General features: G+C 41.0%; 2 protein-coding genes, 1 long non-coding RNA gene and 2 pseudogenes across 18 annotated transcripts, besides 16 other annotated features; 1 reads left to right on the forward strand and 4 right to left on the reverse strand.

Annotated features, from left to right (window-relative positions):
• Nucleotides 15,042-15,181: a silencer, noted in NCBI's record as "silent region_4741". NCBI's record gives its function as "represses an Ori minimal core promoter by ATAC-STARR-seq in GM12878 lymphoblastoid cells {active_cell/tissue: GM12878}" and the evidence as "EXISTENCE:reporter gene assay evidence [ECO:0000049][PMID:35858748]".
• ELK3 (ETS transcription factor ELK3) lies at nt 15,217-90,666 on the forward strand. 12 transcript variants are annotated; one of them, NR_182215.1, is made up of 7 exons: nt 15,217-15,547; nt 18,868-18,984; nt 44,407-44,615; nt 67,782-68,125; nt 68,445-68,576; nt 80,573-80,695; nt 87,924-90,666. NR_182215.1 is itself a non-coding variant. In NM_001413761.1 (6 exons), exons 3-6 carry the CDS (start codon nt 44,409-44,411, stop codon nt 88,020-88,022), a joined length of 1,224 nt encoding a protein of 407 aa, NP_001400690.1. In that variant the 5' UTR covers nt 15,217-15,547; nt 18,868-18,984; nt 44,407-44,408; the 3' UTR covers nt 88,023-90,666. The 12 variants fall into 12 exon arrangements, 8 of the variants coding, with proteins under 8 accessions (NP_001400690.1, NP_001400689.1, NP_001400692.1 ...); NR_182214.1 differs by lacking the exon at nt 18,868-18,984; NM_001413761.1 differs by having other exon boundaries at nt 67,782-68,576.
• Nucleotides 16,513-16,592: an enhancer, noted in NCBI's record as "active region_6825". NCBI's record gives its function as "activates an Ori minimal core promoter by ATAC-STARR-seq in GM12878 lymphoblastoid cells {active_cell/tissue: GM12878}" and the evidence as "EXISTENCE:reporter gene assay evidence [ECO:0000049][PMID:35858748]".
• Nucleotides 30,944-31,466: an enhancer, noted in NCBI's record as "H3K27ac-H3K4me1 hESC enhancer chr12:96603880-96604402 (GRCh37/hg19 assembly coordinates)". NCBI's record gives its function as "activates a minimal SCP1, AML or CMV promoter by ChIP-STARR-seq in naive H9 embryonic stem cells {active_cell/tissue: H9 hESC(naive)}" and the evidence as "EXISTENCE:reporter gene assay evidence [ECO:0000049][PMID:30033119]".
• Nucleotides 44,816-44,865: an enhancer, noted in NCBI's record as "active region_6826". NCBI's record gives its function as "activates an Ori minimal core promoter by ATAC-STARR-seq in GM12878 lymphoblastoid cells {active_cell/tissue: GM12878}" and the evidence as "EXISTENCE:reporter gene assay evidence [ECO:0000049][PMID:35858748]".
• On the reverse strand, nt 52,126-56,438 carry LOC124902991 (uncharacterized). The gene is made up of 2 exons (XR_007063414.1): nt 56,264-56,438; nt 52,126-55,263 (listed from the first exon to the last, which is right to left on the reverse strand). It is a non-coding gene; the product is annotated as an uncharacterized LOC124902991 (long non-coding RNA).
• Nucleotides 55,848-56,832: an enhancer, noted in NCBI's record as "H3K4me1 hESC enhancer chr12:96628784-96629768 (GRCh37/hg19 assembly coordinates)". NCBI's record gives its function as "activates a minimal SCP1, AML or CMV promoter by ChIP-STARR-seq in primed H9 embryonic stem cells {active_cell/tissue: H9 hESC(primed)}" and the evidence as "EXISTENCE:reporter gene assay evidence [ECO:0000049][PMID:30033119]".
• Nucleotides 58,874-59,374: an enhancer, noted in NCBI's record as "H3K4me1 hESC enhancer chr12:96631810-96632310 (GRCh37/hg19 assembly coordinates)". NCBI's record gives its function as "activates a minimal SCP1, AML or CMV promoter by ChIP-STARR-seq in primed H9 embryonic stem cells {active_cell/tissue: H9 hESC(primed)}" and the evidence as "EXISTENCE:reporter gene assay evidence [ECO:0000049][PMID:30033119]".
• Nucleotides 90,667-99,066: 8,400 nt separating the features above from the next.
• Nucleotides 99,067-221,281, reverse strand: CDK17 (cyclin dependent kinase 17). 5 transcript variants are annotated; one of them, NM_002595.5, is made up of 17 exons: nt 220,828-221,281; nt 155,561-155,707; nt 144,790-144,954; nt 134,163-134,296; nt 131,894-132,019; nt 121,146-121,202; nt 119,711-119,825; nt 118,469-118,563; nt 118,112-118,174; nt 115,841-115,964; nt 110,009-110,129; nt 107,506-107,603; nt 106,885-106,990; nt 104,445-104,487; nt 103,351-103,441; nt 101,650-101,727; nt 99,103-101,121 (listed from the first exon to the last, which is right to left on the reverse strand). In NM_002595.5, exons 2-17 carry the CDS (start codon nt 155,676-155,678, stop codon nt 101,084-101,086), a joined length of 1,572 nt encoding a protein of 523 aa, NP_002586.2. In that variant the 5' UTR covers nt 155,679-155,707; nt 220,828-221,281; the 3' UTR covers nt 99,103-101,083. The 5 variants fall into 5 exon arrangements, with proteins under 5 accessions (NP_001163935.1, NP_002586.2, XP_016874895.1 ...); XM_017019406.2 differs by lacking the exon at nt 220,828-221,281 and adding an exon at nt 220,187-220,220; XM_017019405.2 differs by lacking the exon at nt 220,828-221,281 and adding an exon at nt 220,176-220,220.
• RNU4-24P (RNA, U4 small nuclear 24, pseudogene) lies at nt 124,217-124,355 on the reverse strand (annotated as a pseudogene).
• Nucleotides 136,416-137,048: an enhancer, noted in NCBI's record as "NANOG-H3K27ac-H3K4me1 hESC enhancer chr12:96709352-96709984 (GRCh37/hg19 assembly coordinates)". NCBI's record gives its function as "activates a minimal SCP1, AML or CMV promoter by ChIP-STARR-seq in primed H9 embryonic stem cells {active_cell/tissue: H9 hESC(primed)}" and the evidence as "EXISTENCE:reporter gene assay evidence [ECO:0000049][PMID:30033119]".
• Nucleotides 137,049-137,679: an enhancer, noted in NCBI's record as "OCT4-NANOG-H3K27ac-H3K4me1 hESC enhancer chr12:96709985-96710615 (GRCh37/hg19 assembly coordinates)". NCBI's record gives its function as "activates a minimal SCP1, AML or CMV promoter by ChIP-STARR-seq in primed H9 embryonic stem cells {active_cell/tissue: H9 hESC(primed)}" and the evidence as "EXISTENCE:reporter gene assay evidence [ECO:0000049][PMID:30033119]".
• Nucleotides 220,685-220,844: a silencer, noted in NCBI's record as "silent region_4742". NCBI's record gives its function as "represses an Ori minimal core promoter by ATAC-STARR-seq in GM12878 lymphoblastoid cells {active_cell/tissue: GM12878}" and the evidence as "EXISTENCE:reporter gene assay evidence [ECO:0000049][PMID:35858748]".
• Nucleotides 221,025-221,204: a silencer, noted in NCBI's record as "silent region_4743". NCBI's record gives its function as "represses an Ori minimal core promoter by ATAC-STARR-seq in GM12878 lymphoblastoid cells {active_cell/tissue: GM12878}" and the evidence as "EXISTENCE:reporter gene assay evidence [ECO:0000049][PMID:35858748]".
• Nucleotides 221,295-221,624: a silencer, noted in NCBI's record as "silent region_4744". NCBI's record gives its function as "represses an Ori minimal core promoter by ATAC-STARR-seq in GM12878 lymphoblastoid cells {active_cell/tissue: GM12878}" and the evidence as "EXISTENCE:reporter gene assay evidence [ECO:0000049][PMID:35858748]".
• Nucleotides 222,045-222,264: an enhancer, noted in NCBI's record as "active region_6827". NCBI's record gives its function as "activates an Ori minimal core promoter by ATAC-STARR-seq in GM12878 lymphoblastoid cells {active_cell/tissue: GM12878}" and the evidence as "EXISTENCE:reporter gene assay evidence [ECO:0000049][PMID:35858748]".
• Nucleotides 224,938-225,037: a silencer, noted in NCBI's record as "silent region_4745". NCBI's record gives its function as "represses an Ori minimal core promoter by ATAC-STARR-seq in GM12878 lymphoblastoid cells {active_cell/tissue: GM12878}" and the evidence as "EXISTENCE:reporter gene assay evidence [ECO:0000049][PMID:35858748]".
• Nucleotides 228,536-228,585: an enhancer, noted in NCBI's record as "active region_6828". NCBI's record gives its function as "activates an Ori minimal core promoter by ATAC-STARR-seq in GM12878 lymphoblastoid cells {active_cell/tissue: GM12878}" and the evidence as "EXISTENCE:reporter gene assay evidence [ECO:0000049][PMID:35858748]".
• Nucleotides 242,042-242,171: an enhancer, noted in NCBI's record as "active region_6829". NCBI's record gives its function as "activates an Ori minimal core promoter by ATAC-STARR-seq in GM12878 lymphoblastoid cells {active_cell/tissue: GM12878}" and the evidence as "EXISTENCE:reporter gene assay evidence [ECO:0000049][PMID:35858748]".
• Nucleotides 246,391-246,490: an enhancer, noted in NCBI's record as "active region_6830". NCBI's record gives its function as "activates an Ori minimal core promoter by ATAC-STARR-seq in GM12878 lymphoblastoid cells {active_cell/tissue: GM12878}" and the evidence as "EXISTENCE:reporter gene assay evidence [ECO:0000049][PMID:35858748]".
• Nucleotides 248,042-248,328, reverse strand: RN7SKP11 (RN7SK pseudogene 11; annotated as a pseudogene).

Here is a 266,959-nt window from a genome sequence, read left to right on the forward strand (position 1 = left end):
TAAAAATACAAAAATTAGTTGGGTGCGGTGGCGGGCACCTGTAATCCCAGCTACTTGGAAGGCTGAGGCAGGAGAATGGCATGAACCCAGGAGGCGGAGGTTGCAGTGAGCCGAGATGGTGCCATTGCACTACAGCCTGGGTGACAGAGCGAGACTCCGTCTCAAAAAAAAAAAAAAAAGAAAAGGAAAAAAAAAGAAAGGAAGAGCTCAAAGGCCCTGGACAAGAACAAACTTATCTTCAACAGGGGAGGCATGTGCTCTCCCTACTATGTATTTGAATGGGCGCATGGAGGGTTCTAAGTGATATGACAGCTTTACATTCTTGAAAATATCAATCAGCTGCTTGGATAGAAAATGGATGTTGAGGGTTGAGAGTGAAATTGAGAAGGTGGTTTATTGAATACCAACTACATGTGGGGTATTTTGTATGATTCAGCTCTACTCCTCTCAACACTCCAAAGTGGATCTTTTATGCCCGTTGTTTTATGAACAAGGAAGTGGAAACTAGAAGGGATCAAGGAACTCGCCCAAGACCAAAGAGCCGAGTCTGAACCTAAGACCATCTGACCCTTCCCCATGTAGCTCACAGCCTCCCTAAGATGATCATCCCACCCCTGTGCTAATACATTTTCTGTTTATCATCATTTTTTTTTAGATGGAATCTTGCTCTGTTACCCAGGCTGGAGTGCAGCGGCACAATCTTGGGTCACTGCAACCTCTGCCTCCCAGGTTCAAGCGATTCTCCTGCCTCAGCCTCCCAAGTAGCTGGGATTACAAGCATGTGCCACCACACCTGACTAATTTTTGTACTTTTAGTAGAGATAGGGTTTTACTATGTTGACCAGGCTGGTCTTGAGCTCCTGGCCTCGAGTAATCCACATGCCTCAGCCTCCCAAAGTGCTGGCATTACAGGTGTGAGCCACCGTGCCCAGCCTATCATCATATTTTGAATCATGACATTTTATATCTGAAAGCTATAGATTAGCAGTTCCTTGAAGGCAAGATTCATGTCTACTAATCTTGCCTGTGGCACGGTCCCTTACACATAGTAGGTGCTAAGGCAATATGTGATGAATGCATGAATGAATAAGTGAATGGGTTTCAGTCATGAGAGATTTTCTGAACCACCCCTTGCCTCGGGCCTACTATTTTCAAGAGAGTAGGTGAAGTGTTTTTCCCAAAATCACACGGCAGGGTTTGAACAAGAGCCTAAGATAGTGAATCTGTGCTTCTCTTCATCATACCACTCTGCTCCAAATTATATGTTTAAGGCAGATTTCTTGTTTCCATGTTAGTTTGGTAAACTCAAAGTCAGGCATGGTGTCTATTTTGTACCACGTCATGTTGGTTGTATGTGGAGCCTACAGGGAGGTTCAACCTGGGGGCTTGGAAGCAAGTTTTCTCTCTGAAAATGAAATTAAACAAATTGAGTCTGTATGTGATGGGAAAAAACAGATGCCTTTTAGGTCTCCTGGAATAGCTACTTCACTGGAGTTTAATTTCTGAAGAAAGAACATTTGGATAGAATAGGCATGGTCAGGAAAGAAGGACAAAGAGAAAGGCCATCTTCGGCTTAATTGTCCGACAGAATGAAAAATGGGGGGTGGGAGCTTTCTGCTTTTCAGAGAGGACCCTCTCAGATGGGGCAGGACCGGTTGGTTCATTAAGCCTCATTATAGTCTGAAAGAAACAGCCCTTAAGATGCTCACCTCAAGGTGCTTTCATTGTTGATCATTGTATTAGTCCATTTTCATGCTGCTGATAAAGACATACCTGAGACTGGGTAAATGATAAAGAAAAAGAGATTTAATGGACTCACAGTTCCACGTGGCTGAAGAGGCCTCAGAATCATGGCAGAAGGTGAAAGGCACATCTTACATGGCAGCAGGCAAGAGAAAATGAGAGCCAAGTGAAAGGGGTTTCCCCTTATAAGACCGTCAGATCTCATGAGACTTATACATTACCACGAGAACAGCATGGGGAAAATCGCTTCCATGATTCAATTATCTCCCACCTGGTTCCTCCCATAACATGTGGGAATTATGAGAACTACAATTCAAGATGAGATTTGGGTGGGGACACAGACAAACCATGTCAATCATGAAGGAACAAATTCTCCAAGGTTAGGCTGGGTTCCTGGTTACCTTGGAGGATCCTCTGAACAGGACAGGAGCTGCAGGCATTTCAGTCACTTTGAGAAAGAAACGTTTTCCTTTTACTCCGGAGTGAATTCACTTGCAGATGTTCTAAGAAAATTGTGTCACTGGCTGGGCGCGGTGGCTCACACCTGTAATCTCAGCACTTTGGGAGGCCAAGGCTGGTGGATCACGAGATCAGGAGATCAAGACCATCCTGGCCAACATGGTGAAACCCCGTCTCTACTAAAAATACAAAAATTAGCTGGGTGTGGTGAAGCGTGCCTGTAATCCCAGCTATTCAGGAGGCTGAGGCAGGAGAATCGCTTGAACCAGGGAGTTGGAAGTTGCAGGGAGCTGAGATTGAGCCACTGCAATCCAGCCTGGTGACAGAGTGAGACTCTGTCTCAAAAAAATAAAAAAGAAAGAAAACTGTGTCACCAAGAATCTGGTCTTCCTTGGGTGGGCCTTCTCAAAGTTGAGAAAGGCTCAGGTCTCTGCCGTGTTTGGTGTATATCAAAAATTGAACAAGTGCTAAAAGATGGTTTTAAAATTTGTGATGTATTTTCAGTGTTTATCTTGAACCAATGGATGCATTTAACATGCAAAATGCAATGTGATATTATTGTGCTAGTGACAATATAATTGCAGGACCTACAAAAATATTAGTGAATTTCAAGCAGTGTGATTGGAGGATGGTATGTAAGTTTAAAGATGTGTGATGAAAGCCTTCTAGTAATAGTCTTATTTAAATTTATTTATTTTATTATTTTTTTCTGTGGCATGATCACAGCTCACTGCAGCCTTCACACCCCAAGCTGAAGCGATCCTCCCAGATAGATACTCCCTCAGGCTCCCGAGTAGCTGAGACTACAGGCATGCACCACCATGCCTGGTTAGTTTTTTGTTTTTTGTAGAGATGAATCTTGCTATGCTGCCCAGGCTGGTCCTCATCTAGGCTTAAGCAAGCCTCAGCATCCCAAAATGCTGGGATTACAGGCATGAACCACCAAACCCAGCTTGCCTTCTACTTTCAATCTTGCCAGGCAATCTCTGTAACTGCATGAACGAGACCATTTGGAGACGGCTTCAGAGATAAATAAGAGGCCTTGTGTGGTAAGGCCCAAGGCCAAGTGACCATGCTCAGAGGTACTGGTCCATTCAACTTTCTGAACCAGTAAGCTAGGGCTCAGACTGTCACCAAGGTGATGCTATCCACGGGCCATCAGTCAAATCAGGCTTCCCTCGGTGACACCCCGACCTTGTTGCATGACCCCTTCGAAAGATCACACCCTCTTGAATCTGGCTGTTAATTACACAGAAAAAATAAAAAGATCACAGCCCACCCTGTTATGTGTAGCAGCCAGCTATGGACACAGGGAGCGCTGCTCAAGGAACTTATTGCCTGAGTGGCTGATAAGTCAAGACAGTGATAAAGTATCTTTTGAACATTCTTAGCTACAGAAGACAGAAGTGAGAACCTTCCCGGTGAGATGGTAGATGATGTGAAAGTGTTGGGCATATTAGGAAGGACACTGAATCACACACAGCAGTCACCTCCTCTTCCTTTTCTCCCATTCAGCCTCATCTGGCTTCTGGGATCCCCCGTCTTCCCAGGACTTCTCCCACCACTACTCTTCAATTTCTAGCTTGTCAAATTGTGGCTCTTAAACCATTTGTGGGTTACGAAATCAAATTGGTGTGTTGCAACCAACATTTTCTAAACAAATGAAATAGAATAGAAAGTACTCAAATTGTAAATGTTTTCTGTTAAAAACAAAGTTTTAAAACTGTTTTGTTTTGTTTATTTGAGATGGAGTCTCACTCTGTCGCCCAGGCTGGAGTGCAGTGGTGCGATCTTGGCTCCCTGCAACCACGGTTCAAGTGATTCTTGTGCCTCAGCCTCCAGAGTAGCTGGGATTACAGATGCGCGCCAGCATGCCCAGCTAATTTTTGTAGAGACGGGGTTTTCACCATGTTGGCTAGGCTGATCTCAAACTCCTGACCTCAAGTGATCCACCCACCGCAGCCTCCCAAAGTGCTGGAATTACAGGCGTCAGCCACTGCGCCCGGACTTGTTTTCTTAATATTAGTTGTTTTTTGTTTGTTTGTTTTAACTAATAAAACACATAGTATATGTTTCAAAAAAAAAAAAAAAAGGAAATGGCTGATTGCAGTGGCTTAGTGCACCTGTAATCCCAGCACTCTGGGAGGCCAAGGCGCAAGGATTGTCTGAGCCCAGGAGTTCACGGCCAGCCTGGGCAACATAGCGATACCTCGTCTCTATTTTTAAAAAATATATTAGCTGAGCATGATGGCACATGCCTGTAGTCCCAGCTACTTGGGAGGCTGAAGCAGGAGCATTGCTTGAGCCTAGGAGTTCGAGGCTGTAGTGAGCCGAGATCGAGCCACTAAACTCACTCTGCACTGTGACAGAGTGAGACCCTCTCTCAAAAAAACAACACAAAAGAGTAAAAAACAAAACAAAACAAAACAAAAAAACCAAACTATTATTTTGTGTAACTTGTTCCAGTTCCACATATGTGTGCATTGGGTTTAGATGTAAACTTCATTTCCTACTGTGAGTTGCAGATAACCTTTTCAATCCACTGCTGTAGATGGCTGATTAAAATGCCCCAGCCTTCTGCAAAGCCTATTCTGTGACCACGTGCTTCCTAAGCAGAACTGCTATGAATAACTGTGACAGGAGGTGACTACTATTGAGAGGTGAAGCCAGCTGGACTTCCTGGGTCCAGTGGAGACTTGGAGAACTTTTCTGTCTTACAGCAGGATTGTAAAATGCACCAATCTGTGCTCTGTAAAAATGCACCAATCAGCACTCCGTAGCTAGCAAGAGGATTGTAAAATGCACCAGTCAGCACTCTGTAAAATGCACCAATCAGCGCTCTGTAAAACACACCAATCAGCAGGATCTTAAAGGTAGTCAGTTGCAGGCAGGATTGAAAAAAGGGCACTCTGGCACTCTGATAGGACAAAAACTGAATGTGGGAGGGGACAAATAAGGGAATAAAAGCTAGCCACCTCAGCCAGCAGCGGCAACCCACTAGGGTCCCCTCCCACACTGTGGAAGCTTTGTTCTGTCACTCTTTACAATAAATCTTCCTGCTGCTCACTCTTTGGGTCCATGCCACCTTTAAGAGCTATAACACTCACTGCGAAGGTCCGCAGCTTCATTCTTGAAGTCAGCGAGACCACGAACCCACTGGTAGGAACCAACTCTGAACACACTGGCATCTGAATGTTTGTGTTCCCCAAAAATTCATATGTTGAAATTCTAACCCCCAAGGTGATGGTATTGGGAGAGAGGTTTTCAGGGGTGATTAGGTTATGAGAATAAAGCCCTCATGAATGGGGTTAGTACCTTAGGAAAGGGGCCTAGACCCCTCACTCCTTCTGCCGTGTGAGGACACAGCAGGAAGGTGCCATCTATGAACCAGAAATTGGGCCTCCACCAGACACCAAGTCTGTCAGCACCTTGATCTTGGACTTCCTAGACTCCAGAACCATAAGAAACAAATGTCTGGTGTTGAATTAAGCCACCCAGTTTATGGTATTTTGTGATAGCAGCCCCAACAGACTAAGACAGCGACCTAAAGCAGAGAACCACCCAGGACCTTCTCAGCATGTCAGAGTCTTAGACACACTCTAGTCCAAGCCCTCAGCACACAGTTTTATAGGCAAAGAGGCTGAATCTCAGGTGATTCAAGTTCATGGTAGAACCAGGAGTCCGATCCAGTTTCCCTGACTCTGCTTTCTGAGTGCTTCTCTTTATTTTCTTGTGGTCCTCTATTGTCATACAGCAAAGAATAGCGGAAAGGATTTGGATTTAGATCAGAAAACCTGGATTTTAGTTCCAACTCCATCACTTGTTAACCGTGTGACCTTGAGCCCATAAATCTCTTAACATCTCTGTTCGTCACTTGTATCAAACATAAAACGGGATTAATAATATCAGGGATCAATGGCTTAATCTATTTAATGGCACTTTTTTAGACTGTGGCATTATATGTATTTTCTAATAATTATTTTTTCTCCTTAAGTATCCATGGCATTTATTCAAGAAATGTGTATTGCTGTGGAGAGAAAGGGGTATGAGTGGATTACCAAGTCTCACCCTCCTAAGAGTATCCAGTGTCATGATGCTTCCAGGAAGAGATGCTTCCAGGGAGAGGATGCTTCTTTTCCTTTCACCCCAGTACCTGCTTCTAACCTCAGTACCCTCACAGTGGCCTACAGAAGTCACTCAATTTAAAGCGAATTCAATAGCATGACAGATTTTACCTCCAAACCACCATGTATGGCTCCCAAAAACAGCCTGCAGAACAGCGTTTCTCTTCTCTCCCATCTTGGGTTACATTGGTAGCTAAATCGGCCTGTGGGTACACATGAGGCCCTAAGACCACAGATGCCCCAGTTAGGACATTGTTCAATCTCTCCCTGCTCATATGGAAATTCAATACCCACTCCTTACCATCAACACTCTTCTCCAGTTGTTTCTCAAGAGTGCCAAGGTGGGGTCTCACACGACCTGGCTGGGGTTTTAGGAGCCCAATAAATGGTTTCCCTCTTCCCTGTCCAATTTCAGAATCAATTGAGAGGTATACCCAGGAGCCAGACTGATGGAGATCAAAATGATAGTCTTATGAGACAAAAGCTAAATTGGATGATACCCTTCCAACTGCAGGCACAATGGGTTCGTTTGTCATTTTGCCCCCAAGACCGAGTTTGCCTACCTAGGCTAAGCCAAAAGACTGCAGGCATCCCCCTAGCAGGGAGAACTGAGACCATGTGTTCCTGAGACAAGCTGGCTCCGAAAGAGGAGAGAGGAGGAAGCTGAGCCAAGCATGCCAGTTTCTTCTCCTAAACTTGCCAGTTAGAGAACCTACCTCTGCCGTTCCTACTGGAAATGCCTCCAGACAGAGACAGGAGGGAATAAGGGGTCAGGGGGCTGGGGAATCCTACATTTCCAGAACATGTTTGTTCATATTCTGTGCTTTCTGGCTTCCTCATTTGGGGCCCCCCCTCATGCCTGCAGGGACCATCAGGTTCCATGCCAATGTGGAGAAAATGCCCTCTTCATCTCTGTGCTGGCCCCCAAAGGGAAGACATGCCTGTGTTCAGAATTTCCTGAAGTTTCACAGGAAACAGCTTCTTTTTCTTGATTTTTTACCGCAACTCCCCTTTGGCTCCAGCCTTCCCAGACAAAGCCTATCAACCCATGCAAATAGATTCTTGAGGAGAAGGAATTTTACGCTTGTGCCTTGGAGCTTCTACTTGTTCTGAAGACCCTACTCTACAATCATCCTTGCACTTAGTGTCATGGTCCTGGTCTTCCCTTTGCTGCTCTCAAATTATTTTTAGGGATTTTTAAAAAATGTGATCATGAATCTCCAATGACTTAGCTTTTTCCACCCTTAAGGAGTTGGTCTTGAAAGGCCCGACCACCTCTTCCCCATCTTTGCCATCAATGCACAGCGTGACATCCTGCCCTTCACAGTATTTCCTGAGCTTCCTGTAACTGTCTGATGCTGCCCGATTTAAAAAAAAAAAAGACTGCAGTTTCCTACAAAGCCTTGTCCAACACCTTCTAGGATCAAAACAAAAGATAAAATACTTGATTTTCTTGATCTACACGTTTAAAATCCAAAACAGTTGTTTGCACAGGAACTCTGGGCATCATTGAAAGGGAAAGGGCCAAAGACCATTTGTACCTTTCTGAGCATGTCAGATTTATAGCATGTACGAAGTGATTTTGACCGGCAGCTGGTTGGTACACATTCTCATTTGTATTCATCCTGAAAACTATGGCAATGTCTCACCGTTTCAGGAGTTGTGACACTTTACCACTACATATTTACCCTCCCTTCCTTTCTAAAGGTACGATGTGGATTCAGGGTGGGTGTGAGGGTACAGGGTGTTACTGAATTTCGATCATTTTTTAAATTTAAAACTCTGAAGCTTGGAATCAGTTTTAATTCCCCCCGAATGTCATTAATTCTTCTTCTTCATGATTGTTCACATATCTCAATTAGTATGGTATAACATCATTTACAAAACTGTATTTTACATCATTTCTTCTATTATGGACTGATTGATTCAACAAAAATTTTTAGCACTTTCTTGGCAGGTGTTAGGGATATAGAGACGGGAATGCATAGTGGAGCGAGTCATAGAAATAAGTCTAAGCTGTAAAGTTCAAACACGGTTCTGTGGGGGATGTAGGAGAAATGGGCCATACATTTCATCTGGTGAATCTTGGAAGACTTCTTGGAGGAGCTGAGGTTTAAGCCATGTCTAAAGAATGAGTAAGACATTTACAAGGGTTTCATGAAGAGAGAGGGTGTCTGGATGGAAATATGGAGACATAGAGTTTCCTGGGCTCAACCTCAGACTCCAAGAGGTGAGGTCCTGGAGCACATGGTTCTGATGTGTAACCAGGGTTGGGAACCAGCAGACAAAGGCTCAAGTCTGTTCAGAGACCAGATTGCAGAGAAAATCTTGAAATGCCATCTCAGTGTCTGGGACAGTGAGCACCAGCTATTCTCCACCTCTTTGGAAGACCGAATAAGGGGAATTAAATGAAGCATGAGCGTTTGGTTTTCTTTGAAGCTGAGGTTCCTGGACGTGAAGTGCATTAAAGACACGTAAGATTTTTACGTGATGTGGCAAGCAAGGGCCTTGTCTGGAATGAGAAAGAAAATGCAGTTAAAAATCCAAACCAAAAAACAGCACAGAATCTCTTTTGCCTACACCAGCAGTTGACAAACTTTTTCTATAAAGAGCCAGAAAGTAAATATCTTCAGCTTTATGGGCCATATGGTCTCTGTCACAACTACTCAAGCATGCTGTTATAGTGCAAAAACAGTGTTAGACAATATGTAAATAAATGAATGTGGCTGTGTTCCAATAAAACTTTACTTAGGGACACTAAATTTGGATTTCACATAATTTTCACATGTTACAAAATATTATCCTTCTTTTGGCTTGTTTTCAAACATTTAAAAATGTAGATTCTTATTACTCACAATGGCCAAGAGGTAGAAGCAACCCAAATGTCCAAAACAAATGAATGGATAAATAAAATGTGGTATGCACAAACAATGGGATAGTATCTAGTTCTAAAAAGGAAGGAAGGCCAGGTGCAGTGGCTCATGCCTGTAATCCCAGCACTTAGGGAGGATGAGGTGGGAGGATTGCTTGTGTCTAAGAGTTCAAGACCAGCCTGGGCAACATAGCAAGATGCCATCTCTACAAAAAATAAAAAATTAGCCAGGTGTGGTGGTGGGCACCTGTAGTCCCATTTACTTGGGAGGTGGAGGAGGGACGATCACTTGAGCCTGGGAGGTCGAGGCTGCAGTGAGCTGTGATCATGCCACTGCAGTACTGCCTGGGTGACAGAGCAAGACCCTGTCTCAATAATAATAATAATAATCATAATAAAATAAAAAGAAAGGAAATCCTGTCGCATGATCAATACGGATGATCACTGAGGACATTATGCTAAGTGAAATAAGCCAGTCACAAAAAGATAAATATTGTACAATTCCATTTATGCAAAGTATCTAGTCAAACTCATAGAAACAAAAAGTAGAATGATGGTTGCCAAGGGCTGGGGAAGGGAAAGATGGGGGCTCGTGTTTAATGGGGATAGAGTTTCAGTTTCATAAGATGAAAAAATTCTGGAGGTGAGCTTCACAACCACATGAATCTACTTAACGCTACAGAATTAATTATACACTTAAAAATAGGACGGTAAATTTGATTTTTTTTAACCACAATTAAAAATAAAAAAGAAAAGGCAAATACTTCTTCACTCAAAAGTCATACAGAAACAGGCAGTGGGTTCTGTGGACTGACTGCAGTTTGCCAAGCTCTGCCCCATGAGTGGCCTGTGTGAGGGCAAAAAAGACGGTCCAAGTCAATATTTCTCAAATGTCCCTCTGAAATACCTCTAACAACACAAAAGGGAGACCGCAGACTCCAACAGGGGGCTGCCTACAAGTCTATACAACTCTTTTAAATACGCTTTTAAATGAACATTTAAGAATCTTAGTCCATAACACGTTATTTTAATGTAAAATTGGCATTCAGTGGAAACATCAGTAAAAACTGACACTTGTTCCAGCCCAGAGAAGGTGAGTGATTTAGTCAAGGTCCCATAGTTAGAACAAGTCAGGTATGGGACTGGATTCCCAAATTCCTGATTCCAAATGTACACATTCCACCAGAGTGGGCTGTCTTACCATCAGGCTTTGGCTGTTCATTCCCAGCCCTACCTCCTAGCCCCCCAGTATTGAAGCAGTCTTCGAAGGTAGTGATGGCAAACCCTTTTGAGCTTCTATCAGAAATTCAGCAATTCATAAGCTTCGAACATTATTTATTCCGCTTGGTTTACTGTAAATTTTAGTTTGGTTTATTGTAAAACTAATTTTCTTCTCCCGCTCTGTTTTCTCATCCATCTGTAATTTTTTTCTTTACTTTTGATAGCATCCCATTCTGTTATACGTTGTAGGATGTTGAAGTGTAGAAGTGGGAGTGTGTCAGTCCTAAGCAGAGGTTTTAAGAAGCATCACGTTTCCACTCACCCCCACTTGAGCTCCAACTCTCCTTGAGAACCACGTCTGAAGTGGTGTCTGTTCCTTTAGCCTGGTCCTAGAAATGAGAAGCCGACATGCATTCAGCCTGCAGACTGGAGCCAAGCCCAGCCAAGCCCAGCCAACCTAGACTCACTTGTTGCCATAAGCTACTAAGTTTTGGAGTTGTTTGTTACGTGATATTATCCCAGCAGAAGCTGACTAAAACACCCCTTCTTTTGGAACCAGGCTTTGATGAATATTATTATTTTTTGAGACTTAGCCCTCTTCCATTCTTCATACTGCCTCTCCCTGACCCTGCCTGTGTACCTTCCAGAACATCACTATCTCTCATTCCTCAAACACACAGATTTTGCGTATCATCTCTGGTGGAATCTCAGCTGTTCTTTTTAAAGCTGAGAGAGTCTCACTTGTTTCTTGGCCAGCCAAAATATATGACCCTGGGCTCTGTCACTTGCTATAAAGGGCTCCTAAAGAACTCTTACTTGAAATCTTCTCAGTCCTAACTCCTCGCTGTTTTAAAACAAAAGCATAGAAAGCGGAGTGTGGATCATGCAATAGCAGATACCACATCTTTTGGCTGCTTTTTTTTTTTTTTTTTTTTTTTCTTGAGACAGGGTCTCGCTCTGTTGCCCAGGCTGGAATGCAGTGGTGTGACCACGGCTCACTGCAGCCTAGACCTCCTGAGCTCTGGTGATCCTCCCACCTCAGCTTCCTGAGTAGCTGGGGTAGTTGGGGTCACAGACATGCACCACCATGCCTGGCTGATTTTTGTATTTTTTTGTAGAGAGATGGAGTTTCGCCATGTTGCCCAGGCGGGTCTTGAACTCCTGGGTTCAAGTGATTCGCCTGCTGCGGCCTCCCAAAATGCTGGGATTATAGGCATGAGCCACCTCCCCTGGCCTTGGCTGCTTTTTGATAGTGGGAAGGAAAGCATGGAAAACAAATAGCAGCTTTCTCTTAGAATGCAAAGAACAGAAGCTGCCGACACCTGAAAATAAAAGCTATGCCCTGTGCTTTGAGGAAGACCAGAGTCAGCTCTGAATCACCCATGCATGTGAGGAGCTGAGAGTAGTCGTGTGGACAATCCAAAATACCAGAGAAACTTATCAGGATTTCATATGGGCTGGGAAACCCTAAAGCTGCCCAAAAGTGTGTCAGAAGTGTTTTAGATGAGGTATTTCTTCAAAACAATAAAACTGGTTGACAAAAACATGCTCCCTTACATGTTAGGATTCTACAAAGATTTATTGTGCAAAAATAAAAGCATAAAAATCACTGAATTAAAATGTTTGGCTTTGAATATACTTTTTTTAAAAAACAGACTTCATATACTTCATATGTTTGTGTATGTATTTTTTATTTTTTTAAGAAACAGGGTTGAACAGGTGCGCTGGCTCACACATGTAATCCCAGCACTTTGGGAGGCCGAGGTGGGCAGATCACGAGGTCAGGGGTTCGAGACCAGCCTGACCAACATGGTGAAACCCCGTCTCTACTAAAAATACAAAAATTAGCCAGGCATGGTGGTGCGTGTCTGTAATCCGAGCTACTCAGGAGGCTGAGGCAGGAGAATTGCTTGAACCCGGGAGGTGGAGGTTGCAGTGAGCAGAGATCGCACCATTGTGCTCCAGCCTGGGTGACAGAGTGAGATTCTGTCTCAAAAAAAAAAAAAAAAAAAAAAGAGAAAAAGAAACAGGGTCTCACTTTGTTGCCCAGGCTGGAGTGTGAACTCTTGGGCTCAAGCGATCCTCCTGCCTTGGCCTCCTGAGTAGCTGGTATTATAGGTGAGAGTAGTATCACCACACCTGGCCCCTAGACTATTTTTCACTATTTTTTTTAAGTGATTTATTTTTTTAAATTTTTTTGAGACACAATTTCACTCTGTCACCCAGGCTGGAGTGCAGTGGCTTGATCTTGGCTCACTGCAAACTCCACATCCCAGGTTCAAGCAATTCTCGTGCCTCAGCCTCCTGAGTAGCTGGAATTACAGGCATCTGCCACCATACCTGGCTAAGTTTTGTATTATTAGTAGAGATGGGGGTTCACCATGTTGACCAGGCTGGTCTCGAACTTCTGACCTCAGGTGATCCATCCACCTCGGCCTCCCAAAGTGTTGGGATTACAGGCGTGAGCCACTATGCCCAACCCTAAAGTGATTTTAGACTCACAGCAAAACTGAGAAGGAGGCACAGCGGTTTCCCATATACCTCCTGCCCTGACACGTGTACAGCTTCCCCAATCATCAACATCCCCCACCAGAGTGGTACCTTTGTTGTAATTGAATCTACATTGACACATCACTATCACCCAAAGTCCATGGTTTACATTAGAGTTCATTCTTGGTGTTGTATATTCTGTGGGTCTTAACAAATGTGTCCACCATTATAGTATCATACCGAGTAGTAGTTTCCTTGCCCTCTGTGCTCCTCCTGTCCACCCCTCCCTCCCTGCTAACCCCTGACAACCACTGATCTTTTGTACTATCTCCATAGTGCCTTTTACAAAATGTCATATAGTTTGGAATCATACAGAACATAGCCTTTTCAGACCGGTTTCTTTCAGGCATATATCTCCTAAAGCAAAGCAACATGAGTTCTTAACTGTGTGGATTTTTTTTTTTTCCCTGAGGATAATAAGTTTACATTCTCTCAGTCCAACAGCTGGATCATATAGGGACACCATAGGTGTTCTACTGAGTGACAGAAGAAGATGACTGGGGATTAAAACAATAATACCCTAATTGGAAAATTAGCTGTGGGAAATCAGGGGTTGATAAGCAGCCCTCTTTTCCATATCTTCTCCTTCTGCCCCACTCTCCTACCGTGCCCCCACCCTACACCCCACGGGTTTCCCACTCCTTCTCAGAGGTCTGGAGGGCATTCTCCCACCCTTTCCAGTGGACTACCCACAGGAGCCCTGAAGCAAATGCCCGAAGGAAATTCCTATCACCTGTGTGCTCTGATAGGCACTTGGAGCTGGGATGTGGTACTAATCAGTAAAACATACCCCGTGCCCTTTAGCAGCTCACAGTTGATGGCAGTGAGAAATTTGTAAACAAAATAATCTTTCAGGAGAGACTGCAAAACTAGAAACAAACGTAGTGGAGGAACTCTTAGAATGTGGTCCTTTTGAAAGGACTCACACCCGGCCCCCAGAGAATCTGACTTAATTGGCCTGGGTTGAGTATATTGTTGGAGAGTGTCAAAACACTCCCCAGGTGATTCTGACATTAGCCGGGGCCCGGAACCACCCCCGACCTACTGAATCTGGGACTCCAGGAGAGGCCCAGCCACTAGTGGTTTAACAAGCCCCTTGGGTCAAGTTTGAAAACCAGGGGTCTGGGCTGCTAAGTGGCGGCATGGGAATGGAAGGTTCTGGAAGGTGAGCAGTGAGGTTGGGGCGCAGGCCTGGGAAGGGAGAGGCTCTTCAACAGCCATCCCCCCCAACCTTGTCTCAGCCTAGGGCAATGGGCAGGCTCTCCCATCAGAGCCTGGCCTGAGCCCTCAGAGGCAGGACCTCCTTGAGGGATGTGGAGGTGTGAAGACCAGTTCTGAGACCACAGAGGCTCCCTTCAAGCCTCAGTCTCTGACCCTGCGGGCATTATTTCCATGACTTCCAGTGTTGTGGCTCCTTATCCTTTCCCCACAGGCTCGCCCCCCAACTGAGGGCTGGCTTTTTTATTTTTTTGAGACGGAGTTTCGCTGGTTGCCCAGGTTGGAGTGCAATGGGGCGATCTCAGCTCACTGCAACCTCTGCCTCCCAGGTTCAAGCGATTCTCTCGCCTCAGCCTGCCAAGTAGCTGGGATTATAGGGACCCACCACCACACCTGGCTGTTTTTGTTGTTGTTGTTTTGGTATTTTTAGTACAGACGGGGATTCGCCGTGTTGGCCAGGCTGGTCTCGAACTCCTGACCTTAGGTGATCCATCCGCCTTGGCCTCCCAAAGTGCTCAGATTACAGGCGTGAGCCAGCACGCCCGGCCGAGGGCTGGCTTTTAAAACACCGAAAACCCAGACAGGAACGGTGTCCATCTCCAACCCCAGACGGAAACTGTGCCCGCACCCACAAGAAAAGCAGTCCTTTGCCCAGAGCAACCAAACCCTGAACCCCACTCTCGATTCCCCTCTGCCCCCCAACTCTTCCATCCCAGCGGATGGGAAACAGCGAGTCCAGCCGCCTCCCCACCTCGGGACCCCCCTCCCGGGCCAACTGCGCAGGGCACGACCCCGTCGTGGTGCCCCGCGCGCTCGACCCCCAGGGGTTGAGGTGAGGAGGGATCCCCGGTGTCCCGGGAAGCGCGGCGGCTTCTGCGGGTTGCGGGCGGACCCCCCTCCCCGTGGGGAGGGGCTGCGGCCGCGCGGAGTCGCCGCGGGTCGGAGGCTCCTCCCCGGGGTGGCCGCGCAGGAAGCGGGGCGGGTGGGGGCGGTGCGGGGCGCGCACGGGGCCGGGGCGGCGGGGGAGGCGCGGGCCTGGGCGGCCAGCCCCGGCGCACAGCCGCGGCCGGGGCGCGCGGCGCGGGGCGGAAAAGCCTGTTTACACAGACTGCACACCGCCTGGGGAATAATGCAGTAAAGGAAGTGAGCCGGCTCGGCCTGACTGCTCCAACTTCCTGCTCTCACACACACCAGAGGGGAAAAAAAAAGAGGAGCGAGAGAAAGAAAAAAAGGGGGAAAAATCAGGATCTCATTACAAGAGCCACAGACCGTCTGCAGACGCCTGTCAGCATGGAAAGTCGGGGGCTTTCGCCCGGGTCCTCCTAGAAATTCCCCCCGAAGAAGACTCCCCCACATCTGGGTAGGTAACAGGGCTTCTGCCTGTTGCTCGGACACTTAAAAAGTTTGTTTGGGGGTGTTTTCTTTTTTTCTTTCTTTTCTTGGGCGCGGTGGGGGTGGGGCGGGGGGCGCCGCGGGGTGGGCTGCGGGCCGGGGTGGGGGTGGCGGTGCGTCCGCGCGGGAGGGCCGGCCGCGGGGAGGGGGCGCCGCGGATGCTCCTGCGCCCGCGTCGCTGCCACCGCCGTCGCCCGAGCTCGCGCCGGGCCCGGGGCTGCGGGGACCCTGCGCCCGCGGCTCCCCTCCCTGGGGCTGCGCTGCGACCCCAGAGGAAGGGGCGCCGGGCGTGCAACCCTGGGAGCTCGCCCAGGGCCCCGCTGCAGGCAGCGCGGGGAGCGGGGGACGGCGAGACTTCGGGTCCCTGGGAAGAACCGTGGCAGGAGCAGGCTGAGTGCCTGGAGGCTGGACCACCGCCGACCTTCCAGCTGGGACCGCAGTCAGGCTCCCCTCGAGTGGGCAAAGTGCACTGGTGCTCGGATCCAGGGAGGAAGACAGGGATGGAGAGGGCGGTGGAGGACATGGGTCGCGAAGGTGTGGGGCTGGGGGCTGCGTCCACTCTCGCTTGGCAGGTGACCCCCGCCCAGGTCACCGCCCCAGGCGCACGCCCCATCGGACATTTAAAAGCCGGTGGTCTCTATTGGGCATGGTTTTGGAGAAGGACCAGGCAAGAAATGATCTTGGGGCCCCTTCCACTCCCCATCCCTGTTTACCTTCGAACTCAACGTTGGCCTGTGACGCTACTGTAACTTTTGGGGAGGCGGGATTAAGATTTTGGAGTAGTTAAAAAGCAAAAATAAAAGGTCTTGGTTTTGTTATCTTTTCTGAACCGAATCATCCTAGGGACAAGCTGCAGTTAGGCGGCGGGTGGAGGTGGAAGCAAGAAATGTTATTTCAGAAACTGCAAAAGGGGCTTTTTAGAAAGAAAAAAAAACGAGTGTCGGGAGAGTTTCTGGCTTGTCTGGAAACGGCAAGACTAATTGCCATGCGCTTCCGCTTTGAAACTGGCAGCAGACAGCATCTTGAAAATGACTCACTAGAGGAGCTCACAAAGAAACTGTGGTTTGCTCCTTCTTAGGTTTATGTATTTGTGCCTTTTACAGTTTCCTTTGTAGTGTTCGAGGGGTCCCCCGCCCCTTCCCCGCCAGCCCCCTCCCACCCTCCCTCATTTGAAAGCCCCTGGCCGGTCTTTAACTACCCCCACCCCAGTCCTCCAGCCTGGGGGTGGCGGGGAAAGGGGAGGCTGAGTTGTTTTTGGAGTTGGCTGCGGAGAGGGTTAAAGGGATTCTGCTGCTGCAGGGGGAAAAAGTTCCTTGAATTTTCCACTGGCTGCTGCAGGAAGAGAGAGCCCCCTTAGTCATTGCTAAGTAATGTCTGCACACACACCAACTAATCTCATTAGGAGTTTCCGCTGCTCGGCACAGGAGGGGTTTTGTGCAGCCACTGTCAGCCTGGGAGCCCGGCGCTGGGGAAGGAGACAAGTTATGGCTTTATTTACTTAGGGGTGCAGCCGCCCAACGAGCCTTTTCAGGACATGTCTTGAAAACTTTGAAGTCACTTTGGCCATTTTGGATTTCAGATTTGCAGGTTTTTCTTTCCCGCGTGTGTATGTGTGTTGAGAGGTGGGGGGAGATAAGCAGCTCACACACACCCATCTTCTCCATCTGTGCTTGTCTTTGGGGGTGGGGGGGGTGTGGAGCATGTTCCAGGCATCTATTCATGAGCCGAAATCGATTTGTGAGCCTTACAAAATACCCTCTGATCTCTTTTTCTTTCTCTCTCGCCATGGCACCCATTTATTTGGAAAAGGTCAGTTAGGAGTTTCAATTTATGAGGATGATAAAATTACAAATTGTGTTAGGAGGGCACATGGGTCAGGCAGTTAAGGAGACTGTCCATAAGTGTTCTTAGAGTTTCCAGTAATGATCCTGCCTAGAAACCCCCCTGAGTTTGAAAAGTGATGGCCTTTCTATGCCAAATATAGCAAAGGCCTTCTGCCCTCTAAAAGTGTTTTTTTTTTTTTTTTTTTTTAATTTAAATGTTGCGTAGAAATGTGTGGCGTTACTAAAAAGGGTCAAAAGGAACCTGATTGGAATGATGGGGCCCCTTTATTGACAAAGACATGTTGCTTTTAAGGTGTTGGCAGTTCTTTTACGGTGGCAAAGTTGTCCTAAAAACAGCCCAAACAGCCCGACCGGGGTATGAGTCAGTGGACATGAGTACAGGATGTCCCTAATGCTATGCCTTCACAGAGTAGGTGCTCAATAAATTGTAGCATTGAAAGCTGTGAGTAGGCTAACAAAACTTATAATAGGTAAGAAAAAAGACTTACGAGATCTCATACATTTTGCATGAGTGTTCCTTAAGAATGGAGGTTGTAAACTCTCTCCAGAGTACATTTCCTTTAAATAAAAAAGGGAGTATTTAGAATTCCTCCTTCTAAGTAATTATTTGGGACACATAGGTTCATTTACGTTAGTGGTTCACAACTAGGAGTAATTTTACCTCCCAGGAGACATTTGGCAATGTCTGGAGATGTTTTTGGTTGTTATAACTAAGGGGGTGCATTGGCTTCTGGAGGGTAGACGCCAGGGGTGCTGCTAACCAGTCAACAATGCACAAGAAAGAATTTTTTTTGCCCAAAATGTCTATAGTGGATTGAGAAAAATCTTATTTACTTTAATGATGATGAAGATGATGAAAGCTCTTTAACACGCATTCAGTCAACAAATAGGACATTTAAAAGTCATCATCTGTAATTTTGGCCACATACGTAACATAGCATTCATGAATTTTCTCTTTCTCTTTTTGGTCAGTAACATGCAATAATAGAGTGACATACGGATGGTGACCTTGTGATGGTGTACCCTTTATGTCCTGAATTAGGCCATCCATCTCTGAAACTCTGCAAGTATAGCATCTTCATGCACTTGGTACCAATGCTGTTGAGACCAGAATGGCAGTAGTCCAGATAGGGGAGAGCAGTGATTTGCCAGCTCCATTTGAGTTTTGAAGTTAACCTAAACATTTATTAAAGACCTCCTCTTTTTCTTATATAAAAAATTAAATAAGTCAAAAGTGCTAATATACAGTACATGTAACTCTGAGGTCATATATTAAAATTTATATTTGTAATAACTTTTTGGAACTTGAATCTTTTCCTGAAATTGGTTTTAAAGGACTTCCAGGCAGTGTATGTAAATTAAAATATTCCCTTCTTAGCTGTCAGATATTGGATTTTGTGTGTTCTGTGGGACCCAATTATATTTATATATCTATCTGATTCAGAAGACCAGTATGGTGCTGTGAAATGTTGCAAAACATGACCTGATGACAACCCAAAACACTTCATAGAAAACTATCCAAGAATGTGACTTCCTGGAGTAGAGTCTTTTTTCACTGAGGGTGAGTTGCTGCTTACTAATCGTTAGTTTTGTTGCCTTCCAATTCTAAGGAATGACTCAGTCATCTCCATGTTTCCCAGACCTGGACTTCCTCATGAAACTTTATTTTTTTAATTGTTTATGTTGCCAGGGCTGGCCTTGCACTCCTGGGCTCAAGTGATGCTCCCACCTCAGCCTCCGCAGTAGCTGGGGTTACAGGTGTGAACCTCTGTACCAGCTGTCTCATTAAAGTTTAAAAGAAATGGGCTGTCTGTCCATTCTGGCTTTGTTCTGGCTGTAGAGCCCAGATGACTGTCTTCTGACCCTTTCCTAAGGTTCTGTACATAAATACGCAGATGAGAGGGGAAGGGGACTCCATTTTTGTTAGATTTTCTTGTATGTTTCAGGCAAAAGTTTTTTATGTCCTGGTTATCTTTAATTCCTCTTTGCCTGTATAGATCGACTTATAACACACTTTGAGACCATGCTAGCAGAATAGTATCTTCTAAAGGTTGGTTGTTTTTTTTCCTATTGTAAAAAATATTAATGTGAATTGCCTTACAAAGATACAGAAAACTGCTATAAAAAAATAGACATCTCCCATAATTCCACTGTTTACCTTTTGATGTGTAATTGTTCAGTTTTTTAAAAAAATGCATATGTGTGTCTATGTATATCCACACATGCACATACCATTTTTAATTGAAAGCACACTGTACTTACTGTTTTATAACTTTTTTCACTTAACATGTAACACATTTTAATAATTAGTACCGAGACCGAAATTATCACATAGAGCTTCTATTTATTGATCTAATAAATGTGTTGGCTCAACCATGGATTGACATAATTTCTTCATAGACTTGTTCAGTGTTTTTTGTCCTCTGTGGTTCAAGTAATGTTCTAAGAATGCTGCCCTCTTGAAAGACTGAGTTCCTATGTGCTGTGAAATTTTGGATTTTGATGAGTTTCTCTGTGATTTAAGGATGAGTCATGATTTGCAGTAGAATATCAAGATGTAGTAACAGGAAGTACAGGGCACTACACATGAAAATAGAATGTTAAATGATGAAGAGAAACCAGGTTAAACTGAAAATATACCTTGAAATTATCCAACTATGAAGGGAGAGGAAGGTGTGTTTTGTACATTTTAACAACTCCTATTACTGTTTCATTTTCTATCAGTGGAGTTTCCAAACTTTGAAGTTGGTGTTTTAAATTGATTTTTAGCTCAAGATTGCTGTTGTTCATAGCCACTTTGAATTGAGGTCATTCAGCCTTTTGATTGAAACCATGGCAGTGAGACCATGAAAACTCTAGTTTTGCCACTTATAGAGCAGCCCCAGTAAATAAAATTAGCTGTGTGTGTGTGTGTGTGTGTGTGTGTGTGTGTGACCTTCTGTGAAATTCTAAATGTCTTCAAAAATGGTAGATTACTCAGTCTTTTAAATAACTATTCTGTGCAGAAATTCAACTCCCCATGGTTCCTGCCTGAAACCAAAATAAAAATTGCCTTTCATCCATTACTGGAGATTTACATATATGTCAGCAGTTTTAAAGTAAACTTTGAACTAGTCATTTCAATAAATTGTGATTTGGTTTGAATTCCCACTAGGAATAAAGTCATTGACTACTTTATTGCTATGTATTAATTTACATTTCCTGGAAAGTACTACTTTTTTCTAAGAATTAAATAAGATTATAACATGGCTTTACTTGTATATTTTTAAAGAAATTTAGACAATGTTATATTAGTGTATTCTAATTTGAATTAGACTGAAATGAATTTACTCACACACTCTAAAACAAGGATCTATTTATGACACATAGTGTCATAAATATGCTTAAAGTTTCTATAGCTAAGAACAATTTCTGAATATCCATGTGTAATATGGGAGTGATGGGATAGGTATAAAACACTTATCTAGATACCTTCTCTTTTTATTTTTTAAATTGATATAAATGTACATATTTATGGGGTACATAGTGATTTTTTACATATATATCATGTATAGTAATTAGATCGAGGTAATTAGATCCATCATCTCAAATGTTTATGATTTATTTGTGTTGGGAACATCCATTATCTTCCTTCTAGTTAATTGAAACTATATAGTATTATAGGCATCCTGCAGTGCTATAGAACACGAGAACTTACTCCTCCTGTTGGAGACCTTCTCTTAAGACTGATGAAGCTAGGGCTCCTGTACTCCAAGCAATAGAGTAAAGAAAACGAGGCTCTTGGTATCTTCCCCTCTCTCTTTTTTTTAAGTTGAGGTATGATTTACATATATTAAAATGCGCAGATCTTAAGTGTTATTGTATACATACATGTAACCCTACCCAAAGAGACAATATTTCCATGTCCCCAAGTGTTTTTTGGCTTATGTATTTAGAGACAGAGCCTGGTTCTGTCACCCAGGCTGGAGTGCACTGGCACTGTCATAGCTCAGTGCAGCCTCAAACTCCAGGGCTCAGGTGATCCTCCTGCCTCAGTCTCCCAAGCAGATAGGACTGCAGGTGTGCACCACCACACCTGGCTAATTTTTTTTTTCTTTTTGAGACAGTGTCTGGCTCTGTTGCCCAGGCTGGAGTGCAGTGGTGCAAGCTTGGCGCACTGCAACCTCCGCCTCCTGTGTCTAAGCAATTCTCATGCCTCAGCCTCCCAAGTAGCTGGTATCATAGGCATATGCCACCATGCCTGGCTAATTTTTGTATTTTTAATAGAGACGGGCTTTTGCCATATTGGCCAGGCTGGTCTCAAACTCCTGGCCTCAAGAGATCTGCCTGTCTCCACCTCCAAAGGGCTGGGATTAACAGGAGTGAGCCACCATGCCTGGCCTCTGGCTAATTTTTTTATTTTTTGTAGAAATGGGGTCTCATTATCCCTGGCCATTTACAAAATTCTGTTACGGCAATTTCATGATTCTACCATATAGATTCTTAAACTTCAGAATACCTTGATAAAATATTGTGGTATTTTATTTAATCTGCTTAGTTAAAAATAAATCAGAATGTGTAGATTTCCTCATCATACAGTAAGAGGAAAAAGAAAAATCCTTTCTGTATTACCTGATATCCGCAAAATATTTAACCAAAAGTAATATGTGTGCTTTAGGAAAAATGTATTACCTGAAGACTAATTGGGATGAGAGGATATTAGTAAATCTTCCCAGACCTCAGTTTCTTTAGCCTGATGGTAAAGTAGTTGAAGTGGAGGCTGGGTGCAGTGGCTCACATGTGTCATCCCAGCATTTTGGGAGGCTGAAGCAGGCAGATCACTTGAGCCCAGGAGTCTGAGATCAACCTGGGCAACATAGTGAGACCCCATCTCTGCCAAAAATTAGCTAGACGTGGTGGTGCGTGCCAGTAGTCCCAGCTACCCGGGAGGTCAAGGCTGCAGTGAACCATGATTGCGCCACTACACTCCAGCCTGGGTAACAGAGTGAAACCCTGTCTCAAAAAAAAAAAAAAAAAAAAAAGGGATTGAAGTGGAGAAGCTGAGATATACTCCCTTTCAAGTCGGAAGCCCTATTTGTGTACTGCTATATTTGGAGGAAAGGTCTTGACTCCTAAGAGTTGTGAAAGTGTGATATGAACTTCTTGCTGTCATCTCCAGACATCTGACTTATAGACATATGCAGGAATTTAAACAAACAGCTATTTTGTGGTGGAAAAGGGGGATCTCCATAAGTTTCCCCTTGAATTCCATTTTGGCCCCTTATTGAATAAGGAACACTCCAGTGGAAGGCCAGTATTAGCTGCCATGCTTCCTTTCCTCCTAGTCTTTTGAGGTTTGTGACAGGCAGCACTGATTTCTAATGACCCACAGCCACCTCATTCTTGGGGACATCAGTGACTGTCTGAGTTGGTGCTCTGTAGCACCAGATAAGAGTTTGGTCACCTGGTGAAATTCCTCCTCCTTCCTTCTGATAGTCTTTGAAAGTGCTGTCTGCCCCCACTGCTGTATCTTGAGGGTTCTTACATTCCTCTGCACCCGCTCTGATCCCTTCTCTCCCCAGGAGCTAGAACAATCCTTTCAAAACACAGATCTGACCAGGTCATTCTTCTACTGAAAAATCTTCTAGTGACTTCAGCTTAGGATAAAGACCAAAACCCCTAACTCAAGCTGCAAGATGTGATTTGGGCCAGCAAACTGACTTTTCCTCAGTTCCTCAAATGCTTAAGGTGTCCTCTGCCCTCTGTCCACTGGGTCTTTGTCAATACTGACAGAATTTTCCCCCCGACCCCTCTATTTTTCAGACTCCATGCCTAACCAATTTGTAGGCGTCTTTTAGTTCACACTCAGCTCCACCATGTTTTATTGGGGAAGCCTTTCCTGTCACCTAGAGTAGATCTCCCTCAGTCATCTGCTCCTGGCCTTCAGAGCCCTTACCACAAGCTTTTTTTTTTTTTTTTTTTGAGAGATGGAGTCTTAGCCTGTTGCCCAGGCTGGAGTGCAGTGGCACCATCTTGGGTCACTGCAACCTCCACCATGTGGGTTCAAGAGATTCTACTGCCTCAACCTCCCAAGTAGCTGGAATTACAGGCTTGTGCCACCACACCTTGCTAATTTTTGTGTTTTTATTAGAGACAGGGTTTCGCCATGTTGGCCAGGCTGATCTCAAACTCCTGGCCTCAACTGATCCGCCTGCCTCGGCCTCCCAAAGTGCTGGGATTACAAGTGTGAGCCACCATGCCTGGCCACCACAGGCTTTATTTACAGGTTGCCTCATTACCTGAATTCTCTCTCTCCAAATTCTTGTTACCCAAACACAGGAACATGAGATGGAGTCTCGCTCCGTCGCCCAGTCTGGAGTGCAGTGATCTCAGCTCACTGCAACCTCTGCCTCCTGGGTTCAAGTGATTCTTCTGCCTCAGCCTCCCAAGTAGCTGGGACTACAGGCATGCGCCACCCCACCTGGCTAATTTTTGTATTTTTAGTAGAGACGGGGTTTCACCATGCTGGCCAGGCTGGTCTCGAACTCCTGACCTCGTGATCCACCCGCCTCAGCTTCCCAAAGTGCTGGGATTACAGGCATGAGCCACCATACCTGGCCAGGAACTAGACAGTTTTAGAGACATCTTTCTGAAATAGGGCTGGTGCCCCTCATTATTCATTAATGCTATTTTCTCCAAAACCCGGGAACCAAATAGATGTGATAGCATGGCATCCCTCATGATCTGAAGTTACTGTCCGTAACTGCGGTCCCATTCGATTTGGATATTGGGGGATGCCTGCACGTGTCTGTGTCATGTGCTGCATGTCTGCGGTGCCATCAGTCTGTGAGCTCCCTCTGGGCCTGCGTCCGTTTTTCTCATCCTTTGTATTATCTCAGCACTTTGTACAATACCTGGCACTCAATGAATTAAAAATAATCTGAAGCGGGGGTTGGGGGGAGCTTGTCAATATAGCCCCACCTTGTTTTGCCCTTGGACTTGATAAAGCCGTTTGTTGCTATGCATATGTCCATCTCTTTTCTAGACAATGAGTTACTTGGATGAATAGGCAGATCTCTTGGTTAAACCATAAAGACAGGCTGGGCGCGGTGGCTCACATCTGTAATCCCAGCACTTTGAGAGGCCGAGGCGGGCAGATCACTTGAGGTTAGAAGTTCGATACCAGCCTGGCCAACATGGTGAAACCCAATCTCTACTAAAAATACAAAAATTAGCCGAGTGTGGTGGCGCATGCCTGTAATCCTAGCTACTTGGGAGGCTGAGGCAGGAGAATCGCTTGAACCCGGGCGGTGAAGCTTTCAGTGAGCCGAGATTGTGCCATTACACTCCAGCCTGGGCAACAGAGCGAGACTGTGTCTCAAAATGAAAACCCATAAAGACAGCCAAAAAGCTCCTCTATGCCACTTCCCATACTTCTTGTTTAGACTTGCAAGAAAAGTGGATATATAGAAATGAGGTTAGTTTGCTAGTATCCTGGAGGACAGGGTTTGGCTCTATTGTTGGTATCAGTGTTACTATACTGAGAGTGGTCGGTTAACAGTAAAGTTATTCGTGGGATAGGATATGTTGAAAGAATCTCAATGTAAAGTTTTTTTTTTTATAGAATTAATCATTGTAGAGCAACCATCATTAGTCCTTTATTAAAGACTTCAGTTGATCAGGTTTTCGTAGTTCCCTTGGATAACCAGTTTTTAATCCTGTAAGATCCACAGTTCAGGGTCCTTCTTTACTTATAGAAAACCTGTGTGTGTAGCTTCCATCTATACCTTTTTGAAATTAATGATGTTTCTGATTGAGTTTGGAAATAACAAAAGATTCTGCTTACGTGATTATGAAGACTTGATTGACTAAACACCCAAACGGGGGAGGACTAGGTCTCCTAATAAATTTCAGCTGGGTTTTGCCAAGGAGCAATTTGTTGATAGGTCAAACCTTGACTAAGCGGAATGTATGATTAAGGAGATTTTTCTCCTTGCACGTAATTGTCAGAATAGAGAGATTACATCAACAACAGCAGCAGCAGCAGCAACATCAAAATAAGCCCGAAATTATTCTAGGGTAGCTGCAGGAATTCTCTGTGGGAATCAACAGTAGGAGTTCTCCTCTGCTTGCACCTGTAGGTTGTCATCATCCTCAGAGTTAATGATCCTGAGGCTCAGGAAGATCATACTATTCTATTAAGCCAGAAAAGGAGGTGTAAATGTTAGAATGATTCCCTAACACTAAAAGTTAACAATATTTCTCTGGTTAACGCTCATTGAACTGGAAATGTCACTTCCCCTCTTCATCCCCTTATTGGAGTTTGGAAGGCTCGCCTTTAGAGGCTCAGATGCAAATCCTTGTTGGAGTTGATTCACAGATGAAAGGGCTATGCCCTGGAAGGTGAGGAGTGTGTATGCGCCTTTACGGATGTGGGCTGCAAGAGGGAGGTCTGTGTCTGAGAGAATGGGACAATAGGTGACTTCAGTTGGTGCTGCTCCTCTTTGCAGAGTCACTACCCATGTAGGATTGAAGCCCTGGTTCTGTGAGAGGGTAGGAGCATAAGTGAATGTTTACTAACCGTCTCCACCCTTGAAGAATCATTGTTTCACAACGAGAAGTCAGGAGAGAACCTAGATTTATTACAGAATTTGCAGGAAAGAAGAAAGCATAGATTCCTGATCACCTCAGCACATCCCATTATGAACATACAGAGAGGGGACCAAACCATTTAGTATTATCTTTGGGACTGTGTGTGAGGTGCAGTACCTCAGTTTCCTTGTATGATCTTGAAACCCTCTGGCAACTAGAATTCGTGAGCACTGGGAGGCAATTTATTTCTGCTAACATTCCTGTAGATTTTTTCAAGCCCCAGCTACTGATCATTTAGACCAGAGGGCATTGGATGGTTTCTTTTCTTTTTTTCTTTTAGAGACAGCATCTTGCTCTGTCACCCAGGCCGGAGTGCAGTGGCACAATCATAGCTCACTGCAGCCTCGAGCTCCTGGGCTCACATGATCTTCCCACCTCAGCCTCCCTCTGTAATCCACTGGGATTACAGGCTTGAGCCACTACACCCAGCTCTTCTTTTCTTTTTTGAAAAAGCAGTTTAGAACAAATGCCTTGAAATGCTCCAAGTGACACCCGAGTGAGGGTTAGAACTGATTAAACTCCGGGCAGAGAGATGTTATCATATCTTTGCTGCATGCATAGCCCAGTGCAAAAATGCCCATAGATGGACTGACTTCATCTTAGATAGTTGAGGCAAAAACAGAAGAGCCAGTCAGCCACTTGGCGTTTCTGTCCTCACTTAATTCACCCCTTTAGTTGCTGTACCATTAATTCTCGATGCTGGATTGGTGACAAATGAAGTAATCTGAAGAGTGTTAAAATTTTCTTTAAGTGTATTACTTTAATGACAAAACTATATGCTGCTTGAAGGCATCTTGAATCAGATGACCCAAGTGTACTGTGAATTCTCAAAGGATTGGGGGTCACGGCTCTCAAATAAGCTCGTTGCCCTGCTTTGATTTCAATCAGAGCTGAACCACAAGAACAGCATCTTCCTTCAGCCTCTGCCACATCCTTTGTGTGTTTTTTTTAAACCTAAATATTAAAGCCTAGTAGTTTGTCTTTCAGAAAGGAGAAACTTTAAAACCTTGATGTAGATCAGACGTGCACCAGATGATTCAAATATTTTACCTAATGAAAGGGGCAATTTTCTTTTTCTTTCTCTTCTTTCTCTTTCCCTTTTATTTATTTATTTTTTTTTTTGAGACAGAGTCTCACTCTGTTGTCCAGGCTGGAGCGCAGTGGCGCGATCTCGGCTCACCACAACTTCCGCCTCCCAGGTTAAAGCGATTCTCCTGCCTCAGCCTCCCAAGCAGCTGGAACTATAGGTGTGCGCCACCATGCCCAGCTAATTTTTGTATTTTTAGTAGAGATGTTGGCCAGGCTGGTCTTGAACACCTCACCTCGTGATCTGCCTGCCTTGGCCTCCCAAAGTGCAGGGATGACAGGTGTGAGCCACGATTTTCTTTCACAAGGGAAAAAAAAGATCCTCTAAAGCAGGATCTGGCTGTTATTTTGTACAGTTAATATATTCACGCTGAACAATTATTGGAAGAGCAGGTAGAGTAATAAGTTGTATATGACATTTCAAAAAGGGACTGCCCAAGCCAGTGGATGGCAGATGCCCATGTGGGAATTAAGGGCAGCGAGGATGCTTTGGGGTACAGATTGATGTTTGATGTTAATGCCACCAACAGCCAGTCTCTTCCATCAGATGCTTTTGGTGGTCTTTGCATAACACCATTCTCTGGACATGAATGAATGAACGGTTGGTCTGCCCCTCGATGACAGTTTTAATGTTATTTTGCTCATTTATTCAGTGCATCTTGATGGTTAATTTAAAAATCTATTTGAAATATGAGGCATTATGAGAAGACTGTTAAGTTTTGAAATCACTCACTGTCTTATTTTTGCAAGTTTTGGAAATAACAGTACCCACCAGGAACACCAAGCTGTTTTAAAATGTGTTCCACTTACAGTTGTTTGTCTACAAGTCGGGTTTGGTTTAAACAGACATTGAATGAGAGGTGAGAGGGCTGTGCTTGTACTTTTACCTTAACACCACTGTGTTTTTACTTCCTGTTAAAATTAACTTTATTAGAGGTGCTGTATACTTAGAATCCCTCTGCATTTGGCACCATAACCATCATATGCAGCTAGACTTGATGTCCATTGTACAAAAATGTGAGCGAGACATAGGCATGTGGGGAGGGTAAAGCTATTCAAGGGCTAGTGACTACCTTTGTGACTTCAGATGCAGTTAAAATCCCACACACATGTCCACCACATGAGCAGGTGATGATATGTTGAAGACTGCAGAGTCACTGTTTTTTATAGTTCTCTTCCAAAGCGAATGTATTACCATACCAGATTTATGTATAAATGTTTATGCCTGGAATTTGCATTTCCTAAACCATGAAAGAGTTTTGTTGAGAAGAGCACGAAGGAAAAACAGTGAAACTAACCAGTTCCTTGCTTCAGGAACCACCTCTGTAAGGCAGCTCTTTGTGCTTCTCAAAAACCTCTAAAGATGTTGATGGTGATCCCTCGGTCATGAATACCAGTAACTCATAACCATTTTTGCAAGAATACTGTATAGAGTGGGACCCAAAGACTGGGTAATGTCAGTATTATCCAACTAAACCTTGACATGTTTTGGCAAATGTTAAACTTCAGAAAAAGAAAGAAAAGATGAATAATGCAATTAACCCTTTGTATAATAAATTATCAGCAATTCAAATATGCTGTAAAGTGTTAACACTGATTGTATCCTCTAAATAGTGTCTAGCTCAGCCAACTGTTATCCTTTGCCATATCTGTGTACCATTTAAAAGAGGGATTAAAAATAGTTTCAGTGGATTTACTCTACGAAGGGAGAAAGGTAACTTTTCCAGGTAGGCTGATGTTAGAGGGCAGTTTTTTGTTTTTTGTTTTTTTTTGAGACAGAGTCTCGCTCTGTTGCCATGTTGGAGTGCAGTGGCATGATCTTGGCTCACTGTAACCTCCGCCTCCCAGCTCCTAGCGATTCTCCTGCCTCAGCCTCCTGAGTAGTTGGGATTATAGGCGCCCGCCACCACTCCCACCTAAGTTTTGTATTTTCAGTAGAGACGGGGTTTCGCCATGTTGGCCAGGCTGGTCTGGAACTCCTGACCTCAGGTGATCCACCCACCCCGGCCTCCCAAATTGCTGGGATTACAGGCGTTAGCCACTGCACCCAGCCAGAGGGCAGGTTTTTTTAGTGACTTAACCATCCAGAAATGATTAAGTTTACTTTGTTATTTTAAATTCTATAGAGAAGATAAGAAAGTTCCCAGTTTTCCTGAGAAGAGCATGCAATGGCGTCTCTCCTTCTCCAGGCCACTGCCAGGGCTTTCTGTGAAGGAGCTGGAAGGGAGAGGGTCAAGAGTTCTTGTTGCTTCATCCAGTTCCCAAGAAAATTATAGCCTGATGTGTCATGCATTGTGAGAAGCAGGCACTGGTGAGGAGAGACGAGTTTTGGTGGAGGCAGTAAATGAAGTGCAACCAGATTTAAATGACCTCCAAGGAGCCTATGAGATGCACTGTGGCCTTGGTAGGACAGGGGAGCAGAAGTCATGCTCACACCAGAGGGAGTTTTGCAGGGACTGGAGAAAGGAGCTGCAAGGGGAGGAAGAGGCTCTATAACTCTCTCCAAGATAGAACCAGGGAGGTAGAATGGCTGTGCAGATGTTGGAGGTCCCGGGCCAGGTGCAGCTGGGCCAGGGAAAGGGGAAGGTGCACAGATGGTTGGGCACCTCTCTGCCAGGAAACACTCATTGCTGCATCAGGACTGGGGTGCCCAGCACAGCTGTGCAGACTTCCCGGTCCCCAGGATCCCTTGGGGATCCTTCTGAGAGGAAGGGGTGATGTCACAGCCCACACCTGACCCCACCTGGGACCCCTTCCTCCCCAGGGTTGCACCATCCTTCCTGACCCTGCCGTGGTGCAGCGTGTGTGCACACGTGCAAAACAGAGACAGGGCAGACGTGATGTTAAAGGCCATTTGTAAGCACAACAGATTGCAGGATGCCATCGATGCAAAAAGAGTTTGAGAGAGGAGCTAACACATGAGATTTTCTTTTATTAAACATATTTTATCTTGCTTTTTTTTTTGTAATGTTTCCACTGGGTGGTGCTGCAGGAATTCCTACCTTTTGCCTTGGATCTACCCTTCCCAGAAAGACGCCTCTAAAGCATAATAGGAGGAAGTCCTGATTTAGAAAGATTTTACAGTTTCAACACAATAGAAGAGTTGGAGGATGCTCTGGCAGGAAATGTTTCAGTTTCTGGATGTGGAAAAACCGCCATCATTTTGTATCCATGCAAAAAGGTTCTCATTGCACTGGGTAAATACTTTCGACTTTCATCAGCTTCTTCTTTAGCACAGAAAATCTTTCAAGTTTATCAGAAAGATTAGGGTTTCATTCTAGTGGAAGTGGTCTGTAAGATTTCCTTTATTTTGATTTTTGTAACACCATCTTAAAGTAAGTAAATAAACATTTTCTTACATTGACAACCATAGATTTAAGAAAATACTTCTGTCAAGGCTGTCTTTAAAGCTGAAGACATTGTTCCATCCTTATTATAAAGATCATTTATACAGTGTACTGATCAAAAGGATTACATATTTTTACTTTCAAATACTTTCAAGAAGTCTTTTAGTTTGATAGTATGTAAAGGATAAGACTGACTTTACCCCTTCTACAGAGGAGAAGGTTGAAATACAGAAGTTAACATCCCTGCTGTAGCTCACACGACTTTTTCTCCTTTTTTTTTTTTTTCCTACATTTGACCAAGGCACAGAAGATCACACAACTTTTTAAGGTTTTGGCTGCAATGAGGATTTGTTTATCTTGACCTCCCCCAACTTTTTTTCTGTTGTACACAGGATTGAATTGTATTGATATTAATAGTACAAAAATTTGGGGAAAAGATTTTCCATTCAAGCAAAGGCCTCTGAAACATAAGAATCAAAAGTAGTATGAGGGTCGGGGGGCCAGATGCCCACTGGGGATTTGAGAGCTCATTAATTTAAAGCTCAAACTGAAAGACAGTTTGTAAGATCCTAGTAAGTTTCACTGACTGCGGAACAGCCTGTTTTTTTCGGGGCATGTTGTGGTCCTCCATGAAATCCTAAACACTGCTTTCTTAGAACCTGAAACAGGCTTCCCTAGAGGTGTTTCTTTTTAAAGGAAAGTTTTGGAGGCACTGCTGGGTACTAGGGACCTTGCCAGATCCTGTCATGCACGGTTTCCCTGGGATTCCAGCCTGTCCCTATTCACACTTGAAGTGCTTCTCATGATTCGTTTCGTGATGTGAGGTGCATGCATGTTTGGGGCCCCTCTTGGGCTAGGCTAGCTCACTTCTGTTTCCTCTGACTTTCATCCTGTTCCACCGCCCTGCGCGCGGGCGCACGCACACACACACACACACACACACACACACACACCCCGAGTGGGAGGTCCAGGGGCACCGACTTCCAGAACACGCAGCTTCTCAACGGCCCACTTGTATCGAGAACCACCCTTGCTTATTTAGTGTTGGGTGAACCTTGAACCTATTTAAACCACGATACAGATCTTTGAAAGGAGGGCACTGGTTAACAAAATGGTGGATGGGGTGGATTCAAAGATTCTTTCTTGAAACAACCCAACTGGAGCAGCTGGAGACACAGATGAGGCAACACCAGAAATGAACAAGGAAATGTCCTGATTTGATTCCTAGTAGGAATGTATTTCCCACGCATTACAATGAGACGTTTCCCTTAGCAGCAGTGAAGTGTGCATATGAGAAAAGAAGCCTCTACTGGGGGCATATGCGCGTTGATTAAGAACCTGGACTTTGGAGCCAGATGCCCCTGGATATGAGGCTCTGTTGGCCCATTTTACCCATGTGGCCATGAGTGTCTTATTTCACCTTTCGAAGTCATAGTTCCTCGTGGGCACAGCCAACTGAGAGTATTAAATTTAGACAGCATGTATAAAGCACTCAGCACAATTCCTGGTACATAGTAAGTGGTCATCAAATTTAATTGCACTAAAAAGAAAAGCTCCTATTTAATAAAGTAATGGATTTCTTTAGGTATGGGCGCTGTTCTTCAGAATTCCATGGGATCTCAGCATTGCTGGTGGTGGAGGATATATTAATAGCTAACGTTTTCTTAGAACAGTGCTCTTAATTTGAAATTTATAAGTTATTTTTAGAGTTTTATAAATCCTGGTGAAATTATGTGTATTTTGTATAGCTGTATATTTTTCCTAGAGAATTTTAGATTGTCAGAAAGGTCCATGGACCAAATATGTGAAGAGGAAACTGCCCTGGGGATGTCATTGTGTGTTTGTGTGTGTGTGTGTGTGTGTGTGTGTGTGTGTGTGTGTATCAGTTTTATGTATGTGAATATATTTTAGGTTGAATATATGAGATTGCTGGTATTTAACTAGTTTTGATCTCTAAAAAGAATAATTTCTTACAGTTCAACTTAATAGTTGTGATATTATGAAACAATTTGAAATATATCACAATGTGATATTTATAATGAAATATGATTGTAGCTTATTTTTGTACGTTATTTATCAAAGCCTAGCAAGTTAAAATTCATCAGGCAGCCTTGGACCACTAGTAACCATATTTACCTAAAATAACTTGTGCTTTTCCATTGACCTTAATCACAGGAAATACAAAATAAAAACTTTTCTGTGTCCAGTATTATGAAACAGTCTTTAATTTTCATTGTGGATTTATTAATAGCTTTATTACATCTAATGAATCATTTTTCTGATCCAAATGACTACTGTTTAGGAGAATCTGCTTAGTATTTTTTCCCTGTTGAATTCACAATGTTAATTACTTTGGGGAGGAACAAAAATTCTGAGTTTTCTTGGGCGATAAGAACCTCAGTGTTGTTTCAGAAGGCAGAGTTGGGCTGCAGTACTGAAGGTTAAAACAGAGCTAAAACACAAGACAAAATGAAACCAGAGCTGCAGTGACAAAGTGGGACAGATGTAGGAGGCCAGGTTTCCTGTGGCCCATTTTCCAGTTTCCTGCCTGCAACCTGCAGAAGAAGAGGAAGCTGAATGTTACCAAGTATGAGAACTGCGGGACGTGCTTCAAGCTAGAATTAAGAGAATGCAAACAACACAGGCAACAAAAACAATTGCAAAGAAAGTGAATGTTCAGGTTTTAGTCCAAAAATGTCTGGGAAGGAACAGCCCATCTGTTTAAAGAAAAAGCATTGTCAGCAGAGCTTGTCCTTCCATGTGAGACTCTGAGGGGGCCTAGGGACTGCCTCAGGTTGTAGGAACCTCTGTTTTTTATAGCCCCACTCATCTTTCAAGACATGGTCTGCTGTTTTAATACAGAAGGTTACCTGAAAAGATTTTCCCTGCAATTCCCAGGACTTCTAAATCTGTTTCCTGGGGATGTTGTTATAGGGGGGAGGTGGATGTGGTTAACCAAGCAGCTCTAATGAACGGCAGCCTCAATTTGGGAAGGCCGGGTGACCAGTTGGCTGCTTTGATCTAGGAGGCTTATATTCCTTTAACCACCCAATAAAATTTTTGTCTGATGTTTTCAAAGAAGAGATTAAATGAAGATGTGTGTGTGTTGAAGACTGCATAGTGCACACTCTGTGTGGCTACCGGTGAGCCACGTGGCGGGATACAGGACTCAAAGAAGATCACACTGGAGAAGGGAGTGAGTTCATCTTTCTCGCGGGGGAGGGGGAAGCAAAATAAAATTATTTTTTCTAGGCTCTTTAGCTCATTTTGGAAGAGTCTGTGAAGTCAGATCTTACAATACCCATCTTAGAGAAATCGAGAGCCAAAGAAATTGTGATTCATTACACACCTTTTAATTGAGTACCTATTGTTTGTCAGGGGCTGTGTTGGAAGTGCTGGGTAATGCAAGTGAAATGATGGCTAAAAATAAATAGCTGTTTATGTGTTGTGGAAGGCTTCATATAAGGCATATACGAAGGGGGCATAGAAACCTTGTTGAAGGTTTAAAACATATATAAGCCTTTGGCGCAGTGCCATGCTTTTTCCACACACCATCTCATTTAAATTGCCTTGCTGCTTTGTGCTACAGAGAAATAGGGTGTGCTTCTGGGACAATCAGTTATTTCTTTACCCTGCAGATTGACCACCTCTTCTTCTCTAAGCCCAGAAAGAACAAACTCTATCCCAGGAATCTTAAAAAGTTTTGGACTGTTAGGGATCAAGAGGTACCCACACGAGGCAGCCTTGGATGGAAATAGGCCCTTTTCTGTCTTACTGTGGGCCCGCTCTGAAAATGTAGGATAACATAGGGCTGGGTTGTATGGTGGTTATTAGGGTGGGGTGCGGTGAATTCTGTGGGAAAAAGTCGAATGGTTGTAAGACATTTTCTCAGCCAGTGTTAACGAAGCCATCATTTACTACTCACCCATATAAAAGTCACTGACAAACCAATTGAGTTACTTCTAATTTAGCCAGAGACAGCATAGTTCCAGAAGGAAAGAGGGGTGTTCCTACACACAGTAAATTGCATATGTTGTTATTTCAGTGGTTGTCAGTGATTTCCTCTGAAAAATCTCTCTTTTTTTTTGTTTTGTTTTTGAGACAGGTTCATGCTCTGTTGCCCAGGCTGGGGTGCAGTGATGTGATCACAGCTCACTGCAGCCTCAAACTCCTGGGCTTAAGTGATCCTCCTGCCTCAGCTCCCCAAGTAGCTGGGACTACAGGTATGTGTCACCACATCCAGCTAACTTTTGTGTTTTTTGTGGGGATGGGGGTCTCGTGTTGCCCAGGCTGGTCTTGAACTCCTAGGCACAAACTGTCCTCCCTCCTCGGTCTCCCAAAGTGCTGGGATTACAGACATGTAATCCGTTCATTAAAAACCCAGTAATCCTTGCATTGTGCTAGATATTACATTGTGCTAGATATAACATGTACAGGCATGTAATCCCAGCAACCTTTCTCTTTCCCAAGATGGAAGAGTTATTTAAAAAACATTGCAGACTGGGCCAGACACGGTGGCTCACGCTTATAATCCCAGCACTTTGGGAGGCCGAGGTGGGTGGATCACCTGAGGTCAGGAGTTTGAGACCACCCTGGCGAACATGCTGAAACCCTGTCTCTACTAAAAATACAAAAATGAGCCGGAGGCAGTGGTGTGCGCCTGTAGTCCCAGCTACTCGGGAGGCTGAGGCACGAGAATCACTTGAACCTGGGAGGCGGAGCTTGCAGTGAACCGAGATCACACCACTGTGCTCCAGCCTGGGCGACAGAGCAAGACTCTGTCTCAAAAAACAAAACAAAACAAACAAACAAAAAAAAAAACAGCAAAAACCATTGCAGACTGTAAAGAGTAAGTAAATAGGTGAGCAATACCTACTTTTGTTTACCTTTTTTAAAATGAACAATTTGTAGATATTCACAGAATGCAAATACTTGTTAATAAATGAAAAGCTTGGGAGACATGAAGTTGGCCTCATGCCTTTTTTATACACAGTGATAATGATCAAAATAATTTAAATGTCCTTTGAAAATAAATTTAATAGTCTTCCAACTCACAGAAATAATAAAAAACTTCAGAACTTGTATAAGTTTTTTTTTCAAATATTATCCTTATTTACTTAATACCTTACACTTACTCTGTGCTGAGTTATTGCAGATCCCTAATAATATAAAATGTTGTCTTCCAGTTCTTTGACTGAGGTACAGGGTTCATTTTCTATAATGAAATGGCTACTACCCTTTGTCTTAGACAATGATAGTATCATGACATGGAAATGCATAGCAGATACTGGCAGAGGAGTTGAACTCAGCAGAATTTTCAGTAAGAAGTGTTCAAATCCATCTTCATTTCTCTAACCATGCAAAATTTAACAAACGAAAAAAGACATGGGTACCTCATGAGCACCTATTTTGTTTATTCCTTACCCAGAAGTTTTTCTCCTTTTCTTGGGCTCTCATTGCCTTTTTTTTTTTTTTAAGTTGCCTCGTTTCTTATTTCCCACCACATAGAAGCTTAAGAAAATCAAAGCTAATTCTGCCCCCTCAACTCCCACCTCAGTAAAAATGAAACAAGGAACATGCAAAGGGAAGTGCTAGGTTGCCATCAGTAGAAAGAAGAACAAATAAGTGGGCATTTCGACTTCTAAGAATGGAGGCAAAAACCTCATACTTTGCATAAGGGGTCTGTGCGGCCCTTGCTCACATTAAGACGTCGGGCGCCACCTTGTGGCCGACAGGAAGGAGGTCAGCTTCCAAGAAGAGGCCAGTAGCTTTTCGGTGACAGAGGCAGGAGGCAGCTGGGACACCTGAAGCTGGGATCGTGTCATGTGACCTGACAGCTCTCACGTAGGCGGAGGCGGGCACAGCGTAATGAGAATGATCAATATTTCTGTCAATAGCATCTTTCTTTTTGAGGCTCCGTCGGATTAAAGAATGAATCAAAGTTAAATAAAAACATGGGAAAGACTAAAGAGGGACATAAAACCTTTTTTTTTTTTTTTTTTTTTAAAGAGAGATGGTCTCGCTCTGTCACCCAGGCTGGAGTGCAGTGGTGCAATCACAGCTCACTGCAGCCTCTACTTCCCAGGCTTAGGCGATCCTCTCACCCCAGCCTCTTGAGTAGCTGGGTGGACAGGCGCGGACCACCAGACACAGCTAATTTTTGTATTTTTTGTAGAGATGGGGTCTTACTCTTGCCCAGGCTGGTCTCGAATTCCTGGGCTCAAGCGATCCACCCACCTCGGCCTCCCAAAGTGCCAGGATTACAGGCGTGAGCTATCACGCCTAGCCTCAAAACTGTTTTCATAACTGCATTCTTTAAGTGCAAAAAGCTGAAAACAGAATAAGGGCAGAAAATAATCACTCAGAGTCTGCAAAAATGTCCCTCCCCTCTGTGCCAGAGGTCAAGCGTTTTACTCTCGGCCTCTCTACTCTGTGTCTTTTGCCCTGACCAGCCCGTGAATGCCCTCCTGTAGGGCCCCATCTGCAGCGGCTATGAGCGGTGTTGTCATCATTGTCCCTTGGCTTGTCATTTAGAACATCTTTCTTTCTTCGCTATCTGACCCAACAGCTCTCATGTACTTGACTCTCCTTCCTGCTCCAGAGAAACCACATAGATGGGAGCCGAATGTACCCCAGGGAAGGAGAGAGCCCCAGGGACCCTCTTTGCTGAGGTCACACAGCTTGGAGGCCTCAGGGTCAGCATTTAAACCAGTGTTTGTTAAGCTGGAGTCGGAGAATCAGTGCCCTAGCATCTGAGTTTTCTGCAAGCATTTACGATTTTTTGTGCTTTCATATTTGATGATAGACTACAAAACAGAAGCATACTCCAAGTCACCTTATAAACCACAGTCGCCATGTGGCTGAAGAGTCTCCCTGGATTTCAGTGCCTGTGTGGGGCTCATTGCCTAATGGACAAAGAGCCCAGGTGGGTGCTGTAGCTACACAATGCCTTCTAGCCTGGTGAAGGCCATGTGACTCCACAGCAAGCTCTGTGAGGAGGATTCCCTGTAGCTTAAAAGGTAATTGTAGTTAACATTTAAATAGCACTTACTTTGCCCCAGGTGTAGTTTAAGTGCATTATTAGTAACTTCTGTAACTCTTACAACAACCCTGTATGATATGATACTTTTATCATATCAGTCCCATTTTACCTATGAGGATACTGAGGCACAGAAAGGTTAAGTAACTTCCCCAAAGTCCCACAACCAGACAGGACGAGTCTTTGCTGTTGAACCCAGAGAGTCAGGTGCCAGAATCTGCGCTTACCTTCCAAATAGACAAAAGTGCTTCACTAGCACCTGCTTTGAGTTATAGAAAATAGCTAAACAGCTGGATGCGATGGCTCATGCCTGTAATCCCAGCACTTTGAGAGGCTGAGGCAGGAGAGTTGCTTCAGGCCAGGAGTTGGAGACTCCTGAGCAACATACAGAGATGGTCTCCACAAAAAATTAAGAAATGAGCAGGGCGTGGTGGCACATACCTGTAGCCCAAGCTACTTGGGAGCTAGAGATGGGAGGATTGTTTGACCCCAGGAGGCTGAGGCTGCAGTGAGCCAAGATCGTGCCACTGCACTCCAGCCTGGCTGACAGAGTGAGACCTAGTCGAAAAGAAAAGAATTATGCTTCAGTGAAAAACTGCATTCTTGACTCTAGAGAAGACTCCCTCCGGATGATGTGATTCTGATTTTTTGGAAGGTATTTTACAACGTTGTTGACTATAGGTAACTGATCATGAAATAATTCTCGTCTATAGACAGCCAAATTCTGTCTTACAGAGTGCCATTGACTCCCACCCCTAGTTTTGCCTCCATTTAAGCATTTATTTCAATGTTCTTCTTCTATAAATGCCTCTATTATTCAGATGCTTTTTTGAACTCATTATAACGTCTGCCTGGTTCCCTACTGAATTATGAGTGAAATAAAATCTCGAACGTGTTCATTTTGATATCTGTATGAGAGCCATGATTTAACCCTCTTTTGAAAATTATTTTTTAACAAACCAATTCCTCAGCTGGGCACAGTGGCTCACACCTGTAATCCCAGCACTTTGGGAGGCCGAGGCGGGCAGATCACCTGAGGTCAGGAGATCGAGACCATCTTGGCCAACATGGTGAAACCCTGTCTCCACTAAAAATACAAAAAAATTAGCTGGGCGTGGTGGTGCGCACCTGTGGTCCCAGCTACTTGGAAGGCTGAGGCAGGAGAATCGCTTGAACCCGGGAGGCAGAGGTTGCAGTGAGCCGAGATCGCACCACTGCACTCCAGCCTGAGGGACAAAGAGAGACGCCGTCTCAAAAAAAAAAAAAAAAAAAATCATTTGTCAACACTGAGAACGAAAATCACTTTTCCTCCTCCTCCTTTAAAGGAGGTATGCATATGATTCACGTTTGACAAGCTGCTCTAAATCATCTAACTTCACTCTACCATGGCAGATCACAGCTCTGCATTACAAAGGGAAAGGAGTTGGGGCAAGTAACAGGTGGTTTTGCCCTCTGGAGTAGGAGTGGGTGGACCTCAGCCCCCTGTGACCATGGTCCTGGTCAGTGCTGGTAGAAATGGTGAGAGACCAGCCAGAGACGGGAAGGCCCTGCAGGCTGCAAGGTTGAGGTGAGGTCAGAGGAATCCAGAAAGTATCAGATGTGAAGGGGGCACCTCTTCCTGTAAGAGCAGCAATGCCTTTAAAAGCAGACTGATGGGCCTCAGTATGAAAGCACAGAGTTCGATTCTGCAAAAAGAATGGCATTAAAATACCTGATAAAATTTTGTACATTCAAAATAAGGTCTGATAAGGACGGGAATAATAGACTGGGGACTCCAAAAGTGGGGAGAGAGGGAGGGAGTGAGGGCTGCCAGATTACCTGTTGGGTGCAGTGTTCGCTATTTGGGTGGTGGGTATGCTAGAAGCCCAATCCCCGCCATTATGCAGTATACCCATGTAACAAACATGCATGTATACCCCCTGAATCTTAAAAAAGTGGGGGTCTAGGCAGGGGAAAGATAAGCATTTTTTTTTTTTTTTTTTGAGACAGAGTCTCGCTCTGTCACCTAGGCTGGAGTGTAGTGGCGCGATCTTGCCTCACTGCAAGCTCCACCTCCTGGGTTCACGCCATTCTCCTGCCTTAGCCTCCCGAGTAGCTGGGACCACAGGCGCCCGCCACCACGCCTGGCTAATTTTTTGTATTTTTAGTAGAGACAGGGTTTCACTGTGTTAGCCGGGATGGTCTCGATCTCCTGACCTTGTGATCCGCCCGCCTCGGCCTCGCAAAGTGCTGGGATTACAGGCGTGAGCCACCGCGCCCGGCCAAGATAAGCATTTTCTCATTAGATAAAGGGAATTTTAAAAAAAAGATTTCTAGCATGCCTTTTATGTGTTCTACATTTTTGAAGCTCAGAGTGGTGGGAAATCAGCTAAGTAAAGTTAGGCAGATGAAACATTTTAACTTAGAGCAGGCCTCCATGTGCATAATAATCTATCAAACATAAATCTCAAGTACCACCACTTTTTCAATTGTTGATTTAATAAAAGCCACAGTGTACTGTCTGAATTACTCACATTCCTTAAAGTGGCATCCAGATAAATGGGCTTTATTGTACCTGCCTGTTAAGACATTGGACTTCATTAAGGATTCTAGGTATCAAGGAATTAATTTAGAAAAAAAAATCGTTTAAATTTTTTTTCCGGTGAGAGAGATACTCATATAGATGAGTTTACGAAAATCTGTAGTGTTAGCGGTTATTGGAAGGGCGTACCTCCCAGCATGATGGTACAAAGTCTGTGTTTTCCAACACCCCAGAGGGCAAAATTTCCAACTGGCAGAGGCGCAGTGGAATGTACAGTGTGATTGTATGTGAAAATAGTTGTGTAAATTATGAAACTTGATCTCATAGTTAAACTACGTCGAGTGGAACGAAAACAATATGGAGAGCGCTGTGGCAGCTGGTGGCCCACTGCCCACCTGTCCCCCTACCCAAACCTCTGCCACAGACAACCACGCATTTTCATCATGCAGATGGCTCTGGCCAGAGAGGATGGTGGGTCCCAGAGCTGCCTGGGGGCTCCACGATACCCCAGAGTGACTTCTGAGCGTAGACAGGAGTGACTGATCTTTGTAGATGCAATGATAAGCTCACAGGAAAGTAGTTTTTCGACTTAGCTCTGAGTAATGTCTGGCTGCGATTTCCACCGGGAAGGCTACATGACTGCCCAGTCATCGAAACTGGTGGATCCACCAGGTTGAAGGAGTGGCTCAAGAGAGCGCGAGAAGAGGAGAACGAGGCCCTCAGCACGGGGCGAGGCTGGGCATGCCTCAGACAGGAGAGGCTGGAGCCCTTAGTCACCTCCGCCGGAGCAGTGTTGCGCATAGCAACCCCTCTGAGTAATCCTCTGATGATCCCCTGTGCCTGCAGCTGCCACCCAAGCTCTGCAGCTTGGTTGAACTGTGGGGGCATTTCTGTGATTCCTAGTGAACAGCTCTTGCCTTCTCTAGGCGAGTTCCTTTATTCCAGAAATCTGGGAGGCCCTGAAGCAGTAGGTCCCCATCCCCACCACTGCTCCTCTGCCTGTTCCCTTTCTACTCTTTCACCTGTCCTTTTTGTCCTTTTTCTTTCTTTCTCTCCTTCTACCTTTGCCTGAGGTTATGGCCATAGCACCCATGGCTGCCACTTAGCCCATGTGTGGCCTCTGAGTAAAAATGTGATCAGCCGATCCCTCCACACCTAGTAGCATACTTTTTCGTGATTTTTTTTTTTTTTTTTTTTTTGAGATGGAGTTTCGCTCTTGTTGTCCAGGCTGGAGTGCAGTGGCGCGATCTTGGCTTACTGCAACCTCTGCCTCCTGGGTTCAAGCTATTCTCCTGCCTCAGCCTCCCAAGTAGCTGTGATTATAAGCGCGGGCCACCACGCCCAGCTGGTTTTTTGTATTTTTAGTAGAGATGGGATTTCATCATGTTGGCCAGGCTGGTCTTGAACTCCTCCTGACCTCAGGTAATCCACCTGCCTCAGCCTCCCAAAGTGCTGGGATTACAGGCGTGAGCCACCACAGCCGGCCTTTCTCATGATTTTGAACACAAGCTCTAGAGCATAAAGATAACAGCACCCCAGCAAAGGGAGAATTTTTTTTTTAAACAAAGACATCATGTATTTTAATAGTCAGCTTTTGCTGCAGTGGTGCTGTGTAACCAGTTGCCCCAAGATCACTGGCTTACAGTGGCATTTATTTTTCTCACAAGTCAGTGTCACGGATGCTGCTTCAGATGATGGGCGGGTGGGGCTTGGCTTCGGACTTTGGGTTGAGTTCAGGTCACCTCCATGTGTCTCATTCTGGGGCAGCAGCTTCCTGGCAGCATAGCACAGGAGGAAAAGTGCCAACTTATGATGCCTCCAAGACCCCAACTCGGCAATGGGATGCTGTCACTTTCCCGTGTCAGTCTCCTGGCCAAATGCAATCACATGGCAAAGCCCCAATGTCAGCACTCCTCCCACAGCCACTCCAGTGCAGGGCTACACAGTCACCTAAGGAGAGGGCAGTTGAGAACATTTAACAAGTCTGCCATATGGGTTCTCATAAGTCATGCCCAGAACATGGTCTCTGACACATGGGGTTGGATTGCAATGAAAAGTGATTCTGTGATGCACAAGAAGCTCCGAGGAGGCCAGGCAGGTGGAAATGCTAAGTGTAGTAAAATACATGGATAGATGTTTCTGCTGCCCTCCTGTCCCATTCGGAACGTGATGTCAGTTAAAAGTGGGGGGTGGCGGTGGCCGACCACTTTCCCACCTGGCATGTGAGCAGAGGCCCCACAGTCCCTTCCCTGCAGACCTCCAAACCCACCGGCAGCCTTCTGCCCTCAGGAGCAGATTCATCTGAGCAGGCACTTAAAGTTTCAAAGATATGTTAAAGCTGACTGACTGACATGTTTGGCCAAGAAAATCTCAAGAATTTGCGACAACTGTTAGCCGTTCTTAGTGCCAGTGAAGAGAAGAAAGTTGTGGCTCATATCCAAGTCATCAGAAGGGTGGTTCATAGGAGGAGTTGGGACTCGTCAGCTGCCATGCATCCCAGCAAAGTGGGGGCTTGCAAGATTTGTGAGATGCAGAGGTGGTTTTGACCCAGCAGTGAAATGACTGTCTTACAGACCATTGTGGTTAATACTGATTTCTGTAAAGAATATCCCCTTTAAAGAGCCCTAAATAAAATGCCCTGTGGGTAATTGGAGAGCACTCCTAGTCTACTTTCCTTTAATTGAGAGGAGTTGTGGGGTTGACAATATTGGTACAAATAACCCTCCCCAAGGCAATTATTCTGGCTTCCAGGTCTCCCAGAGCTGCCCCCTGGGTTGCGGTCACTCCAGGTTCAGTCCCCTGCCCCCCGCCCACCAGGACTTCAGTGTCTCCCTCCTATCCAAGGGGATGATCCCTAGCTCTCTGTGCCACTCACAACAGTTGATCCGTGGCAAAGCTTTTGAGGCCAGTCTAACCACCTTTTTTTAAATGTAATGAGGATTGATAACACAAATGGATTATTATTATTATTACTACTTAGAATCAATACCTATTGTCATGAAAGTCCTCAAAGGCCTGAAATTGAGAAACTGCCCAGGAGTGGGGAAAAACTTCCTTGAGAAGGCCCTATTTGAGCTGGGTCACAATGGATGAGAAAGAGTTCACCAGGCTCCAAAGCTAAGGAACAGCATTTTAGCCAGAAGAAATAGCATTTAAAAAGTTCACACCAGAGTTGAAGGAAAAGGATAACATTGTATATATAGGTTTTTGTCTCTTCATGGGAGAAATTGCTTTTCCCATCTGTGCATCTGTGATGGTGGGCTTTGACCTGCAGCATGGTGAGTGCCGGGAAAGGGAAGGTCTCTGCAATTGGCAGTGATTGTTCGGTTTCACAAGCATCCACGGACTGGGCAGCTTTGAGCATTGTATGGGTTATCAGAGTGCTGGCAATACAAAATAATCCAGCAAAGTCCTTTCCTCGTGAAGCTCATCACAGTAGGAAAGGCAGTTACACTTAGACATATACCACAACCACAGGAGAGATATTCCAGGCACCTGTATAAAGTATGGGGTCCAGCATTTTAGTTAGAGACCGACTATATTAGTTCTTTCTCACATTGCTATAGAGAAATACCCCAGACTGTATAATTTATAAAGAAAAGCGGTTTAATGGGCTCACAGTTCTGCAGGCTGTACAGGAAGCATGATGCTGGCATCTGCTGGGTTTCTGGGGAGGCCTCAGGAAACCTGCAATCATGGCAGAAGGCAAAAGGGGAGCAGGCGTGTCACATGGCCGGAGCAAGAGCAAGAAAGCGAGGGTCAAGGTGCCACACACTGTTAAATGACCAGATCTCATGAGAACTCAGTCACTAACTCAAGGATGGTACCAAGGGAGATGGTGCTAAACCATTCATGAGAAATCCACCCTTAGGATCCAGTCACTTCCCACCAGGCCCCACCTCCAACGTTGGGGATTACAATTCAACATGAGATTTGGGCGGGGCACACATCCAAACTATATCACGGACCCACAAAGAAATTGATGGGATGGGCGGGAATAGACACTTGTGTTAAGTGGGGAATGGTTTGAATGGGGACTCATTCTGCAAGTGGTCATGTCATTAATCATTGTTCTGCATCATTCCCCATGCATCGCTGTCACTCGTGGGGACATGTGGTGAATAGAGGAGGATCACAGGGCCTCCCTGTATTTCTGAATTGTGGCTCCTTACAGAAATGCAGCCAGGAAGCTCCTGGTTCAGAGTGGCCCCTTGAGATGGAAGTGAAAGCTACTTTTTATTAGGTTCACTGGGGGAAGGAGGGGACAGCTGAGTTGCCCATTCTGAAGCCCCCTCTCTCCTCGCCAAGTTTGGTCGGCATCGTGACCAGCAGCTCTGACCTGGCCTCCTCTCCCTGCAGGTATGGAGAGTGCAATCACGCTGTGGCAGTTCCTGTTGCAGTTGCTGCTGGATCAGAAACATGAGCATTTGATCTGCTGGACCTCGAACGATGGTGAATTCAAGCTCCTCAAAGCAGAAGAAGTGGCCAAGCTGTGGGGACTCCGAAAAAACAAAACAAATATGAACTATGATAAGCTGAGCAGAGCCCTGCGATACTATTATGACAAGGTAAACCCTTGACCTTGCATGGGGCCGTCTTGGGGAGGGTGGAATCCCCTCTGCGTAGTTCACTGATGAAAGAAAATAATAGCGTGCTATGAATCAAGTTAGAAAATAAAATAGGGGCAGTGCATACCTTCTTTTTGGAGAAAAGCTGTGCTGTAGGGATTTTCCCCACCCTCTGGACGCCCTTTGGATATTACTGAGGGTCACATTTTGTTTCTTCTGCATTTTCGTCTGAGTTTGCTGAAGAACTTTGCTCACAATACAAATGAGATGCAGGCAGGCTCTGGGGCTTTCCTCATGTTGAATTGCTTGAATGACACAATGCGTGTTAAAATCCGGAAAGTCTGTTTATCCTGTCTGGTTTGTGGTTCAATTAAAGGGACCTTTCCTGGAAGGTGGTAGCTTTGGCAGATTATTTTTTAACAATTCAGTGCCTCAGTATCCTCGTTTATAAAACAGGAATCAGCATAGGAATAATAATAGGAATAGGAATCCTGTCTCAGGATTGTGGTGATGACCGACCGAGCCATTACATGTAAGTACTTAGAACGCTGCTAATAGGAGTAGGAATCCTGTCTCAGGATTGTGATGACCAACCGAGCCATTACGTGTAAGTACTTAGAACACTGCTAATAGGAGTAGGAATCCTGTCTCAGGATTGTGGTGATGACCGACCGAGCCATTACATATAAGTACTTAGAACACTGCTTGGTATGTGGTGCTTGCAACTTCATGGGAAACTTCCCTAATTGGAAGAAAAAACATGTTCATTTTTAAGTCATAGAGATGAGGCAGAGTGCCTTGATAAGTGATAATATAGCGTAGTTGCCAAAACCAGGACAGTTGGAGTGAGTTTTAATGCATTTCTGGAAAAGCAGTTTTAATGTGCTTGCTAGGGCAAAATTATTGCTGTTTAGGAGAACCATTTCAGGCCTTAATTGTTAGCCATTTCAGTTTGAATCTGTTGTTGCTGAATATTTAGCCTCTAAGACATAAAGGCATAGAGCCATGATAATGGTAAGCTTTTGTTCTGGTTTTATTGTTCATATTAAAAGGTGAATTAAAAACTGATTTAAATATTAGTTCCTGATCTATATTTAGGGTATGCCGTCTGCCAACCCCTTTGGAATTCAAGACATAAGGATTATACGTTTCAGGAAGTAGAGACATCATTAATTATAAAGTGTTCCTTTATGTGATCGTAATTGCACGTGATTGTGTCATTGAAATGCTAAAGGTGCTCTCCTTTAACGTAGCAATTAATTAATCCTGACTTACTGCAGAGTCCTACTAAGATATAAAAGCACTTCTTGCAAATTGCACTGTCTGAAAGCCTCGCAGATGGCTTATTGTTTTGCGTGTTTTCCCAGGTTCTAAATTCTGCAGTGGGAACTGGGGCCGCTGAAGGAAAACACTCCCGTTGCCTGCTGGCAGAGTGCCTAAAAGCTGGGCTTTGAGACTCAAAAAGCATTTTCATTGTTTTCAATCAAGGTATCAAAAAAAGAAGTCCTCCCTCTGTGTCTGGGACTTGACTCATCTCTTCCCTGGCCTGGGCCTGGGGGCTTAAGGGTTGTGTCTCTTTAGCATGAAGGGTTGTCCTGGGCTGGAAATGACTGCTCACAAAATTAGCAAAGCCATTCCTGTTTAGACTATATCTTATCTCCCTTGGGCAGATTTTAAAATCTCTAGAGAGAGCAGTTTCATAGCCTTCAGTCAACAAGTATGTTCTGGCACTTTCTGTCAGACGTCTAAGGTGCTGTGCTGAGCACTTCTTCCCCTTGTCTCCTTTAAACTTTACAACAACCCCATAGACAGGTGCTGCTGTCATCATCCTCCTTATACACATGAGAACGTGGAGGCTTGGATGAGAAACCTGCCCAGGTGCACACAGCCAGTGAGCAGCAGAGCCCGGATTTGAACCCAGCTGGTCCACCCAGGTTCCCAGCCAAAAGGCACACACACACCCTGCCTTCTGGGCCATTCATTTCCTTTGCCTTTGAGTGTCTTGAGTTCCAGGTAGGCAGTCAGGCTGTCCAAAGGGTATTACAACCTAAGAAGTTTTGTTTATTACCAAGAGCCTCAGGCTGGGCATAGTGCCTCACACCTAATCCCAGCACTTTGGGAGGCTGAGGCAGGAGGATCACTTGAGTCCAGGAGTCTGAGACCAGCCTGGGCAACATGGTGAGACCCTGTCACAACAAAGAATTAAAAATTAGCCGAGTGTGGAAGTGCATGCCTGTAGTCTCAGCTACTTGGGAGGCTGAGGTGGGAGGATCATTTGAGCCTGGGAGTTTGAGACTGCAGTGAGCTCTGATTGCACCACTGCACTCCAGCTTGGGCAATAGAGGGAGATCCTGTCTCTTAAAAAGAAAAAAAAAAGGAAAGAAACAAATTCAGTACTGAAAAATCCCAGCAAACGATGTGTATCAGGTAGAGCCCAAGGTCAGGAGTCCAGGTGGCTGGTGTGGCCTGCCTGCCTGCACTGCCCCTTTCTCTCTTGCCAGGCAGAGCATGGGGGCTGGCCACATGACCTTTGAGCAGCCCCAGGCATCAAGCTGGAGCTGGCAGTAAGGGCAGGAGCAGCCTCCTATCCTGTTGTATCATGTAGACTTTGGCCACCAGAAGAAATTGCTCCATGTCTTTCCTTCTACAGATATACCTGTCCACATGCACACACACACACAAGTATACACATACACACCTGTCCACATGCACACAGAGATGTCCACATGTGCACACCCATGCCCACACAGATGTCCACATGTCCACACAGATGTCCACATGTGCACACCCATGCCCACATGCACACACAGATGTCCACATGCACACACACATATGCCCACATGCACACAGGCACACACACCCACTTGCACATACATATCCACATGCACACGTGGCCACTGCCATATGCACAGACATGTGCACACGCATACATGTACATGTGCACGCATGGCTGGTTAATTCTTGCTTATAAAATGCTCTCAAGTGATGAGCAAGACGGAAAGTTAGACTCTTAATACAGTTTAAAAAGAAAAGAAGGAGAGGGGGAGGAAGATAAGAAGAAAAGAGATGGTTGAGGGAAATGGAGGGGAGAGGAAAAAAAGAGGGGATGGAGAAGGAGGAAGAAGAGGAGGCATGTCAAAAAGAGATGACGAAAACTACACTCTATTTGACATTTTCCGATGACCTCTTTCTTCCTTCCGTTTTGCCAGTGTCACTCTGTGATGATAGGTGTAAGTTGACTGTGTGCATTGCCCGTCTGTGACCGTTTTCGACTCACAGAAATGGCAGTCTGAAGTGGCTCGGCCTCTTGCTTGAGAGACAGATTGGAGCAGAGTCTTTGTGGATGCAAAGCCACCTGGGCCACTGCCGTGTGTGCCACCCTGAACTTCAAGCTGCCCTGAACCGCGTGCGTTTCTCAGTGTCACGTACAGCTCGGCCTGACCGTTTGCCTTTTAGTGTTCTCTTCCTTCTCGGTGTCCTCCTCCTCTTCCTCACTAACATTCATCCAGAGCCTTTCAGTGCAGAAATCAGGTAGCTGCTGAACTCGGCAGCTGCGTCCTTTTTCCCATCATCTCTTCTGTCCTTTGCTAGCTGTCATTTCTTCCCTCTTGGCTTCAACTGCACATCCCTGGGTTTGTCCTAATAGGGAATTTTTCCCACTTGAGTAGACAAGCATGAGAATATCATTATTTTTATATGTTATATGTTATATTTTTAGCAGAGAAAAAAGTGGAAAATGTGTGCAAACTTGCAGAAGGCCCCCCGGAGGAGGGTCGTCCCTGTGCCCATGCTGTCAGGAAGGCCCCGGAGGAGGGTCGTCCCTGTGCCCATGCGGTCAGAAAGGCCCCGGAGGAGGGTCATCTCTGTGCCCATGCGGTCAGGTTGGGGCTGAGGCACTTTGATCATTGCTCCTCCTCAGAGTGTTCTTTTCCTCCCCTCTCAGATTATAATAACGAGGTAGTTACAGAGTGAGCTCCAGCCTAGATCGTCTGGGTTTGAATCCAGCTCCATGACTGTGGCCGTGTTGCCTAATCTCTCTGAGTCTCAGCTTCCTTTTCTGTAAAGTGGGTATAATAGTAGAGTCTACACTGTGGGGCTGTGGTGGGATTCATTGTGTTCACACGTGTGCAGGGCTGAGAACAGGGCCCCAAACAGGGTAGGCACAATGAAGCATGAGTCAGAATAATAATACAGATGACAGTTTCTCTATCACTAATTTGAACATTGCAGACAGTGCAAAGAAGAAAATTAGAAACTGGGAGGATCACTTGAGCACAGGAGTTCAAGTCCAGCCTGGGCAACGTAGTGAGACCCCTGTCTCTTTTTAAAAAATTTAGCACAATTTATTAAAAAAAAGAAGAAGAGGCCGAGCATGGTGGCTCACGCCTGTAATCCCAGCACTTTGGGAGGCCAAGGTGGGTGGATCATGAGGTCAAGAGATCAAGACCAGCCTGGCCAACATGGTGAAACCCCGTCTCTACTAAAAATACAAAAATTAGCTGGGCGTGGTGGTGCACACCTGTGGTCCCAGTTACTCCAGAGGCTGAGGCAGGAGAATCGCTTGAACCCGGGAGGCAGAGGTTGCAGTGAGCCGAGATTGCGCCACTGCACTCCAGCCTGGCGACAGAGTGAGACTCTGTGTCAAAAAAAAAAAAAAAAAAAAAAAAAAAAGAAGATCAAAACCTTTGTTGCTACGTTGCTGCTCAGGCACATGGAGATAGGGAAACGCCGGATCTGAGTATTATGGCCCTTTTCACTTAGGACCTATCAGGAGCACTTTGTCGTGCTTTTTAATGACTGAAGACAGATGACAACAGTTTCTTTCCTCAGTTGCTTATTTTCATATATTTAATCTGTTCTGAAAATTCAGCTGTGAAGATGCTTTCTTATTTAAATGACTCTCCCTCACCGCTCTGAATCAAAGCTCTGGCACTTCTCTGAGCACCTGCAGTTGGAGCCAGTCTCCACCTTCTGGACTGTCTTAGTGACTGGTGGGAGCTTTGTATCCAGAGCCCTCGAGGTTAAGAGTCCAGCTGTCCCTCAACCTCAGCGTCTCAGTTCACCCATTGGAAAGTGGTGATGGGAACAGCACCCTTCCTTGTCGGACTGTGTGAGGATGGAAAGAGAAGATAAGATGACGCGGATAAGGTGCTTAGCACAGTGTCAGGCACCTACTCAGTGAAGGCTCCTCATTCCAGTTATGTGTATTTATAAAACTGACTGTATTATGTCGTAGCTGTCTGTATATAGCTGACTTCATCGTGGCCTTCTGGATGCACCACTTTTGTCGCTCTGGTACCTCGGACAGGGTCTGGCATGTATTAGTTGCTTAGTAAATGCTAGACGAGTGAACAAATGGATAAAACACTGATGTGTCCACTACTCAAGTGCACACCATTTATGTCATGAAAGTTGATATTAATGAGTGATAAACTAAAAAATAAAAGTAGTCACTGCTTTTTGTTTATTGTCCCGTAGTTTCCTAGGGCTGCCAGGTCAGATGACCACAAACTGTAGGTGGCTTAAAACAACAGAAATGTGTTGTCTCACAGTTCTGGAGGCCAGATGTCCAGAGCCAGGGTGTCAGCAGAGCTGTGCTCCCTCTGACTCAGGTGGACTCTTTCTTGGCCTCTCCCCAGCCCCGGGCTTGCCAGCAGTCCCTGGCGTGCCTTGGCTTGCAGCAGCCTCACTCGGATCGCTGCCCCCATCATCACATGACGTTCTCCCCATTCTGTGTGTCCAGATTTTCCTTTTTTTTTTTTTTTTTTTTTTTTTTGAGACAGAGTCTTGCTCTGTCGCCCAGGCTGGAGTGCAATGGCATGGTCTCAGCTCACTGCAAACTCTGCCTCCCAGATTCAAGGGAGTCTCCTGCCTCAGCCTCCTGAGTAGCTGGGACTACAGGCATGTGCCACCACACCTGGCGAATTTTTGTGTTTTTAGTAGAGATGGGGTTTCAATATGTTGGCCAGGCTGGTTTTGAACTCCTGACCTTGTGATCTGCCTGCCTCATCCTCCCAAAGTGCTGGGATTACAGGTGTGAGCCACCGTGCCTGGCCGATTTTCCTCTTCTTATGAGGATACCGGTCATTGGATTAGGGCCCACCTTAATGCATTATGACCTCATCTTAACTTGGTTACGTCTGTAAAGACCCCTTTCTAAATAAGGTCCTAGTCACAGGTATTGGGGATTAGGACATCAGCATAGTTTGGGGAAGGACAAAATTCACTCTGTAACACCTCCATATACAGTCATGTACCACATAATGTTCTGGTCCACAGTGGGCCACGTATATAACAGCGGTCCCATAAGACTATAATTCCATATTTTTACTGTACCTTTTGTACGTTTAGATACGTTGAGATACATACATACTTACTATTATATTGCAGTTGCCTACATACAGTATTCAGTACAGTAACGTGCTGTACAGGTTTGTAGCCTGAGAGCATATAGCATAGCCTTGGTGTGTGATAGGCTAGACCCTCCAGGTTTGTGCAAGTACATGCTATGATGCTCGCACAACAACGAAATTCCCCAGCGACACATTTCTCAGAACGTAGCCTCATCGTTAAGTGATGCATGACTGTATTTCAGACACTGCTGGGCTTTTTGTTTAGATTTTTAAAATTATACTTAAAAGGAGAGTGTTGGTTTCCCTCTATAAGTGATGGTTCGATTCAGCAAATCCTAAAAGGAAACTGCTCCCCATGACAGGCACAGCACCTAGATTCTGCAGCAGGTATAAACACTAGACTCCGTGACAGGTGTGACACTAGAATCAAAGACACATCGCTGAGCCAAGTCCCCAGGGTGGAGACAGGTCCACCCAAGAGGAGTCCTGCCTTGGAGGGATTCAGAGTTGCTGGGAATTGAGCAGCTCCCTGGTCTCGAAGTGCACATGATTTTAATAGATGACTTAAATGGGAAGAAAAGGCGACCCTGGGGGCGCCAATCCCGGATTGGCAGTGCTGGGATCGGAGGCTCTGATCACTGTGCTCAGAGGCTCCTTCCTGCATCTACAGTTGTGCGGAGTGCACGTGACGCAGGTGTGGGGAAAGTCTGGAGGGCCAGGGTTCCGCATCCGAGCTCCACCAGGGAACTGCTTTCCCCAGTTAAGCTTTTGTAGAGGCTGCGGGGCAAACCCAATTATAATTCCAAGAAAGGAGTGATGCCCCATCCAGGGAGCGGCATGTTTTGCAACCCGGGTATGGATGAAAGGCCCCTGTTGATTTGAGAAACACACAGGTCATGGGAGGTGCCTGTGGCTGAGCCCGTGAGGGGCAGAAACCAGAGTCCGTAGAGGCCTAAACAGGACATTTAACTGAGGCCTGGGCATTTTACACTTCCTCTCTGTCAAACAGCTTTTTCCCTTGGTCTTGTTTTAAGCCCTAGGAGATAGGTTTGTTACTGTAGTTCTGATGGTGTGAATTTTTGGATAAGTTTTTTTTTCCTTAGGTTTAAACTGAGTCTTCCAGAAGGTAGTTTTATAACCTGATGTAACAGTAAGGATCTTTTTCAGAGATTTTATTTATTAACAAGCTAACAAGTCTTTCACTCCTTAACATCAGACAGATGGACCCTTCATCTTAGAGTAGAGAAGAGCGGGGCCCATGCCCAGAGCATTTCTGTCACTGGCCCTGACAACTGCCAGGCACCTTATGGGTCAAGCCTGAGGGGCAGGAATTCCTGCTGGGATTCACAGCATTCACCACTTCTTGAATAAGGCTTTTTTTTGGAGACACAGTTTCACTCCTGTTGGCCAGACTGGAGTGCAGTGGCGCGATCTCAGCTCACTGCAACCTCTGCCTCCCAGGTTCAAGTGATTCTCCTGCCTCAGCCTCCCGAGTAGCTGGGATTACAGGTGCGTCCCACCATTCCCAGCTAGGTTTTGTATTTTTAGTAGAGATGGGATTTCACCAGACTAGTCTCGAACTCCTGACCTCAGGTGATCTGCTCGCCTCGGCCTCCCAAAGCGCTGGGATTGCAGGCATGAGCCACAGCACCTGGCCTAGGGTTTTTAATTATACATCCACCTCCAGTTGACACGGCCTCTTCTTTCACCTCTGCCTTTTCCTCAGCCATCCAGCCATCCCTTTGGAAACATACCTCCTTCCTCCTGAGGGGCTCAGCAGCTGGTTGGGGAGACAGACATGAAACCAATTTTAGTAGAGAACCCCGTGTAAAGTGCTGGCATGGCCAATGCTGGGGTCTTCTGGGAGAGCAGGGAGGGATGTAGAGGCAGAGGGAAGGCCTCCGGAGGTCAAGACACTTGATCTGGATCTTAAGGAATGAGAATGAGTTTACCCGGCTGAAAAAAGTTAGAAGGGATATACCAAGAAGGGAACAGTGTGAGTAAAGGCAGGGACGTGTGGATGAGTTTGACCTTTCAAGCACAGAGTATCTTGGGAGTGAGGGCAAGATGTGGTTGGAAAAGTGAGTGGGGAATGGAGTGTGGAGTATATCATGCTAAAGGGTTGGAACTCTGTGGTGAGAGCCAATGAAAAGTTAAAAGCTGGCTGGGTGCGGTGGCTCACGCCTGCAATCCCAGCACTTTGGGAGGCCGAGGCGGGTGGATCCTGAGGTCAGGAGATCGAGACCATTCCGGCCAACATGGTGAAAACCCCGTCTCTACTAAAAATACAAAAATTAGCTGGGCATGGTGGTGTGCGCCTATAAATCCCAGCTACTCGGGAGGCTGAGGCAGGAGAATTGCTTGAACCTGGGAGGTGGAGATTGCAGTGGGCCGAGATCACATCACTGCACTGCAGCCTGGGCAACTGAGCAAGGCTCCATCTCAAAAAAAAAAATAAATAAAAATACATTAAAAAAAAAGTTAAAAACAGGAGATGGGGGAGGGGGCGGGGAATGCTCACACCTGTAATCCCAGTACTTTGGGAGGCCAAGATGAGAAGATTGCTTGAGCCCAGGAGTTTTGAGACCAGCCTGGGCAATATAGTGAGGCCTTGTTTCTACAAAAACAAACAAAAAAAAGCCCCCAAGAACCAAAAAACTAATAATAACAGATGAGCAAAAATGACAAAAAATTAGCTGGGCATGGTTGTGCGCACCTGTAGTCCTACTTACTGGGGAGGCTGAGGCAGGAGGATCACTTGAGCCCAGGAAGTAGAGGCTGCAGTGAGCTCTTACTATATGACTGCACTCCAGCCTCGGCAACAGAGTGAAAGAGCAAAACTCTGTCTCTTAAAAAAGCAAGAGAGTGCTATGAGCAGATTTCCATTTTAGAAATAAAAATCTGTGTCTCCTCTTACTGTTCTTGGCATGGATCATTTTACACCCAACCATACAGCCTTGATCTTTCTGGCCAGGTACCATGAATCTATTTCTCTCTGCTGGCCGAGTTGGCCCTATCACACCTTCAGCATGAGGTGGAGAGGGAAAAAGGATGGGCTCTGGTATCCCCATAATGTGGGCAACTGTCTTTTGCTCACGAGAAGCTGAAGACACGGGTTCTCTCTGTTGTTGCAGAAGGAGACCTGGAAGCTTTCACAACCCCTCATCCTCTTCTGTCCAGCAGACCTTTTGTCCTTGCTGGCACTGAACATTCAACCCCGGGGGAGGCTGAAAGCTCTGCTGGCTCCCTTCTCATCAAGAGAGGAAAATGGTGATAGGATGAAAAATCCTCCCGTCTCCACAGCAACCTCTTGGCTTAGCCTCACGATGTACTGAACAATCTTTACTTAATTGGAAGGGATTTCGGGGAGAACAGTCAAGACAAAGTCATTGGCAACCTATTCCTGGAATTAGAACGCATCACCTTCTTAACTTAATTGGATAATTCATTTTAAATTGGGCGTGCAATCACGACAAGAAAATGTTAGTATTAATAATACATATCTGAGATCAACTGCCTCTCCCAAGAAACCTGGCCCTGGTGGAATTCTTTAATTCCTCCAAAATAAATTTTGCAAAGATAAAATGATGTTGTCAAAGTGGAGAAGGAACAAACATCCAGCAGGCATTCATATCCCAGAACTTTCTAGAACACCTCTGTTGGTCATGGAATGTTAGGGAAGACCTGGACTCCCTTTGGGGTGTTTTATCGATCGAGGGGGCCCTCTGTGCCCGGCCCTGGGTGTGAGTGTTGAGGGCCTGGTGTGTTTTGTTAAGTGTCTTTCTTTCCTACCATAGCAGCTATTCAGATGGTTGGAAGCATAACAGATGGCAATGGGCTATTGCCTGGGGGCGCAGGGGATGACCAGGGCCTCTCTCACAAGCTTGGGTCCTGGAAGCTGCTTAGAGACCTGTGGAGTGGCTGAACCGCCTCATGGAGGTCTTCCAATCTGGTCACATTGTGCCGGGAGATGGCAGCTGGTATCAGGGGACCAGGCTGCTGGGAGCAGGGGGCTGCGTGTTGACTGAAGGTGCTGCCTGTCTTGCACGTGCTTCCAGGCCAGCTTCCCTGTGGCACTCAGTGTTCCCCCAAAATAGGGCAGTTGCTAAGAAACAGGGATGAGCCAGAGGCCCGGGAGCGCCGTCAACACTGTGTTGATGAGGATGCTTCTGCGCCAGGGGCTCGGCTGCCAAAGCTCTTGCGGCCTTGCCAGATCCACTTACGTCAGGCTGTTGCCCAAGCCCACACCGAGTCTGCGTTTGCCAGCATGAGCGTTCCTGCTTCTGGGATTTGAGCTGCAGGAAAATTTAGTGGTTGTGTAGACAAACTCACAAAAACTCCAACATTCACAGCATAGCACCCACCACCCGCCGTCCACCCACGCCTCAGCTGCTCCTCTGCACGGCCTCTCCCCCACCCCTGCCTGTGCTCCTCCACGGCTCTTCTCAGTTCCTACCCCAAATTTGTAACATAAAAAAGAGATGCTTACGTGTGTGCAGCATTTTGTTTTAAGCCAGGCACTGTGCTAGGTATTTTTACATCTATTAGCTTATTTTCCAATTTGTGATGCACCAGTGCTGGTGGTCGATATTGAGCCCATTGTAGAGGTGGGGATGCTGAGTCTCCAAGAGGTGTAAGTCACGGACTCAAGATGCAGCAGCAGGGCGGTGGCAGAGCTTTCAGACTAAGAGTGTTGACCCCCAAGGCCCATGCCTGGGCTTCCAAAGCTGGAGGGCGACACAGCTCCAGAGCCCTGGGCCCAGACTTGAGTCCTGTATGCCCAGTACTGCTGATGATTACCCCAAGGGCAGCCAGGGAGGAGAGACAGGCCCCCGGTATTTTTTAATTGAAATGACAGTGGAAAAACTGCTGGCAAGATTATCTGAGTCAGCTGAAAATGTGAGTTTGAGTGGCCCCGGAATACCCCACGCTTCCAGAAGACGCTTCCTATGGAAAGTACTGGAGCGTGGCACTCCTCTGCGTGTGCGCCTCCCAGCTCTCGGCGGCCTCCAGGAAGGAGTCCAAACTCCCTTCACCATCTCACCCCAACCCAACTGCCTTCCCTGCACCCCCACAGCCGCCCCCCACCCCAGCATCTTCTCAGGCCCCCTCCTTCCCCCTGCCCTTCTTGCCTGGCTCACTCCTGGCCACCCTTCAGACTCCTCTCTCTGCCTCCTCCAGCTGGCGCCTCACTTGGTGATGGCCGTGTCTGTTCCATGGCCCCTCCCAGAGGGACTTGGTTTCTCCTGCTGTCATTGCGTCTCCCTTACGGGGCCGCATGCTGGGTTTTCTTACCATTTCCTGCATCCTGCAGAGCCGAGGGCGTGGCAGCACCAATCAAGTGTAGTAGGAATGAGTAGGAAACAAGCATCCTTCTCCATGGCACAGAAGGGAGTCTGTCACCTTGGAAAGTCACTCAAGAGAGGATCCAAGAAAGCGTCTTGCCCTACCTACCCCTCCTTTAGCAAGTGAGGATCTTCGAGGGGAGGGGAGTTTCCAAGTCAACTGGTGACAAAGCCAGGATGAGAAGACACTCCCAGACCACCTGTGGCTAATGACACACACTGCCCGGCCATGCCATCTGCCAGCGCTGGAGGTGGCCGCTCAACACAGGAAGGTCAAGGTCAGTGTTAGCAGCTCCCCCACCCAGCAGGGGAAAGGGAAAGACTTGCACTGGGGAGCAGTTTTATTTATTTTTATTTATTTATTATTAATTATTTTTAGATGGAGTCTTGCTCTGTCACCCAGGCTGATGCAGTGGTGAGATTTTAGTTCACTGCAACCTCTACCTCCTGGGTTCGAGCGATTCTCCTGCCTTAGCCTCCTGAGTAGCTGGGACTATAGGTGTGCCACCATACCCGGCTAATTTTTGTATTTTTAGTAGAGATGGGGTTTCACCATGTTGGCCAGGCTGGTCTCGAACTTCTGACCTCAGTTGAACCACCTGCCTTGGCCTCCCAAACTGCTGGGATTACAGGTGTAAGCCACCACCCCGCCTGAGCAGCTTTATGTTCTATGTTATTAACACTTAAAAGGCCTTTGAATAAAAGTACCCTTGAGTGTTTAAGGAGAGCCAGGAGGGAGACAGGACTCCAGGTCCAGCCAGCAGCAGCGCCCAGCCAAGAAGGCAGGGAGAAAAATGCTGCGAACGTCCAGTCGAATCCTCCCGGGTTGGGGTGTCCTGCCAGGCCAGCAAGCCAGCACTTCTCACTAGCACCCTCAGGGTGCCACGTGTACTCAGGCAGCAGGGATGAAGAGCGCCTCAACTTCAGGCTGGCCAAATTTGGTGAGATAGTTCACGCTGCAGTTTACCGGTGCCAGAAAGCAAAGAAACCTCAACCCAAACCACAAGAAAACCTCTCCCGGGAGCCGACAGAGTTGGCCTGTTCAGAGACAGAGTTCCAGCCTTTGTTGGCAGCACGTCATTCTTAGAAGTCTGGAATGGGTGTGAGTGGGTGTGTACGTGTGTGTGTGTGCACACTCCAAAGTTCGGCTTTGCACAAGGGACAGCCTAGGCTCCACCTTACCCGGTGCCTGTACCATCGCAGTGGGAAGGGCTAGTTGCACCCCAGTGGCGGCCCCAGGCTGTGCCTCCTCTGCCTCGCTGAACAGAGACAATTTTAAGAAAGGGGTGTATTAGTTTCCCAGGGCTGCTGTAACAAATGACCCCAAACTTGGTGGCTCAAAACAATAGAAATGTATTCTCTGAAGGTTTTGGAAGACAGAAGTGTGTAATCCAGGTATCTGCAGGGCCCCGCTCCCTCTGAAGGCCCTAGGGAAAAATCCCCCCTTCCTCTTCTGGCTTCTTGTGGGCTCCAGCCACCCTTGGTGTTCCTTGACTTGCAGCTGCCTCACTCCAGTCTCTGCCTCCACGTCCCATGACCACCTTCCCTGTGTGTGTCTTTCTGTGTCTTCATGAGGACAGAAGCCATTGATTTCAGTGCCTACCTCAAATCCAGGATGATTCTGTCTCGACATCTTTAACCAATTACATCTGTAAGAACCCTGCTTCCAAATCAGATCACATTCTAAGGTCCTTGGTGGACATGAATTTGGCAGGGACATTAAACTCACTGCAGCGGTGGGTGGGGGAAGATTGCCTTGGTGAGAAGCAGCTCAGGTTTATGGGTCAGAGGAGCCCTTTCATAAGATGCTCTTAAATAGCTGGGTGTGGCGGCTCACGCTTGTCATCCCACTACTTTGGGAGGCCGAGGTGAGAGGATCGTTTGAGCCCGTGAGTCCAGGATCATAAGATGCTCTTTAGTGGGGGTGGGTGTGAGGTGAGCCTGCCCCCCAGACATTTGTAGCAGAGTCTCTTATGGCCAGCTGACTGCTCACTGTCCCCTCTGCTTCAATGGCAGAGACAGAGCAGAGGCAGGGGATGTCACACTGCATCCAAGCCACTGAGGGGCACTTCAAGGACAGAAGCTGGCTTCACTCCTTCTCCATTCCTCAGAGCCTGGCATGGGGCCACCCATAGGAGAGTGTGTATTCAGTGTTCACTGAAAGCCAGGTGTGGTGGCTTGAACCTATAGTCCCAGCTACTTGGGAGGCTGAGGCAAGAGGACCGCTTGAGCCCAGGAGCTCCAGGCTGCCGTGTGTAACAGTCGTGCCTGTGAATAGCCACTGCATTCCAGCCTGGGCAATGCCAGCAAGACCCCATCTCTAAAAAACAAAAACAATGTTTGCTGAAAGAATGTTTGCTTGTCGGAGAGATACAGTAACTACTTGTTCTAACTTTGGAGAAAGGACACTTCGGGTTTCATGTCAGGAAGGAGTGAGTCAGACTGTGGTCTGGAAGGGAACCCAAAAGCAGGAGTTGAAGAAAATGTGTTGGCCAGGAAGCCGCGGCCTGGAGATACTCCTCTGCTACTTGTGGGTGTTGTGAACTCAGCTGGGAGCCTCGGGTCTCACATCTGTGAAGTGGGTATCAAAGCGTTGTGAGGCTAACATGAGATTTTGTGTGAGCCTTCTGTAAACTGTAAAGTAAGGTGCCCACCCAAGAAATTTTCCTGGAAGGCAGAATAAAATGAAAAGTGTGATATAATGAGCAGTGTGTACGATTAGATTATTGCATGCTAAGCAAGATTCACTGGGTGAGGGTCATGTTGTAAGGACCTGTGTGAGTGAGGCACTGACTGCGTTGAGTCTTTAGAAAAAATTAGCCTATGGGGTATTTTTATTCCCATTTTAGGGGTGAGCAAACTGAGCCCCGTGTAGATGTTCAGTAACTTTCCCAAGGTCATAGTAAGCAGAGAGGCTGGAATTCAAACCCAGATCTGTTCACCCCAGCACTGGGTCCACATGACTTCTGGCCCGTCAAGGCTCCTGGCCTGTGCCCTTGTGTGAGCTGCTGCTGGGCACGGGCCTGGAGACAGCCGGGGGAGCTTGGCAGTGGGTGCCATCACCGGGCTGTATATGGTGGACACGAGCTTCCTGTTGTTTTCCTGTCACCCTCGTCCCTTGGATGGCATGCCACTTATAGTTTGGCTGCTCATGTCCAGTCTGCTGCACTGGGAGTGCTGGGTCCCCCGTGCCTCATGTTAGGGTGTCCCTCCAAAGCAGGCACCTTCTCTACCCTGTGGATTGGCAGAGGCAGTTCTATTTCTAGGTAATGAATGGACCTTACGGAAGATTGGTCTCTTCCGCCCGAAGAGCTAGAAATAACTGTTCTCAAGCAAGGCCCATGCTTTCTCAGCACAGAGCTGGTTTTCCCAGGCACTCTGCAGTTAACCCCACTATTACTCTGGAATGCAGAGACCCCTTGGCCCTGTCGGATTTACTTTAGTAGCAGCCTCTGCTTCCAAATGCAGCTGCTTTCTGGAAGAGGGTGTGGTAGTGGAACAGAAATGGCTTAGGTCTTGGCACTAGATACAATTGGGTTCAAACTTCGGCTCCACCAGTTACAAGCTGTGTGACCTTGGGCTAGTCAGCTTTTTAGTTCCTATTTCTTTCCCTTAAAAAGTCTTAATTTGACAAGTAATACATATCAAATATACATTCTTTAATGTGAAAATACACATAAGCAAAAAGAAATATGAAAAATCACTGTTAAATTTTAGTATACCTCTTTTAAGATTAATTTTTCTACCTCCTTTTATTTACACATATATGCATATATACAGTAGAAAACATATAAATATATATGCAATAGAACATTTTTAAAATAATGGAATTATTCATACTGTTTTTTTTCCCCACCTAATGTATATTTAAAGGTATGGGGAAGTGTTAGCAATGTCGTGTCCCCTGAAGTAGCTACGTGGTATTCCATTGTATGGCTCTCCCAATATTTAACCTACCCCCAGGTGGTGGACAGTTGGATATAACCTCACTGTCCAGGGGGACCTTGGCTTCTCCATCTCTGCAATGGGATAACAGTGCCCATCCTGCAAGGCAGCTGTGTGTGCTCAGCATGCAGCTGGCCCTCATAAATGCTGGCTTCTTTCCTTGTCCTTTCTCTGTACTGGTTCCTTTCACGTAGGGTATCTACCACGATAAAATGAGTGTGCCCCAAATAAATGCATTGTCTCGTGTGTCTGCTCAGCACCTGAACAGGTTCCTGCCTCGGGTCTTGCTGACAAGTGCGCAGGGCCAGCAGCTTCCCGTTGGCCTCTCCCAGGAACCCTGAGCAGAGGCCTGAGCCCAAGCAGACGCTGCAAGGCTGCTCTTCTCCCTCCCAGTCTGGGCAGCATGGTTTCTGCTCTGAGAAGCCGCCGGGAGCAGTTGAGATGAGCTGGGTGCCTGGTTAGTGTCTGCACCACCTTTCGGGGCCTGACATGTGGCGTCTCGCCTGTAGGCTGCGGCCAGCATCTAAGCGGAGCACTTGGATCTAGCAGTTATTCACATCTGCGGCTCCGTGTGTCCCCCTCCTAGAACCTCCCCACAACCCCCAAATTAATTGGATTGTGTAAGGTTTTCGTCACAGTGGATGTCAAGTGCTGGCCGTGTTAGGCACAATATAATATAAGCCTTGTATCTATTTCTTGTCTGAACCTAACTAAATAAAAACATCATGTTTCCCTGCTCAGTTGAGATATGTAAACCAGATGTAATTCTGCCTGCTGTGCAACTGATCATGTTACCCAGAACTTTGGACAAAGCTAGCAGAATATGCGCAGCCTTCTGTGAGGGTTAATTTTGTCTATTAAATTGTCATTAGGGCTGACACAGGGTGATATTTATGTTTTGTTCTGTTTTTGCTTAAATGGGAGTGTAAAAATGATGATAATACTAATAGCTAGTATATGTTATGGGGCTTGTCATGCGTGGATGCATCGGGCGTTCTGATAGAAGCTGTATATGGATGTCTCATTCAGTCCCATGAGGCAGATGGATCAGTCCCCATTTTATACATGAGAAGCTGAGGCATTGAACTCAGGCAGTGACTCTGGAGCCTCTCCTTTTAATCCCTGCAGCAGTCTTTGTGATAGGGTCAAGTGGGTATTTATTGGAAAGGTCCCCTGCTCTGTCCCCCTTACCCAGTGCAGGGGTTAAGAAGGGCCTGTTTGTTAGGAAAAGTCTTCAGCACAACCGATCCTGCTTGCTTACTGAGCTGCTGACATTCTCAGTTTTGAGAACGAGGTAGGAGAGTTGCAGAATCAGAGGGCAGGAGCGCTGTGTTTCCAGGGTGCCCTGAAATGGCAGAGGATCCAGGGGCCAGACCAGAATGACGAGGAACTCGCCACAGGCCTGGCTCCTCGCGGGGAGGAAAACGGAAGATCAGATAACAAGACTAAGCACGTGAACTCCAGATGCATAACCTTGGATCAAAATTGGGGTGCCAGACCAGAGTGGGTGGACAGACACATGCAGCAAATATTTGCCACGTAAATGGATGGGTGAAATTATGGCTCATTAAGCTCTCACGGGAGGTGTGAGGTTGTATGTAGCATGTGGAGTTTGCATATGGCCTCTAATATCTGCCTGGGAGTTTTCAGTTTAAAAATGCCAGCAAAGAAGAACAAGCAGGTATATGTATGGGATACACCCACAGGGAGCTTTAACCAGCCTAAGAATGAGCCGTGGAAAATTGTGTCTTTCATGCCTGTGGCTTTATGCCTGGGTCAGTTCTCCTTATAGTTGGTAATTCATTCAACAAACATTTAATTAACTCATTTAAATATAATCCTAATAACATCATCAAGAAGGTAAATCTAATTCCATATGCATCTTTTCATTACCTAGCACTGCATATGCTTTTTTTAAATTACAAAACTTATCGAAATATTTCTCATCTATCTACTATTTGAGATTATTTACACAGACTCCTTCCTCTTCAAAGGGCACAGTGGAGCGTTTGTGTGTGTGTGTGTGTGTGTGTGTGTGTGTGTACATATGTAAACACACTGTGGACAGCCATACCTTTTCTTATAGGTAGGTATGCCTGTAACCTGTCAGGGTAACAGACAGCACTGAAATGGAAATGGAAATATGACCTGCTCTCTTGGCATTTTCTATGCAGTTAAAGTGAAATAATTGAGGGATCCTGTCACGAGATCCTGTCATGGGCTGCTGTCATGGGATGCCTTGGTCCCCAGAGGTGGCTGGTGAGTTGGGAAGGGTTCTTCTGCACAGGTCTGCCCGGAATCCTGTCCCAAAGGGACGACTTGCCCTTTAGGCTACTACTGCATTCTCAAAATGGCAACTTGGACGGGGTGAGGGATTAATTTTGGTATCTGGTCCTCCTCTTTTGCCTGGAACTGCCACTGGGCTCTGTTTGAAGGGGATGTTGCTTTTTCCTCTCACTAAAATTGGTCCCATCCTTGCTGCCCGTAACCTCACATGGAATGCCTGCCGGGCAAAGAGGCAGCCCTTTTGCAAATACGTATTTAATGGGAAATTACAAAGAGACTGGTCCCACCCATGTAAGAGGGAAGCGGATGTGTGTAACACTCTAAAACCACGCTGGAGATGCACTCAGCTCCACCCGACACAGACCAGCATCGCTCAGGTTACCAGGCAACTGTGAGCAACAAATACTTGTGAGTCTGGGATTGAAGGGGGTGGAAACCCGACTTTTTCTAAATATCCTCATCACTTACCATAATAAGAGCCCTTACCCAAGTGTGCTTGTGTCCCGGGCTGCCTAAGTTGGCCTGAATCTTGTGTCACCCTTCATAGTAGCCAAGACCTCAGGAGTCAGATTGCCTGGGTACCATCTGTTCTCTCCAGGTACAAGCTTCCAACAGTGTATAATTTATACTTTCCGAGCCTCAGCTTGCTTATCTCCAAAATGGGGATAATAATCATTCCATTCTCTAAGAGGATTGAGTGAGTTGATGGTTGACAGGTTCTTAGAAGATAGCCTGACAAATAATACGTGCTCAGCACATACTAGCTTGTATTATTCCTGACACTGAGTCTTCTCAGCAAACTCTTGGAAGGAAACTTCCCTCTGGAAGCCACAGAGAGATCTTCAAACATACATGGCGCTGCTTCTGGGGGCAGCCCTGGAAGATAAGGAAGAAGGGGCTGTCAGTGCAGCTGCAGGGACACACGTCCTCTGAGCCCAGGTTGTTCCTAATCCTCCAGCCGTGGGCACCGCTGTGGGGGGCTTTCCTTACCAGCTCCCCTCGTCTAGCAGATGTCCCCGGTGCTGAGTCACTGGGCTGCACTGCTCTGACCCACTTACTGTACCCGACCCTGCCCTCTTCCCTCCCAGTTCCACTCTTTAGCCTTCGACCCTGGCAGGTTTCCAGGTAGCCAGATCGAATCCGTCTTTCCCATTGGTCTCTAGAGAAGCATGACCTGCCTCGGTTCTTTCCAATGGCTGTCACTTCCTCCTTTTGGCCAGCTAGTAAATTGTCTCCATCCCCGTCACTGCGTAACCTTTCCCCAGAAAACTCTTGGTGTCCTCTCTGCTCCCCCAGCAGAGGCAGCAGCTACTGAAGGGCCCTTCCCAGTGTCTCCCTTTTTACATTCTGAGTAGGGTTATGACAGTTGCTTCTAGCTATAGAAAGTTCCCACTGTCTTCCACTTAAACACGTAAAATACTTAAGATTCTTATATGTTCTTTTCTTTAAAAACCAGCTTCATTAAGATAAAATTCACATACCATACAATTCACCCATTTACCATATACAGTTCAGTGGCTCTGAGTATAGAGTTCTGCACCCATCACCGTGACCCACTTTAGAACATTTTCATTACCTCCTTCCTTCCACCCCTCTCAGCCCTAGGTAACCATGCTCTACTTTCTGGTTTTTTGTATAGATATCATGATTCTGGACATTTCATATAAATGGAATCATATGTGACCTTTATCATGTAATATCTGGCTGCTTTCACTTTGCAGTGAATCATAGAATAGAATATTCTATTCTATGGCTCATGCCTATAATCCCAGCACTTTGGGAGGCTGAGGCGGGCAGATCACCTGAGGTCAGGAGTTCAAGACCAGCCTGGCCAACATGGTGAAACCCCGTCTCTATAAAAATTAGGCAGGGCGTGGTGGCTCACGCCTGTAATCCCAGCACTTTGGGAGGCCGAGGCAAGGCAGATCACGAGGTCAGGAGATCGAGACCATCCTGACTTACACGGTGAAACCCCATCTCTACTAAAAAAAATTAGCCAGGCATGGTGGCGGGCGCCTGTAGTCCCAGCTACTCAGAGGCTGAGGCAGGAGAATGGCGTGAATCAGGGAGGCGGAGCTTGCAGTGAGCCGAGATCACACCACTGCACTCTAGCCTGGGCAACAGAGCGAGACTCCATCTCAAAAAAAAAAAAAATTAGCTGGGCATGATGGTGGGTGCCTGTAATTCCAGCTGCTTGGGAGGCTGGGGCAGAAGAATCGCTTGAACCTAGGAGGCAGAGGTTGCAGTGAGCCGAGATCACGCCACTACATTCCAGCCTGGACGACAGAGCAAGACTCCATCTCAAAAAAAAAAAAAAAAAAAATCTATGATTCTGTTTAATGAAATTGAGGCCCATTATGTTATGTTTGTTCCTTACTATTCCAAACAATATTCCTTATTGTTCTTACTATAGTCTAGTAATTCATTATTCCTCAAATAATGAATTCTAGGCCTTGGTGCAGAGCTTCATTCTTTACTACAGCTGGATAATATTCCATTGTAAGGACACCCCACATTTCATTTATCCTTTTGCTGGTTGGTGGACAGGTGGGTTGTTCCTCATGTTCTTTTTAACACAGCAAGGCCATATGATCTGTCTGAGGCTGCCTTTCAGTTCCCAACCATTTTTTGAGCAGGAGAGACATTTTCTGTCATTTTTATCACAGCCCTTGGTTATTTCTTGATGTGTTCATGAATGTAATCCCAACTTAGACATGATGTTCCAAACCTATAAGAAAATTAGAATTTTTTTTTTTTTTTTTTGGGAAAGAAGAAACAGTTATTTAAGACTTGTTAGAATAAATGATTCAGATCCTTTTTCTTCTGTGTTTTTATTTTGGCTCTAAATAAAACATTTATAGAAGTTTGTCTTTTGTGTAATTATTTAGGCTCTAAAAACTTCACTCAGTTTAGATGAGTGTTCAAACTCGCTGAGGGAAAAAAATAAAGTTTTTCCCCAGGGAGAAAAATATTATGAGCTAAAACTAAAAATAACTTAAAATTTTAGCGAAGGAAGCATTAACACACCAGGCCAGCACACTTTCTTTTTAATGGGAACTGACCCTGGGTCAGGTGGGTCCAATGACACCCTTATTTAATTTATTTCCTGCTGGGAGCTGATTTTCCTGGGCATGTTCTGACCCAGGGCACTCGGCAGAGACGCTGCTAACAAAGTCCAGGTGGAAAACATCTGAGTTTCCCAAATTTCTCTAAAGGTTTTTAAGGGCTGTTCAGCTTCGAGTAGCAGCGTGAGTGTGAGGTCGCTGGCGTAAATGAGACCCCGCGGGTTAAGTTGCAGGTGGGAGCTCCAGGATGCAGCAAGGTGGCCGCGGCCACTGGAACTGTTGTTTGGCCTTGACTCTAATCTAAGGTGCCCTGGGCGTCGGCCTGTATGCTGGTGCTCAGTGAGGTTTCTCCATGACTCTGTATGAGATCTCCTGTGCTGAATGGGACCCTTAAATGTGCCCTTCGCTGCCATCATTTAAGGAGGGAAAAGGCAAATCAGAATGTCATAATGTAAAGGATGGCAGGCAAACACATGTTTTTAGAACCACACTATGATTTCAAAAGGCACATCAACATTCAGTTGAATTTCATGTCTATTGGGGGATCTTTGATTTCTCTCCCCCTAAATTTGTGTGGGGATGTGAAAAAGCTTACGCTTTAGAATCTGTCGATCTTGGTGGTTCTTGGGCAAATGACTCTCCATCCCTGGGATCTTGTTTGTGTCAGAAGGATGACATCCTCCACCTCCATCAGGGCTAATGTGGGGATCTAATGAGGTGCCTTATGTACAACCCCTGGTACAGAAGAGAGGCACTCAATCAGAGCTGCTTCTAAAGCTCTTCTACTTGAAATGATCTTTTTTTAATCCTCACTCATACCCTGGTTTTAGGTGGAATAGTTTCTAAGGAAACAGAGTCCTTTTCCCATAGGATGGTGCTGGGTTTTTGTGCTTGAGAGAGACCATCTTTGTCTCTCTGAGCCCCTTGGACGCCAAGATGCATCCACAGGGCAAGGCACACGCAAGCATTTGGTAGGTAAATATAGAACCCAGTGGGTTCGGCAGGGAATTAAAGTATCCATTTAATAAACCTCAAGAACAGCATAGCCTTTAATATAAAGTCCCTTCTCCCAAAGGGTTGCAAAAACTTTTGCAATGATTATTGCTTTTCATTTATAGCCTAATGTTTGAGGACTGGAGCCATAAACTGAAGAGCCAGAAGTAGACGCTAGCAACTAAAAATACTGTCAATGAATGTCACAGATATCCAAAGTAGACAATTCGTTTTCCTTCCAGTGGCTTTCTTGGCAAAAAAAATAAAAATTAAAAAGGAAAAAAATGACTGAGTTAAGAAAACGTTGTAGTGTTTGATGATGATAACTTGCATTTTATAATGCTTTCCAGCTTACAGAATGCTTTCTCATTATTATTTCATTGAATTCTTCTGACTCGCAGAGGTAGGTAAGACAATACTGTGTTATGGTTCAGGACATGCTGCCTCTACCACTTCACTTCCTAGCAGGTGGTCATGTGAGTTAGGGAAGTGCTCTAAGCTTATTTTCCAAATTTTTAAAATAGGAGTCACAACACCTTCCTTTTAGGATTGCTGTTCAGATTGTATGAGATAAGATATGAATAATCCCATCCACATAGTAAAGGCTTCATAAATGGCAGCTGTTACTATGTTATTACATAGAATAATCCTCACTCGGCCAAGGTTGGGGGATTGCTTGAGTCCAGGAGTTTGAGACCAGCCTGAGCAACCAAGTGAGATGCTGTCTCCACAAAAAATAAAAATGTAAAAATTAGCAGGGTGTGGTGGCATGTACCTGTAGTCCCAGCCACTCAGGAGGTGGAGGCAGGAGGATTGCTTGAGTCCAGGAGGTTGAGGCTGCAGTGAGCCATGTTCGTGCCACTGCACTCCAGCCTGTGCGACAGAGTGAGACCCTGTCTAAGAAATCATCATCATCATCATCATCTTCCTTACTTTACAGACGAGGAAACTCAAAGTGGCACTTAATTTGCCAAAGATCACAAAGATCTAGTAATGGCAGAACTGGAATGCACATCTAATTCTACTTCCAACTTCATTCCTCCTTCCACTTTTCCTTAGCCAAGAATGTAAATCAGGAACATTTTGGTGCTTCTGCCAGCGACATTTACCATTATCATGAGCTCTTACATGGTTTCTCGGGTGCACTCAGATTTTCAACGTCTACTTTTGTATTTGCAGAACATCATCAAGAAGGTGATCGGGCAGAAGTTTGTGTACAAGTTTGTCTCTTTCCCGGAGATCCTGAAGATGGATCCTCACGCGGTGGAGATCAGCCGGGAGAGCCTTCTGCTGCAGGACAGCGACTGCAAGGCGTCTCCGGAGGGCCGCGAGGCCCACAAACACGGCCTGGCCGCCCTCAGAAGCACGAGCCGCAACGAATACATCCACTCAGGCCTGTACTCGTCCTTCACCATTAATTCCCTGCAGAACCCACCAGACGCCTTCAAGGCCATCAAGACGGAGAAGCTGGAGGAGCCGCCCGAAGACAGCCCCCCCGTGGAAGAAGTCAGGACTGTGATCAGGTTTGTGACCAATAAAACCGACAAGCACGTCACCAGGCCGGTGGTGTCCCTGCCTTCCACGTCAGAGGCTGCGGCGGCGTCCGCCTTCCTGGCCTCGTCCGTCTCGGCCAAGATCTCCTCTTTAATGTTGCCAAACGCTGCCAGTATTTCATCCGCCTCACCCTTCTCATCTCGGTCCCCGTCCCTGTCCCCCAACTCACCCCTCCCTTCTGAACACAGAAGCCTCTTCCTGGAGGCCGCCTGCCATGACTCCGATTCCCTGGAGCCCTTGAACCTGTCATCGGGCTCCAAGACCAAGTCTCCATCTCTTCCCCCAAAGGCCAAAAAACCCAAAGGCTTGGAAATCTCAGCGCCCCCGCTGGTGCTCTCCGGCACCGACATCGGCTCCATCGCCCTCAACAGCCCAGCCCTCCCCTCGGGATCCCTCACCCCAGCCTTCTTCACCGCACAGGTAAGAGTCATTCCTGTCATCTAAGCCACAGCCAGCTTCAGTGGCTTAGCAAAAAAGGAAGAGCAACTAAAGAGACTTCCTTCTGTCCCTCAAAACGTTGTCCTATGACTCGTACCGAGGTCACTGTGTAAATGTGAAGGGAAGCTGCTTTTCCATCCTCAGACCAAGGGGTGCACATGAGACAGGGTTTGGTTTGTCGACTCTAGTGGGATGCTTGATTGGTTTCTTGCTTTTAGCGGCCTAAAGTGACCATAGGTGGAACACGCACACTGGCCGACAAAGCAGATCTCACCAGCGATTTCCAAGGGAAAGTTGAGCGGGCCAGTTTACATTTCGGGAGGCGCTTGGGCTTTATGAAATTTTTATGGCAGAATCTTCTCTGGGGGCGCTTAATAAGGAGCCACTTGTGTTCTGTTAACAAGAAAATAGATGTCAACTGATGCCGCCATCGCATGTCAGTGTGGAGCTGTGGTCATAGCGTAGGTAATAAGAAACAAAGGGGCCACCCCAAACAGCTGCTTCGCTGAAAGCAGCACTACTCTGAGAAAGCCCCAGTCCACAGCACTGGCGAGAGGACAGCAAACTTGCAGAGCCAAAAAAGCCTTCGTTGTTATTAGTCCCAAAGAGAAAGCAGCCTTTTCCTTTAAATCAGATATTCAGATGCTCTTTCTTGTCCAGCTGACAATTGCAGTGCAAAGGCGTAGTAGGTGCTGGGAAACCATATTTCTCCTTCCCCTTGAAAATTGGATGCAATTTTAGTGGCAGAGGTTAAAAGAGTATTCGTTTTAGGTTCACAGACCTGCATTCAGTTCCTGGCTACCCTGCTTCCTAGGAGTGGGACTGTGGGCGGTTGCTCTCTGGGCCAGGTTCCATGTGTGGAAAATGGGACCATGGACAGGCTTTGTGAGCTGGGGACACCTGGTAGCATTGTTAACCGTGGAGCTGCACCCGTCCCCTGCCTCTGTAATCTCATCGTAGTTGTCCCTGTTGTCATTAGCAGCAGCCGCGGCAGCATATGACGGGCTCCCCACGTGTGCCAGGCACTGCTCCAGATGCTTTACATGCATTGCCTGTATCCACACTTACAGCAGCCCTGTCACGTGGATACAGGTTGAGCATCCTGTTTCCAAAATGCTTGTGACCAGAAGCATTTCAGAGTTCAGATGTTTTCAGATTTTGGAATATTTGCATGATACTTGCCAGTTGAATATCCCACATCTGAAAATCTGAAATCCAAAATGTTGCAATGAGCATTTCCTTGGAGTGTCATGTCAGGACTCAGAAAGTTTCAGATTCTGGAGGATTTGGGATTTGGGAATTTTTGGATTTGGGATGCTGAGCCTGTGCTATTATTATCATCCTGTTTCCCAGCTGAGATAAATGAGGCACAGAGGTAAAGTAGTTCGTCCAGGGTCCCACAGCCAATAGGTGGTAGAGGTGGCTTTGGATCCAGTGTCTGCCTCCAGAATCCATGCTCTCAAATGAAATGCATTCCCGCTGCGAGAAGGCAGTGTCCCTGATCACGATGGCCGTCCATGGAGCACCTGAAAGCAGCTCTGGGCCACTGTCCTCTCCACGCTTTCTCTGGACTGGATTCTGCCCAGGATTTCATGACAGCTCAAGCCTGTGAGCTGGTGGTGACGCGCGCCACTGCGGAGGGGGAGGGCCAGGGGATCAGGATATAGGTCAGAGTGAGCACGTGTGCTCTTAAATCAGGCATCTTCCAGTTAAGCAAGGCTGTCCAGTGACCAAGGGCTGCTGAGCAAATGGCTCAGAAACAGCAGCTCCTGATGTAGCTCAGGGGAGTATCTTGAGAGGCAGGGCCAGGGTAGATGATCTGAGCATCTCCTCCCCTGGCCTCCTGTGTGTTTACAACTGTCAGGGTGAGAAAGGTCCGAAGCCAGGCCAGGGCTGACTCTGATTTAGGTGTCTGTGTTCCCTGGGAGCCTGGATCACCTTCTCAGAACAGAGTGAGGCAGATGCCAGCCCTGTCTCAGAGGAAGTCAGCTCAGCCAGCCCTGTGGATAATGTGGATGGAGTGGTGGCTCCCATCGGTGGGGCTGAGGGCGTGAGAGAAGGATCAAGGGTGGATGCCCAACAAATGGATGCAGAGGGCACGACCAGGAGCCAGAAGCCACCAGCATGGCCTGAAACTAGGTGGGAAGGCGTAGGAAAGCCAGGATCTTTACAAGAGGACCTGTGCCTTAGGCAGTGAGGGTGCCTGGTCCTCAGCCAAGCTGTGAGGGTGGGGCTGTGATGATTTAGTGCCAGGAAGCCCAGAAATGGTCCTGAGGGGAGGGAGGCAACAGGCAGCATCTGGACCCAGGGCAGGAGAGTGGAAGTAAAGGGACCTGGCTCAGAGAGGGCCTTCGGGTCAAAGGAGGAGGAGGGGCACCAGGCAGTCCTCTAAACCACGCAAAACTAAGGGGGTCACCAGCTACACTGGGAGATGGTAGAGCCTCGGGACTCAGACCCCACTTTGAACTTCCCTCACATTCCCAGAGTGTGGGCTCTGCTCCTGGCATGGCCATGGGTGGCCAACAGGGAGGGAGAGAAGGGGCAATGAGGGAGACACCAGAGGGGCCCGGGTGGTAGTCAGGGGTGTGGTACTTATTCAGAGTTGAGTTCTTGCAGCCGGTTTCACCCAGGCGGATTCCCTGAGATCAGATAGGATATCTTGAAGCCAGGGGTGGTTTAGGATTAGGGTATGTCAGTGTCAGATTTGGACTCTCAGATTCCCTCCCCTGGGAGCTGCTTCAGGGGGTGCCCCAGAAACTCACCCACCAGCACCAGCTCAGTAGTTTGTCTTCCAGGTGACAGCCAGAAACAGCGTGGCTCTCAACAGCCAGGCATTCTGTGGAATTCCTTTCGGCCTCAGGAGTGAAGGACAACTGTGGGGTTCAGGGTGTTCCACAGGCAGCAGTGAGGCTTCAGTGGTTTTCCTCTTACCTGAGCACTTTGTCACAGAAACTCTCCTTTTCTCTGTGTGTGGGGGGTGTGCTGTGTGCAGTGTGATGCTGTGTGCACATAAACATTTGATAATCTGTGGGCTGTCAGCTTTGCTTAGTGGTGGGCTTTGGAAGAGGTGAAAGCTGTGTGTGCTGTAATAACCCGATACCCTGAAGGTACAAATTCCGAAGGTTGGTTATTTCCAGCTAGAATCATGGCAGGAAGAAGGGGAGAAGTAAGGGAGCCTTGGCATGGCCTGTGTCACGTGGTTACCTTATCACACCTCATACAGGCATCCCTCATTTTACTGTACTTTGCTTTATTACGTTTCACAATTAATTGGTGGTTTTTACAAATCGAAGGTTTGTGGCAACCTGGCGCTGAGCAAGTCTTGTCAGCGCCAGTCTGTTCTTCCAACAGCACACACTCACTCCGTGTTTCAATGTCACATTTTGGTAATTCTCAAACATTTCCAACTTTTTCCTTACTATTATGTCTGTTATAGTGCTCTGAGATCAGCGAGCTTTGATACTACTATTGTCATTGTTTTGGGGCACCATGAACCACACCTGTATAAGACAGCAAACTTGATCAGTGTTGTGTGTGTCCCAACTGCTCTCCTGTGTCAAACTTGATCAGTGTTGTGTGTGTCCCAACTGCTCTCCTGTGTCTCCCTCTCCTTGGGTCTCCCTATTCCCTGAAACACAACAATTTTGAAATTAGGCCAATTGATAACCCTATAGTGGCCTATAAAGTGTTCAAGAGAAAGGAAGAGCTGCGCATCTCTCATTTTAAATCCAAAGCTAGAATGATGACGGTGAAGGCATGTCCAAAACCGAGACAGGCCTAAAGCTAGGGGGCTCTTATACCAGTTAAGTATGTAAATGTAAAGGAAGAGTTCCTGAAGGAAATGAAAGTGCTACGTCAGTGAAAACATGAATGATAAGAAAGTGGGACATCCTGATTGTTGATATGGAGAAAGTTTTAGTGGTCTGGATAGAAGATCAAACCAGCCACAACATTCCTTTCAGGCTAACCCAGAGCAAGGCCCTAACTCTTCAATTCTTTGAATGCTGAGAGAGGCGAAGAAGCTGCAGAAGAAAAGTGTGAAGCTAGCAGAGGTTGGTTCATGAGGTTTAAAGAAAAAAGCCATCTCCATAACATAAAAGTGCAAGGTGAAGCAGCGAGTGCTAATGGAGAAGCTGCAGTAAGCTGTCCAGAAGATCTAGCTACGCTCATTGATGAAGGTGGCTACGTCAAACAGCTTCACTGTAGGTGAAACGGCCTTCTACTGGAAGAAGATGCCATCTAGGACTTTCATAGCTGGAGAAGAGAAGTCCATGCCTGGCTTCAGAGCTTCAAAGGACAGGCTGAGTCTTGTTAGTACAGCTTGTGACTTTAAGTTGAAGCCAGTGCTACTAAATACACTCTGCCTGTGCTCTGTAAATGGAACAACAAAGTCTGGACGACAGCACATCTGTTTTCACAGTTTATGGAATAGTTTAAGCCCAGGTGAGACCTACTACTCAGAAAAAAGATTCCTTTCAAAATATTACTGCTCATTACAGTGCATCTGGTTACCCAAGAGCTCTCATGGAGATATACAAGAAGATTAATATTTTTCATGCCTGCAAATACAACATCCATTCTACAACCCAGAAGTCAAGGAGTAATTTTGACTTTCAAGTCTTATTACTTAATAAATACATTTCATAAAGCTACAGCTGCCATAGATAGTGATTCCTCTGATGGATCTGGGCAAAGTCAATTGAAAACCTTCTGGAAAGGAGTCACCATCCTAGATGCTATTAAGAATATTCATGATTCATGGGAGGAGGTCAAAATATCAACATTAACAGGAGTTTGGAAGAAACTGATTCCAGCCCTCATGGATCACTTTGAAGGGTTCAAGACTTCATTGGAGGAGGGAACTGCAGATGTGGTAGAAATAGCAAGAGAACTAGCATTAGAAGTGGAGCCTGGAGATGCAACCAAATTGCTGCAATTTATTGATCAAACTTGATTGGGTGAGTAGTTGCTTCTCACAGATGAGCAGAGAAAGTGGTTTCTTGAGATAGAATCTACTCCTGTTGAAGACGCTGTGAATATTGTTGAAATGACAACAAAGGACTGAGAATATTACATAACTTTACATTACATTACTTAGTTGATAAAGCAGCGGCAGGGTTTGAGAGGATTGACTCCAATTTTGAAAGAAGTTCTACTCTGGGTAAAATGCTATCAAACAGCATCACATGCCATAGAGAAATCTTTCATGAAAGGAATAATCAATTGGGCCAGGTGCGCTGGCTCACGCCTGTAATCGCAGCACTTTGGGAGGCCAAGGCGGGTGGATCACCTGAGGTCAGGAGTTCAAGACCAGCCTGGCCAACATGGCAAAACCCCGTCTCTACTAAAAGTACAAAAATTAGCCAGGTTTGGTGGCAGATGCCTGTAATCCCACTACTTGGGAGCCTGAGGCAGGAGAATCACTTGAACCTGGGAGGTGGAGGTTGTGATGAGCCGAGATCACGCCACCGCACTCCAGCCTGGACAACAAGAGCGAAACTCGCATCTCACCAAAAAAATAAATAAATAAATAAAAGAGTCAATCAATGTGGCAAACTTCATTATTGTCTTATTTTAAGAAACTGCCACAGCCACCCCAGTCTTCATGACTCTGCCTCCTTGTCCCTGGTTCTGCCCTGCTTCCTCCCCTGTCCCTTTCTGTAGCTACCCTAGGCCCCCATGGGAGTCTCCATTTTGTCTCCTTTTCCGTAGGATCAGTGCTACAGACTTCTGTGGGATTAACTCACCTTTTAAAGACCTTAAAACCATGGTTTCACTTGAATTCAGACAACTTTAGGAGCTTCCAGAGATTCAGTCACCTTTTATTTGAGGACATTTTTTTAACCTCAAGGTGGCATTGTCATGGATTCTGTTGGCATCTGTGGGAGCTTAGGATTACAGATATTTGTGGGTACAACCTGCTAGACATCTTGTTTCTCTCTCCTTTACTTTCTTAGAGACTGAGTGACTTACCGGTATCTCAGATCACCAAATCAAGTGATCAGCAAATACTTCTGCATCTTCTTTAATCAGTCCAGTAACAAATGTTTATCATGTATTCATTCATTTGGGAGATAATCACTGAAAACTAAGCATTCGCTTAGATACCTGGAGATACAGAGGTTAGCAAGATAGAAACCGTTCCTGTTCTCATGAGTTTACAGGTTGCTGTCCAGCATACGGGGCAATATATAACATAGGGTTATAATTTAGGGTGGTGTGAAATTATGGAGGACCCTGAGAACTGGCTAAGGAATTTTGACTTGTTTGGATTGGAAATTAACTGCTAGAGGCTGGGCGCAGTGGCTCACGCCTGTAATCCCAATATTTAGGGAGGCCAAGGGGGCGGATAGCTTGAGGTCAGGAGTTCAAGACCAACCTGGCCAACATGGCCAAACCCCATCTCTACTAAAGATAAGAAAATTAGCTGGGTGTGGTGGTGCATGCCTGTAATCTCAGCTACTCGGGAGGCTGAGGCAGGAGAATCGCTTGAACCCGGGAGGCAGAGGTTACAGTGAGCCAAGATTGTGCCACTGCACCCCAGCCTGGGTGACAGAGTGAGATTCTATCTCAAAGATAAATAAGTAAATAAACAGCTGCTAGAGGTATAAGTGAAAAAAATCTCATTAGAATCAACAAATAATTATTGAGCAATAACAGAGCCTAGAAAGGACACCAAAACTACAGTTGCTTGTTTTTATGACCTTAGGACCTAGCCATGACAACAAGGCATTACAAGTGCACACACACACACAATAGCCCTTGGCAAGAGTCAAACATGCAGCACAGAGAAGCGCTTTAGGAGCTGAGGGGCAAGATCGTTTAGTTCAGGTCAACACACATGAACTGAGTGCCCATCATGTGAAAGCTGCTGTGTTTGGAGCTGGGGCTACAAACGTGGATAAAATAGTCTCTGATAGTTAGGAGCTCATAACTTAAGTCCCTTCATCTAGTATCTCAGGTGCAATACAAAAGGAATACTAAGTTGCAAAAGGAATCCTAAGGAGGAAGGTATTAACTTTGCCTGAGATGGAGGAAGAATGTCCAGAGGGCTTCCTGGAGGGGGTGAGACCACTGGTACAGGGTGTTGAAGGATCAGCCTGTGGCAGGGTAGACAGGGAGAGGAAGGCATCGTCGGCAGAGGAACAGCTTGAGGCAAGGCATAGATACGTGAAATAGCTTTGTGATTAGGGGAGGTATAGCAATAGGAAGCATTGAAGGGGTATGAGTGACAGTCTGAATTGTTTTAGGAATCACCCTGCTGGCGAGATTGGGAAGGGGGAAGGCTGGATCCAAGTAGGATGCTATTGGAATATTCCAGGCGAAAGACCATGAGTATCTAAGGCTGTATGGTGGGAGGGGTCAGAGGGATGGATCTGATGTTGGGAGTGCCGTCAGCAGGAGTTGGTGACTGACTGGGTGGGAGGAGTGGGGAGAGCCAGAATTGAGTGTGAGGAACATGGGAGGAAGACTAAGCTCCCTGGGAAAAGGCTAAACGTCCAGTCGGGGCCATGCTGAGTTTGAGGACCCTGCAGGAAATTCGGGTGGAAAAGTCCAGCTGCATCTGGAGAGCGGAGAGTGTTTTGGAGCCGGAGAGGAAGTTAGGCAGTCATCAACACGCAAGGGGTGGTGAAACCATGGGAACGGATGAGGTCACTTGTGGAGAGGGCCTGTAGCCCAGGGAACTATGGGCTGGGCTGGGTGGTCAGGGAAGTTCTGAGGGAGCGTTGAAGGACTGTTGGGTTAGAATGCCTGTTCCTCCGTGCATATGAGGAAAGCTCAGGACACATCAAAGCAAGTAAGAGGGTTTGGGGAGGGAAGTGTCTACGAAGAGTCAAACTCTGTAAAATATTTGAAGAGATTTATTCTGAGCCAAATATGAGTGACCATGGCCTGTGACACAGTCCACAGGAGGTCCTGAGAACATGTGCCCCAGGTGGTCGGGGTACAGTTTGGTTTTATATATTTTAGGGAGGCATGAGACGTCATGAAATTGCCAGGCAACTTCAAGGTATGGCAAGGAAATATATTTTGGGGTTAAATATTTTTTCCTCGTTCCATAATGTTACTCCAGAGTCAGATTGAAAAGTAAGTCACCATATATAGGGTCAAATAAAACCCATCTGATGAGAATTTACGGTTTGTAGGGCATGACTCCCTAGACCCCTAGGTAGGAATTTGGGCAAGATAAAAAATGAGAGCTTAGTCCTCAGAAGTTAGCAAGTGTGTGAACCCAGATTATGGGGAACCTCAAATCTGGGGCTAAGGAGGACATCACATCCTTTCTGAAATGGTGACTGAATGTTGAGTGAACTCAGTGTTTGAGGGTGGTTGATTTGGCGATGGGGTACAGAATAGATGGGGAGACCGGAGGCAGGTGGACTGGCCTGGGCAGCTGTTGTGGAATGCCATCTGTAAGGTGATAGGGGCTTGGATGCAGCAGGAATGGAAATGAGGGATAAACAGGAGACTGAGTTGTGGGACTCCTCCAGAGGCTATGTCCGGAGCTTGCAGTTATCGGAAGGCATTTTGCATGGTGGGGCCTGGGATGCGGGTGGTAAATGGGGCTGTGCATGCAGGGTTTATGTCTTGTTTTATCCTCATCTGTGGCACCTGAAACATAGTTTGCACTCTCGGTCAGTATTTATTGAGGCAGTGCCTACACGGTGGTCCTGTTGACAGAAGGGGAAGAGTCTTAAGAAACACTGATGTGGAAAGGTGCTGAGCTTCATGAAGTTGGAGCATGGTGGGGCATCCAAGTGGAGATGCCCAACAAGCGATAAGCCAGGGGGGACCCAGCTAGAGCTGCAGATGGCTTCAGTTCATTGGTATTTAGGAGATGAAAGTACAGGAGGAATAAAGATGAGCAGATACCTTAAAGGCTACAGAAAGAATAAGAAAAATGTGCCAATCACCATAATAGGAGGCAGAACATGTTAAATGTTAAGAAAAAAATGGTCACAAAGTGTTACAAAGATTCAGAAATAAGAAATCCCATCTGGTTGAGGGGAGATCAGGAAAGTGTCCTTGGAGGAGGTGGCATTTTGATGGGCAGAGGAAGGCAAGAGGAGGAGGCAGCGGGCCGGGGCAGGGGTGCACAGGTGGGCATGCCTGGATGCCAGCTCACCCTGGCGAGCTCAGATGTGCAGGCTTTTTAGGAGACTCTATGAAGTGGAAGTGGAAGATGAACTGAGTGGGGAAAATGAAAAGGGGATCTTGGGATGAGGGTCTTACTCTTTGCAAATGCATTGCCTGTGGCATCTCCTTTCCCAGCAGCCGTGGGATCAGGAGCTCCTTATCTGCCATGCTTGTTAAAACGAGACTGTCTTTGGGGAAGGAAAGAAAACAGCACTTTTTGCTGTGGCTTCTTTAGCCCTTGGCCCTCAGGCTCAGCCCACTCTGCCTGACTCCAGGAGCGTGTGGAGAGAGGCTGTGAAGTCTCACACTGTCCCGGAGATAACCCAGAGCAGGTGTTATAGGAACTTTCCTTAAAAAAGCAACCACATGGTTCTTTAAGGCCACAGGATTTTCAGGGAGAACTTCAGGGATAGAAGGGAGAGGAGGGAATGAAATCATTTTACAGTGTTTATTTGCATATATTATAGAAGACATTTCAGACATATTAAAGATGAGAAACAAGAAGGCTACAGTAGTCTGAGTACATCCTGTATTCCTAAGAAACAAATGTGCAAACATCTCAAATCCAGACATGGGTATACGTTTTAGACCAGAGAAATAGAAATTCTAGACCTTGTACATTGCTTAGAGGATTAAAAAGGAATGGGCATATGATGGCCATGGAGGAGAGAAGGATAGCTGTGTTTTGTGGTTTAGAAGATTGTCTCTTTAAAGCTTTGAGAGCCTTCATTGATGGATAAACTAGGAGGCCTTGAACACACTGGTTATTAAATGTTAATGTGACATATTGAGGTTGGAACCTTGCTCCAGAGTAACATGCAAATATTAGTTTTCAGAACACCTGAGCTTGTGGCCTTGAGCCTAACACAACTGACAGTAGCCTCCAAGTCCAGGCTGACTCAGTTGAGTTGGTCTGTTTCAGAGGATTAAGTCCTTCTCTGTATACAGTTGAGAATTTCTCCCTCACATAGATGAAGTACGTTTAGTAAGTATGTCATGTATACTTTCAATTAATTACCAATCCATTTATTCATTCAAAAACATGTATGAAGTACCTAGCCAGATAACTGCCTCTGGCACTTGTTGAGCATTTCTATATGCCAGGCACATATCTTATAAGAGCTTGCAGTAGATCAGCTTATTTAATCTTCCCAACAACCCTGTAACGTGGGCATTTTTATTCTCCCCATTTTACAGATGAGGCAACTGAGACAGAGAGAGGTTAGGTGGCTTGCCTGAGGTTACCTGGCTGGGAAGTAGTGGTTCTGAGATTGGAACCCTGGCAGAGCTCATGCTGAGCCGTGAAGTTTTAACTGTTAGGCCAGATGGCCTGGCATGCTTGTGAAATTGCCTTGGACTAGAACAAATGGGAAGCTTATTCAAAACATGTATTTATTCTAGTAACCTCATAGGTCATTCAGTATGTAGGAAATGCCATGGAACCAACGACTCAAATAATTTGGTATAAATGTGTTTACATTTCAGCAGCTTCACAGTTTGAGGAACTTTGGATGTTTGTCTCCATTCTGCTGAACAGAGCAGACCTTTCAATTTAGGTTTAAGCCAAATGCTGTTGGTAATTAATGATGCTACGGAGGCCAATTCTAGGAAAAAATAACACTTTAGCATCCAGCATGGTGCAGTCTGAAAGGCTGGCGCCTTTGCTGTGGTTCTTCTTACACAAAGCACCTTATTGACATCACAAAACCACTGAGGGACTCCTTCTAGTCACCAAAGGTACAAAACCACCCTGGGCCGGGGAGTTTGTCTCCACTGAGAATAAAAGCCATGCAGACTTAGCAGCTGGGCGGGTGTTTCTTCTGCCCTCCTGCTGGCTTGCAGGCCAGGACTCCTGCTGTGTGTGTGCAAGAAATTCAGTCCTTGGAACTCCCCTGGGAAACCCAGGGTTTTGGCTTTATACCCAATCTGACAAGAAAGGGCCCTCCCTGCCCCCACCCAAACCATTGCCAGGGCAATGAATTCTCATCAACTCCACATCCGGAAGGAATCTGGAAAACCCGGCTCAGAGCTTCTGAAGAGGCTGCTACAGGGTATTTTAACAGCAAATCCCAAAGCCTTAACAGCTGTTGATATGGAGACCATTTAAAAACGTGTGTTCGTAACCCAAGTAATAGATGTCCACTGTAGAAACACAGGAAAATATAGATAAGAAGAATTAAAGCCCCTTTATGGGATCCTATTTTGTTTGTATACTAATCCTTGTTTAATCTGGGAAGGGGAACAAGTTAACAAACCATTCGGACGAAAGTTGATACAAACTTGAATTTTCCACCAGAATGTTTAGGGAAGGTAATGTGTCAATACCTTTTTCCTTTATGAAAAAAGTGTTAATAAAATTAGCATTGAAGAAAACTAGCCAGCCAGGTATGGTGGCTCACGCCTGTAATCCCAGCACTTTGGGAGGCTGAGGTGGGCAGATCACTTGAGGTCAGGAGTTCGAGACCAGCCTGGCCAACGTAATGAAACCCCTTCTCTACTAAAAATACAAAAATTAGTCGGTGGTGGGTGCCTGTAATCCCAGCTGCTTGGGAGGCTGAGGCAGGAGAATCGCTTAAACCCAGGAAGTGGAGGTTATAGTGAACCAAGATCGCGCCATTGCACTCCAGCCTGGGTGACAGAGCGAGACTGTCTCCAAAAGAAAAGAAAATTAAAATTAAACTGTTCACAGCCCCTCAGAATTAACGTTGCCAGTTTTCCTGAGATGGTAAGGTCGTTTCCTGGCCCATGCCTAGCCTACCTAACCTCTCTCTGCTGCTCTGTTGATCATGGCCCAAGTCAGGTGAACCTATATGAAGAAGTCTGTTTGCTTTACTTCCCAGACACCAAATGGATTGCTTCTGACTCCGAGTCCACTGCTCTCCAGCATACATTTCTGGAGCAGCCTTAGTCCAGTTGCTCCGCTGAGTCCTGCCAGGCTGCAAGGGCCAAGCACGCTGTTCCAGGTGAGCGTTTGGAAATGAACTTTTGAACATTAAGCTTCTGAGGGATGGTTTTTTCTCTAAATCCTGCAGAGGTAACGGTGAGTTTTGCCATATGTTGAGTTGAAATATTAAATGTCCAGAGGGGGTTCATGTTAGTGGGGTTGCACGCCCTTCAGAGGCAGACATTTTCATTGAGGCAGAAATTGCAGACTCATGCCAGACACCCATACGTGGAACAATTAGTTCTTAAAGTGTTTTGCATATTTTCATTTGTCTATGAAAACAGGAAATTTATTAAGGAAAAGGCAAAACTTTAAGAATTATTCTTTAGGCCAGTGTGATGGCTCACACCTGTAATCCCAGCACTTTGGGAGGTTGAGGGTGGGAGGATTGTTTGAGCCCAGGAGTTTGAGACCAGCCTGGGCAACACAGCAAGACCCCATCTATATTTAAAATAAAATGAAAATAAATATTATTATTTATAAAAGTCCACAAAAGACTTTAAAATATTAATCCTCCTAGTTAATGTAGCAACTTGTTTGACATAAAGTGAAAATAAAAATAGTGAACAATTTCCCCATCCTGGGATAGAAAAATTACTTGCATCATTTTATGAATCATCATTAAGTTCTCCTTGTTCTGTAATGAAAAAGGAGAATCCAGGGCATTTGGTTAAAAAATAATGAAGACTTAGCTGCTTTATCTTATAGAACTCTCCATACTAGGCGAGCACCTTCATTATTCATTCACACACCAGAATCTTGCAGGACCGTCACTTGCTATCATGGAGAAATCAGTATTTCCTCCTTGAGACCCATAGATCATTACTCACTGATTAAGGTGTTACTGTTTGAATATGTTGAGTGCAGGTGGAAAGAATCCTAGGGACAGGACTGAAGAAAAGGTGGACCCAGTGCAAACTCCCTCTTTCCCAAATTCTAGCTTTTCTCATCGTCCCTGCCTGTATCCTGTGCCCCACAGTGTGGCTTACCCCAAGTTAGTTGCAGCTCTTTGGATACCATTTCATCTAGCACGTGGCACTTTGTATTATGATTGCCTGTTGATCTGGCAATCTTTCTCACTAAACTATGGGCCCTCGAGACCAGAATGGAATCCTGTTCACTGTGGTGTCCCCAGCATCTGGCACATGGCTTGGTACACAAGTGAGGCTCAGTAATAATTGACTGTCTAAATGAATTCACAAAGAGAAGTCTGAGAAAGGCCAGTATTAATAGCAAGTCTTCATGATCATCTGAGCTGGTCATTTTGCTTGTCAAGGTTAATGTCTGCTGAGTACCTCCTCTGTGCCAGGAGCTGTACATGCTGGGATTCAGGGTCTCTTTGTAAGGGTGGAGCTAAAGAGGTTTTGATTGCCATCTTGCTTCTTTGGTTTCCTAGTGGAGTTAGGGTAGGGTGTCATGAAGTGACCATATCCTTGGAGTAATTGGGTTTCTATCTCTTTCACAGCCCTTATTCCCATCACAACAACTTGAGCTATAGTCATGTTGATTTTTAACAATTTCAGCTTGGGTAGGAAAAGAGAAACTAGAAATAGCAAAAAGCAATGAGCAAATGTTGTATTAGGAAAGTTTAAAATTAGGAATACTAATCTTTTGGTGGAGAGATAAAAACACCTCATTTCCTGAAAGTCTTAAGATTAGAGCAGCAGAATTCTAAAATTAATAGAATAGAAAGAAATTGTTTGGTTACAGTAAACTCCATGGCAGTAGGGATTGTTATACTACTCTAATCCTAGAATCTAACACAGAGCTTCTGTAGAGTTCAGTAGGTATTTGTGAATAATAAGTGGCCTCTCATTTCTCTCCTTACTGGGAATTCTGCCACCTGATTGGTGCAGGCCTTGGCAACCTCCTAGGAAAGCAATGGAGCACTATTGGCTGGGGGTTCTTTGGGATTCCTTGTCTTAGATACCTTTTCCAGCCCAACACTCCCAACAGGAAATGATGGTTCATGTCTACAGTGATTCGACACGTTATCAGGATCTCTGGGAGTTGGGATACGTGCATCCGCTCGTTTCTTCAGTCCTCAGTCACTACTGTAGACCAATGGTTCTCAAAGTTAGCATGCAAAATAATCTCCTAGAGGGTGAGTTAAAATAAAGATTGCAGGGCCCCACTCCCAGAGTTTCTGACTCAGTAGGTCTGGGATAGGGCCTGATAAAAACTTTTTTTTTTTTTTTTTTTGAGACAGAGTCTCACTCTGTTGCCCAGGCTGGAGTGCAGTGGTGTGATCTCTGCTCACTGCAATTTCCACCTCCTGGGTCCAAGTGATTCTCTTGCTTCAGCATCCCAAATAGCTAGGACTACAGGCGTGTACCACCACACACAGTTAATTTTTGTATTTTTAGTAGAGATGGAGTTTTGCCATGTTGGCCAGGCTGGTCCCAAACTCCTGACCTCAAGTGACCTGCCTGCCTTGGTCTCCCAAATTGCTGCGATTACAGGTGTAAGCCACCGTGCCTGGCCCAAAAACATTTTTGTCATGTTCCTAGTGATACTACCCAGTCTAGGAACCAATTTGAGAAGCACTGCAGACCAGAGGTTCCTAGTTTATATTTAGAATTCTGCATCAGAAATTACTGCATTTAAAGGCTACCTGCTTAGAGTTTTAATTTCACCAAGTGGACCTGTTCTCTTTCCTGAAGCCATTCAGAATACAACCCTTGAAAAAAAAGACAAGCTGGTATTCCGGATGGCTGACAGGTTGTATGGCCTTGGGCTCTCTTTTTGTGGCTGGATCCAGGAGACTAAGGAAAAACAATTTTTTGCCTTTTAAAATATTATTAGTCTTCCTGTGAAAAGAGCAACTGAGTATGGCAAAAGTTGAAAATAGCAATTTTGAGAACGGTAAACAACAAAATATGGTAGAGGAATAACTTTCTGATTTTTAAAACTAGATGTTACAATTGATACATATTCAGAATTCAGATTACTATCAGCAGTGCCTCTTATTTTTTTAAGAACTTTTTTTTTTTTTTAAATTTAGAGACGGGGTCTCATTATGTTGTCCAGGCTGGTCTTGAACTCCTGGGTTCAAGTAGTCCTCCACTTCAGCCTCTGGAGTAGCTGGGACTACAGGCATACCACCACGCTGGCCAACATCCCTTTTAAACTGATGAAAATAATTTTCTTTCAAAATAACAACAAACCTCTTTCATGTACGCTATAGATGTAATGAAGGAAGAAAAAAATAGATTTGGCTTACACATTTTAAATGATGCTGGCAAGTTTCCTATTACCATGATTGGAAAGGTTGATCAGAATCCTTGGGGTAATAGTTGAACAGCTGAAGCATTTTTGTACAGAAGGGCCCCTAATATGATTACTATAGCAGGTTATAGCAGATATGAAAGAATTCCAAGGAAGGAGAGAGAAGACGCCTTTCTGGAAGAGGTATGCTTTAAAATTGAGAAATGTTTAGGTAAGGAGAGAGGCACCGAAGACATTGTGCTAAATGTAAACAAAGAACCTTGATTTATATAAATAAAGTGAACTCGGTTTTTCTTGGACAGTTTATTATTTTCTTCTTGTCTAAGGATGTCTGTTCCATGACTTTTGAAACAGATTTTGTTCCAATGTGGAATATACCTAGTAGGAATAGGTATGTCTTGAAACAAGGTAGAGCTAATTAAGTTTTCAATTAAGAATGTGTGCTGTAATTTTTAGTTCAACAAATCTAACCCCAGCAAATATTTGCAATGCTCTGCGACAAGGACTGTAGGGACAGAGAATATGTGAATAGTGGATGAGTAAACAAACTGCTGCAGAAAGTAAGGGGCAGACGCGCTTTTTCCAGCTGGCCACTGGACAGGCTCCAAGGAAGCAGTGGCGCCTCAGCTGGGAGGAAGGGACAGGATTTCGATCGAGTACATTTAGATGAATAGAGCCGAATGACGGGGACGTGAGAGTCTGTTCAGGAAGGGACCAGGTGATAGGAGATAAGGTTGGAAACGCAGCTGTGGGCCTTGAATATAGGCTTAGGAATTTCTCTCTTTATCTGTTAAATGTTTACGCTTTTTAAGCTGGAGGTAGGAGGATGAGATCTCTGTTTTAGAGAACAATCACTGATATTAGTGTGGAGGAAGAACTGAAGAGAAAGTGGAAGGAACAGGAAGATAAGAGGAAATTTTTATTTTTATTTTTTGAGATGAGCTCGCTGTGCTGCCCAGGCTGGAGTGCGGTGGCACAATCTCGGCTCACTGCAACCTCTGCCTCCTGGGCTCAAGCGATCCTCCCACCTCAGCCTCTCAAGTAGCTGGGACTACAACTACAGGCATATGCCACCAAGCCTGGCTAAGTTTTGAAATTTTTTTGTAGAAACGAGGTCTCACTATATTGCTCAGGCTGGTTTTGAACTCCTGGGCTCGAGCAGTCCTCCTGCTTTAGCTTCCTAGGAAGGGCTAGGATTACAGGTGTCAACGACCATACCTGGCTAGAGGAAATGATACTACAAATATTGAAGGGAGAATCATCTTTGAGATTAAAACAGTGGACACAGGATATAATTAGAAGACATTTTAGAGGTGAGCTCAAGAGAGGCAGACTTTGAGCTGGGTCTGAGGGGTAAAGTAGGTATTGAAAATTAAGTAGAAGCAAAGATTACTAAGTGATTAACATACTGGAAATGCTACTAAATAACAATAGTTAAGGCCGGGCATGGTGGTTCATGCCTGTAATCCCAGCACTTTGGGAGGGTGACATGGGTGGATCACTTGAGCCCAAGAGTTCGAGACCATCAGGGGCAACATAGCAAGACCCTGTCTCTCCAAAAAAAATACAAAAATTGGCCACGTGTGCTGGCGTGTGCCTGTGGTCCCAACTACTAGGGAGGCTGAGGTGGCAGCACTGCTTGAGCCCTGGAGGTTGAGGCTGTAGTGAGCCATGAGCATGCCACTGCACTCAAACCTGGGCGACAGAGTGATCCTGTCTGAAAAAATAAAGATAAAACATAACAATAGTTAACATTTATTGATGATTGATGACTTATTGTGTGCAAGACGTTGTTCTTAGCACTTTTGGTGGCTTCTCATTTAATACTCCCAGTAATTCTATTTTAGAGATAAGAAACTAAGGCACAGGGATATTGGCTAGTTTATTCAAGATAACACACTCGTAAGTGGTGGAGCCCTGACTCAAGTTTTAAGTTTGTGGTCCCAGCCACCATTCTCACTGACTTGGAGTAAGCAATGGAAGAAGGGCGAGTTTTGTGGGAAAGAGGCATTGGTTGGAGATGTCTAAAATGGAAATGGTTGTCAAGTCCAAGCATGGTACTGGAGAAAAGGTGGCTGGGGACAAAAGTTTGGGAAACGTTGCAGTTTAAAATAGGGGAGTGTCATGGGAGAAGAGCCTAATAAAGATGACTAAAAAAATGTTAGAAAAGCCAGGCTAATCAAGAGAAACTATGTCCATTGAGTATACAGAAATAATAAGGGCAGAAATCAGTAATTTATTTTGCAAAACAGATGAATACCAAAACTGATTCTCTTGAAAACACCAATAAGGTACACCAAAGAGAGAGAAGATGCAAATAAACAAAAAGAATGAAAATGCAGGCTGGGCACAGTGGCTGACATCTGCAATCCCAGCACTTTGGGAGGCTGAGGCAGGCCAGTTGCTTGAGCTCAGGAGTTCCAGACCAGCCTGGGCAACATGGTGAAACCTCGTATTTACCAAACATACAAAAATTAGCTAGGCATGGTGGCATCCACCTGTAGTCCCAGCTACTTAGGAGGCTGAAGTGGGAGGATGGCTGGGAGGTGGAGGTTGCAGTGAGCCAATATTGCATCACTATGCTCCAGCCTGGGTGACAGAGCCAGACCCTATCTCTAAATAAAATAAATAAATAAATGAAAATTTAAAATCTGTTCATCTTCCCATGTTCACTCTAACTCAATGGGAAGAGTGGTTAGTAGCACGGACCTTTTAAACAAGAGTATAAACTATATGTGCATAGATTTGATAATGCAGTTGAAGTGAATACAATTCTAGAAAAAGTTAAAATTCTAAAGTTCCAGAAAAGAAACAAAAACCTTGAATATGCCAATAATCATTAAAGAAATTAAAACAGTAATTAAAGATACCCCCTAACTCCTACCAAAATAAAAAGTTGTAAAATGTTGGTACAGAAAGATTTGTTTAAAACTTGGCTGTGTTGCTTATTAGCTGTGTGACCTTTAGCCAACAGAACTTATTTGAAATCTGTTTTCTCATCTGTAAAATGGGGACAACAAAACTTACGTTACAGCTCCTAGGTATCAAATGAAATGACAAGCCTTGATAAACTCTAAGGTACTAGACACAAGTTACTGAAATTGTTTGAAAATTGCAAAAACATATTTACTTAAATATAAGTATTTGTTGTACTTCTAACATGTGTCAGGCTCTGTAATTTGATATTTGGCGCTGAAGTTTAACTTTCCTGGACTAAATAGGAAATAAGCTAGAAAAGACAGCCCAGGAGATCTTTTTGACACATCATCCTCAACAACGAAAATCTAGTTGCAAGTAGTCACATATTAAAAGGCCTTGTTCAGTTGGGATTGCAACTAACATATTTGTTTCAGACCTGAAACTCATTATCAGAGCATATACTGTCATCCTACTATATTTATCATCTTAGTGAACAACAATACAGAAATCTTATTCTTTGTCACTTATGAGTGATCTGTGTGATATTTTAATTAGAATACTTTCTTAGCTCCAAAATAATCTATTCTAAATCTTTAAATACATTTCTTACTTTAGAATAAATGCTGCAAGAATCATCTTTGTAGTACCCTGAAAAACTGATGGCAAATTTCAAAATATAGTATTAGAAATTACTGACTCACATGTAAAGAGTCTATGGTTTTCAAAACACTCTTTTAATATTTAATATTAAACATTATTTTAATATTTATAGCATTATCAGCATCCTGAGTAGCTTAGAACTTTTAAAAAATAGTGTTAGAAGATGCTTTAGCAACATATAAATTATATATTTTTTCCTAGTAGCCTATGCATATAGAATAATTAGGGACATTTTCTGGGCCTTATCCTTTGTTTGCTCTATGTAAATCTTGATCTCATTGTCATCTTCCAATTATTCTGTAAAATACATTGGCAACTAATCTCTATCACAGGGGTGATGAGAGAAATGGACTGCTATGGACTGTATGGGAATGTAAAGAACCTAAGTTCTTCCCAATGGATTTGCAATAATTATTGTAAAAATCTTTTGTCCCCTACAGTTCCCCACACTGCTTAATGGCCACATGCCAGTGCCAATCCCCAGTCTGGACAGAGCTGCTTCTCCAGTACTGCTTTCTTCAAACTCTCAGAAATCCTGATGACGTCTGGCCACAATTAAGGACTCATTAACTGATGAAACAAATTTGTCCCCACGGGCTAGTTTACCTGTGTCGTGAGAAGGACATTGTGAAACTCTTGTTAATTTGGTTTGCACTTTTCATAACATGGATAGTCTAGATTTATGTTAGCATTTTAAAAACTGTTTTTGATATATTCAAGTATATATGAAAATCTGTTTGGCATTAAGTGAATTTTAATGTTTTTGTTTTTATATCCTTTTAGCTCTTAAGTGTTGAACACTGTTGACAGTGAAGAACTTTTCTTAATGGTTTTCAGTATAACTAATAAGGATGTGAAGCTTTTTTCTCTTTAGTTCTGAGTATGCTAAACTGTGTGCTTATATAGACTATAACCAGTTGTGCCTTCCTTCGCATTTAATGTAAATGAATGATTTATATATTTTTTAGTATTAAGAGGAAATGTTTGAAAGATGAAAATTAGTATCAAACAGCTCTCTAGTAGAATTTCATTATTTTTCACCAGTGGGCAATATGAAAGCATATATCACGTTTTGTTTTACTTTCAATTGTATAAGAATTGCCTTAGAACCTCTTTTGAACTGAAATTCAGTAAATGTCCAAGTAATGTTTTTATAATAAACTAAGCCATATTTAGACAATAAACATTGATAAAAGAAAATGTTCTAAAGTACATTTTCAAAAGAATGGACCTTGAAAGGCTAGCCTCCTTAGCTGTTTACAGTATCTTATCTTTTAGATGCCTCCCAGACAAAAATCTGAGATGGAAAAGCTACATCAAGTTCATGCTATTCCAGGCCCAAGAATATCTCCTAGGTTAGCATATTCTTATTTCAAAAAATTAGCCCTGGTTTTCTCAGTTTTCCATAGGGAATCCCGACCATCTGATATATTTACTGTGTCAGTATAAGTAAGTTGGGGTTCCCCTGGAACTATAATTAACATTTAAAAAATCTAATGCTTTAGAAGAAGCTCACAGAGTGGTGATGAACCCAAACAACAAAGAAACCATTTTTAACACTAGGTATCTTCATCAGTATAGGTAGGTGTTCACAATTTTTGATGGATCAAAAACTTGCTGTAATACAAATAGAGAGTGGAGGTACTAAAGGCCTTGCTTGTGGAAACTGAGAGAGGATACACTGCTTTATGTATTACTAAAGTTAGGGGAGAATGAAGGAAATCTGACAGATGAAAAATTCTACAGGAACCTCATCATCGTGGAACTGAACTGATGATAACTTGGAACACTCCAGTAAATTCTGTTGTGTAATGTAATTTGGAGCAGTGATAATACAGACATATTTTCTGTTCCATCAGAAAATCAGCAGGCACCAGTCCAAAGGTACCACACCTGTACATGAAGAAGGAAAGTTCTAATACAAGAAAACTGAAAAGCACCAAGCTTTAAATTCAAGATTAATTACAATCCTTAACTATAAGTGATGATAAAAACTAACTTGAAATGTGACTAAATAACTGATCCAAACTGGGCATTAAGTGGCAGGATTATGAGAAAGGATAAAAAAAGAGATTTGAGAAAACACATTTCTTGAATTTTCAGAAAAAAATCTAGACTATTGCTTTGACACTTAGAAATTCTGAGGTTTTTCAATTGGAATTGAGCATCTCTGTATGTGGGGATGTGGGCCCTTATCAAGGGATAAAAATCCAAACACTCTAACATGCCTCCTTGACTGTAAAGTAATGACACTGGTTCCAAAATTCACAAATAATAGACACTACTGTCCCCCCACCCCCACCCCATAGGCTAAGAATAATTCTGTACCAGAATAAAAGGAGCTGGTCCAGGGAACTGATATTTACTGAACATACAAAGTTAGTGCTAGAAGGGGCCTTTGAGAATGCTTCCCGCCACCTGTTTCCAGCTCAAGACAGGTGCACAGCAGAAGCTGGGAGTTGCCTATGGCTGCACAGCTCACTGAAGGTAGAACAATGATTGGTGCTCAGTCCAATTCTGTCTCCCCCATGCCTAGCTGTTAAGTAATTACTGGTTCAAAACTACGTGTTATTAGTAAAACAAACAAAACAGATAAAGACAGCATTTAAAACTGTGTTGTCAGATAAGAGAACACATCCAAAATGCATGATTCTTACAAACTAAAGGAAGTTAATGTGCAAAAATCTCAACCAAAACTACTATTTTTAGTATACTTGTTTACGTAAATGCTGATTGGAAATATTTAAATGACTATAGATCTGATTCTTTCTTTTCCTTTGGAAACTGGGATTAATGTATGCTCTAGATCCATTTATTAGAAATGCAAAAATACTACAATTTTTTGATGGATGAAAATACTCCTGTAACACAAACAGAGAACTGGAGGAACTGAAGAATAACTCACTCATATAGCTCTGCCTCATTCTGTGTGTGTGTGCATGTGTGTGTTAGCAGAGGTATTTTACTCAGAAAATAGGTTTCAAAGAACATTAATGACTTTCTTTTCCCTTTTATGTCTGCTTAATCAGTGTTAAACTGCTATGGGAAAAGTTTTATAGAACTATATAACCTGAATGTTGGTCTCTTTGTACACATCTTTTCTATGACTGCAAATCTTCACTTTATGTATCATTTTTACTGTCATATTATTTTTGTTCAATAAAAACTTTGTGATAAAAGGTGTTTAGAGGTAACTGGATTGGCTTACTTCCATTTGCTTGGGGTGACCCAAACCACTTTTCCATATGGATACAAGTTGGAAAATGAGTCTTGTCACCTACCCTTAAAGACAGCACATCCAAAAAAAAAGTGCTTTACATACACATATTTTAAGAAATAAATGTAATTATTGAGGCTGACTTGTGGGAGAATGGAATGGATTGAAAAGCAGACCCCTGATCTTATTTAAGTTCTATCAACTGCTCTGTATTGAGGAGGAGGAGGAAGTGAGAAGGTAGGGGAAAATCAAATCTACCATTTATTCTTTTAGCCATTTTGTTGATTCAGGGGAATGTGAACTGCTAGGCTTGGTGATAAAGGTTATTATTTCTCTTGGTCTCAATACCAGGCTGACCTGGCTCTGGTTTTCATGGGTGATTCAAAGCAGTCTCCACTCAGGGTTTGATATAGGGAGACTGGTGTGAGGGGAGGGGAGGGGATGCAGGGAGAAAGCAGATTAATGCAGTCCCTAAACAACACATTCAGTATCACTAGCGTGCCAAAAGGCCACAGATAACTCACAGCTACATATAGTGTAACACAGGTGGCGGTAGGAAATCATTTGCTTCCTGAAGAAACATTTAAAGATCAACTATGTTCCAGGTGCCATTTTAGAAACGGGGGATGGAAACCCGATCCCTGTTCTCATTAATAATTTGCTTGGTTCTGTTTATACATAAGAATTCAACTGGCTGGGTGCGGTGGCTCACGCCTGTAATCCCAGCACTTTGGGAGGCCCAGGCGAGTGGATCACCTGAGGTCAGGAGTTCAAGACCAGCCTGGCCAACATGGTGAAACCCCGTCTCTACTAAATACGCAAAAATTAGTTGGGCATGATGGCAAGCGCCTGTAATCCCAGCTACGCGGGAGGCTGAGGCAGGAGAATCACCTGGATCTGGGAGGTGGAGGTTGCAGTGAGCCGAGATCATGCCACTGCACTCCAGCCTGGATGACGAGAGCGAAACTACATCTCAAAAAAAAAAAAAAAGAATTCAAATCAGTTTTGTAAAATGCCCTTTTATGCTTAAATACCCACAGGGATCTGCGCCGCCCCTTCGTGTTACCTGGGATTATATGACCCTGCCTAAAGGATTGGCACTGAAGAATACACTATGTTTAGTTACCCTCTCTCAGGTGAGTCAGATCTCTAAAACATGGTTTTATTTCATTGCTGGATGGCATAATTTCAGTTAATGATAGCAACCATTTGTAAGGTTGCTGTCATGCCAGGCACTGTTCTAAGCATGTTACATGGATTACTTAATCTTCCTAATAAACCTATGATAGAAGTACTATTATATACCATTTTACAGATAAGGAAATTGAAGCCTAGAGTGATTAAGGAACTGGCTCAAGGTCACAGAATTGGCCAGATTTCAAACAGCATTTTGATTGAGAGGCCATGGTCTTAATCTATAGGACTTCCAACGAATGTAAATTAGCAATTTACATCTTCACATAGAACAGTACCTGGTGCACATAAACCTTTCAGACATGTTTGCTATATCAGTGTTTCCTGGGAGGGCAGGCAAATTTTCTGTCATCAAGAAGCTGGCCCTACCTAGATTTCTCTAGTATTGACTTTATTCCTAGACCCACTCCCCAGTGGCGCGTGTGTACCTGCATATCTGTGTGTGTGTGTGCGTGTGTGTGTGTGTGTGTGTTGAGAACAGCTTGATCATAGGTTAGTTCTTAAGATTTTAAAGACTCACATGTTTTAGCCAGCTAGGAAGAAAGTTTCTATCACCAATTTTTGACAGCGACATTTGTCTTTGGTTGACTCAGAGAGGGGACGAATCCAAGTTGATATTACATAACTGACAAAAGATTTTTTAGAATTACTCAGAATTTCATCATGCATGTGTGCCTTAATTTGATCAGCAAATACTACTGTTCCCCTAAAATGTATCAGGTACTAGGATAAAGAAGAGCAAAATGCAATCCTCTCCTTCATGGAGCTTGTGGATTAGTGAGAAGAAATGACGTGTGATTAAGTGTTGTTGCAGAGTGAAGTATAAGGATGCTATTGGGAAGGAAGGCAGTTAAGCAGCAGAGCACATAACCCAGTCTGTGGTAGGGTAGGTGGGGCAGAGAAGGCTTTCTGGAAGAAAAAATTACATTGAGAATGAGTAAGGGTAACAAAGAGAAGAGGCATAGATGAACAAGCAGAGGAAAGGGGATGTTTCACAATGAGGTGAGGTGTGAGGAACTCAAAAGATCAATATGGCTGGATTTACCCTCACAGAGAACAAAGCCTATCTCATCATCATATGGGATAGTAATGTAGATACCAGTAGCAACAGAGTCGAAATTGAAAAGGGAGGAAGGAGGAACGCTTCTAGATCCCTGAGGAGTAAATGACACAGTGATTAGCTACGATTCTGTGGAAGAGCAAGATGGCAGGATGGGGCCCTCAAAAATAAACTTTTTCAGTGTTTCTGGAATAACAGTCCATCATCATCATCCAGAGATGAGCTACACAGCCTGTAACAGCACCACGTCACCCATTCATCACTTGACAACCTCAGCTGCATACATACATGAGGAAGAAAATAACAAGATAAAGATGATCCTTAAGACTATTTTGACTGTTAGAATGTGGAACTATTGTCAATATAGCTGGAGAAACGGCTGGAGAGTGGCACTGTTTCAACTAGCACTGTTCTAGGAAAGACTCAAAAGAGTCCCAAGGGAGTCTTGCGTTAAGTCCCAAGTCTATTCACTAAAATTCCATAGGTCAATCAGAGCCCAGTGGAGCCATCCTTTGGTAAACATACAAGACTGTTGGCAGACGCTAAGTTTCCCTTACCCTCTGAAAGGTGCTGCATATTATCCAGAGGGTCACCAGCTACATCTTCACATCTTTATGATCCAGCCCAGGTATCTCTGCATCACTACTGCAGCAGCGTTAAGGTGGGAGAGAGTAGCAAGAACAGCCATCAGGATTCCTATTCCAGCTTCAGTCTTTCTCTCCCTGTCCCCCTCTCACAGATGCACACCTGCACATCTAGCCCCCACACCCACTCTACTCAACAGAGGTTTAGTTTACAGTCTTTGAAATGGTAATCTTTGAAAAATGGGTTTTCAAATTAGTGGAATTTTCCCACTTCTCTTAGGGGGAACCCACCAATGAAAAATCCTCCCCATCATCACAGATTGAAATTTTATATTCTCCTCTAATCAAAGTAGCTTTATAATCAGTGGCTTGGTCACCTTCTTTCTGTTTGAGTCTAACAGAAAATTGGTAACTTCAGTGATTTTCTGGGTCAGTGATGGAAACTGATTATTGTAATAACTTCAGCCGGGAATGATGACAGCTCAGGGAAACTCCTATCTGACTAAGCCCAGAATCTGAATTTAAGATTAGAAAATAGTTTCAGGCCAGGCATGGTGGCTCACGTCTGTAATCCCAGCACTTTGGGGGGCCGAGGCAGGTGGATCACCTGAGGTCAGGAGTTCAAGACCAGCCTAGCCAACATAGTGAAACCTCGTCTCTACTAAATATAGAAAAATCAGCCAGGTATGGTGGCATGTACCTATAATCCCAGCTACTCAGGAAGCTGAGGCAGGAGAATTGCTTGAACCTGAGAGGCGGAGGTTGCAATGAGCTGAGATTGCACCACTGTACTCCAGCCTGGGTGACAGAGCATAACTCCATCTCAAAAAAAAATTTTTTTTAAATAGTTTCAGCTTTACACTGAGCAAGAGGGGAAAATGTTGTACCTTTCTCTTGGGTCTAAAGTAATGCATTAAAAACTTTGGAAATTTCAAGTTTGGAACATAGAAAAGTATGCAAATTCTTCAGCAGCCTTGCTTGAGGGCTTGTGTTAACACTTAAAATTCTGATATGGATGAATTTGTCAATCAGAAAGAATCAATGTAAGAATCTAGAATATTTAAAAAATAAAACCACTGACATTATAAATAATAAACTCGAAGGGATTACATTTGGGGATAAATATTTTAAAATGATAGGAACTGAAAATAACTAAAAATATACAGGCAAAGAAAGAAGAAAATAAAAATGGTACATTACCAAAAAAAAAAAAATCAAATACAAGGCAGTATGTAGAAACTGAAGAACAAAAAGCACATAAGACATACAGAAAACAGCTAAATGGCAGAAGTCCTTCCTTATCAGTAATTATTTTAAATGTAAATGTTGTAAAGTCTCCAATTAATGGGCAGAGATGGGCAGGATGGATTTAAAAAATGATCCATCAATATGCTATCTACAAGAGACTCACTTTAAAAACACAGACACTGTATTTTTACTTTGAAGAGGCTGAAAATAAAAGAATGGAAAAAATATTCCATACAAATAGTAACCAAAAGAGGTATGGGGTGGCCATATTTTTGTCAGATAAAATAGACTAAAGTATCAAAAAAAAGTTACAGGAGACAAAGGACATTATATATTGCTAAAAGGTTCAATCCACCAAGAAGATAGGTAACAATTATAAACACATATGCAGCCAGTAACAGGGCCCCCAAATATATGAAGCATGCACTCACAGAACTGAAAGGAGAAATATGACAATCCTGCAATAACAGTTGGAGATGTCAATGCTCCCACTTCAATAATGTACAAAAGAGTCAGATCAGTAAAGAAAGAGAGGAACTGAACACTGTGAACCAATTAGACCTAACAGACACATACCAAACACTCTACCCAACAATATTTTTCATAGAATGACACATACTTTCTCAAGCATACATGAAGCATTCTCCAGAACAGACCATATGTTAGGCCACAAAACAACTCTTAATACATTTTTAAAAACTGAAATCATACAAACTATCTTCTCTAACCACAATGGAATGAAACTAGAAATCAATAACAGAAATAAAAAGGATTATAAGAGACTACTATGAAAAAGTTTATGTCAGCAAACTGGTTATAAGAGATTAAATGGACAAATTCCTAGAAACACACAAACTACCAAAACTAACAAGAAATAAAAACTCTGAATAAAATTATATATAACAAAGAGACTGTATCATTAATCAAAACCTCTGAACAAAGAAAAGCCAGGACCAGGTCACCTCACTGCTGAATTCTACCAAATATTTAAGGAAGAATTAACACCAATCCTCAAACTATTCCAAAAAACTGAAGAGGAGAGAACACTTCCTAACTCATTCTATTAAGCCAGCATTACCCTGATACCAAATCCAGACAAAAACACTATAAGAAAAGTAACTACAGGCCAAATACCTTATGAATATAGGCAAAAATACTAAAAAAAATTTAGCAAACTAAATTCAGCAGCCTATTAGAATTACATACCATAACCAAGTAGGATTTATCCAAGGAATGCAAGAGTGGTTTCACATATGAAAATCAATGTAATACACATCAAAAAAATATAGAAAACAATATGATCATCTTAATTGATGGAGAAAAAGCATTTGAAGAAAATCCAATATTCTCAAGATAAAAATACTCAATAAACTAGGGATAGAAGGGAACTTCTTTAACACGTTAAAGACCATACATAGAAAGACACAGCTAATAGCATACTCAATGGTGAGAGACTGAAAGCTTTGTCCCTAAGATCAAAACAAGACAAGGATATGTTCCTTCATCACTTCAACATAGTACTGGAAGTCCTAGACAGAGCAATTAGGCAAGAGAAAGAAATAAACAGCATCCAAATTATAAAGGAGGAAGTAAAACTATCATTCCTTGCAGGTAACAAGATCATATGTATAGAAAACCCTAAAGACTCTACAGAAACCCTGTTAGTGCTAATAATCAAATTTAGCAAAGCTGCAGGATACAAAAGGAACACACAAAAATTACTTGTATTTCTATACACTAGCAATGAAAAAATCCAAAAAGAAATTAAGAAAACAACTCCATCTACAATAACATCAATAAGAATAAGATGCTTAGGAATAAATTTAAGAAGGCAAAAGACTTGTATGCTGAAAACTACAAAATGTTGCTGAAATTATAGATGACCTAACTAAATGGAAAGAAATCTTGTGTTCATGGACTGGAAGATTTAATATTATTAAAATTGTAATACTACCCAAAGTGATCTATAGATTCTAATTTAATGCAAACCCTATCATAATTCCAATGGTGTTTTGTTGTTGTTGCAGAAATAGAAAATCCCATCTTAAAATTCATATTGAATTTCAAGAGACTCTGAATAGCTACAACAATCTTGAGAAAGAGAACAAAGTTGGAAGACTCACATTTTCTGATTTAAAACGTTCTAAAGACAGTAATCAAAACATTGTGCTACAAACCCTTATGGACAGACATATAGACTAATGGAACAGACCTGACAGCCCAGAAATAAACCTCACATCTATGGTCAACTGATTTCTGAGAAGGGCACCAAGACCACTTAATGGGGAAAGGACAGTCTTTTCAACAAATGGTGCTGGAAAAAAAAATTGATATTCATATGCAAAATAAAGTCGGACCCTTACTTTGTATCACACATAAAAATTTAAATGGATCAAAGCTCTAAATCTGACAGCTAAAAATATAATAAACTCTTAAAGGAAAATATAAGAGCAAATATTTATGACCTTTGAAACGTGACAATACTTTCTTAAATCACCAAAAGCACAGGCAACAAACGAGATAAAATAGATGTCGTTAAATTAAAAACTTTTGGCTGTGCGTGGTGGCTCACACCTGTAATCCCAGCACTTTGGGAGGCTGAAATGGGCGGATCACAAGGTCAGGAGTTCGAGACCAGCCTGGCCAACATGGTGAAACCCCATCTCTACTAAAAACGTAAAAATTAGCTGGGCATGGTGGCACATGCCTATAATCCCAGCTACTTGGGAGGCTGAGTCAGGAGAATCGCTTGAACCCAGGAGGCAGAGGTAGCAGTGAGCCGAGATTGCACCACTGCACTCCAGTGTGGACAACAGAGCAAGGCTCCGTCTCAGAAAATAATAACAATAAAAATAAAATAAAATAAAACTTTTGTGCAACAAAAGGACACCAAAGAAAGTGAAAGAGAACCCAAAGAACAGGAGAAAATAATTACAAATCAAATACCTCATAAAGGTGTAACAGCCAAAATACATAAAGAATTTTTAAACTCGATGACAAAAAGACAAGCAACCCTATTTTTAAAATGGACAAAGTACTTGAATAAACCTTTGGATAAAGGTTTATCCAAAGCAAATAAACAAATAGCCAAAAAAGTATGAAAAGATGTTCCACATCACTAAGCATTAGGTAAATGCAAATAAAAACTACAATGAAATACCACTTCAACTTATTAGAATAAATGTAATAAAAAGGAGGAAAAAAAGAATTAGCAAGGATGAGGAGAAACTGGAACTCTCATGCATTACTACTGCAAATATCAAATAGTACAGCCACTGTGGAAAACATTTTGGCAGTTCCTCAAACAGTCAAACACAGAATTATATGACCCAGCAATTCCACTCCTAGGTGTATGTATTCCCCAAATAATTAAAAACAAGGACTCAAACAGATGCTTATACCCCAATGTTCACACAGCATTATTCACAAAAGCCAAAAGATGGGATATCCTAGTGTCCATCAACAGATAAATCGATAAACAAAATGTGTATAATCATAATAGAATATTATTCAGTCATGATAAGAAATGAAGTTCTGATACATGCTAAACATGGATGAACTGTGAACATTATGCTGAATGAAATAAGCCAGACCCAAAACGACAAATATGGTATGACTCCACTTATTTGAAATACCTAGAATGGGCAAATTCACAGAGACAGAAAGTAGATTAGCGGTTACCAGGGGCTGCGGGGAAGGGTAAAATGGTTCAGAGTTTCTGTTTGGAGTAATGAAACATTTTAGAAGTAGACAGTGGTAACTGTTATACAACTTTGTGGCTATAATTATGCCACTGAACTGTACACATACAAATAATTACAATGCCAAATTTTATGATATATATATATATATATATATATATATATATATATATATATATATGTCTCAACACAATTTTTAAAAGATAAAAAGAACCTACATAAATTGTCCCGAGTCCAAAAGACAGATTATAACATGTTAACAAATAGCCTTTCAAATGAAAGTTGATAAAGCCTCAGACAGAATGCAGCCACTCTATACACCTAGAATGACACATCCAATGTGTGTTCACAGTACCACTTGGAAAGAAAATATAAAAGGCATCTTCTCTTACCTTTAAGAATCTTACCAGTTTAAGAGGAATCACAGGTATTCAAAGTTCCAAGTTTCGGAGTTTCAATTCCCTTCACTGCAGTGTTTTCAGGATCTGAATGGTGCTCGAGTATCAAAAATAAAACAAAAAAACAAACACTTGTTTGCTTGTCAAATTCCTTAATAAAATGAAGAAATACCCCTAGGAATTCCTAGGAAGAAACACTTTATGTAACAAATGGATATATATTTTCATCTTTTATACGCAAGAATTAAGCCTATGAAAAGCTATAATGTCAAATTTGCAACAAATCAAATATACATTCTATGAAGTGACAAATTTGATACTTTATAATTGAGAGTGCTATAAAAAAAACCCAGCAGAAATTACTAAGCAAATGATTGGCACAAACAGAAAACAATAACACCTCTAGCACAGTGAGACTTCATTATCTTAAGAACGACCCATAAAAGAAAAGGACCCCACTCGGCACAGCCTTCATCCCCAAGAAAGAACTGTGACTCAATAAAACCACATTTTAACAACATGGAGATTTTGTTATTATAAATTTCAAAACAAAATGAAGGAATTTCCACATATTTATAACCTTCAAAGTACAATATTAATACATGTCTGTCAGTTAGAAAGAACAGCAGTTTGTTAGGCTACAAGGTTTAACATAAAACCAATTTACAAATGTGAAAAGCAGTAGTGGTCCAATATTCACCATTACACATGAATCTGTTTCTTCCAGAATTTTTTAAAATTAAAATTTTAGTATCGTGAAATATTAAAATAACACCCCAAACATGCCACAATCACTATTCACAAATAAAGTTAAAATGAAATATACAAAAATCCACTTAATACTGTTAAATAACAACAATAAACTACAAGATTTCCTGAACAGAAATGGTAGGACCCCTGAATGTTTTACAGTGAATTTCAGGAAAAGAAATTAAGTTATGACTATTTTCATGATATATAAGGCAAAAATTTACACGACCATTTCAAAATATACCAATTAAGATTTATAGTTTGTAAGATGCACTAAACAAATAGTCCTTAAAAGTGAACAAAAATGCTTAAAATACTGTTACCAACACCAAAGTGTGTTTATGATGTTCAAAGAGATGCATAATTAAAACTAATATTTAGTATCTCTGGTAAACAGATAATACCCACAATAATTTCAAGCAATCCTGTAAGTTCTCATTTCTCTTGTTTGTAATTTATCATGGCTCATTTCAAAGACATATTACAGCTTTCAGCTGATTCCAAGTGAATGTTATTGAAACACATAGCCCCCAAATGAAAGAAACTATTCCCCAATGAAATATCATCCTTTCTAATAAAATAAATGTATTTAAAACAAACAAAGCAAGACCTTTCGCGTTTGAACAGACTTCTACGGTTAAGTTTTAACTAAATTTAAAACACAATGTAAAATAGGTAAGTGTATTAGTATACAAATATCCAGTAATATGCAGTAGACGTTTCTAAAGTGAGGAACACATAAAAAATAAATAATTTTGGAGCTTTAATTTGTTGGTGTCTAATGTGAGATCCTCAAAATGTCAGGGATTCACTTGCTTGAATCAACTTCTGCATCACATGCTTATCTAAACGTAATGTGCTTGTCAATCTCTTAGCTACTCTATTTGCCAATGTTCATTAAGAAATTATATAGTATAAACTTAAAGTGTTCAAGATGGCTCACTTATTTTACTATTAAGCAAAGCTAAATTTACATTCCAGGAAACACTGCAGTTTAATTTTAAAAACAAAAAATGCAGCAGTAAAACAATTCGTGAGGAGAAACAGATGCATTCACATATAATAAAGCCACTGCAACTTCTTCAGGCATTCAATTGTTGTGTTAAATAAACAGACAGTAGTTATTTAGCAGCAATGATTCCGCAATAAATAATGCACTGTGTTTCTCAGTCCTGCACAAAAATTGCAGCTATAGTTACATCAATAGCTGTAACCTACTGGCTCTAATGGCAGAGAAGACCTTAAAACCGACTGTACAAAAAATTGTCACACTGTGACAACAAATATAAAAACAATCTGTAGGTCTGAAATAAAAAGACTCCACTGTGAAGAGGACAGTGTAGACAAACGGAGATTCCAAGTCCACCAAAAGAAATAATTGCCTTCAGTTCTGAGTCCTTGATTGGTAAGAAAGGCTGGGGGCTGGGCTTGAAACCATGTTATCAGACTTAAAAGAGCATGCTCTGTCTTCTGTTCTTCCCATGTCCTAAAATATAAAGTCATTTTATGAGGCAGTTCAAGGTTCAGTTTTATCCCACATACAGTTATTTGGTGACTAGGAAGCTAATGTTCCCACCAGCAAAAGCTAATATTCCATGGTAAGAGTGATCAGCACTGTCTTAAATGACCCTTCTGTTGACGGGGTCAGTCTACAGCTTCTATGCTTCGAAGTGATGAACCTGATGACTAGGGAAGCACAAGATGTGTCTTCTGCCTCAGGTACCAGGGATGGCGTGTGCAGTGATCAAGCCAGGTCACTTGTAAAAGGTCTTTGTGCCATCTGCAGCTTTCAGGATCCCTGACTTGACTGAGTCAGATTTTTCTCTGAAGATTTACTGAGCTGCCCACATCATACAGAAAAGTGAGTACGTGCAATGCTAAACATAAACAGTTGTGGAATGCACTGTACATTGGTTTTTACATCAATAATTTTACTGATCAATTTATAAACCAAAAGCTTGGTTCCACGCAAAAATTCATGATCGACACGTGAAATGGTTTATGACAAACACACCTGTCTCTGGATAAGAAGAATTTCGAAAACCCGGGTCCTTTTGCAACTGAATCTCTTTCAAACTGAATATTGATACACCTAAAATGCATAGACAAAAATTATTAGGTGAAGGTCTAACATTAAAACAAACACAACCCTACTATCAACAAATGTTTATAAAGCATATACTGATTCAATATGAAACCATTTTACAAGGTGATAGCCCTGCTGAAATTTTTCCTTTTTGTCCCAGTGTGTTGAGGAGAAAACTAAATGAATGAAGCAATCCACCTTTAGAACCTTTCTTCTTCCAACTCTGTGTCAGAGCAGGCTGTGGGCAAGTGTTTCTCTGAGGAGAATATACACTGTCTGTTCCAGGACTTTCTGGGGTTGGGAGACCCAGTCAAAATATATTATTATACTAGGTGTTAATTCTCTCTGTCCTTTCTCTGTCTCCTTACAATGACATGAAGGTACCAGGCCCTCAAGCTATCTTTGGAATTTTAGCGAAAAACAAGGAAAAGGTTTGTATAACCATAACTGCCTACCTCAAAGTAAAACTTGGTATTAATAATGAAACACAAATACCTTTTTCTTTTTGAGACGGAGTCTCACTCTCTCACCCAGGCTAGAGTGCAGTGGCATGATCTTGGCTCACTGCAACCTCCGCCTCCCAGGTTCAAGCAGTTCTCCTGCCTCAGTCTCCTGAGTAGCTGGGATTACAGGTACGCGCCACCACGCCCAGCTAATTTTTGTATTTTTAGTAGAGACGGGGTTTCCCCATGTTGGTCAGCCTGGTCTCGAACTCCTGACCTCGTGATCCGCCCGCCTTGGCCTCCCAAAGTGCTGGGATTACAGGCATGAGCCATCGCGCCCAGTGAAATACAAATATCTTTAAAAGAAAACTTGTAATTTATCTTTTTCATTTCCAATCTCTGTCAGAGAGGTATTCTTTCATTTAAATATATCCAGTAAAGTTGAAGTGAAAAGTATTAAGGATTTTTTATTCCAATTAGCTTTGTCACTGACTGCTACACAAGCTTTGATGAATCAATATTGTCTAATAAATGAGAATAGGAAATTAATGAAAGCTTTTGGCAGCTTAGTTCCCAAACATTCTTCTAATTCCCCACTCACCTTACTCTATTTTAAAGTAAAATACTGTGGTAATCTAAAAATAGAATGTTAAGAGTAAAATCAATGTTATTCAGGCATGGGAAATCTGCTATTACAGTGACTTTGACAATATGCTCACTGCTGTCATGGGGATAGTAAAGTCAGTGTGACCACAATAAAGGAAAATCATCTTTGTATCTTAAGAAAAAATGTATTTTCACAAGAAAACAATTTATGTTTCGGTTATGCTTCATTAGTTTTTGTTTGAAATTCACTTTTAACAACGCTAAATCGAAGCTAGATTGGGCCTAGGGACAATGCCTGTCATCAGATGGCATGTTTCAACTAAAGTCCAATAAGATTAATGATCCTTGCCTAAGTACTATTGGTTTCCTACAGAGGAGTGACAATGTGCTCAGTGTTACAAGAAATAACTGAATCATAGGGAAATAAGACACACACCTCCCTTCAAGAAATTCTAATCTAACTATAGAGAAGACTAGAATCTTAGGCTTAAAAATCAATAGCCATCTCCCCAATCACCCCAGACCCTAACCTTGGACAAATAAAAATAAAGCAGGGAAAACACTTTAGGATTTCTCTTACTTTCTGGTAAAGCATGTATTCTTGGTCCCAGACTTCGAAAGTACACATGTTTCATGGCCTCTTCAGCTGAAACCCTTTTCTTAGATTCATACTGTGAAAAAGCAAAGAACTGCTTCATTAGCTTTTTCTCTAATTACTGCAAAAAGTAGGAGATGGGCAAATTAGCATTTAGAGCTACTTAAAAAAAATCTTGATTATTTAATATGATGACTATTTTTCAATCAACAATTTGGAATACTCCAGTTATACTCTAATTTGAGTCGCTGCTGAGATTGTGTAATAACATCTCAGTTCCACATTTCTAAGATAAGGCTGGATCTTAAACAAGAATTTACATTGCTTGTATTTTCTGAAGCAAAGAAAAATTAAAATATTTGACCTGTGTAGTTACTTCTCTTCATGAACACCAAAGGACTGGTGGACATATACCCAGTATTTTTATGGCAGTCATTCTTAACGACCTATCCAATACTCATTTCCCTTTTTTTTTTGATGATACAACCTAGGTTTGTTCAAGGTGTCCATCAACTCTGATAGATGAATCATGAATCATAACTGTTTTAAATTTTGGCTAATTATGACAATTCTGCTCCCCAATTCCCAGTCTTTCCTACAATTAATGTTCTGGCCAATAAGACTTGGAAAGAAACCTTGTAGGGGTTTCTGTAAAGCTTTTGCTTCCAAGTTTCAAGAGGACTAATGTGGCTGGTACTACCCTTATCGTCCCCCCTTATTCCTGCTTTGGAGGGAAATATGAATGGCATTTGGAGGCAGAGCATCCTCCAAAGGCTGTACGTATAAGGAAAAGAGAACATAAGAGAGCATAGAGAGCATCAATTGCAGAGAATGTGGCCTTGACACAGCTGATCAATGCCAGTAACCAACTACCTCAGACTGTTGTAGGTGACAAGAGACCCAGACACATTAGGAGAAACCATGTTTTTTTTTTTTTTTTTAACTTAAACATGTGCCTTAAGCATAGATAATTTTATTTGTCATTAACAATACCGAGGAAGTACTACTGAGCCCATTCTACACATGAAGAAGCTGAGGCTTAACAACCTATTTAACAATTACTGTAAGAACTGACTTACCTGAAGAAATTTTGTTATCAACTCAATTCCTTCAGAGTCTAACCTAGAAACAACAAAGAACAAGTAAAAATTTATGCTCTCTTAGCTGATAAAACTTTTCAGATAAAACTATTTTCTAAGTGTTTTAATCTGCTAAATTTAAATGCCCTAAAATAGTCACTCTTGTTGTCTTCAAATAGACACAAATCTGTTTTAGTCTTAAAAGACTGGCCTTGCTATTTGTTTAAGGATAAGCCATAAATAACTTGGCTTCAATTTGAATTTTCAATATCCAAGAACAAATTAAAGAATTTTAAAAATCACCATGCTGTCTCAAAACAAAGAAACTTCAATATTAAGAAAGCTTACATATTGTATCACTTTTCGCAGTCTTTCACTAAACGCAAGTATATAAGAGCATCATTTTCCTATTATATAGGTGAAAACAGAGACAAGTGACCCCAAAATGTATCACTGTTGTTCAAGACAAACACAGAAATGAGCTATTCAGCAAATTTTTAGAGTTGTCTGCTTAGCACCGGGTACTAGAAGGTATTGAGTTCAATTTAAATATGCTACAATAACTTCATAAAACTTCATCAATGGTGGCCAGGTGCAGTGGCTCACGCCTGTAATCCCAGCACTTTGGGAGGCCGAGGCGGGTGGATCACGAGGTCAGGAGATCGAGACCATCCTGGCTAACATAGTGAAACCCCGTCTCTACTAAAAATTAGCCAGGCGCAGGGGCAGGCGCCTGTAGTCCCAGCTACTCGGGAGGCTGAGGCAGGAGAATGGCGTGAACCCGGGAGGTGGGGCTTGCAGTGACCTGAGATAGCACCACTGCAGTCTGGCCTGGGCGGAAGAGCGAGACTCTGTCTCCCAAAAAAAAAAAAAAAAAAAAAATTCATCAATAAGGGATATAAAACTAATGACATAATAAAGATGAAATTAGTATAACTAGGGGTAGTAGGGTTAGGGATTATCTTTTTTTTTTTTTTGAGATGGTGTTTCGCTCTTGTTGCCTAGGCTGGAGTGCAAAGGTGCGATCCCGGCTCACTGCAACCTCTCTACCTCCTGGGTTCACGTGATTCTCCTGCCTCAGCCTCCCGAGTAGCTAGGATTACAGGCATGCACCACCACGTCCGGCTAATTTTTTGTATTTTTAGTAGACAGGGTTTCTCCATGTTGGTCAGGCTGGTCTCAAACTCCCAACCTCAGGTGATCCGCCTGCCTTGGCCCCCCTAAAGTGCTGGGATTACAGGCGTGAATCACCGTGCCCGGCCTGGGATTATCTTAATGGAATAATCTCTTGATCAGAAATAACAGGTTCTATCTTACACTGCCTTTCACTGGTAGAAGTACAATTATGAATAAGGTAACGTTTTTTTCCAAGTGCTCTCAAGTGGGTCCTGTGGATGCTGCAGTCTAGACATTCTATGTAGTTTGCCATTCTAGCACATATCCAGAGTTCCCTGGGCACAAACTAGGCACTAAGTCATGGAGACTCTGCTTCAAAGAAAAGCTTCAACCTTCTACACTGAACATTACCAAAAAATAATTAAAGGACAAAAATAGAATTTATGCTACTTGGGAGAGACATGCAAAAAAAGCCCAGCAAGTATTATTATTCTTCCTAAGAAAATCTAGTTAGAATGGTATTAGTTGCTATAGTAACAATAAGAGTACCAACTCACATAAATACTTTAAAAATATTTTTGGTGTCATAACTGTTTTGCTCTTCCTTCCTTAGCTTGAAAATAAAAGGAAGCATAACAAGTGTGTTATGTTGTGAGCAATGTGAATGGCTTTGGGTTAAAATAAATGATGTCCTTATTTGGTATCTTGGTGACTTTCAAAATTTGGGGGGGTTGGGGGCAGGGAGATGGAAAATGCAGTCAAAGGGGTTATTCTATGTTATCTCCTGAAAATGTAATACATTCTACAAGTAAAAATGTTCTGACTCAAATTTTATTGGGAGCCTTGGATTGATCTTGGGGTAGGTCTAAGAAGAAACTTAAATGAATGGCTGACATTTAGATGTTACATTTTGCTAAGGAATTGGACAGAGTTTATATTCTTCAAATATGAATTACATCATTAACACTGGTCAAAATACTGATAGGTTACCTTGTGTTATAGAGTCAAGATTTTACTTACATAACCCTTTCTTAGGTTTTTGTTAAGTAAATACAGAATAATTCTGTAGAAAGCAAAACAGGAATTTCATCATAATCTCTGTGGTACGGAATAAGGCATTAATCAATGTCTTCTTTCTGGGAAAAGTAACTACATAAACTCTAGAATTCTAAAACATATACAGTTCAAAATTAAATAAGATCCTAAAATACGTAAGGGTTATGTGTATTATGTATTTTTTCCTGAATCCTTACTGTGGCTAATCCTTCAAAAGATTGAAAAGAATCATGTGTTTTCCCCCCTTTCACATAAGAAAAAAAAATACCTGGGTGCGTGGTTAATTAGAGGCTGTGGTTTATATTTTGGAAAGTTGTAGTTCTTGAACTCCTCATTTGAAGAAATACCTGGCCAAGTTTCCTGAGATGGAGTTCCTGAATTAAAAAAAAAAATTAAATATATTTATAAATATATATAAAATTTATATATAAAAATTATATACACATATATATAACAAAGTGTCTTAGAGAATAATTTACATTTACCAGATGACTTAACTATTTCAACTGCAATTGAAATGACAGAAATAAACGTACATGGACTTTTTGTTTGGACTTTGCAATGATACTGTAAAAAGGATGCCTGGTCCTTTTTCTATCCAGTTGATACCAAAAAAGTTAGCAATATTCCTTAATAATATGGTGACATCCAATTTTCCATACTAATTATGTTCTGTTTTTCCATAAAATCTTTATTGCAAAGATAAAACTTAGCAGATGAAGTTACCTAGAAGGATCTATCTTCATAGTGTCCATTCTAATTATTCTAACTAACAGCTGTTTATGTTAGTCTCAGTATCTAATTTTAAAATATGTATTTTAGAGATACAGTCTTATCCAGCTAGTCAATTATGGGTGCAAAATCACTGGGAAAAGATTTCTTCTGTTACCTAGCAGTCGGAAAATTAAGTGCAGTTCATCTTCCACGGTTGATCCTGGAAATAAAGGTCTTCCAGAAGCCATTTCAAAGAAAATGCAACCAACACCCCTTTAAAATAGATCATGAAAATAATTTAGCAATTCATTTACATATTATGAAGCACAAGAATCTTTTCCTTAAGGTTGCCTCTCTGCAGAATTTTGCACTAGCCTGTCGGAAAACCTCTTGAAGGGATATTTTAGATCTAACTAATTTGTTCGCATTTACCCTATTTGTCTCAATTTCTATATTGCTATATCCATTTTTCCCACTTAAAATGTCCAACTCTCCTTTGCATAATCCTTGAAGAATAACACTAACAACAGCTAACAGTGACTGAAGATTTACTATGTGTTAGAAATGTTTTTTAAGTGCACCAATTATCTCACTGAATCCTTGTATTAGCAATAGTGTAGACCATGGATTGAACAGCAAAGACAGGAGTGGGGAAAAACAACTGAAGAGATATTATGGTAATCTAGGAGATGACAGTGAGTGAAGCTAGGCAGGAGAAATGGAGAGAAACAAATGATTCAAGACGTTTTGATGCAGGAAGCAGAGGTAGAACATGTTGGTACAAGGCGGTGTGTGTAAGTGAAGGAAAAGAAAAGGATGGTGGTTCAGAGAATAGAATGGTGGTTCTTAGAACAGTCATCTAGGAACTGTATGTACACACACAGTTTAAGACATAATCCTTCCATTAAAGGGCTCGTAATCTAGCAACTATATATAAAAGTTAATTTTACATATTAAGTGTTATATAGAAAGTAAAATGATATAGTTGCTATGGAAAATAGTATGGTGGTTCCTCAAAAAATTAAAAGTAGAATTACTATATGATCCAGCAATTCTACTCCTAGGTATATATCTAAAAGAACTGAAATCAGGCCAATGCAGGAGGACTGCTTGAGCCCAGGAGTCTAAGACCAGCCTGGACAACATGGTGAGACAATGTCTCTTAAAAAGAAAAAGAGAAGGAGAGAGAGATAATTGAAAGCAGGGTCCTGAAAAGGTATTTGTATACCCATGTGCACAACAGCATTATTTACAATAGTCAAAAGGTGGAAGCAAACCAAATGTCCATCAATGGATAAATGGGTAACAGAATGTGGAATATATATTTAATGGAGTATTTTTAGCCTTAAAAAGGAAGGAAATTCTGGCATACACTACAACGTGAATGAACCTTAAAGACATTATGCCAAATGAAGTAAGCCAGTCATGAAAAGACACACACTGCATGATTCTACTCATAAGTGGTACTTAGAACAGTCAAATTTATGGAGACAGAAAGTATTATAGAACAGTGGTTACCAGAAACTGATGGTGGGGGAGGGGAATAGGAAGAAATTGTTAAGTGGGTACAGAGTTTTGGTTTTGCAAGATGAAAAAGATTCTGGAGGTAGATAGATAGTGGTGATGGTTGCATAACAATATAAATGTACTTAATGTCTCACAACTGTACACTTAAATTGGTTAAAATGATAAATTTTATGAGTATTTTACAATATTAAAAATTAATTTTAAAAAGTTATACGAGACATTTTACATAAACTGTTCAAGACAGCAACAGAAATCGGTATATGACTTATTACCACATGAAGAACATAGAAAATAAATGCAACCACAGTTCAGAGGAAGGAACTGCCAACAGAGGCTAGAGTATATTCAGGAAAGGATTTATGAAAAGCTGTATTTTGAACGTTACTAGGAATGAGCCCAAGTTAGAGCACCGGAGTGGGCATTCCAGATGGGTGGACTGGTATGAACACCAAGAGCAAAGGTAGGAAAGTCCACATTATTCCTGAGATATAGTGAGTATGCCATTTTGCTAAAAGGGAACATTTGTGTTGAGAAACAGTCTGAAATAAGTTGGAAAAGGTAGTTTAGAGACATCTTATGGAAATCCTTAAGTATCAGATTGAGGAATTAATTGTACCTTATTCTATAGGTAATGAAGGGGGTGGCAATAACGGTGTCTGAGTAGAAGAGTGTCAGGATCGAAGCGGTGTGTGAGAAAGATGACTACAATATTTTGATTATTACTTTTAGTTCAAGTTAAAGCAGAAAGATTTTGGTGAATATTAAATGATGATAAAATGATAATTTTGTTTTAAATTACTATGTATCAGATACTCTTGAGTGTCTCATAAAGCACTCTTCTGAGTGTTCATTTAATCTTAACATCACCTACAACACTTCAAAGTAGTTATTGTTACTATTCCCATTTCCTTAAATGAGGAAACTGAGGCAAAGGCCAGTAATTTGAATAAAGTTAACACATAGTTCTAAATGGCAGAATTGGTATTTAAACCTAGGTAATCTAATTCCCATGCCAGAACTCATTAATCACTGTTACATTATGGCTCTTTAAAATAATATCTCCTTAAAAGTATATACTTATCAATACATCTTGCATTAACAGTTACATTCTTTCAAAATTATAAATGTCAGTGACATCTGTATATATTTACCACATGTCAATCTGTGTTGAGTACTCCGAGGAACCAAGAAGCACATCAGGTGGCCGGTACCATAGTGTGACAACTTCATTTGAGTAGGTCTTTGTGGGAACTGACTTGGCTCGGGCTAGTCCTTCATAGGGAAAATAAAACAAAGGGTTAAGAAAAAGCTTTAATGGATCTCTCAGACCCTATTCTCACCATGACTCCATTCAAAGGGATGCCTGAAATGGTTAATTCGTAGCTTCTTGAGGCTTCACCACTATTAACTTTATGAATTCGTTGAGTGCATGTGGCCCTAAGTAAGCAAATCCTTACATAGTTGAACTAAACAAGAATTCCACAACCAGAGACTGTGCTTACTTTTATGTTTGAATACACCTGGTGAAGTATTCTGGGTGAATCTAAACTTAAGATGTTTTCCTTCTGTCCATGAATCATGATGACAAAATTATTTCTCAGCTGCAATTAAATTAATCCATAATAGGCCAATGACATTGAGATACACAATTTTACTTCTAACGGCTATGAGCTTTTGTCACCTTTTAACCTGATTCCAACTTTCATTTGCTATACCATTTTTTATCAAAAACTGTAAAGTTATTGGTCCATAATCTCATTGAGATTTACTGACAAATCGACTTAGAGACAATTTCCTTGGAATAAAATTACAGTGCTGTTCTGTACTCCCTTTTTAGGTTGTAAGTTACATGGATCATTCTGGAGTAAGACAGACTTCATTGTCCTTGGATATTATTAATTGCTGTTTACGTCAGGGGTGTCCAATCTTTTAGCTTCCCTGGGCTACAATGGAAGAACTGTCTTAAGCCACACATAAAATACACTAACACTAACAACAGCCATGACCTTTAAAAAAAAAAATCGCAAAAAAATCTCATAATGTTTTAAGAAAGTTTACGAATTTGTGTTGGGCTGCATTCAAAGCCATCCTGGGCCATATATGGCCCATGGGCCATGGGTTGGACAAGCTTGCTGTAAGTGATATAAAACATTTGCCATTCCTTTGCTAATTTAATATGGAATCTATTGATAATCCAGAAATAAAGGCTAGAGTTTACAACTTTATCTCTTGAGTCACTAGTGTGAGAGAGTCGCTATTACCTCGAAGCCTCTAAATTATGATCTGAAGAAGCAACTTTAAAAAATATCTGGAAAATTACAAATTTATTTTGCCAAAACAAGGAAGAATTTATTTTTTAGGCTGAGATTGCTGTTATATATAACTTGGTATATCTGATTAAAATATTAAAGAAAAATGTCACAAAAGAAAAAATCAATTTTACTGAATAAGGTTACAGAAACAATGTCAGAAATTTAATTAGGCAGGACTCATATACTATTTCAGTTCAGTATAATGGTGAAAGGTTATAACTGGAACAATGTTGACATTCCTTCATTTAATTACAAGTTTTACTCTAGCATCTCAACTTGGTGAAGTAAGTCCAACAAATTATTTTCATACCAATTTTGGTAATTAATTAACAAGATGGAGGTAGCTTTCTGACCTCTCTTCTTGATATTAAAAGTGGGTTATAGGAAGGCAAAGGACAGGGCTGCAAACGTGCTTATCCTGTAACATACCATATCAAGGCAAATTACCAGTTATAGTTTCCTCAGTATCCTACTCTCCCACTCCTGAGAGGATTCCGAACTATGGTGTTTGTGTACATGGCCTTCTAGTTCACAATTAGAATTTCAATACTGGTTGGAATGAAATGAAACAATCTCTCCTAAACAAAATTAATTAAATGTGATATGGTATTATTATATAAGCCATTTTCTATCATTAGTGAAAATATCTGTCTATATCACTAGTTCCTAGACTTCTGATTTTCACTGATCGTGGGAAAAGGGTAGAATTTTCAGAGGGACAGAGAACAACTTATAGTATAAATACTCAAAGTTATATGACCCTCCTTCACAAGAAGTCATATTTACTATGCAACCAAAAAAAAAAAAAAAAAGGAAGAAATAGAGACAGAATTGAATATACTATCTCATGGAATAATCAGAATTTCTTGTTGCCTTGTGGGTAAAATTTGCCTGGCTTGCATTGTAGAGGTTGGAAGCAAAATTTAAAGCACTCAGAGTATTCCCTGATAAAAGTAGTTGTTGTTTTTTTCTTCCTCTTTTTGAGACAGGGTCTTGTTCTGTCAACCAGGCTAGAATGAAATGGCTTGATCATGACTCGCTGAAGCCTCAACCTCCCGGGCACAACTGATCCTACCATCTCAGCCTCCCAACTGGCTGGGACTAGAGGTGCACACCGCCACACCTGGCTAATTTTGAAATTTTTTATAGAGGCAGGTTTTTGCCATATTGCCCAGACTGGTCTTGAACTCCTGAGCTCAAGCAATCTGCCTGCTGGGCCTTCCAAAGTGCTGGGATTACAGGTGTCAGCAACCGCACCCAGCCAAAGGTAAATTTTTTATAGTCCTTGACATTCCTTTTGCTTTTTTTTTTTTTTTTTTTTGAGATGAAGTCTCGCTCTGTCATGCAGTGGCATGATCTTGGCTCACTGCAACCTCCGCCTCCCGGGTTCAAGCAATTCTCCTGCCTAAACTTCCCAAATAGCTGGGATTACAGGTGTCCGCCACAATGCCCAGCTAACTTTTCTATTTTGAGTAGAGACAGGGTTTCACCATGTTGGTCAGGCTGGTTTTGAACTCCTGACCTCATCTGATCCACCCGCCTTAGCATCCTGAAGTATTTCTCTTCACTGCCATTCATTTTGGGATTGGGAATAAAGAGCATTACATGCAGGTTAGCAAACAAAGAGAAGGAGAAGGAAAAAGAGTGAAAAGGAAATAGTGGCTGGGGGAAGGAAAGAGAAAGAAAAAAGAGAGAGAGAGTAACAATTATTATAAGGGAAATAACAACATAAACTATGCCCAAGAAGAGACTTTATGAAAGCATATGTAAATAGCATATAATTTGTTATTCAAACACAGGTAACCCACACATTTCCTTTTTAAGGAAGGAAATGCAAAAAGTAATTTACTCTTCAAATGGCAAAGTATTAAACGAGCAAAAGTATAGGAATTTCCAGAATAAACTCACCATTTAATGACAGTGAAGAGTAATACTTGAAACACTCATATTTATTAAATTTAATGAAATACTCCAAACATAAAACTACCATAATCAAAGCCAGGTGTGATGGCTCACACCTGTAATCCCAGCATTTTGGGAGGCCAAGGCAGGCAGATTGCTTGAGGCCAGGAGTTCGAGACCAGCCTGAACAACATGGTGAAACCCCATCTCTACTAAAAATACAAAAATTAGCTGGGCGTGGTGGGCACCCCTGTAATTGCAGCTATTTGGGAGGCTGAGGCACCAGAATCGCTTGAACCCAGAAGGCGAAGGTTGTAGTGAGCTGAGATTGCACCACTAGACTTCAGCCAGGGTGACAGAGCAAGACCCTGTCTCAAAACAAACAACCAAAAAACTACCATAATCATTTATGAAAAAAAATTATGAATTTAGTTATGGAAAACTGCATGGGTTTTTAAAAACTAAGTTCTCTAAGAGTATTCAAACTCTCAGAATGCGGAATACAAAAAATTCAAAGCTGCTCTACAAAGTTCCTTCAATATGAAAAAGTTTACTTTCTAGAAGCAAAAAGAGCATTTAATTTTACTTTCAATTCCCTTAAAACCAGATTAGCTAAAAAAAAAATAGATAAATAGCTACAATTAAATTACTGAGCATATAATAAATACAGAGTAATGGTGGCAGGTATATTAAGGGAACGCCTTTCAGTAGTTGCTTCTAAACTCATTGTTCTCAAGACCCATTTTATACTCTTGAAAATTATCAAAGACCTAAAGAGCTTTTATTTTTGTGGATATATTTACTGATATTTGCCACATTAGAAATTAAAACTTAGCAAATTTTAAAATATTATTTTCTCTTTAAAAACACCACCCTTTATATGCAGCATGTATGACATTTTTATGAAAAACATTTTTTTTATAAAAACAAAACAGTAAGAAGAATGGCCTTCTTTCACATTTTTGTAAATCTCTTTTAAGTCTTGTTTTTGTAGAGATGGGGTCTTGCTATGTTGCCCAGGCTGGTCTTAAACTCCCGGCTTCAAGTGATCCTCTCACCTCAGCCTCATAAGTGCTGGGATTACACCCCTGAGCCACTGTGTCTGGCCTAAAGTCTATTTCAATAGAAGACAACTGGATTCCACATCTGTTTTTGCATTCTGTGTGTCGTGATATGTTGCTTTGATACATATCACAATATGTATCAAAATAGATCAAATATACATATCACAACATACATATATGAAGGAAATCAAATCTCACACAGATATGAGGTTGAAAGAGGAGGGGCATTTTAATAGCCTTTTCTGATAAATGTGAATAGTCTTATTTGACACTACATCAGAACTAGAAAGTAAGTGGTCTCTTAAAAGCTATGTGTTAACAAAACCTATAACGATGAACTTCTCATGCTTTTGTTGCACTAAAATTCATTGACCTTGTACTTTAAATGGGTCTTTTATCCATGCATGATTCTGTAATATCATGCATTAGCCATTTGGAAAACAGTGGATCCCTGGGTTATACATTCCAAATGTTTATACACTTTTTCAGCATATTGAAAAATCGTGTTTGTTAACATCAACATCGATCTCATCAGAAAAGTCTCTAAGTATTGAAAAGCCATCAAACTCAAAGCAGATCCAAATTTCCAAACTCTAATTTTTGCTTGAAAACTTGAATTTTATTATTGGCAAGAAATACTGACAGTTCTTTTCCTTGAAATGATAGGCTTCCTTCATTCACTTTCAGGAAAATGTCTGCCAAACACCTAAGTCTGAATAACCACAGTTTGTCTGTCAGTCATTTAAGTAAAAATGGTGTCCCCTCAAATAACAGGGCTAGTTCAATGTGCACTCAAATAATCACATGAGCACTTTTCCCTGAGAAGTAACCACATTATTTCTGTGTGCAGCAAATGAGTTTTATGTACACTTCCCATTTTATCACATAAAATATTAAAAAGAAATGTAGTCAAGGATGGAAATTAAATATAATTAATAAATTTTATTGCTTCATCATGTAAGTGTAACTGACAGTTTTCCCTTTACGTAAGTGTAGTGGTAAAGAATACAATGACGGCCTGGGCATGGTGGCTCATGCCTGTAATCTCAGCACTTTGGGAGGCCGAGGCGAGTGGACCACCTGAGGTCAGGAGTTCGAGATCAGCCTGACCAACATGGTGGTCACGCTAAAAATACAAAATTAGCCAGGCATGGTGGCGCATGCCTGTAATCCCAGCTACTTGGGAGGCTGAGGCAGGAGAGTCACTTGAACCTGGGAGGCAGAGGTTGCAGTGAGTCAAGATCACACCACTGCACTCCAGCCTGGGCTTTAACAGCAAAATGCTGTCTTCAAAAAAAAAAAAAAAAAAAAAAAAAAAGATATATTTTGGTGCCACTACTTTGATGTATAGTTTTATGCATTATTATTTTGGGACCATCATTGCAAATATTAACACAGTGAAATAGGCAAATAACAGATGGTACAATTTTGGTAATATATTTACATTTAGAGGCCTCCTACAAGGGTCTCAGGAGCCCTAGGGGTCTTTGTCCACACCCAAGAACAGCCTGTGCATTTTAGAATTTGCTGCTAATAACCAACATAAATCACCAACCAAAGTTCTGTCAAATATCTTATTCTGTGGGCTACCGAGAAAATTTCCAAACCCACATAAAAGCAATGGCACATTATGACAGTGGTTGATCTTTTAACCATTACACTTTAGAACCTGGAAGTACTAATAAATATCTCATACATTCCATACCAAAATCTGCTAGCTTTAATTCTCCTTTCTCATTAATGAGGAGGTTCTGTGGTTTCAAGTCTCGATGCAATACCTTTCTTCTATGGCAATATGCCAAACCACGTAGAATTTGGTACAGAAACAGCTACAGAAACAAATAAATAAAAATTAGTCTTAAAGATGAGACATGCTTTAGTATAAGCATAAATGATGGTAAGCAGAAAAGCAGCTGGCCTAGAACATTGTAACAGGAAAAAGAAAGTAATTGCATACTTAAGTACAATGTCTTTTTCCTTTTATATATAGTGGCTTTCTGAATTTAATAGTTTATTATTCTATTTGAAGCATCTACCTATTTCTTTTAGTCTAACAGTATCTATGGAAATATTTTTTAAAAAGTAACTTCCTCCTAGCAGTAACAGTTGATTTACTGTGGAAAATGACTTAAAAAAAAAAACATATCCTCATAAACTTACAGGCCTACTAAGGTTTACATAGTTTAATTATAAAATTCTGGCAAAACAACCAACCAACCCCCCTCCCACCCATCTCTCCTTGAAAAAAAACAAAAACAAAAACTCTGATCTGGGGCAGTGTCTTTAAAATAAGGCACTGGAATTGGCGATTTTATGAAAAGTCTGAGGTATCAAAGAGAAAGCTGCTGCATAGCTCTGGCAAATTACTTACTATAAAACTAACCTAAACCAGCTTCTATCACCCATCTCTTGGGTACTTTACTTTCAGCACCTCCTACTTAGCCTTCAAAATCTACTGTGATTCACAAAGGGGCATTAGCACCGTAGTGTTCTGAATGACTCTGAAAAAAGTAATTCCTATAAGGCTAATGGTAGAGTTTTTGCTGTACATTTTGGTAGAAAGAGGGTTACGGAACACATAAGACCTTTGATTCTCTGGGGTTAACAAAAAGAACCTCAAGTACAGAGGATTCAAGAGTTTCCCCTCAGTTCATCTGTAGGTGAAAAACAGGGCATCCGAACACTGAGGCAGCCAAGGCAGCAGGTCAACGGTATGCCTGAATGAATTCTCTGTGCCAGAGTCTCTCCAGTCTACATAATTATGTTTTTAAAACTCTAAAATTACTATTTAAATGAATTCTTGTTACACTTTGTATTTTGAAAGTATAAAGGCCATTTAAACAAATAAATAATAAAACGCTTTCCAACTTAAGCTAATCATGTAAACCTGGCATTAAAGAAATAAACGTCTCAACATTTGTGAAATTATCATCAAGGACCTTGTTTTATTTTCAAATTATTGCCAATAAAAAAAGCAGGAAAAACAAAATTAAAACCAAAAAAATACAAAATGACAGTTATAACACTTTGCAAACAAAAGATGTAAAATAAGATGAAAACAACCCTGACAGAATATATATGGAAGTACATTTAAAGCCCTTTTTAAAAATCCTTAGCAATGTGTTATCCATATGTTCTGAGCTGTCTTTTAGTAACAGAAACTGGCTCTCCTTTATAACCACCAAACTTAATATTTTTTTAAAATGTAAGTTTAAAATTACTACCTACAGAATTAGAAATGTCTGAAGCACACAGCTGCGACAGCCTATTTTCAGAATAGGTTCTTACATATTGTTGACTAAGTTTGGATAAATAAATCTTTGCTAAATTTGGATACACTACTCAGGTCAAAGAAACCTACTGTAAGAATACAAACTATGCTGGATGCTGTTACTCAGTTAATAACTTTTGGGTATCATCTGGCACTGATTTTATGGCAAACATTTTTAGCATTAAATTTTTAAATATGTTGTTGTAAGAAAACACACCAATTATCTTACTCTTCTTCCTGACAGTACAGATTGGTATTTCCAGCATAGTGTTCATAAAACCTGCATGTTCTGGCCTTATTCATTAGTTCTGAAAAGTTGTTGTTTTACAATTAAATACCATTTATTTGGGGAGTTCACTATTTAAAGAAGGCCTTTCACAGAATGCACCCATCATTCGTGTTTATTTTGAATTTTTTTTTTAAAGCAGAATACACCTGTACATATATTCTATATTAGGACAATCAGTTGTAATGTGAAATGTCAAAAGAATGAAGTGGTTCTACAAAAAGGTCTGATCCTAAGAAAGCTATAGTGTAGTAAACAGAAGTTCTGGGTAAATATTGCACGTTCAGAGGACAATAACCTATTTAAAAGGCCAAACAGAAAACCCTGAAGAAGAGTTATGAGGCTGGTACATTTCATTATATAATGGTTCACCTATGCTTTAAACAAAATTTAAAAATTACACACGCAAGAAAACATACCTTTACGTTGTGCATACTCATGATGTTTCCACAGTCATCCATGTACTGTTTCAGGTCTTTATCCTGGAAAAACACAGCACTCTGCTATGTGATACACCATTTTCAGAATGTTGTGACTGGTTCACTTAATAGTGTTTTTCAAAATTAGTTGTTTTTCAAGAAAAGATACTGGATGCACCATACACATAATTTAATGAAAAACTGATAACTAAATAATAAAGTCTCTTGGGCTGTTAAAAAGTCCAATTTAGCTAAGCACAGCTGCAGTTTAAAGAAAAATAAAAAACAAACTAAAAGTCCAATTTACTATGTTTTTCTAAAGTAAAGTTAAATACTGAATTTTTATGAGATGCTTACCAGATACTCAAACACCAAAGTCAAGGATTTATCTGTGTGAACAATGTCATGTAAGGTTACTATATTTGCATGTTTTAAATCCTTTAATAGTGAAACTGCAAAACAGAAAAAGAAAATTGTTTAGTCTGTGGCAGTCTTTATAAAAACCTGAAGTAAGTTGAACATACGAACTGATTAAAAGATTCTCTTAAGTTTAGGTCTTGGGCGGTGGCTCACCCCTATAATCCCAGCACTTTTGAGAGACCGAGGCAGGCGGATCACTTGAGCCCAGGAGTTCAAGACCAGCCTGGGCAACAATGCTATTTAAAAAAAAAAAAAAAAGATTCTCTTAAGTTTAAAGCAATAATTTACCAAGGGGATTGGTTGTAAAAATGTTCATGGAGGCTGGGCACGGTGGCTCATGCCTGTAATCCCAGCACTTTGGAAGGCCAAGGCGGGCGGATCGTGAGGTCAGGAGATCGCCTGGCTAACATGGTGAAACCCCGTCTCTACTAAAAAATACAAAAAAAAGTTAGCCGGGCGTGATGGCGGACGCCTGTAGTTCCAGCTACTCGGGAGGCTAAGGCAGGAGAATGGCGTGAACCCAGGAGGCGGAGCTTGCAGTGAGCCAAGATCTCGCCACTGCACTCCAGCCTGGGCAACAGAGCCAGACTCCCTCTCAAAAAAAAAAAAAAGTTCATGGAAATCAATTTTTTCTTTTATACTACTGGGTTTGATATTATAATACTTAAAATTGTCCCCAATATTATAACATTCTCCATATCATCTTCTGTATTTTTCCTAAATGTTAACTTTTGAAACTTCTGGCATTAATTTAGATATAAATTACAAGGAACCATTTTTCCCCTCCACATTACTAATCAGTTGCCTCAAGCCATTTTCTGAATAATCTTCTTTATAAAATGGTACTATGATATAAATATGTTTACACACTGTTTTTTAATTTATTTAGTTTATCTGGTTAATTTATAGTTACCATGTTCCTCATGTACCAATGTATAACATTTCCCTATGACAAATAGTTGTCTATGATAGTGATTTTTAATGAATTCAGATTTCATTATAAGTTATACACTAATATAATTAATCCCTTTGAGTATTTGTTTTAGAAATTTGCTTTTTAAAGGTTTAATTACATCTTCCAGTCATTTATTACTTGTATATCTGAGCTCTTTTTACTTATAAAAAATAGACACTTATTCCACCACTTTGATTTTAAAATGTTCTGTATAATTATTATACCTTCTCTTATAGCTGTGCAGGGTGCACCTTCTTCATGTTCCAATCGGATCTCTTTTAATGCCACCAAATTCTCTGTCAATTTACTTCTTCCTTTATATACTGTTGCATATGTACCCTATAAAATATATTTTTAAAGGACGCATCAAAAGTATCATAAGAGTCTATTTAATACCATCTTATAATAAAGAGCTCTACCTGAATTTCTAGTTTCTAAGCATTGTTAAGTTCCATCTTGCAAAGAAAAACACACAATGATCAGCCATGGCTTTTCTTACAGTAAACAGGACTTTCAGTTCATATGCACAGCTTCCATACTTCTGTAACACTACAGAGTGCCTCAAGAGTATAAAAACATAGACAGAATATTTACTTTTTGTACCTTATTTTAGATTAACAATTAGATCAATAGCTTTAAAATCAAAGGTGCTTTACCTGCAATGGTATATGGAGACTGATGGACACTAATTGAACATATTAATTGAAAAATGAAAACATAATGTACATATTGTTAAATGATAAATTTTTTTTTTTTTTTTTTTTGAGATGGAGTTTCATTCTTTCGCCCAGGCTAGAGTGCAGTGGCACAATCTTGGCTTGCTGTAACCTCCACCTTCCGGTTCCAAGCGATTCTCCTGACTCAGCCTCCCGAGTAGCTGGGATTACAGGCGCCCGCCACCACGCCCAGCTAATTTTTGTGTTTTCAGTACAGACGGGGTTTCACCATGTTGGCCAGGCTGGTCTCGAACTCCTGACCTCGTGATTCACCCGCCTTGGCCTCCCAAAATGCTGGGATTACAGGCGTGAGCCACCGCGCCCGGCAATCATAAAAATTTTACCCATGTTTCTAGACTTTTCAGAATCTTTGTACATTAACTCTCCTTTAAAAAACAAGGATCTCTTCTATTATTGCCAGGACAGCCCTCAAGCTCCTTTAAGCCTTCCCTATTAACTATTGTTTTCTTTGCCCTTTCCTACTATAGGAGGTAGGCCATTTCTAAATCAGTAGTACTAGTAGTAAGTTCAAGAAAACCAAGATCTTAAGAATTTCCGTAACCTTCAAAAAATGTGTTTTTATCTTTATTCTGATTTTTCACAGGTCTGAACTCATGCAATTTCCCATGGTGGCACAGACAGTAGACTGGCAGTAGACTAAGTGACAAATGCCTACTTTGTTATTAAGAAAACATAATACTTTCTGCTTCAATAAAAATTTCAAAGCTATAAAAAAAATTCATTTCCTCTCAAACTGATGGGATAATTTCAAGAATTGAAGACTCTAACTCCTAGAAACTCTGTTACCTTTCCAGAACAAGTATATAATCTTGTAGACATCAGTACTTACGTTTTTTCCAGGTTAACAAAAACCGTGGAGTAACAGAGTTTGAATGACGAATAAGAAAAAAATGTGTCTTACATTTTTGAGATATTTACTTACCTCTCCAAGCTTTTCCAATTTGATGTAGGTTTCCATTTTTCCAAAGCCAATTTCTGACTGAAAAGTAAACAATGAAAAATGTAGTATTTACTTTTTTTTTTTTTTTTTGAGACAGCATCGTCTCACTCTGTTGCCCAGGCTGGAGTGCAGCGGCACAATCTTGGCTTACTGCAACCTCCACCTCGCGGGTTCAAGTGATTCTCCTGCCTCAGCCTCCGGAGCAGCTGGGATTACAGGCACGCAGCACCAAGCCCGGCAAATTTTTGCATTTTTAGCAGAGACAGGGTTTCAACACATTGGCCAGGCTGTTCTCGAACTCCTGACCTCAAGTGATCTGCCTGCCTTGGCCTTCCAAAGTGCTGGGATTACAGGCGTAAGCCACCGCGCCCAGCCTTGTATATATTCTTAAAGTTTCAATTCATCTCTTCCTCAACTTCTGAAACTTTCCCACTCTAAAGAATGACTAAGAATAGAAAAATCTGATTATAATCAAATGGTTGAATATCTATCAAGTTTTAAAATAAACCCAATGTTGGAACATTCAAAGGTTCAAAAATATCAAAGTTCACAATCAAAATTGTCAACCCAACCTTTATATATACACAGTTAACATTCTGTCATGAAAAATATTTGGTTTTATTCTAAGATACCACAGGCATTTTAAGATACTAAAGAATCTTATCAAGGATAACTACTTGGGATTTTCTTTTTAACAAAATTGCAAAATAAATAATTTTCCTATGTATTTTCTCCCTCACCAATCTGAATTCCCAAGGAAGTCCTGCAAACAACAAAATACTATTTGTTTCAGGCTTTCCAATCAAAATACAATGAAAAAGACAACTGAAAATCATGCTCTTCTATGGATCAGGAAGTGGCAAACATAGAAGCAGCAATGTAAGTCTAATTCTGGCTACACCCCCCCTCAACACTCGGCCAAAAAAAAAAAAAAAAAACAAACAAACCCACAACAACAAGAGAAAATGCTTTAAAAGTGAGTTCTTAAAAGCCTTGCTTTTAAAACTTGAGCTCGCCTGACTATTGTGTATGGAGATGATAAACAGGGTACATGAAATATACCTAAATATGTAATACAAACACAATATTTAAAATGAAAAAGAAAAAACCTTAACACAAAATTTAGGAAAATTTGTTTTTAGATAGATTGAAAACTAGGGACTGAGAGAGCAGAAATATTTTAAAAAGTAAAACAGAATGGGAAAAGAATTTTCTTAAAGTTGCTTTCTAGTACCCCTTTATAGATAATGGAAAAGGTAATGATAATCTAAAGAAAGATCCACTTGCTTAGAATGGTGCTAATGCCCTTAAATAAAAAGCCAGTTAAAGGAAATAATGTTTTTTAATACATAATCTCAGTTCTCAAAGGTGTATAAATTATGCCAGATGATTAAACGTTGTGATTTAGTCAAACTCTAGAGGTCTAAATACGCAATTTTCCTTGGAACTGTGGAATAAAATTAAAATAATCCTTGGTAATTAGACTTGCATCACTTACCATTTCAGACAATAGGATAAATTATCCAAAGCTGAATGGCCAAAAGTAGCAGAGGCCCCTCAAAATAACTGTTTTTATCTTTTTGTTACAATGATATGTATCATATTAAAAGCCATGTGGAAAACTGCACGTCCAATAGTACTTAATTCAATTTTAGTAAACTAATTAAAACTTTGGTCACAGGTATTATTGAATGAATGAAAAATTATTTTTGCATTCTATGACATTTTCCTATGACGTTTTTCATAAAACATTAAATTTTAAAAATGAAGTTTTACGACCATCATACACTATTCATCCATGTATTGTCTTGAACATGACTCAGTATTAAGTCCTTCGCTTTCTAGTATCAATAACTATGCAAAATAAAGAAGTAAAACTACAATAGATAACATTTTTAAAATACAAGTGAAGTTTTTAAAATCAGTATGAAAAACATGGCAAATAGCCCACTATCTGGTACATGACAGTCTGATTACGAATAATCTTTTAATTTATATATGTTTTATATAGCCTATTTATATATGATCTTAAATACTTTACTCCATAAAAAAGGCTACTTGCCAAGATCACAGAAACTAATAAAATATCTTTATTCTGATACTTATCTCTGGAATTTAGGTGCTTAAATTCATGAATATGGAACTACCGCATTTTTGCCATGAATTTTAAGTTTTGTGTCATCTTTTATGGGGGAAAAAACACTATATTGAGAATAAATGCAAACTAGTATGAACAAAAGAATGAATGTTCCTGAAAAAAATATTTAAAATGTCATTATAACAATGAGAAGCACACGGGAAATAAGACTGTAAGCTAGGCATTTTTTCTTCTCAGGAGTAGAGAAATTTTCTTATTAATCCTTTTATCTTAAATGAATGAATACTACTATGTTCTTAAAACATCAAATACACTAGGGTCCAATGGTTACTATGACAAAATGTCGAGGTTTGCTTTAAAGACTATGTAAATGGACTACAAATTAGACTGTAAAGACAAATATGTAAGAGGTTAAGTTTAAATTTGAATAATCAGTCTATAAAATAAACAACACTACTGAATTCCACCCATGCAGGCAGGCAGGCAGGCAGAGAATTCAGACAAAGGCACAATTACACTAGTGAATTGTCTGTCAGATCCTAATTCAAAAAGTAAAAGCTTAGCCCCCAATTTAGTAATTTCCAACTTAGGATTTAATGATTACATCAAAACAGTACTTACTGAATCTTTAAATAAAATTTTTAGAAAATTTTGCTTGCATTTTTATTTGCTGAACACAACAAGATTAACAATAGATATAATGACTAGCTTGTTGACGTGCTCTCCTACAGAAATTATTCAGAGGACAGAGGACAAAGCTCATTTATTCAACATTTACCCAGCACAATGTTAGGTGCTAGAGAAGACAGACATGATTCCCACTTTCATGAGTTCACAATCTAGCCTGAGTTCCATCCTAGATTATTTTAGAATATTTTAAAAGTTTCACAGAAACAGAAATAATAGCTAAAGAAATAGCACAATAAGCTTTATAATGTGTATGTTGTTGTTCCAGTCTCTGCAGAAACTCAAAAATTGCCAATGCCAACTATAATCACAAGTTGTCATGGTGGGGGTATTTGGGAAAAATTTTCAATTAGCAATAACTGTGCCTTGGATAAACCTCGGGTATGATACTATCACTGCTCAAAGCTTATATTTTCATGTAATATAAGAGCCCCCTTAATGCTGCTTTCCAGACAAATGAAGATAATTTTTTCTGATATTTCACTGTTCCAAGAAAATACTTCACTTTTTGACAGCCCCAAGCAAATTCCTATTCAGATGGCTCTTAGAGTATAAACACATGAAAATTCTAAATATATATATAAATTAAATTATAATTTATAATAGTCTTCCTAGAATTCACTGTAACTTGTAAGCAATACCAAGCCTTATGGGAAACTTTTTGTTTACTTTGGATCTAGCAACATAATTACTCTATCACAGGCTGGAGATGCTGTTCTAGCTGAGCTTCAAAACAAATGAAGCACCAGAGGTCCCCCTTATCCACAGGGGATACTTCTAAGAACACCAGTGGATGCCTGAAACAGCAGACAGCACTGAAACCTGTATGTACTAGGTTTTTCCCTATACATATTAAATACACTCCTAAGATAAAGTTTAATTTATAAATTTTGCAGAGTAAGAGATCAACTAATAAAACAAATAACCATAATAATACACTGTAATAAAAGTTACGTGAATGCAGTCTCTATCTCTTGCTCTCAAAATAATCATACTGGCATTGTATTCACCTATCCTCAGACTATGTTTGACCTCACATAACTGAAATTGTGGAAAATGAAACCACAGATAAAGGGGGAAGCTTCTGTATGTACAGAGGATCCATAGATGACATTTTAAGAGTGAGTATATATTAATACATAAGAAACGGGGCCGGGCACGGTGGCTCATGCCTGTAATCCCAGCACTTTCGGAGGCCGAGAAGGGCGGATCATGAGGTCAGGAGATCAAGACCATCCTGGCCAACATAGTGAAACCCTGTCTCTACTAAAAATACAAAAATTAGCTGGGTGTGGTGGTGCATACCTATAATCCCAGCTACTCGGGAGGCTGAGGCAGAAGAATCGCTTGAACCCAGGAGGCGGAGATTGCAGTGAGCCAAGATCGTGCCACTGCACTCCAGCCTGGCGACAGAGCAAGACTCTGTCTCAAAAAACAACAAAAAAGAAACAGCAGGGGAAGAGGGAGGCTTTTTCAAACATTCATTTCCCTCTCTGTGGGAATTACCGAGTTACTGTTAACGAAAGAAATGTGTTTTATCCCTTAGACTTGGTGGGCAGGGGGAAAGACTGAGAATCTCTATTCTACTCAGTCACTTTGTCTTACAAAAATTGCTATTATCATCACCACAATACCACCTTAATCCTGTACTCCTGTACATAATATGCTAAAGGTAAATTCTGTGGGACTTTGAACCTCACTCCCACATTCCATCTTATATTTCTAATTGCTGAGAGATGTAAGGACTTGATTGTATTTTCTCACCTGCTCTGAGAATTAAGAAAGGTCTATATAGTCTATTGGTAAAACCAGGAATGAAGAATCCAAACATTCATTGTTTAGGAAGGCATATGCTCTTAAAATGTATAAACCTATAATTTGAATACAATAAGACAAATTTTTATATATGGATGACCTCCATTATAATTGAAGCTGCACTCAGTCTCACAAAACTTCCACTGGGTATACCATTATCGTAAGGGCAAGGAAGCTCTGATGAATCCTGACTATCTACATATAGGCTTTGCCACTATTCTAATATTTAACTAAATATGTTGACAATGTTTTATTTCTTATCAATCATAAAGGACTACTAAATAGCACGTCACCATCCAATAGCCAATATTTTTAACATGACATATGATCACTAAATGTAATGTGGTATCCTGGAGGGAGTATCGGGACAGAAAAACAACACTGACAAAAAATTAGTGAAATCTGAATAAAGTATGGAGTTTTGTTACTAGTAATGTACCAATGTTGGTTCCTTAGTTGTGACAAATGTATTAAAGTAATATAAAATGTTAATAATATGGTAACTGGGTATGTGGTATAGAAGAACTATATAATTTTTGTAATTTTTTCTGTAAATCTAAAACTAAAATTATGTTTATGTAAATAAAAAGTCACTGGAAAGGATTAAGGTAAGAAATGGGAGACTGAACACACATCAGTTTATAGGGATAACAGATAGTCTTAAGCATCCTGAAAAGATGGGATAGTAAGGGGGACAACTTCTCAAGATTAAAAACAAAAAAGAACAGAATGGGTATATGCATAGGTAGATTTGCAAGTTTGTTATACAGAAAAGGAGGGAGTTTTCGGTTAATGGCCACCCCCTTTTTTTTTGAGACAGGGTCTCTTGCTCTGTCGACAAGGCTGGAGTGCAGTGGTGCAATCATGGCTCACCACAACCTCATCCTCTTGGGCTCAAGTGATCTTCTCACCTCCTACCTACTGAGTAGCTGGGACTACAAAGGTGTGCCACCACGCCTGGCTAGTTTTGTTAATTTTTTGTAAAGATGGAGGTCTCACTATGTTGCCCAGGCTGGTCTTGGACTCCTGGGCTCAAGCAAACCTCCTGCCTCAGCCTCTCAAAGTGGTGGGATTACAGGCATGAGCCACAACATCTGGCCCTCTCTCTTTTTTATGATATAGGAAGAGAGATCATCTGCTTACAGTAAGAGAGGAAGAGTTAATCAGAGAAAGACAGTGGGATAGCCAGACAACACTGGGGATCTATGCGAGATTGATGACCATAAATTTATATTAGACCCATTCAGCCCTACTGTATAACTTTCTCCAGGAAAAATGAATTGTTTCTTAATTCCTACTCAAGCAAAGGTTTTATGTTATTTTTACTACTCATTATATATTGCCATTAGAAAATATGAAAATAGGCCAGGAGAGGTAGCTTACACCTGTAATGTCAGTGATTTTGGAGGCCAAAGCGGGAGGACTGCTTGAGGCCAGGAGTTCAAGACAAGCCTGGATAATATAGTATGACCCTGTCTCTACAAATAATTTGTACAAAAAAAAAAATTATATATATATATGAGAACAACACATTGAAAGTTTAAAACTTTTAGAAGACAAGGCTAAATTTTACATTTTACCTTAAAAAATATTTTATTTTTTAGATTAAGGGTATATTATCCATGGAAAAATGAAGTCTAGTACATGTGAAGAATATTTTTCTTTTCCTACCTCCTTTCTATCCATCCCTAATCTTTACCCATCTCCTTTACACATAAACCAAGGGTCCAGACTTCTATGCTGAAGAACTGATCTCTTTGAAAAAACTTTTACTTTTTAGGTATATAAAGAATATATTATCCACAGATACACAAATTCTAATACATATAAAAAAATGAGTTTCTTTTTCCCACTCCTTTTCCATCCATCCCTAACTTTCACATGCCCTCCCTTCACTGACTATGTTCAAATATAAACCTAGGGTAGAGATTTTCATTTTGAAGAATAATTTTTAATGTATTTCCAAAAAGTATGCTTTACTAAGGTAGATGAATAATGAAATGGATGCATCAGTAAAATCCAAAACATAGCTGGCATGATTTATCTGAAATCTATAAGCCATTTCAGAATTTTCTGAAAAGGGAAGTAGGCAGGCCAGGCGCAGGGGCTCACGCCTGTAATCCCAGCACTTTGGGAGGCTGTGGCAGGAGGATCACCTGAGATGGGGAGTTCAAGACCAGCCTGACCAACATGGAGAAACCCCATCTCTACTAAAAATACAAAATTAGCCGGGTGTGGTGGCGCATGCCTGTAATCCCAGCTACTCGGGAGGCTGAAGCAGGAGAATCGCTTGAACCCGGGAGGCGAAGGTTGCGGTGACCCGAGATCATGCCATTGCACTCCAGCCTGGGCAACAAAAGTGAAACTCTGTCTCAAAAAAAAAGCGGGGGAGGTAGGTAGGAACACTTAACCATAAATAAAAACTTTAATCACTTAGCATTCATTAGAGGGCACTGTTTTTCTTAATATCATGTAGACTGTAAAAGATAGCTCCTAAATGATAGCTTAAAAAAATTACATGGTGATTAAATCACATTTTTACTCCCAATTGGAACAAATACAACCTCAAAATTTATCCTAAGTACCAATCTTTGATAAAAACTGATAGCCGAAGAAAACTTTTGACTTGACAATCAAATGGCAAAATCATCCCAATAAAAATGTCTTGGCCAGGCACAGTGGCTTATGCCTGTAATCCCAACACTGTGGGAGGCTGAGGCAGGTGGATCACTTGAGGTCAGGAATTCAAGACCAGCTTGGCCAACACGGCAAAACCCCATCTCTACTAAAAATGCAAAAATTAGCCAGGCATGGTGGCACATGCCTGTAATCTCAGCTACTAAGGAGGCTGAGGCATGAGAATCACTTGAACCAGAGGCAGAGGTTGCAACGAGCCGAGATCGCGCCATTGTACTCCTGCCTGGACGACAAAGTGACACTCTGTCTCACACACACAGACACACACACACACAAAAAATGTCTTAAGCAGTGATGCTAAATTATGATAATCATATGCTTATACCAAAATCAAGTTTGTGTTATACTTTTTACCATATTTATATACTGGTGAATGTCAAATAACAATGTGCTCATGGTATATACAGCATAAAGTGATTTTATTTTTTAGAGTATGTCACCAAAATATTTTGTAGACTATCTAACTAGAATATCTAATCTGGCCCACAGGGGCCAGATGCTATGGGCGGCTCACACCTATAATCCTAGCACTTCGGGAAACCAATGCAGAAGGACCGCTTGAGCCCAGGCATTTGAAACCAGCATGGGCAACACAGTGAGATGCCATCTCTAAAAAAAAAAAAAAAAAAAAAAAGTTTTTTAATTAGCTGGGTGTGATGGTGTACACCTGCAGTCTTAGCTACTCAGGAGCCTGACATGTGAGGATTGCTTGGGCCCAGGAGTTCAAGATTACAGTGAGCTATGATCGTGCTACTGCATTCCAGCCTAGGTGACAGAGTGAGACCTTGTCTCTAAAGAAAATAGTTCCATTATATAATAATATGTAAAGGCTGGATGCAGTGGCTCACCCCTGTAATCCCAGCACGTTGGGAGGCCGAGGCGGGTGGATCACCTGAGGTCAGGCATTCAAGACCAGCCTGGCCAACATGGTGAAATCACATCTCTACTAAAAATACAAAAATTAGCAGGACATGGTGGCGCATACCTATAATCCCAGCTACTCGGGAGGCTGAGGCCAGAGAATCGCTTGAACCCGGGGAGGCAGACTGCAGTGAGCCAAAATTGCACCACTACACTCCAGCTTGGGTGACAGAGCAGGACTCCGTCTCCAAAAATAATAATAATAATAATAATAATAATAATAATAATGTAAAAAAGGAGATACAACAACTGCTAGCAATCCAAGAGTCATCATCAATTTCTCTTCCTTCAGGTGCAAAGTCCAAGTGGGTATTAGGTGGTATTTTATCCCTTCCTGGTCCCTAGGATTTATGTTCTGCTTTCTATTTCCATCTGATTGCCACATCATCCTTAATTTTGAATACATTCCTAATTCTCCCTGCCTCTAGTCTTTCTCTCTAATTCATTGTTTGTACTTTTCCTAAAGCTATTGCTATGAAACAAAAATGTGACCATGTCAGCCTTTGTTTAAATAAATACCTTTGATGTCTTCTCATTACATGGGAAGAAGTCCAGACTTCTTGGCCTGACCTCTAAGGCTTTTCATTCTGGATCTGTCCTGTCCGTTCAAGCCATAGCTTTTATATTATTCCATATTACCCTTCATATCAGTTCTGATTTCCCAAACATGACATCTACACCCAAACCTCTGGGTTTTAGTTTTAGTACATGAAGTTTCCTCTTCTTACAACACCCTTCATTCATAGGCCGTTTTTGACTGACAAATTTCTGCCCATCCTTCTAGGACCAGCTCAAGTGCTATCTCTGTAAGCTTGTGATTTGCCAAGGCATTTTACTTGCTGCCTCTTTTGTTGTCCCAAAGCACTTTATATGTATCTCTACTACAGGACTATAGTCATCCAAAAGAGATTCTCACATAAACAATCACCTGAATTTACATTAAAGTGATACTGCAATAAGAAAAGTTATCCTTTGAATAAATGGTGCTGGGTTAATTACTAAATATTAAGAAAATATATTTGTAAGACATGTAACTGACAAAGGTCCTGTATATAAAGTATACTTAAAAATTCGTATAAACCAATAAAAAAGACAGAAAACCCAATAGAAAAAAGAAGAAAAACAGACTTGGGTAGTTAATTCACAAAAGAGAGTATCTAAATATAAACATACAATAAACATACGATGAATAATAAACACACAGAAAGGTGTTCAACTTAGTCATCAGAGAAATGCAAAATAAAACCAAGAGACCACTATCAACTTGCTAGAAAACTTAAAATAATAATTTTTAAAAGACATTATCAAAAGTTGGCAAGGAGAACAACCAGAACTATTATATGCTAGTGATATACGTATAAGTTGGTACAACCACTCTGGAAAGCTGTTGACAGTATCTAGGGAAGCAGAATATAATGCAACAATTCCACTCCTAGGTAAGCACTCAACAGAAATGCTTACATGTTAACCAAAAAACATGCACAGGAATGGTGATAGAAGCATTATTTGGTAATAGCCAAAAACCGAAAACAACCAGAATGCCCATCGATAGGAGAATGGATGAAGTACAGTACACTCATAAATGGAATACCATGCAACAATGAAAACGAATTATCTATAATTACATGCAAAAATAGGGCTGAAACTCACAAACATAACACTGAACAAAAGAAGCTAACAACAAAAATAATACATACTGTATAACTTCCATACATACTGGGATACATATTGTGCAATATATATATACAAACTTTGTATAAGTATATAATTCTGTATATCTACATAAAATATATTTTAATATAATTACATATTCATAATTACACAAAGCTCAGACGTTTTAATAAGGATAATCAGAAAGAGAATATTACACATTTAAAAAACAAATAAGAATATATGTGAATGGGATTTTAGAAGATCCAGATACCAAAACATACTATAAAAACAGTATGATCAGAACAATGTCACACATATGGGTAAAACTAATCTTTAGCATCAGAAGGCAGAGAGTATGGCTACAGTTGAGGAAGTGAGGAATACTAAGTAAAGAGAAAGGGAACAGAAGGGGGTTTCTGGGATTTCTGAAATTTTCTTTTACTGATCCAGGTACTGGTTACACAGGTATATTAACATTTCAAAGGTTCGTTGAGCTGTACAATTATGGTTTGTGTACTTCTCTGTATATCTAGTATATATTAATACATGTTTATTTATCCAGCACATATCTAGTGTATCTATATATCTAGTATGTATTTATCTACCTAGCATGTATTAATAACATTTACCAAAAATAAAATATACCTTAAATCCTATTCCAATATGCATCCTATTGAATGCATCTTAAGGACTCCAATAAACCTTTAAGAATGGAAAATAATAAAAATCGAGAAGGCAATATAATAAAATTTAGCTATTCTAAAGTCAAGTATAAAAATTAATTTAAAATGTTTACACCCAGAAGCAGCAAACAAGCAGATCTGATTGATGGTGGAGGTATAGGAGACCAAAAACTTACTAAGGAAGCTCTACGAGACCTTCGACTCATTGGTTGGTCAAATGGTGGACTGTTTATCTGCAACTTTTCAAGATATCCATCAGGTATTCTGATGTCTGCAGGCAGTGATAACCGCTTATTTAAATCCTTAAAAAAAAAAAAAGGTAATCCAAAATAGTAAAGGCAAGGCATTTGGCTTTTGTATTCACAGGCTCTAACATATTATTTCTTAGTGATAAGTAATTGTAAAGTTTTATTGCAGTTGCAAAGTTACCTACATTGATTATATGTAATATACTCATGGCAAAAACATTTACTGTAAGCAAAAGTATACAGCGAAGTGTTACAGAAATGAAATTTTGCAACCTCAGTAATTTTTGAGTCCTTTCACTGGTAAATTCAACTTGAAATTTACTTTAAATTTATTATACCATATAGTAACATTAGGCAAACACTACCACAAACTCTGTGATCAGTTTAAATAACTAACCAAGTAGACATTATATGATCTTGTATGCAACATGGGGAAAGAGAATTGTATTTATTACTGCCATGTTAATGGCATTTCTACTTTATTTAATTATACAATGTGAGCTGGGATAAACTTGAAAAGAATCTTGCCTATATCATTGTATCAAGAAATTTAAGCCCTATAAAAAGAAATTCCTCCCATTCATAACAGCAGCCAAACCATGAAACGGAATGGAGAGGTATAGGAACTGCATAAATATTTACTGAGAAATATAAGACTTAAGTATAAAAACATACAATGCCACCAAATGGTAAGAATAAGTAAGGAGAAGATACTGGTCCTCCCTATATTAATTTTATAAGTTATATAACCACTAAGAAATCACAATAAGCTTATTCTTAGAACAAAATAAAATGCCTAAAATGTATCAATAGAATAAACAGAAAAAATCCAAAAACATTCTAAAATAAGAAAGAGTATATGTGTATATGGGGGAGGGATACAGAAAGAAGTCTTTCCAGATATTAAAATATACTACAGGTCAGGCGCAGTGGCTCAAGCCTGTAATCCTAGCACTTTGGGAAGCCAATATGGTGAAACCCTGTCTCTACAAAAAATACAAAAAAATTAGCCGGGCATGGTGGTGTGTGCCTGTAGTCCCAGCTACTTGGGGCTAAGGCAGGAGGATCACTTGAGCCCAGGAGGTTGAGGCTGTGGTGAGCTGAGATCCCACCACTGTACTCCAGTCTGGGTGACAGAGTGAGGCCCTGTCTCATAAACCAGAAAAAAATATATACTATAAAAAGAATATAATCTAGAGCATGCCTCCTTGGTGGTGGGGAAACAAATTATAGCTCAACGAAGAATGAGAAACTCCAGATACAGACCCTAATACTAAATAAAACAAATGATTTTAAAAAATCATCTATAAGGTGAAGAAAAATAAGAAATATTTTCATTAGTATTGTGTCACATAAATATATCGTTGATTTCAACAAGTGAAAATGTTAATTTATCATTTAGAAAACTGATAAGATTTCCTTAACTGATTAAGAAGAATCCTTTTATAATGAAAATATAATCAACCAATAGGAGAGATACCTTAATCATCATCTCAACAGCACCAAAAAAGCAACAATACTTTCATTTCAAAACATGTTCAATTTTTTTTTGCAGAAACCTATTTTAGTTTACAGTACGTACTGAAATAACAGTCACGATCAACTTATGTCCTCAAGGTTATACCACAACACTTACAAAGAAAAGAAAATGAATTCTTCATCCTTTTACACGGAGAAATAAATGTGCTTCAGAGATCAGTAGGTACAGTGAACCACAAAGGAAAGGACACCCACTTTTATAATATAATGCAAGAAAAAAAAGCTGTTTATTTATACCTCTTAAAATTTGAAACAGAGAAAATAAAATGCTAATTATCCAGATGAATCTCAAAAATATCATTAAAATCGTATTTTCTAAAAAGAAGACATTGCTAATGTATCATTCTGTATTTCCAGAATTTTTGAAAATTCACTTCTCCTTAATGGATAACCTAAAATAACGTTTCGCAAAAAATTAAAATAAAATGTTTCACAGAATGCGAACAACTATATTACATATCTACATTGGGATAAAAATTAAAAAAGAGGAAATATTCACAGACTGCAATTTATGAATGCAAAGAAGTAACTTTCTTACAAGTGTCACGTGTCTTCATGAAAATTTTTAAATGGGCATTTACTCCACTTGATATGTATGTGTATTAACATATACCAACACACATATTCACAAGTATATTTGTATTTTTTAAATGATTACCTCCATTGAGATCCGTCTATGTATACGATTTCTGAGACAAACACCTGTAGGTGACTGGACTTCATCAGATGATGTCCCAGAAGCTTGGTCACTCTCACCATCTGATCCCATTTTTAGATTTTCATGAACAATATCTATATCAAAAAATGAGACATTAAAAGAGATACATTATATTCTAATATATAATTTATTATCACTATGGGTAAAATATAGAAGGCCAACGAGTAAAAATCACAGCATAAAAAGTCATTTACATTCTGGGTGCCACAGGTATGCAGTTAATAGATGAAAACATGACTCAAATGTCTTAAAATAGTATGAAATCTTTTTACACTTTCAAATTATGAAAAAAATTAACATTCAAGTTATTATCAAGGGTTGAGTAATAAAATTATAAACTGGAAATAATATCTCTGAGAATGAGCCAGTTCTTTCATTTTCTAGATCTGGGAACTGAGACTTGAAAGGTTAAATGACTTTCAAAAGTTCACAAAGCTTAGATGCAGAGCTGGAATAGACACCTGGTCATCTGCCTCTTATTTAGTATTCTTTCAATTAAATAATGTGTCACTGGGTCTATGGTTAAATGGAGCTAATTCTTGGAATATTCTTTAAAACACCTCTTAAAAGCTTCTAATGCAGTTTCTCCTCCCTGCACCCCCAATGTTAAAAATAAAACAATAAAAAATTATTCACTGAATATCTATTTTGTACCAGAACTACAAAAACAAGTTTATGATCTTCAAATACTCAAAAATCTGTTCAGAGCAAAAACATACTACAAAAAAGGTGGGTTATGGCATGCTTAATAGAGATAAAAGTTAAATGGAAGTAGGGGGAGGAAGATAAATTCCATTTGAAAATATTAAAAACAGACATATACTGTTTTGTTTTTGAGACAAGGTCTTGCTCTGTTGGCCAAGCTGGAGTGCAGTGACACAACCATGGCTCACTGCAGCCTCTACTTCCCAGGCTCAAGCAATCCTCCTGCCTCCCAAGTAGCTGGGAGTACAGGCACCCATCACATCTGGTGTTTTGTTTTGTTTTATTTTATTTTATTTTTTTTGTAGAGACAAGGTTTTGCCTTGTTGTTCAGGCTCATCTTGAACTTGTAGCCATTTATGCCTAGTGTTCCATTATTGGAAGCTAAGCATGTGGGAGCTACTTATATCCTACTGCTCAAGGTCATCACCAAGGTCTGATTGCAAAAATTCAAAAAACTGCAACTTCAGGAATCCACCCACCTTGGCCTCTCAAAGTGATGGGATTACAGGCATGAGCCACCACATCTGGCCAAGTTGTATACTCATATACCTGCATTTGTCAGTCATTATCTAATAACCCAGCAAGAAGAGTGTACTAGGAAACAAATGCTGGATCTCTAGAACTCCTCTCTTGCCACTATTACTTTCTATACACGTATTCATTTTCCAGAAAGAAGCATGTTGTTTCATGCTGCAGTGCTTTAACACACTTTTTTTCTCGTTTTTAAAAGATGCCTTTTCCTATTTTATCAACTTTGTGAGATCAGGCTTAGTCTTCAAACTATGCTCATGTGTCATCACTCAGTGAAGTCTTTTCTAATCTCAGACACAGTTGACTACTGTGCCCCCACCCACTGCACTGAAGAACATTTTTTGGTGCATGTGATTTTATAAGATCCTTGGGGATGGGATTTAGCTTGTTCACTTTTCTATTTCCAGAACTTAACCAACTGTCTGGCACTCAGAAGGTGCTTAACAAGTATTCAAGGGAACTGCATATTAACTAACAATCAAGGAATGGCCTAGATAACTAGATCTCTTTTTCAAATAAAGTTATATAAAATATCAATGTGTGAGACAATTGTATTTTATAAGTATAAATGTTAACTTTTAATAATATTTACATATAAAATCATGAGGACTGCTTAGATTAAGGAGAAATTTGAACTCAAGGGTCTTATATCAACTCTATCTTAAAACTCACTTTATGTCTGTATTTTTGTCTTGGTTAACTCAATATTAAGAAAACTCCAATTAATATTCATAAGCAGTTGCAAATGGTAATGGATTTTTAATAGCTCAATATGTAATCTAAGAATACACTTCAGTTATGTTGAGATTTCCATAGAAATTTTATGGTGATATGTGAACAAAAAATTAATTTGGCAGCAAAAGTAATGTATTGGTGATTGATTCCTAACCTCTTAAAATTTGGTATATAACACATCTAAGGTCCTGTATTCATTTCTGTCACACCTTCAAAATGTTAAAAATAATTTAATCATGGCTTCCATTTCTAGTGAGATATGAAAATCTCCCTTTCCTCAAGAAAATGTTGACTAAAATACAATATTTTAAAATGCACAGCTAAATGTGCAAGAATGTATTGGTAATACCTAGGAAGCAAAAACAAAGAGAGGACTGAAAACCCAAAGCTGTTATACATAAATTGACTCTATCAGTGTCTTAGGAGAGGCTGCTGATGTTGATGAGAAGGTCCCTGGGTTTACCTTCCACATTGGGATAAAAAATGAAGCCCTGGGTTTCTGAGTTACAAGTGAGACCTTCCCACAGAAAGGCTCAACTCCCAAAGTGCTACACTTTTGAGACTTACAGGGTACATTTAAAAAAAAAATCAGAGGGAGGAGCCAAGATGGCCGAATAGGAACAGCTCCGGTCTACAGCTCCCAGCGTGAGCGACGCAGAAGACGGGTGATTTCTGCATTTCCATCTGAGGTACCGGGTTCATCTCATTAGGGAGTGCCAGACAGTGGGCGCAGGCCAGTGTGTGTGCGCACCGTGCACTAGCCGAAGCAGGGCGAGGCATTGCCTCACCTGGGAAGCGCAAGGGGTCAGGGAGTTCTCTTTCCGAGTCAAAGAAAGGGGTGACGGACGCACCTGGAAAATCGGGTCACTCCCACCCGAATATTGCGCTTGTCAGACCGGCTTAAAAAACGGCGCACCACGAGACTATATACCACACCTGGCTCGGAGGGTCCTACGCCCACGGAGTCTTGCTGATTGCTAGCACAGCAGTCTGAGATCAAACCGCAAGGCGGCAGCGAGGCTGGGGGAGGGGCGCCCGCCATTGCCCAGGCTTGCTTAGGTAAACAAAGCAGCCACGAAGCTCGAACTGGGTGGAGCCCACCACAGCTCAAGGAGGCCTGCCTGCCTTTGTAGGCTCCACCTCTGGGGGCAGGGCACAGACAAACAAAAAGACAGCAGGAACCTCTGCAGACTTAAATGTCCCTGTCTGACAGCTTTGAAGAGAGCAGTGGTTCTCCCAGCACGCAGCTGGAGATCTGAGAACGGGCAGACTGCCTCCTCAAGTGGGTCCCTGACCCCCTGACCCCCGAGCAGCCTAACTGTGAGGCACCCCCCAGCAGGGGCACACTGACACCTCACACGGCAGGGTATTCCAACAGACCTGCAGCTGAGGGTCCTGTCTGTTAGAAGGAAAACTAACAAACAGAAAGGACATCCACACCGAAAACCCATCTGTACATCACCATCATCAAAGACCAAAAGTAGATAAAACCACAAAGATGGGGAAAAAACAGAACAGAAAAACTGGAAACTCTAAAACGCAGAGTGCCTCTCCTCCTCCAAAGGAACACAGTTCCTCACCAGCAACGGAACAAAGCTGGATGGAGAATGACTTTGACGAGCTGAGAGAAGAAGGCTTCAGACGATCAAATTACTCTGAGCTACGGGAGGACATTCAAACCAAAGGCAAAGAAGTTGAAAACTTTGAAAAAAATTTAGAAGAATGTATAACTAGAATAACCAATACAGAGAAGTGCTTAAAGGAGCTGATGGAGCTGAAAACCAAGGCTCGAGAACTACATGAAGAATGCAGAAGCCTCAGGAGCCGATGCGATCAACTGGAAGAAAGGGTATCAGCGATCGAAGATGAAATGAAGTGAGAAGGGAAGTTTAGAGAAAAAAGAATAAAAAGAAATGAGCAAAGCCTCCAAGAAATATGGGACTATGTGAAAAGACCAAATCTACGTCTGATTGGTGTACCTGAAAGTGATGCGGAGAATGGAACCAAGTTGGAAAACACTCTGCAGGATATTATCCAGGAGAACTTCCCCAATCTAGCAAGGCAGGCCAACGTTCAGATTCAGGAAATACAGAGAATGCCACAAAGATACTCCTCGAGAAGAGCAACTCCAAGACACATAATTGTCAGATTCACCAAAGTTGAAATGAAGGAAAAAATGTTAAGGGCAGCCAGAGAGAAAGGTCGGGTTACCCTCAAAGGGAAGCCCATCAGACTAACAGTGGATCTCTCGGCAGAAACCCTACAAGCCAGAAGAGAGTGGGGGCCAATATTCAACATTCTTAAAGAAAAGAATTTTCAACCCAGAATTTCACATCCAGCCAAACTAAGCTTCATAAGTGAAGGAGAAATAAAATACTTTACAGACAAGCAAATGCTGAGAGATTTTGTCACCACCAGGCCTGCCCTAAAAGAGCTCCTGAAGGAAGTGCTAAACATGGAAAGGAACAACTGGTACCAGCCGCTGCAAAATCATGCCAAAATGTAAAGACCATCGAGACTAGGAAGAAACTGCATCAACTAATGAGCAAAATCACCACCTAACATCATAATGACAGGATCAAATTCACACATAACAATATTAACTTTAAATGTAAATGGACTAAATTCTCCAATTAAAAGACACAGACTGGCAAGTTGGATAAAGAGTCAAGACTCATCAGTGTGCTGTATTCAGGAAACCCATCTCACATGCAGACACACACATAGGCTCAAAATAAAAGGATGGAGGAAGATCTACCAAGCAAATGGAAAACAAAAAAAAGCAGGGGTTGCAATCCTAGTCTCTGATAAAACAGACTTTAAACCAACAAAGATCAAAAGAGACAAAGAAGGCCATTACATAATGGTAAAGGGATCAATTCAACAGGAGGAGCTAACTATCCTAAATATATATGCACCCAATACAGGAGCACCCAGATTCATCAAGCAAGTCCTGAGTGACCTACAAAGAGACTTAGACTCCCACACATTAATAATGGGAGACTTTAACACCCCACTGTCAACATTAGACAGATCAACGAGACAGAAAGTCAACAAGGATACCCAGGAATTGAACTCAGCTCTGCACCAAGCGGACCTAATAGACATCTACAGAACTCTCCACCCCAAATCAACAGAATATACATTTTTTTCAGCACCACACCACACCTATTCCAAAATTGACCACATAGTTGGAAGTAAAGCTCTCCTCAGCAAATGTAAAAGAACAGAAATTTTAACAAACTATCTCTCAGACCACAGTGCAATCAAACTAGAACTCAGGATTAAGAATCTCACTCAAAACCGCTCAACTACATGGAAACTGAACAACCTGCTCCTGAATGACTACTGGGTACATAACGAAATGAAGGCAGAAATAAAGATGTTCTTTGAGACCAACGAGAACAAAGACACAACATACCAGAATCTCTGGGACGCATTCAAAGCAGTGTGTAGAGGGAAATTTATAGCACTAAATGCCCACAAGAGAAAGCAGGAAAGATCCAAAATTGACACCCTAACATCACAATTAAAAGAACTAGAAAAGCAAGAGCAAACACATTCAAAAGCTAGCAGAAGGCAAGAAATAACTAAAATCAGAGCAGAACTGAAGGAAATAGAGACACAAAAAACCCTTCAAAAATCAATGAATCCAGGAGCTGGTTTTTTGAAAGGATCAACAAAATTGATAGACCGCTAGCAAGACTAATAAAGAAAAAAAGAGAGAAGAATCAAATAGACACAATAAAAAATGATAAAGGGGATATCACCACTGATCCCACAGAAATACAAACTACCATCAGAGAATACTACAAACACCTGTACGCAAATAAACTAGAAAATCTAGAAGAAATGGATACATTCCTCAACACATACACTCTCCCAAGACTAAACCAGGAAGAAGTTGAATCTCTGAATAGACCAATAACAGGAGCTGAAATTGTGGCAATAATCAATAGTTTACCAACCAAAAAGAGTCCAGGACCAGATGGATTCACAGCCGAATTCTACCAGAGGTACAAGGAGGAACTGGTACCATTCCTTCTGAAACTATTCCAATCAATAGAAAAAGAGGGAATCCTCCCTAACTCATTTTATGAGGCCAGCATCATTCTGATACCAAAGCTGGGCAGAGACACAACCAAAAAAGAGAATTTTAGACCAATATCCTTGATGAACATTGATGCAAAAATCCTCAATAAAATACTGGCAAACGGAATCCAGCAGCACATCAAAAAGCTTATCCACCATGATCAAGTGGGCTTCATCCCTGGGATGCAAGGCTGGTTCAATATACGCAAATCAACAAATGTAATCCAGCATATAAACAGAGCCAAAGACAAAAACCACATGATTATCTCAATAGATGCAGAAAAAGCCTTTGACAAAATTCAACAACCCTTCATGCTAAAAACTCTCAATAAATTAGGTATTGATGGGACGTATTTCAAAATAATAAGAGCTATCTATGACAAACCCACAGCCAATATCATACTGAATGGGCAAAAACTGGAAGCATTCCCTTTGAAAACTGGCACAAGACAGGGATGCCTTCTCTCACCGCTCCTATTCAACATAGTGTTGGAAGTTCTGGCCAGGGCAATCAGGCAGGAGAAGGAAATAAAGGGTATTCAATTAGGAAAAGAGGAAGTCAAATTGTCCCTGTTTGCAGACGACATGATTATCTAGAAAACCCCATCGTCTCAGCCCAAAATCTCCTTAAGCTGATAAGCAACTTCAGCAAAGTCTCAGGATACAAAATCAATGTACAAAAATCTTATACATTGTACAAGCATTCTTATACACCAACAACAGACAAACAGAGAGCCAAATCATGAGTGAACTCCCATTCACAATTGCTTCAAAGAGAATAAAATACCTAGGAATCCAACTTACAAGGGATGTGAAGGACCTCTTCAAGGAGAACTACAAACCACTGCTCAAGGAAATAAAAGAGGATACAAACAAATGGAAGAACATTCCATGCTCATGGGTAGGAAGAATCAATATCGTGAAAATGGCCATACTGCCCAAGGTAATTTACAGATTCAATGCCATCCCCATCAAGCTACCAATGACTTTCTTCACAGAATTGGGAAAAACTACTTTAAAGTTCATATGGAACCAAAAAAGAGCCCGCATCGCCAAGTCAATCCTAAGCCAAAAGAACAAAGCTGGAGGCATCACGCTACCTGACTTCAAACTATACTACAAGGCTACAGTAACCAAAACAGCATGGTACTGGTACCAAAACAGAGATATAGATCAATGGAACAGAACAGAGCCTTCAGAAATAACACCGCATACCTACAACTATCTGATCTTTGACAAACCTGAGAAAAACAAGCAATGGGGAAAGGATTCCCTATTTAATAAATGGTGCTGGGAAAACTGGCTAGCCATATGGAGAAAGCTGAAACTGGATCCCTTCCTTACACCTTATACAAAAATCAATTCAAGATGGATTAAAGATTTAAACGTTAGACCTAAAACCATAAAAACCCTAGAAGAAAACCTAGGCATTACCATTCAGGACATAGGCATGGGCAAGGACTTCATGTCCAAAACACCAAAAGCAATGGCAACAAAAGCCAAAATTGACAAATGGGATCTAATTAAACTAAAGAGCTTCTGCACAGCAAAAGAAACTACCATCAGAGTGAACAGGCAACCTACAACATGGGAGAAAATTTTCGCAACCTACTCATCTGACAAAGGGCTAATATCCAGAATCTACAATGAACTCAAACAAATTTACAAGAAAAAAACAAACAACCCCATCAAAAAGTGGGCGAAGGACATGAACAGACACTTCTCAAAAGAAGACATTTATGCAGCCAAAAAACACATGAAAAAATGCTCATCATCACTGGCCATCAGAGAAATGCAAATCAAAACCACTATGAGATATCATCTCACACCAGTTAGAATGGCAATCATTAAAAAGTCAGGAAACAACAGGTGCTGGAGAGGATGTGGAGAAATAGGAACACTTTTACACTGTTGGTGGGACTGTAAACTAGTTCAACCATTGTGGAAGTCAGTGTGGCGATTCCTCAGGGATCTAGAACTAGAAATACCATTTGACCCAGCCATCCCATTACTGGGTATATACCCAAATGACTATAAATCATGCTGCTATAAAGACACATGCACACGTATGTTTATTGCGGCATTATTCACAATAGCAAAGACTTGGAACCAACCCAAATGTCCAACAATGATAGACTGGATTAAGAAAATGTGGCACATATACACCATGGAATACTATGCAGCCATAAAAATTGATGAGTTCATGTCCTTTGTAGGGACATGGATGAAATTGGAAATCATCATTCTCAGTAAACTATCGCAAGAACAAAAAACCAAACACCGCATATTCTCACTCATAGGTGGGAATTGAACAATGAGATCACATGGACACATGAAGGGGAATATCACACTCTGGGGACTGTGGTGGGGTGGGGGGAGGGGGGAGGGATAGCATTGGGAGATATACCTAAGGCTAGATGACGAGTTAGTGGGTGCAGCGCACCAGCATGGCACATGTATACATATGTAACTAACCTGCACAATGTGCACATGTACCCTAAAACTTAAAGTATAATAAAAAAAAAAAATTCACACTTAAAAAAAAATCTGTCCTGTTGCACAAGGAATTGGACGACAAAGAAAGCTTACTAATCTCAGACTATGAATAAATACTTGAGTACCATCTGACCCAAACAAGAAATTACTCACGTCATTAACAAACAAGTGTAGTTCTGACATGACTACCAGTCGGTATTTTCATTTCCATCAAGACAAACGTGAAACAATGATGGCTTGTCAGAACTTTACTCATCTGTCAAGGGGGGAAGAGGGATATCTCTCTGCTGATCAGGTAATGTAACAGCGGCAGATACAACATACTTTTCTCCTCCAGCACAATACCCTTTAAATTTAATCTGCGTTACTAACATTTTCAATACACTGTCTTAGTTCTAGAACAAGGGTCTAGAACAAGTGTGGCTTCTTTTTATATGGCCCATGAGCTAAAAATGTTTTTTGTATTTTTAAAGGATTATTAAACAGAGAAGAATATGCAATGGAGACTGTATGCCCATAAAACCTAAAATATTTATTACTAACTGCCCCCTTACAAAAAAAAAAAAAACAAACCCTGGTCTAGACAAACAAGAAAACAATAAGCCAGGGCCTGATCTGTAGTGTTTTCTGACTTCTCTCTCCATGGACAACTTCAGGCTACCAACATGACAACACTGAACATATGGTTGGGAAGAAATGTGCAGTAGCATACCATTATATAGTGTTTTTGACTATAACTAGAACAGAAAAAAATAACGCCGGTGGCATAGATAATAGTTAAAAGTGGTAAAAAATTAGGAAGCAATGACTTTTGCATATTCATTACCTTTGTTTTTAATTTAGTTTACCTATTTGTAAACTTATATAATTTAAAATTTAATAGCTATGTTTAACAACCAGTTTGCAAAGTTCCTGAAACTTTAACAATCATCTCTTATGAACTAGTGTGAGCCAACTCCAGCATACCATTCTGTAGAGACACACCTACAGAGATAAAGGCTATATGCAGTTCTCACAGAAAAAATCTCACTGTAGATAAGCTCATACTCCCAAAATTAAAGAAACACATTTGGAAATAATATACTATTCCAAGAGTAAGCACATAAAACGAGCAGTAGAATAAAACCCCAAGGAGCTTCAGTAAATATAATTATCTAAGAAGACTATAAAATAGTTGTACTTGAAGTGATTTTAAAAATCAAAACATAATAGGCCAGGTGTGGTGGCTCATGCCTGTAATCCCAGCCCTCTGGGAGGCTGAGGCAAGTGGATCACTTGAGTCCAGGAGTTCAAGACCAGCCTGGGCAACACAGTGAGACCCCGTCTTCTAAAAAAAAAAAAAAAACAAAAACAAACAAACAAACAAATTAGCCAGGCGTAGCGGCATGCACAGGTAGTTCCAGCTACTCAGGAGGCTGAGGTGGGAGGATCATTTGAGCCTGGGAGGTCAGGGCTGCAGTGAGCTTCAATAGCACCACTGCATTCCCCTCCAGCCTGGGTGACAGAGTGAGACACTGTCTCAAAAAAAATAAAAATAAAAATAAAAACATAAGGCATCATCAAAAAAGGCCAGAGGAATAAACAGAAACTTGCAATTCTTTTTTCTTGGATATTTAAAGACATAATGACAGAAGAAGAAACAATTCAGGTGATAACCACATATACTATTCATTATAATAGGCTTTATATGGTGATGATCTGAAAAGTTACTGAGGCATTACCCTAAAATAAACACCATCCCAAACTGCCATTCATCTTGAAATACTGCATCCATTTATTATGGGTTTCATTTCCCTCCTGATGGACAGGTTTTTCAAATATTACTTCCCTGTATTGTCAGCACTACTACCTCTCTAGAACTTTCCATCCTTCTGCTATTCCTCTTGATCTCAACTTGATTTTTATCTGACAGAAGAAACGAGATAATAAAAGTTGCTTAATTAAAACTTAACTATGTGCATGACGTATAATCAGAAAGGTAAACACAACAGACAAGTAATCAAATTACCTAATCTGCTTCCATTTCTGGGCATTGCCATGAAGGAGCCAAGGCTCCCTCCAATAACACTGTGTGGTCTCCGCAATGGGGGCTTCTTGAAAGATCCTGTGTACTGGTGGAGGAAGGAATGCATACTGTGAGACGTTGGAGGCCTGCCATTCTTCACAATAGGCTCTGTGGTTCATAGAATTCGAAAATCATTCCATCATCAGTCCAAGATCCAGGATCACATGAGAAGGATTCAGAAAGCAAAACAAAAAGTTGTAACAGAGATTAGTACATTTAGCCTCATTGCTTTGCTTAACTATACACAGTATTAAAATTAAAATAGTTTCTCTGAAAAAATACTTAAGAAAATACTTGAATATTTTAAGTTGGTCTAATAACCATCTATTTCTTATATAATCAAAAGTGGCTAAGAACCACAAAACTACTAATATACCCAACCAAATTTTCATCCATTTGTTTATTTTAGTGTATCTCAAGATTGTTTCCATACCACTCCTCCATTTATTGACTACCTGTGTGCCTTATTTTAAGCATGCTTGGCTGGGTGCATGGCTCACACCTGTAATCCCAGCACTTTGGGAGGCCGAGGCAGGCGGATCACCTGAGGTCAGGAGTTTGAGACCAGTCTGATCAATATGGTGAAACTCCATCTCTACTAAAAACACAAAAACTAGCTGGGCATGGTGGCATGCGCCTGTAGTCCCAGCTACTCAAGAGGCTGAGACAGGAGAACTGCTTGAACCCGGGTTGCAGAGGTTGCAGTGAGCCAAGATCACGCCACTGCACTCCATCCTAAGCGACAGAGCAAGACTCCGTCTCAAAAAGAAAAAAAAAAAGAAATTAAGCATGCTTTAGAATATAAAAGACATGGTCCCGGCCTAAAGGAATTTACATCCCTGTTTGCTGGACATTCAAAATGGTATGTCAATTAGTGAATAAAACCGAAGTACCTAAATACATATCAATACAGAGGCTCCAAGTTTATTCCCCTGAATTTGGGATTAATATAAAGAGTTTTTAAACAATCACAGACCCATAACCAAGCAGAAACATTAAAAAAATATAATACTTAAAAGCTATTTAATTATGCATGGGGGAGAAACTGTTTTGTAATGTTTATCAGGAATCTCTTGACTCCTTTCCACCTCCAAAGAAGAGCTCTGATACAGGTTAAAGATACAAGTCTTGTGATACACAATTAGTCTTCTATATTAGAATTTTGTTTTTACTGATAGCAGCCAAGGAGTTTTAAAAAGAACTGGGCTGCTCTGAATACCTTCTTTTTAAAATGAAGCCAACTATTCTTCTGTAGCTAACAATCAGGCATAAGGATACCTCCTGATCAGGGGATTCCTTTTTAAAATGAAGCCAACTATTCTTCTGCAGTTAACAATCAGGCATAAGGATACCTCCTGATCAGGGGATTCCTCTACCTGTTTCTCAACTAAGGTTTCTCAACTAAGGACAGGTTGACAGGAGTTGGCTACAAGCCTTAAAGTGAAAGGCTTCTCTCACAAGAAAATCTTAGGATCCGCAGAACAGGACCAGGGTATGGGCTCCAGAGAAATGGGCCAAGAAGGCCATGTGGCCTGAGCCTCTACGAATACTGGTTGCCTAAAAGGGTATAAGAAGGATGGGGCATAAGGGCCCAAAGGCTCACCCAAGGTCCAAGCTATCTAATCTGGGTCAAAGACAGACTGGAGGTAGGGGCAAATGCCTACCTAGTAATACAGAACATGTGTCTAAAGTTTCCTGTGATCTGTACATTCCCTGGCAGTACCTAACTGATAAAGAATTTGGGGATCTTAAGTGAAGCAAAATAATCAATGATTTAATAATGAATGAAGAGGGGCTATCTGATATAAATGCATAAATAATTACAAACAATGTGGGATAATACAGGCTACAGCATACAATAAGATTTTTCTCAGCCAAGCATGATGGCATGCACCTGTAGTCCCAGCTACTCAGGAGGCTAGAGTGGGAGGATCACTTGTGCCCAGGAGTTTGCGGCTGCAGTGAGCTAAGATAATGCCACTGCATTCCAGCCTGGGTGGCAAAGTAATACCCTGTCTCAAGAAAGAGAAAAGAAAAATGAAGATTTTTTTCTCTTTCTAGGTTATTTCACATGTGAAATATCACAACATTCAAATATTAAAAACAAATTATGCAAATCTTTTGCCTACAGACAACATTTTAGTTGCTCTGTAAAGCTGTCCTGGAGAATACAGCTTGATTGTTCTGGAGAATATAGAAAAAAAATGGGGATCATAAGGACATACTATTTGATAAACACTATTCTAGGCACTGGGCATCAACTGGTGAACAAAACAAAGTACTGATCTCAGAGTGCATAAAACCTAACAGGGAAAAGACACACACACGAAGTCAGGTAATGACAGGCGATATGCAAAAGACTAAAATAGAGGGATGTGGAAATGAGTAGCTAGTTATTTTACACTGTATATTGAGGAAAGTTCTCTCTGCTGAGATATTTTTAACAGAAATTTAAATGCAAGAAAGAGCCAGTCAGGGAAGATGGTTAAGTTGTGGATAACAGGATATTCCAGATAGAGAAAAAAGCTAATGAAAAGCCGACATATGGCAGAGTTCGACTTGTTAGAACAGTGGTCCTCAAACTTTAACATGCTTCAGAATCATCAAGGATCTGTAAAACATGAGATTGCTCGGTCTCACCCACAGACTTCCTGGTTCAGTAGGTCTGGTGTGGAATCTAAAAATATGTGTTTCTAACAAATTCCCAGGTCCTGCTGACATTGCTGGTCCAGGGATCACACTTTGAGAACCACTGTGTTAGAGGACTAGAAAGAAGGCAAGTGTAGCTATAGTACCTAACCGTGCGGGCAACAGTGGTACCAGGTGAGACCACAGAGGTAAGGAGGGAACAAGTCATTCAACACTTTATACTTCACCATAAAAGTTTGAATTTTATTCTCAGATTGGAAGCAGTTACGGTAGCTTTGAAGCAGGAGAGTGATATGATCTGATTCATGTTTCAAAAATATCACTGTGAAGGGTTAAAGATAGTAGGAGGTAAGGGGGTAGGGAAGACTACAAAAGGTAACACGAGAGATCTATTGTCATGATGAAACAGTTCTTAATCTTGATTGCAGTGGTTATACGAATCAACACAGGTGAGGACATGACACAGAACTATATTTAGACTTTATTCCAGTATCTGTTTCCTGGGTTCTATAGTTACATAAGATGGAACCAATGGTGGGGGGATTGGGAGAAGGGTACAAGTATGGGTCCTTTCTATATAATCTTTGTAACTTCCTTTATATTTGTAATTACTGAAAACAATTTTTTAAGATATCATCTTGGTTGCTGTTTGAAAAACAGGCAATAGGGAATCAACAGCAAAAGGAGGAGATTACTACAGTACCCTAAGTAACAAATGTTGGTGGCTTAGACTAGGGTGGCTGTACTGAAGATGGAGGGAAGCAGGCAGATTTAGGACATATTACAAAGGCAGAAGCAACAGGCCAGCAGACACGACTGCTAAATTAGTTTCACACACACTCCTACCACCCAGCTTTTAGTCAGCATTTATAGTAAAAACATCTATTCAAATATTTTTTTTTTCTTTTTTTCCAGGCAGGGTCTTGCTCTGTTGCACAGGCTGAAGTGCAGTGGTGCAGTCACAGCTCACTGCAGCCTCAACCACCTGGGCTCATGTGGTCCTCCCACTTCATCCTCCCCACCATAGCTGGGACTACAGGCACACACCATCACACCTGGCTAATTTGTGTCTTTTTGGTAGAGATGGGGTTTTGCTATGTTTCCCAGCTAGTCTCAAACTCCTGGGCTCAAGTGATCCTCCTCACCTCAGCCTCCCAAAGCACTGGGATTACAATGAGCCACCATGCCTAGCCCCAAAATATTTTTAAATCTTTACCAGATCAACTGTTAAACATATATGAAATATGATGTGTTAATGGACTATAACTGGAATTGTGTATCAGTCACATTGATCAGGGGTCCCCAACTCCTGGGTCACAGACCAGTACTGGTCCATGGCCTGTTAGGAACCAGGCCAAGAGGTGAGCAGTTGGCAAGTGAGCAAAGCTTCATCTGTATTTACAGCCACTCCCCATTGCTCACATTACTGCTTGAGCTCCACCTCCTGTCAGATCAGTGGTGGCACTGATTCTCATAGGAGTACTAACGCTGTTGTGAACTGTGCATGCGAGGGATCTAGGTTGCATGCTCCTTATGATAATCTAACGCCTGATAATCTGTCACTGTCTCCCATCACCTTCAGATGGGACCATCTAGTTGTAGGAAGACAAGGGCAGGGCTCTTACTGATTGTACATTATGGTGAGTTATGTAATTATTTCATTATATATTACAATATAATAATAATAGAAATAAAAGGCAAAATAAATATACTATGCTTGAATCATCCTGAAACCATTCCCCCAACCTCAGTCTGTGAAAAAACTGTCTTCCACAAAACTGGTCCCTGATGCCAGAAAGGTTGGGGACCACTGATACAGATGACTATCATAATCATGAGTTTCTAAGTTATTTATGTGGTAAAAAATAGGAAGCTACAATGGTGGGGGTTGGGGGCAGGGAGGAGACAACAGTAAAGTAAAGGAGAGAAAAGAATTGGGGACAATGCCTAGATTTTTAGTTTTAGTAACTGGTTAAGTGAGCAAAGTTTGAGTAGAGGCAGATTTTGGAGAAAGGAAATCAAGAATTCTGATTTGGTCATGTGAAGTCTAAGATTCCCATTACACATCCATGTGGAGAAGACAAGAAGGCATTTAAATATGAATCTAGAGATCCAGATGAAGATCCTAACTGGAGATTCAGACTTAGGAGTAGTCAACATATATATGGTAGTTGAAATTGTAGGGTTGGAGGAGGTCACCCAAGGAGAGGGTATAGACAGAGAAGAGATTGCGGCCCATGAGAGAGCCACAATAAAATACAATAAAATATTCTAACACTTCCAGAACTTGAAACTAATTAGCTGGCCAATTCAATAAGATAATAACACTCTGTATTTTAAAAAGTAATGGAAACCTTGGCGACAATATGCTAAGGGAAATAAGTCAGACACAAAAGGACAAATATTATATGGTTCCACTCATATGAGGTACCTAGAATAGGCAAATTCATAGACAGTAGAATGGTGGTTACCAGGGGCTGGGGAGAGGAGGGAATGTGGAGGTATTGTTTAATGGGTACAGAGTTTCAGTTTGGGATGATGAAAAAGTTATAGACATGGGTAGCAGTGATGGTTACGCAATGTAAATAGACACGTATTTAATGCTGCTGAACTGTATACTATAAAATGTTAAACTTTGTATTATATATATTTTACCATAACTTTTAAAAAGTAATAGAAATCTATATGAAAAATTGCAGATCTTTTATACTCTATAATTAGTTCCAAGTAAGGATTTCCAATGATTTTTACCACCACAACATGATAATCATTATGATTCCACTAAGAAACGTTATTTGGCATCTTATTTATCTAGATCTTTTCATTACGTGAACTATGATCAGGAACATGCAATTTCATAGCCCAACTTGTAGCCTAAGCCATTCCCTCCTCCCAAACCTGCTCTTTCAAACATTATTACTAGCCTGATCCCATTCTAGATCCTACATATATCCAATGGAGTTTATGCCTTCAGCGTCAACCTTTCAAGGAACTTGTGCTATTTGTTGGAGTTAGTCCTCCTTAAACTCCCTATGTTATCCACTGTTGTAAAAAACAATTACTGTTATGATGTAACCACAAACTGTCGAAGACAAACTGTCACAGCTAACATGTAAGAGATCAGCAAGATAAAGAGACCTAGGTGAAAGACAGAGGCTCACAATATCCATAAAACTGGAATTTGTTGACTCCAAACTTGACAAATTGCTCCAGTGTACAAACGGAGCTGTTAAGAATGAGAATTTGGAATATCAGGAAAACCAGGTCATTTTAATCTTTGCTTTTTGGTGTTACTTCTAATGCTAAATAATCATGATAAGTGACATTCTGTTAGGTTTATCTGACTACACTTCTTGGGAACATGTACATTAGCTGAAGAATTTCAGTTGGTCAAGAAGTCTCAAGTAGTATATGTGCAATAAAACATAATTTTACCTTTCTACAACTGTGATTTATTCTCTTCCTCACATTTAAATTGTCACCTATTCTCATCAAATTCAATAATCTCAATATATCGTCCCATTACAAGAAAAAATAAGTTCAAGGCTATGTAAACACAAGATTCTGAAATATAACTTTCTGTGATAAGTCTTAAAATAGAATTAAGACTTATCAAACATCTGTTCTGCTGCAGTGACAGCAAAAAAAAAAAAGACATCAAATACATTGAGTGTTTATGAGGGAAAGCTGAAGCTCAGATGAACTGAATTTTTTATTGAGATGAAATTCTTATAACATTAACCATTTTAAAGTATACAATTCAGTGGCATTTCATATACTTACAATGTGGTACAACCATCACCTCCCTGTGTTCCAAAACATTTTCATATTGCTAAAGGAGATCCCATACACAATAACCAGTCACTCCTCAGTCTTTTCTCCCTATCAGCCTCTGGGAACCACTCATCTACTTTTTGTCTCTATGGATTTACCTATTCTGGATACTTCATATAAATGGAATCATAGAGTATTTTGGGTCTGGCTCCTTTCAGTTTTCAAAGTTCATCTATGCTACAGCACATAGCTCTTCATTCATTTATGTATTGAATAATATTCCATTCTATGGACAGACCACATTCTGTTTATCCATTCATCTGTTGATGGGCATCTGGGTTGTTTACACCTTAGCTGTTGTGAATAGTGCTGCTACAAATATAAATATTTGTGTACAAGACTTTGATTACCTGTTTCAATTATTTGGGGTATATTCCTAGGAACAGAATTGTTGGGTCATATAGTAAGTCTATGTTTAACTTTTTGAAGAACTGAGGTAAATTAATTTTTGACAGGTGTGTTTGTTTGTTTGTTTTTGAGATGCAGTCTAGCTCTGTTACCCAGGCTGGAATGCAGGGGTGCCATCTCGGCTCACTGCAACCTCCGCCTCCTGGGTTCAAGCAATTCTCCTGCCTCCTGAGCAGGTGGGGGACTACAGGCGTGCGCCACCACATTCCATTAATTTTTGTATTTTTAGTAGAGACGGGGTTTCACCGTGTTGGCCAGGCTAGTCTAGAACTCCTTACCTCCAGTGATCTGCCCACCTCGGCCTCCCCAAAGTGCTGGGATTACAGGCATAAGCCTGGTACCATGCTTGGCCTTGACAGGTTTTTAAAAACTGAACATTAAACACTTCTCAGTTAGTAAAAAGAAAACTGATGGGCTCAAAATTCTTTTTCTTCCAGGCACTACAGAAAAAAATATTTTGTACATTTCAGTTTGGAAATTTTTCTGCAAAAATTTTATTTCATATTTAGGGAAAGGTGTATTGAGTTAAGGCCAGAATCCTTAAATGAACCAAATTTGCAAACTTTCAACTTTTTTTTTTTTAGCATACTGAATACAAATTCAGGATTCATCATTCCTTGGGTTCAACCCACCTGTCAATGTGCAAACATACTAGTTTCTATAAATAGACAAAGTAATTTGATTTATAGATTTATAACTGAGTTAAAAACCTTCATATATGACTCAGTTATCAAAATAAGAGAGATAATATCTCATTTGGGATATTCTATTGTATTTGGATAGAGGTAGAGCATGCATGAGTGAGATTATGGGTATAAGTATAACCAAACGCATCATACCCATAATTTCTCCAACATGTTTATAGTATTACCCCCAATTAATGTGTTCTGGATCTAGAGTATGCATGAGAGCCATGTGCCTAGATATGCAAGAGTAATAGGACTGTGATCATGCCTGTGACTAATCAAGAGACAAGTGATCAAAAATTGGTCCAAAGGCAGTTTATTCAGGGAAATTATAAACTACTGTTATGTGCCATGTGACGTTTCAGACAATGACAGACATCATATACAACAGTGGTCTCATAAGATTATAATGGACCTGAAAAACTCCTATAGCCTAGTGATGCCAGTGATGCCACACCCGCTGTAACATAGTAGCACAATGCATTTCCTTTTCTATGTTTAGATACACTTAGATACACAAACAACATTGTGTTACAACTACCTACAGTATTCAGTACCATAATACACTGTACAGGTTTGTAGCCTATAAGTAACAGGTTGTACCATGTAGGCTAGGTGTGTAGTAAGCTATACTACCTAGTTTTGATATACTCTGATGTTTGCACAATGATGAAATGGCCTAATAACGTATCTCTCAGAATGCATCCCCACTGTTAAGCAATGCATGACTGTATATTCCTCCTACTCCTTCAGCTAGCATTATGCTACTATTTGGCATTAAAGCTCACTTTTGCTTCATAAACTGCTTACATTGTATGTGAGAAGATAACTTTAAAAGTATATACGTGTCATTCATTATGCTATATTCTCTGTATTCTGGCATGGACTGTGTCTGTGTATGTGACCTGTCTAACAGCTTTTATACTCTAAAATATGTTCCACAAGAAAAGAATGTGTTGGAATCAGCTATCAGGCACTGACAGGTGACCAAAAAGGTGTAGAATCTCTGTGAAAGCTGTTGGTGAAATCCATGTGCTATTACAGAGAGAAAATAAGCATAGTAGATTATGGTAGCCTATGCTACTAGCAATCTTTGTAACCCAAGAGGAATCAATGTCTCTTATGACGTCTTGAAGTATTACTTCAAGGTCAAGGAGAAACTCAATAGATCGCCTATTTGCCCTTATTTACTACCTATTAAAAGTTACTACTGTAATAAAATAAGTTTTAAAAAACATATACAACTTGAGAAAACAAATATTTTTAATCTTTCACCATTTGTTAAAAACAAAGCATGTTTTATGATAGTTAATACCAAAATATTCTAGAAAATATGCAATTGGTCTAAAATATTAGCTAAAACATACGTTCATTTTCTTTGACTCATATCTTTTCTTTAGGAAAAGAGGATTGTCTTGTAGTCAAATACTAAAAATATGTCCCAGAAACCAACCACTAAGATATATACTGTGTTTATTTTATTCCTGATCATCATTGGCAAACACATTGGCAAGACCCTTCTATCCTAAGAGTAGGCACACTGCGCTTCCCACCAAAAATTCAATGGGGGGGGGTCCCACCAAAAATTCAATGAGGGGGTCTAAAAGAGAATTAAGGATTTTGCTCTGTGTATCTAGAATAGGTCCTCTGGCAAGAGGAACAACAGTAAAATCATGATGTTTGAGATTTGACCCAAATGTACAATTTTCCCCTCCTACATATAATTCTATCCAAATTATTATATTAAATTTCCTACTGAGCCCATCCCTCTCTCCTCCCCACCATGACAAAAACAAAACAAGGCCAGGCGTGGTGGCTCACACCTGTAATCCCAGCACTTTGGGAGGTCGAGGCAGGCAGATCACTTGAGGTCAGGAGTTCAAGACTAGCCTGGTCAACATGGTGAAACCCCAACCCCATCCCTACTAAAAATAATAAAAAACTTAGCTGGGCATGGTGGCCCATGCCTGTAATCCCAGCTGCTCAGGAGGCTGAGGCAGGAGAATCACTTGAACCCAGGAGGTGGAGGTTGCAGTGAGCCAACATTGTGCCACTGCACTCCAGCCTGGGCAGCAGAGCGAGACTGTCTCAAAAAAAAAAAAAAAAGGTAGATGTTATCAAGGAAAACCTTAACAAATGAATGAAAGGGTCCTTGCAGAACAGTAGCATTGTTATAGACTCTGAAGTGAAGAAACCTGGGTTCTAAAGTACTGGTTCTGGAGCTGGGTAACCTTGAGCAAATAATGACCCTTCTGAGTAAAGGAAATAAGAAAACTGAAGCCTGGGTAGAATAAACGGCTTAGCCAGTCATCAACTAGGAAGTGTTTAAGTGTATCCAAAATCCAAACCTATGACTTTAAAAAGTCCAGAGCCCACTCCACTATACCTTTTCCTCTCTCAAAACATAAGTATGTGCATTCTAGTGGAAGGGGTAAGGGTGTCCATGCTTTCCAGCCACTGCCACAAATCTCTAACAGCAGAATTTCAGGCACAGGTAAGGAAGATCTGCCAGATACTCTGCACATCATGACACACTGAAAGCCAGTCACGTAAGTTCCTTCCCAGTTACTACTATGACATCCCTAGGGCTATTTCAGATTTGAATATGTAGCCTTCCTCTAGAAATTTCACCAGGATTTTGTATTTAACACACTTAACAAGCTCTTTTTATTTTAACATCTGGATACTACTACTTTATGTTGTAAAAAGCACTGTCAAATGCATGAAACATTATGAAACTGATGAAGCCACAAACAGAAATTTCACAGACTTCCTATGCACTTTTAAGCTGTATTAACTTGGGTTATAAGAATAAAAAAAATTAATAGTTATTTAACAATCAAGATAATATTATAAAATGCATTCTTCTTTAAGAACTAGTGAAAAATGGAAGGATATGTGGAATAGAACAATTCATCAGGGTTTGAGACCAGGTATCGTAATGTTGGAGTGAGAGGGAAATATTCCAGTTAGTAACCAAACAAAAGTTATATAGTCTTCAATTTCCTAAGAAACCATGGAATGAGACAGAAATAAACAAAGGGAAGCTATTATGAACTTATCTAAAAAGTAAATTTACATTCTATTCATAAAGTAATTAAAAGGAGGAAGCATCTCCCCCTATGCCAAATATTTACCATTATCCTTGCTGCTGTTTTCTTCAATAGTCATTTGTTCAGCCAATTCAGACAATGATTCATCAATAGTCTGACTTCCTCGGAGTGTGAGGGATAGCCTTCTCTTAAATTTTTTCATCCTATCAATTGAATGTGGCTTGAAAAATCCTGAAAGAAAAGAATAAACACAAAACTAAAGCTATAAATATTTTACCACTGAAGAAAAATACCGCCTGGGTTTACTGGAAATCTTTAAAATAGGAATATAATGAGGAATTCTCACTTCTGCCAAACATCACCAAATCCAACCCCTTTTTTAAAAAGATTCACCTACTCCGAATAATGCTGTATTTATTTGGCATCATCAGAAGAGCAGGAATTCCATGTAACTAAAGAGTGGGACTTTAAGCATCACAAATAAGTTTAGAAGGATTGGAAATTTTCTTAAAATGTGTATTTTAAAAACCATTATAGTAAAATATCAATATTATTTTGATGCTTAGGTTCCATAACATAAATATCAATCATTATATTGGAACCAGCCAGTGATATCTTCAGATATAACAGGGAGGCGGGTGAGGTAATGGAGGAAGACAAAGAACAATGTTTGACAATTAAACAGCTCCAACAAGAAATTTTCCTTTTTACGCTCTTACACAGCCAGTACATTAGAGTTTGGTTTTGTTTTTACTTGTTAGGCTTTCAAGTGTCTCTTTCATCCTAAGAGAACCAAGCTTTAGAAGGAAGAAACGAAAGCCAAATTAGCGGGTACTGAATGCCTGCCACACAGCAGACACTTTCATATCTCTAATTGTGTCTTCCTAATTCTGAAAGGTAAAGTATACTATCCCATTTTCACACATGAGGAAACGTGCTCAAAGAAGTTCCCTGACTCATGTCAAACAAATAAATGACAGAACTGAGATTTAAAACCAGAATTACCATTTACTTTTTCCTTCACACTTTAACATCTTTGAAATCAGAATGTATCTCACAATTAATGTGATGTCAAAATGTAACTGACAGTATTTTTTCTTACAGGTACATAAATTAATGGTATAATTCATAGTAGAGTCTTGGATATGATGAAACAAGGTACTTATGCCAAACCCAAATTCTTGACCCACAATTTCCTTTCTAACTTGGTATTTCTATGATGAGCTGGCTTACCAGATTGCCATGCACACTATAACCATTATCCCAACCAACCAAGAGTAAGGGCCGTACAACTCCTCTATATTAAAGTACAGGGGTTTTACCATCCAGCTCCAGATATCTATTTTATAGCTGTAAATGTTTTGCTTATTTTCTCATTCTAAGGATTTATTCTAAGTAACTGAGTTTACTGAACAGGTAATCTATGCATATTAGTTACAGAATAATTTATTTTTGCTTAAAAGCTGGGGGGGGAGGTATCACAAATAAACATAAGTAATAATTTTATATTTTACTACTTTCATATTATATTTTAAAATAGAAACCAGCTGGGCATAGTAGCTCATGCTTGTAATCCTGGCATATTGGGAGGCCAAGGCAGGAGGATCTCTTGGGGTCAGGAGGTTAAGACCAGCCTGGAAAACAGCGAGAATTTGTCTCTACTGAAAAAAACAAAGAAAATTAGCCAGGCATGGTGGCATCTGCCTGTATGCCCAGCTACTCAGGAGACTGGGGTGGGAGGATCACTTTGAGCCCATGAATTTGAGGCTGCAGTGAGCTACAAATGTGCCACTGCACTCCAGCCTGAGTGACAGAATAAGATGCTCTCTTAAATAATGTTTTTTAATAATTTTTTAAAAATCCACTAAAATAAAAATACCAAAAAATACTAAATACACATTAAAATAGCAAGAGTTGCGACTGCACTTTAATAAGGACTCTTTTCACCCACATGCTCTAAAATAAGAGACATACTTTGGTGAGATATTGAAAAGTTTCTATTCCTTAGCTCAGTTTAAAGTCGAGTTTATGCCTAATGTTTTCTACTAACGTATCCTCCAGTTCACAAATCCTCTTTTCAGCTGTGTCTAATCTGCAGTTAAACCCATCTGTTGTGCTCTTAGTTTTAGTTACTATATTTTTCAGCTCTAGAATTTCCATTTGACTCCTTCCTGCAGATGCCAGTTCTCTAGTGAAATTCTCCACCTCAGCATCTATTTTCATGAACCGAATACAGTATTTTAAAGCCCCTGCTTTTAACTCCAAAGTCTGAACAATCTATCAATCTGTTTCTCTTGTCAATTTTCTTCTCTTGATCTTTTTGTATGCTTAGTAATTTTTTATTGTATGTAAGACATTGTGAGTTATCATATGCATATGTATACGGAAAAAACGTAGAGCCTCCAGATGATGTTACCTTCCTCCAGAAAGGATTTAATTTTTATTTTTTTTAACAGTCTCTGTAGGAGCAGACTGATGCAATCCAATTGGGACTGAGCTGACTTGAGACTGAGTTTCAGACACTACAAAGATAGGTAGGCCTCTGATTTGTCCTCACTCTATGGTGTGGCTCTTCACTAGGGCCAGAACACCACCACAACAAACTATTGAAAGCTCCATTCAACTTCCTCAGTCGTTTTTTGCTCATCTCTTATGCCTTGCTCAGCTTTTATCTTCTTACCCCCAATAGCTTAAGAGCTGGAAAATGGATCAAGAGGAAAACCAGCACAGAGTGTGTCTGTCTCCCTTCTCTCCTGAATCTTGACTCTTCAAGTGTTGATTCACTGAGAAGCTTTACAATGCCTTCAAAATGATTTTTTCCCCTAGCATTTCTAGTTTTCAGCAGTTTTAGTCTGTTACAAGTTACTCCATCATAGGCAGAAATGGAGGTTTTGATGTGGATTAGATGAGATAATATATGCACTTCCCAAGCAAAGGAGAAAGTAAACCATGAAGTTCATTCCAATTAAGAAACCTGTTAATTGTAGGGTTACTCTAAATGCTATTCTTTACTTCTGATAGTCAACCTTTATAGCTCTACCTTGACAGTCAGTAACTCATGCCATTTGTTTAAACACACTAGATATTTAAGTTGTACTGAGCTATTGCCACTCTCATCTACCCTTTGTTTCTGTAAGACTTTACACTACTTTACACTAGAGACATCTTCCTTTGTTAGGCTCCCAAATCATCCTGTGCAGTCAAGAAATAACTAGGGAGGCTTGGGGTACTCTAACTCTGCACATTCTGAAAAAAGCACTAGTCTGTGAGAGGCTCCTGGGAGATAACCTCCGAGCCCTTGGAATATCCTGCCTGATAAGAGTGTCTCTACATAACTGACACCTTGGATCATATCAGGTAATCTATATAAACAATATGAATTATGGTTAATGCTTGTTTTTGTATGCCTGGGGCTCTGGCCCACACTATATCAGTTTGATTTCTTAGGTGAGGAAGGACCTGCAGGAGAGGCTGGAGACTGAGTAACTAAAGTCAGTCATATGAGCACTCCATGCCTATCTAATAGATCCACAGTAATTTTCTTGCACAACAAGACTCAGGTGAACTTCCCTGGTTGAAGCTCTTTGCATGTTGTCATAGCCCATGCAACTCCACTGGAAGAAGGCAAATGAAAGCTCACATCTGGATCCTCTTGGACTTCAAGCTACATACCTTTTCCCTTTGTTGATTTTCATCTGCATCTTTTAGCCATAACAAATCATAACCATGAGTTTAACAGCTTTTCTCTTAAGTTCTATGAGTCCTTCGAGCAAATCATCAAGCATGATGGGTTGGTCTTGGGGATTCCCAACGCACACTCCAAGAAATCTACGTGCCCCAGCAAAAAGTCCTAAGAGATGGTAGCTCATAACTACCAACATTTCGGACTCCAACTTTTTCAAACACAGGCATCTAGTCACTAATTTTTGTATTTTTAGTAGAGATGGAGTTTTGCCATGTTGACCAGGCTGATCTTGAACTCCCGGCCTCAAGTGATCCGCTCACCTCGGCCTCTCAAAGTGCTGGGATTACAGGCATGAGACACTGCGCTTGGCCCTCAACATGTTATTAATATAATAGTTATTAACTTTTTTTTTGGTGAGCGATAATAAATGTTATTGTCTGAAGCCACTAAGGTTTTTTTTTTTTTAATTTTTAAAAAAGTTGTAAAATACACATAACAAAATTCACTATCTTTACCATTTTTAAGTGCAGTTTCAGTGGTATTTATTTCATATTGTTCTGCATCTACCACCATTTTCCATCTCCAGAATTCATTTCATCTTGCAAGATGTAAACTCTGTACCCATTAAAGAATAAATTCCCATTCCTGTCCTTCCCCCAGCCCCTGGCAACCAAAGTCCACTGTGTATTTTACAGTTGCATTATCCGACTATACAGACATCACCACTTCAGAATCTTGCCACACCATTTTTGAATGACCCTTTTGCTATTTTGCTGACCACGGGACCTGCCTATTGTTCTGGATGACAAATAAGGACAAAAATAACAAAGTATTATAGAAATGTTATTACAGAATTAATTCATATAACAGTAACATTCTGTAACACAGAGTAACTATAAATGGATTCAGTATCTATTACAGCACAGAACTGAGCTATCCAAAACTGTAGCCAACAGCAGGCTAATAAGCACTTGAAAAGTACGTAGTCCAAACTGAGTTGTGCTGCAGCTGTAAAATACACAGTGGACTTTGGTTGCCAGGGGCTGGGGGAAGGACAGGAATGGGAAGTTATTCTTTAATGGGTACAGAGTTTACATCTTGCAAGATGAAATGAATTCTGGAGATGGAAAATGGTGATAGATGCAGAACAATATGAAATAAATACCACTGAACTGCACTTAAAAATGGTAAAGATAGTGAATTTTGCTATGTGTATTTTACAACTTTTTTAAAAATTAAAAAAAAAAACCTTAGTGGCTTCAGACAATAACATTTATTATCCCTCACCAAAAAAAAGTTAATAACTATTATATTAATAACATGTTGAGGGCCAAGCGCAGTGTCTCATGCCTGTAATCCCAGCACTTTGAGAGGCCGAGGTGAGCGGATCACTTGAGGCCGGGAGTTCAAGATCAGCCTGGTCAACATGGCAAAACTCTGTCTCTACTAAAAATATAAAAATTAGCCAGGCATGGTGGTGCACGCCTGTAATCCTAGCTACTTGGGCTGAGGCATAAGAATCACTTGATCCCAGGGGGCAGAGGTTGCAGTGAGCTAGGATCGTGTCACTGCACTCCAGCCTGGGTGACAGAGACTCTGTCTCAATCAATCAATCAATAAAATAAAATAAAATAATGTTGAAAAATATTTTAGATGTTTAAGTAAAAAAATCACCAAAATTAACTCTGCCTTTTAAAAAGTTTTCAAAAAATATGCCTACAAAAATCTTAAAAATTACATATGGGGTGCACATTACATTTCTACTGGACAATGCTGACATAGAGCATTTTATATGCTCTATGTCAGCATGGTTTTAAGAGAGTCTAAGAGAAAAAAATAGAATCACATAAACCTTAACCTTTTCTTCATATAGTGCATTTGAACAATGTATCAGGGGACATTCTATGCGCTTCTAACTCAGAATAATACGCATGGCACTTATTTCATCATCAAAGAGTGAAGAAAATCCTGGTCTATAAAGTAATTTTAACTATACTTATTTTATATTCTGTCAGGAGTAAGAAAGATATTTCTAATTCATAAAAGCAAGAGAAAAATACTTATAAAGCTAAACCTTACTATAAAATTTTCAAATAAAATCACATCTTCAAATTGTTCCTATTTTTAATCTGTGGTATAATTGTAAAATTTTAATTAAGTTACAATGATTTGTAAACACAGATAATAAAGAATTTCATTACCACAGCCTAGATCATTATTAAAGAAAAAATATTCCCAAATGAAATAGGTTCCCTGACATTTCTAATTATCTTTAAGTAGAACTGTGCATATCAACTTTTTTCGTTAGCTGAGAACAAAGGCACATATGCTAAACTAAAAACACCTTTTGTGACATAAAAACTACTACTTACACTGGCTTTAAGGTTAATCTTTAATATTTACTATAATAGGGCAGTGCTAAATTACTGATTATCTAAAATTGGAACACTCAAGAGTTTGGTTAAAATATTTTATCAGTTTAATAAAAATTTTTGAGATTATGAAGATCTTTACACTATCATTTCTTTTTTTAACTTTTATGCTCAGGAGTACATGAACATGTTTGTTATAGAGGTAAACTGCATATATGGGGGTTTGCTGTGCAGATTATTCTGTCACCAAAGTAGTACGTATAGTACCCAATAGGTAGTTTTTTTATCCTCTCCCTCCTCCAATCTTCACCCTCAAGTAGGCCCCGGTGTCTGTTGATCCCCTCTTTGTGTCCATGCGTTCTCATTGCTTAGCTCCCACTTATGAGTGAGAACATGTAGTATTTGGTTTTCTGTTCCTACATTAGTTTGCTTAGAATAAATGGATGAATCTGGAGGCCATCATCCTACGCTATTGTTTCTATGAATATTAAGATAGATTAAACAGTGTGACTTAATGGTAAATGACTAAATATTCACATTTCAGTGTAAATGTCATTCTTCAGAGGGCCCTTTTCTGACTCTATTCCTCTATCCTTAGTTTTTACTCATAGCACTTATCATATACATACACACACACACACACACACACACACGTCTCATATATGTACGTGTGTGTACTGCAAAACTAATGTTTTTCTAGATGTCAAAAACACTTCTAGCTTTTTGTAATACTTAGATCAAATTTAAAACGGTAAAAGGGCAGTAAAGGGTTACAGAATGACAGCATATAACTCTCCATTTAAAGACAGTTGAAAATGTTCAAAAATCAGTTATCAACAATAAGTACATAAAAGGAACATGCAAATATAATGAATTATCTTACTTCGCCTTGGGCTAAACTTGTTCTTGGATTATCTGCTATACAATTAAGGAAAGGTAAGAATTCTATTTACTTAAGGAATATAGATAATGATTCTAGAATGCCAACTCAGTTTGGGCCTTAGGAATAGAAAAATATGCATACCATACACTGTTTTAAAAGAAGATAACAGCTAAAAATACTCCCAAACTAGATGTTCTAGTATGAGTCTTTACTTGTAAAAATGGTGTTATAGTGTGGTTTTCTCAGCACTTGCAGTAAGAAACTCTTTGCATACAATTTCACCTTATAGTCAAGCTACTCTAATATAAAAGGACTTATTAGAGTGGCAATCCACTGTTTATGTTTTTGAAATATTCTTAAAACAATTTTTTGTTAATAATTGCAAAATATTAAAGAAAAGGCTAAATATTGTTTTTAAATGACTAAATGACTTTCCTTTAGGTAAATAAGCAAAACATACACGTAGAACAAATCAAGTATTGTGAAGAATAAAATCTAGGATTTATTGGGAAACTAAGATTATTCCACGTAATGTTGCTTTTGTCAGTCTTTCTGAAATATCAAACAGAGATAAAGACAGATTTATTTCTTCATAACATTTTCAGCAACGATGACTATAAATAAAAACTACTGTAAAAAAAGTGAACTCATTAAGTGGCATGTAAGCAAATATTCTGTTATTTTCCCCACAATAATTAAGCCATGACAAATACCCAACACACTCTAGGACATGTAAGCTAATCATACAGAATGAGGAATAACCAGTGTTTAAAACTTAAACTTTTTTCATTAGAGACAATGTTGTTATTTGCATAAAACACAAAGTAAAATACAAAAATTAGCCAGGCGTGGTGGTGTGCACCTGTAATCCCAGCTACTTGGGAGGCTGAGGCAGAAGAATCGCTTGAACCTGGGAGGTGGAGGTTGCAATGAGCTAAGATCATGCCACTGCACTCCAGCCCAGGTGACAGAGCAAGATGCCATGTCAAACAAACAAACAAACAAACAAAACCATGAAGTGATTGTACAAAACACTGACAGAGCACTGAATTAAAATTTCAATCATGCTATAGGTTTTTTATACAAACACTTAAAATTTTTAATCCTTGGCCAAGTGTGGTGGCTCACGACTGTAATCTCAGCAATTTGGGAGGCCAAGGCAGGCGGATCACCTGAGGTTGGGAGTTCAAGACCGCCTGATCAACATGGAGAAACCCCGTCTCTACTAAAAATATAAAATTAGCTGGGTGTGGTGGTGCATGCTGTAATCCCAGCTACTCGGGAGGCTGCCGCAGGAGAATCGCTTGAACCCAGGAGGCAGAGACTGCAGTGAGCCAAGATTGTGCCATTGCACTCCAGCCTGGGCCAACAAGAGAGAAACTCTGTCTTAAAAAAAAAAATTAATCCTTGATGTGTTCAAATCTGAGGCTGATTCTTTTCTTTTGATAGTATGAATAGTGAAACACACAAACTAGAAAAAAAGAAATGTACCAAAGATTTTCCTCCATTCAAAAATACCATAAGAAAGACAATATTAGTTTATTATGACACTTGAGGTGTAAAATGTCAGAGAAGAATGCTCTAGAGCTTGGTTCTTGTACCAAAAACAACCAGTAAACTGGAAAAACAACAAGAATCAACTATCTTCCAAGTATGGAACCTAATTAGACACTAAAAACAACCAGGAAAGTGCTTCATGCAGAGGCTGCTGATCTTGACTCACATGGGCAAACCAGTAGCTACCATTCCCCATTTCTCAGCTTTGCCACAACAGTAAGGAATAGCAGCCCCCATCTCTGGAGCGACTTATTAGTGCCATAGCAGGCAGTGGGAGAATTTTGTCCTCCAAAAATTCAAGTTTGAATATTTTGGTCAGTTTGGCAGATCACTGAGAGACAGGCACAGAGGCAGATGCTTGCCTTTATTTAGGCCCTCTGGGGCTACCGGGCAGGGGAGGCGCACCTGCATCTACTGGAAGATCTAATAAGACAGCACCTTCTTCTTTAAACCAGATATTGTTATATCATTGTCAGGTCACTGACTTACTACAGAGATAATGTAATAGAAACTTCAGTGACTATACACACAAGAAATACACAGTTTGCAAAAATGGTTTTGGAAAGTCACAAAGGGATGACAACAGCCTTCAACTAGCCAAGAAAGGCCTGATGAGTGGGAGAATCTGATAACCACAGTTACCACATTGTACTACAGTGGCTAGGTCTCAACAAATAACCACAAAGCACACAAACAGGAAAGCATGGCCCATTAAGAAAAAAAGCATTTGACAGAAACCTGAAGCAGCACAGAATTTGGAATTGCTAGTCAAAAATGTTAAATCAACTGTCCTAAATATACTCAAAGAGCTGAAGGAAATCAGGAAAACAATGTATGAGCAAAACAAGAATATCAGTAAAGAGACTGAAATTATAAAATGGAATCAAACAAAAATTCCAAAGCTAAAAATTACAATAACTACAATTTAAAAATTCACTAGAGTGGTTCAACAGATTTGAACAGGCAGAAAAAATGATTAGCAAATTTGAAGACAAGGCAATTAAAATTATCCAGTCTTAGGGATACAAAGAAAAAAGAATGAAGAAAAATGAATAGAGCCTGATGAACCTACCGGACAGGGACACTATCAAGTGTACCCACCTACACAGCATAGGAGCCCCCAAAGATAAAAGAAAGGGGGAAATATTTGAAGAAATAACGGTGAAAAGCTTCTCAAAGCTGATGAAAGACATGAATACATACATCCAAAAATTTCAAATAAATCCAAGAATAAATTCAAAGGAGATACAATATTCAGACACATTATATCCAAAGTGTAGAAACCCAAAGACAAATAAAGTATCTTGAAAGCAGCAAGAGAAAAGCAACTAGACATATACATGGGCTCTTCAGTAAGATTAACAGCTGATGTGTCATCATAAACTGTGATGACCAGGCAGCAATAGGAACGGCATATTTTAAATCCAGAGAGAAAACAAAAAGTCAACCAAGAATTTTATATTCAGCAAAACTATCCTTTAAGAATGAAGGAGAAATTTCCAGATAAAAGCCAAGGAAGTATGTTACCAGTAGACCTACTCTACAAGAAAGATAAAGGGAAACCTTCAGGCTATAATGAAAGGACGTAAGACATAACACTGGTAAAGGTAATTACACAGGTAATTATAAAAGAGAGTATTAACGCACTTTTGGTTTTTAACTTTTTGCTTTTCTTGTTTTTTTAATTATTTTATTGTTGTTGTTTTTGAAGTTCTGGGGTATATGTGCAAGATGAGCAGGCTTGTTACATAGGTAAACATGTGCCATGGTGGTGTGCTGCACTTAACCCATCACCTAGGTATTAAGGCCAACATGCATTAGCTCTTTTCCCTAATGCTCTCCCTACCCCTGCCCTCCTCCGACAGGCCTCAGTTAAGTGTTGTTTCCCTCCCTGTTTCCATATGTTCTCACTGTTCACCTCCCACTTATAAGTCAGAACATGAGGTGTTTGGTTTTCTGTTTCTGTGTTAGTTTGCTGAGCATAATGGTTTCCAGCCTTAACCATGTCCCTGCAAAGGACATGATCTCATTCCTTTTTGTGGCTGAATAGTATTCCATGGTGTCCATGTACCACATCTTCTTTATCCAGTCTATCAATGATGGGCATTTGGGTTGATTCCATGTCTTTGCTGTTGTGAATAGTGCTGCAATGAACATACACATGCATGTATCTTTGTAACAGAATGATTTATATTCCTTTGGGTATATACCCAGTAATGGGATTGCTGGTCAAATGGTATTTCTGGTTCTAAATCTTTGAGGAATCGCCACACTGTCTTCCACAATGGTTGAACTAATTTACATTCCCACCAACAGTGTAAAAGCATCCCTATTTCTCCGCAACCTTGCCAGTATCTGTTGTTTCTTGACATTTTAGTAATCGCCATTCGACTGGTGTGAGATGTTATCTCATTGTGATTTTGATTTGCATTTATCTTAAAAGGTAAAAAAAATTATAAATCTGCTGCTGGGCACATAAAATATAAAAAGGTAATCTGTGACAATAACAATATAAAAGGGAAGAGACAGAGATATACAGGAGCAGACTATTTATATACTACTAAGTTGGTATTATTCAAATGAGGTTACTATCATTTTAAGATGTTAACTATAATCCTCAAGGTAACCACTAAAAAACTAACTATAAAATATTACAGAAAAGAAAAAAAACAAAGGAATTAGAATGGTATGCTATTTTAAAAATTAGCAAAGTGCAATAAAAGGGCAAAAATAAAAAAATTAAGGAGTTAGAAACAAATAAGACATACAGAAAACAATAGCTAACTAGAAAAATTAGTTCTTCCTTATCAGTATTTTAAATGTAAATGAATTAAACTCTTCAATTAAAAGGCAGAGATTGTCAGACTGGATTTTTTAAAAACCCAATCCACCTAAATGCTGTCTATAAGAGACCGGGTGCAGTGGCTCATACCTGTAATCCCAGGACTTTGGGAAGTGGGTGGATCGTGTGAGGTCAGGAGTTCAAGACCAGCCTGGCCAACATGGTGAAATCCCATTTCTACTAAAAACACAAAAATTGGCCAGGTGCAGTGGCTCACGCCTGTAATCCCAGCACTTTGGAAGGCGGAGGCGGGCAGATCACAAGGTCAGGAGATCAAGACCAGCCTGGCCAACATGGTGAAACCCCATCTCTACTAAAAATACTAAAAAACAGCCGGGCATGGTGGCACACGCCTGTAGTCCCAGCTACTCGGGAGGCCGAGGCAGGAGAATCACTTGAACCTGGGAGGTGGAGGTTGCAGTAAGCTGAGATCATGCCACTGCACTCCAGCCTGGGTGACAGAGTGAGACTCTATCTCAAAAAATAAATAAATAAATAAATAAAATTAGCCAGGCGTAGTGGCGTGCACCTATAATCCCAGCTATTCAGGAGGCTGAGGCAGGAAAACTGCTTGAATCCGAGAAGCGCAGCTTGCAGTGAGCCAAGATTCCACCACTGCACTCCAGCCTGGGCAACAAGAGCAAAACTCCACTAAAAAAAAGGCCGGGCATGGTGGCTCACGCCTGTAATCCTAGCACTTTTGGAGGGCAACACAAGTGGATCATGAGATCAAGAGATCAAGACCATCCTGGCCAACATGGTGAAACTCCATCTCTACTAAATATACAAAAATTAGCTGGGCATGGTGGCAGGTGCCTGTAGTCCCAGCTACTCAGGAGGCTGAAGCAGAAGAATCACTTGAACCCAAGAGGCAGAGGTTGCAGTGAGCCGAGATCACACCACCGCACTCCAGCCTGGTGAGGGAGGGAGACTCTGTCTCAAAAAAAAAAAAGAGAGAGAAGCACTTTGGATACAAAGACACTAAGAAACTGAAAGTGAAAGGATAGGAAAAAATATTCCATGCAAATAGTAACCAAAAAAGAGCAAGTGTAGCTATGTTTTTGTCAGACAAAACAGAGTATGATAACAAGACACGAAGGCCATCATATATTATAAGGGGTTCGATACATTAAGCTATATCAATTATAAACGTTTACACACCTAAAAACAGAGACTAAAAATATATTAAGCAAAAACAGAATTGAAAGGAGAAACAGACAACTCTACAATAATAGATGGAGACTTCAATATCCTATTTTAAGTACTGGACAGAAGAACCAGACAGATTTATAAAGAAATACAGGACGTGGCTGGGTGTGGTGGCTCATGCCTGTAATCCCAACACTTTAGGAGGCAGAGGCGGGCAGATCACCTGAGGTCAGGAGTTTCAAACCAGCCTGGCCAACATGGTGAGAACTCGTCTTTACTAAAAATACAAAAGAAGCTAGCCAGGTGTGGTGGTGCATGCCGGTAATCCCAGCTACTCAGGAAGCTGAGACAGGAGAATTGCTTGAAGTTGGGAGGCAGAGTTGAAGTGAGCCAGGATCACACTCCAGCCTGGACGACAGAGTGAGACTCTGTCTCACAGAAAGGGGAAGGGAAGGGAGGGGAGGGGAGGGGAAGGGAGGGGAAGGGAGGGGAAGGGAGGGGAAGGGAGGGGAGGGGAGGGGAGGGGAAGGGGAGGAAAGAAATATAGGACTTGAACAGCACTATATACCTATTGTATTAGACCTATCAGATATACATAGTACACTCCACCTAACAAGCAGAATACACACTCTTCAAGCGCATATGGAACATTCTCCAGGACAGGCCATAAGGCAGGCCATAAAACAAGTCTTAATAAACTTTAAAAAACTAAAATCATAAAAAGCTCTTTTCCAATCAAAATGGAATGAAACTAAAAATCAGAAACAGAAGGAAAACCGGAAAATTTGTGCATATGTGGAAATTAAGCAACATATTCTCAAACAAGCAACTGATCAAAGAAGAAACCACAAGAGATATAAAAAAGACCCTCATGCAAATGAAAACAAAAACACAACATACATAAGCATATGAGATGTAGCTAAAGAAGTGTAAAGAGGATGTTTATAGCTATAAAAGCTTACATTAAAAGAGCTCAATAACCTAACGGTACACTTTATAGAATTAGAAAAAGAACATCAAACAAAACTCAAAGCTAGCAGAAAGAAGAAAATAATAAAGTCCAAATTGGAGATAAACAAAATAGAGAATAGAAAAAGAATAGAGAAAAAACAAAACAGAAAGTTGGTTCTTTAAAAGATCAACAAAATAGGCTGGGCACAGGGAGGCTGACGTGGGTGGACCACCTGAGGTCAGGAGTTTGAGACCAGCCTAGCCAACATGGTGAAACCCCATCTCTACTAAAATACAAAAATTAGCTGGACGTCAAGGCAAGTACCTGTAATCTCAGCTACTTGGGAGGCTGAGGCAGGAGAACTGCTTCAACCTGGGAGGTGGAGGTTGCAGCGAGCCGAGGTCGTGCCACTGCACTGCAGCCTGGGCAACACAGCGAGACTCTGTCTCAAAAAAAAAAAAAAAAAAACAAAAAAGAAAAAAAAAATCAACAAAATAAATTTTTAGCTAGACTGACTAACAAGAAGAGATTACACTCAAATGACTAAAATCAGAAAGTGGAAACATCACTACCAATTATACAGAAATAAAACGGATTATAAAAGAATGCTATGAACAATTATATGCTAACAAATTGGATAGCTTAATGAAATAGACAAACTCTTACAAACACACAAACCAGCAAAACTCACAAGAAGAAAGAGACAACCAAAATATACCTAAGAAGTGAGCTGACAATCAGTATAAAACACTTCCAACCAAAAAAGCCCAGGACCAGATGACTTTACTGGTAAAGTCTACCAAACATTTAAAGATGAATTAACAACCTATTCCTAAACAACTGAAGAGGGGGTAACACTTCTTGACTTCTATAAGGCCAACATTACCCTGACACCAAAGCCAAACAAAGACATCGTAAGAAAAGAAAATTTTACAAGTCAGTATCCTTTATAAATATAGATGCAAAAATCCTTAAGAAAATACTAACAAATTGAATTCGGCAGCTTATTAAAAAGATTATACCAAATGGGTATATAATGAACCAGGATTTGTCTCAAGAATGCGACGGTGGTTCAACATAAGAAAATCAATTAATGTAGCCAGGCGCAGTGGCTCACGCCCATAATCTCAGAACTTTGGGAGGCTAAGGCAGGTAGATCACCTGAGGTCAGGCGTTGGAGACCAGCCTGGACAACATGGTGAAACCCCGTCTCTACTAAAAATACAAAATTAGCCGGGCATGGTGGCGCATGCCTGTAATCCCAGCTACTTAGGAGGTTGAGGCGGGAGAATCGCTTAAACCCAGGAGGGGGAGGTTGCAATGAGCCGAGATTGGGCCATTGCACTCCAGTCTGGGCAACAAGAGCAAAACCCTGTCTCAAAAAAAAAGAAAATCAACTAATGTAATACATCACATTAGCAAAATGAAGATAAACCACATGAACTTCTCAATTGATTTAGCAAAAAAAAAAAAAAAAAGGATTTTACAAAATTCAACACCCTTTCATGATAAAATCACTCAATAAACAAAAGAGAAAGGAATTTCCTCAACATGAAAAGGCCATATATAAAAACTCACAGCTAATATCGTATTCAATGGTGAAAGACTGAAAGCTTTTCTCTTAAGATAAAAAACAAGACAAAGATGCCTGCTTTCACCACTTCTATTCAATACCGTGCTGGAAGTTCTAGTCAGAACAATTAGGCAAGAAAAAGAAATATAAGGCAGCCAAATAGGAAATGAAAAAATAAAACTATCCCTATTTAGAGATGACATGATCTTATATGAAGAAAACCTTAAAGAATCCACAAATAAAACCCCATTAGAGCTAATAAACTAATTTCCTTAAGATGTAGAAAGAAAACTGCCATGATGAAATCAGTTGTATTTCTATAGGTTAGCAATGAACTATATGAAAGGGAAATTTTAAAAAGAATCCATTTAGAATAGCATCAAAAACAGTAAAATACTTAGGAATAAATTTAACCAATGCAGTGATAGACTTATATGCTGAAAATTACAAAATATTGTTGAATAAAATTAAAGAAACCTAAATAAATGAAAGTATATCCCATAGTCATGGATTGGAAGACTTAATATGATGTCAACATTATCCAAATGATCTACAGGTTTAATGCAATCTCTATCAAAATTTCAATGGTGCTCTTTTGCAGAAAAAGAACATGGTCTAAAATTTGTTCCGGTTTACAGTGAGCTATGATTATGCCACTGCACTCCAGCCTGGGTGATAGTGGGATCCTGTCTCAAATTTAAAAAAAAAAAAAAAGCAAGACAACGACGATATCTTAAAATTTATATGGAATTCCAAGGAACCTTGAATAGTTTTGAACTAGAAGAACAAAGGTGGAGGTCTTATGTGTCCCCATTTCAAGACCTAATAAAAAGATAAAAAGCTACAATAATCAAAACATTATGGTATTGACATAAGAATAGATATATATAGACCAACAGAATAGAATTGAGAACCCAAACACAGACTCTCACACCTGATTTTTGACAAAGGTACCAGGACCATTCAATAGGGAGGGAGCAGTTTATTTAGCAAATGGTGCTGGGAAAACTGGATGTTTTCATGCAAAAGAGTGAAACTGGACCATTACCTTACACCATATACAAGAGTTAACTGAAAATGAATCAAAGGCCTAAATATAAGAGTTAAAACTGTAAAACTCTTAGAAGAAATATTCCTGATATTGGATTTCACAATGATTTCTTAAATATGACACCAAAGGCACAGGCAACAACAAAAAAGACCCCCAAAAACAGACATATTGGACTTTAAATTTAAAATGATAGTAAAGAGAGTGAAACAACCCACAGAATGGGTTAAAATACTTGCAAATCATATATCTGACAAGAGTTTAATATCCAGAAAGAACTGCTACAACTCAACAGCAAAAAACAAACACCCAATTTAAAAATGGGTAAAGGTCTTGAATGTACATCGCACCAAAGATATACCAATGGCCTATAAGCACATAAAAAGATGCTCAACATTATTACTCATTGGAGAAATGCAAACCAAAACCACTATGAGATACCACCTCATACCCACTAGGATGGCTACTATCAAACAGAAAGCAGTGTCAGTGAGGATGTGGACAAACTGGAACACTGATGCAACTGTAAAATGGTGTAGCCATTGTGAAAAACTGGTAGTTCCTCAAAAAACTAAACACAGAATAATCATATGACCCAGCAACTCTACTCCTAGGGATATACCAAAAAAAAAAAAACTGAAAACAGGGACTCAAACAGATACTTGTACACCAATGTTAATGGCAGCATTATTCACAACAGCCAAAAGGTGAAAACAAACTGCCAATCAACGGATAAACAAAATGTGGCATATACATACGATGCCATAAAAACAAATGAAGTTCTGACATATGCTACAACACAGATGAGCCTTGAGAACATTATGCTAAGGGAACTAAGTCAGACACAAAAGGACAAATATTATATGATTCTACTTACATGAAAAAGCTCTAGAAATAGTTGTGATGGTTACACAAAATTTCAATCTTAATTGTCGTTGAACTTTATGCTTAAAAATAACTAAAATGGCAAATTTTGTTTTGTATATTTTATCACAATAAAAACATTTTAACTGTCGTGTTAGCAGGCATTTATATCAGTTTTCCATCAAGCCTAAATATGGTCAATATTTCATTTGAGTGGAGCTTTACTGAAATAATTGGCTAAATAATTTCAATATGACCTATACCAATTATGCTGAACACAACAGAATATATCAGGATTAGCGCTTTATGGTTATGATATAGACGCTCACAAAAGACTGTTGTTGCTCCCAGCTTAACAGTAAGAATGAGCCAGACAAACTATAAAATCATAGTTTTTTAAACTCAGAAAGCTGAGGATGCAAAGAAAATAAATCAACTAAATTCTAGAGGAACAAGCCCTTTCTGGAAAAGAAAACAGGGCTGGGATCATGGTGAAAGGAGAAGTGAACCTGCAATAGGAGGGGGAAACCAGCCAACTTTTAACAGACTTTTCAAGGGGAACACGGGGGCAAGATAGATTAAAATCTCAGAAATCTCATTCACAAAGCAAATCTGCACTTTCCCAATAGGATCCCTTCCAAGTATTGAAGCTGAATAAGGGAAGGTGAGGCGATGGGACCACAGAATGCTGAGGACAAGGCAGAAGAGCTGAGAGAAACCCCTGTTCAAGTGGCACACTAAGTGTAAGGTGGCCAAAGGAAGGTGGCAGGGTATTAGTTCAGTGCTCTCTCCAGAGGTAAGGACCGAAGCCAGAAGTGGGGCTAGAGAGAGAGAAAAAAAAAAAACATGTCCCAGCTGCTCCAAATGCCAACAGCTGTGCTGTGAAACAGAGAGGGATCTCCCACAGTACAACAAACTGGGCTATAAAGGCTGGGGTGGGCTATAAAGGATGGCGAGATTGCCTGAATCTCACAGGTACTCAGATGGCAAACTCTAATAAAGGGAGTGTCCTCATCCTGCCTTCACAACATCTGATACCAGTGGTAAACTAAAGACAACTAAAACTGCAACAAGGTCCCATCCCAAACTGAACTGACTCAGCCCCTAACACTAGTGACCTGACAGAATACTTCAGTCTGTACTGTCCTTTTTCACAATGTCTGACAGCAAATAAAAAATCAGAGACCAAGAAACAGAAAAATGTGACCCATAATCAAGAGCAAAGATGTAATATGAAGTCTTTCAGTGACAACATTTCAAATTATGGCTATTTTGCTACTCAAATAGATGACAATTTTTTAAAGTATTAGAGTTTATGAAATAGTTTAATTGGATCAGACACAGGTTTTTGGTAATAAATACTGTTTGTTTTTCCATATAAAGGTATTAAAAGTGGTGTACAGAATTCATACAACATAGAAACCACCTGTCCCACTACTATTAATAGTTTGGTCAAATCTGGAAAGCTAAATCAAATAAAGTAGAAAAACTATAAAATTTTGCAGAGACTTCATATACTAATAAGTATTACTGACACTCCAAATATATTTGGCCATGTAATATCAATGACACTTTTAACACTTTACAAAACCTAATGTTCCAAAAAACATATATAAATACATTCACATGAATTCCATCAGGCCATACATGCTGTTTCATAGGCTGTTTTCCCATGAAGTATTACATTTCAGCTACTTCCCCTCAACTATTTCATGGAGATCCATTTATATAAATAAATGTAGCTATACGTCATCTTTCTAAATGGATGTTTACTATTCCATTGTATGGCTATACTATGTAGCAGAAATGTCTTATGCTTTGGGTTTCATCACACAGACATTAAGACAGACATGGTGAGATTTAATAAAATTAATACATTTTACTTCTTCATCAAGAACATTCTTAAGTGAAACTGTTTCTGTTTCTTTCCCTGTATGTGTGAAGTAAAGAATGCCACTGCCATTATTTTGAAATAAGGAGCCAGAAGTTTTACACACACTGCATATGTACCACCAGAGCAAATGTCAACAGAGTTTAAAAGGTGGCGGGGGGGGGCGCGGGTACAAATATTTTAGTATTATGAAAAATTAAGTTTTGACCTTGTGGGCTTTCTGAAAGGGTCTCAGGATCACAAATCACACTGTGAGATTTGCTAGGTTAGTTTCCCAAGCTGAATTTCAATTAACCTATCTTAGCAAACAGAACATTAATAATTCAATAAGAAAGGTAATAACTAGTAATAATAGTAACCATAATCAAAATTACTAATTGCTGAGCACAGGAAGTAAGTTTGGGGGAAAAAAGTAAATTAAGGATTGAACCTATTGGAACAAATTTAATCTAGAACTCAGAAAAAAAGTCAATGTTTAAAGTGTGAGTCTGAGAGCTGCACTTATATAAAACCAACTGAAGCCAGAAAGGGTATGTGTAATAAGAGGGAAGGTCAGAAACTTGACGAATACTTAAAGTTAACAAGTAGACAAGGGCAAAGTGTAATCAACCCAGTTCCAAACAGAATGGATAGAGACATCAATTCTGACAAGTGAAGAAACATTAGAGACAACCTGGGCCAAGCAATTTATTTTATGATTAAAGAAACAGAGCCTGAAGAGGCTCAAAAAAGTGAAGTGATCTGGCCAAGTCTCTGAAAGTGAGAGAGTCAGGTCTTAAAATTTCACCTTAGGGATCCCAACTCAATTTTCTTTCCACAGTAGCAAATTTCCAGAGTTAGGAAGCAACTCTCTTACCTGCTAACTACTGAAGAATTAAAATCTAGCATGAGACAGATTTCAGCAAGAAAATAGCACGTGTATCTCTACTCCTTCAAACTCTGCTCCTCTTGCAGTCTTCACCATGGCAGTAAATGGATGGTAACTATAGTCTAACATTTGCTCTGTCTTTCCTTTTCTCACATTCCACAATCAATGCATCACCAAAGCCTTCAAAATGTATCAAGTCTGATCACATGAACTGCTCAAATCCTGATCCAAGCCCAGCCTCATCATCTCTTTGCTTAGAATTTAATGTTTAGAGCATCCAACTGGGCATGGTGGCTCACATCTGTAATCCCAGTGACTCGAGAGGCTGAGGCGGGAGAGCTGTTTGAGGCCAAGAGTTCCAAGACCAGCCTTGGCAACATAGTGAGACCCCTCCTCTTAGGAAAAAAAATTAAAAATTAGCCAGGCAGGGTGGCACATGTCTGAAGTTCCAGCTACTCAGGAGGCTGAGACAGGAGGATTACTTGAGCCCAGAAGTTTGAGACTGCAATGAGCTGTGATCTCATCACTGCACTCCAGCCTGGGAATCAGAGTGAGACCCCAACTCTTAAGAAAAAAATTTCGAGCATCCTAACTCGTCTTACTGCTCCCACCGCAACACCTCTGCCCTCCCTGCCCCACTGCCCATAGTGTATTTCTATACAGCAGCCAGAGCAAACATATTAAATCATAAATAACATAATCACTCTTCTTCAAAACCCTACAATGACTGGCACTTACTAAACTGTTAAACTCAAAGTTCTTAAATGGTTTATGAGGTCCTGATAAGCCTCATAAATGGCCTGCCCATCTCCTTTTTAACCTCGTTTTCTGCCATTCTGCTCCTACCCATTCCACTATAGCAGCTGTCTCTTTTTTTGCACTTGCCCTTCCTCTGCTTGGAATGCATTTTCTCCAGATGTTAATGGCTCATTTCCTTATTTCCTTTTAGGTTCTACTCAAATATCACTTCCCTGGTCACCTTGTACAAAACAGTGAGAACTCTACACGCAGCTAACACTCTATTCCCCTTAACTGCTTTAATTTTCTCCACAGTCTTGCTGTCTAACATTCTACATTGGGTTTTTTTTTTTTTTTTTTTTTTTGGAGATGGAGTCTCACTCTGTTGTGCAGTCTGGAGTGTAATGGCACGATCTCAGCTCACTGCAGCCCCTGCCTCCCGGGTTCAAGCGATTCTCCTGCCTCAGCCTCCAGAGTAGCTGGGACTACAGGCACGCGCTACCATGTCCACCTAATTTTTTCTGTATTTTTAGTAGAGACAGGGTTTCACCATGTTGGCGAGGATGGTCTCCGCCTCTTGACCTTGTGATCCGCCCACCTCAGCCTCCCAAAGTGCTGGGATTACAGGCGTGAGCCAACGTGCCCGGCATATATTGGTCTATTGTCGATTCCCTCCACTAGAATGTGGTCTCCTTAAGAACAGGGAATTAATATATTTTGCTCATTATTGTATCCTCAGCATTTAGAACAAATCCTGACACTCAACAGGTGCTCATAAATACCTACAGAATGAAGGAATGATAGCAAATACTAACATAGTACTAGAGATTAGTCATTTTTTTGACTTAGGCTCTGTCTCCCTGATTGAAGTCAATCTATTAACTGGCAAAGTTTCTGATCACTGTCTCACACAAACTGCTGTGCTTAGGTTTTCTCCTATATATTAAAAAGTATTATTCATTCATTTCAACAAACATTCACACACAGGCCCTATCATGTCCCCAGCAATATAGGAGGCATTAAGGGCAAAAAGATAAAATATTAACTCTGTTAATATTACTTAGTCTTGGGAGGTGTTATATCATTTTCAGAATGAAGTTATTCTGCAAATGAGTGAAACTCCAGGATAATAACGATGAATGTTTTCATAATTATTTCAAAGGCCAAAAATTCAAATAATAGCCCACATACTCAAAGTGAACTTTACATGAAAACTGTTTGAGCCATGTGACAACATATATAAAATTTATTTATTTTGAGACAGGATCTCACTTTGTCACCCAGGCTGGAGTGCAGTAACGGGATCATGGCTCACTGAAGCCTCTGTTGCCCAGGCTCAAGCAATCCTTTTGCCTCAGCCCCCCAAGTCGCTGGGACTTACAGGTATGCACCATCACACCTAGCTAATATTTGTTTTTGTAGAGATGGAGTTTTGAACTCCTGAACTCAAGCAATCCTCCCACCTGGGCCTCCTAAAGTGCTAAGATTACAGGCATGAGCCACTGTGCTAAGTCTTAAAATTTAATTGGCTGCCTTTATTAAGCTTGTAGAGATCAAGACATTATAGTTCACTATATTGGAACCCCTACATGAAATGATACCAGCCATTACCTCCTGAGTTCAGTAAGAACTTAGACAAAAATAACCAGTAGCTGAGAAGCTTCAAACAGGTTTATTAAGGTTGTTTCTCAACACCATCATTTGTATAAATAATCCCCCAGATCCCTCTGACTTTCACAAGATAATATTTTTCAACTGAAACTTATTTTCATTATTTTCTTTAAACATATTTTTGTATACATTGTCTGCTGGGCAATAAATTAAAATTCAAAATATAAAATCTGATTTAAATGTCACTCGGAATGTAGATACTTCCATCATGAATAATAAATTGATTTGCAGATGATAAATCCCCACAGAAAGGGCATTTGTTTTAAACAGCTGTTCAGTTTCAGAGAATTCAGATAGTGATCTATTAGAAATGTCATCTGATGCTTTTGATAATAATGGTCTTACTCAGAATAGAACCAAGAGAGCAACTGTAACCACTTGAGATAGTGCCTCATTTTGATATACAAATGGTTATATACAAAAGGGGAAAAAGCCCATTAAAAGGAAGCTCAGGCCAGGCACTGTGGCTCATGGCTATAATTCCAGCACTTTGGGAGGCTGAGGCAGGAGCATCTCGAGGCCAGGAGTTTGAGACTAGCCTAGGCAACACAGTGAGACCCTCAATTCTACAAAAAAAATTTAAAAATAGCCAGATGTGGTGTCATGTGCCTGTAGTCCTAGCTACTTAGGAAGCTGAGGCAGGAGAATCGCTTGAGCCCAGGAGTTTAAGGCTGCAGTGAGCTGTGACTGCACTCCAACCTGGGAGACAAAGTGAGACCCTGTCTCAAAAAACAAACAAACGAAAACAGGAGAGACGAGAAGGCAATTATTTTACATCTCAGTTATGTGATGAACACTCTCGGTCGTGAGTGTGCATATAAGTAATGCGTCTCTCAAAGTACAACTACAGAAAGGTTATAGTAGACTACTGATAATTCTGAGATTCAAATTACCCTACCTAGCCATTTGAAAACCAACCTTTTTAACTGATAAAGCAAGCACTGAGAGGTTACACCTCTGGGTTGTACATGCCCTACCTTCTCTGTGAGAGCAATCCAGCTTATTTTATCTGGTGAAATGTTAACTAGTAATAATATTAGGCCAGTAAATTCAAATTCTTCCTGAGAAAGGTATCCTGAGATTTTAATCCTGGGTACATATCCAAGAGAAACTGTAACACATTTACCCAAAAATATGAACAGAAATAGTCACAGCAACATGTCCGTAATAGCATAATACTAGAAACAACCTAAATGTCTATTACAGACCAGATAATAGGTAACAAATTACGGTAATTCATAGAATAGAATGTTATTATACAGCAGTAAAAATGAATGAACTACAACCACATGCAACAAGGACAAATATTAGTAATGTGATCTTTAACAAAAAGAAGTCCCAGAAGACTACATTTAGTATTTTTTATAAAAATAAAAACACACAATATATTTACTGTTTAGGTAAACTATATATAATGCTTTTTAAAAATACAAAGGATTAAAATAAAGTTTATGATGACAGTTACAAATTAGGGAGAGGCAAGGAGAAAAGCACATAAAAAGTTAAGTTACTGACAATAAGAAGTTGGGTTAACAGATATTAATTATTTTATTGCTGTATAACTACATACACACACAGATATGCAGATTATGCAGGGACCAGTGAGGATCTTGTCATAAGCCCAGAACTCTGTGCAAACTTGTAAAAAAAAAAAAAAAAAAAAAAAAAAGTTTAGGGAAAAAAGAATAAAAACAATAGCATAATTAAAAAGTAAAAGTAGATTTTAAGACAGTAAAATGTATACATATATTTATTTACCTGTTTCTTAGTAAGTGTGCAAGGTCAAATATTTTAATAATAAAAAGGATACAGGGGCCGGGCACATGGCTCACATCTGTAATCTCAGCACTTTGGAAGGCTGAGGCAGGTGGATCACCTGAGGTCAGGAGTTCGAGACCAGCCTGGCCAACATGGTGAAACCCCATCTCTAGTAAAAATACAAAAAAAGGTAGCCAGGTGTTGTGGCACACACCTGTAATCCCAGCTACTCAGGAGGCTGAGGCAGGAGAATTGCTTGAGCCCAGGAGGCGAAGGCTGCAGTGAGCTGAGATCAAGCCACTGCACTCCTGCCTGGGTGACAAGAGTTGAGACTCGGCCTCCGTGCCCGCCCCCACCCCACCCCACCCCACCCCACCCCAAAAAAGGGATATATGGCTAGAGTCAAAAGAGTGAATTTCTTTTTCCCAGACCTGCCACTAGGTAACCGTATATTCTCAACAGATGACTTTCCAAAACTGACTGGTCAGATGGCTTTTTTTTTTTTTTCCTGAAACAAATGGCCTATATTTGACATCATTAGGTATAAAATTTGATGTCATCGGGTATGAAATTTGGTCTCTTTTGTAAGATGTATCACTCCATTCTTGGCTTCCCTTCATTTCTTGGCCCACCAACGTATCTAATACCTGCTACTATTTGGCCCACAAATAAAGCACCTTACTAATCATTCCAGCAGATTCTCTTCATAATTTATACAGATTATTATAACCACTAAGGACAAACATGAAGATACATACACCATGGGAGAACAACTGTTTTTATCTGAGATGTGTTTATTTGATAAATGTTCCTTTAAAGAAGACATTAATTAATACCAACTGTAGCAGTCAGATTTGACTAGGTTATAATAACAAAGATTTTATTCTCTTTCATGTTATACATCCACTGAGCACTGACTGGAGGCTCTGCTCCAAGTCTTCAAGGATCTAGGCTGAAGGAGCTGCTACTATGGCAAGAGGATAAACAGTGGCAAAGTACTGTCTATACAAACTCACTCAAAGTGTCCATCTGGGGTATTACACATTACTTTTGCTCAGATTTCATTGGCTAAATCAGGTCACATGGCCATGCCTAATTTCAAGTAGGTAGCAATTCCTATCATATTCCCAAGAAAAAGAATATAGCTAAACAATTTTCACAATTTCATAACATTTTGGCATTTGGAGACAAACACTATATTAATTAGCATACTATGATGTATTAAAATTCAAGAGTAAACAAAAATAAACACAATTTCTTAAAAAGATTTATACTATAAAACTCAAAGAGCAGATAAAGTTTAAACCAAATCCCCATCAAAATTCTGAAAGACAGAAAACAAATTATCTATATCCCTTGATAAGTACATAGAAATTTCAAAGAAATATTTACTTTTTCCTCTAAAAATCCCTATAAAGTAAACCGAGACATTCAAGCTATCTATAGTCAACAAATCTCCACTATAAAGGAAATAAAGCAGGAACAGACATAGTAATTATAGATTTGTTTAATTATACTTAGGGGAAGGTAACCTACACTAAAAGGTATTAAGACAGAAATGACACAAGAGCCTATAACATGCACTATGATGGGGGAAGGGATCTGGAAGTGGGATTTATACAGGCCAAGGTGACCCCACTAAATAATGGAGAGGAAAGCATACTGCAATCAAAATATCTAGAAGTCTTGGAAACTCTCAGCATGACCCTGTATCCAGCATACGTTTAGGTACTAACGAAGAAAGTACATTGAAGGAAACAGGGTTCACTCTACAAGCGTAATGGAGGTGGAAGGGTTGACGGGAAGAGGCCTGATCATTTGAAAGGTATCTTGATAGATGGATTTACATTCTTCCCTGGAACAGTTTTACAAGAGCTGGTAAGATATGCCAGTGAGAATGAGGCATATTCAATCTCATTAACAACTGAACTAGAAAAACCTAATCAAGCCTCAGGTAGGTGACTTCTGGAGGGTATCACATAATCTTTGATACCAGGTTAAGATTTGGTTTAAACATCTCATTTTCTGAAGAATTTTAGATGCCAAAAATTATCAAAATAAGATCCCTCCCTTCATCAGGTAATTTTATCATGACTCACCTAGTTTATATGAATCCTGTGTTAGGAACTAAGGACAGAGAGACAAAAGACATCAGCACTGGCCTCAAGATGAGAAACACTACAGAAAAGCAGACAACAATGCAGTGTGATAATGACGTATACCCAGGCAGCTCTGGGACCACAGAAGACATCCAACAGGATACCAAGAACAGGGAAAGGCTCTGCACATTGCAGAGGCTCAGTAGCTATTAATGTGATCTCCTGGACTTTGGCTGGCAAAGGCCTAGTATTCTGACCAGTGTATTAGGCAGGGTTCAGTCAAGAGACAGAAACTACACCTGTAATTTTAACAGACAATTTAATAAAAGTTGCTAACCAGGAAAATTGGAGAACTGAAAAGGCAAAAAGGAGGACAGACATGTATCACAGACATAGTAAATGCAAAAAGCAACTGTCAATACCAGAGCTGAGAGGAACAAAGGGAAGTCGTAGGAACTATGAAAACTCAGAGGCTTGAAGGAGAAACCCTATGAAACTGGGATCCAGACCTCCGAAAAGAAAACTACGTGTCAAGAGCTTGGAGCGGGGAACCCTGCAAAGCTGGAACCCAGATTTTTCAGAGGGAGGAAATGGCTAGTTGATGCTGGCATCTCTGAGGGGATGTGATGAAGATGGTTTTATGAGTGTGGAAAAACTGCAAACTGGAACCATTTGCCACTCCTTTTCCTACCAGGGTGAAGCTTTGTTGCTGTGGAGACATGAACAGGAAGAAGAAGCAAACAAAAAGGAGAAAAGTCCTTTGTCCCTCCTCTTTTACTTTCCTATCTCCATTGGTACCATCTATTGGCAAAATCTAACAGGAAACTAGTTACAAAAGAGAAATATAGTCTGTAGGATCTCAGCTCCAACCTCGCAAAGCAGTTTCAATGGGTAAGTCTGAAGCTGAAGGAAAATAGCTTAATACCTGTATGATTTTATTTCTCCATTTTAAATATTTAAGGTAATATTTTGCAAATATTTAGAGTTACAAAATCTAGTTAAACTAGGCTGTTTGAGTTTTCTCATGACTTATGAGGAAATTAAATAATCAATACCAAAATAACGGTATCTATTTTAATACACCAAACTTTGAAAGAATGACCCTTCTGTCCTCTATAATAAAGGCAATATACAAATCTTACAAAACGGAATCAAGACCTTAAGAATTGGGGGAAAAAAATTTTTCCCACATCCATGCATACCTAGATGGAAAATTGGCATTTATGTGAAAACTTGAAACTCTCACTTATTCAAAAATCATCAGAAGAGAAGATTAATGTGGATTAGTGAAAGGACTGAATTGCTAAAATTTTAGATGAATGCTATTTCATTACTTTCAAATATAAATAGCTTTTTTCTTTAGACCAAATCTTCTTCTAGTAACTGATTTTGATATTTTTATTGCCTGAGATGTACTTAGTCTTTCTCTGTAATAGTTGACTTTTTATTAATATTTATCTTGAAACAAACAGGCCACATTTCACCAAATCTATAGAATATAGCATTACTGAATAAACGAAAGAAAAAATGCTGGAAATTAAACTATGACTTCATGTGTCCTTTCATGGACTTTTTAAAACTTAGTCAAATAACTAATAAGATGATAAGAACATAAGATAGTTACAGCACACTTTGATTTTTTTTTTCTTTTTTTGAGACAGAGTATCACTGTCACTCAGGCTGGAGTGCAGTGGCCCCACATCGGCTCACTGCAACCTCTGCCTCCTGGGTTCAAGTAATTCTCCTGCCTCAGCCTCCTGAGTAGCTGGTATTACAGGCATACACCACCATGCCTGGCTAATTTTTCTATTTTTAGTAGAGACGGAGTTTTACCACATTGGCCAGGCTGGTCTCAAACTCCTGGCCTCAACTGACATGCCCGCCTCAGCCTCCCAAAAAGCTAGGATTACAGGTATGAGCCACCATGCCCAGCCTCCACTTTGATTTTTATAAAATCTTGGTTTTGAAAATAACTATATTAGAGGATTCTCTAATATCCTATCTGTAAAACTTCATCTGTAAATCACCCAACAGTAAATATTTTAGGCTTTGTGGGCTATATACAGTCTCTGCTAAATACTTTTAAGCAACCTTCAAAAATGTAAAGCAATTCTTAGCTCTAGAGATGTATCTTTGGCCCTTGGCTCTAACCACATACAATTTTTTTATTTTGGAAAGCAAGCAGTCCAAATGTAGCCCACAGCAATGATGGTATTAATGAGAGGACACCAAACATCAAAGCAGTTTTGGTCTTGGAGGAATGTATTTCACCTATCATTCTGCTGGTGGAGTTAGGGGGATGGAGGGTTCAATACTGACTAAAATGATTTCTACACCATAAATCAGATGTTCTAGATGTGTCTTCTCAGCATCCAAGGTACAGTGATGAAAGAAGAAAGACCTCACACATTTATTAAGAATTCATGAGCTCTTTGACCTTAAAAAAATACTTGAAGGGACAAAGATAATTACAGAAATGACTCACAGATATACACTCTATATATCTAATCAAAGTTCATACCACTTCCAGTTACGAAAGTAAGAAAACAAGTCATCAATTAGCATTTTAAAATTAGAACCCCCTGGCCAGGCATGCTGGCTCATGCCTGTAATCCCAGCACTTTGGGAGGCCGAGACGGGAGGGTCACCTGAGGTCAGGAGTTCAAGACCAGCCTGACCAAAATGGTGAAACCCCGTCTCTACTAAAAATACAAAAATTAGCTGGGCATGGTGGTGGGCGCCTGTAATCCCAGCTAACTGGGAGGCTGAGGCAGGAGAATTGCTTGAACCCAGGAGGCAGAGGTTGCAGTGAGCCGAGATGGGCCACTGCACTCCAGCCTGGGCAACAGAGCAAGACTTCGTCTCAAAAAAAAAAAAAAAAAAAAATTAGAGCCCCCTGTGCAGGGGTTCCACAGAACTCTAGTATTCTATGAAGTGCTACTTTTTCAAGAGATTGTGACTTTAAAAAATAAATATTGTTGGGCCAGGTGTGGTGGCTCATGCCTGTAATCCCAGCACTTTGGGAGGTCAAGGCGGGCAGATCATGAGGTCAGGAGATCAAGACCATCCTAGCTAACACAGTGAAAGCCTGTCTGTACTAAAAAAAATACAAAAAATTAGCTGGGTATGGTGGCATGTGCCTGTAGTCCCAGCTACTCTAGAGGCTGAGGCAGGAGAACTGCCTGAACCTGGGAGGTGGAGGTTGCTGCGAGCTGAGACATGCCACTGCACTCCAGCATGGGCGACAGAACGAGACTCTGTCTCAAAACAAACAAACACATAAATACTGTTTTTTGAACTTTACACATCTCAAAATGCTAGAGGTTCACAGTGCGAGAAGGCAACCAAGTAGCCCCATTAGCAACTTCTGTCTTTCAGTCCCTTACAGCATAATCCTCTTTAGAATTTCACATAAACTGGATCACATAAGGATATGTACTCTTATACACGTAACTTCTTTACTTGGCATAAGAATTCTGAGATTAATCTATGTTGTTCTGTGTATCAGTGGTTTCTTTATTTTTATTGCCTAAGAGTATTCCACCACTATATGGATATGACACATTCTCATTTGCTTGTTAACAAACATTGGGTTGTTTTCAGTTTTTCAATACTGTAATTAAATTTGCTATGAACATTCTTGTATAATCATTTTATGGACAAATGTCTTCCTTTCTGTTGGGTAAAATACCTGAGTAAAACTGCTGAGTCACATGGCAGATGTATGTTTAACTTTCTAAAGAATTCCTGGTTTTCCAAAATGGCCACACCATTTTGTATTCCCACCAGCAATGTGTTCCAGCAATCCAGATCTTCAAAAACACAGGTATTACCTTTTAAATTTTAGCCACTCTGATGAACAGTATATCACCATAATTCTAATTTGCATATTCCTGGTGACTAATGTCGCCAATCATCTTTTCATGTCCTTCCCCCTATCCATTTCATTGAGGACTCCAATCATACTTATGTTCAATCATTTGGCTGTGTTCTGTTTGGTTTTTGGCTGCTCTGTTCTTTTCCCATCGTTTTCTCCTTTGTGCTTTAAATATATCCTCCTTACAACAACCACTCTCAGCTGAGTACCATCAAGAAATACGGCACATACTACAGGAAATCACTTCCATAGGCTTGCTCTTTACTTGAGTCCCTAAAAACAGAAAATATTTTTCTCTATGTTTCACAAATGAACTTCAACAATTTCCTTGAAAACAAAATTACTGGGCTGGGAATTTGGTCCTACCTTTAGTTTCATCAAGCACCATGGAAAAGCAATAAAGTATATTCAAGGACTCAGGAAGACCTCACAAATATGAGACAGGATCAAGGTATATAAAAAAGGTGCAGAACTTGGCAAAAGCATTACTTGGTTACCAGGAAATTTTCAGACACTGAAGTTTTGTCTGTTTATATATATCACAAATAGGTTTGCCAATCTAATAATTTCTGAATGTCTATACATTATATTAATATTTTCTGTACATTTATCCATAAAAATTAAAGAGTTTTAAATTGTCCTTAAATATATATTCAATGTTAAATAAAAATAAAATTGCTTTTTTCTCAAAGATGAGATATTTGATAATGGTACATTATCTTCCCTATGCCAATCATTAAAATAATTATTCCACAAAGTTGATAATTCATTCATCAATTTAAAAATAACATGAATAACATCACTATATACCTAGCTTTATGGAGTTTACAGAGTCTTTACATCCATCATTTTATTTGACTCTTAAAACAATTCTATGAAGTAAAAAAGATAAATTTACCATTCCTATTATATAAAGGAGAAAACAAAAGCTCAAAACTTAAGACTCACCCAAGAGTCACTATTTAGTAAACCCTGATAAGACAAAATGCAAATCCTGTGTGTTCCTTCACTAACCTCACACAAATAAGCTGGTTGATGTGTAGATTATGAGGGAAACACAAAATGCCTTTCCTTTCAATTTTTGTGAAATTAAGCAATATTCTTGAATAGTCAGAACCCTCTTGATAATCTGTTTCAAAAGAAAAACTACACCTAAAAGCAATTTTAGCAATATCAAATTATATGAAAGTTAACAAATTTCACTTACTATGCTACCAAAATGTGTTTGACAAATTATTTCCTAATGAGGTCAACTTATCTGATTTTTCTCTTACGTATTTTTAAACTAGGTTTATAGAAGCTGGGCATGGTGCCATGCACCTATCATCCCAGCTACTTGGGGGGCTGAGGTGGGGAGACTGTTTGAGCCTAGGAGTTCAAGACCAGCTGGACAGCATAGCAAGACCCTGTCTCAATTAAAAAAAAGTTTTTATTTTTAAAAACTAGGTTTATATGAGCAGATAATACTATAAATAGTACTTCTACAGGAGACCTATAAGCATTCCTCCTTCCTCCTTTGGTAGGCCTGTGAATCTCTCTCCTTTGGCAGAATCAAAAGACAAATTCCAGACTCAATTCCACAATTAGTAAGGAAAATTTTTCTACTGCTGGTTACATTTCAACACTTCTGAGAAGAGATTTCAGACACCGGGAAGGCCAAAAAGCCTCTAGCAAATACCTTCCATTGCTATCCACCTTTCCTAGACTGGCCATGTATTTTTAAATGATATCAAGTTATTTAAAATTATTAACAAACTCTTTTTGAGAACAGTACTGGCAAGTGTTAGACATTCCACCAGAGAACTAGGCTACATCCATTTATTGTATGAACACAGATGTTACCCTTCCTACACAGCAGGCCATTTTAGTCACTTCTTTTGTAAGCAGTATGACCCAGTCCCTCATATAAGGGAAAGTAAAATATCCATCTGAAAACCACTCTTAGTTCTAGGTATAATAAATCACAGCCGCTATCATATATCTCATACATTACTATATCTAGTGTATCACAGTATCTAGGACAAACAGACATCAAGTAAAAATTATCTCTGAAAAACAAGTGAAATTATAAGCAGCTTAAACAGCACTGTCCCAAATTTTTTAAAAAATCAGTTCGTAGTACCTCATGCTTGTTTAAATTGTTTGACTAAGGCTAACACCCACAGTTTGATCCTTTTTTATAAATCAGTCAGATTTTCAACCAGTGACATAATATACCCATAACTCTGGACAATCAGAGGTAGTAAATATTAATATGTTATCAGTGGTCTTATAAGGATTTAACCAAGATTATAGATAGCTCAATACCATCAATTATCAGGAAGGTACACAAACATATGTGACTTCTCCTAAATATCTGGATCTTTTTCTCTTTTTTCTGAGTAGAAAGATATCAACTACACAAGTCAGTAAAATTTTAATAGTTATAAAACACCTACGCATATTTTAACCTCCTTATTTCCTTTTCTTTCCTCATTTCATGACATTTCTAACTAAAGACCTTTGCTCTTACTTATTTCACTGTAACTCAGTATGTCCTCCAAGTCAAGCACGGAGACTTCTAGCAAAGTAGTAGTTCCCTTTCTTATTAAGAAATCTTATGGCCATGTGCGATGGCTCACGTCTGTAATCCCAGCACTTTGGGAGGCCGAGGCGGGCGGATCATGAGGTGAGGAGTTCAAGACCAGCCTGGCCAATATGGTGAAACCTCGTCTGTACTAAAAATACAAAAAAATTAGCTGGGTGTGGTGGCGCGTGCCTGTAGTCCCAGCTACTCGGCAGGCTGAGGCGGGAGAATCACTTGAGCCTAGGAGGTGGAGGTTGCAGTGAGCCGAGATTGTACCACTGCACTTCAGCCTGGGTGACAGAATGAGACTCCACCTCAAAAAAAAAAAAAAAAAAAAAAAAAAAGAAATCTTATAAAGTAAAATAGTTCTCAAGTCTGAGGTTAATTTCTTCAATTACTATTTAGTGCTCACATTCTGAGCATTAGAATTTGTTACTAACAGTCGAAATAAGAAAATGTGAATTATACTTAATGAACTAGAGCAGATTCAGAACTATTATTTAATATTACTCTCAGTTATGAATGGGAGAAAAGAGTACAATTACAACTTAAGAAGTGAGAACTGCTCACAATTCTCAGTCCCTCTTATCAATCCAGTAACTTACAGTGTTCCATATGTGAGATTACCTATCCTGGCATGTGAGTCACAGCAGAAGCAAAGTTGAAATCTCTAGAAAATAAACTTCAGTAAAACTTTTATATTAATGAGCTGGGCACAGTGGCTCATTCCTATAATCCCAGCACTTTGGGAGGCCAAAGCAGGAGGATCACTTGAGCCCAGAGTTCAAGACCAGCCTGGACAACACAGCAAGTCCTCATCTCTACTTAAAAAAAAAAAAAAAAATCCCTTATAGTGACTGGTAGGGATATTCAGAGAATAATGGGAGGCCTAAATTTACCAAAAGAAAGCATGCATTTAAAAACGTATACATCAAAAAACACTGGTCTGCCATATAACACAGGTAAGAAATGTCACACTGCAGTATGATATTTCAAGAAAAGGGTGAGTTTACGAACAGTCCAAGTCTATTTCATCTAGGCTGCATCTATATGAATGGCCTAGGAAAAGTTCAATAGGAAAAAAAAAAGAGTGTGTGGAAGGGAAGGAATTATTTCTCTATTCAACACAGAACAGTAGATTAAGACTAATGTTCCTTGTATTCCAAGGGAAAACTGGAAGATGGTATTCTGAATCTACCTAAGTTATAAAGAAAATCAGGAGATCACAATCTTTAGATGTGGCTATATCTTCCCATGTATTTTTGTGGCTAGATGTTAGGAAGTGACTGAACTGTTCCCTCTTGTTCCCTCTTTCAAAGGTAGGAAATGAGAGGTTATCCTGAGGTCAGGAGCTTCTAATGTGGCTCTTGATTTAAATTGTGTGAACTTGCTCTACTCCAGGATGAAAGCAATCATGACCAGATCAATGTGCTCTGCAGCTGGCCAGTCAGCTGCTCCAGAAGAGGCAGCCAGCAAAAGAGCTCTGGAGCCCTCTCTGGGCACCGTGCCTCCTAAAATTTGAGCACAGGCCAATCTTGTTGCCCCTCATTCTTAGACGGCATTTTCAGTTCCCTAATAAGTAAAATAAATCTAAGTAGGAAATATCCTCCTTTTAATATTCCAATTGTTGAAGTGTTCCACATTTTCGTCTAATATTCACTAGAAAATGAAGTATTTTGACACTTTGATATGAAACCATAATACTGGCTCCAGAGTCTGCCTTAGAAGCATCAGCTGATTCCTTGGAAGAGGAAATTTAGAAAGAAGCTACTCTAAGACGGGGGGGGGGGGGGGGGGCACAATGAATAAGGCTGGAAAGGAGCACAACAGAGTCCCAAACCCTAGGTAACTACAAAGTCTTCTTTAAAGAAACAGTTTGAATATAAAATGTCATGATAGTTGCTGGAAGCTACAAGTGGTACTATGAAATTGCTGTATTATTCCAATTTTACTACAAAATCCATGTTAAAGTTTGAAAAAGGGCTTCAGTCCCACTACTGACTTTCAAGTTAGAATTCAAAAAGTAGGCCTGTGATAGGTGTATTCACTAAAAAACAAGAATCTGGTGAATCAACTAACTCAGGACCAGTCCACTAATCAAATTGGTAATTCAAACAATCACAAAAAAGAAAAAAAAAGTATATATCTATATACATATCTTTACAATTATGTACCTTAAACATGTTAACTTAAAACACTCAAATGCACTGATTTTTTGCTGTGAGATGAAGGCCTGTATTCATGAAAGGAATTCTTTACATAAACCAACACAGTCTCTACCATTTCTGGTTGATTTCTTTAAAAGTAAAGAAAAAACTTGACAACACTAAGAAAAAGGAAAAAAACAAATTAAGTATTTCTTATAAATGAAAATTGTGTTGAGCAATCTATCAGCCCATCCAGTTATTAATAATGTCATAGATACATCTCATGTATATGTGGTGAGGATTTCTTTTTAAAAAAATGTTGGCTGGGCACAGTGGCTCATGCCTATAATCCCAGCACTCTGGGAAGCCAAGGTGAGCAGATCACTTGAGGTCTAAAGTTTGAGACTAGCCTGGACAACACGGAGAAACCTGGTCTCTACTAAAAACACAAAAATTATCCAGGCGTGATGGTGCATGCCTGTAGTCCTAGCTACACTTGGTGGCTGAGGCATGAGAATCGTTTGAACCCGGGAGGTGGAGGTTGCAGTGAGCCAAGATGGGGCCACTGGGCTCCAGCCTGGGCGAGACTCTGTCTCAAAAATAAATAAATAAATAAATAAAATAGGTCTGGCGCGGTGGCTCACGCCTGTAATCCCAGCACTTTGAGAGGCTGAGGTGGGCGGATCACGAGGTCAGGAGTTCAAGACCAGCCTGACCAATATGGTGAAACTCCTTAACTGTTTCTTTAGTTTAAGCACAAGATTATGAACACCCCAGGGAAGGATATTTTGCTATTTTTGTTTTAAAATCCCCATTTATTTGTGAAGGAACTGGCTCTAAGAAGCCGCGAGTGTAAGAGCTGGACAGAAGGAAAGAACGGAGGGCATTTTAAAAATAAAAAAAGTCACTGCAGAGTAACAAGGAAGACACAAATCTTATCAGGTGTTTAGGATATTCTGCAAATTTAACCAAAATGTATGTGAGAAAATTGGAACATGTGTCAGGCAATGTTTTCTTCCAAAACTCCTACTAACAGCAAGATTTGATTAGCAACTGTATATTGCTTTAATTTATTTGGTTCACACCGAAGTCTTATGAGTTGGTATTACTCTACCCATTTTACAAAAGAGGAAACATTCCAAAATGTGAATACATTTTCCTGAAATGATACAGCTAGCAAGCCTTGCCTTTTCCAATCAAAGCCTATGGCTCCAACTATTTATAGTAGAAGTTACCTGCGAGTAACTTCCACAATGGAATTTAATGAGTTACTACAGCTTGACAGAAACAGCCTGTAAGAATATGCAATTCAGAGCAAGATCAAAAGTAGGATAAGCAACCCACTTCATTTTGCTCTAAAGCAGAGATTCTCCAAGTATGTGTGGTCTGGGGAACCTTTATGGGAGCATCCTGAGGTAAAAACTATTTTTATAAAATACTAAGTTATTTGCCTTTTTTACACTTCTCTCACCGGTGTACAATGGAGTTTTCCAGAGACTACACTGAATATTGTAATAAACTAAAAGGCAAAAGCAGATGTGTGAATCCGGCTGTTTTCTATTTAGCTTGAAATTAAAGAGACTTGCAAATATGTAAAACAATGCTATTCTCATATTTTTGAAAATAGTTTTTTTAAGATTTGTTAACTTCGTAATGTTTGTTATTTTTAAGTAAATTACAATTTTTTGTAACCTAAGGTTTCTGTTTTCGTATCATTTCTGAAACGTTTAAGAGTATAAACAGGTCCTGAGACCAAAAAGGTTGAAAACTCACTACCCTAAAGCTATTCTCAACCAACCCTCAGATCTGAAATCAGATCTTCTAAATTGGTTTACTTACCAGGATCAAGTGGGCTATGTAAATAAAAACTTCCTGGGTTTCATCGTATTATAAACTCCTTAAGGAAAGAAACATATTTTTAAAATCTTTGTGTCCCTCCCTGCCCCCACTGCATCACTCATATCCCCCCCTTAAAACACTGTTGTATCAAGCCAGATTATTTCTCATTGTGTATTTCTAAATTAACATTATACTTTATCCTCTAATTAGCATAAGAGATTCTACAATACCAGATTATCTCAAAATGAACTGAAGAGGAATGTCACAGAACAAAGCTGAAAAGATCAGACTTCACCACATGGTGACATATCATGACCCACTGACGTAAAGATATCCCGTGAAGCCCAGCTAATTGTTCACCCTTTAACCACCTCCTAACTCCAACAATAAAAAATTAAAACAGCATTTTAAGGGGCATCATTTTAATAGGAAGAACTAAATATATATTTAAATATTTAAAAGGCCACATTTGACAGCTACTGTAAGAATGAAATTTCAGCAGGGCACAGTGGCTCAAGCCTGTAATCCCAACACTTTGGGAGGCTGAGGTGGGCGGATCACCTGAGGTCAGGAGTTGGAGGCCAGCCTGACCAACATAATCTCAGCTACTCAGGAGGCTGAGGCAGCAGAATCACTTGAACCCAGGGGGCGGAGACTGTGGTGAGCCGAGATCAGGCCATTGCACTCCAGCCTAGGCAACAAGAGTGAAACTCCATCTCAAAAAAAATAAAAAGAAAAAGAATGAAATTTCATTTCCCTTCAAAAATAACTGAATTATTACATGACATATTTTTCAATCATGATCAAATAGTATTATGTATTGCCTCTTATGTTTTTAAACTGCAAATCTCACAAAATCACCTACTTTCTAAATATTCATGTAGGTTTCATTAAGAATGTTCTTAGCATACTTGGCACAAGGTAAATATGAATTTGCTTATCATGTTAAAAAGAGGGGGGACGGAGAGAGAGAGACAGTGTGTGAGTGAGTGTGTGTTTGTGTGTGTGTGTGTGTGTGTGTACAACTTTCTAGTCTTTCTCTCCAAGAGGCATCTGAACTGGACAAATGCTATTTTGTCATTCTGTAATTTATGACAATAATAGTTATAACATCTTTTAAAAACTAACACTATTAAAGCCTTTATAAGACAAATTCTACTAAGTAGTGGCCAACTTTCCATGGCAACAGTAGAAGACTTGGCAACATATTAAAAATGCCAGCATTCTTCAATCTTCTGGTAAAGGTTTTCTTTGGGGGAAGAAGAGCTGTGAAGGAAAAAAATCTCCCTCTTATATGGCCAGTTAATTTCAAAGATATTGAAAAGGCCTCAAAATAGAGTCTTCCTAGGGCCGAATCAATTGATCTCAAAACTATAAAACTACCATTATCTTCAGAAAAGCTTTTTTTGTGATTTGGTGAGGGGTGGGAGGCACTCTAATCCTCCATCACATTACTTGCTAAGTGGAAAATTAGAAATTGTTCACATACCAATCCTAACAGGAAGGGAGCATAACAATGAGCCAATTTCCAAGCATACTCTATCATCTTTATAAGATCTAAGGTAAAGGCCAAATTGTAGATTTTCACCAAAACAGTAAGAAAAGGTGTACCTGAATAATCAACTGAAAAAAAATACTCCACAGCCACTTTTTTTCAGAGGTTTTCATTTTTATTTGCAGAACTCTCTATTCTTCTAATTTTACTTATTTAGGAAACCTCAGTATATTATAAATAGAAAAAATAAAGAAATTAACACAAAGTGAAGAAAAAGAGGGTAAAATATGCATATACATTACAAATGATAGCCTTTAAAAAATGTTGAAAGATTTCCTATGAGGATATAGAAAAGCATTTTAAAACAGTAATATTTGAATTAACCAGAATTCTGACAAACAGAATATTGTTTGGGCTATCTGAATTTTCCATTAGGTGAATTAAATGGATTCTAGTTAACCAAAGGATGGCTTTATGAGCCTAGATTCTCTCTTTGCTTCATTATTGCTTACTACCTATTCAGTCTTCTCAAAAGCTTAGAGGTTAACACATCACTACATTTAATTAACACCTACAGTGAAATGTTAATTATGGTACACACAACTTTGGCACTAGTGATAAAGAGTTTATAGCACATAGGAAGTTCACTTTCTTTAAGAGAAACTGAGAATAAGTCCTAGGGTAAGCCTAACCTAGGTTCAAATCCTGATTCCTTCATTTAAACACTAGAGAGACAGTGAGAAGTATGACACTGAGAAAACTGCATTTAGTTTTCTCTTCAGAGAAGGCAATTAACAGGCCAGCTGCGGTGGCTCCCAAAGTGCCTGTAATCCCAGCACTTTGGGAGGCCTAGGCAGGCGGATAACCTGAGGTCAAGAGTTGGATATCAGCCTGGCCAACATGGCGAAACCCCGTCTCTACTAAAAATACAAAAAATTAGCCGGGCGTGGTGGCAGGCACCTGTAATTGCAGCTACTAGGGAGGCTGAGGCAGGGGAATCACTTTGAACCTGGGAGGCAGAGGTTGCAGTGAGCCGAGATTGCGCCATTGCACCCCAGCCTAGGTGACAAGAGCAAAACTCCATCTCAGAAGAAAAGAGAGAGAGAGAAAAGAATTAACAATTACCTCAATGGCTGGGCACAGTGACTCACGCCTGTAATCCCAGCACTTTGGGAGGCCAAGGCGGACAGATCACAAGGTCAGGAGATCAAAACCAGCCTGACCAAGATGGTGAAACCCTGTCTCTACTAAAAATACAAAAATTAGCTGGGCGTGGTGGTGTGCCCCTGTAGTCCCAGCTACTTAGGAGGCTGGGGCAGGAGAATCGCTTGAACCTGAGAGGTGGAGGTGGCAGTGAGCCAAGATCGCGCCATTGCACTCCACCCTGGGCGACAGAGCGAAGACCACTCCACCCTGGGCGACAGAGCAAGACTCCGTCTCAAAAAAACAAAAAACAATTACTCCAAAAGGATGTGAGATCTAAATCAGAATGCATGTATTGTACCTAGCACACAGTAAGCATTTAACATATACTATTTTTGCCACTGTATACTCCCAAATTATGAACATCTGATTTATGTTCTGTATATAAAATTGCAAGCTACATATCACTAACCCTCTTTCCCCATTAACAGCCAAAATGAGAAATTAAGTAACTTTCATGGAGCAACACGGCAGCCAAATTGGTAAAATTATTTCTATGAAAATATTATCAAATTCAGATAACTAATCTGCAAACACATTTTCCCACTAGGCAATTCTTAGGTGAAGAATGTCATGAACTGAATAGTTCTGTGAACAGCCGTTATTTTGTACATGCGTAGAAAAATTGTTAAGTAAAAATTAATCTCTGGGGCCAACAGGTCATTCTTCACCTAGCCTTACAAGAACTTTGTGTTCTGACCCCACTACTTTTCAGCTCCATCTCCAGAGATACACAGTGAGTGCTTCATTGCCTCAAAGAAATTATTTGTAGCTTCTATTCCCTTAAGGTGTTTTGCTCAGGCCTCTTAACTTTGCACAAGCATATCCCTCTACCAGGAACAATTAACCCCTTCCCCTTCATCCCATTCTCTGACCTCTTGGCAAATTCTTATACTTCCTTTATAAATTTAGTCAAATGCCCCTTCTTCCTAAGAAGCAACATCAGAGATCTCAAGACTCTGTGGAAACCAGGAAAAGGGGGGAACTAATTTACTTCTCCACAGAAGTAAAGTAAGTTCAGATGGGCTGAATACCAGTCAAGCAGTAAGCTTTCAAGCAAGTGAGGTCATGAGAAGAGCCCATCAGAAATAAATGAAACAACACAATGCTACAGCCACTCCAAAGGCAGAAAGGTACATATACTTGGATCTACTGTAATGCACAAATATATTCTTGTCCATCCCAATCCTAATCCACCTAAGACTTTCTCCACATCAGCACCAGTTCATCTCAGCACTGCTGAACAGTCACACAACAGAACAGTTTGATCAGCGAACCTAAATGGGCCTCAACACTGGCCAATAATCTTACTATATTTCTCTGCTGCACTTGGTCTCCTACTCTCCCCAATGTCTACTTCAAACCATCTCCACCATCCACAATTATATGATGACCCTTTCCCTAACCCATACAGTGTGCCTGTGTGTATACATATGTACACAAAAATGAGTTAAACATAGAGCTTTCAGGTAGAAATTTCCTGAACTAACCTACACCAGTTATCTTCACTGCTCCTTGCCTATAATTATAGGAGTTTGACCAGTCCTTCATTATCCTAAACACATTTTCCTTGGCTTCTCTATAACAATATCTTGGTTTTCTTCCAACCTCTCTGGCCACTCCTCTGCAGATTTATTCCACCCCTTTACCCCACCCTCAGCCACACATACACACACACCAGTGTGGCCTAAGTCCTGGCACAAGCATTTTTCTTCTATGTTTCCTCCTTAGGCAAGCTCATTCTGGGTGGACAACATCTACACACAGTGACTCCCAAATTTCCATCTCTGATCCTAACCTTTTTTTTTTTTTTTTTTTTTGAGACAGAGTTTTGCTCTTGTTGCCTAGGCTGGAGTACAATGGCGCGATCTCAGCTCACTGCAACCTCCGCATCCTGGGCTCAGCTCACTGCAACCTCCGCATCCTGGGTTCAAGTGATTCTCCTGCCTCAGCCTCCTGAGTAGCTGGGATTACAGGCACCCACCACCACGCCTGGGTAATTTTTTGTATTTTTAGTAGAGATGGGGTTTCACGATGTTGGCCCGGCTGGTCTCAAACTCCTGACCTCAGGTGATCCACCTGCCTTGGCCTCCCAAACTGCTGGTATTACAGTGATCCTGACCTCTTTATTAAGCTGCAGACTCACCTATCCAACTGCCTACTTGGGCATGTCTGACACCTAATTGTTAAAGTCAGGCCTCATTCCCCAGGGGAAAAATTGAAAGTCAAACTATTCACCAAGAGAATGCATTGTCTTTGCAAATGAGCCTAAGAATCAGACTTTTTATAAATACATGTTCAAGTTTCTTGTGGTTCTAAATGGACACTGAGAACTGAAACTGTCTACACCAAGTTTACAATCTATATTAACTATCATTATACAGCTGTCTTCAACAACATGACTTTGCTATTCCAGGAAACTCCTGCTCAGGCAGATAAGAGCTACAAAAAACTTCATTGTTCATTTCAGGAACTTCCCAAAAAACCCATATAAACCAACATCAGACTATTCAATTTTTCAATAAATAGTAGCAAATGATTGTTCACTTTCTAAGACACTGAAAAAGCTTACCTCAAAACTCTTACCTTGGTATGTCTGTCCAATCAAACTATTATATCATGATCCTCACCTAATTCTAATAAAGCTTTGAAATACTTAAACCAGACTCCAAAACATCAATAATAAACACTCCAACTTTGATGTTCCTTTCTGGTTTGCCATTCTTATCAACACCCACATGGCCCCCTACAAATGCTTATAAGCAATATACTCAACAGATAATTTTTGGTGGTATTTTCCAGCAGCCAAAATTCCGCAGTACCACCAGACAGCTTCCCAAATGTCTGTTACAAGCTCAGTTCAGTGACACTAGTCTCATCACAAGCAATGTGGGGAAAATATTAATACTGTTATAAAAGGTTAAGATAAATCATCACCCTATATTAGGCAGTATCCACTGACACTACTGGCCAGTTTCTTAATGAGTTAAAACAGCAAACTGGCCTACTAATTAAACTTCTGAAGATTATAAAATAGAGTTTAGTAATCAGAGGACCATAAAACCAGTAGGAGTTCTAAGGAAGATGAGAAACAGATCACAGACAGGTTTAATAATCTAAAAAGGAATCCTATAAGAAACAGGATAAGGAAAAAACCAATTGATACATGAATAATCCACAATACTGATAATCAGTAGAAAAAATACTACAAAATATACAATTTAACAGTGAAAAGAAACTCTAAAGGAGTTTCCATTTACTATAATAATCATGATCAGTAATCAGAAAGTTGAGACTTCTTACTGAGAGTAAATGCCTAAGTATTTCTTTTACTATAAGTCATCTGAATCACCTATATGGCCACAACCATGCTGATGCAGGTATAACCAGAAAGCAAGGGGTAAGCATTTAAAATGCCTCAAAGATTGAGAGGAACTGAAGGATCCAAATTTTAAAATCCAAATGTGAAAAACACAACCACAAGTATTAGAAGAAAATGTGGATGAACTTCCTTATAACCTTGGAATGGTGAAGACTTTTCTAAATATATTTCAAAATCCAAAAACATAAAAGAAAAAATTACTTCACCATATAAAAGTCGAAAGTTATGCATGAAAAAACATAATCTAAAATATACATATTTGCAACCCACATCACAAATAAAGGGCTAATCTCCCAACAGAAAATTCCTGAAAACAAAGACCAATGACCTAAGAGAAAAATAAAGGACATGAGAATTCAAAGAAGGGAAAAAACGTAAAATGCCCCTTAAACATATGAAAAAATGTCCAATGTCATTGATAATGAGAAAAATACAATAACCTGAGTTAAACCAGTTCTCATCTATCAAATGCAAAACTCAAAAAGTCTGACAACACATTCAGTTGCTGAGGTTATGGGAAACAGGCCTGTTGCACATTTAGGTGGTAGTACAAAATGGCAATCTGGCAGCATCAGAATTACAGAAGCAGTTTTTTTTTTTCGTTTTTTTTTTTTTTTTGAGATGGAGTCTCGCTCTGTCGCCCAGGCTGGAGTGCAGTGGTGCGATCTCGGCTCACTGCAAGCTCCCCCTCCCGGGTTCACGCCATTCTCCTGCCTCAGCCTCCCAAGTAGCTGAGACTACAGGCGCCCGCCACTACGCCCAGCTAATTTTTTGTATTTTTAGTAGAGACAGGGTTTCACCGTGTTAGCCAGGATGGTCTTGATCTCCTGACCTCGTGATCCGCCCACCTTGGCCTCCCAAAGTGCTGGGATTACAGGCGTGAGCCACTGCGCCCGGCCCAGAAGCAGTTTTTTAAAAGTGAACTTTTAGTATCGTTTTAGATTTACAGAAAAATAGTAAAGAGTTCCCTTAAACCACACACTCAGTTTCCGCTAGTAAGATCTTACATTAGTATGGTACTTATTGGCAGGAAGTCACCTCATGTAGCTCACACTTGAAAGGTGGGGAGTTGTATTATACTTCCTTGAGGGCTGTGTATCTAATTATGCACAGATTTGTCTATTCTTCCCCCATTTATTTATTTAGTCAGTCATTTACTTCTATCAGCATGAACTCATGGATATTATTTTATACTTTGGGTTATAATTCAATATTACTTTTTTGTTGCTCAAATTATTCCAGTATTGGCTACTGGGAACTCTTTCAGTTGGCTGTGTCCCTTTGACATAACTCATTCGTGTTTTTGTTTGAATAGTTCCTTCCTTTCCAGCACTACAAGATACTCCAGGTTGATCTTACAGTTTTATTAGCTGCCCCAGTCCTAGAATCAGCCATTTCTCCACAAAGGCCTGGTTCCTTTTACTGGAGAATGGTGTTAGAAACCAAGATCTGGGCACCAGGTGTGCTCACTGCTACAGGGATATTGTTGCTTCTAGGTTCTCTCAGCTGACAGTGGAAGAAAATACTTGACCTAAAGATCTACAATTGCTTGTTCAAATAGAAAATGTTACATGTATATTGTTATTCATTTGGCATTGTAACAGCAAAAAATAGAAAACAACCCAAATAGCCACAAAGGATTGAGTGACTAAACTACGGTACATCTACATAAGAAAATACTATGAAGCTATTAAAAATAAAGATCTTTATCTAGATATGGAAAGATCTCCAGAATAAAATACACATTTGTTTGTAACTACAAAAGGAAAACACTGGAAGGATAAACAGGATACCAAAAAGTGTGGAAGGAAAATAAAGTAGCAAGCAAAGGAAGAAATAAGACTTCGTGTACATCTTTCTACATACTTGAGTTTTATCTATCCCAAAAAAATAAGTTTAATTTTAAAAAGAACTTAAAATGGTTATAATAGTGGAAGAATCTGAAGGTTCAAATACTAAGAAAGAAAAAGATATTAATTTCTGAAGCATAAATACATACTATGAGACAGAGTAGCTCAAACCTAGGGACAATTATGTACCAAAAAAATCTAAATTTAGTAAAATGGAGGTATTTCAAGTCAAACTCAGTTGAATTTAAAGTGCTGAAATGCAGTACAGCTGCTAAAATTAACATATTATCAGAACCTGTATGTAAGTTTACTGAATTACTGTTAAATGGAAAGTGATTTATGATCACCTATATTAGCAGGGAGATAAAGGCTAAAGAAATGCAGAACAATTTATAGAAACAATTAATGTTTATATTCTTGATTATAAGATATGCTGATATTTATAGTTAAACAAAAGCATCTATCATTTCTATATTTTTTAAATCTAATTTTTTTTTTTGAGACAGGGTCTCAAGTCTGTCCCCCAGGCTGGAGTGCAGTGCCATCATAGCTCACTGCAACCTCAAATTCCTGGGATTAAGCAATCCTTCCACAGGTTGAGCTTCTTGAGTAACTAGGACTGCAGGCACACATTACTATGCCTGGCTAATTTCTTAAACATTTTTTGTAGAGACGGGGATCTCACTATGTTGCCCAGGCTGGTCTCAAACTCCTGGGCTCAAGCAATCCTTTCACCTTGGCTTCCCAAATTTGCAGGAATTACAGCCATCAGCCACCGTGTCCAGAAGTAAATCTACTATTTATATCTCTTATTTCCCCAAACAAAATGGTGAAACCAATTTCTAACATATCGAAACATTTCCTCATCGGAAGATAAAAATGGCAGAGTTTCTAAATTAAACACACATTTCCAAGTGCTCCTAAGAGACAGTAAAACAATTCTCCCTGGGCGCTGTAGCTAACATCTTTAATCCCAGCACTTTGAAAGGCCAAGGCAGGAGGATCGCTTGAGCCAAGGAGTTTGAAACCAGCCTGGGCAACACAGTGAGACCCCATCTCTACAAAAAATACAAAAATTAGCTGTGCATGGTGGCACACACCTGTAGTCCCAGCTACTATGGAGGCTGAGGTGGGAGGATCACCTGAACCCAGGAGGTTGAGCCTGCAGTGAGCCATGATAGCACCAATGCACCCTAGCCTGAGAGACAGAGGCAGACTCTGTCCCCCGACCAAAAAAAAAACAAAAAAAAAACCCAAAAAAGAAAAACCAGTAATTCTCATGTCTCTGAGGTGAACCAAAAAATTACCCAAAAAAGGCACAAGTAGCTCTTTTTAGCTGGTTTTTTTTTTTTTTTTTGAGACAAAGTCTTCCCTGTTGCCCAGGCTAGAGTGCAATGGTGCGATCTCAGCTCACTGCAACCTCCGCCTCCTGGGTTCATATAATTCTCTGCCTCAGCCTCCCGAGTAGCTGGGATTACAGGCGCCCAAGCATCCACCACCACGCCCGGCTAATTTTTGTATTTTTAGTAGAGAGACGGGGTTTCGCCATCTTGGCCAGACTGGTCTTGAACTCCTGACCTCGTGATCCACCCGCCTCAGCCTCCTAAAGTGCTGGGATTACAGGCGTGAGACACTGTGCCCGGCCATTTTTTAGCATTTTCAATATTGTAAAGCAACCCTTTGAGAGTACTTCTGAAGCACCAACATCACAAAAGGTTGTCCATTTAACTTGCAGAAGTTCATCTGTAATTGTACACAACTTTCCCAATGGCTTCACTATAGAAAACAATGATATTCTGCCTAAAAAGTGTTCAACAGCCTCCTTACTGGAATATCTCCCTCTTTGACCTCATTTCCTGCCACTACCTCTATGAGCAACCTTTATCTCTATTTCTATCACATGGAAATACTCATTAGGCTGGTAGAGAATAACATTTTTAAAGGAATATAAATTTTTTTCATATCCCTTTTTTACATGTTCTTTTATCCTACCTAGGAAGTGGTTCTCTTCTCTCATCTCTCTATTTGTAAAGCTAATTACCTTTAGTGTCAGTTCATCTGAGACATCTACTTAATACCCTCAGCTAAATGTCACTCTTTCCTCGTCATGTTAATCCTAAATTCATCTTTAACCATAAGTTCATCTTTGGTAATAACACAAATAAACTAATACACTCTATCATAAACCACATAACCTTTTATCAAGATGCTCTCTAAGCCTTCTGAGGACATTCCAAGACAGTATACAGTCCTATGGTCTCCTTGGAAATCCATATAGATAACATTTCAAGGGCGATACCTTGTTGGTTTTGACTGGATATTCATATAAACTTTTCAAAGAGATGAGTGATACAACTAACCCTTATCTGTAAGTTTTGAGTTTACATTGTTTCATCCCATGTACAAAACCATTTTTTCCTACAAAAAAAAAAAAAAAAGATGCTCTTTACAGTGTACAACCTAGACAACGGGTAACAGGAAGTCTATTTCAATTACGGAGGCAACTCTTATAGATATACTGACATACCTACAGTTCAAATTTTATAGCAGGGAGACCAGTTTTGAAGAAAAAAATAGAGACTTCTAGTGAGCTGAAAGGATCATCCGCAATTTTCCTCCCATAAACTCTACTACTGTCCATAGATCTACATTTTTTTGCCTGCCATTTACTAAAGTAGAATTAAAAATACATATATAAGAATATCAAAATTATTAGAAAAAAATTAAGTGTTTTGCCACACTAGATATTAAAATATATTACAAAGCATTGAAAAATAAGCTGGAATGAATATAAAAAGAGATGGATCACCAAAACAACTTATCTAGTTTTTTTTATTATATAACAACTTGATAAAAACCAAATATCAGAAAAAATTAAAAAAAGAAGATGCCAGGATTCAGGGAGCAGTCAAAGTCTCCTCCTTAGCAATCCGTGGGGATAATGGGGGTGGGAGGAGGACCAACATCCCAGAAATCAAAGAAATGCAAATATAATTATATTTTTCTAAAACCAATGATCAAAAGCAAACATTTTAGATAATTATATCACTAAAAACAGATGTGGCACATTATTCGTGGTACTGGTACAACAGAGATATCAGAAAAGGGTTCACAGACTTTGGTTTGGGAATTCCACTTCTAGACATCTATCTACCCTAAGGAAATGCAAAATGGTGTGGGCGGGTGGGAAAGGGATATCGCATGTTCAAGTTTGTCACAGCACCGATTTAAAATAGTGAAAACATAAATACAAAAGATATTCAGCCTACTATCAACACCTCTATGCACACAAATTAGAAAATCTAGAAGAAAAGGATAAATTCCTGGAAACACACAACCTCCCAAGATTAAACCAGGAAGGAAGTGAAAACCTGAACAGACAAATAACAAGTTCCAAAACTGAATCAGTAATTAAAAAAAAAAAAAAAAATCCTACCAACCAAAAAAAGTCCAGGACCAGATGGATTCACAGCCGAATTCTACCAAACGTATAAAGAAAAATTGGTACCAATCCTACTGAAACTATTCCAAAATATCAAGGAGGGTTTCCTCCCTAACTCATTCTAGGGAGCCAGCATCAGCCTGATACCAAAATCTGGCAGAGATACAATGAAAAAAGAAAACTTCAGAACAATATCCCCGATGAACATAGACACAAAAATCCTCAACAAAATACTAGCAAATGGAATCCAGCAGCACATCAAAATGTTAATTCACCATAATTAAGTAAGCTTTGTTCCTGGGGTGCAAGGTTGCTTCAACACATGAAAACAATAAATGTGATTCACCACTAAAACAGAATTAAAAACAAAAAGCATATCATCTTCTCAACAGACAGAGAAAAAGCTTTCGATAAAACCCAGCATCCCTTCATGAATGGGCAAAAGTTGCAACAATTCCCTTGAGAACTGGAACAAGACAAAGATGCCCACTCTCACCACTCCTATTCAACATAGTACTTGAAAGTCCTAGCCAGAGCAATCAGGCAAGAAAAAAAAATCAAAGGCATCTGAATAGAGAAAGAAGACATCAAATTATCTCTCTGCAGATACAATTATGTATCTAGAAAACTCTAAAGACTCTGCCAAAAGGCTCCTAGAACTGTAAACGACTTCAGTAAAGGTTCAGGATACAAAATCAATGAATAAAAATCAGTAGCATTTCTATATTACAACATTCTAGCTGAGAGCAAAATTAAAAACACAATCTTATTTACAATAGCCCCCCAAAAAATGAAGTGCCTAGTATTACATCTAACCAAGAAGGTGAAAGATCTCTAGAATAACAACTACAAAACACTGCTGAAAGAAATCAGTGATGACACAAACAAATGTAAAAACATTCCATGGTCATTAATTAGAAGAATCAATATCATTAAAATATCCATAGTGCCAAAAGCAATATACGGATTCAATGCTATTCCTATCAAACTATCAATGTAATTCTTCACAAAATTAGAAGAAAAAAAAAAAAAACTCTTCTAAGATTCATACAGAACCAAAAAGCCCAAATAGCCAAAGCAACCCTAAGCAGAAAGAACAAAGCCAGAGGAATCATACTACCCGACTTAAAACTAAACTGTAGGGCTAAAGTAAGCAACACAGCATGGTACTGATACAAAAACAGACACACAGACCAATGGAACAGAATGGAGAATCTAGAAATAAAGTTGCACAACCACAACCGTCTGATCGTCTGATCAACAAAGTTGCCAAAAATAAACAACGGGAGAAGGACTCTCTATTCAATAAATCATGTTGGGATAACTGGATAGGCATACACAGAAGAATGAAAGTGGGCCCCTACTTTTTGTCCTATACAAAAATTAACTCAAGATGAATTAAAGACATTAGACTATAAAATCCTAGAAGAAAACCCAGGAAACACTCTTCCAGACATCAGCATTGGCAAAGAATTTATGGCTAAGTCCCCAAAAACAATTGCAAAGAAAACAAAAATTGACAAGCAGGACGTAATGAAACTAAAGAGCTTCTGCATGGCAAAAGAAATTATCAAGAGTATACAGACAGCCTTCAGAATGGGAGAAAAGATTTGCAAACTATGCATCCAACAAAGGACTAATATTCAGAATCCATACGGAACTTAAATCCACAAGAAAAAAAAAATCCCATTAAGAAGTAGACAAAGGACATGAACAGACATTTCTCAAAAGAAGACATATAAGCAGCCAACAAACACATGAAAAAAATGTTCAACATTACTAATCATGAGATAAAAGCAATGAAAACCACAACAAAATACCATCTCACACCAGTCAGAATGGCTATTATTAAAAAGTCAAAAAATAACAGATGTTGGCAAGACTGCAGAGAAAAGGGAAAGCTTACACATTGCTGGTAGGAATATAAGTTAAGTTAGGTTAGCCACTGTGGAAAGCAGTTGGAGATTTCTCAAAGAGCTAAAAACTGAACTACCATTCAATTCAATAATCCCATTACTGGGTATATACCCAAAGGAAAACAAATCATTTTATCAAAAAGACTCATGTATTCATAGGTTTATGGCGGCACTATTCACAATAGCAAAGACATGGAATCAACCTAGGTGCCCACTGATGGTGAACTGGATAAAGAAAACATGGTATATACACACCATGGAGTACTGTATAGCCATAAAAAAAGAATGAGACCTTGTTCTTTGCAGCAACATGGATGCAGCTGGAGACCATTATCCTCAGTGAATTACTGCAAGAACAGAAAACCAAATACTGTACGTTCTCACTTATATTTGGGAGCTAAACATTGAGCACACATGGACGTAAGATAGGAACAGCTGAGCAGGGTGGCTAATGCCTGTAATGCCAGCACTTGGGAGGCTGAGGCAAGAGGACTGCTTGAGCCCAGGAGTTCAAGACCAGCCTGGGCAACATAGACCTTGTATCTACAAAAAATCAAAGTTAGCCAGGTGTGGTGGTACATGCCCATGGTCCCAGCTACGTGGAAGGCTGAGGTGGGAAAATCACTTGAGCCCAGAAGGTCAAGGCTGCAGTGAGCCATGATCATGCCACTGCCTTCCAGTCAGGGTGAAAGCAAGACCCTTTCTCAAGGGAAAAAAAAAAAAAAAAAAAAGCCAGGTGCAGTGGCTCACACCTGTAATGCCATAACTTTGGGAGGCCTAGGCGGGCAGATCATAAGGTCAGGAGTTGAAGACCAGCCTGGCCAACATGGCAAAACCCCGTCTCTACTAAAAATACAAAAATTAGCCAGGCGTGGTGGTGGGCACCTGTAGTCCCAGCTACTCAGGAGGCTGAGGCAGGAGAGTTGCTTGAACCCGGGAGGCGGAGAGGTTGCAGTGGGCCAAGATTGCGCCACTGCACTCCAGCCTGGGCGACAGAGTGAGACTCTGTCTCAAAAAACAAAAAAAGATGTTAACAACAGACACTGGAGATGACTAGAAGGGGTTGGCAAATGGGGGCATGGGCTGAAAAACTACCTATCACATACTATGCTCACTACCAGAGTGACAGGCTCATCCATACCCCAGACCTCAGCATCACGCAATATACCCATGTAACGAACCTGCACTTGTATGCCCTGAATCAAAAATAAAAGTTGAAATTATTTTTAAAACAAAATAATGAAAAATGAGAAGTAATAATTATCAAACAACATGAAATGGTTAAGCATCTTTTGCAAACACTAAAAGTAACAGCCACAATTATTTGGTACCTTAAAAAAAACATAAAAAGGATCTTAAACAAAAATACAAAACATATTGGAGAAAAGCCAAGATAATATTTGAAAATAGTAACCACTGTGTTAGAGAACGTACATTGTACATTTTTTATATGATTATACATTCTCACATTTTAAAAATAATTTTCTAAAACTAATAACTGAGACCATACAGATAGGAAACAGTATCACTGATAAGAAACAAGCTAAAAGAGTCAGACAAAAACATCCACTAAAGGAAAAAACATAAAATAATTGAAACAAAAGACAATTATACATAAAATTAAGAAAACTGCCAACTCCCGGTAAAACTAAAACGCTCCAAGTAGAACAAAAAAAAAGGGAGGGAAAAATAAGATGGAACGACAGGAAGGTTTCTTGGTTTTTGCTTTGTTTTGAGATAGGGTCTCTAACTCTGTCACGCTGGCTGGGGAGCAGCGGCACAATCACAGCTCACTGCAGACTTTACCTTCCAGAGGAGTAGCCAGGACTACAGGCATGTGCCACCACAGCTGGCCAATTTTTTAAAACACTTTTTAAAGAGATGGCATTTTGCCATGTTGCCCAGGCTTGTCTTAAACACCTGGGCTCAGGTGATCTGCCCACCTCAGCCTCCCAAAGTGCTGGGATTACAGACGTGAGCCACTGCACCCAGGTAGAAAGTTTTAATCACTTTGCCTTCACTTCAAAAAATTTCCACATTTATGTTCGTTAAAAACTGACATACTGGCCAGACACAGAGGCACATGCCTGCAATCTCGGCACTTTGGGAGGCCAAGGTGGGAGGATCACTTGAGCCCAGAAGTTTGAGACCAGCCTGCAAAATATAGTGAAACCTCATCTCTACTCTCCACAAAAATCTTTAAAAAATTAGCCAAGCATGGCGGCGGCACCTGTAAGTCCCAGCTACTCAGGAGGCTTAAGTGGGAGGATCTCTCGAGTCCATGAGGCGGAGGTTGCAGTGAGCTGAGATCACGCCACTGCATTCCAGCCTGGGAGACAGAAAGAGGCCTTGTCTCAAAATGAAAAACAAAACAACAACAAAAAAACTGACATATTACATGGACATACTGCATAATGGTAAATTTTTTGATAGAAAAAAATTTAAAAATAAAAATTGACATAAGCGAAGAAAACCTATACAGAAAATATCTCAAATCACATATTACCTTGAAACAGTAATCTTAAGAGACATTACCACCAGGACCCCCTCTCCCTCTGCCATGGCCATGTACTCTTCCTCTACCTCTTCTTCTGCATTGGCCTCTTCCTGCAACAAACAGCTTCCCTTTTCTTAGGTTTTTACTTTAGGCTCAACATCCACAAGTAGTGTATCCAGAGGTAAACTGTCTGGTAGAGTAAAATATCTAATGTTACTTCCTCAAATTTGTGTTTCCAACTGTACAGGTTCTCTGTCTTCAGGGTCATTTTCACGCTTTAAGATGTGTATCACGGTGACATCCACACCTGTGACTGTTCCATAGACCTGTGTTCCACTTTTCAATTCAAGGTTACAGTTTCATGAACCATTTCATCAAAAATCTCATGAGCTTCATCCTAGCAGTGCCGTCATTCCTTGGGTCCAATAGCACACAGCATCCAGCAACCAAGGACCGACCAACCCACTAGAAGTATGAATCTACTTTAAATTTAATGTATGAGTGGTTCCTTCCCTTAACACTGTGCTAAACCCTAGAACAGTGTTTCTAAAACTCCAGGATCTATCAAGAATTGTCTGAAACATTAAAAACCCAAACCCAGAGATTCTCATTCAGAAACAGAGTTTGAGATTACACAGTTACAAGCATGCCTTTAGATTTTTTCTTATTTTAGTCAACAAGAATGATTCTGAAGTTGAGGTTAAAGCCATTACTCTGGAATAATATATAATAGTAAACAATAATATAATACTAAGCATCCAGGCAGATTTTATGACAAAGAATAAAATGCAAAGTCAGTTTCTTCTTTTGATGGGTAAACTTTATAACCAGTTACTCTATTTTGATTTCAGAAAAACGTGAGGCAGGGCATGGTGGCTCACACCTGTAATCCCAGCGCTTCGGGAGGCCGAGGCTCGAGAATCACTTGTGTCCAGGAGTTCAAGACTAGCCTGGGCAACATAGTGAGACCCTGTCTCTATCAAAAAAGTAAAAAATCAGCCGGGCATGGTGGTGTGCACCTGTGGTCCCAGCTGCTCAGGAAGCTGAGGTGGGAGGATTGCTTGAGCCCAGTAGGTTGAGGATGCAACGAGCTGGGACTGCACTGATGTGCTCCAGCCTGGGCAACAGAGTAAGACCTTTTCTCTAAAAAAAAATAATAATAAAATAAAAGAGAAAAAGAAAAACAATCAGCCAGGTGTGGCAGCTCACGCCTGTAACCCTAGCAGTTTGGGAGGCCAAGGTGGGAGGATTACTTGAGCTCAGGAGTTGGAAACCAGCCTGGGCAACATAGTGACATCTCATCTGTACATAAAAAAAAAAGAAAAGAAAAACTCTAGAGTCACATACAAGAGTCATAAACAAGGAAAGCAAATACTGTCTAGACTATTAAGATGTCAAGTAAATGATAAAGCACAGGCCTAAACAAGTGGAACAGAACAGGGAAAATGGTTCAAAGAAATATTTGGTTGGCCCTAAGGAAAGCTTACAGATATGCTTACAAAAGATTATGACCTATTTATTCCTAATGGTCATTAGATTAGAAACAACAATGCACATCTTAGACTATTTAGTCTACTGGTATGTCTATATGTGCCACCTCCACCCCCAAACATACAAGAAGGATGCAACACACACCCATTAATAACTTGAACTCACTGCTACAGTTACGCTCAAATCTGGTGGGAGTAGAGGCATATTAGAAAATCTGGGAAATATGCAAAGTTCAAAAAGCCAGAGACGATTTTCATTCAATTGTCCTTGTGAATCACTGATTTAGACATTCCTTCAATGTGAAGCAATGGATTAAACAATTTTATTACCACTACCAATAGTTCTTATTTTATAAAGAGTTATAGCAAAAACAATCAATGTTTTACATGCTGTGTTGGGCTGTTCTTACATTGCTATAAAGGAATCCCTGAGACTGGGTAATTTATAAAGAAAAGAGGTTTAATTGCCTCATGGTTCTGCAAGCTGTACAAGCATAATGCCAACATCTGCTTGGCAACTGGGGAGGCCTCGGGAAGCTTTTACTCATGGTGCAAAACCAAGTGGGAACAGGCATGTCACATGGCGAGAGCAGGAACAAGAGAGAACAGAGAAGAAGCTACAAACTTTAAAACAACCGATCTCACATGAACTCACTCATCACCAAGGGGATGGTGCTAAGCCATTCATGAGGGATCTGCCCCATGATCCAAATACCTCCCACCAGGCCTCACTTTTTTTTATTATTATTATTATTATTTTTTGAGACAGGCTCAAGAGAGCCTTCTGCCTCAGCCTCCTGGGTAGCTGGAACTACAGGCATGTGCCATCTCATGCTCAACTAATTTTTTTTTTTTTTTAATTTTTTTGTAGGCATGGGGTCTCCCTATGTTGCCCAGGCTGGCCTCAAACTCCTAGGCTCCAGTGATCCTCCTCAGTCTGCCTCCCTAAATGCTGGGATTACAGGCATGAGCCACCTTGCCCAGCCAAGAGTTAAAATAACGAGCTTATAGTAATATGGTTATTATAAGTTATTACTGAAGTAGGCTTTATGAAAAGAAAATTGAAAACATATAACCAATTCTAAACTTTATACAATAGAAACCTAAGTTGCAGATCTTTTCCAAAAAATTGTACCTGAAATAAATGTTTCAACCATTTTATAGCTTCTTAGGAAGAAAGGGGATGAGAGCAAAATGGAAATGGAAATGATATCTGGAGAAGGGAGGGATCAACAAAAAAATCCATGCTCACCAACTTATGGGCAAAAATTATTGCAACACACAATACCCCACTGTTTCTGAAATGATAAATGTTGGTTAATAAACCATGATCTCAAAAGCTCAATACAAAAAGTGTTTTAAGAAGACTGTGTAAGCTGAGGAATTTAAAAAGGCACTGACTCCCACAAATTATGAAAATTCATTTTAAATGTCACACTTCAAACAAGACGTTACCAAGCCATAATCTCGAACTAATATTTAAAATAAATTTATTACTTATAACACACCTACTATAGAAGAGGGTTTTTTTGTTTGTTTGTTTTTTGTTTTTTTTTTTTTGAGAGGAAGTCTCACTCTGTCACCAGGCTGGAGTGCAGCGGTGTGATCTTGGCTCACTGCAATTTCCACCTCCCAGGTTCAAGAGATTCTCCTGCCTCAGCCTCCTGAGTAGCTGGAATTACAGGCATGCACCACCACACCCAGCAAATTTCTGTATTTTTAGTAGAGACGGGGTTTCACCATGTGGGCCAGGATGGTCTTGATATCCTGACCTCATAATCCGCCTGCCTCAGCCTCCCAAAGTGCTGGGATTACAAGTGTGAGACAGCGCGCCCGGCTGAAAAGAGGTATAATTTAAAACTCAATTTTTTTTTTTTTTTTGAGATGGAGTCTTGCTCTGTCGCCCAGGCTGGAGTGCAGTGTGGCGATGTCAGCTTACTGCAACCTCCACCTCCCAGGTTCGAGTGATTCTCCTCCCTTCAGGCACGTGCCAACACGCCCGGCTAATTTTTTTGTATTTTTTAGTAGAGACGGGTTTCATCATGTTGACCAGGGTGGTCTCGAACTCCTGAGCTCAGGCGATCCACCCACCTAGGCCTCCCAAAGTGCTGGGATTACAGGCATTTTAAAAAAGCCTTGGCCAGGTGCGGTGGCTCACGCCTTTAATCCCAGCACTTTGGGAGGCCTAGGTGGGTGGATCACCTGAGCTCAGGAGTTCAAGACCAGCCTGCCCAACATGGTGAAACATGGTCTCCACTAAAAATACAAAGATTAGCCAGACACAATGGCGTGCACCTGTAGTCCCAGCTGCTCAGGAGGGTGAGGCAGGAGAATCGCCTGAACCTGGGAGGTGGAGATTGCAGTTAGCAGAGATCGCACCACTGCACTCCAGCCTGGACGATGGGGTGAGACTCCATCTCAAAAAAAAAAAAAAAAAAAAGACAGAAAAGAAAAAGAAAAAAAATCCTTCAAGTTTAAAAGTAGACCATGGAACAGTTTTTATTTAATTACTGTAATTCCATTTAAAAACAAGGCTGGGTGTGGCGGCTCAAACCTGTAATCCCAACACTTTGGGTGGCCAAGGTGGGTGGATTACCTGAGCTCAGGAGTTAGAGACCAGCCTGGCCAACACTACTAAAAATACAAAAATTAGCCAGGCATGGTGGCACACGCCTATAATCCCAGCTACTCGGGAGGCTGAGACAGGAGAATTTACTGAACCCGGGAGGTGGAGGTTGTAGTGAGCTGAGATTGCACCACTGCACTCCAACCTAAACGACAGAGGGAGACTCCATCTCAAAAAAAAAAAGAAAAACAAAGCTTCTAGTCAACTGTATACATAAACTACCACAGCAGAATGAATAACATTAAATGCACTGTTTGATCCTTTGAGTACAATTCTGCACTGCAGTAAGCGCATTTAAGCCAATACTACACAGTTAAATAGCTAGATTTCATTAAGGACGATTTTGGGGCGGGGGGTTGTTTTGTTTTTGATTTTTTTTTTCTTTTTTTTTTTGAAACAGAGTCTCACTCTGTCACTCAGGTTGGAGTGCAGTGGTGTGATCTCAGCTCACTACAACTTTCACCTCCCGGGTTCAAGCAATTCTCATGCCTCAGCCTCCCAGGTAGCTGGAATTACAGGCCTGAGCCACCACGCCCGGCTAATTTTTTGTATTTTTAGTAGAGATGGGGTTTCGCCATGTTGCCCAGGCTGGTCTCGAACCCCTGACCTCAAGTGATCTGACCGCCTTGGCCTCCCAAAGTGCTGGGATTACAGGCGTGAGCCACCGCGGCAGGCCAGTTTTTTTCGGTTAAACCAAATTTTACTCCTGATACACTGACCAATATTTTTAGACCTTCAGAAATGAGTACTTTCTTTACATATTAACATTATAATTTTATATTTCCATTTTGTCTAAAAGACAACAATCTTTGAAGGCCACACCCCTTTTCTCTCCATTTTCACTAACAAGTTAGTACAGCTCACATGCAATTAAACAGTCTCAATAATGCCAAGTTACTGTCCCTCCAAGTTGGCCTACAAACTGCTCTAGATTGCTCTCACACAAATACCACCAAAACTGTATAGCTCCAATATTTGAAACCTTTTACACTTTTTATTATCTACTATATCAAAATGTATTCTTGATTGCTTCTAAGCCTACTCTGACCTTAATTTACCAACTCGGTGTTGTTCCTCCTAATTCCATCACTTTATTCAATTTAAGAGTATGATAATACGGGAAGAAATACAGAAATGAAAAAAAACACGGCCTCTCTGGAGCACAACGCCAGCCAAAAGAGGGAGAGACCTGAAAATAATTAATTACAACATAACATATTAAGTACTACAGTATACATAAATACTATATAGCAGAACCACCATAACTGTCAGAATGGAACAAAGATCACGTTGGAGAAAGAGACGTTTGGGCTTAAAAATGAGAATTTCTCTACAAGTGTCATAGCATTGTAATATCAACATACCAGTTTCTTCATCTTTGTATCCTAGCCCCTACCATAGTGTCTAGTACAGAGTAGGCAGGTACTTCAGACATGGATGGATGAATGGACGGCAGTACGGAAAAAAGGATAAAATAAGATACATATATAAACATAAAGAAAGAATATGGTTAGATTAAAATGGGACAAAACTGGAGCCAGTAAATCAGATAAGACATTCCAAAACCCTTACGTAAGAAAGTGACACAGGAAAAAATAAATTTAAAAGATATTTAGGAATTAAAATTAACAGGACTTGGTGTGACTAACTGGACTAAGGGGAAATGAGCATAACAGAAAAGCGTAAGAAAGAAGCTGCCAAAGTTTTTGGCTTACGTGACTAGGCTGACAGTGGTACCATTCACTGAAATTGGGAACAGAAATAGGGGATTCGAGTTCAGTTTAGGTAAGGGAGCACTAAGGCAATATCGAGTAGGAAGCTGGAATGCAACTCAGAAAAAGAGGTCTAGATTAGAAATAAAGAGGTGGAGATTATTGCATATGGGTGATGAGAACAAAGCCCTAAATATAGACCAGATTGCCAGGAACACATAAAACCTGGAAAGAAGGCTGTGGACAGAATACTCAGACAACCAACATTGCTGTTATCTTATATGTTACAATATTGCCACATTAAATTATATTGTTACAACACAGATAACGGCTAATACAATATTGAGGACGTAACAAATGCTTTAAAAATACCAACTGCAAACCTGAGTTAATTGAAAAATTAAATTTATTAACTCAAATTGAGACATAAAGGACCACTTCTTAAAACCAATTTAAGGCCAGGCACAGTGGCTCACACCTGTAATCCCAGCACTTTGGGAAGCTGAGGCGGGTGGATCACGAGGTCAGGAGTTCAACACCAGCCTGGCCAAGATAGTGAAACCTCATCTCTACTAAAAACTACAAAAATTAGCAGGGCATAGTGGCAGACACCTGTAATTCCACCTACTCGAGAGGCTGAGGCAGGGAGAATCGCTTGAACCCGGGAGGTGGAGGTTGCAGTGAGCCAAGATTGTGCCATTGTACTCCAGCCTGTGAGGCTCCGCCTCAAAAAAAAAAAAAAAAAAAAAAAAAGCTAATTTAATAGGTCAGACTCAAGGTGCTTAAGTCTAAGGAATCCAATTTTACTTCAGAATCAGTAAAAAATCTGGGCACAGTGGCTCACACCTGTAATTCCAGCACTTTGGGAGGCTGAGGCAGGCAGATTGCTTGAGCTCAGGAGTTCAAGAACAGCTTGGGCAATATGGCAAAACCCCATCTCTACTAAAAACACAAAACTTAGCCAAGACTGGTGGCGCTGAACCTGTAGTCCCAGCTATTTGGGAGGCTGAGGTGGGAGGATCACTGGAGCCCCAGAGATCAAGGCTACAAGAAGCAGTGATCACACCACTGCAATCAACCTGGGTGGCAGAGTGAGACCCTGTATCTTAACAAACACAAACACACACACACATACTCAATGAAAAGCTTCTTTTTCCACCAGAAATAACATTACAAGTCAATAATATAAAATACTAAAATCTAAGTTGTTATACTTCAAAAAATGTTTATTCTAAAATAATACTAAAAAACACATATTAACTAATTTAAAGAAGAGCAAGTCTAAATTTGGAGTGATAAGGGCTTCAATGCTGTTACTTGATAGTTTCTCACAAGTATAGACCAGGTGCAGTGGCTCACACCTGTAATCCCAGCACTTTGGGAGGCCAAGGCAGGCAGATCATGAGGTCAGGAGCTCAAGACCAGCCTGGCCAACATGGTGAAACCCTATCTCTACTAAAAATACAAAAATTAGCTGGACATGGTGGTGCACGCCTGTAATCCCAGCTACTCGGGAGGCTGAGGCAGGAGAATCACTTGAACCCGGGAGGCGGAGGTTGCAGTGAGCCAAGATCACGCCACTGCACTCCAGCCTGGGCAACAGAGTGAGACTCCATCTCAAAAAAAAAAAAAATTTCTCACAAGTATTTACCAACGTTGTTTACATTATTGAATATTAACACATACTAATAACAAACATTACCCATCAATTATAAGAATAGTAGATTAATATGACTTGAGAAGGCCAAAGTTAGTAACTGAACTAGAATACAATGAAAGAGAAATTATCTTTGGGTCCTTTTCCCTTGTTTACAAACATGTACACAAAATGTAGAGTATTCTTGAACATATTTACACTAACAAATGCATAAAAAGAAACAAAAATGTGTTATTAAAAGGTAGAGAAGCACGGGTACGGTGTCTCATACGTGTAATCCCAGCACTTTGGGAGACCGAGGTGCACAGATCACCTGAGGTCAGGAGTTCGAGACCAGCCTGGCCAACATGGTGAAAACCCATCTCTACTAAAAATACAAAATTTAGTTGGACGTGGAAGCTCACACCACCTGTGGTCCCAGCTACTCCGGAGGCTGAGGCACGAGAATAGCTTGAGATCACGCAACTGCAACACTGCACTCCAGCCTGGGCCAACTGAGGGAGAGACTCCGTCTCAAAAAAAAAAAAAGAAAAAAAAAAGGTAGACAAAAAATATTTATTATTTTATTTTTATTTATTATTTATTCAAAAAATCTATAATTTTTTTCCCCCGAGACAGAGTCTTGCTCTGTCGCCAGGCTAGAGTGCAATGGTGCGATCTTGGCTCACTGCAACCTCTGCCTCCCAAGTTCAAGCAATTCTCCTGCCTCAGCCTCCCGAGTAGCTGGGATTACAGGCATGCACCACCGTGCCCAGCTAATTTTTGTATTCTTAGTAGAGACCGGGTTTCACCATGTTGGCCAGGCCGGACTGGAACTCTTGACCTTGTGATCTGCCCGGCTCAGCCTCTCAAAGTGCTGGGATTACAGGCGTGAGCCACCATGCCTCGCCCATATAAATGTTTTAAATTTTTTTAGCATCTTGATTTTTAATTCATTTTGAGCAACATGTCCTACCTTACATATTTTATATACTGCAATCTTTTAATGTAGTAAAACCAGTTCAATGTACTTTAAATCGCATTTTGATGAGCTTTTCTAATATCTCACTCATTGTTTATAGAGTGCAGACAGTAACATTGACTTTTTAACATCTCATCCTCATGGAGACAGTGTAGAGTAGTGGTTTGAATGCCTAAACTGGAATGTCAATGTTACCACAGAGGTCGGTCCCTGGAAACAATGACTTAACCTAAGGTCTTTGTTTCTTCATTTGAAAACAGGCAGAATACCTATATGAAGCGCTTATTGTGAGGATTTCACAAAATAATACTTAGCATAGTGCCTAGTAGAGGAGGTAAATAATTAACGTTAATTTCTTTCACAAAGTTTATGTTATGGACTGAAGATCTGTGTACCCCCAAAATTCACATGTTGAAGTCCAAACCTCCCAGTGTGATGGCTATTAGAGGTGGACCTTTGGGAAGTAATTAGGTTTAGATTAGGTCCTAAGAGTGAGACCCTCTCATGACGGGATTTGTGCCCTTTTAAGTAGAAAAGAAAAAGACATCCTCACCTCTCCCTCCCCTCCCTCCCACTTCACCTGCAGACAGGGAGGAAAGGACTTAAGAGTGCCCAGGGAGAAGACAGCTGAGAGGGCAGGTGCTTAGCTGATTTCAGACTTCCAGCCCCGGACCTGTGAGAAAATACGTCTGTGTTTTAAGCCACCTCAATGTATGGTATTTTGTTATAGTACCCCAAGTAAAATAAGGTGATATCAAAAAATATTTTCAAAAGGAGACTTTGGAGAGCAAGATAATTTTCACCTCATCCCAATATGCCATAGATCTGTAAATCTACATCCTCAAACAGTATTCAGTATTGCAGGTTACTGCAGAACACGGTAACATTACTTATTAGATTTACTGGTAGATGTCTATTGATTTTCCATGTTGGCCAACAGGGAGAGGCAGACAGGCTGGGAACAATAAACTACACTGAGGTATATTCAATACACTTCTCTGGCCCTTGGCAATTCCTCTTGCCAGGTCAATATTTTGCAGATATCAAAAGTAACCACCAACTAACTATATTGGAAGCAAAATAATGACAAAGAATCCACTGATGACAATAAAAATTCTTAAAAGCCAGTCTAACTGGTCCTCTCCCCATCAGTTCAAAGAAATTGCCAACATTGTAGATTGAATGCTAGTGAACTACACTAGGTTCGCTATTACAGGCAGTTTTTTTAACTTCAAAAATGCTACATAAAGCACATTTTTAAATGCCATAAACCTATTGTTTATCTTCTGCATTTAAAATGCAAAATGCCATTATCACTTTATGAAATATACTTTAAATACCGATTTCCTGTTTAAAAGTTTAGGCAAAAATTATCCATTCAAAATTCAAAAGAACCTAAAACTATTCATCCTTCCCATGTATGAAAACTGAGACAATTTTTTAAACAGGTAAAATTCCCTAGAGAATATAATTTTTACAATATAGCAATAAAGTAATTATCCATCCTGAAAGTCTAAAACAAACAAAACAAACAAACAAACAAAAAATACAAAGAACATCCTGGAAATCTAAATGCCATGTAAAAGAATGCTAGCCCATGACGGTAAAATTTTCTAAAGACTAGGAAACATCAATAAAGATTCAAAATGTAATGTCTTATAAATATTCAGCATTAGTAGACAATAACAAAGAAAATCATAGGGTAAAAATTTTTGTGTTCACAGATAACTGTTATAATATTAAGGGACATCGTCATCTCCACTTTTGAATAGCTACCCCAGTTGCCATTACAGCTTCCATTGTTCAAAATAAAATAGTTGCATTGTTTTTCAGTGAAAGGAAAGAAGGAAAATATTGCTGAAAATAAGGAAAAAAACAAGCCTCAACAAAGCAACAAAATGATTTTATATGCCATCTAGTTTCGCCATAATTGTAGGACTGAACTGGTATCTGAAAACTAAATATATCAACAAACATATACGTTAAAATCTGCGCTTAGTCAACATAGCTATCCCTGTGCTACCGGGCAAATAAAATTTAAATTTTCTATTTTTTTTTTTATTAAAGCAATGACTTATTAGAGACTACTGGTATATGAAGCTGCAATACACATGGGGATCAATTCCTCCAATTTCATGTTTCCTTACTATGTATGTATCTCTTTTTGTTTTTTCATTCTGGTAACCAGAGTACATATGACAGGCTGCATTATTTCAAATACCTAACACTGAAAGTTACTTTCTGGCCTGAATCTAAGGATGAGAATGATACATTTTATAGAAGCTTCTTTTAGTACAGCAATAGGCAAATTACGATATTAACAAGACTTTAATTCTACATTTACATTTTTTTCTCATTGTAAATGTAATGTGAAACTTATAAAATACAGGAAAAAAATGTTTAATCACCAATAAATCCCACCATTCGTAAACCTTGCTACTTTTTGGTAGATTTCCATCTAGTAACACTGAAGGTTCAATTTTCTAATTCGATACTGATAAATATGCAGGAAAAAAAATCAATGGAGCCTCAATATGGCCTTTCAATAAATGTACATAAAACAACAATTATTAATTATATGACCTGTTAATTTCACAAAAGTCTCTAAAATGTTTTAAGTGGTGGAGTAGGGTAAGGAGTCCATAATTCAGACACTAGCCCTCAAACTGAAATCTCTTCCACAATGTTTGTATGTCAACCCTTTAACGGCAGTGAGCAGCAAGCTATGACTGTTCGTACAGTGATATCAACATTAATGTCTCTATATTAAACAGGCTTTGCTTTTATTTTCTTTCCATTTATACTTCAATAGTGTTTTATTTTCACTGTAAAAATAAATAATAACCTATATTTGCATAGTAATTTTACATAAGCTTAAATTCAAAGACTCCCGTTTTTTTTTAAGCCAACCATTCAAACTGTTAGTGCTTCTGGCCTATGAGATGGTTTACCAGATAAAGTAACATTCTTTATATTCCAATATTCTCTCTCATAACATAAAAAAGAATTTAAGGAATATCCCTTAGTCACATTTTCTTTTGTTCCAACCCACTGTTTATGGAAGCATGCAGATGTTAAGAGTTGCAAAAATTGAAATGACTTCATTAACAAAGCAACATCCCAACGTTTAATGTCAACTCCTCAGACTCATAAAAAAATGAAACAAAACCAATTATATTACCACTAGCAAATTTTTTCCCCTTAAAATCTAGTTTCGTCTTATTTCTAGTTTCAAGGCAAGCTTTGTCTACCCAAGGTATCAAAGGTCTTCAAATCTCATTCATTTTCTTCTGCCCAAGAGTTAAGAAAGTAAGTCTAAAACAGAACAAGCCAGATTTGTTGCTGTGATCTTCTCACACGAACGCCTTTTAAAAGAAATCTTTCAACAAAGACTCAAAAAAGAAACAGCAAAGTTTGGGGAAAGAATTGTCTGTCTTTAGGTCAAGCATTTCCTGATAAGTGACTGAAGGTCTGGCTGCCAGGAATACACTTTGCTGACCCTAGGAATGGCCAAGTCTCAAAACAAAATTTGCCTCTTCTGTATCTTGAAAGTGACCTGTTAGGACCTGATGTCAATTTGACGAAGAGGTGATAGAACATGACCAACGAGGTGTCTTTGGTGGACATATTCATGTAAAGGAGGCGAGAGCCACAGATTTCAGCTAAACGCTTTTTGCCACTTTTGCAAAAGAAAAGCTAATTGTTAACGGCCATGTGACATTATAGATCCCAGAAAAGGAAAGGGTGGGAGGAAGAGAGAGAAGTTCAAGGCAGTTCAGGGTCAGAACAAGCTCAGACATCCTGTCATTAACAAATGTTCCCCAAGCTGAAAGCAAAATACTGCTTACCCGAAAAGGAGTGGGTGAAAAGTAGGGGGAGAACGAGGGAAAAACCACAGGAGAGTCAATGTGGCAGTGTGGGGGTGACAGGAGGGAGGGAATCTGGAGCTATCCAGCTGAGTTGGGGAGCAAAAGCATCGGGCATAGCATCGGGCACAAAAATGCTGAGAAAAGCAACTGCGACGGAGACAGCACTAGGCACCCTCCTCCCCCCATTTTCCCCTCCCCATCGGTTTGCTGGGTTTCCCACCTTCCCTCTACCTCCGCTCTTGACCAACACTCCGGGGTGTGACCCGCCAGCAGGAGGCTGCCCTGATCTTTGTCTCTACCCGCTCCCACGCGCGGGCTCCTCCTCCTCCTCCGCGCTCCCCACCCGCGCACAGCGCCAGCGTCTCCAAGGAGCTGCAGGCGCCGCGACCGCCGCCTCCTCGCCCACCTCCCGCGGACCCGCGCCCCTTCCTTCCCCTCCCGGGCAGCGTCGCCTGCGCCTCCAGCTCCACCCCCGCCGAGGGGACCTTTGTGTCTCGGGGGACTTTCTGCCTCTTTCCCCTCCTCCGCCTCGCGAGGAGACCGGCCTCCCCCGCAGACCAAAGCGGCAGCGAGCACCGGAGGCGGCGGCGTCTATATCTGTCGGCGCCTCCTGGGAAGCAGCTCGCAGACACTCACACCCCACCCGAGCCCCGGAAATCCCCGGGCGACCCAAGGTCCTCGCTGGACCGGAGAGGTGACAGGCGCACGCTAGCCCCCCGCGCCGCGCCTCCTCGCTCAACTTCCCGACCGGGCCTGAGCCACCCGCGCCCCCAGTAGCCCCCGCCCCCGCCTCTGTCCCACGCAGCCTCCCGGCCCCGCGGCCGACCCGACACCAGGGGAAAGCGCGGCGCGGACGCCAGCCGCCAACTCACCAGCAAGAGCGGGGACCGCGGGTCCCGAGGCGAGGCGAAGAGAGGCGCGGGGGGAAGCTGCTCCGCGGACGCCCGCGGCGACCGGATGCAAGTCCGGGTCTCAGCGGCCGGCAGACGTGAGGCGCTTCCGAGCGCAGGCCTCCGCCGCCACAGCCGCCTTCCGGCTCTCGCCGCGGGTCCGGAGCCTCGGGAGGGGCCGCGGGTGTCTCACGCGTTGCCAAGTCCCTCGGTCAACATGGCTCCCGCGCCGACGAGCCGCGCGGACGGCCCACTAATCCCCTCGGAGCAGCCGGGCGCGAGCGCGGCGGGCGCCGACGGCGGGCTGAGACTGTCTGGCCGGGCGCTGGCTCCTTCTCCGCGGCTCTGCGGCGGCCCGCGGGGAGCTCAGGAGACTGCGGGCGGCCGCGTTCGCTCCTTGCGTGTGCGTCGCTTTCACACTCGGCGGCTGCGGATTGACGCCTCCGCCTGTTCCCCGGAGGAGAGCGAGTGCAAGAGAAAAAACACTTTTATTGAAACGATCCAACCAGCGGCGGCGGAGAAAAGCGACCGGCCGCGGGAGCTTACCCCACCCCCGCCTGAGCGGCTCGCCGGGGGCAGCGCGACCCCTGCCGGCGGCGGCGGAGGCGGGGGCGGGGCCGGCGGCCGGGGGCGGGGCCTGCAGGGCGGGGCGGGTGTCCCCGGGAAACTGCCCGCTCCGAAATGCGGGCGTCGGGGGAGCGGCGGAGGGGGCCAGGGGACCCCACCGGAATGAGTGCCTGTCCGCAGCGACTGGGGGAGAAATTATGTGAATAATTCAGCCCCTCCAACATCCCCCTGCCCCTCAACTTCCCGCTACCAAACCAAAACTCGTGCTTCAGTTATACAAGTAATTACTGTACAAGGTGTCCATGCCACAGTTCTCCACTGACTTTCTAGAGAGTCCATGTCAAAGGACCCACACTGAAAGATGTTGATGGCTGCAACTTTTCTCCTTTGTTGTGTGTGGGTACGTGGGTACTAGTGCCGCAGTCTCTCACACACACGGCATCTATTCATTTAAACTACAGTACAGTGTTTTGTATATATTATCATGTGCCCGGCAATATGCTGAGTCCTCTAAGGACGGAGAGTCTAGCTGGGATGAAAGATGATCAATAACTATCATAAAAATCTGAACGTTATGAGCGGAGAAATACAAGGTGCTATGAAAACAGAAAGGACTACTGTTGCACGGGTTAGGTTTTGTTTTCTTGGGGGAGGCGGGCCGCGAGAGGTTGGCCCAGTTTCTGCAACTGTTTTTACTTTCTCCTTTCCCAGAGGCTAAAAGCTAGTTCAGGAATGAACAGCAGAGTGGCAGTGAAGACAAACTAAAGTAATACTGACCCACTTTTTTCCACTAATAAGGATAAAAGCATAAAGTTAAAACAAACTTAAACCCCTAGAGGGAGATAATGAGAGGATTGAAAGAAGAGAGTAGGGACCGGATGTAGACAACATAAACAAGAAAAAAAAACCCACATAAAAGTCCTGTGAAGTGAGATAAATTTTTTTTCCCATGTTAACACCCGGAAGTAGAAGCTGCTTTGAAGTTTCAAATCACATTATGTGCTAAGAACTTCGGGGAATTATCTTTTTGGATTTAGGGATGAATCCTTTCCCCCTTAAAAATGCTGCATGCTGACATCTTTCTCTTATTTTGTTTGGCAAAGTTAAATGCATCTACAGTTATATCCAACGATCGTACGTGTCAATCAGGCTTTTCCCATGCCTCTAAAATTACCAGGACCCGTAAATTAGCAACAATTATGCTCTACGCGTATTTAACACTTGTTTACCAACCAAGAATGCAAATATACATAACAAGCTTTCCGTTAGAACAAGTGCGCTTTGTTTAAAAGCACTGTTAATGAGGCTTTTTAGATTTGTCCAAGTCAAACTTGGAACTTTATAATATAGCAAGATGTAGCATCATTTTCAGAGTTCTTTTTAAGTTAAAGAGAAACACTGATATTTATACAAGGCCTATTTATATGAAAGGATTTTCATATACTTGCCTCATCTAAATTAGTACTTTAGTAAATATCAAAAAATCACCAAAAAAGGGAGTCTATGAAATGGCATTCTGAGTTTCAGCATTAATACTTATACCTTCATATCATTAGATTAACATTACTCCATGAGAAATAAAAAGATTATTCTGTCTCATCCAAAGCACCCTCTCCTCTTTCTACATCTTTCATTAGCATAACAAAGAATTCGTAATTGGGAGGCTGAGGTGGGAGGATCCATTAAGCCTGGGAGGCGGAGTTTGCGGTGAGCTGAGATTCTGCCACTGCACGCCAACCTGGGTGACAGAGTGAGACACCGTCTCAAAAAGAAAAAAAAAAGACGAATTCATAATGAAAACTTAGGTGATTATTTGATTGATTGGTTTGTTATTTCTTTTTTTTTTTTAAGACAGAATTTTGCTCTTGTTGCCCAGGCTGGAGTGCAGTTGCGTGGTCTCAGCTGACTACAACATCCGCCTCCCAGGTTCAAGCGATTCTCCTGCCTCAGCCTCCCAAGTAGCTGGGATTACAGGCATCCGCCACCACGCCCGGCTAATTTTTTGCATTTTTAGTACAGACAGGGTTTCACCCTGTTGGCCAGGCTGGTCTCAAACTCCTGACCTCAGATGATTCACCCTCCTCGGCCTCCCAAAATGCTGGGATTACAGGCGTGAGCCACCGTGCCTGGAGGATTTGTTCTTTCAATGAAAAAAAAAATTACAGATTGCACAATATTTATTTCATTACTTTTCATATTTATTTATTTATTTATTTATTTAAATGAGATGGAGTCTCACTATGCCGACAGCCCAGGCTGGTATTAACTCCTGACATCAAGCAATCCTCCAACCTCGGCCTCCCAAAGTGCTGAGACTACAAACAGGAGCCACCACCCCTGGCCTATTTATTTATCTGTTTATTTATTTATTTTTAGAGGGAGTCTTGCTCTGTCACCCAGGCTGGAGTGCAGTGGCATCATCTCAACTCACTGCAATCTCCATCTCCTGGGTTCAAGCAATTCTCCTGCCTCAGCCTCTTGAATAGCTGAGATTACAGGTGCCCATCACCACGCCCGGCTAATTTTTGTATTTTTAGTAGAGGCGGGGTTTGGACATGTTGGCCAGGCTGGTCTCGAACTCATGAGCTCTAGTGATCCAAAGTGCTGGGTGAGCCACAGCACCCAGCCCCATGGCCTATTTAATTACTTTTCTAAACCGATTTAAAATTTGGCCAGGCGCGGTAGCTCACACCGGTAATCCCAGCACTTTGGGAGATCGAGGCAGGTGGATCACTTGAGCTCATGAGTTCGAGACCAGGTTGGCCAAAATAACAAAACCCCATCTCTACTAAAAATACAAAAATTACCCAGGCGTGGTGGCAGGAGCCTGTAATCCTAGCTACCCAGGAGGCTGAGGCAGGAGAATCGCTTGAACCCAGGAAGTGGAGGTTGTAGTGAGCTGAGATCACACCACTGCACTCCAGCTTGGGTGACAGAGCAAGACTCTGTCTGAAAAAAAAAAAAAAAAATTATATGTAATATTGTGAGCATGTTAGTTGTTTTTTCCGTAGGTTGTAATATAGGCTTTTTTTTTTACCTTGTAAAACTATGTTAAATTATAAAATTACTTAGAATATTTCCCTAACTGTCATTAATAGATATTCCATAGTGCTTAGTGGAGGAGAAAGATTGAGGAAGAATTCCAAGATCAAATCCACTTGAGGAATGCCACATACTTTATCTCCCTTTTGGAAATTCACAATATACATTTACGTATTTAAGGCTCTTAGAAGTTCTGAGATTGAAAAATAATCTTCTTTCCAGTGAAACAAGTATATCCCAAAATGTTTTCACCATAGAATAGCTATATCATGTGACATATATAAAAATATTGAGGGGAGAAAATTTTGAAGGTCATTGAACTTTGGACAAAGAGAGTTAAATGTGGTAAGTCCAGAAAATCTTTGCTGGGATTCACATTCTGAAAATGACACTGTCTGGGAAACAAATATGAAACTTTCAGGTAAGATACAAACAAGAAACACTTAAGCTGGTTTTCAATTGCTCTACATCAGTGGTTCTCAGCAGTGTTACCTGGGAATTTCTTAGAAATGCAAATTCTCAGTTCCCGCTCCAGACCAACTGAATCAGAAACTCTAGTGTGGGGCCCAGCAAACTGTTTACAGAGATTTTCTAAGATTCTGCTGAACAATAAAGTTTGAGAATCACTGCTCTATACAACATCAATACATAGCTTTGTTTACAAAACAATTTTCCATATGTCTGAATTTCTGGACTATTTCTAATTATTTCATATTCCTTAAAAATTCTCAAAGAAATTAGATTACTGACCAAATAGAAAAAACACTTTTTGTCTGGGTTCATTCCCTGTTTTACTAGGCTGAATCATATAGGAAGTCTGTGTGTTTGTTTGCTTGTTTTGCAAGAAGAATAAAGCAAATTAAGCTAAGGACAGCAATCAACAATTTTCCCCCAATAGCAAAATAATTTTACATTTGGCAAAAATGAAGCTGTAGGCAAGAAAGGAGTTTTGTCAAAGGCTTTTTAAAACCTGCTTCAAAAATGAAACATCTAGCCAGGCCTTAACATTTATTTTTAATATTTTGTACCATCCCAACACCTGCAAAACAGCTATATACCATTGCATAATGATACAGTTGTACCCTGTCACTTAAAGCTTAATGGTAGAGATTTTACAGAGCAGATCTATTTGATATTATCAGAATACCTCCATAGATTTACAAGTTACAAATTTGGGGAGGGAAAATTTCTTCCCTATTTACATGTAAAATTTCAAATTTGGTGTACCAGATTTAACCCTAGAGGATGAATAACATCTGAGACATTTGGTCTCGTCCAGGGAGCGTTATAAAAAGCTTTCAGCAGAGTGATGTCATGTGTCCTTACAAGGGAAATGAATCCAGGAACCAAACTGAATCTTGGCAGTTAAGGGGGACAAAATTTTCAAACATTTTATTTTGAAATGAAAGTTTTCTCTAGTTGCTGACAAAATGCTTAGGGAGAGTTAGTTTCCAGGCTTCCAGTAAGACTGCATACACGTCTCTATTATGAGATTAAGATGGGATTAACTAGTTTTTTCTTCATTTCTTTTTTAAATGTAATATCAATACCTCTTAACTAGATTGATGTTCTGCCTCTGAGAAAAACCAGATGTGGGTCTTAATCAAATACAATACATTTAAAGTTTATTTGAGCTTTTTAAAAAAAAATGAAGCATAACATGAAGCCATTGTTTTTTGTTTTTGTTTTTGTTTTGTTTTGTTTTGTTTTGAGATTTTGAGATGGAGTCTCGCTCTGTTACCCAGGCTGGAGTGCAGTGTCACAATCTCGACTCACTGCAACCTCCACCTTCCAGGTTCAAGCAATTCTCCTGCCTCAGCCTCAAGAGTAGCTGGGACTACAGGTGCCCGCCACCACGCCTGGCTAATTTTTGTATTTTAATAGAGACGGAGTTTCACCATGTTGGCCAGGCTGGTCTCGAACTCCTGACCTCTAGTGATCCACCTGCCTCGGCCTCCCAAAGTGCTGGGATTACAGGTGTGATGAAGTCATCTTTAAGCTTTAACAAATGTCTTGCTTAAAAAAAAAAAAAGTTGGAAAGTGGGAACTGGGGCAGTATAGGTTTTCCCTTCTTAAGCAGGTTGAGAAGAAGAAGAATGTGGCAACTGGCCATTTCCCCAGGAGCTTGTGGGAATTATCACTATCTTTTTTCATCTTTTCATCTTTTGTTTCTTTTGAGACGGAGTCTCCCTCTGTCACCCAGGTTGGAGAGCAGTGGTGTGATCTCGGCTCACTTCAAGCTCCGCCACCTGGGTTCTAGTGATTCTCCTGCATCAGCCTCCCAAATAGCTGGGATTGCAGGTGACTGCCACCACACACAGCTAATTTTTGGTAGAGGCAGGATTTCAGTATGTTGGCCAGGCTGGTCTCAAACTTCTGACCTCAAATGATCTGCCCACCTCTGCATCCCAAATTGCTGGGATTACTGGCGTGAGCCCCCTCGCCTGGCCTTTTTCATCCTTTTTTTTTTTTTTTTTTTTTTTTTTTTGAGACAGAGTTTCACTCTTGTTGCCCAGGCTGGAGTGCAATGGTGCAATCTCGGCTCACCACAACCTCTGCCTCCCAGGTTCAAGCAGTTCTCCTGCCTCAGCCTCTCAAGTAGCTGGGATTACAGGCATGCATCACCACGCTCAGCTAATTTTGTATTTTTAGTAGAGATGGGGTTTCTTCATGTTGGTCAGGCTGGTCTCAAACTCCAGACCTCAGGTGATCCACCCGCCTTGGCCAACCAATCTGCTGGGATTACAGGCGTGAGCCACCGCGCCTGGCCTTTTCATCCTTTTTTTTTTTCCTTTTTTTGAGATGTAATTTTGCTTTTGTTGCCCAGGCTGGAATGCAATGGCGTGATCTTGGCTCACTACAACCCCCACCTTCCGGGTTCAAGAGATTCTCCTGCCTCAGCCTCCAGAGTAGCTGAGATTACAGGTGCCCACCACCATGCCCGGCTAATTTTTGTATTTTTAGTAGAGACGGGGGTTTCTCCATGTTGGTCAGGCTGGTCTCGAACTCCTGACCTCAGGTGATCCACCCGCCTCGGCCTCCCAAAGTGCTGGGATCACAGGTGTGAGCCACTGTGCCCGGCACCTTTTCATCCTTTTAATGGGAGAAGGGAGGGATGGTTTGTCATCTTTGAAATCTGGCCCAGTGATATGCTTTTAGGTAAGCTGATAGGACTGATTTGTAGTCTTCTAGTATTAGTAGTTCAGAAGTGCAAATTTCAGTAAACTAACTTTGCCTTGCCCTAGCCTACATGACTCCCAGGACCATCCTAGAATTGATATGATCTGTGAAGAAGACTAGAGCAAATATTTGGAATATAGATATTGGAAAAATGGAAAAATAAAAAACGAGGAAGAGGGGAAAGAAGACAAAAAAGGTAAGAAGCAGGGAAAAGGGAGAATTAAGTCTTATACAAGTTTTATTTCAGCAATAAGAAAGCTGCAGATGTTGTTAGTGTTAAGCTTCATGTAATAGAAAGAAAGAGTAGAAAAGCATAAATTAAGCAGGTCAGGGTTCTAGCCCTGAAGGAACATTGCATAGTAATAGGGCTTTGCAATCAGTTGGATTGGATGGGAGTCCTAATTTTGTCACCATGAGATTTTGCTAAATTACTTAACTAAAAGTTTCTCCATATGTAAAATTGGGTTAACAGTTTACTTGCCAGGTTGTAAGGATTAAATAAGATAATGAATGTAATGCATTGTATCTCAAGTTTTTCTGTTGTAAGTGACATGAATAACAACTCAAACAATACAGAAAGGGGATTTTGTTGTTGTGTGATTGAAAAGACTAGGGGCCGGGTGTGGTGGCTCACGCCTGTAATTCCCAGCACCTTGGGAAGCCGAGGTGGGTGGATTACCTGAGGTCAGGAGTTCGAGACCAGCCTGACCAATATGGTGAAACCCCTTCTCTACTAAAAATACAAACATTAGCTGGGCATGGTGGCATGCGCCAGTAGTCCCAGCTACTCAGGAGGCTGAGACAGGAGAATTGCTTGAACCTGGGAGGTGGAGGTTGCAGTGAGCTGAGATCACGCCACTGTACTCCAGCACAGGTGACAGAGCAAGACTCTGTCTCAAGAAAAAAAAAAAAAGACTAGGGATGGCGCAGACTTTAAGGTCATCTTAGCCAACAGCTGTCCCGATGTCATCAGAACCTGGTTCCTCTCCTTTCAGTTCTGCTTTTGGTGGCCTTGGCTCTCCACCCATTAGGTCAAAAGATGTCTGTAATATTTATAGCTCTAAGCTTCTAGGTTCAAGTCCCAAAGGAAAAAGGGAGTAACATCTTTAGTAGCACAAATATTAGCTTTATTTAGCTCAGCTTAAATCACTGACTGTCACTGTGGCCAAGGCAGATGAGTGATTGGCTAGGGCCTGGACATATGCTTAACCCCAAAGACAGGGTGGAGTCTGCCTCAGCTGAATCACATGTGCTGAGAGTATGGGAAGGGCGGTCCTCCCAAAACAAGAAACAGGTGCTTTTACCATAACTAGGGTGGTGGATGCGGGGCACCCACTTAATTAAAATGCAGGAAGCCAGGGATGAGTGGGCTTTATCACTAGCCAGATTCAGGAAGATTGTCTTTCATCTGGGCTTCTGTCTATGTGCCAACCTCATTCTTTATAAGTTCACTGACAGCTCTGAGATCACACCTTCACAGTTCCTAATCCAAGGGGAAGGAGGTCCATTTAGAAAATTCCAAGGAAAGACTCTGATTGGCCTGCATCATACTAATCAGAAGGGTCCCACCAGACTACATGGAATGGGGAAGACGCAGTTGTCCAAAGGAGTGGAGGGTGCTTCTAGCAGAAGTAACAGGTGTGGGGTGGAATGCACGACGGTCAGAAACCACTGGTGTCCACTATACATGGGTAAATGCCAAGGGCATAATCAGAAATTGAAAATCAGAGAGGGCCGGGCGTAGTGGCTCATGCCTGTAATCCCAGCACTTTGGGAGGCTGAGATGGGCAGATCATTTGAGGTCAGGAGTTCGAAACCAGCCTGGCCAACATGGTGAAACCCTGTCTCTACTAAAAATACAAAAATTAGCCTGGCATGGTGGTGGGCGCCTGTAATCCCAGCTTTTTGGGAGGCTGAGGCAGGAGAATTGCTTGAACCCGGGAGACAGAGGTTGCAGTGAGCTGAGATCACACCACTGCACTCCACCATGGGAGGCAAAGCGAGACTCCGTCTCAAAAAAAAAAAAGAGAAAAAAAGAAAATTAGAGAAAGTATAAATTTTGACAAGTATAGGAGGGCAAAACAAAAAAAGGGACAAGTGAAGGGATAAACAAGTTGATACTGTAGGATACTACTCAGCAATAAAAAGGAATGAATTACTGATACATCCAACAACATGGATGAATCCCAAAATAATTACGCTGAGCGAAAGAAGTCAGACCAAATAAAGAGCACACACTGTATGGTTACATTGTTATAAAACTATAGAAAATGCAAAATATAGTGACAAAAAGCAGATCAGTGGTTGCCTGTGTCTGAAGAAGGGAAGGATTACCAAGGCGCATGACACTTGTGGAGGATGACAAATGTGTTCTCTTTTTTAAATCATTGTGGTGATGGCTTTATGGGTGTACACTTATCAAACTGGACACTTTAAAGATGTGCAGTTTATTGCATGTTAATCTTTCGGTTAAAAACAGAAAGAGAATGGGATCCAAAACACTGTGCTGTTTAATGGCCATTTGAAACCACTGTATTATCTGACCTGTCTGTACAAGCCTGAATTTTTCAAAACACACTGTTAAAAATGTGGGCTTTCTGTAAGTATATCTATATAGAAGTCACATCGCTTAACCCATAGTTGGTTTCTAGCCTCAGGGTCAAAGAAGAGGTTAATATAAGCTATAAGTATACTTTAAAAATACTTCTTTTTTCTTTTTTTTGAGATGGAGTCTTGCTCTGTCGCCAGGCTGGAGTATAGTGGCATGATCTTGGCTCACCACAACCTCCATCTCCGGGGTTCAAGTGATTCTCCTGCTTCAGCCTCCCAATTAGCTGGGATTACAGGCACGTGCCACCACACCCAGCTAATTTTTGTATTTTTAGTAGAGAGGGGGTTTCACCATGTTGGCCAGGATGGTCTCGATCTCTTGACCTCGTGATCTGCCTGCCTTGGCCTCCCAAAGTCTGGAATTATAGGCGTGAGCCACTGCGCGCCCAGCCAAAATATTTTTTTTGACATTTTATCTCTGTAGTGCAAGAGTGTAGCAGTGGGCAACAGTGAGTGAGGCGTGCCTGAAACCTACTTAACTCTATGTAAAATATTGACCTGGTAAATCCAGGATATCCTGTTAAAGCAGACTGTAATATGCAATAAATGTCAGTTCCCTTCTCCCTCTACTTCCTCAATGTGGAAATAATCTGAAAAGTTTGAGATATTGTTCCATCTCATGTGTGTATTTAATGTAAATTTGCCTCTTTTTATATTCCTAGTCTGAACTGTAGATCATCTGTGCAATTAAAGGTGCTTTCCTTCTAGGCAGGGAGAAAATTGCCATTAGGTAGGATATCTTATTTCTTTGGGCACCCTGATACTCAAAGTCATTAGATAAATCACAATTAAAATTGTTTTCTTGAGCTCATAACAATTACTCATCCTTAAATTCTAGTTTGATTGGAAGGCATCAGAAGTGCTGATGCCTTCTGCAAATGCAAAGACATTTCCAAAGACCACTTGTGTTGTTTACAAGATCATTTTCTTATAGTGTTAAGAAAAAACACTTAGTAATGTAATCTGTTTAAAAAGATTTTTGAAGAATCGTGGTGTGTAATGAAAAAATAAAAAATAAGATAAAATAAAATAAAAAGTTATTTTACATGTTGGGATCATTCACATCATTTTAAATGAACCCACTGATAAGGTAGTCAGTGCCTGTCTGTGCATCATGCTTTATTCCTTTACTACTTTCTATCAACTGCTAGGCATGATGGAATAAAATATTTCAGGCCTTTTTTATTTCACATAAATGTTCTAAAAAATTTTAGCATGATGCAGCAGAATATAGAATTCAAAGTGGGACAGGTGTTGTGGTTCATGCCTGTAATCCTAGCACTTTGGGAGGCCAAGGTGGTAGGATCGCTTGAGGCCAGAAGTTCCAGACTACCCTGGGTAACATGCCAAGACCTGGTCTCTAAAAAAGAAAAAAAATTAGCCTGATGCAGTGGCTTGCACCCGTAGTCCCAGCTACTCAGGACATTGAGGCGGGAGGATCACTTGAGCTCAGGAGTTCAAGATTACCATGAGCTATGATTGTGTCACTGCACTCCAGCCTGGACAGCAGAGTGAGATTCTGTCTCTAAAAAAAAAAAAAAAAAATAGTGAAAGGAACCTGAGCCTGGGTTTAGATCTGGGCTCCACCATTAATTGTAAGATATTGAGAAAGATAGTTAATCTTCCTGAGCTTCAGTTCCTTCATATGTAAAATGTTTGTATCTCATAGGGCCTTTCATGAGGATTCAACATGACACCAAATATAAAAGTGCCCACCAATAATTGGCACTTTACAGGCAATGAGTAAACGTTAGTGTTCTTCCTTCCACTCCCGCACACCATGACTGCAAAAGTCATGGAAAAAAATACTTTGAAGAAAATGCATCTAGGAAGGCAGAGTTTATAATGCTCAAAAGAAGTCATCTGTCTTCTATGGAGATGCACTACAATATTTAGCAAAAAGTAAAGCAGAAAAAGAAACATTTTTTGCTTGAAGATTTGCAGCCCCATTTAGGCCAAAAAAAAAAATCTATGTTTATTTCTTAGTGTATTATTCATCATAAGTATTACCTAACATTCGGAATATGAAGGGTCAGTAATAGCTACTGTGAACAAAATACATGTCGTTTGTGATCTGAAAAGATTCTCCTGTAAGGGGACCAAAGCACCTGAACCACAGATTCTTATTTACCTGCTTTCTATAACCTGTATTTACAAGTACAGCTATAAATCTAAATTTATTTTATCGGAGGAACTCAAACAATTTTAGGATTGGAAACTAGAAGTTATCTAACTGTCATATATACTTTTTTTGAGACAGAGTCTTGCTCTGTTGCCCAGGCTGGAGTGCGGTGGTGAATCTCAGCTCACTGCAACCTCCGCCTCCTGTGTTCAAGCTATTCTCCTGCCTCAGCCTCCCAAGTAGCTGAGACCATAGGTGTGCGCCACCAAGCCCAGTTAATTTTTGTATTTTTAGTACAGACAGGGTTTCACCATATTGGCGAGGCCGGTCTCGAACTCCTGACCTCAAGTGATCCACCCCCGGCTTGGCCTCCCCAAGTGCTGGGATTACAGGCATGAGCCACCGCACCCGGCCTCATATATACTTTTCAACTACCATTTCCTTCAAGAATTCCTTCAAACAATTTATATTTCATGTCTACAATGAACCAGGCACTGTAAATAATGGAAACATGACACAGGCAATGTCCCAGTCCTCAAAGGGCTTAGTGTCTATCGGGGTGAAGAAGGTCTGGCCATAACTTAAAAAGAGCTAATAGCCTAAGATAAAAGTTTGAATATGCTGCTCAGTAGAAGAGGGGGACTTCTAGCTGGGAGAAGTGGTAGGAGTAGGAAACCAAAGCAGGTTACATTGCTTAAGAGACAAGTTGATGAGCACTTACTGGTGCCTAATTAGGAATCTAGCATTGAGTGCTATAGAGAATGCAGCAGTACCTTAAGTGGCAATCCTTGGCCTCAATGAATGCATAATATGTAGTTTGACCAAATATCTTAGCACAAAGCAGAATTTGGAAGGAAGTCAACCTATTTCTATTCGTTCTATAGCTTCTGACATATTTACTTCAAATGTTAATTGTTTATTAACAGTAAAACTACATGCAAGGTTTTTTATTTGCTTACCTGAGAAACACTGCCTTTCTTTTTGTATCTGATTCCTGCCTTTTGCTGTTTTGCAAACTGAATATCTCAGCTTTTTCCTGCAGGTCACATACTTCCAAATCAGATTGAGACAAGTCTGTATGGTTCACACAAGTGACACCAAGCTAGCAAAATACAACAGGCTCAAACTATGCTGGAATTGAGCCTGAGGGGGACTGATCAGTTTTATTCAAAACAGAGAATGAACTGGAATGAGAAGAAGCTTTAAGTAGACTTTGAAAAGATGATAGAGGAAGAATGGAAGAAAAAGTCATTAGGTTTTTAAGAACTTTCCACTTTTCCCATATAATATAAAATATTAATTTATCTCTTCCCCTTTTATCTTTTTTTGGTAAACACTTTTAAAATCATACATTAGCAACATCATAAAAAAATTTAGAAATGAAAGAAAATTGCCCATAACTTTACAACTCCAACACAGTAACTTGTATCATTTTGGAGTATTTCTTTTTAGCCTTTATTTCATATTCATATATGCTTTAATAGTATACAGGTAGATTTGTATTATGTTCTTCATTTGTCATTATCGTAAATACTTGTTCCTGTTGCTATAGAGTCTGCATGATTATTCTATTTGTTGGCTGCCTAATACTCTGTGACCTGTGTTTTGTGAACCTTCCCTAACTCCCTGCAAAGTCTTTCCCAAAACGTGCCTAGGAGTCATTGGAGTGAAGGGGTGCCACTCTTGTTTGGGGTCCTGCCCAGTCAGCTACCATATAGATCATTTAATTCCCCTTCTCCATTGCTGGGTACCACAATGTTTTCATGCAAGCGGAGTCTGCACATGCTGCTTTGAATGAAGGGTTTTAATTTTTTTCTTTGGTGTTTGCACACATTGGATTTATTTCAGATTACTCCATTTATGTGAATAAACAAAAACGAGGGAAGAAAATTTTTTCTAAGATTTTTTTTCTATATGAAGGAAGTCAATTTCTAATGCATTAAGATGCAGTGTTTACCAAAATTGGGGATGGGGGGGTGTTTATGTGCATTTTTGTGAGAAATCAGATACAGGGATGGCTGCCTCTGCCACCATTTCCCTGGATACTATTAACTTCCCAGATGGGATGTCCATTTTAGTTTATTCTCCCAAACCACCCACCTTGATTTCACCCACTGCTGCTACAAACTAAAGGATTCCTGCTTACAGTGGGGAAATTGGACTGGGAACTAACAAAGGCCGTTGGGATTCCCAGCAGTAGGTACCTGTTTTTCCTAGACTACCTTTAAATTATACTCATTCATGAAAAGAAAGTTTTTGTCCACATGCTGGGCTTAATATGAATTTTTAAAAAATATTTGCTCCTGGGTTCCAACTCTGACTCTGTCACTTATAACCGTGTATTCCTACTTAGCAAGTCACTTAACTTCTTTGATCTCCATTTTCTCATCTGCAGATTGGGATAATACTTTCTGCTTTGCAAAGTGATTGTAAGGAGGCCAGAGGCAATGCTTATATAGTTCTCAGCATCACAGCACCATATTGATATTGATAGCTAATGTTGTTATTTATTGTTCATATACTAACAGCAGATGTAATTCAAATAGCCTACCCCATCTTCGAAATGGCAGACAGGAAATACCAAGAGTCAAAATCTCAACTCTCTTTTGTTGTTTTGATCGGCAATTAAAAAGAAATTCTTGGCTGGGCACGGTGGCTCACACCTATAATCCCAGCACTTTGGGAGGCTGAGGCGGGCAGATCACCTGAGGTCAGGAGTTCGAAACCAGCCTGGCCAACATAGTGAAACCCCATCTCTACAAAAACTGCAAAAAAAATTAGCCAGGCATGGTGGTGCATGCCTGTAATCCCAGCTATTCGGGAGGCTGAGGCAGGAGAATCCCTTGAACCCGGGAGGTGGAGGTTGCAGTGAACCGAGATTTCACCATTGCACTCCAGCCTGGGTGACAAAAGTGAGACTCTATCTCAAAAAAAAAAAAAAAGAAAGAAAGAAAAAAAGAAATTCTTGAACTCAAAAAAAAAAAAAAAATTCAGGCTATGAAAAGATATTTTATTGAATTAAATGTGAAAATGTATGACTTTTTTATACTTGAAAATTAAAAAAGCTTTAAATTAGCTTCCTGTACCTTTTTCTCTTTAAAGCAATGGGTTTATTTCAACATATAGCCCCAAGAACTCACCAAACTGTAGTATAAAGTATTATATCCAGAGTTCAGACAATGGCAAAGTGACACACCAGGAAAAGCCAGAGTTTGGGTTTTGAGAATAGAGACACACCCAGGTAAAGGCTGGTGTTGGTTATTTCAGATGCTTAAATCTGCTATTGGATTTGTAACTGGGACATCTGTCATTAAAGAAGAAAAACAAGCAGGAACAAGATGCGGTAGGTGGCAGATGGATTTTCCAAGCAGCTGGCAGTTAGCACAGGTTTGGACAGGTTGGAAGTCAAGGTTGAGAAAATCTGATAGTCACACATTTGGAACAAAAGACTTCACTTTCACATAATTTTGTTGTTTGTTTTATTGGTTGTTTTTTTGTTTTGTTTTGGTTTGGTTTGGTTTGATTTGTTCTGGTTCCAAATAACTTTCTTATGTCACTATGGGATGCCCCATTGAGGAAATGTAATGGCTACATATATAGTAGTTCATATAGTACATGTCTCTTACGCCTTAGACATAAGATAACTGGATTCAAATTCCAGTCCTAACACTTACTAGCTGTGTCACCTTAGGCAAATGTTTGATGTTCCAGGGGCTTCACTTATTCACTATAAAATAAAGTCGCCATTTATTTATTGAGACAGGGTCTCCATCTGTCTCCCAGGCTGGAGTGCAATGGCATGATAATAGTTCACTGCAGCCTCTGCCTCCCAGGCTCGAGGTATCCTCTTAACCTCTCAGGTAGCTGGTACAACAGGTGCATGCCATCAAGCCCAGCTAATTTTTGTATTTTTTGTAGAGATGGGGTCTCACTGTTTTGCCCAGGCTGGTCTCAAACTCCTGGACTCAAGCAATCCTCCAGCCTTGGCATCCCAAAGTGCTGGGATTATAGGTGTGAGTCATTGTGCCCAGCCTAAAGTGGGTGTTTAAACGAGCAATTCTTAACCCTGTTTATTGGTGGGAGAGGGTCATTCACCTCTTTTGACCTGATCAAAGATAAGAATCACTTTCTCACAAAAATGCACATAAACATCCCGCCTAATTTTGGCACATATTTTATCTTATTGTATTAGAAATTGACTTCTTCACACAGAAAAAAAATCCTATAAAAAATTTTCTTCTCTCATTCTTGTTTATTCACGTAAATGGAGTAATCTAAAATAAATTCAGTGAGCAAATACAAAAGAAAAAAATTAAAATTCTTCCCCCAAAGCAAATTTCAACATAAAGGCTGCCATTACTTGACTTGAGAAGAAATTACAGCATAGTCTTACATGGTAATATGCTTGTCATTTGTGGTAAGTCTATCAATTTTGATAGCAACAAATGTAAGAAAGCCCAGATTAACAAAAGTATGTTGTCGCAAATGAATAGGTTTAAGTCCAGATGCACTGGATTTCTCTAGGACCCTTCAAGCTAATGCAGTTGCATCATTTCCTCACATCTACAAAGTTGGTCATCTTTGCAAAGTCTGCATCATCTATGTTGCATATGTCAGCAAGAAAATGGTTAAAATAACCATTCCAATTTTAAGGTCAAACCAGTTTAACCTTTAGAGGTATTCTGCAGTGTTTCCGGAAGTCTGTAGATTTCTACCTTGTGAGAAATCAACATGTTTCATCACTCTTAAACAGAGCCAGGAGAATATCCTCCGGCGTGGAAAAGTTGTTCATATTTGTCTGTTCCCAATCTCCTCTCCCTCAGTGGCAACTTAGCCAAAAGGACTCACAGATTTTTTTTTTTTTTCTGGTCGGTTTCCAAAATGGCAACCTCAGGATCTTATGCTGAACAAAAGCCTTACCTTATTCATGTATTCTGCTTTTATTTCTTGACAAAAATCTCTTTAAACACCAATGAGTCAAAGCCTGGGATCTGGAGAAATTGATGACGTCTGCAGCTATAGGTAAAACATCTTTCAGGACTATTGGCAGGGACTTTAATGCTTTTGCAAGATGCTATAGAAAGCCGTGACACATAGTGACGTGTTGAGCTTCTTTCTTCATCAAAGCAGAAAAACCAGATGCATTGCCAAACATTGCATGTGTACTATAGTCTCAAGGTTCTGTTTGCAATTAGAGTTTTTACTTGAGGAAGTAACTCTCTACCATTTTAAGTAATTCAGAACCTTTGAGGTTTCCAAAAGGGAATAACAAAATTTCTTTTTAAAAATTTCAACTCATATATGACAGATAAGCATTAGAAAATGACTGAACTGAGATATGGCACTTTTTTGCCAAACAGAAATGGCATAATTGCAAGTTACTCCATGTTCTAATTCAGAATAATAGATGAAATGTCAGTAAATTCAGAATAGAGTATTTTATTTGGCAAAGGGGCTAATTCCCTATTATTCCTTTATTCCAAGTCATAATTCAACTTGACCATTTAAAAAGTACGAGGCTTACATTACATGTGGCTTCCTGTGCCTAGCAATGCAATTAGAAGCCTTGTCAGATGTTTCAGGATGGGAAGTGTTAGGGCAAATACAAGCTTTTGGAAAATTCCAGCCTTTTCAGATTGAATCTTCTTCACAAAACAACAAACAACAATAGCAACAACAAAACCACCACACTGTCTCATGAATTCTTAGGATAATATAATATAAAACTGTGTTTTTGTTTTTGTTTTTTCAGTTCTTTCTCTGCTAGCTGCCATGAGCCAGAATCAAGGTGCTCAGTAAGCAATCTGGCTTTCACATTCATAACCTTCTAGCAAAGCATATCAAACCAAGGGATACCTAAGCCTAGAAGCACTTTTTGCTCTTTCAATTTTAGCTACATGCAATATAAGTAGATTATCTGTAAACATAATGCCACATATAATTTTAATTCTTACCAAGAAAGCACTATTGAACTATCATGATATATAGTTATTTATTCTGTATAATAACTGCCCATACCACCCTGCCATTTTTTTTTTTTTTTTTTTGAGTCTCCCTCTGTCACCCAGGCTGCAGTGCAATGGGGCGATCTCGGCTCACTGCAAACTCTGCCTCCCGAGTTCAAGCGATTCTCCTGCCTCAGCCTCCTGAGTAGCTGAGCATGTCAAACATGCTCTTGGGGTCAGATGAGGAGGCTTACAGTTGTAATTCAGAACTTTGGGAGGCTGAGGTGAGAGGATCATTTGAGCTCAGAAATTTAAGGCTGCAGTGAGCAATGATAGAGGCACTGCACTCCAGCCTGGGCAATAGAGCAAGATCCTGTCTCAAAACAAAACCAAAACCAAACACAAACAAAAAACAGCCTCTTGGGGTTTGAGCAGTATGAGACAATTTTTCTGAAACCTGATCATACACCTGCCACCACACCCAGCTAATTTTTTTTTGTATTTTCAGTAGAGATGGGGTTTCACCATATTGGTCAGGCTGGTCTCAAACTCCTGACCTCAAATGATCCGCCCGCCTTGACCTCCTGAAGTATTGGGATTACAGGTGTGAGCCACTGCACCCAGCCTGTAAATGCATCTTATTAAGTAAATTTGTTACATAAAAATATTTTCTTGGCTGGGTGTGGTTCAAATTAGCTGGGCATGGTGGCACATTCCTGTAGTCCCAGCTACTCGGGAGGCTGAGGTAGGAGAATCGCTTGAACCTGGGAGGTGGAGGTTGTGGTGAGCCAAGATCAGGCCATTGCACTCCAGCCTGGGCAACAAGAGCGAGACTCCATCTCAAAAAAAAAAATTCTTTATATAAGCAATTTTCAAAGGTACAGGTTTGACTGTACTGTGTTGGCTCATTCAAGTAAATATTTATTAAACACTTACCATGTGCTATCTGCACTAGAACAGTGAAGAAACATGGAAACATGCTTAAGATATGGAGTTAAGATTTCTGTCTGTCTATATCTATGTAACATATATATAACTATGGAAAAAGAATTGCTTGCAACAAAAACTTGGAAGGAAATATAACAAGATGCCTTTTTTTTGTTTGTTTTAATTGAGATGGAGTTTCTCTCTTATTCCCCAGGCTGGAATACAGTGGTGTGATCTCAGCTCACTGTAACTTCCGCCTCCTGAGTTCAAGCGGATTCTTCTGCCTCAGCCTACCAAGTAGCTGGATTACAGGCACCTGCTACTACACCTGGCTAATTTTTGTATTTTTCATAGAGACGGGGTTTCACCATGTTAGCCAGGCTGGTCTGGAACTCCTGACCTCAGGTGATCCACCCGCCTCAGCCTCCCAAAGTGCTGGGATTACAGGCGTGAGCCACCATGCCTGGCCAGACAAGATGCTTTTAATGGTTGTGTTAGGATAGCAAAATTAAGAGATATTGCTACTTTTTCTCTAATTTCCAATTTTAACATAATGCTATTGTATTATTTTTAGAATAAAAATGAATTACATATCAAAATTAAACAAAATATTGGAAAAAATGAAACACGCCAACCTCAGAAACATTGTATGCCACTTAGATATGAGAGCAGATACTATCAGAATACAGTTCTGTTAGCTATAATTAATTGGGCTAGCTGTTTGTTTGTCTTATTTAATCTTTTAACAACCTGTGAGACAGTTACTATTATTGCCTCAATTTTCTAGATGAGAAATTTAAGGCTCAGAAAGGATAAGCAGTTTACCCAATGTCACACAGCTAGAGGCTGAGCCAAAATTTGAACCTAGGTCTCCTTGACTCCAAACTCTGTGTTTTTAATTTCTATACCAATATGAAGGAATCAGAGATGTAGGTGAGCAAATAAGTATAAGCAAAGGAAGCAGGATTCTTAGCTGAAGGGTAAATATGGACTATTGGGGTGGGGTGGCATTAATTTAAAGAGAAATCAATAAAAGTGTCTTTGGAGAAGGTACCATGTTTCAAACAAATATAGTTCTCTTTGCTCTAAGTCTGTGTTCCCAGAGTCTTGTGATCTGTGACTTATGCTCCCTTGTGGGTGTTTATCACTAATGGAGTCTCTATTCACAATCCAAGTTCTTAAAACTTTCCAGTATAAACTGATGAATCTTTTTCATGTCAAACAGGCTCTTGGGGACAGGTGGGGAGGCTCACACTTATAATCTCAGAACTCTGGGAGGCCAAGGTGAGAGGATCACTTGAGCTCAGACATTTAAGACTGCAGTGAGCTATGATAGAGGCACTGCACTCCAGCTTGGGCAGTAGAGCAAGACCCTGTCTCAAAACAAAACAAACAAAAAACCCCAAAACCAAAAAACAAGCTCTTGGGGTTTGAGCAGTATGAGACGATTTTTCTGAAACCTGGTCATACCACCTCCTTTTCTGTTTATTTTTTTTCCCCCTTTCATTATTATTATTACTCTATAGAGACAGGGTCTCACTATGTTGCCCAGGCTGGTCTTGAACTCCTGGGCTCAACTGATCCTCCAGCCTCAGCCTCCCAAAGTGCTGGGATTACAGGCATAAGCCACCATACCCAGCCCCACCTCCTTTCTCAGTTCCTTGTTTTATTCACCTCGAAATCCTGCCAGCACAGCACTGCCAGGCTCCAATATTTACTAGCGGGCACCCAGCAGATGTCAGCTGAATGATGAAAACAACACATGAGGTTCTGAAAGACGCACCGAGTCTAAACACCCAGCAGACTGTTGAAAGTGGCCTGCAGGAGAATATTTAGACAAAGCCAATCAGCTACTTCCTCCACCCTTATCCCATCAGCACCGTAGAATTCGACAATGCACAAAACCATCTTGCAATTCCTGCATGGCAAACCTTTGCTTCGACAAGCACATGCCTGAATTGTGCAGGCCTTTAATGGTGTTGACTCATGCACATCTTTAGGAACCCTGTGCCTCTTTTTGTTTTTGCAACCATCTTATGCCATCATTTTCTTATCTTTAGAAAGCATATTTTTTCTGTTATTCTTAACTGTACTAAATTTTGTTCATTTGATTTCCGACAATTGTGATAATATGCTGCGGTCAATGTGCGCTTTTTCTATTAATTCCTTTCAAAATGAAAAAGAGAAGAGCTGAATTTGTCTTGGGAATAAATTCCAGTAATTCCTTTTTCTTTACAAATTGTCTCCATAAAAATGTAAAACCAATCTTGGCTGACAGAGAATGCAGAGTTATTTATGTGTTAAATGATATAAAAATCTCCCGATGAGCTCAACTTGAGTGTCTGAAAGAGCCAGGAACCCATGATCCAATTCCCAACTGGGAGCCAATCTTATATTAAAACATGGCAGGTATTATCTAAGAAATTTCACTGCAGTGCAGTTGGGAACTCTCTCTCTGAAATTTACTGCAGTGTGCTGGGCCACAATTTGAATTGGAAAATTTGACATATTCTTTATCCGGACTGATATTCCGATGAAAATTTAAATAAAATTGCTTACATCTTAGATTTGTATTAAAACTGCATTTAAAAATGCTTGGCTGGGCACAGTGGCTCACGCCTGTAATCCCAGCACTTCGGGAGGCTAAGGTGGGCACATCACTTGAGGTCAGGAGTTCAAGACAAGCCTGGCCAACATGGTGACACTGTTACCAGTAGAAGATGGCCAGGTTCTTGGCATCTTGAACAAAGAATTGGACAAAACGCACAAACAAAGCAAGGAAGGAACGAAGGGTGTTATTGAAAATGAAAGTACATTCTGCAGTGTGGAAGCAGGCCTGAGCGTGGGGCTCAAAGGCCCTGTTACAGAGTTCTTGTGAGTTTAAATACCCTCTACCTGGGGTATGCCCTATGTAAATGAAAGAGGATGAAGTAAAGTTATAAAGACATTTATTCGGTGTATGCCCTGTGGAGAGGATATTTCCTCTCATGGCTGAAGTGTGAATCGGCCTTATGTTCCCTGCCTCCAGACCCTATTTTCTTGCCTCAAAATCCTGTGTCTACTAAAAAAAATACAAAAATTAGCCGGGTGCGGTGGCACGCACCTATAATCCCAGCTATTTGAGAGGCTGCAGCAGGAGAATCGCTTGAACCCTGGAGACAGAGACTGCAGTGAGCTGAGATTGCGCCACTGCACTCCAGCCTGGGTGACAGAGCAAGACTCCGTCTCAAAAAAAAAAAAATACTCTATCATTTATGTCCTACTCGTTTATATCAAATAATCAAAGGGTTAGTGGACTTTGTAGGTTTCATAGTGACTACCAAATATCATGTGTGACTTGAGGCCAGGAGTTTGAGACCAGCCTGGCCAACATGGTGAAACCCCATCTCTACTAAAAATACACACACACAAAATTAGCTGGGTGTGGTGGCGTGTGCCTGTGGTCCCAGCTACTCAGGAGGCTGAGGCAGGAGAATCACTTGAATCTGGGAGGTGGAGGTTGCAATCAGCCGAGATCACACCACTGCATTCCAGCCTGGGCAACAGAGCAAGACTCTGTCTCAACAAACAAACAAACAAAAAACCAAATATAATGTGTGAGATAGGTGATCAACACCTACTGTAATTTGTTTTTAATTCAATTCAAATCATTTTACACAAATATACTTATGTACTGATAAGCATACATATATATATATATATATATATATATATATATATATATATATCTCCTCCTCTTTCTTGAAATTGTTTTAAGAGATAATACTCCACATGATAAGACATTAAAATACAGCATAGTGGGGAAGCCAGACTGCCTGGGTTCAATCCAGGCTCCAATATTTACTACTGTTTGATAAGTACTCTAAGCCTTAGCTTTTTTCATCTGTAGAACCCAATATTGTTGTGAAGATTAAATGAGATAACTCGTGTAAAGCACTTGGCACAGAGCCTGGCAAACTGTTTTTATTAGTCATTATAAGAAGAAAAGTCAGGATCTGGGAAAAGAAAAATACAAATATTATAACCATATGGATAAACATGTGGCTTAAATTGTTCAAATTAAACAGTTCAACTGACTTTGAGTTTTCTAGCACCGTAACAGTAAGGAGAAGCACAATCCATTATACAAATGTTGGATTCAGAAGGGAGAAAAAGCAAACCAGTTCAGAAGTGAAATTTTTGCTAGTACTGAATTCTGAAAAGAGCTCATATAGGACATATTGAATAATGTATTAAACAAGATTTTCAGTAACATTTTACAGAAGATATTTTAATGAATATGGCTATGACAGCAACCTTTGGTAAAAACTTAAAGTATACTATTAAAATGTAGCTCAATAAAATGTTCTATAATTGGCTAAGTAAATATGGTCCCAATTTACAGTATTATAGAATTCAAAAAATAGTTGCTGAACATTTGTTTTGTGCAAGATACTATTATAGGTGCTGTAAGGAAAACATAGATGAATTAGACTTAATGATTGCCCTCAAGAACTTATGAATTAGTAAGGTATGCAAACAGTGATAAGAAAATAACAAGGATTATGGCTGGGCACGGTAGCTCATGCCTGTAATACCAGCACTTTGGGAGGCCGAGGTGGGTGGATCACGAGGTCAAGAGTTCAAAACCAGCCTGACCAACATGGTGAAACCCTGTCTCTACTAAAAATACAAAAATTAGACGGGCGTGGTGGCGAGCGCCTGTAGTCCCAGCTACTCAGGAGGTTGAGGCAGGAGAATCGCTTGAATCCAGGAGGCGGAGGTTGCAGTGAGCCGAGATGGCGCCACTGTACTCCAGCCTGGGGGACAGAGTGAGACTCTGTCTCAAAAAAAAAAAAAAAAAAAAAAAAAAAGAAAGTAACAAGGATTATGATCAAGGCAAACGAATATTAACCTCAAAGGAAGATATGAAATACTCTGGAGGTTCAAAGGAATGAAAAGTCGGATTTCTCAAACATGTAAAACTCAACCCCACCTCGTGGCTTTTGCACATGTTCCCTGTGCTTGGAATGTGCCTCTCTCCATAAGTGCACATGTAACTCCTCGTCTCCCTTTAGCTCTCAGCTTACTTTGCTTCCCTGTAGAGGTCTTTCCTGACCATCTGCCACGATGAGACGTCCCTATATAGTTCTCTGTCTCAGCACCTTGTTTGTTTCATCAGGGCATTCATTACAATTTACAATTATTTCATTTATTTGTTGATCCACTTGCTTTTTATGTCTCCCCATGTAGAAACTCCATGAAGACAGGATACTATGCCTGTCTTATCTACCATTTTATCCTTGATGCCTGGAACAGTGCCTGAGACATAGTAGGCATTCAATACATGTTTGTTGAATGAACCAACCAACAAACAAAAGATCACATTTGATTGGTAGGATCAGGACAGGTTTGACGAGAGGAAGAAATCTTTAGAAACTGGGTAGGTTGTAGGTAGAGGTAGGGAGAGGAGAGATGTTCCAAATGGAAGGAAAAGCACATGCAAATGTCTGGAGCCCAGGAAATGCAAAGCATTTTCTGAGAGCAACAAACACTGTATATATTTGAACTTAAGATGCACGCTTTACCCTTCTGCTCCCCCCTTCCATTTTAACATTTTCAAATTTGTGTAATTGGTACATGTCTTATAACCACCATCTGAACGTACTATGGTTGTGTTATTTTTTCCTTGAAATGTTCATTAATTCATGGTGTGCCTTATAATCATCAGTTGCATTTTAGAAATAGGAACATAATTTAGTTTTACTGGAACATAGAATATGTCTACGGGAGCTGATAAAACTAGTACTGAAGAGCTCTGTTGAAAAGTTATGCTGTAGACATATAACATGGCCAGAGTAGTAAGTTTATACTTTTTTTTTGTTTTTGAGATGGAGTTTTGCTCTCGTCACCCAGGCTGGAGTGTAATGGCATGATCTCAGCTCACTGTAACCTCCGCCTCCTGGGTTCAAGCAATTCTCCTACCTCAGCCTCCCTAGTAGCTGGGATTACAGGCGCCTGCCATCACGCCCGGCTAATTCTTGTATTTTTAGTAGAGACAGGATTTGCCATGTTGGCCAGGCTGGTCTTGAACTCCTGACCTTAGGTGATCTGTCTGTCTCAGCCTCCCAAAGTTTTGGGATTACAGGCATGAGCCACCATGCCTGGCCAGTTTATACTAAATTTATCAGCAAGGAAAAGGAGTTCCTACTGAAACTGTAATGCTATATTGTCTCCCGAAATAGTTGTAAATCTTTCTCTAGAGAGAGATTTTTTCTTTGCCATTTGTATTTTTAAATTTAACCTCAAGACAAAAATGTCTGTGTACAAGGTACAGAAGATACATTTTTCCCTACTGGACTATAAGCTGTTTGAGGGCAAGAAGTGTATCTCTAGTAACTGTCACAATACCTGGTATGTAGTAGTGGCTTTATTCATGTTTATGGAATGTTAAATTCCTTAAGTAATTATTGAATGAGTGATAAATACTATTTTAAGATCTTTATGGCTGGGCGTGGTGGCTCATGCCTGTAATCCCAGTACTTTGGGAGGCTGAGGCGAGTGGATCACCTGAGGTCAGGAGTTCCAGACCAGCCTGGCCAACATGGTGAAAACTTGTCTCTACTAAAAATACAAAAAATAATTAGTTGGGCATGGTGGCGGGTGCCTGTAATCCCAGCTACTCGGGAGGCTAAGACAGGAGAATCTCTGGAACACGGGAGGTGGAGGTTGCGATGAGCCGGGATCGTGTCACTGCATTCCAGCCTGGGTGACAGAGTGAGACTCCATCTCAAAAGAAAAAAAAGATCTTTATGAGAAAAAAATTATTAGGATAAAAGAGATGAAGATAATGGTAAGAATTTTTGAAGCCAAATGGAATTAATCTAGGAAAAGGCCTTGGAGGGGGGAAGTATTTAGTGCCTGTTTGGAAGCAACGGAGAGAGGTGGGTTGGCAGAAAAGAGGAATCAGCACCCTACTAGGGAAAACAGGACATTTAAGGCCTGTTAAGATTTATGGAGAAAATGTTGAAATGTGCATAGGAGCCAGGAGTACGCCAGGGAGAATGAAATGCATCAAGTGAAGGCAGGGACAGGAGGAAGAGGTTAGCCATGGACCACAGACAGCCTGAATCTGTCATGACTCACTTTTACTGAAAGTCAGTTATGAGCCAGAAAATATGCATAAATATTTGCATGTGAATATTGATTGAAGTCACCCAGAATGTAGGCAGGATCCTGCTCACACTTGTCACCAGCAATCTCTATGACGCTAAACACAAGGGATATTTTCAGTCCTCCCTATCCCCGACCTTTCAGCTGCATCTGAATCTGCTGACCTCTCTTTACTTTTTCTAAAAATTGTGGTAAAACTACCTTTAAGAGTACAGTTTAATGACATTAAGTGCATTCACATTGCTGTGTGATCATCACCACCATTCATAAAACTCCTTTTGTTTCTCTTTTCCTTTTTTTCTTTTTTGAGAAAGGCTGTTGCTTTGCCCCCCAGGTTGGAGTGCAGTGGCATGATCATAATTCACTGCAGCCTTGATCTCCTGGGATCAAACGATCCTCCTGCTGCAGCCTCTCAAGTAGCTGGGACTACAGGTTCATGCCCCCACGCCTGGCCAGTTTTGGGGATTTTTTTATGGGGAGGGTGGGATTTAGTAGAGGTGAGGTCTTGCTCTATTGCCCAGGTTGATCTCGAACTCCTGAGCTCAAGCAATTCTCTCACCTTACCCTCCCAAAGTGCTGGGATTAGGGAACCACAGTGCCAGGCTCACAGAGCTCTTTTTAGCTTGCAAGACTGAAACTCTATACCCATTGCACAATAACTCCTGTTTACCATCTTCCCCCAGCCTCTGGCAACCACCCTTTACTTTCTGTCTCCATGGGTTTGACTACTCTAGGTACTTTATTTTTTTTATTTTTTATTTATTTATTTTTTTGAGACAGAGTTTCGCTCTTATTGCCCAGGATGGAGTACAATGGAGCCATCTCGGTTCACTGCAACTTCCGCCTCCTGGGTTCAACCGATTATCCTGCCTCAGTGTCCCAAGTAGCTGGGATTATAGGCATCTGCCACCACGCCAGGCTAATTTTTGTGTTTTCAGTAGGGACGGGGTTTCACCATGTTGGCCAGGCTGGTCTCGAACTCCTGACCTCAGGTGATGCATCCACCTCAGCCTCCCAAAGTGAGAGGATTACAGACATGAGACACCACACCTTGCCTACTCTAGGTACTTTATATAAGTGGAACCATACAGTATTTGTCACTTTTGTGACTGACTTATTTCACTTAGCATAATGTCTTCAAGCTCATCTCATATTGTAGCATGTGTTAGAATTTCCTTCCTTTTTAAGGCTAAATAATATTGTATTGTGGCCAGGCGTGGTGGCTCATGCCTGTAATCCCAGCACTTTGGGAGGCCGAGGCAGGTGTATCACCTGAGGTCAGTAGTTCCAGACCAGCCTGGCTAACATGGCGAAACCCCATCTCTACTATAAATACAAAAATTAGCCGGGCATGGGGCCTGTAATCCCAGCTACTCGGGAGGCTGAGGCAGGAGAATCACTTGAACCTGGGAGGTGGAGGTTACAGTGAACTGAGATTGCGCCACTGCACTCCAGCCTGGGTGACAAGAGCAAAACTCTGTCTCAAAAGCAAAAGAAAACGAGAAAAAATAATATTGTATTGTGTGTATAGGCCGCATTTTGCTTATGCCTCTTTACTGTTCGAGACATCTTTTCCCTTGGCTTCCACAACACCACATTTTTCTGATTTTCCTCCTACCATCCTCCTAGCATCTATTTTTCTGCCTCCTTTTAGGCTCAGCCCTCACCACTTGGCCCCTCAACGTTAGAGTTTCCTAGTTCTTAGTCCCAATTCCCGGCTACCCTCTTACCCTAGACAATTTTGCTCCAGATCATGGCTTCCCTTCCTGTTTGTTTGCCAGTGTCTCCATGTGTGCAGCTCCAGGGGGTTGGGGGGCAGGGTGCGCAGAGAGAGCAGTGAGGAAGGAAGGGGACATCTGCCTCCTCAGTCAGCTCAGCCGAGTCAGTGCTGACGAACAAAGGGGCAGCAAATGTCTCAGCCAGAATGCTCTCACATCTGGATCAGGAGCTTAAGTGTGATTTGAAAGGCGTGAGGCCAAAATGATGCTGGAGGAAGCTGACTCGTGCTGTGATTTCACAGAAAAGAATGCAGTTAGAATAAGATCATGGGAGACAGCTGTGATGGCAGTACAGCCACAAGATGACTGGTCTCCAGGCTGACTCTGACAATAGGAATGGATGTGAAGAAAAAACATGTTTATAAGAAAAAATGGACATAAATCGGTGGTTGAAAATGTGGGAATGAAAGAAATGATAAACAGTGAAGTTAATGCTTTCTCTAAGGCTTTTGCCTATAAATGCATCATGGAATCTTTTTGACCATGCTTGAGGTCAAAAGGGTTTCTCTTCTGAAAATTAAAGAAAAGACCCAGTTAGACCATTAAGATGCTTTCCTATCCATTTCTCCTTTCCCTTTTTTACTTCACTCTCTAGGGCTAGAATCTGCAAAATTGACAGAAGGATAGATAAGACAGGCTGATAATTGTGTCCTCAATTGTATATGCTTTCCTCCAATGTTTTTCTTTAATACTGGCATTTTTTTTTGTTAACAGCCTCACTCTTAACTCTGCCTCTCCCATCCTTCAAGGGCTATAACAGCCTTGTTATATCCCTCCATAATTATCATTGACAGGCTTCTCGGTCTTAAAAAAACTGAGACAAGAACATGTGTTTTCCTTTGGACTGAGTTTTGAAAATACAAATGATCCAAACAGGCATGGTGGCTCATGCCTGTAATCCCAACACTTTGGGAGGTTGAGGCAGGAGGATCACTTGAGGTCAGGTGTGGTGGTGTGTACCTGTGGTCCCAGATACTTGGGAGGCTGAGGTGGGCAAACTGCTTGAGCCTAGGCCTGGTTGACAGAAAGAGACCCTACCTCAAAAAAACAAAAAACAAAAAAGTGAAATCGAAGAGTAATTTTTAGCCAGCGGCCTTTGGAACCAAAGTGTTTGGCTTTATTCTTTTGTGGGCCTCTTCTCTTTCCTTTCTAGATTAGGAGATCTTGATCAATGCAGTGGGATGACATTAGGAGAAGGAAAAATGACTTCAGGAGTCATAAGTATAAAAACTGGCTTCAGATTGAGAATCAACTGACTATTCAAATTGTAAAAGAGCAGAAGTGTTTTGGATAGTCTCCACAAAAATACAAAAATTAGCTGGGCCTGGTGGCACACGCCTGTAATCCCAGCCTGAGGCAGGAGAATCGCTTAAACCCAGGAAGTGGAGGTCACAGTGAGCCAAGATTGCACCACTGCACTCCAGCCTGGACGACAGAGCAAGACTCGGTCTCAAATAAATAAATAAATAAATAAATAAATAAATAAATAAATAAATAAAGGATGTTATGCAATGTGATATGTAGAATACATAATCTTGTCCTAAAAATATAGTATAACAAATGTAGAATAACCAATGGTGTTAGGTTGTTTGTTTTTCACTTTACTCCTTTTTCTTGTGACAGCATTTCCAGTTTGCCTTGGAGCACTATTGGAGACGATCCCGGTGCTCCAAGAACCAAGGTACTTCGTTAGCCAAATAAGAGGTGAACACACAGCCAAAGCCAGACCAATCAGATGCTTGTCCCCAGGAGTTTGAATCTCAAGCAGAGAAACAAAAAGACTGAAAAAGATTACTTCTTGCTATTTGGATTCCCAAGGCCACCCTGGTCCTTGTCTTTTCTGAGCCTGGTTATTGTGCTGGGCTTTCCATTCTGTAAGCTACTAGCACACAGAGTGGAAAGTTTCTTTTCTGCTACTTTATCTGGTTTCCTTTACTTCCAATCAGCATTTTTATCTTGAATGCTTACGAGTGCCAGGCACTGTTATGAGGTCTTCGTGTAGATGACATCATTTGAGCTTCACACCAATTCTTCAATTATTATTTGGCTCACACCTGTAATCTCGGCACTTTCAGAGGCTGAGGCAGCAGGATTGCTTGAGTCCAGGAGTTCAAGACCAGCCTTGTCAACATAGTGAGACCCTGTCTATATAAAAATTAAAAATTATTTGACATTTGGCAGATGAAGATGAGCCTCAGAAAAAATAAGCGCCTTATCAAAGCTTACACAGCTAGCAAGACGTGGAATTGATGTTCACACTTAGGTAGTATGACTCCAGGTCTTTAGCGTCTAATCTCTGGGAAAGAATTCTTTAAGCAAACTCATTAAGTGGGTCTTTTGGTAATGAGGTGGTGAGGAGGGGACCCTGGAGGCTGGATTGGAGAAATGGAAACAAAAGGGAATTGTTCCCCATAGTAAATTAATAGAATTTTGGAGTTATTCTCTGATGTTCAGAAAAAGTAGGTTTAGAGATCCTGGGACTCAAAGAAGGCTACAGATGTTAAAAGGAGAGGAAGTCCTTGCAATGGCGACAGGCGGGAGTCACCGGAGAGAGAGAAGCCAAAGTGTCCATTAGGATATTTTCTGCTGTAAATAACAGAAAACTGAACTCAGAATGGGCATAAATAATACTATATTCAAAAAGTCCAAAGGTAGGAATGTCCAAGATTAAATATGTTGATGGGCCAACAATAAAGGTGAGGTTTTTTTTCCCCCAACTTTGCCTTTTTCACTCTGTGTTTTGTTTTCTCTGTCCTTAAGGAATGCCCCCTTAGTTATGAGAAGACTACAGCAGTTCCATGTATAACCTTTGGACAGGACAATTTTAGAGGAAGAGGTGCTCTCTGTTTATCTCTCTTGAAAGGAGGAAACCTTTTTCAGAAGCAGCCTGAAAGATTTCTTTTTACATTTAATTGGCCAGAATGCACCACATGCCAATAGCTAAACCAGTCACTGCCAAACATACTAATAAGAACAATTGGAATGGAGCTCTCAGCAGTAGATGTGGAAGAGGTTGGGATACTGAATAAAATCAGCGTTCAGCAAAGAGATGCTGGGTGCAGTGGCTCATGCTTAATCTCAGCACTTTGGGAGGCTAACATGGAAAGATTGCTTGAGCCCAGGAGTTCGAGACCAGCCTGGGCAACATAGTGAGATCTAAATAAATAAATAAATAAATAAATAAAAATTAGCTGAGCATGGTGGCAGGCACCTGTAGTCCTAGCTACTTGGGAGGCTGAGGGAGGAGGGTCACTTGAACCCAGGAGTTTGAGGCTGCAATGAGCTATGACTGCATCAGTGCACTCTAGCCTGGGCAATAGAGTGAGACCCTGTCTCACAAAAAAAAGAAGGAAAGAGAAATAGAGTGAACATTGAATAGGCAACTAATTTGTTGCCTGCAGAGTAAGAGACTTAGGATGCAGATGCAGAGGCACATGGGGTGAGATATAGAGGAAGGTGCATGGAACTTCCATACCCTTCATGAGTATACCACCAACCAGGACCCCTCCACGTGTTCAGCTATCTGGAAGCTCACTGAACTCTGTCCTTTTGTTTTTGTTTTTGGACACAGTTTCACTCTTGTCGCCCAGACTGGAGTGCAGTGGTACAATCTCAACTCATCGCAACCTTCGCCTCCAGGGTTCAAGCAATTCTCCTGCCTCAGCCTCCAGAGTAGCTGGAGTTACAGGCACCTGCCACCATGCCTGGCTAATTTTTTGTATTTTTAGTGGAGATGGGGTTTCACCATGTTGGCCAGGCTGCTCTCAAACTCCTGACCTCAAGTGATCCGTCCGCCTTGGCCTACCAGAGTGCTGGGATTACAGGCATGAGCAACCACGCCTGGCCCTCCTTTTGGGTTTTTATGGAACCTTTATGACGTCAGCATTCCTTTCCCCAGGGTATGGGCAGGATCCTCTCTGGGAAGAGTCCTAAGACCCACAGTCAGAAAGGTGGGGGTGGGGCAGGAAGAATTAGAGTCCTGCCTTGAAGCAGGGGAGAAGAAGGCAGGAGGTCAGAGGCCTGCCCCCGAGGCCTAACACACCCCACATTACACCAAAAGATTGTAATGGCTAGGCTCGGTGGCTCCTGTCTGTAATCCCAGCACTTTGGGAGGCCCAGGACTGGGGATCACCTGAGGTCAGAGTTTGAGATCCGCCTGGCCAACATGGTGAACCCCTGTCTCTACTAAAAATACAAAATTAGCCAGGTATGGTGGCACATGCCTGTAGTCCCAGCTACTCGGGAGGCTGAGGCAGGAGAATCGCTTGAACCCAGGAGGCAGAGGTTGTGTGGTAGGCCTGGTCTCACAGATGCAGACCTCTGTAACAACTGTTTCAGCACTGACTAAGTAGTTAAGTTAAATATTAAAAGCTGAAAGAGCCAGGATCCTTATACAAAGGCTGGAATGTAACAAAAGCCCACCAAGAGTTTTGGCTAGCTTTTCCTGGGCCTTGAAGCATGACAAAATAATGAAGCAATTCTTAACAGGACCCTTTTAGGATTAAACAAGTTTTATTGGGGGTCTGAAGAAACTCCCCAGGCCTCCACAAACAAGTTTATTGGGGCCTAAAGGAACTCCCCAAACCTTTATGATTTAGCAGGATACAAATAAGGGCAATTGGCTGGGCACAGTGGCTCACGCCTGTAATCCCAACACTTTGGGAGGCCAAGGCAGGCAGATCACAAGGTCAGGAGATCCAGACCATCCTGGCCAACATGGTGGAACCCCATCTCTACTAAGAATACAAAAATTAGCCGGACGTGGTGGTGCGTGCCTGTAATTCCAGCTACTCAGGAGGTTGAGGCAGGAGAATTGCTTGAACCCAGGACAGGGAGTGTTGCAGTCAGCCGAGATTGTGCCACTGCATTCCAGCCTGGGCTACAGGGCAAGACTCCATCTCGGAAAAAAAAAAATACAAAAATTAGCCGGGCATGGTGGCGCATGCCTGTAATCCCAGCTACTTGGGAGGCTGAGGCAGGAGAATCACTTGAATCCAGGAGGTGGAGGTTGCAGTGAGCCGAGATTGCGCCACTGCACTCCAGCCCGGGTGACAAGAGTGAAACTCTGTCTCAAAGAAAAAAGAGAGATAAAGGTCATCACCCCAGCACCTAGACCCATTTAGACTAAGTAAACTTACTAAGGCTTCAGAAAAAGATCTACAGGACTCAGACCCTAGTTACAGATTAAAAGAAGTTCATCACTTATGTCTTTAGATGAATATAGCTTAGAAAGTATATAAGCTTTGGAAAACTTTGTAATTTGGAGTTGGTCTGGCGATAATTTCCAGACCTTCTCCCTGTAACCAGTTACAGAAGTAAAAGTTCTCTTCCTCCCCAGTTCATCTGCATCTCGTTATTGGGCCATGAAAAATAGAAGCCTGGCCCTCAGTTTGGTCTGGTAACAGTTGCAGTGAGCTGAGATCTTGCCACTGCACTCCAGCCTGGGCAACAAGAGTGAAACTCCATCTCAAAAAAAAAAAAAAAAAAAAACAAAGACTATAACAAGGGCTGTGGGAATTCTGAGCCAGGAACCGTGGACAAAAACCTATATATATATCATAACACCACAGGCCACTCCCTGGTTTTCACCCATGGATCACTTACATCAAATAATATACACAATCATTAATAGTTAATGAATAGTTATTAATACAATTATTACTAGTAATAATGCATTAATAATTAACACAATGTGTTTCAGTCCATCACAGTGTGTATCTCCCAGGATGAGGCCACTTAGGTTTTCAGGTTTCATTTAGATCTTGTCAGGTTCCAAAAGCAGGAGTGGCCTCCATAGATATGCTGCCTCACCCTTTCAGGCATCTGGGGAATTGAGGTAAGTGGCTGGGCATGGTGGCTCACACCTGTAATCCCAGAACTTTGGGAGGCCTAGGTGGGCGGATCACTTGAGGTCAGGAGTTTGAGACCAGCCTAGCCAACATGGTGAAACCCCATCTCTACTAAAAAAAAATACATAAATTAGCTGGTTGTGGTGGCAGGCGCCTGTAATCCCAGCTACTTGGGAGGCTGAAGCAGAATTGCTTGAACCCATGAGGCGAAAGTTGCAGTGAGCCAAGATTGTGCCACTGCACTCCAGACTGGGCGACAGAGCAAGACTTTGTCTTTAAAAAAAAAAAAAAAAAAAAAAAAAAAAAGGCCGGGCACTGTGGCTCACGCCTGTAATCCCAGCACTTTGGGAGGGTAAGGCTGGCAATCACCTGAGGTCAGGAGTTAGAGACCAGCCTGAGTGAAACCCCATCTCCACTAAAAATACGAAATTAGCCGGGCATGGTGGCACATGCCTGTAATCCCAACTGCTCGGGAGGCTGAGGCAGGAGAATTGCTTAAACCCAGGAGGCGGAGGTTGCGGTGAGTTGAGACTATGCCATTGCACTCCAGCCTGGGCAACAAGAGCGAGACTCCATCTCAAAAAAAAAAAAAAAAAAGAGGAAAGCGAGTGTAGGAGGCAAGATGGTGAAAGAGGATCAATAATTACACTGGGAGTAGAGGTTTGGAGGAAGTGTCAGTACATTCAAGTGTTCCCTTAGGAGAACCAAGTTATGTGCAGTAGCTTCATTTATTTTATTTTATTTATTTATTTATTTTTTAAGATGGAGTCTCGCTCTTGTTGCCTGGGCTGGAGGGCAGTGGTGCGATCTGGGCTCACTGCAACCTCCACTTTCCAGACTCAAGCAATTCTCCTGCCTCAGCTTCCTGAGTAGCTGGGATTACAGGCACGTGCCACCATGCCCAACTAATTTTTATATTTTTAGTAGAGACGGGGTTTCACCATGTTGCCCAGGCTGGTCTTGAACTCCTGACCTCAAGTGATTCGCCCCTCTTTGGCCTCCAAAAGTGTTGGGATTACAGGCATGAGCCGCCGTGCCCAGCTGGCTTTATTTATTTTATTAAACACTAAAGAGAAGGGCAGAGGTCTTGGAAACATTTCGGTTACACAGACACACTTACAAAGAAGACTAACAGTGTAATAGTGCAAGCCAAAGATGCGTAATGAGTGATGCAGATCATAAGTGCAGTAGAGACTTGAAAGGAAGGGAAACCACAGTGGATTACAGTGGTCAGGAAGGGCCTCACGTGACATGTGAGACTTGAACTTTGAAGAATGTTTAAGAGTCAGTTAAGGGAAGACAAGAGAGCATTCTTGATAGATAGAGAGATGGATAGAGAAAATGGAAAGAGCAAAGTTGTGGAATGAAGAACATGCCAAGAATACAAGAGTGCCAATTAGGATTAATACAGTGGTCTCTTAAAATGATAACGCTATGAACCAGGAAGTTGGTTCTGTTTTAGCAATTTAAAAATCTGGTTGTGAAATTATAAAGGTGGAGCTAGTTACAAATTACTGTTTCAAAAATAATTATAGCCTGGGCACGAGGGCTTATTCCTGAAATGCCAGCACTTTGGGAAGCTGAGGTGGGAAGATTACTTGAGGACAGGAGTTCAAGACCAGCCTGGACAACATGGCAAGACCCCATCTCTACAAAAAATTAAAAAATTAGCCTGGTGTGGTGGTGTGCACCTGTGGTGCTACTTGGGAGGCTGAGGTGGGAGGATTTCTTGAGCCCAGGAGGACGAGGCTGCAGTGAGCTGTGTTCATGCCACTGCACTCTAGCCTGGGCAACAGAATAAGACCCTGTCTCTTAAACAAAATTATAACAAATACAGACTTAAATTCAAAATAATATAGTTGGTCAAATTGTTAATTTATTAAAAACTATAGCACTGGTCATTTCTATAACCACAAATATCAACATAAAGTTACAAGATTATACAAACATGCTAGTCATGACTAGTTGACTAAAATATATAAGGTACAAGGTAAAGGACAAAATAGAAAGTATCCATGTCTATGAATAAAGGGTTATTAAAAATTATTGTGGCCAGGTGCGGTGGCTCATGCCTGTAATCCCAGCACTTTGGGAGGCCGAGACAAGAAGATCACGAAGTGAAGAGATCAAGACCATCCTGGCCAACATGGTGAAACCCTCTCTACTAAAATTACAAAAATTAGCTGGGTGTGGTGGCACATGCCTATAGTCTCAGCTACTCAGGTGGCTGAGGCAGGAGAATCACTGGAACCCAGGAGACGGAGGTTGCAGTGAGCCGAGATTGCGCCACTGCACTCCAGCCTGGGCGACAGAGAGAGATTCCATCTAACAAAAAAAAAATTGCATATAAGATATTCTAAGAACTACGTGAGACAAAAAGTTATGGCATAGAACTGTCCTTAAAGAACTAAAATCTAGAGATGTCTGTGTGTGGCAAGATGGTAGGGCGAAAGGCTAAGGAATGTAGACTTTTTTTTTCTTTTTTTGAGATGGAGTCTTGCTTTGTCACATAGGTTGGAGTGCACTGGCTTGATCTCGGCTCACTGCAACCTGTGCCTCCCGGGTTCAAGCAATTCTCCTGCCTTAGCCTCCCGAGTAGCTGGGATTACAGGCGTGTGCCACCAGGCCCAGCTAATTTTTATATTTTTAGTAGAGGTGGAGTTTTGCTATGTTGCCTAGGCTGGTCTCGAACTCCTGGCCTCAAGTGATCAGCCCACCTCGGCCCCCAAAAATGCTGGGATTACAGGCGTAAGCCACCATGCCCAGCCCCACAGTGATTCTTTAAAATGTCAGTATCACCCCTGTTTCACACAGCTGGAAGTACATGGAGGAAGGCCTCCAGGAACTCAGCTGACACGCTCCCAGCACCTCCTCAACATTTTCCCAGCCTGTTCCCCATACTGCATACTGAGATGCTCCTGGTCCTCTCTTCCTACTTACTGTTCTACCTGGCCCTTTGGACTTCACCTTGCCACTACACCCCTAGTTATCAGTTTGCTGTCTACACATATAGGATGTTCTTTCAGCTACAAGAAACAGAAATCCCAACAAATAGTGGCCTAAGAGCATAATAATATTTGTTGTTCACTAAACAAGAGGCCAGTCTCAAGGTTAGTTTGGTAATTCAACAATGTAATCAAGAAGGCAGAGTCCACCATGCCTCCTCAGTAAGTCAGCAATGTCTGTCTTTGCGAAGCTCTTGCCTTGAGATCCCCTCATACAACGGCATTCAAGCTGGAATCGAGGGAAGAGAGGCCAAAGGCTTCCACTTCCCTAGCGTTTCTTTTATCAGGAAATAAATTTTTTCCTCATACCCTCAATTGACTACTTCTGACAATGCACTGGTTAAGTCTGGGCCATGTGCCCAGTCTCCTACCAATACTGGCAAAGGAGAATAAGTCCACTACGATTGGCTTAGACCAATCATCACTCATCCCATGGGCTGGGAATGTTTTCCTGAACAAAACCGGGGCTCTGTTAGCAGGAAAGAAGGGGAATGGCAGTGGAGTAAGCAATTCAGAGTATCTGTGATGGACTGTGAGTACAAAACCTTATCCTGTCCTGTGTAATCACTTCTCAATTAGCCCTTGGAAGCTCCACCTCACTGCCTTCAGCCCCTATCTTCCCTACTACTCTTTTGGAAAGTTCTTGGTTTGATTTGTCCTGCATCCTTACGCAAGTCATAGGTAAGTCTATAAGATGTAGACAGTAGTCCTTACAAAAGAATTGCCCAGAGAGGGCCCTTGCTTGGATCCGCAAGGCAAGGCTGACTGATGCTATGAGAGATATCAGTGAGGTCTTTTGAACCTCTGTCACTAGTTTTATCTTATATGTACAGATTTGAGAGTTTAGCTCTTGCTTTTAATCCCTAGAGTCTGTCAAGTGTTGGATTTTATGGGGGTGGATAATATAAACATCAAGGATTAGGGGAGAACAGTTTGAGGAGGAGCTGAAAGAAAAATAGAGAATGCCAGTGTCTGCAGATGACAGGGCCTTTGTAAGACTCTCTCATTATCATCTCTTTTCTGTGGTTCATTTCACATTAAAATTTCCATCAGCATTTTGGCATGGATAAACCTTGGCAATGTCTCCTTGAAAAAATAATTATCATGTATTTTTCTTGTTAAAGCTGAGCAGATTTTTTAAAATGGTTACAGCTCTGGAGTATTCATTAGTAAAATCTACTGGGCTTTTAGATAGTAGGTATCATTAGTGTTCTGTAATGTAGCTAATTTCATTCACTGACCTCTCTTTGCGTCTATGCTTTTATAGTTCTTTATTCCAATAGTTCTAATTATCATAAATATAAAAGGGGTACACATGTCCATTTTTCTTTCTTTCTTTCTTTCTTTTTTTTTTTGAGACGCAGTTTTGCTCTTGTTGCCCATGCTGGAGTGCAATGGCATGATCTCGGCTCACTGCAACCTTTGCCTCCAGGGTACAGGTGATTCTCCTGCCTCAGCCTCCCAAGTACCTGGGATTACAGGTGCCTGCCACTATGCCTGGCTAATTTTTTGTATTTTTAGTAGAGAATGGGTTTCACCGTGTTGGCCAGGCTGGTCCTGACTTCAGGTGATGCACCCACCTCGGCCTCCCAAAGTGCTGGGATTACAGGCATGAGCCACTGTGCCTGGTCTACATGTCCATTTTTTAAGAAGTTTTTGCTTCATTCCACCCCCGATGCTGTGTTGCTCTGTCCTTATAAGCATACCCGTTAACCTCGATGTCCTAGGACTTATCTATTTATTTATTTAATTTGAGACAGGTCTCGCTCTGTCATCCAGGCTGGAGTGCAGTGGTGTGATCATGCCTCACTGCAGCCTCATCCTCCTGGCCTCAAGCAATCCTCCCACCTTGCCTCTGGCATAGCTGGGACTGCAGGCATGAGCCACCGTGCCCAGCTAACTTCTTTTATTTTTAGTAGAGACAGCTATGTTGTCAGGAGCTGATCTTGAACTCCCAGGCTCAAGCAGTCTTGCCACCTTGGCCTCCCAAAGTGCTGGGATTGCAGATGTGCCACAGCCCTGGTCCTAAGATTTATTTTTGATTTGAGAGGAACAAGAGGGCTCGTGACTAATAGGGGCCAACTCTTTCTGGTCCAGTGGGCTTCTTCCTCTATTTTCCCTAAAATAGATTGTTTATACATTATCCTAAGCCATGTTTACGCCAGGGATTTTCATGTATGCCAAATAACATTTATAAGAAAATTTAAGTTCAGTTGAGAACTGCAAATAAAAAGCTTTTAGTTAAAAAGAAAAAAGCTTTTAGTTAAAAAGAAAAAAGCTTTTAGTTAAAAGGTGACCTCATCTCTCATTCTGCCCATCTTTCATACCCCTTTCCTGTGTATACACACACGTGCCCTCCCTGCTCTCTGGCCACCCTGGATTCATCATCATTCAGAGGAAAAAGATCTCTGACCTGCATGCCTTTGCTTATTTTATTCCCTTTGCATATGGGGCCATCTCCACCTCTCTGCCTAGTTATTCCGTCTTATCCTTCAAGGCCCAGTTCAAAAGCCATCTCAGTGTGAGACCTTTCTAGAACTCACTTCCATCCTGCTTCCTAGGGATATTTCAGCCCTTCCTATTCTCTGTATTCCTATAATAGTTTGAAATAGCTTTCCTCTAAAGCTTATAATGTCTTAGTCCCTGCCTGTCCTAGCCCTGCCTACTTTTGGCTAGAGTCGACCCTCACCCTGGAGAGTTCTTAGAACCAGGGCACTACCTTTCATCTCCCTGTTAGCCCTGATACTGCTTAGAGTGCCAGCTGCAGTGCCCCTGGCCATCAGATGGAGTATTTGGGTACCAATATGAGCCCTCATCATCTAAGTGCATCATGCCTCTTTTGGCATTACAATTGGGACAGCTGGGTACTCTTTAGCCTGATTTGCTCTCTTCTCTCCATTGTCTTTATTGCCAGACTGTGAACTCACTGAGTGTGTGAACTAGACTTTACAACTTGGAGATGACAGAAATTTCAATATCTCAAGCAGTGATAGTGAGAAGTGTGTTAAAATCCTCAGTTTACTTTTCTTTGAGTCGTGGTGCACAGGGTTTTAGAAACAGAGGCTCCAAATTTAGCCAGGAGTGGTGGGGGGCACCTGTAGTCCCAGCTACTTGGGAGGCTGAGGCAGGAGAATGGCATGAACCCGGGAGGCGGAGCTTGCAGTGAGCCGAGATCGTGTCACTGGACTCCAGCCTGGGGGACAGCGAGACTCTGTCTCAAAAAAACAAAAAAAAACAAAAAAAAAACAAAACAGATGCTCCAATGATTGTTCCCTTGGTGAAGATTTCTTCAAAAACAAGCAGTTCTCAAAAAAGGAAAAACAAATGGCTTACAAACATCTGAAATTATATTTAACCTCACTCATAATAAGATAAGTACAATTTAAATATATGCTGAGATACCATTTTTTACCAACAAAATAGGCAAAAAGCAAAAACTTTGTTAACAGGCTGTACTGTTGAGGATATGTAATAATGCATGCTCTTCTGTGAATCTACATGTTCTTTGACCCAACAGCATCACTTCTATATATATATATTTTTTTTGAGACAGAGTTTTGCTCTGTCACCCAGGCTGGAGTACAGTAGCATAATCATAGCTTACTGCAAACTTGACCTTCCAAGTTCAAGCAGTCCTCCCACCTCAGCCTCCTGAGTAGCTGAAACCACAGGTGCACTATTTTTTTGTTTTTTGTTTGTTTTTTGAGACAGAGTTTCACTCTTGTCACCCAGGCTGGAGTGCGGTGGCGTGATCTCAGCTCACTGCAACCTCCGCCTCCCAGATTCAAGTGATTCTCCTGCCTCAGCTTCCCAAGTAGCTGGGATTACAGGCGCTCACCACCACGCCCAGCTAATTTTTGTATTTTTAGTAGAGACAGGTATTCACCAAGTTGGCCAGGCTTGCCTCGAACTCCTGGCCTCAGATGATCCACCTGCCTCAGCCTCCCAGGGTGCTGGGATTATAGGTGTAAGCCACTGCACCCAGCCTTTTATTTTTTTATTTTTACTTTTTGTAGAGACAAGGTTTTGCTGTGTTGTCCAGGCTATTCTCAAACTCCTGGGCTCAAGCAATCCTCCTTCCTCAGCTGCCCAAAGTATTGGAATTGCAGGTATGAGCCACTGAGGCCAGACTAGAAATTTATCTTATAGACATGCAGGCATATGTGAAAATCAGCTTACATATTATGTTATTCATGTCTGTATTATTTGTAGTGGAATCAGAGTAAAACAACTTAAAGTTTTATCAATAATGGTTGAACTAGTTTACAGTCCCACCAACAGTGTAAAAGTGTTCCTATTTCTCCACATCCTCTCCAGCACCTGTTGTTTCCTGACTTTTTAATGATCGCCATTCTAACTAGTGTGGGATGGTGTCTCATTGTGGTTTTGATTTGCATTTCTCTGATGGCCAGTGATGATGAGCATTTTCTCATGTGTCTGTTGGCTGCATAAATGTCTTCTTTTGAGAAGTGTCTGTTCATATCCTTTGCCCACTTTTTGATGGGGTTGCTTGTTTTTCTCTTGTAAATTCGTTTGAGTTCTTGGTAGATTCTGGATATTAGCCCTTTGTCAGATGGGTAGATTGTAAAAATTTTCTCCCATTCTGTAGGTTGCCTGTTCACTCTAATGGTAGTTTCTTTTGCTGTGCAGAAGCTCTTTAGTTTAATTAGATCCCATTTGTCAATTTTGGCTTTTGTTGCCATTGCTTTTGGTGTTTTAGACATGAAGTCCTTGCCCATGCCTATGTCCTGAATGGTATTGCCTAGGTTTTCTTCTAGGGTTTTTATGGTTTCAGGTCTAACATTTAAGTCTTCAATCCATCTTGAATTAATTTTTGTATAAGGTGTAAGGAAGGGATCCAGTTTTAGCTTTCTACATATGGCTAGCAAGTTTTCCCAGCACCATTTATTAAATAGGGAATCCTTTCCCTATTTCTTGTTTTTGTGGCAATTCATCAAGGATCTAGAACTAGAAATACCATTTGACCCAGTCATCCCATTACTGGGTATGTACCCAAAGGATTATAAATCATGCTGCTATAAAGACACATGCACATGTATGTTTATTGTGGCACTATTCACAATAGCAAAGACTTGGAACCAACCCAAATGTCCATCAATGATAGACTGGATTAAGAAAATATGGCACATATACACCACGGAATACTATGCAGCCATAAAAAAGGATGAGTTCATGTCCTTTGTAGGGACATGGATGAAGCTGGAAACCATCATTCTCAGCAAACTATCGCAAGGACAAAAAACCAAACACCACATGTTCTCACTCATAGGTGGGAATTGCACAATGAGAACACTTGGACACAAGAAGGGGAACATCACACACCGGGGCCTGTTGTGGGGTAGGGGGAGTGGGGAGGGATGGCATTAGGAGATATACCTAATGTAAATGATGAGTTAATGGGTGCAGCACACCAACATGGCACATGTATACATATGTAACAAACCTGCACGTTGTGCACATGTACTGCAGAACTTAAAGTATAATTAAAAAAAAGGTTTATCTATAATGAAATGAGTAAATAAATTATGGTACATTCACACATTGGAATACTGTGCAGCCAAATATATTGTGAAACTATTTTATGTATTGATATGAGATTATTTCCCAGCTCTATTATTGGGAGGGGAACAGGAGGCAGAAGTCATGGAGTGTCAGGGGCACATGTGTGGAAGGGAGGTAATATGGTTTGGCTCTATGTACCCACCCAAATCTCATCTCAAATTGTAATCCCCACGTGTTGAGAGAGGGACCTCGTGGGAGGTGATTGGAACATGGAGGTGGTTTCCCCCTTGCTGTTTTCATGATAGTGAGTTCTCACAAGATCTAATGGTTTAAAAGTGTGACTTCCTTTGCTCTCTCTCTCCTGCCATCGTATAAGACACACCTTGCTTCCCTTTCACCTTCCACCATGATTGTAAGTTTCCTGAGGCTTCCCCAGCCATGCAAAACTGTGAGTCAATTAAACCCCCTTTCTTTATAAATTACCAAATTTCAGGTATGTCTTTATAGCATTGTGAGAACAGACTAATACAGGAGGTTTTCACTGTTTATCCTTTCAAGACTTTGCTTTTTTGACCATATGAATTCATCAAAGCAAACAAATAAAATATTTTAAAAAGTATTTGTAACACTAGAACATGATGTCTTTTCCCTAATACCTAGCACAGGGTTTGGCATTTGAAAGTGGTTCACATTTCCTAGAAAATAGAGGTTATAGCCGGGTGTGGTGGCTCACACCTGTAATCCCAGCACTTTGGGAGGCCGAGGCAGGCAGATCACCTGAGGTCGGGAGTTCGAGACCAGCCTGACCAACATGGAGAAATCCTGTCTCTACTAAAAATACAAAATTAGCAGGGTGTAGTAGTGCATGCCTGTAATCCCAGCTACTCGGGAGGCTGAGGCAGGAGAATCACTTGAACCTGGGAGGCAGAGGTTGCCGTGAGCTGAGACCACGCCATTGCATTCCAGCCTGGGCAACAGAGCGAACTCTGTCTCAAAAAAAAAAAAAGTAGAAAAAAAGAAAATAGAAGTTATATATCCATCATTCTGGAGAGAGGTACAATCCCAGGGCACTAAGAGAGAAGAGAAAAAGAAATTGAGTCCGCAAAGGAAGGAGAGCAAATAAAAAGTGGTATATGGTTTTACTGGAGACACAGCTTCACAACAAAACACCGTTGATAGTTTGGTGTCCAGAGAGGTTATAGAAATCCAGCACATCTCAGAACAGTTCATGGATAGGACAAACGACAATTTATCTGTTGGGTTCTCTCTGTCTCTGGTCTCTCTGGTCTCTCACTCATTAAAGTCCGCTCCTTTTGCCCTTCTGTGATTTCTAATGACTCCTGGAAGCTTCTGGTGAAGGCACAGCCTCCAGGGATCCCAGACAATGTGAATATACAAAGGTCCCTCTTTGTCAGGCCATGCCCTACACAGGAACTCCTTCTTCTATCACAATGATTGTGGAAACTTGTCAAGTGACTGAGGTTTGGGGGTGGGGATCAGATACTACTGAGCAATCTGGTGTGGTACGTAAATGGTTCAATACAACAAGTGCTGAGAAGGTTTTTTGTTTGTTGTTGTTGTTTTATTTTATTTATTTTATTTTATTTTGTTTTTGAGACAGAGTCTTGCTCTGTTGCCCAGGCTGGAGTGCAATGACGCGATCACAGCTCACTGCAACCTCCACCTCCCGGGTTCAAGCAATTCTCCTGCCTCAGCCTCGTGAGTAGCTGGAATTACAGGTGCGTGCCACCACACCCAGCTAATTTTTGTAGTTTTAGTAGAGATGGGGTTTCACCATGTTGGTCAGGCTGGTCTCAAACTCCTGACCTCAGGTGATCCACCCACCTCGGCCTCCCAAAGTGTTGGGATTACAGTCAGGAGCCACCACGCCCGCCCTTTTGTTGTTGTTTTAATAGACTTTATTTTTCAGAGCAATTTTAAGTTTACAGCAAAATTAAGAAGAAGGTACAGAGATTTCTCATGTACCTTCTAACTCCACACAGGTACAGCCTCCCCCACCATCAACATCCTACACTCAAATGGTATATTTGTTACAGTCAATTAAGCTATATCTGCACAGGTGCAGTCAACAAACCAGGTATCATTATCAGCCAAACTTAGAAACTTCTGTTTGCTTTTGCTTGTTTAATAACTTGGTTGATTGGTTGGTTAAAATGGTCAAGGCATTTCCTGTAAAATTATAAATCTGAGAGTCTATAAGAATTTAACCTATTTAAATTGCCCAAGCCAATAATTATTTTATTGTAGTGCAAGATCATTGTATTCCACTTAAATATATACATGGTTATGTTTGTACCTGTTTAATACTTGTGCTTTCAATAAATTAATCTAAAATATGATTGAAGACACTATATGGTCTTTATATGGTGTGAAGGCATAGAAAGAAGTAAGACATATAATCTTCCTCCTGAAATTATTACAAAATAATACAAACTTAAACAGGAATGCAAGATTTAAGAATCACTACCGCATAATAAAACAGCACAAGAGGCCGGGCGCAGTGGCTTACGCCTGTAATCCCAGCACTTTGGGAGGCTGAGGTGGGTGGATCACCTGAGGTCAGGAGTTCGAGACCAGCCTGGCCAACATGGTGAAACCCCGTCGGCACTAAAAATATAAAAATTAGCCGGGCATGGTGGCAGGCGGCTATAATCCCAGCTATTCGGGAGGCTGAGGCAGGAGAATCACTTGAACCTGGGAGGCGGAGGTTGCAGCGAGCCGAGATCGACAAACACTCCAGCCTGGGCAACAAGAGAGAAATTCCATCTCAAAAAAAAAAAAAAAAAAAAAAAAAATCAAGATGCGCTCCCTCTGTGAAGTGGTTAACGGCCAAATGAGAAATAGAGATAATAAATACTACAGTGATTGTGCAATTTCTTTGTACCCGAAGTAGTTGTGGAAGACCTAATGAAGAAGCAACTGAAACTGGACTTGAATTACAAACAAAAACAGAAATGGTGAGGACATTTAGGATGATAGCCCGGCCTAAGCCCAAGCTCCAAAAACTTGGAACACTATGTATGGACTCTTTTAAAAAAAACTTCGCCGGGTGCAGTGGCTCACACCTGCAATCCCAGCACTTTGGGAGGCCGAGGCAGGCGGATCACCTGAGCTCAGGAGTTCGAGACCAGCCTGGCCAACATGGGGAAAACCCATCTCTACTAAAAATACAAAAATTAGCTAGGTGTGGTGGGGCATGCCTGTTAATTCCAGCTACTTGGGAGGCTGAGGCAGGAGAATTGCTTGAATCCAGGAGGTGAAGGTTGCAGTGAGCTGAGATAGTGCCACTGTACTCCAGCCTGGGTGATAAGAGCAAAACTCTGTCTCAAAAAAAAATAGTGGGATAGTTTGAAATAAGTCTAGAAAGGTAGGTAGGCAATAGATAGTATAAGGCTTTCAAATTATTTGTAAAGAAACTAGAATTTTATACTAAATCAAGGAGAAGTCATTAAAATTTTTAAATAGAATGGTCATATGCCCTATTAAGAATATTTGGGGCTGGACATGGCATGGTGGCTTACGCCTGTAATCTCAGCACTTTGGGAGTCCAAGGTGGGCAGATCGCTTGAGTCCAGGAGTTTCAGACCAGCCTGGGCAACATGGTGAAACCCTGTCTCTACAAAAAAAATACAAAAAAAAAAAAAAAAATAGCCGGGTGTGGTGGTGCACACCTTTAGTCCCAGCTACTCGGGACGCTGAGTTGGGTGGACTGCCTGAGCTCAGGAAATTGAAGCTGCAGCGAGTGGAGATTGTACCACTGTACTCCAGCCTGGGCGACAGAGCCATACCCTGTCTCTAAAAGGAAAGAAAGAAAAAAGGAATATTTGGGATACAGATTCTAACAAAATGTCTTTAAAACACTCCTACCTACCACTTGACTAAATCAGAAGACATTTTTCCCATGGAAATGTCTGTGGTGAGCAGACCAAAGCCTGAAGGAACTAATTTCCCTGGAGACAGATCTTGTGTATTTCTGGAGCTTGATAGATTACCAGGGAGCTGTTTATAAATAATAGATTTTCATTCTAGGCTCTCTATATCTTACGCAGCATAAGCAGTTGAAATTCTAGTTAGCTAAGGGATTCTTAAAGGGAAAGCTCTGAAGTCTGAAGCTAGATTAGGTCAGTAGAAAACCATGAATCACTAGCCACTGAATGGAAGGTGGAGCCTTTATCAGCAGCATCTCAGAATCAAACCCCAGCACCATAACATCACATCCTCTTCGTTCTGCTATCAGTCAGATGCAACAGGAAACTGACGAAGGTACTAGGCAGTTTCCTTTCTGCTCTGACCTGACTAGTTTCCTCTGCAGCTTGCTCCAAGCTTATTGTAAAGGAAAATAATGAAATGCCAGTCAATTTCCTCCAGTTGGATTAAGCCTAGGACAAGGAAG

Source organism: Homo sapiens, chromosome 12 (assembly GCF_000001405.40).
Source record: "Homo sapiens chromosome 12, GRCh38.p14 Primary Assembly".
NCBI classification, from domain to species: Eukaryota; Metazoa; Chordata; class Mammalia; order Primates; family Hominidae; genus Homo; species Homo sapiens.

Bases quoted from the DNA above. Each gene is read 5' to 3' on its own strand.
- ELK3 (NM_001413761.1), top strand. From the start codon at position 44,409: ATGGAGAGTGCAATCACGCTGTGGCAGTTCCTGTTGCAGTTGCTGCTG. The intron at 44,616-67,781 runs GTAAACCCTTGA...TTGTATTTGCAG, and splicing joins TGCGATACTATTATGACAAG to AACATCATCAAGAAGGTGAT. The intron at 68,577-80,572 runs GTAAGAGTCATT...TTTACTTCCCAG, and splicing joins CAGCCTTCTTCACCGCACAG to ACACCAAATGGATTGCTTCT.
- CDK17 (NM_001170464.4), bottom strand. From the start codon at position 155,678: ATGAAAAAATTTAAGAGAAGGCTATCCCTCACACTCCGAGGAAGTCAG. The intron at 144,955-155,560 runs GTAAATATTTGG...TATGAACCACAG, and splicing joins AAACAGCAGCAAGGATAATG to AGCCTATTGTGAAGAATGGC. The intron at 103,442-104,444 runs GTAAGTCAGTTC...GCTTTTTCACAG, and splicing joins TGATAACAAAATTTCTTCAG to TATGAATCTAAGAAAAGGGT.